The 288281-nt window shown below is 42.7% G+C and overlaps 2 protein-coding genes across 5 annotated transcripts; one reads left to right on the top strand and one right to left on the bottom strand.

Moving 5' to 3' along the window:
• The first annotated feature begins 60377 nt into the window (after nucleotides 1-60377).
• On the top strand, nucleotides 60378-168586 carry LOC121867324 (tensin-1-like). Its single transcript, XM_042367271.1, has 13 exons — nucleotides 60378-60462; nucleotides 98217-99276; nucleotides 126991-127141; nucleotides 135175-135425; nucleotides 135614-135737; nucleotides 137104-137226; nucleotides 139509-139694; nucleotides 140475-140617; nucleotides 150365-150433; nucleotides 160945-161165; nucleotides 163477-163695; nucleotides 166237-166678; nucleotides 166936-168586. Exons 1-13 carry the CDS (start codon nucleotides 60378-60380, stop codon nucleotides 167090-167092), a joined length of 3231 nt encoding a protein of 1076 aa, XP_042223205.1. The 3' UTR covers nucleotides 167093-168586.
• Nucleotides 168587-208104: 39518 nt separating this feature from the next.
• On the bottom strand, nucleotides 208105-257462 carry LOC121878529. 4 transcript variants are annotated; one of them, XM_042384839.1, is made up of 4 exons: nucleotides 257290-257462; nucleotides 226985-227132; nucleotides 214351-214401; nucleotides 208105-214203 (listed from the first exon to the last, which is right to left on the bottom strand). In XM_042384839.1, the coding sequence occupies exon 4, from the start codon at nucleotides 214045-214047 to the stop codon at nucleotides 209032-209034; it is 5016 nt and encodes a 1671-aa protein (XP_042240773.1). In that variant the 5' UTR covers nucleotides 214048-214203; nucleotides 214351-214401; nucleotides 226985-227132; nucleotides 257290-257462; the 3' UTR covers nucleotides 208105-209031. The 4 variants fall into 4 exon arrangements, with proteins under 4 accessions (XP_042240773.1, XP_042240919.1, XP_042240859.1 ...); XM_042384985.1 differs by lacking the exon at nucleotides 226985-227132; XM_042384925.1 differs by lacking the exon at nucleotides 214351-214401.
• Between the last annotated feature and the right edge of the window lie 30819 nt (nucleotides 257463-288281).

Below are 288281 nucleotides of genomic sequence, written 5' to 3' on the forward strand. Positions count from 1 at the left end.
GGGAGGTGTATGGAAGGAAGAGGGAGAGAGTGTATGAAGGAAAGAAGGGGAGTGTGTGTGTGTGTGTGGGGAGGAAGGGAAAGGAGTGTGTGAGGAAGAAAGGGGTGGCTTGTATGTGAGGTGGGGTATGAGGAGGTGAGGAAGTGGATGTGTATGTGGATGTGAGTATTTTACGTACAGAAACGTACGCACACACACTTCGATTTAGACACCTACCTACGGGAAAACACACACATACACATACACTCCACCACACTACCATCCTTCTCCTCCTCCTCCCACACTTCCACTACTACACAGGGGCCAGGTGTGTGGTGAGAGAGGACCAGGTAGTAACCAAATTAGCGGTACAGGTAGGCGGGCGACTCACAGGCCAAGGGTTGCCAAGACGAGTTTTTATGTGGAGGCCTGGCTGACGAACCCCTGTCTGTGTGGAGGCGGTGACAGACACAAAAAGACAGACAGACACACCACCACAACTAGAACCAGTGACAGGTATAACTAGCTGTGGTGAGAGAACTAATGGGAATGTCTAGAACCATTTGAAGAACTTTGCCTTACCAAACTGACAAACTCTTAAGGCCCGAATTCAAAACGGTGATTTGAGCCTGGGATTTGAGCTCGGATGCGAATCTAAATTCCTAGATCCGAGATTTCCTGCAGTGGACTACCCATATTCAGAACATCGACTTGAACCCCGGATCGAGTAATCTGTTGCATTTTTTCAATTACGAGCAAGGATTCAAACACTGAAATTCCAGCCAATCACGTTTCAGTTACACATTTACAACAGCCAATTACCATCGTGAGTAATGTTTACAAGATTATGGCGGCAACTATGACTCGACGAATTTTTTCGGAGGAGAAATCTCTCCTTGCACATCAGAAGTTACTTTTATTCCTATAATTACAATCAAATTATGATCAAATTATAATGATTTATGGTATTGTGTTACAACGTGGCTGTGTTGTTATATGATAACAAAGAAATTCATAGAGGAATAACTATTACATACAAATTGTAGATATAATCCTGGACAGGTGTCAATATTCATAACCAAAGCAAGATGAATTAGTGGAAGGCGTAACCTTGGTAGGTTAGGTTAGGTTAGGTTTCTTTCTGTTCTTTTCCCCCATTCCCCTGGTTAGTAATGTTAAGAATAGAATTTCCTTTATTAATACATTAAAATCGAAATGCACTGAGCATTGATTCAATTATATTGAAAATACATTAAAATAGTTTTCCGAAAGAAAAACACTCAAAATAATGAAGTGTCAGCTCCTTTACATTTATCAGCTTTATCTTCATGGACCCTAAACACGAAAGTGTTGTAACACATTACCATAACTCATTTAGTAACCACAATCTTTCTTACCCGGAAACTATTCGTTGCGAAGAATCTCAAAGCAAATCATCAGCTGATGAATGGGAGGTAGAGGTGAACCATAGCCAACAGGTCTGTCAAGTAGATGCTCCATATCACGGAAAATATCAAGCAAATCTCCCTTGCCGAACCTATATCGTTGTTTAAATTGCATGTCATCATAAAAATTATAGGATTCTGCATATCTACCATCAGTCTTCTCTCTACAAAATTTCCAATTTGATGATATCGCCAAAAACCGCGCTCTCTGTCAAGATTCCTGTTGACTTGCTTGAAGGATCGACCGCTAAACCTGCCTCCAATCTGGATTAACACGAGGATTAACAATTCCGATCTCAAACCCGGTTTGAATCTTTGTGTTGGCTCAAGCCAGCGTTCTGAATACTAACAATCTTCAATCTTCGCTCGATCCTTGGTTTAAACCTTCATGCGGTTTCAAATCACTGTTCTGAGTTCGGGCCTTAGGAACTCTATGGCAAGTACTGACACAAATCTGACACATACGAGTACACGTATTAACCCTGAACTCAACATGACAGAGTAGTCGTCAACCCGTTCACCTCTCCTATAACGAGCTGGGATGGTTGGAGTCTCTATGGCATTTGATATGGTTAAATGATTAGATATTGGTAAAAGATATTGGCTTATCCGCGTAACTTGATGGTCACACACACACACACACACACACACACACACACACACACACATGGTCTACTGTACCTAGAATGGATACACAATACTGAATGTAATAACATATTTGAAAATAGTAAATGGTGCTGAATTGGATGGTATTAGTAATGATGATTATAATATTAATGATAAAATAGTAGTCGTAGTAGTAGTAATGATAATAAGAGTAAAGGCAAATATCCCACCAGTATATTGGATAATGGTTAACCTCCACCGCTCTTATTAACTGTATATTGGGTGAAGGTTGTTGTGAGGCGCGTCAACCTCACCCTCACCCCCAACTTCTCTCCCTCAGGTAACAAAATACGGACTTAACACGTATCACAGTACAAGGGACAGGCTATAAGTAATTGATTGGAAGATATCTCTCTCTCTCTCTCTCTCTCTCTCTCTCTCTTGTTCGTTCTTCGTGGTGTTACTCGTTACTGTTGCATTTATGGAAGTTTTCTATCATTTGTCGTGGTATAGAAACACCAATAAGGAATATGTGCGGTTTAGCTGTGAGTGAATGACAGGTAATGGAGAGAGAGAGAGAGTGTGTGTGTGTGTGTGTGTGTGTGTGTGTGTGTGTGTGTGTGTGTGTTGTATACCGTGTCTATAATCATTATAAACCAATTTAAAGTCATTTAAATATATAGATGATAACCTAAGTAAATAGTAGATAATGTCTGAATTAAGTCGAATTTATCATGATGTCAGCAGGTAGGAATCATTGTACCAGCACTTATACTTGGGTGTGTGTGTGTACGTGGGGGTGTGTCAGATGAAGCAGGTGTCCATTCACTGCGTCATCCTCAGAATTTAATTAAACCACGGTGGGGTTTAAACAAAGTCGCCCACCACGTAGTGTGTGGGGTTTAAATTCATTAAGTTTCGTGCGGTGAATAGTACTCATACCTGAATAACTAAGGCTGGACTAAACTTTAACTACAGCAAAAATCAAAATTCCGTCCAAATATAGAATTAAATTGACACTGAGACTCAACCTTAACTAGATACAGTTTAACATTAATTAGAAGACAAAATTAACTTCGATAATCTATTCAAATACTCCTTACCCTGAACTCTCTCTATTTACAGGTGCTAATTAAACGTAATTATATAAAGTAAATACTCAATGTTATTACCTTCTTGTCTACTGTGTTTTGTGTTGTTGATGAGCAGTGAGGTAGTTAGGCGTCTCTCAACACCTCGGTGGGGAATTACCCTCACAGATGTTTGAGACTAAGGTGTGTTGGGGGTGATAATGACGTCATCGGTGTGTAGTGTAGCAGTGCCTCCTCCTCCTCCTCCTCCTCCTTCCTTCCTCCTCCTCCCCTCCTTCCTTCCTCCTCCTCCTTCTTCCTTCCTCCTCCTCCTCCTCCTCCTCGTCTCCTTCCGCCTTCCTTTCCTCTTGGCATGTGAGTATGTGTATCTGTTTTATATTTATGTATGTGTGTGTGTGTGTGTGTGTGTGTGTGTGTGTGTGTGTGTGTGTGTGTGTGTGTGTGTGTGTGTGTGTGTGTGTGCTTCTCCAACTCTCCTCTTCTCGTTTCCATTCTCCGTCTCCCCATCCTTCCATCTTCTCCTTACCCTACCTCCCTACCCCTCTCTCCCCCCTCTTATTTGCCCTCCCTCCCTCTTTCCCTCCCTTCCTCTCACCCCTCTCTCTTATCCTTCCTTCCTCCACCCTCTCTTCCTCCTCCTCTTCCTCCTCCCTCTTTCTCCTCCTTTTTCTCCTCCTCTTCCTCCTCCTCCTCTTCCTCCTCCTCTTCCCCCTTCTGCTCCTCTTCCTCTCCCTCTTTCTCCTTCCTCCTCCTCTTCCCTCTTCCTCTTCCCCCTTCTCCTCCTTTCCTCCTCCTCTTCCTCCTTCTCTTCCTCTTCCTCCTCCTCTTCTCCTCTTCCTCCTCCCTCCCTCTTCCTCTTCCTCTTCCTCTCCTCCTCCTACTCCTCTTCCTCCTCTCCCCCCCCTCTCCCTCCTCTCCTCCTCCCTCTCCTCCTCCTCCTCTACCTCCTCCTCCTCCTCCTCCTCCTCCTCCCCTCCCTCCTCCTCCTCCCTCCCTCTCCTCCTCCCTCCTCCCTCCTCCCCTCCTCCTCCTCCCCTTCCTCCTCCTCTTCTTCCTCCTCCCCCTCCTCCTCTTCCTCCCTCCTCCCCCCTCCTCCCCTCCCTCCTCTTCCTCCTCCCTCCTCCTCCCCTCCTCCCTCCCTCCTTCCCCCCCTCCTCCTCCTCCTCCTCCCCTCCTCCCCTCCTCCCTCCCTCCTCCCCCCTCCCCTCCTCCCTCCCTCCCCTCCCTCCCTCCTCCCTCTTCCCTCCCCTCTTCCTCCCTCCCTCCTCCTCCTCCTCCCCTCCCACCCTCCTCCCCTCCTCCTCCCCCCTCTCCCTCCTCCCCTCCTCCTCCCTCCCCTCCCCTCCTCCCCTCCTCCTCCTCCCCTCCTCCTCCTCCCTCCTCCCCCTCCTCCTCCTCCCTCCTCCTCCTCCCTTCCTCCTCCCTCTTCTTCCTCCTCCCCTCCTCCTCTTCCTCCTCCTCCTCCCCTCCTCCTCCTCCTCCTCTTCCCTCCTCCTCCTCCTCCTCCTCCTCCTCCTCCTCCTCCTCTCTTCTTCCCCTCTCCTCCTCCTCCTCTCCTCCTCCTCCTCCTCCTCCCCTCCTCCTCCTCCTCCTCTTCTCCCTCCTCCTCCCCTCCTCCTCTTCCTCCTCCTCCTCCTCCTCTCTCCTCCTCCTCCTCCCCTCCTCCTCCTCCTCCTCCCTCCTCCTCCTCCTCCTCCTCCTCCTCCTCCTCCTCCTCCTCCTCCTCCTCCTCCTCCTCCTCCTCCTCCCTCCTGGCCTCCACTACAGAACCTCCTATACCCCTAGACAGAGAGTTGTGGTCACTGACTGATGGATGTGTCACCTGCCGCACCTAACTTGTCCTCACATGACCCTGCTGATGATGACTTAACTGACACCCCTAGTCCTCTTCCTCCTCCTCCTCCTCCTCCTCGTAACCTTTGTCTCCACCACCTCATTACTATCTCCTCAATACCTTTTCCTCCTTCTCCTCATTACTCCTTCCTCCTTCTCCTCATTACTCCTTCCTCCTTCTACTCATTACTCCTTCCTTCTCCTCATTACTCCCTCCTCCTTTTCATCTTGTATCTACCCGTCTGTACTTGTCATTTTAAAGACCCACAACTTCATGCTGTGTAAACTTTATATTTTTACAAACTAACAGACATTCTCATTTCCTACAAGCATGTCAACTTTCTGTCCTTGTACAAACATGCAACGCTGCTTCCTAGTGTATTTTACAAATGTACAAACCTCCATTTTTTTCTAGACATGCAGCCCCGCTTTTTTACTAACCTCCAGTTTTTTTTACAAACATCACACCTACTTGATTATTTCACAAACATGAAGTTCTATTTTTTTACAAATTTGTGAACATGTTTTAATTTTTTTTACGAACAAGCAAGCCTGTTTCTTTTACTTACAAACATGCAAACTTTTTTCTTTTTTTCAAAGTTTAAGTAACGTGTAAATACACATTACAGTGACAGAGAGTAACAATAGAGTCACAGAGGCAACAAAAGGGGTGACGTTACGAGCCCTGAGTGACGTGTTATTAGTGTTGAATGTTTTAGCAGCTTCTGTTGGAAATTAATATTGAAGCTTCACCTTCTCTTCTCCCTACTCCCTTCTTTTTTCCCCTCTCCCTCTTTCTTCTTCTCCGTCTCACTCCTCCCTTCCTCTTTCCTTTCCCCTTTTCCTTTCCCTCTTCCATCCTTCTTATCATTCCCCTCTCCCATCTCCCCTCCTCCTTCCTCTCCATCCCCCCCTCTTTCTTTCACCTTACTTCGCCATCTTCCGCCCCTCCCACCACCATCCTCCTCCTGTTCCTCCTCATCTTCCATTTCCCCATCCCTCCCTCCTCTTTCCCTCTTCTCCCATCCCTTTTCCCCCCTCCTCCCTCCCCTTTCCTTCCCCCATCCTTTCTCCTTTATCCTCCTGGTCTCACCTCCTACCTTCCTTCCTTCCTCTCCTTCTTCCCAGCCTCATCGTCTTCTCTCCCTCTTCATTCATTACCCTCCTCAAAGTCTCCCCCTTCTCATCCTTCCCTTCTTACCATATCACCCATTTCTCCCATTTCTTGTCCTTACTTAGTCCTTTCTCCTCCTTCTTCCTTCTCACCTTTTTCGTTTCTTCCTTCTCCCTTCCTCCCCCATCTCCCCTTGGGTTGAAGCTGTTTAAACCCTATTTCAACTTTTTTTCAACAAGTTATTAAAATTCTCTTAGCTCTGAATATGACAGAAGCTGCACCATCAACCAGTTGAAGAAGGACCCACAAGATGCCACATGGGGTGAAATATTCTCTGGACAAAATCTCATTGGACAAAAGTTCTACCGGACAGAATTACACTTGGACAAAATTCTACTGAACTGTTTAATAAGGGACAAAATCCCACCCGCCAGATAAAACTCAGCCTCACAAAATCTCAATCGTAAGTTTATATTAAAGGCGATACAACTGAACCAAATGAAGGGTAGACATAGAGGGTGAGAGGGGAGGGGGGAGGGGTTGAGGTGAAGGAGGGGGAGGGGTGAAGGGAGGGGAGGGAGGGGCTGAGGTGAGGTTGAGGTGAGAGGGAGGGAGGGGTTGAGGTGAAGGGAGGAGGGAGGAGGGAAGAAGGAAGATGAAGGGTTGGAGGGAGGAGAAGAGGGGGAGGGAAGGAAGAAGGTGAGGGAAGGAATGAGCAAAGGAGGAAAGGTGAGAGGTGAGGTGAGGGGAGGGACGGAAGGAGAGGGGGAGGAAGGTGATGGAGAGGGAAAGAAAGAAGGAAGTAGTTTGAGAGAGGAGATAGAAGGAGTAGGAGGGAGAAGGGAGATGAGGAATGAGGAAGAGAGGGGGAGAGGAAGAAATGAGAGTCGGTGGAAAAGAAGGTGAAGATGATGAGAGAGAGAGGAAGGGAAAAGGGTTGGGAGAGAAGGGCATGGAAGAAGGAGGGAGGAAAGGTCAAATGGGAGGGAGAAAGAAAATAGGTAGGGGCAAGGCGCAAGGAAAAGAGGAAAAGAAGGAAAATAAGGAGGCACAGGCAAGGAGGAGAAAGAAGATGGAGATAGGGAAGGAGGTGAGAGGAGAAGAGGGAAGGAGGAAGAGGAGAAGAAGGAAGGAGGGAAGAGTAATGGAGGAGTAGGAAGAATATGGAGGGGAGAGCAAGGAGAGACATGAGGGAGGGAGAGGGGAAGGGAGAGGAGAAGAGAGAAGGAGAGAAGAGTAATGCAGTAGGAAGGAAGAAGAGGAGAAGAGGGAAGGAGGGGCAAAGGAGGAGAGCACAAGGCATCTGATGACCTAATAAGGAAGGGTGACCAATACCCACGTTACGTCACACAACATAATGGTACTGTACTCCACTCAGTCTCACGGCCACTGTTTACCTTTTAATTGTATATAGAGTCATAATTATGTGCGTGTTTTCTTTTTTTTTTTCGTTTTATCGTGTTTTTATGTTTGTTTGATTAGTTTGTTTTGAAAGTGATGTTTTGTTATCGTTTCCGGGTGGATTTTGAGAGAGAGAGAGAGAGAGAGAGAGAGAGAGAGAGAGAGAGAGAGAGAGAGAGAGAGAAAGAAAAACAAGAACCTAACCAAACACAAGACACAAATAATACGATAACATCCCTCGTGTTATCTCAGGGCAGCAGGTGTGTGTGTCGGGCTAGTGCCACCGAGACACACCTGGCCGGATCATCTGGCCAAGATGACACGTAACATTCCTCTAAACCTCTTCAATTTATATGCAAATACCTAGTGTGTACTGAACGCAGGACGATAGTTAAAACTTTGACTTGTGATTAATTTATTTTCGTCATGGTTGTTAAGTGAATGTATATGAGTTTAAGCTAATGTATATGATGGTGTAAGCTAATGTATATGATGGTGTCAGCTTATATTATTATTATTATTAGTATTATTTACTTTTTTATTTTTTTTATTAGTATTTTAAATATTTTATTTTATTACAATTGTTATTTATTATTATTATTATTATTATTATTATTATTATTATTATTATTATTATTATTATTATTATTATTATTATTATTATTATTATTATTATTATTATTATTATTATTACATATTTCTGCCTCCTCCCAGAATCTTGATGTATAAATAATATAAAGTGACCTGTGCCCGGGTGGACTAATGCCCGTAAAAAAAACAAGTCAATGAACAAGTTTAGATAATGGAATAAGTTAATGAATAAAGGGTTTTAAACAAATGTATATGGATATTGAGTAAATTTATATACATGAGGGGAATATACATGCTTAGAGATTTATACATGATGGAAAGATTTAGACGAGAGAGTACAGTAATTAATAAGTGGGGTGCGATAGAGGAGGGATAGTTAGCAGGTGTAAAGGAAGGAGAGTTAACAGGTGTATAGAAAGAGGGAGAGTTAGCAGGTGTAAATAAGGAGGGAGAGCAAAGGTGTAAAGGAGGAGAGTTAACAGGTGTATAGAAGGAGGGAGTTAGTTAGTGTAAAGGAGGAGAGTTAACAGGTGGCAGAAGGAGGGAGAGTTAGCAGGTGTAAAAGGAGGGAGAGTTAACAGGTGTATAGAAGGAGGAAGAGTTAGCAGGTGTATAGAAGGAGGGAGAGTTAACAGGTGTATAGAAGGAGGAAGAGTTAGCAGGTGTATAGAAGGAGGGAGAGTTAGCAGGTGCATAGAAGGAGGGAGAGTTAACAGGTGTATAGAAGGAGGAAGAGTTAGCAGGTGTATAGAAGGAGGGAGAGTTAACAGGTGTATAGAAGGAGGAAGAGTTAGCAGGTGTATAGAAGGAGGGAGAGTTAGCAGGTGTATAGGAAGGAGGGACAGCAGGTGTATAGAAGGAGGGAGAATTAGCAGGTGTATAGAAGGAGGGAGAGTTAGGCAGGTGTATAGAAGGAGGGAGAGCAGGTGTATAGAAGGAGGGAGAGTTAGCAGGTGTATAGAAGGAGGAAGAGTTAGGCAGGTGTATGGGAAGGAGGAGAGTTGTAGGTGTATAGAAGGAGGGAGAGTTACCAGGTGTATAGAAGGACGGACAGCAGGTGTATAGAAGGAGGGAGAGTTAGCAGGTGTATAGAAGGAGGGACAGCAGGTGTATAGAAGGAGGGAGAATTAGCAGGTGTATACAGAAGGAGGGAGAGTTAGCAGGTGTATAGAAGGAGGAGAGTTAGCAGATGTATAGAAGGAGGGAGAGTTAGCAGGTGTGGAGGAAGGAGGGAAGAGTTAGAAGAAAGGGAAGGAGGGGAGTTAGCAGGTGTGTATAGAAGGGGAGACTTAGCAGGTGTATAGGAGGGAGAGTTAGCAGGTGTATAGAAGGAGGGAGAGCAGGTGTATAGGAGGAGGAGAGTAAGCAGGTGTATAGAAGGGGAGGGAGAGTTAGCAGGTGTATAGAAGGAGGGAGAGTTAGCAGGTGTATAGAAGGAGGGAGAGTTAGCAGGTATAGAAGGAGTAAAGCAGGTATAAGGAGGAAGAGCAGGTATAGAAGGAGGGAGAGTTAGTAGGTGTATAGAAGAGGGAGACTTAGTAGGTGTATAGGAGGGAGAAGCTAGCAGGTGTATAGAAGGAGGGGAGTTAGCAGGTGTATATAGGGAGGAAGATAGTAGGTGTATAGAAGAAGGGAGAGTTAGCAGGTGTATAGAAGGAGGGAGAGTTAGTGTGTATAGAAGGAGGGAGTTAGCAGGTGTGCATAGAAGGAGGGAGAGAGTTATATGTATAGAAAGAGGGAGAGTTAGCAGGTGTATAGAAGGAGGGGAGAGTGAAGTATATATAGAAGGAGGGAGAGTTAGGCAGGTATATAGAAGGAGGGAGAGTTAGCAGGTGTATAGAAGGAGGGAGAGTTAGCAGGTGTATAGAAGGAGGAAGAGTTAGCAGGTATATAGAAGGAGGGAGAGTTAACAGGTGTATAGAGGGAGGGAGAGCTAACAGGTGTATAGAAGGAGGGAGAGTTAACAGGTGTATAGAAGGAGGGAGAGTTAACAGGTGTATAGAAGGAGGGAGAGTTAGCAGGTGTATAGAAGGAGGAAGAGTTAGCAGGTATATAGAAGGAGGGAGAGTTAACAGGTGTATAGAGGGAGGGAGAGCTAACAGGTGTATAGAAGGAGGGAGAGTTAACAGGTGTATAGAAGGAGGGAGAGTTAACAGGTGTATAGAAGGAGGGAGAGTTAGCAGGTGAAGAGAAAAAGAAAGAAATTTAACAGGTAAATATAAGGAGAGAGAGAGAGAGAGTTATAATCCGTGGTGTTCATGTTAGACCACTGCCCACTATCACACGAGGGCAATGTACTATTACACTCCTACACTACTACCTACACTATACCTTCCTACCACCACCACCTACACCACACCTACACTTCACCACACCTACGCTACACCTGCCTACCACTACTACCACCACCACTAGTCCAGCGTGCTTAACCAACATTACACAAGGATAACTTGTTTTACCCCACCACAATTAATATTACCTACTACAATTATCACCACCACCTCCACCACATAACCTGCCTATTGCTACCACCATCATCACCTACCTACCATCACCACACTACCGACAGCAACAACAACAATAATAATAACAAATGGACGAAGTGAGAAAGGCACTTGGCGTTGTTTAGGGCATCATAGTGTTATACATATAGGGCTCTTTATTATGCTTTCGTGCGTCCAATCTGATATTCATAGTTTATTGAGACGATGGGGCGACGTAATGGGTATTATTATGATCGTCGTGTTTATTGTAGCTGGCGAGGGAGGTAGTGAGGTCTTTGTCGCTATTATATGTAGGAAGGGGGAGAGAGAGAGAGCGAGAGAGACCATTAAGGCATAAAGGTAAAGGAACCATAGAGAGACAGAGGAGATGATGGTCTGGGTGAAAGAAGGGCGGAGGAGGTAAAAATAGGGAGTTATATTGTAAAGAATGAGGGTAAGGGAAGAATCATGGCGTGGGAGGGGGCGCGGCTGGAGGGACTTGAGGAAGGGGGAGAGGGAACATAGAGGGAGGGGATGGTTGTGGTGGAGGGGGGGATGACTTTGTTGTGGAGGGTGGAGTGACCAGCTTCACGATGACTATAAAAGATTATGTGGGGAGGGGAGCACTTGCTTCACCCCGCCCCGCCCCACCCCGCTTCTCACCCCCCCCGTCTCCCACACATCCTTCCACCCCACCTCCCCTCCCTCAGCCTTTAAGCTTGGTCTTATTAGTCGTGTCCAGTTTTGTTACAACATTCCGTCCTGCCCAAAAGAGTAACACTGTCTTAGAATTATTAGTGAGAGATCAGTTTATGTCTTTAGTCTTGTTTTCATGTTATTTTTTGACAGACCCTCGTTAATATGTATGTGTTGATAAATATGATGCTGATCTGGTGTTGGAACGTCAGCTATTGAGCTTGGAAATGACTTTTTACGCAGATTTGAAAGAACCAATATTAACTAAACTATCCTAATCTAACCTTATCAAAACTATCCTAACCTATCCAAAACAACCCTAACCTAACGAAACCTAGTGTATCCTAACTTAACCAAAGCTACGCTAGGATCGTTTTGGTGTGTCTGTGTAAAGTTTGTAAACTTAGTCGGCTTTTTTGGTGTTTTTCATAAAACAATCACCCTGTGTTTTTCCACTCTCCTCTTCACCAGATTTACATTCTATGCATTAGAAAAAAAAATGGGTGAAAATCCCGCCAAAAATGTAAACAGGAGAAAATGAATCTTTACCAAAATATTTTATAATTATCAATTTTCGACGTTCAAGAAGCTTTGCTGTATTATAATATTAAATCCCCACAATTTAGTATATTAGCTGCGTTGAATAACTCTATGAAAGCCTTATATGACTGACAAAAGCGCCCCCCCCCCCAAAAAAAAGAGTTCATCCAACGCCCCAGGCTCCATCACTCCACGGGCTCCTCCCTGCACCCCTGGACCTCTCGTGGCATTAACACGGCTAATGATCTTTTTGTGTGTGTGTGTGTGTGGTTGATTTCTTCTCATTATTTCTGATATCTGATTGGCCCAATGGACTATGTGGTCATGCTATGTCTCCTTACACCAAGGACTTAAATCTCTCTTGAAGACCATAGTTGTTTATTTAACTGTTGTTGTTGTATGTGTTATCTACATTGTCCGTGATGGGTTGGTTTGTCCACTATCTGATGGAATCCAGTTATATTTCCTCTTCCTCCTCCTCCTCCTGGTAGCCATGGAAAAGTCGTGATGTACACTATTGATAGATATAATAGTTTTTGTTCCCCGCCTGATAGTAAGTCCTCCTCCTCCTCCTCCTCCTCCTCCTAAAACTCCTGGTCTGGTAGCCTTGGAGGAGCCGTAGTGTACACTGTTGATATAATAGTTTTTGCCCCTTGCCTGGTAGTAAGCTCCTCGCCTCCTCCCTCAGCATCTGTTATGGTTAGTTCAGCACAGCCGTCTCGCTGCCCTGGACACCTCCTACCACATCACCTTCTTGATAAATGGGACACAGTTGGATACGTGATGCATTGGACGCTAGCTTGGATACATAAAAAAATGGACACTTACTGGAATACATGATACATTAGACACTGAGGGATACATGATAATGGAATACATGACACATTAGACACTCACTTATACACATGACAAGAGACACTGACACGGCCACTACTGAATAACTCTCTTCTTTCAGCAGTGCACCAACTCCTAGGCCCATTAATCAGACTCACGTTATCTTTATATTAAAACAAGAACACAGACAATTATACTGCATGATCCTCTGACCTGCAAAAATATCACCGAATATTTATTCATAATATTGGTGGGTAAATTAATACCAAAATATATGATAAACACTGGATGCAATAAGATTACAGTCACTTTCCTGATCTCACATCCCTATGCTAACGTACCCCGGAGGAAGACCCCTCAAAATGTAAACAATGAAATAAAGTATCGTACAGCTCTTACAAGACTTCGCTATATAAGTGCATCATTTTGCCAAATTCTAAAATACTATAGATATGCTAGGCCTCACCATTTCTTCTAATATGTCATGGAAGCCACACATCTTCAACATTGCTAAAGCTGCCTCCCGAAAGTTGTGAATGTTGTACAGATGCCGTAGCTACTTCACTCCTAGGCAGTTGTTTCAAGTATCTAAGGGATCCATTCGTCCTAACTAGAAGTACTGCTCTCACATCTGGGGTGGCTCTTCTTCTGTCCAACTGTTAGATAGGGTGGAATCAAAGGCATTTCATCTTATTAACTCTCCTCCTTTAGTCGACAGTCTCTCTTCCCTTTCTCTTCGTCGCAATGTTGCTTCACTCTCTCTCTTTTATAGGTACTTTAACGGGCAATGTTCAGTGGATCTGGCATCCTGTGTACCGCCGGCAAGGCCGTGGGCTCGTAACACACGTCTTGCCCGCGGTGCCCACCGTTTCTGTGTGGATGTCGGTCACACTAGAATAACCCGTTATAGTACATCCTTCTTTCCTCACACAGCCAAACTGTGGAATGCTCTGCCTTCTTCTGTGTTTCCATACTCACACAATCTGACTCTCTTCAAAAAGCTGGTTTTCCGGCATCATCGTGGTGTAAGATTATTATAATCTTTTCTCTTCTATTTATAATTTCTTTTTACACAATAGACACTCACTAGGATACATGACACAATAGACACTTACTAGGATACGTGACACAATAGACACTCACTAGGATACATGACACAATAGACACTCACTAGGATACATGACACAATAGACACTCACTAGGATACATGACACAATAGACACTCACTAGGATACGTGACACAATAGACACTCACTAGGATACGTGACACAATAGACACTCACTAGGATACATGACACAATAGACACTCACTAGGATACATGACACAATAGACACTCACTAGGATACATGACACAATAGACACTTACTAGGATACGTGACACAATAGACACTTACTAGGATACATGACACAATAGACACTCACTAGGATACATGACACAATAGACACTTACTAGGATACGTGACACAATAGACACTCACTAGGATACATGACACAATATACACTTACTAGGATACATGACACAATAGACACTTACTAGGATACATGACACAATAGACACTTACTAGGATACATGACACAATAGACACTTACTAGGATACGTGACACAATAGACACTCACTAGGATACATGACACAATAGACACTTACTAGGATACGTGACACAATAGACACTCACTAGGATACATGACACAATAGACACTCACTAGGATACATGACACAATAGACACTACTAGGATACATGACACAACAGACACTTACTAGGAGGCGTGACACAACAGACACTACCAGGATACATGACACAACAGACACTCACTAGGATATGTGACATAATAGACACTCACTAGATACGTGACACAATAGACATCACAGATACATGACACAATAGACACTTCACTAGGATACGTGACACAATAGACACTTCACTAGGATACGTGACACAATAGACACTACTAGGATACATGACACAATAGACACTTACTAGGACATGTGACACACAGACACTCACTAGGATATGTGACACAATAGACACCTACTAGGATACATACACAATAGACACTCACTAGGATACATGACACACAGACACTTACTAGGATACATGACACAATAGACACTTACTTGTGACATGTGACACAATAGACACTCACACTAGATACATGACACAATAGACACTCACTTCAGGATACATGACACAATAGACACTCACTAGGATACATGACACAATAGACACTCACTAGGATACGTGACACAATAGACTCTTACTAGGATACATGACACAATAGACACTTACTAGGATACATGACACAATAGACTCTTACTAGGATACATGACACAATAGACACTCACTAGGATACGTGACACAATAGACACTTACTAGGATACATGACACAATAGACACTCACTAGGATACATGACACAATAGACACTCACTAGGATACATAGTAACATTGCAACTCAAATTTTGATTCATTAGTTCACAGGTTTGTTTTGCTCAGATTTATCCTGGTGTTATTTGTAGTTAATTAAAGAAAAATCGGTCTAATCCAAATCGGCGTTATCAGTGTATTCTAATCCTTTAAAACAATTATGTAACCGTCGCCAGGTAACTCGGACAGGTGAGTTAGGCAAGATCTAATAATCAGAGGAGAGGATTTTGTTAACGAAGGGGAGTAGGGGAGGGGGTGTTATTACGACGGTGTTAATGTTACGTATGTCGGATAACTATTGTCGTGATGGATAAAGTTAGGTTAGTTTAGGTTACTTAAGTTAATATAAGCTAGGCTAGTTTAATTGGGTTAAGTAAGGTGGTTAGGTGAAATTGGGTTAGGTAAGGTGGTTAGATTATTTATGCTAGCTTGGGTGTGTTAGGTTAGGTTGGGTTAGGTTAGGTTAGCATATTTAGGCTAGCTAGGTTACGTTACGTTATGTTATTTAGTTAGGTTATGAAAAAGTTCGAAATGCCAATAACTAACAACGGATTTTTTTATCTAGTTACCAAATTCGCTTATGTTGTGGTGTAGTAACGCCATCCTGCCGTAATTTTAACACTGGGTCAGTTGTGTATACGTGTTAACCCTCTAGCGCGTGTACTAGTATAAACACGGTAAGCGGTGTTGACTACATCGTCCCCTGCAAGGCCAATTTGTTCCACTCGTCAACATGGGATTTTTTTCCAGGGGCGTCACGTACATATTACTTCATTGTTAAACTGATTTTATGAGTATCTTTCGTTTTTATGGACAGATTAATATGTTTTTTTTTTAAGAAAGAAAAAGTTTACAGTACTGTATTGTATATTGAGGAAAGAAGTAACAAGGCGCCAGACGATACTTGCTGCGTCCGTCCTTTTTCTCTACCACTGCCGCCTCGTTCACCTCGCTCAGACCAACTATTATATTCTTATTAAGTCATTAGTGCTGTGAGCGGCCACAGTTTTTGCAGTACTCAACTTTCTTCCCTTGCTATTAATGGTTACATAATGGGGGAGGCTCTTTTGACCCGCCTCCGCCATTTGTTTAGTTACGTATCATTATTTTTTATTTTTTTTTGGGGAGGGGGTGTGGCAAATTTGTATAATTATTTCGTACGTTGATGGTGTTTTTGTTCTCCAAGAAATTTTATTTTCATATTCGGAAGAATTTTTTCATTTGATATACAGTTATTTTTCCGTCTTACTCTCGAGGCTGTTAATTCTCCCTTAACACTATTATTTTTATTTTTTTAGCCTTACACCGTGCGGGGGAGGAGAGAGCTGTAGGGTCCGACCATTGTTTTGGCATCAGGGATAAACATTAGTTTTCCCTCTTGTTTCTTGTTTCTTTTTTTGCGCGCGCCAAAATCAGATGTTCAGAGTAGTTCTTAGAATCGCCGCTTTGTTTTTGTGGCGCTGTAGTAAGTCGACTTTGTTTACATTTCACTAAGGGGTCCCAAGGGTTAGTCAGTTGCATAATCCTTTCCGGTGCAGTGAGTACTGTACTTACAGTATTACAGTACCTACTGTTTGAAAGTTTTATTTGATCTTATGCAAATCTAAGGAGCTTTTAGAATTGGGCTAAAAGTGTTTTGTATTGTATTTTTTTTTAACTCTTGTTGGGTTATCATATACAAAGCTGTTCAGCTGAGTCCCAAAAAGTATACAGTAATTAAACCATCTATTCTAACTTATAATATTATGTAACGTTACACAGAGCCATACAACCAGCCGGTACACTTAAAACATCTTCCAGATTTTGCGTAAAGGCAGGAAAGAGAAGGAGGTGAAGAGAGAATATCAGGGGTGGGTTCAGAGGAATTGGTTGACGAAGAATAACAGAGAATAATAGGGAGAAGAGAGAGAGAGAGAGAGAGAGAGAGAGAGAGAGAGAGAGAGAGAAGGAATTTCATCAATGAACCATATGGTTGTTAGTTGTCCCCTTAAATGGGCATGAGGGACACTCCACCCCTCCACACAAACGCCCCTCCATACGTCCCTTTACCCTTACACACGCCCCTTCACCCCTCCACGCGCCCCTTCAGATTTTGGCATTGGTACCGTGTATCAAACTTTGTTAATATTTTGAAACTATTTTCCCATTGGTAATATTGAAGACCATCTCTACATTGGTAACACTCAAGACCATCTCTACATTGGTAACACTCAAGACCATCTCTACATTGGTAACACTCAAGATCATCTCTACATTGGTAACACTCAAGACCATCTTTACATTGGTAACACTCAAAACCATCTCTACATTGGTAACACTCAAGACCATCTTTACATTGGTAACACTCAAGACCATCTCTACATTGGTAACACTCAAGACCATCTCTACATTGGTAACACTCAAGACCATCTCTACATTGGTAACACTCAAGACCATCTCTACATTGGTAACACTCAAGACCATCTTTACATTGGTAACACTCAAGACCATCTTTACATTGGTAACACTCAAAACCATCTCTACATTGGTAACACTCAAGACCATCTTTACATTGGTAACACTCAAGACCATCTCTACATTGGTAACACTCAAGACCATCTCTACATTGGTAACACTCAAGACCATCTCTCACATTGGAACACTCAAGACCATCTCTACATTGGTAACACTCAAGACCACTACATTGGTAACACTCAAGACCATTCTACATTGGTAACACTCATGACCATCTCTTCATTGGTAACACCTAAGACCACTCAAGACCATCTCTACATTGGTAACACTCAAGACCATCTCTTCATTGCAACACTCATGACCATCTCTTCATTGGTAACACTCAAGACCATCTCTGCAACACTCAAGACCATCTCTACATTGGTACACTCAGACCATCTCTACATTGGTAACACTCAAGACCATCTCTACATTGGTAACACTCAAGACCATCTCTACATTGGTAACACTCAAGACCATCTCTACATTGGTAACACTCAAGACCATCTCTACATTGGTAACACGCAAGACCATCTTTACATTGGTAACACTCAAGACCATCTTTACATTGGTAACACTCAAGACCATCTTTACATTGGTAACACTCAAGACCATCTTTACATTGGTAACACTCAAGACCATCTCTACATTGGTAACACGCAAGACCATCTTTACATTGGTAACACTCAAGACCATCTTTACATTGGTAACACTCAAGACCATCTCTACATTGGTAACACTCAAGACCATCTCTACATTGGTAACACTCAAGACCATCTCTACATTGGTAACATTCAAGACCATCTTTACATTGGTAACACTCAAGACCATCTTTACATTGGTAACACGCAAGACCATCTCTACATTGGTGACACTCCAAGACCATCTTTACATTGGTAACACTCAAGACCATCTCTACATTGGTAACACCAAGACCATCTCTACATTGGTAACACACTCAAGACCATCTCTACATTGGTAACACGCAAGACCATCTTCATTGGTGCAACACTCAAGACCATCTATTGGTAACACTCCAAGACCATCTTACATTGGTAACACTCAAGACCATCTCTACATTGGTAACATTCAAGACCATCTTTACATTGGTAACACTCACAAGACCATCTCTACATTGGTGACACCCCAAGACCATCTCTACATTGGTAAAATATCTACATCTCATCTTTGCCATTGGTGACACTCAAGACCATCTCTACATTGGTAACATTCAAGACCATCTTGCATTGGTAACAACACTCAAGACCATCTCACATTGGTGACACTCAAAGACCATCTCTTACATTGGTAACACTCAAGACCATCTCACATTGGTAACACTAAGACCATCTTTACATTGGTAACACTCAAGACCATCTCTACATTGGTGACACTCAAGACCATCTCTACATTGGTAACACTCAAGACCATCTCTACATTGGTAACACTCAAGACCATCTCTACATTGGTAACACTCAAGACCATCTCTACATTGGTGACACTCAAGACCATCTTTACATTGGTAACACTCAAGACCATCTCTACATTGGTGACACTCAAGACCATCTCTTCATTGGTAACACTCAAGACCATCTCTACATTGGTGACACTCAAGACCATCTCTACATTGGTGACACTCAAGACCATCTCTACATTGGTGACACTCAAGACCATCTCTACATTGGTAACACTCAAGACCATCTCTACATTGGTAACACTCAAGACCATCTTTACATTGGTAACACTCAAGACCATCTCTACATTGGTAACACTCAAGACCATCTCTACATTGGTAACACTCAAAACCATCTCTACATTGGTGCCCAGCACACTGAACTAACTCAAGTGTTTCCTCGTGATAATGACATGAACCATTACCACCTCTGAGAGCCTTTAAGGTGCTGTCCGGGGCTCGAGAATGTGGGAGCAGACGACAAGAGAAAAACACACTAAGTTGAGGTGCTAGTGGGGGGGTGTGTTAGCGTTCACCCTCTTGTTCTTGTTGCAAGGTGAGGCTCTGATGTGTGTGGTCAGGTGGAGCCTAAACTTCTTCTTCATCTGGTGAGGGAAGGGGTATTTGACACACACACACACACACATTTTACTGTGACACATGCATTTGCACTCTCTCTCTCTCTCTCTCTCTCTCTCTCTCTCTCTCTCTCTCTCTCTCACCAATATACTCCTTAACTAACCAACCACTTACATGGTCCACTGCAAGACACCATAAATTACTCCCTCCCCTCCCCTCTTCTCCCCCTCTTCATTTTCTCTTTCTCTTCCTCCTCTTCCTCTCTTCCCACCTTCCTCCCTCCACCAGCTGTGACATCCACACTATATATATACACTCAGCTGGCCCACATCTGCATGGCCGGCTCGCACAACAACCATGCACCTGACCAACCGACCACCCGGCCACATACTGTACTCTGTCCATTGGCCGGCCAATGTGTTCACCGACCGGTCACACACTGTAATATTATCCGGCTTCTGCATTTCACTAACTCCCTCACACTGAGAAAACATTATTGATCAGTCAGTCAGTCAGGAAGAGCGAACATTAAGCTGACTAACGCAGACAAAGATCACGTGTAGGGTTAGGTACAGTTACAGGTAGGTTACAGTGTGTGCCTTCAGGTAGGTACAGTAAATATACTCTTGTAATCTATTGCTTAAACCTACCATCCTCTCTACCCTTCCTCCTTCTCTCTACCCTTCCTCCATCTCTCTACCCTTCCTCCTTCTCTCTACCCTTCCTCCATCTCTCTGCCCTTCCTCCATCTCTCTACCCTTCCTCCTTCTCTCTACCCTTCCTCATCTCTCACCCTTCCTCCATCTCTCTACCTTCCTCCATCTCTCTACCCTTCCTCCTTCTCTACCCTTCCTCCATCTCTCTACCCTTCCTCCATCTCTCTACCCTTCCTCCATCTCTCTACCTTCCTCCTTCTCTCTCCCTTCCTCCATCTCTCTACCCTTCCTCCATCTCTCTACCCTTCCTCCATCTCTCTACCCTTCCTCCATCTCTACCCTTCCTCCATCTCTCTACCCTTCCTCCATCTCTCTACCCTTCCTCCATCTCTACCTTTCCTTCCCTCCACCTTCCCTCACTTTACCTCTATCTCCTTCTCTCTCACCTTCCTCCCTATTTACCCCATTCATCCTCCCTATATCGTTCATCCCCTATCTTTATATCCACCTTCCCTCCACCCTTCGTCTCTCTTTCCTCCTTACCCATCTACCCTCCTTCCTCCTCCTCCCCATCCTCCCCTCATCCATTCATCCCTCCCCCTTCTCCATCCATCCATTCATCCTTCCCACCCTTTCCCTCCATCCCCCCCCTCTATACCCACCTTCCTTCCCCTACCAGACACTCCTGTAGTCATCGTGTATGTGGGTACCTATGTAGGGTGCACCATGGTATGTGGGTAGGCTAATGGGTATGTAGGGTAGGCACCGTGGGTATGTAGGGTGGGCACCGTGGGTATGTGGGTAGCTGGTATGGGGTGGCACCGTGTATGTGGGTGCACCATCTGTGTAGGGTAGGCACTGGGTATGTGGGTAGGCACCGTGGAGTATGTGGGGTAGGCACCGTGGGTATGTGGGGTAGGCACCGTGGGTATGTAGGGTAGGCACCGTTGGTATGTAGGGTAGGCGCCTGGTATGTGGGTAGGCACCGTGTTGGTAGCACGGGCACCTGGATGGGCACCGTGGTATGTGGGTAGGCACCGTGGTATGTGGGGTGGGCACCGTGTATGTAGGGAGGCACCTGGATGTGGGGTGCCGTGGGTATATAGGGTAGGCACCGTGGGTATGTAGGGTAGGCACCGTGGGTATATAGGGTAGGCACCGTGGGTATGTAGGGTAGGCGCCGTGGGTATGTAGGGTAGGCACCGTGGGTATGTAGGGTAGACACCGTGGGTATGTCTCCTCCCTAGAAGTTTTTTTTCAAAGGGACTCAACACCACCTTGACAAGATGGCCACTGTTTTTGTCTCTACGTATCTGTGAACCTTTTTGTTGTTGTTTTTCTTCGGGACGAGTCGTTAAGGAAACCTGCGATGAGTTTACATGCAGTGTGTGTGTGTTTGACTGAGGTGTACCATAGTGTCTGTGTTGTGTGTTTTTATGAGAGAGATAGAGTAGGTGTGTGTGTGTATGTGTGTGTGTGTGTGTGTGTGTGTAGACCAGTGTAGCACTATCAACATACCAAGAGAGTGTTGGTTCACCTCTTACCTTGGTACATCTTTATACCTTTAGTAAAACCCAAATATACTAACACATTCACCTGCCTGCGCTCTCTCTCTCTCTCTCTCTCTCTCTCTCTCTCTCTCTCTCTCTCTCTCTCTCTCTCTCTCTCTCTCTCTCTCTCACACACACACACACACACACACACACACACACTGATAAACACCTGGCTCACCACAAATGATTCATAATCTGTGGACTTATCATAGATACGATCTATTGGCCATGATAATTCCCCCCCTGGTGAGGATATCGTAATCCTCCTCGTGGGAGTCACCTCTATCTGGGTCACCACTGCTGGGGTCACCTATGCTGGGTCACCACTGCTGGGGTCACCACTATGCTGGGTCACCACTGCTGGGTCACCACTATGCTGGGTCACCACTGCTGGGGGTCGCCACTATGCTGGGTGCCACTGCTGGGTCACCACTCCCAACATCCAATATTAGTTGTGTGGGTGAAGCAGTAACTCGACTCATCCCTTGAGCTGCTACTTAAAGACTCTCAAGGAACACTCCTTTGCTCTTGTGGCCTCAAAGACACTCAGGCGATTTGAATATCTCCCTTAATCTGTGTTTATCTCCTTGTGTCTTGTTTATTCTCGTGTGTGAGGAGTGTCGGGGGGATACTGTGCGTGTTTATGTCGTCCAGGATCACGGGGTGCTGGGGAGTACAGTACCTGGTGGTGTAGTAATGGGAAGGTTCTGAGTCAGACACACACTACGGGAGGGTCTTAGGAGGTGGAAGTAATACTGTAAGTTAGATTGTAAATTATATATAACCCCAGACTTATAAACCTTTAACTGCACGTCAGATATTGCTGCTTAAATTTTGTTTTCTTTAAACTCAACTGTAATTAGACGGGTACTTTAGCCGGTAAATTAGCCCAGTGGCTAACTTATTTTAGCATCACTATCTACACACACACACACACACACACACACACACACACACACGTCCACGACGTGGAACTCACGTGGACTCCACGTGAGTTCTCCCAGCTTTAACATGTGTGTTGACGGAAGAACAGGTCTGCTCCTCCATTGTTAATTCAGCGGCCACAACTTCCTCATCCGAGATAAACATGGAGGATGCTGTGAGGTACATGAATGTCTCCCTATATAAATTACTGCCGCCAGGAACTGAATGTTGTGATCACACGCCTCGTCCTCCTCTTCCTGCCTCTAAGACAACACCCTCACAGGTATCCAATTTCATGTCGCGCCTCTGTCCTGGAGGCTGGGGGCTCGGGGGGGGGGGGGCGGTATTCCATCTACAGTATATAGTTACGGTAGAAAATTACTTCATGCTCATAAATATTTGAGGCGCTCCAGCGGGGTCTCGTAGAGGCAGGTAAGGGCGGGGAAGGTCACATCTGCTGGGCATGTGTCATAGTTTTTACTAAGAGTATTAGTAGGCGATCTGTACGGCTTGGCTGGCTTCCTGCCTGCCTTAGTTAATAGGTCAGAGTAGTTTGTGGAGTGTGTGTTTGTTTAATTTCAGTGCGTTTGTTTTTATATGGAAGCTTCGAGGCCAAAATAAAAAGATTATGATAATTTACGGTATATTTCTGAAATCTGGGTACATATACTGTGTGTGTGTGTGTGTGTGTAACTTATGTATTTGTGTCGGAAATGTGTGGGTGTGATGACGAACTACGTGTGTGGATGTTACTGTAAAGAGTGTTTTCCTTTGTTTAAAATGCAGATTAATGTTTGTATTTACCGTGCAGGATAGACTTAGGTAAGGTGTGTATGTGTAGACTTATGTAAGGTGCGTCTGTGTGAGAATATGAGCTGTATAGGAAGAGTCGTTCGTATGCTTGGTCGCGAGGACTGTACAACAATTTTAATATGTTGGCGTGTGAGTTGATATTGGCGTAAGTGATGACATGGGCGTATGTGATGACATGGGCGTGCATTTGTTGACGTGTGAACAAATAGATGTCAACTAGACTATACACAATATTCGTTGCTGTTACATTCATCACGACGAAACGCAAATTGACACTTACAAAAATAAAATTAAAACAAATTTACTGTTATAATATTTATCTTTTTAACAGTAGAATATAATACAGACTGTATTTATAAGAGTACTAAATAGTGTCATGTATTATAGCAGCTGGAACGTATTTTATATTATGATTTAAAGCATAAAGTTGAGGTTTTAGTAGTAAGCAGCTACCAAACAGGGAGGTACTACCGCCTGGGAAGATATTGGAAGCATAATGTGTTGTCTAATGGTAGACCGTGCTGTCATATGGCATCACGAAAATTGTGACCAAGTCCCAGGTTGCTGATCTGACTTTCTGCCTCATTTACACACAGTTGCAGGGTCTCAATTGTTTCTCTTACTATTGACAACACAACATACATATATTGTTTCTCACTTTTGATTTTTTTTTCATTTTTGAATTTCTTCATGGTTCTTTATTATTATTATTATTATTATTATTATTATTATTATTATTATTATTATTATTATTATTATTATTATTATTATTATTATTATTAATATTTTTATTATTATTATTATTATTATTATTATTATTATTATTATTATTATTATTATTATTATTATTATTATTATTACATTTTCGCCCCCTAGGCCCCGATGTGGGTCAGTGACCTGTGCCCGGGTGGGCTAATCCCAGTAAAAAAAAAAAAATTCCTTCAAGCCTCGTGGGACAAACTCGCGTTGCGTTACTCCTGCTACACACCAATAACATATCTGCCATCGCTCGAGGGTGCAGTGCAAAATCAAAATCTGGATGTGAGCGGATTACTATTGATACGTGAACTTGCATATTCAAATATCCGATACACAAACGTCAACATTCTCAAATCACCGAATGCACAGTGAGCGTATTTTGTTAGCATATTGCACGAACGCAAGCATCAACACATCCACCAATCTACATCGAGTATATTGTTGTTAGCACGACGCACGAACGCAAAGAAACATAATCCAAGGAACCAAAACACTGAGGAAACTTACTTTACGAGGGACCCGTGTTGTAATAAACTTGTAGGGGTGTCGAGATATTAATGTTGTCTAGCACTCAGGATGGAAGGAAACTCTAATGTGGTTTTCTTGTATAATATATAAGTTATATGATAGACAGTCTGGTGCTGGAGATGCCGTGTGGTGGGAGCTGCTCAGTAGAAGACGTTCGGTGAGTAGCGTGTTGAAGGAGGTAGATGTGCAGGAGCTTCGTTAGAGAAGATGTTGCCTGTTGCTGGCCTCCTGGTTGAATAAATGTTAACAGCGTGGAGCTTGCTGGAGGAGGTGTTGCTTGTTCAGGAAGATGGGCAGAATGAGAGTTGGTTGGTGAGGAAGCTCAGAGAAGGACAGCTGGTGGGTCGCCATGCTCGCTGGCTGGAGCGAGGACCGCCAGGCAGGCGAGGAGAAGCGAAGGCTGCCAGGCAACGGCGGAGGAGGAGGTGTTGCTTGTTCAAGAAGAATGGTCAGAATGAATCTCAATGGAGAGACAGAGCTTATATACCCAGCAGCAGCCGCTATGAGTCATGTTGGGAAAACCCGAGAAGTCGCCGGTCACTAGTTCCGTTGCTAAGATACGGTAACATCTGGTTGGTTGCTAGGGAGGATGGTAGCAGCTTGGTGACGCCGCTACACAGTTGTAGGCAGTTGTAGGGGAGACGTCCACTACAAACTCCTTAAAACTCGGAGCATTTTACATCATGCTTGACGGGGAAATGTATTCTTTCTTAAACATTAAATTCACTATAAGAGCAAAAAAAAAGCGTCTGAGTTGTGGGTTATAACGAAAACTGGTCTAACTATACCGTGTGTGTGTGTGTGTGTGTGTGTGTGTGTGTGTGTGTGTGTGTGTGACTCATTTCCTCATCCGCCCCGCTCCCCACGACTCCTGCACACACATTAGCTAATTATTATAAATAGTTTTTTATTTTAAATGATTTCTCTCTCTCTCTCTCTCTCTCTCTCTCTCTCTCTCTCTCTCTCTCTCCTCCTCCTCCTCTCTCTCTCTCTCTCTGCCATGTCACCACCACCGTCACTATCTCACTATCTGCCCCACTACCTCCTTCACCATCTGCCTCACACTTCACTAAAACCCTTACTAAAATTAACATGATACACAGTGCCTCTACCTGGTATCAAAGAGAGAGAGAGAGAGAGAGAGAGAGAGACGCAATTGCTGAGAGCTACACTATCAACCCTCCTTCTTCTTCTTCTTCTTCTTCAACATCACTCACCATCATTCACCATCACCATAACCCTCATCATCACTTTCACCATCACCCACACCATTCTCATCACCCTCACTCACCATCACCATTACCCTCACTACCACTTTCACCATCACCACCACCCTCATCACCATCACTCACCATCACCCTCACCATCACTTTCACCATCACCGTCACCACCATCCTGATCACCATCACTCACCTTCATCATCTTCATCACCATCCTCCATCACCATCCTTTCACCATCCACCCCCCCTGTCACATCACTCGCATCATCTTCATCACCATCACTCACCATCACTTTCACTATCACCGTCACCACCATCCTGATCACCATCACTCACCTTCACCACACCATCACTTTCACCATCACCCTCATCACCATCACTCACCATCACTTTCACCTTGACCCTCACCACCAACCATGACCCTCACCAGCACCCACATCACCATCACTCACCAGCACCCACATCACCATCCTCCTATCCACTTTCACCATGACCCTGTACCACCCTCATCACCATCCTCACCAAAATTGCTCTGCGACCACAACACCACCCTCATCACCATCACTCTTCATCACTCCACCATGATACACCACCCTCATCACATACTCACCCATCTCCACTTTCTGCATTACTCACCACCACCACCTCCACCTACCCCTCCATCCTGCCATTCCACCATCCACCATCACTTTCCTTATGACCCTCCACCACCATCCTCCACCACCCTCTCACCATCACTCCACCACCACCCCTCACTCTGCTCACTCACCCCCTCCTCCACCATCCACTCACCATGACCTGCAACACCACCATCATGACCATCACTCACCATCACCCTTATCACCATTAATCTCACCATCACTTTCACCATGACCCTCAGCATCATCCTCATCACTATCACTCACCATCACTCTCACCATCACTTTCACCATGACCCTCAGCATCATCCTCATCACTATCACTCCATCACTCTCACCATCACTTTCACCAGGACCCTTACCACCACCCTCATCACCATGACCCTCACCATCACCCTCATCACCATCACTCACCATCACCAGCTACAATAGTTGCCAGGGAGGGAAGCTGTTGGTTGAACTTTCCTGGGATAGAAAAACTTGACGTTCAATTATGCTAATGTTGACAAGTTGACACGAGTCGTCCCTCCCTCCCTGGTGGTTCATGACGCCCCTCCATCCTGTCTCTAGTGATTTGGGGGGGAGGAGGAGGAGAGGCATATAAAGGGAGTCAGACATACTAACAGACAGACAGACAGACCGTCCCGATGCCCTCCTAAATCCCATGTCTCCCTCGGCCGTCTCCTCGCGTGATAACATCTGCACCACCAGAACACCTCCAACCAGGATCACCGCTGGAGGACCTGTACCTTAGGGGGTCCCGTAGGGGCGCCAGGGCTGTTGGTCCCGTGGGGTGAGGGAGGTGGAGGGAGTGATGGTCCCGGGGGAGGGGGGCTGAGGGAGGTGGAGGGGGTGATGGGTACATCAGATGCTAGAAGTAGAGGGTATTAAATCCCAGGAGGTGGAGTGGGGGAGTGGAGTGGGTGATAGTCCCAGGAGGGTGAGGGAGGTGGAGAATGATGGTCCCGATAATGTGAAGTGAGGGGAGGTGGTCAGGGGTGGAGTGGGGGAGTGGAGTGGAGTGATAATGGTCCCAGGAGGTGAGGGGAGGTGAGGTGATGGTCCGTGGTGGGGAGGTGGAGGGTGATGGTCCCAGTGGGGGTGAGGGAGGTGGAGAGTGATGTCCCATGGGGTGAGGTGGAGGTGATAGTCAGGTGGGTGGGGAGGTGGAGTGGGTGTGATGGTCCCAGGGGTGTGGGGAGGTGGGTGGGTGATAGTCCCGTGGTGAGGGAGGTGGAGAGGGAGTGATGATGGTCCGTGGGGTGAGGGGGAGGTGGAGGGTGGTGGTCGTGGGGTGAGGGAGGGTGGAGGGTGATGGTCCCGTGGGGTGAGGGAGGTGGAGGGTGATGGTCCCGGGGTGGGTGGGGGAGGTGGGTGGTGCAGTGGTCCCAGGGGTGGGGAGGTGGGTGGGTGATGTGGTCCCGTGTAGAGATTGAGGGAGGTGGAGGGGCTGATGGTCCAAGCTGGGGTGAAAGTGGAGGCATGGTGTCCCGTGGGGTGAGGTGGAGGTGAGTGGTCCCGTGGGAACGAGGTCTGGAGAATTGATGGTCCCAGGGTGGGTTCGGGGGAGGTGGGTGGGTGTTGATGGTCCGTGGGCAGAGTGGGGGTGATGAACCCCAGGGTGGAGTGGGGAGGGTCGTTGGCCCCAGGGGGTAGGGGAGTGGAGAGGGGTGATGGTCCCGTGGGGTGTGAGGGGAGTGGGGTGGTGGTCCCGTGGGGTGGGGGTGGAGGGTGATGTGGTCCCGTGGGGAGATTGAGGGGGTGGAGGGGGTGATGGTCCCGTGGGGTGGGGAGGTGGAGGGAGTAGTGGTCCGTGGGGTGGTGGAGGTGATGGTCCCATCGGGGTGGGAGGTGGAGTGGGTGATGGTCCCGGGGGGTGAGGGAGGTGGAGGGGGTGATGGTCCCGTGGGGTGAGGGAGGTGGAGGGAGTGATGGTCCCGTGGGGTGAGGGAGGTGGAGGGGGTGATGGTCCCGTGGGGTGAGGGAGGTGGGAGGGGTTGATGATCTTATGAGGGTAAGGGAGGAATAAGGGCGAGGGTAGAAGGGAATGAGGTGGTGGTCCCATGGAGTAAAGGAAGGTGTGGTAGTCCCTGGGGGTGAGGGAGGGAGGCCCACAGGACAGCTTTATGACCGTCCACTACCTGTCCTCCTTACACCCATGGTCAGATACACAGGTATTCGGTCTCGCTCTCACCTGTCATTAAAGGATCGTCCAGATTGGTAGGCCTAGCACGTCAACCTGGTAGAATTTTAAGCTGATATCCATGTCTATAGTTCTTGTTTTTTTTCCTTCACTAAAGGTGTTTTTGTGTCGTGTGAGAGAGATACAATTTAATGCATTAGACACAAGCAGAAGTTTAGTGTTCCTTCTCACTCACAAAGTTTTCTTAAATGTTGTTTTAATGGAAGATAACTTTAATTAATTCAATACAATTACTTTTAATGGAAATATAGTGATGATGTACTTGAAGATATAATTCAATATGAAGAACGTATATGTATTAACATTTGGGTTAACTTGGAAAATTTATGTTATTGTTCTTATGATATACCAGCAAATCAGCTTGGACTTGATAGACAAATAAGTCGATAGATGGAAATTTTGATCTTGACTATGATAGAACACTGGCTAATACATCCTGAGTCGCTCGTCTGTACTAAATATACTGTACACTTATTACGATCATCTCTGTTTAATGTTGGAGAAAAGAAAAATTCGATAATTGAAACTTGCAGAGAGAGAAACATTGATCTTAATCTGATGTCTTAACACTCAGACTTGCAGAGAGAGAAACATTGATCTTAACCTGACGTCTTAACACTCAGACTTGCAGAGAGAGAAACATTGATCTTAACCTGACGTCTTAACACTCAGACTTGCAGAGAGAGAAACAGTGATCTTAACCTGACGTCTTAACACTCAGACTTGCAGAGAGAGAAACATTGATCTTAACCTGACGTCTTAACACTCAGACTTGCAGAGAGAGAAACATTGATCTTAACCTGACGTCTTAACACTCAGACTTGCAGAGAGAGAAACAGTGATCTTAACCTGACGTCTTAACACTCAGACTTGCAGAGAGAGAAACAGTGATCTTAACCTGACGTCTTAACACTCAGACTTGCAGAGAGAGAAACAGTGATCTTAACCTGACGTCTTAACACTCGGATACATAAAATCGAAATAAATAATTCACTCTAAGATAATATTAAATTGTGCATTGCTCGTCAACTGGAGTAATAATTGTAGTAGTTATCATACTTGGATGACGTTTAGGATAATGAGGACTACTGGGATGATAGTGGTAGTATTGATAGTTACAATTTATTACACGTGTTCGGGATCATATGAAGATTATCCCCCACCTTATTTCATTTTGCGTTTAACTAACCTAACCTAACCTAACCAAACGCTAACCTAACCAAACGCTAACCTAACTTAACGCCAACCTAACTTAACGCTAATCTAACTTAACGCCAACCTAATTTAACGCTAACCTAACTTAACATAAACTAGCATAAGATAGCATAACCCTCCCTCAGGTAACATTTAGGTGTCATTATCAGGTGAAATAAGATGGGGTGGCTAATCTTTACGTGACTCCTTGTTCGTTGTTAATTACAGGTGGAGATTAGGTGAGGAAGAAAGGTTAGGCGTTAGGTGGAGAGTAAGTGAGGGGAAGAACATTGGGGAGGAAAGAACACAGGAGGGTAGAAGGCTAAGTGGGAAGGAGAACAATGATGAATGGAGAGAACAGGTAAAGAAGAGAGAGCAGGTGGGGAGGGTATGTATCTCCCACCACCCTCCCACTACTCCTGCTCTGGTATCTAACATTGACCTGTTCTGACGGCTGTAAAACTGCTATAAACACTTGATTCTTATCACAGGTACAAAGTCTGGTTTAATCTATAGTCTCTCTCTCTCTCTCTCTCTCTCTCTCTCTCTCTCTCTCTCTCTCTCTCTCTCTCTCTCTCTCTCTCTCTCTTGTCTACACACAATCAACGTTTCACTCATCTTTCCATCTCTCTCGTTCTCATAAAATAGTCAGGTTTCAATAACAGTTTGGTTATGTCAGCCAGAGGAAAGGGTCTGTTTTACTGTGCGGATCACCTGAGGTTTAGGCACCCCAGCTTATTTCTCTTTAAGATTAACCACTGTAACCTAACCTAACCTAACCTAACTTAACTTAACAACAACCTGCCTATCCTACGCTACTAAACTAACTTAACCTAACCTTAATGCACCCTAACCTAACTAACCTAACCAAACTTCGCCATATAGTGTTAGGTGAGTAATCTTCAGGTAAAAACAACAAAAACCAACCAAAAACAACCCCACGAAATAAACTGGGTGCCTAATCTTCAGGTGAAAAACTGGTGCCTAATCTTCAGGTGAAATAAACTGGGCTGCCTAATCTTCAAGTGAAACAAACTGGGGTGCCTAATCTTCAGGTGAAATAAACTGGGGTGCTTAATCTTCAGGTGAAAAAACTGGGGTGCCTAATCTTCAAGTGAAACAAACTGGGATCTTAATCTTCAGGTGAAACAAACTGGAGTGCTTAATCTTCAGGTTAAAAAAAACCGGTGTGTGTTTTTTCAACAGTGTCACATCTCCATCAGCTTACGCGGGTCTAGCCTTTCAATACATGTTGCAGGAATAAGGTGGCGTCTGCCTCCTATACCACACTTGTTGGTCGTGTAAAAAAGAATGTGTTTTTTTTTTTTAAGAAATTTATTTAAGGAATTTTTATTTCTTTGTGTGATTGAGTTTAGTTCTATGTTTGTTTCTGTTTGTTTTGGTCGATATAGTGATAATCATGTACTGTATGTGTTGCTTGTATACTTGTCAACACTATTATCACCATCCACTACGACCATCATCACCGTCACACCAATATCATCATCATCACCAACACCACCAGCAAATACCACCACTACCACTAACACTAAACTACCTCACCACCACCACCACCATAGTTTTGGGTAAAGGTTCACTGATTTCGAATCTTGTGAACGGACCCCCAACCTGGCTGCCTGGAGCTTCGGTATGAATCTCAGATCGGGAGACAGAGTAGGGGGTCGTGTTCTCTCTCACACACACACCCACACACACACACACAAGTCCTATCACTACAAGATAAGTCGGTTCATAAATGTGTGTCAAGGCTTCTCAGAATATACGGTACAAATATATAATATACTGCCGGCATATCAACACGGATCACATAACTCCCTTTCCGTCCTTGTTTCCCCTGATAAGACAAGAGTTGAAGATAAGAGAAGATTAGTAACTCGTAATGCCATTCATTTTCAGAGATAAGGACCCGAGAATCTTGACAACTCTTACACAGTGTCATTTTTTTTTATCTTTCATGGCACTCAGTCTTACACACACACACACACACACACACACACACACGCACACACACACACACACACACACACACACACCATCTTTGAGGGAATTACTACACCACGTGAGGTTCCTCATAACACCATCTGGGAGGGAGTTACTACACTACGTGTTTGCTGTTCAACACCTACATTAATCTGTATGTTCACTGCATGTTCCTTTACCTTTCTCTAATGAAGGCTTTTGTTAAACCACCAATGTATGTAATAAGTCATTTATGTCCAATGTATATTTTCAGCCTTCGGGCTGCAGAACTTTTTTCAATAAACTGTTAATTATTATTATTATTATTATTTTTATTATTATTATTATTATTATTATTATTATTATTATTATTATTATTATTATTACACACACACACACACACACACACACACACACACACACCAGCAGTTTTATTTAAATTGTGTCTTTTGTCTTAGTAATTTCACAATGTTATGTTTTGCGTCAAGTGTGTGTGTGTGTGTTTGTGAGAGAGAGAGAGAGAGAGAGAGAGAGTAAGGTGGAGAGATAATGACAGACAAAACAGACGCAGATAGACATAGACATAAGTACGCAGACAGACGGGTAGATAATATAGATAAACATACAAACGAATAGACAGATATAGACATTCACTTTAAAGAGTATTTAACGTACAAATTTATTGACAAAGCTTGGAGTACAGTTTGCCTATTCTGAGTACTTCAGTCAGGTCTTGACACTGAGGGTGGTATCACTTCTCACTGCCACACAGGACAGAGGTTCATACACAAAGAAATACAACATATTCATTAACAGTGTACAGTATATAGGTCACAGTCATGTGGGTGAGTCTAGGGAATTGTATCAGGTAGACAGACAGCAAGCGAGACAAATAGTATATACATAGAGAAAAAAAAGCAGGCAGAATAACAGGTAAGGCAGATAGACAGATGAGTAAATAGACAGGTAGATAGTTGAATAGATAAACAGGCATGTAAAAATAGATAAATAGACAGTTAGACAGATGAATATACAAATGAATGAATAGACAGGTATAAAGATGAATTAGTATACAGACAAATAGATAGATGAATAATTAGACAGCTGGAATAAAAGGTAAACCGGAAAGAGACAGAAGCAAGTATTATTTACACATACAGGAGATGGGATGCTTCATCTAACAGACAGTGACAGACAGGACAGACGGGCGTGTCTAATTTGTGGTGTGTGTGTGTGTGTGTGTGTGGGTGTAATAATAATAATAATAATAATAATAATAATAATAATAATAATAATAATAATAATAATAATAATAATAATAATAATAATAATAATAATAATAATAATAATAATAATAATAATAATAATAATAATAATAATAATAATAATAATAATAATAATAATAATAATTAACGGTTTAATGAAAGAGCATGGCAGCCAGATGGCTGAAAATATACGGATACATAATTGGGGAATGGGTTTCGATTTACAAATAATATACAAGTAACATAAGTGATACAAATAAGATATATAATAACTAGATGGGGAAAAGCTCAAACTACAGTGCATTTCAACATAGTGACAGTGCAAAAAGTAGGATTTACTGGTAGTGAATACACTGGTTTATTACAAGTTATTGATAATTTTTACAATGGTTGGGACTGGACTGTTCTTATAGCGATCAGTTCGTGCTCGTATGGGCTGGATGCGGTTGTGGTGTCGAACAGCAATTCTCGGACTAGGGATCTCAGGTGGTAGTAGGAGCCGGTGTCGAGGATGGTGCAGAAGTTTCTTACCAAATTTGCAGATGAGGTCGTGGTGATGGTCAGTGAGAGTCGAAGGGGTCAGTGTGTTGAGCGCTTCTTGATATGTGGAGTAGGAAGGGGAGAGAATAATCTTGTCGTTTTCTTTCACCTTACTTGTGGGGGTCTCTAGATAGCGGCGTTGGTCGGGTGGGTGGGTAGGTGGTGCTGGGTGGATGAGACGTCCCTGGGTGGATGGGTGGCGTGGGTGGATGGGTGGCTTAGGTTGGGTGGACACACACACACACACACACACAGCATCAGACGTTGTGGTTAGACTCAAGTTCAATATTATGTTTCTTATCATCGTCTTGTAATGTCATTGTCATCAGAGTGTGGGACTGAATACGCGCTGTACTGTACACACACCGACAAGGTCCTGGAAACTGATCGCACAATAACACAAACTTGATTTAACACCATCCCAATTACCAAGGTTACAACAAAGTCTGGTCTCTCTCTCTCTCTCTCTCTCTCTCTCTCTCTCTCTCTCTCTCTCTCTCTCTCTTTTTGATGGTGCAATGAGGGAAAGAGGGAGGGGGAGGGGTGAGGGAGGGCGGATTCTGGAGTCGGAGGGGGGATGGGGGGATTCTTGAGTCCTTGCCAAGGCTGTGTGGCCGCCAGTGAACCCTCCCCCTCCCCCCTTCTCCTCCTCCCTAGACAGTTATCACTCTGCTCTGCTCCCCTGCCATTTAACCGTCCCACCTCCCTCTCCCCAATTACTGTACTCCTCCCCATCAATTTCTCCCCCTGCCCTAACTGTTTGCCTCCTCCCCAACCTTTTGTGACCCTCTCACTCCTCCCTAAATGGTTTTCAACCTCTCTCCTTCACCCTTCTCCTCCCCAAAACCTCTCTCCCTTTCCCTACCCTCCCTTCCTCCCTTCTCCTTCCTCCTCATCCCCCCCACACACACATATATATATATATATATATATATATATATATATATATATATATATATATATATATATATATATATATATATATATATATATATATATATATATATATATACTGATAACCACAAGGAAAGAAGAAAACACGAAGTTCCCAAGCGCTTTCGTGTAATTCACATCTTCAGGGGTGAGTACAGACTAAGAGAGAAATACAAACCAAGGTGTATATATACAGAGGAGGGTGAGACCAGGTCCACAATGGTCAGGTAGGTCTCACCTCCTCTGTATGCTCACTGCTGAACTATGTTTCACGCACCTACAGTGATTTACTTGCATATATATATAATCTTGATAAAATCACACGGGAAGATGGAAACAACGGACTTCAGTTGCCTCTGAAGATGTCAATAAAGACAGCTAAGTACATCCATTGTAATTTATCAAATATATATATATATATATATACTTCATTTTAGTCCATATAACACGCGGACTTTGAACATATAATCAACGACCTCACCAGCCAGGAATCGACCCTCGACCTACTGGGTGGGGCTGGAAGAGAGGCCCAGTCCCACAGTAGGTCGAGGGTCGGCTAACTGTGGAAATATATATATATATATATATATATATATATATATATATATATATATATATATATATATATATATATATATATATATATATATATATATATATATATATATATATATATATATATATATATATATACGTAGGCACATACATAAACTCACACATTCACGCACATATACTCGTGCACACATACATACATTAACACACACACACACACACACACACACACACACACACACACACACACACACAGAATACTATCAATAACACAGCAACTTGACTAGAAAACATGACTCTATCGAGAGCCAACAGTGCTGTAAAGTAATCTACTGTTAATGTTTGGTGGTGGTGGTGAAAAAACAGGTGTGATGATGATGATGATGATGATGATAATGACGACATACAAAAGCATGTGGGGTAATGGAAGCAGGAGGCAACTCTTACAGTAGCACCCGGAAGATTTGTTTTATCTCTTTTATCCAGGATGGGAAGCAGGGATTATTTCCTAGCCACTAGTACTTATTGTAACTCCCTGTCTTAACCTCTGGAGGTCCTATGCGAACCAGGTCCACCAGAGGTCTTTACAGTCATCAATTGTAAGAGGTGCCTTGGTGTGATGAGGCCTCGTACACCTCCATGTATAGCACGGGGACGAGGGTGGGCAGGGTTCACAACACTCTCATCACTGCAATTAGACGTAGGAGCCGCACGCTTGTGCTCTCTCCCATGTAGAGCGAATGACAGGACTAGCTCCAGGTGCCCGAGCTACGGCTTTTTTCTGTATTCTCTGAATGTGAGCTGAACCTGGTATGACCTGTGTATTGTTATTTGTATATCGTATGGTCTATTATTATTATTATTATTATTATTATTATTATTAGCCCATATGGAATTGATAACCCCCAGTCTTCCCTTACCAGCCACCTTTCCCATAACCTTTTCAATTCAGTACAACCCATGTTGTTGTTGTTGTTGTTGTTGTTGTTAGTGTGTGTGTGCGTGTGTACGAGTCATATACAGTTATATATATATATATATATATATATATATATATATATATATATATATATATATATATATATATATTTCATTAATAATAAAGCACACGGACTACATATATATATATATATATATATATATATATATATATATATATATATATATATATATATATATATATATATATATATATATATATCAATAGTGGCGGAGGTGACCTTAGCACCGCCAACAATAGGTTCACTCGTAATTAGCTTCACTATGATGAAGTGTTTTCCTCCCTCTTCATGTCTATCTATCTATCTATCTACGCTGAAAATCTTGTATATGTCACAGTAGTGATGCACATTGTTTCTCTCTCCAGGTATGTGTCGACGGAGGTGACCTCAATACCGTCTCCCTCCCTGGCTGAGTACTAATATCCCACCTCTTGTATTATACACTATTGTAGTCCACTGTATCATGATACATTGGAAGACATGTTGGACATTTACGGCTGTATCTTGTCTTATTATAAGGAATAACGTAAACCTTCTCAGAATTCTTTGAGAGTAATGTTGCTCGGACGTTTTCTAGCCTTGGCGGACGAAGATATGGTGCGTGATGTTATAAGTGCTTCCTGTGTGCTGACCAGTCGTGGCTCTTGTTCATACCTTTATTATTATTATTATTATTAGTAGTAGTAGTAGTAGTAGTAGCAGTTGTAGTAGCAGTAGTAGTAGTAGTAGTAGTAGTAGTAGTAGTAGTAGTGTTATCAACACTTTAATATCACTACTATCGTTCTTTCGTTAATATTGAAAATAAAATCACGTTTTGCATATTATTAAGACCCCTCCCACCTTATCGTGAGCGTCCATCATGTTCTTGGTGGAGTTGGAGGCCGAGCCCTAGTTTTCACCTTACTGGAGTGTGTTGTGTAACAGTTGGAGTGTGACTCACCCCCAGTCTGGACACCCCGCCCTTGTACACTCACTAGCACTGGGGCATGTATCCAGGGGTGTACCGGGAGTATACTAGGAGTGTGTATGTGTCCAGGGTGTACCGGGGGTATTTGAACCATGGGTGTACCATACCTTCTAACACTAGTCAACATCCCATGACCTCTCTCTCTCCCCCTCCCTCTCTTTCAGCCACCTCACTTATCCATGGCCAAATACGGCTGCTTGGAATCTAGCGTCTTGTAAATACAGCTAGATATTCTCTCTCTCTCTCTCTCTCTCTCTCTCTCTCTCTCTCTCTCTACATATATACACAAAACTTTGGTAAACATTTATGAACCTGGTATCTTAACAAGTATAGCCCAGAATTTATCATTCGTTTATTGATAGACAGAGATAGAGATAGAATGATGTTAATCTTGTAAAGTCATAGACAATACAGGTATATAATTTGCGTAAACAATGCAATTATACAGTGTACATGGACAGTGTAGGTATACAGTGTACAACTGTACACACTGCAAAAGGATAAAAAGCTGTCAAACTCTCTAAGGGTCATATTCTATGACAAAACTAACAAGAAAGCTAAACATTGATCTCTGGAAAAGTTTTAATGTAAATTAAATGACTCCTTTTCACCTGTAAATACTTTAAAGACGAGCAACATATATTATTACGAAATATCGAGAGTTACTTCACAACCAGGCATACCAACCGTTCTGAGATGACTCGAGCCATGGTGCTCATTCTGTCATCTATCGCACCCACCTGTTCCTGAACTTTTTGTGGCGACTGTGCATAGATAATGTAGATAAACAAACAATGTACAGAGTCAGTGATTGAATGTAATTACTTATATGTAAGTATATGAAGTACACCTTGTAATCTTCCTTTAAGGTGAAATGATTGAGAGGCCGCCATGCATAGGTTACTTTACCTTATTTTCTAGCTTAGGTCGTGTACACTCGCTCCAACAGTATCTTTACGATCTATGTTAGACAATATAGCACAACGGACGAAAGGATTTTGACAACCCTCCTTAAAGATATTTTTGAGCGAATTACTAAAGATTATATGACAATAAATGATTTGATGAACAGGCAGATAGACAGACACACACACACGCACACACAGACCAAGCCGATTGCATTAGTCCTTCCCTTAGGGGCTGCAGACAGACCAAGTTGACAAAGCCAGCTGTAACTCGACCTGGTGTCAGTGTTGTGAATATAAACAGACAGGGTGTGTTAACGAGGGTCGTAACTAACGCCATCTACCGCTCTGCCGCCTCTCACCGCCTCGCATTTGCTTACAAAGATTAAGTTGCCACATATAGGGCGCCCTGTTATTTGGGAGGGGCTTATTATCGTTGATTTTTTGTAAGTATCTATGTGTGTGTGTGTGTGTGTGTGTGTGTGTGTACTGAGCTGGATGCCAATTAAAGACCAGGCGATTGTTTAAGAATGTCTATTTGTATGTATGTGAGTGTACAGTACATGCTTCTGTTTATATTCAGTATTTGTGTATATATTTTTTTAAGTTGCATGGTTATATATATAATTGGTTTTTTTTACAAACATTGGATACAGTATACGTAAGGTTGATTTTGTTAGGTTAGGTTAGGCATAAGATAGGTTAGCTTGGGTTTGTTAAGGATAAGATAGGATGGGTGAGGCTAGGCAAGACTTAGCTTGGTATCCACACTTTTAACTGTCCTTTTACGCTATGTAATTAAATCAGCGATGTGGAATAGGTTATTACCCATTGACTTTATGTAAAGAGAGGGAGAGAATATCTCTCTCTCTCTCTCTCTCTCGTACTGATGAAGCGCGTCATTAATACTTGACAGGGCAGTTGTAATGTAATTAAACGAAATATTTTTCATCAGAATTTGGCGCTTGTGAGTTGAGAGGGAGAGAGAGGGAGAGAAATGTTGAACAGATAGATAGACAGATAGATAGAAAAGTAGAGAGAGAGAGACAGAGAGAGAGAGAGAGAGAGAGAGAGAGAGAGAGAGAGAGAGAGAGATAGATAGATAGATAGATGATAGATAGATAGAGAAAAGTAGAGAGAGAGAGAGAGAGAGAGAGAGAGAGAGTAATAAGAAAAGGGAATATAGAAACAGAAAGACTAAAAAGAGAAATTGGAGATAAAGGAAAAGAGAAAGAACGAGAAATGGACAGGAAAAATATTGATAGAAGGAGAGACAAACTTGTACAGAGGAAGAGAACGAGAGAAAAAAAAATGAGACGAATATGGGAGAAAGAATTAACAAGTGATTGAAATTAGTGGGAAAATTAAAGGAAAGAGAAAGATTGAGAGAGATAGAGATATTGAATAAGAACAGGAGAGAGATAAAGACAGAGACAGAGAGAGACACGTTAAAAAGAAAACGGAAAAAGAGCAAAGGGAGAATGAAGGTTGTCAGAAGGATTGAGAGACAGAGACAGAGACAGAGATAGACAGACAATAACACAAAGAGAGAGATAATGATGGTAACAGTAGAGATAGAGAGAGAGAGAGAGAGAGAGAGAGAGAGAGAGAGAGAGAGATATGGGCGCTTTTATGAACAATTCACATTAAAGTGTATAAATACTTCTTGGTAACTGTTCTATACATCTTGAGTGTTATTTTATCCATCCCTCCGTCCGTCCGTCCGTCCGTCCATCCATCCATCCGTCCATCCATCCACCCGTCCGTCCGTCCGTCCGTCCGTCCACCCGTCCATCCATCCATCCACCCATCCATCCATCCATCCATCCGTCCATCCATCCATCCATCCGTCTATCTATCTATCGTAGCCAACAACTGTTACACTCTTCTCAGCCTGACAAGAGCAATTTGCAAATGACGTCACCTCACAGACAGACAGACAGGTCAACAGACAACCTGAAAGCTATATCTCAAACTTTTCTCGTCTAGGAATAAAACATGTGTGAGTTTTCCCGAGTTAGCGAAAACTGATCCCTTTGACAGGTTAATTATGCGAGTGATTTACCTTTGTTGTTGTTGCTGTTGTTGCCCACGTGACTTTGTTTATGTATTATTGTTATTGTTGTTGTTTTGATCTTGTTAATGTTGTGTTGTTGTTAAGTATTACCCCTGACTATCTCGTGTGTGTGTGTGTGTGTGTGTGTGTGTGCGGTGTGGGGGGAGCACGTAGGCTGTGTACCAAGGTTGATGGTTGTTCCTCCTCCCTCTAGCCTTCCCTTTTACGTCTCCCTCTCCCTTCTTTCCTTTTAACTTCTGCCATCCTTCCCCCCACCCTACCTCTCCTACTTTCCTCCCTGCCTCTTGTATCCCTCCCCCTGCCCCCCGTTCTACTCCTCCCCCTGCCCCCCGTTCTACTCCCCCTGCCCCCCCCGTTCTACTCCCCCCTGCCCCCGTTCAACTACACCCTCCCCCCGTTCTACTCCCCCCGCCCCGTTCCTCCCCTGCCCCCCGTTCTACTCCCCTGTCCCCATTCTCTCCCCCTGCCCCCGTTCCCACTCCCCCCCTGCCCCCCGTTCTACTCCCCCTGCCCCCCGTTCTCTCCCCCCTGCCCCCCGTTCTACTCCCCTGCCCCCCGTTCTCCCCCTGCCCCCCCGTTCTCCCCCCTGCCCCCCGTTCTCTCCCCCCTGCCCCCCGTTCTACCCCCCCTCTTGGGTATGTGTCAGTGGACTGGTCGGATGCATGGTGATGTTTTTTATATTGCCGTTGGCTGCTGCTGTTTATTGTGCACCCAGCGCTCATCCTGTGTGCGGTAGTGCTTAAGTAGATGTCCAAAGGGTGTGTTTAACGGACTCCAGTACAGATTATTTGGGTATGTGTAAGAAATGTGTTAATTGTAGGGTGTGTAAGGGTGTGTAGAAGGGTAGGATGTGTGGGGGTGTGTGAAGTTAGGGTGTGTAGGGGTGTGTGAGAATGGTAGGGTGTGCAGGGGTGTGTGAGATGGTGGTGTAAGAGGTGTGTGAGAGTGGTAGGATGTGTAGAGGGTGTGTGAGAGTGGTGAGGGTGTGTAAGGTGTGTGAGAGTGGTAGGGTGTGTAGAGTGTGTGAGTGGTAGGATGTGTGGGGTGTGTGTGAGAGTGGTAGGGTGTGTAAGGGTGTGAGAGTGGTAGGGTGTGAGGGTGTGTGAGAGTGTAGGGTGTGTGGGGTGTGTGAAATGGGTGTAGTGTAAGAAGGGTAGGATGTGTAGGGGTGTGTGAGAATGGTAGGGTGTGTAGGGTGTGTGAGAATGGTAGGGTGTGTAAGGGTGTGTGAGAGTGGTAGGGTGTGTAGGGGTGTGTGTGAGAGTGGTAGGGTGTGTGGGGTGTGTGAGAGTGGTAGGGTGTGTAAGGGTGTGTGAGAGTGGTAGGGTGTGTAGGGTGTGTGAAAGTGGTAGGGTGTGTAAGGGTGTGTGAGTGGTAGGGTGTGTGGGGTGTGTGAGAGTGGTAGGGTGTGTAGGGTGTGTGAGAGTGGTAGGTGTGTAGGGTGTGTGAGAGTGTGGGGTGTGTGGGGTGTGTGTGAGAGTGGTAGGGTGTGTAGGGTGTGTGAGAGTGATAGGGTGTGTAGGGTGTGTGAGAATGGTAAGGTGTGTAAGGGTGTTTGAGAATGGTAGGGTGTGTCAGGGTGTGTGAGAATGGTAGGGTGTGTAAGGGTGTGTGAGAATGGTAGTTTAGTTTAACAAATTAAGTGACAAAGCTTGGAGTACAGTTTGCCTATTCTGAGTACTTCAGTCAGGTCTTGACACTGAGGGTGGTATCACTTCTCACTGCCACGCAGGACAGAGGTTCATACACAAAGAAATACAACATATTCATTAACAGTATATATATATATATATATATATATATATATATATATATATATATATATATATATATATATATATATATATATATATATATATATATATATATATATATATATATATATATATATATATATATAAGGGGGTAATACCGCGGGTCTGTTCATATTATAATTTATCATTGAACTTCACATTACTGTGTTAAGAATGATGGGGTTAGTGCTTTCGTTTTGTTTCCCGCATCATGGACGACAGTAGACTGCTAATGCAGCTACTTTACAGTCACCTAACGAAAAGTAAACGTAACGCCAGCGGGCAATTAAAAAGGTATAAGGATAGTCTTAAGACAAACCTGAAAAAGTGCCAAATCGACCCCCTCACCTGGGAGTCGATTACTCCACATAAAAACGCTTGGAGGAGCACCACACGAGAAGGTGTCAATACTTTCGAGTTATCCCGACTGCAAACCGAGACAGACAAGCGCCAACGCCGGAAAGACTCTGCCACCGCCCCCCGCAGTAGATGCAGCCCTCCACATGTGCAACGAATGTGGATGACACTGCGGGTCCTGTATCGGCCTCTTTAGTCACCTCATAACTCACCAACCTAGGTGACATCCTTCATAAGTCATATCATTGTATCATAGCTGGATGATCCTCATACTCGATTCCGAGTGACAGCAAAGTAGTAGTAGTAGTGGTAGTGTGTGTGTGTGTGTGTGTGTGTGGTTTGGTTTGGTTGAATATTCGCTGAGGGTGATCTTATTAATGCTTCAGACACTTGAGGTCAAAAGTCGAGATAGAACAAGTTTGTGAGTAATGCTGTTTAAATGATGGGGAATTAGCTAACATGAAGTCACTGTCAGATGTAATCAAAAGGTCATGTGTGTGTCTGTTGTTAATGGGTCTTTTGTGTTGTAAATTTAGGTCACATTGCGACAGGTTTGGTTTGGTTAAGTTAAGTTTGATTAGGTTAGGTCAGGTTACGTTATGTTATGTTGGGTTAGGTTACGTTAGGTTAGATTACATTAGATTGGGTTAAGGTAAGAGAGTTTTGGTATGGTTAGTGTCGTAAGATGTTTCTTTATATACTGTATCGTTTATTTACTGTTGTCGGTGAAGGAAAGGGGGTAGTTCAATGACCAGGGGAGGGGTGCAATGGTACAGGTGTGGTGGGCGGCAGCACATGTTTGTACCCCAGGTGGGTGGGCGGCGTTGTGGGCGGTGGCAGAGACTGGAAGGTGGTGTAGGCTGTGGTTGAGCTGAGGGAGTTTTGGTGGTATTGTGGAATAGTGTAGCGCTGTGGGGCAGTGGGTGGCACTGTGGGCTGTGAGTGGCACTGTGAACTGTGGATGGTGCCGTGAGCAGTGGGTGACGGCGTGGCTTTGAGTGCCACCGTGCCCCCAGAGTGCCGCCGCCCGTGAGTGCCGCCGGCTCTGGAGTGCCGCCGTGCCCTGTGAGTGCCGCCGTGGTCTGTGAGTGTCGCCGTGGTTCAGAGTGCCGTGGCCTGTGAGTGGCGCCGTGGTCTGTGAGCGCCGTGCCTTTAGGTGCGCCGCCGTGGCCTGTGAGTGTCGCCGTGGTCTGTGAGTGCCACCGTGGCCTGTGAGTGTCGCCGTGGCTCTGGAGTGTCGCCGTGGCCTGTGAGTGGCGCCGTGGTTCAGGAGTGCCGCCGGCCTGTGAGTGCCGCCGTGGCCTGTGAGTGTCGCCGTGGTCTGTGAGTGTCGCCGTGGTTGAGTCCGCGGTCCGTGAGTGTCGCCGGCCTGTGAGTGCCGTGGTCTGTGAGTGCCGCCGTGGCCTTTTAGCGGCCGCCGTGGCCTGTGAGTGTCGTCGTGGTCTGTGAGTGCCGCCGTGCCCAGTGTCGCCGTGCCCTGTGAGTGCCGCCGCGTGGTCTGTGAGTGCCGTCGGTCTGTGAGTGTCGTCGTGGTCTGTGAGTGTCGTCGTGGTCTGTGAGTGTTGCCCGTGGTTCAGAGTGCCGCCGTGGTCTGTGAGTGTCGTCGTGGTCTTCAGAGGTCGTCGTGGTCTGTGAGAGTGCCGTCGGCCTGTGAGTGTCGCCGTGGTCTGTGAGTGCCGCCGTTCCCCTGTGAGTGCCGTCGCCCCTGGAGTGGCGCCGTGGTCTGTGAGTGCCGCCGTGGTCTGTGAGTGCCGCCGTGCCCTGTGAGTGTCGTCGTGGTCTGTGAGTGCCGCCGTTCCCTGTGAGTGCCGCCGTGCCCTGTGAGTGTCGTCGTGGTCTGTGAGTGGCGGCGCTGGCTGTGGGTGTTGAACACCTTGTGACCATCTTACATCAGGGTTGTACATACTAAGAGGTACAAAGATAAACACTCGGGCATACACTTACACATGCATACATACATGCATACATACATACATACATACATACATGAATACCCATACATGTATACATACTGACAGAGAGAGAGAGAGAGAGCACAGGTAGCAGAGGAGGAGGTGGGTGGGGCAGGCTCTCTGAATTAGCTAATGGCTCCTGATATATTGCCCGGAAATCGGATTGTTATTAATGCTATTACCCTGAGAACCTGTCCTCCCCCCTGCTATGGCTGTTGGCCCGAGAACCCTTCTCCCCATCTTACTGTTTCGTGATTGGTTCCTGTGCCGAGGGTCTTCCTTTGAAATTGTCCTCCTGTTATGATTGGCTCCTATGCTGAGGGTCTTCCTTTAAGACACACTCTCCCTGGGCTGTGTTCCAGCTTCATGATTGGTTACTGTGTTGAGGCTCTTCCTATGACAAGCTCTTTGTCCCAATGTTATAGTTGGTTGCTTCTCCTGGGACTGTTGGGTTGAGCACCACCTTCCCCTGTCCCACTGTTGGGATTGGTTACGTGTACTGTGCTGTTAAACTGAGCACTCCACCTCCCCTTGTCCCACTGTTATGAGTGGTTGCTTGTGCTGATCTGTTGAATTGAGCATCCCACTTCCCTCTGTTCCACTGCGGTGATTGGTTGCTCGTGTTGAGGCTGTTAGATTTAACAACTCTCCTCCCTATGCCGGAATGTCATGATTAGCTCCTGATTGGGCATTACGCTAATTGATTCTAATCAGAAGCCCACCTTAACCTTCGTCTGTCAGTTCTGTCAGGATGAGTCAATAGAGTCAGTGTCAGGTGGCTAGCTCAGATGTTTAGATCGTGAGGAAGAGTTAGTAGCGGAACTTACTGTCATCCGCCACCCTCACCTGCCCTCCGACCTGGTTATTCTTTGATCTTTTAATTTTCTTTTATAGTTAAACTCATACAGCAACATCTTAAAAAGCCTCCACACTTTTTTTTTTGCTTTAAATGATCTTTAGTAATTATCATAAGTACCATTTATTATTATTATTATCACCGATTTATTGATTATTATTGTCAGCATTAAGACACTCGTCCATTATTCATATTATTAACAAACCATCATTAATTATTATGTTATTATTAATCCCGTTCTGGTGAAGCTGGATGACGACATTATAGGATTGTAGTCTGTTTTCATCCGTCCGTCCGTCCGTGTGTGTGTCCTCAGAGTCCCGTTACCACTCAGTACATGGAAGTCTCTGAGAAGTTTTTCTTCAATCTCGCCACAAGTTTATAGGTTACCTCGACAATAATACTTATCTGGTATTATATTAGATAAAAATTGGGTGACAAGAGGCCATTATGTTTTTGTTTGTATTTAATTTTATTACTCAAAAAACAAGAAATATTATATCATCACATTTGGTACAACTTTAGAAAACAATAAGACAATAACTCCACAGTGTGAGGAAGTTTGTTACGTCACGAATGGATGTTTTCTGTGAAGTCTTCCCTCGACCGCCGCCGTGCCGTGTCCTCTGGTGGTCGAGACCTTCATTGAGAGATAAAATGGTAGTGTGTATATTGTAGGGTGAGAAGTGGGCTTTAACACCTATTTGTCAAGCTCTTGAAGGTAATAAATGTTCCAGCTAAGTTCGGCGTCCATGGTTCATAACGGTTCAGGAGTAATTAGCGAATAAAATAACCAAAAAAAAATTATAAGTAGAGCTTATTAATATTATTATTATTATTATTATTATTAACTTGCCCAAAATAACCCGAGAACTATTTTGTGGATTTGCACCAAACTCGGTAAGTTTGATCAGCATGTGACAACGTCCACGCGATAAACTTTTGGTGCAAGTCACGCCAAAGTTGACCAAGTTTTGCCATGGTAATGGTTCGCGCAGTAATAAAAGGTTGGAGGTTTCCCGGCGTTAGAAAACACGATGACACAAGACAGTCGCCAGCGGTGACTACAATAAATTACAGCCACAGCTTCACTTGTTCGATATTCATCTTGCCATGGTAACGGTTCACAAGCAGGGTTATTATTATTTAAGTGCAGTTGTTTTTGTATGTTCTAACTGGTCATTTAGTGCTTGCTAAGGGTGTCATTCAGCATTGAGGATGGACTTTGTTATTGAGGCTTCCAGCTTTGATAATTTCTGTATTAATAAATTGTTAAAAAAATTCTTATCATTAATTATTTATTATTTTTACATCTAGAAGATGATTAAGTCAGCATTATGGACAGACTGTGTTACTGAGGCTTATTCCTAGGATGAATTTGTACACTTACATATTTTTTTCGAGTAGGTCAACCAGCAGTGACGATAATGTGTGTTATATTGGTTTCTATTTATGATTCTTCAGTGCATATTAACAGGTGTATGATGGTTCATGTACCTAATGGCTGCTGGATACACGTACATTACACTTGTATTTTCTTCTACGTGGGTGCAAGAGGGGGGTAAGAATGGGTTGCCAGCCGTCTCTCACACCCACACTCACTCCCTATAGCTCACTCCCCCCCCCCACTTAATGTTTTTCATCCCCTACCCTCCTCCTCACCTCCGCCCTCTTCCTCAATCTTCCTGCCCCTTTCTTATTTTCCCACCCGTTTCTCGTCCCCTCCTCACCCCTCCTCGCCCACTATCACACCTATAATTTTGCAAGCTCCGGTATACAACTCTCTCTCGCTGATACCAAAGAGACATAAAGGAATAAGATAATATGAATACGAAAGAAAAGTTTTTATGGATGATGGTGAGATGATAACAAGGGTTGGAGGAGGAGGAGGACCTTAGGCTAAGAGGTAACTCAGCGTTATTACTTATCAGAGGAGGACTTTGGGAAGGTCGTGAGATAAGCGAGTTTTATTAGTGATGGAATTTGTGAGTTTTAAGCTTTAAGTGTACATGATGCTGTGCGTAGTAGTAGACACACATGAACACATGTATGACCTCATACAAGCATATATATATATATATATATATATATATATATATATATATATATATATATATATATATATATATATATATATATATATATATATATATACATACTCACCTCTGAAAATATAGATACATGGCCTTGGGAACTTCGTGTTTCTTTTTATCATATATATTTATAGCATATATATATATATATATATATATATATATATATATATATATATATATATATATATATATATATATTTGTAACCGGTCGGAATTACTGGACTTTAATTTCTCATTAGACTTGGGGTTTATTAAAGATTATTAGATGGTAATTGCAGTGGAAGCGCCCCTTTGAGAGAAATCCCGAACCAGCACAAGAACACTTAAATTTACTAAACAAAATGAATTGTCCGTGACCCGTGGAAGGATAGCGTCTGTGACTGGGATGAATGAGACACACTGTAAAATTTAGACACTTATATTCCCTCCAACACTACAGACACAATCAAATAATGGTACACCAATATGCGCACCTCTTAACCTGAACTTAAAACACTACTCTGGGGAATAAAGGTTATACATGATATTGAAAATATTAGAAATTCAGACAATGCCTCATTAGACAACAATAAATTTAAAGTATTAAGAAATGTTGCTTGCACACATGAAACAGGCCTTAAGGGCTTTCAACAAAATAATATCAATCACTGAGAAGATTTTATAAAAAAATAGGAAATCAATAACTCTACAATGAATAGGCCTTAAGGGCACTCAACAAAATGATATCCAGCACTGAGAAAATGGTATAAAAAATAGAACTTATTAACTCCACCCTGAGTAGGCCTTCAGGGCACTCAGCAAAATTATATTACCCCAACAGATACACACCTCCTAACCTAACTTAAACACTACTCTGGGGAACAAGGGTTATACCTGAGATTGAAATTATAAGGAAATATTAAATGCACACAGCATACATTAGTAACTGAAAAAATAGTATTAAGTACACACAAAAATATTATCACTATTATTAAGAAGTTACTGAGTCCACCAATACCCGTGAACCATGCTTCCTAACCTAACACATAGATTCCACCTGCCCTCCGGAGTTTTTTTTAAGGCACAACCAACAGGCACCCGTAGTTTAAGGCCCAAACCAGCCTTTCTCAACCTTGGAAATGTACCTCTAAGTTCCACTGGACTCTTGGTCCCAGTGTGTGACCCTGTATCACTCAGCTGGCTTCACTTTACCCCCAGTACATCCATGAAACGGAAGGGAGTGAGCCACTCAGACCTTGTACAGTTGAGAGAAGCTTTAGCTTCCCGTTAGTAAAAGGTTTTCACTAAGCTGCTTGAAGATATGTGGTATTGTGAGCCGAGGTAGAGGAGAGTTGATGACCCCAAACGATCGTCACGTCGTTAGTTGGGCACCTAGACAGCTGGGTTCACTCCAACTCTCACCATACTCAACAGGTGGCTCAAACCCAGGTCAGTGGACGGTCATACAGCTCGCTTCACCACTCGTGTCTCATACCGCCAGTGGACGTTATCATACCGCGTGGGGTCTACAGAACCCTGAAAAACCCGGGCTGTTAGCTATTGTCTCACATCACCGTTTGTTCCTACCGCCCTATCAAGCTTTGTCTGAGATTGAATAAAACTTACTTGTTAATACTGATGTTAAATAAACGAAGGAACCAGGTCACGCGATCCGTCTCTCCTGGGTACAGCACAGAGGTGGTCCTTGACCTCTCTCACAGCTCCCCAGCCACCCTTGCTCACTGGTTCACGCTTTCCAGGAGTGACTTATTTACCAGACGATTAACAGCTTAATTAGGACGTACACAACATTTTCCGACTGGGAAACAATCTATAATTATTTTCCTATTAACTCCCTATTAACTCGGTAAATTACATTTAATATCTTATAGGCCTAGTTCCACAACCTCTCGCTACGTGCTGGGAGCGCGGTCTTCCCTCACACCTTGAACTCAGCATCGCCAATGGCGCGGCGTTTGAAATTACACTGAAATTTCTGAATATTATATATACTGTATACTGTACATATGTTGTTGTGAAAGCATGATTAACATAATTATAAGGTACACATTAGTGAAAGATTTTGAAGTGAATCTGTCTAGAGTATTGATTGGCACCTGTATTGACCCAGCAGGTGAGACTCTTGTACACATTCACTGCTGCCCACCTCAACCCTAAACAATGTTTCAAAAGATAATACAATTGACCAAATTAAATGCCGGCCTATAATATTTCTTTGTGTAGACTGGACCTACTACTGATGGGGTCAGTTGTTTACACGGTAAATGTTAACTTGTTAAATGATGATGTCATTTTACACGGTAGCCATTGAGTAATTAAGTGATGACATCATGTACTTACACGGTAGCTGTTAACTAATTAATAACATCAGTGATTTACGCATTAACCATTGACTAGTGAAGTGATGACGCCATTGGTGTATCCTACGGGCAATGGCGCCTTATAATAACGTCATCTGACACACACACACACACACACACACACACACACACATACATGCACATACACACACACACCTAATTATTACGTATCATATTTGTATCACTTAGGTTACTTGTATATCATTTGTATATCAAGAGACCCATTCCCCAATTATGTAATTATATATTTTCAGCCTTCCGGCTGCCATGCTCTTTCAATAAACCGTTAATTATTATTATTATTATTATTATTATTATTATTGTTATTATTATTATTATTATACATGCACACACACGCACACACACACACAAACAGACACACACAAACAAACACGCACACACACACACACACACACAAACAGAAACACACACACACACACACACACACTACATATACCGCCATTTGGAAAATGAAAGACGTCTGTGACTGTCACCTTCATTAACTTCACTTTGGCATTCGACCTAGTGGACCACAATGTATTCATCCACAAAGTTATCGACCTCGGGTCTTATACCATGGCGACCTGTGGGTGAGAGTATGGGCAAGTTTCTTTATGCCACCGGCTTCTGCAGCAGTGTTCCGGGGTAATGGTTAACCAGTGCGGTTGGTGAGTTGTCTGATCTTCTTGGACTATTCCTTGACACTGTTTATATTTATTTTGATTTTGAAACAGTTTATTTTGCCAGAAAAGCACAGATACAGAGTCGTTAATAATAACAATATTAACATGGCTGAGCCAGTTGAGAGCCTGAGCTGGGACATGCAGCTCGTTTACTTAGGGTGTGGTTGTTGTGTTGGCGACAGCTTCTACACCTTAAACAAATTCACACCCCGGCGTCCCTTGGGCCGGCCATCCTTGAACACGAGGGGCGACCAATCATACCATGGCCTACAGACTTCCTTAGTGACCGACGCCAAGCCGTACACCTCGTCGGGGCTGTCTCCACCTTTCAGTCATTCACCTGTGGCGTCCCCCAAGGCACCAAGTTGTGACCGCTCTGCTTCTTTATGCTTATCGATGATGGCTTAAGAGAAACCTCTGCTCGCTGGAAATATGACGACTCCAACCATCGGAATCAGTGTTAACAACTCGGCTCCCGACTACACCGCCCTCCAGGATATATTGAACAGTCTTCAACATTGGGCCACCAACAACCATGTCACCATCAACCATACCAAGACCATGGTTATGCACATCAGCCTCGCCTCCGATCTTATCCCACCTCCATCCATTATTTTGGGCCCCAACACACTCCAGGTTGTGGACTCCACTAAACTCCTCGGCGTCACTATACTTTAGATAACAAACTAAATTGGAAAACACACCTTCGTGCAATTGTTAAATCTTCTAGTTTTCGTCTCCACGCTCTCCTTTGTCCCAAGTCTCTCGGAGACAACCAATAATTCTTCTCCTCCATTTTCTTCTTTTTTTCATATCCTTTTCCTCCTGTTTTTCCTTCAAGTTTTCTTTTTCTAAATAATTTTCATTGGTTCTCAGCTCCCTAAAAACATGTTATTTAATACTTTTCTTTTTATTTCGGTCATTTTAGGGATTTATATTAGACAAAACATCCTAATTACGTATATTATGAGTCGCTGATTGGTCATATTTAGACCAATGAGGATAAGAGTTAGCACAGATGTACCGTGATATACAGTGTATATACTGGATATATCCCATACATATACAGTATTTCTAAAAAGGGATTTATGTGCACTTTTTGGCCATTTAATTTGCGTAAAAAATCACGGAAATATTGTTCATGTTTATGATATTTTTAATAGATAAATGTATGATATAGTGGATGTAGTTCTTTAGTAAATATTATTGTTATTTGTAATTATTGATGAAGCTGTGCTAAGTCATCGTGTTATTATATTATTATTATTATTATTATTATTATTATTATTATTATTATTATTATTATGATGTTCATATTTTAGACAGTATAAATAATTAACTATATTACTGTATATAAAAGCGTAATTATACCTATAGTCCCACACGCCTTCACCTCATCATAGTCAACTTCAACATGACCGCGAGCGTCGGAGTGTTGAGTGTGATGACGTGAGTGCAGAACACCTTCACAATGCAGAGGTCACAGAGGGTGTTTGTCATACCCTATTGGTTATTATTGCAGGACCCAGTAGGTTAGGTTAGGTTAGGTTAGGTTTGGTTTGGTTAGGCTAGCGTTGGGCTGGTTAGGTTCGGTTAGGTTAGCGTTGGGCTGGTTATGATAGCATTAGGGTGTTTAGGTTATGTTAGGTAAGGTTAGGTTAGCATTGAGCTAGTTAGGTTAGGTTAGCAGTGGGTGGTTAACCTCTAAAATAACAACTTTCTAACAATCTAATGCCTATAATTTATGTGTCATTTAGTATATTCACTCGCTTTGTTTCCCATTATTTTCTTCTCAATATAAACTAACTGCCAGAGGAACGATTTGCCTAACCTTAACCTGGCAGTGACAACACCTTGTAGTCTGTTGGCCCTGATACACACACATGTCTCACTGATACGTTTCAGTGTGTCTGCTGGTACTCACTCACTCTTCTACTTGCTTGAAATTCATCTGCCATTTCTTTTCTTATTACCGTTTTAAAGGTTGTTTTTGTTAGTCCAAAATCATATTCAGTGGCCTCTTTATCTAATGCAAGTTTAATATTAATGAAGGTGTGCAGTGTTATAGAAGACTAGCGCCGTCCTCCTCTCTCACCCTCCCCTGGGGGTATGAAGGAACAATACTGGTACCCGCAGCGTCCACTCAATGGCGTGTGCACACAAACACCTGACTCCATCCCGGAGAGCTTTGACATCCAGCGAAGCGTGTTCATGTGTTCCCACAAGCCCGTGCGCGTTCAAGAGGTTTGGCTGGCTGGGCGATGTTAACCTAAAGGCCTTTTGTTTTTTCCAGTAGGTATCGTTGGAGTGGGCGGCAGCATGAGAATGTTTGACGGGTGTTTTCAAAGGTACACATAGGTTGGTTAGGTTGTACGACGCGACCACCATATATGGCAGTGACGTACGAGCTGATGGTGACTGAATGTCTGGCGTACGATTAATTCTAGGGGGTATTTAATGAAGTACATTTAATTATTTCTCTGTCAATAGTATAATTATTTATTATGTTTTCATTGTTTCATATGTTAATTATTCAACAAAATTATATAAATTAAAAAAAAAAGCTAGGTTATGGGCAAGTAGCCGAATGTTTATTGTGGTAGTGTACGATAACTGCTGGGCTCAGGAGACGACGAAGAACAAGTCGGTGGCATGGCGAGACCCGGGCGTCGTGGTGCTCAGTGTTGTGAGAGACCGGCTTAGTGTGGTGTGGTAGACTGTGGTAAAGATCTGGACGTTTACCAGAGATCCACGACCTTTCAACCGAGTACAAATTAACGTGAGTCACAGTTTGACTATTGTTACTTATATTAACTTCTACTTGTGTTTATGAAATATTCAGTATTTTTCAAAATAATGTATACTGTACTGTATAGTTGATTTTGTAGATTAAGAAAGTAAATGACACGTAGGTCATTAACATATGTATGTAAGCAGGAAATGTAAACTAATATAGGTATACTGTATTGCCATTGTGCACTGAAATGTTTTTCCTGCAACGGAGTAAAAAACATTGCTAAACCGTATTTAAATAACAATGTAAATTATTGATTATTGAGGAACAAATAACGTAAAAAGAAAACTGACTTGGCCACTAGCAGTGAAGTAGACGCGCTTGGATATAACTGGTACCGCTTAGGGATGACAAAATATTACAAGTGTTTCATGGTACCGTACAGTAGAGGTGAGGTGCAGGAACAACTTGTTGCTGGTGGTGATAAGAGCGACCCGTGACGCTCCTGTTGTGTGTCAGACAAGAGTTATTGTGATGTGGATTTAGGTGATGGGATTCTGTATATTGGGAAATCGCTTCGAGGGATTTTCAATCGCTTTTGTACTGTGATGATGGTTTTGCCTAGGGAAGTTCTCTTGGGATTTTGACCGTATTGTACCAAACTGACTGGTAGGATTTTGTCCGTATTGTACCATACTGACTGATGGAATTTTGTGTGTATTGTACCAAACTGACTGCTACAGGTGTGAATACAGTTTGCACTAGTTCTGCATCTTACTGTACTGATGACGTAATGACTCGCCTGTATCTTACTGCTGACTTATATTTAGTGTAATAAGAGCGTCACTAAGGCGAAAGTTTGTGTGTGTGTGTGTGTGCGTGCGTGCGTGCGTTGGTGGTGGTGCGTAGCTGCTTATTTCAGGGTGTCAGCCAAGTTTGTTTACTGAAGGTGTTGAGTGGGTGTCAACCGAAAGATGGGTGTTACGTATTGTTTTGGTGAAGGTGCATAGTTGCGTATCTCAAGGAAGAGGTGTTGCGTACTATGTTGATGGTGCGTGGTTGCGTATCTGAAGGTGTGTGTTGGGGCGTATCTCATGGTGTGTGTGTGTATGTGTTTGAATTGAATTGAATTGAAACAGTTTATTTAGCCAGAAAAACACAGATTAGGCGGTTCAGTTCTGGTGCCCCTATTATAGAATGGATATAAATTCACTAGAGTCGGTGCAGCGAAGAATGACAAAAATGATTCCGGGACTTAGAAACCTTCCATATCAGGATAGGTTCAAGAAGCTTAACTTGCATTCCCTAGAAAGACGAAGAGTGCGGGGAGATATGATAGAAGTATTTAAGTGGGTGAAAGGAATCAATAAAGGGGATATAGATAAAGTTCTTATAATATCCGAGCAGGATAGGACTCGGAGCAACGGATTCAAGTTGGACAAGTTTAGGTTTAGGAGGGAGATAGGAAGAAACTGGTTCACAAATAGGGTGGTGGACGAGTGGAACAAGCTTAGCAACTTTGTAGTAAATGCGGGAACTCTGGAAAGTTTCAAAAGGAGGCTGGACAGATTCATGGATGATAGAGAGTGGTAGTAACTCTCGACAGGAGCTGCCATGCACACTTGCACAGGCCAACCGGCCTATTGCAGACTCCTTATTTTCTTATGTTCTTATGGCTGAGCCAGTTGAGAACCTGAGCTCCCTTTTAGGCACCTGATATATACTATACAGTACATTTATCTCAAGGAAGTATTAAGTAACATTTAATATCATCTGGAATAGTACAATAGCATGGTGGTAATAAGAACATCTCATAATGTTACCACGGTTATCACATCAATATTTATTTATTTATTTTTATTTTTTATGCATAAATTACAGTGGAATTGAAAAAAACAAAACAAGTAGAATGGGGGAGCAGTACAACATGGGTTGTACAGAAATAAGGTTGAACAAGAGGACAGAGCTGTCAGGATTATGACTAGTTGGCAAATATGTTTATTGCAATGGTAATAACTTATCTATTTACATGATAATTTCCGATAAAACGGCTTTGATGGTCCAATAAAAGCGGGTACTGTAAATATAATAGGTGTTACAAGAAATATTAATACTTAGACAATAGATATTTTTTAAGAGATGATTTAAAGGAAGGGAGCGTAGTCTTTGCTCGGATGGGTGGGGGTAAGTTGTTCCACACCTTCACACCATGATATTTTATGGAGGTCTGGGACTGAGAGGAGCGCATGGGGGGTGGTCTTAGTAGCTCTGGGTGCCTTGAGTTGTATCTCTGATTATTCCGGAACTGGAAATAATTATTGTCAAGCAAGTGATTGATAGATTTGTAAACAAAGAGGGCACAGCAGTAGGTATTAATATCTTCGAATTTTAAAATTTTCAATGTAGCAAATTTCTCGTTTGCGTGATCTGTTTTTTTTTTTTTTCAAGTAGTCATTGTCCGTACAACTCTCTTTTGTGCAGTAACCAGGGATTGTGTTTTTGAAGAGCCAGAGGCCCCCCCATATGTGTGACAGTGTATCAGGTGTTGGTAGACAAGATCATGATAGAATTCTTTTATTGCTGTGAGAGTGAGTGACTGTCCAGTGTGATACATGATACAGCACTGTTTATTGACTTTACTGTGAATGGCTTGTATGTGGTTTCTCCAGTTAAGTTTCTCATCAACAATAACTCCGAGGAATTTAGTATTTTGTTCGCATTTGAGGACTGTATTACCAAGGTACAGGGGGTCCAAGTCTGGGGGTAAGTTTTTCCTTCTGTGAAAGATCGTGTCGTGGGTTTTCTCAAGGTTTAAGGTCAGTGTGTGTGTGTGTTGGGGCTTATCTCATGGTGTGTGTATGTGTTGGGGCTTATCTCATGGTGCGTGTGTGTGTGTGTGTGTATCTCAGGGTGTGTGTGTGTGTGTGTGTCTGAAAAATGGCAAATTAAATTCAACACCAGCAAGTGCAGCGTACTTAATATAGGAAGAACAAATACTTATAATGTATACAGCCTCAACAACATCAACCTAGAGAAGTCGACTTGTGAAAGAGACCTAGGGGTACTTGTAAGCCCGGACCTACGGCCTAGAAAACAGTGCGTTAATGTTCGAAATAAGGCAAACAGAGTATTGGGTTTTATATCGAGAAGTGTAAGTAATAAGAGTGCAGAGGTCTTATTGCAACTATATCTTGCGCTAGTCAGGCCACACCTCGATTATGCTGTTCAGTTCTGGTGCCCCGATTATAGAATGGATATAAATTCACTAGAGTCGGTGCAGCGAAGAATGACAAAAATGATTCCGGGACTTAGAAACCTTCCATATCAGGATAGGCTAAAGAAACTTAGCTTGCATTCCCTAGAAAGACGAAGAGTGCGGGGAGATATGATAGAAGCATTTAAGTGGGTGAAAGGAATCAATAAAGGGGATATAGATAAAGTTCTTATAATATCCGAGCAGGATAGGACTCGGAGCAACGGATTCAAGTTGGATAAGTTTAGGTTTAGGAGGGAGATAGGAAGAAACTGGTTCACAAATAGGGTGGTGGACGAGTGGAACAAGCTTAGCAACTTTGTAGTAAGTGCGGGAACTCTGGAAAGTTTCAAAAGGAGGCTAGATAGATTCATGATGATAGAGAGTGGTAGTAACTCTCGACAGGAGCTGCCATGCACAGGCCAATCGGCCTATTGCAGACTCCTTATGTTCTTATGTGTGTGTGTGTGTGTTGGAGCGTATCTCAGGGTGTGTGTGTGTGTTGGGGCGTATCTCAGGGTGTGTTGGTGTGCGTATCTCAGAGTGTTGTTGAGTGTGTTGGTGGTGCGTAGGTGTGTATCTCAGATAAGAGGTGAGGGGGAAGGTAATAAAATGGTTAATTTAATTCGACGATTTATCAGGCTATGATAAGGTGTTAACTGGATTTAATTGAGAGATAAAATACTGTATAACGAACGGGATAATTAAGTAGACAATTTGAATGTTGAAGAAGTCACAAATGCCACCTAACCGTACCTTACCCTGTACTTAACCTTGCGTTAACACTAACCAAACCAATCTTATCTTTATTTAGGCTAATTAGAATGTGTGTAATATATATTAATGACATTTTCCTGTAACTTTTGGGGGGCCGATAATTTGGGCGTGATGATGGTACCTTAATTTTGAAATGAACGCGTGCTGATAGCCGAGTAAATATACCAGGATGTGATGATAACTTTAACACTGTCGCTATATTAGTCTAGGAGTCATTATATTGCAGTTTTTATTTTGTATAATTTTATTTTATTTCATTTACGCTTCAGGTCTTGGTGTAATTTCAATTCCATTTTGTATAATTATGAATAAGTCCGCCAAGTGTATTCATACATCACCATTTACGCGGAAGTTAGATGCAATCGTACATCTTTATTTCCGCAAGAATACACATTTAACAAGCCTTGAAGAACCGGCCGGGCGCGAGAGCTTATTTGTTCGACCTTGAGTGTTTGTTGAAGGCCGTAGTTTATGTTTCCTTCATAACCATTAAATGACTGGGAAGGCAGATTAAGATGTAGTTAAGACTCTTGTGTTGCCAGTCAGTAGGTGTTGTTGACTCATGTGTCGACAGTCAGTAGGTCTTGTTTGCGACTAATGTGTTGACAGTCAGTAGGTCTTGTTGACTCATGTGTTGACAGTCAGTAGGTCTTGTTGACGTGTACAGTCATGTGTTGACAGTAGGTCAGTGGGTCTTGTTGACTCATGTGTTGACAGTCAGTAGGTCTTGTTGACTCATGTGTTGACAGTCAGTAGGTCTTGTTGACTCATGTGTTGACAGTCAGTAGGTCTTGTTGACGACTCATGTGTTGACAGTCAGTAGGTCTTGTTGGCGACTAATGTGTTGACAGTCAGTAGGTCTTGTTGACTTATGTGTTGACAGTCAGTAGGTGTTGTTGACTCATGTGTTGACAGTCAGTAGGTCTTGTTGACGACTTTTACATACTTAGTGGTGTTACGACTCTGCGTTGCCATTAATAAACTGTCTCCACTAAGTCTTGTGGATGACTCTTATCTCATTATTACGACCCCCTGACTAGCTACAGCAGGTCTTGTTTACGTCTTCTACAACCAAGAGTTTGTTTGCCATCTGTAGTTGTTGAGAAAGACACGGGGTGGGTGATAAGAGTGGGGATGGTCTGTGTATCAGTGTGTGTGGTGAGGAGAAGGAGGAGCAAGTGGTACTAAGTGAGGATGGATATCTAAGTGAGAAGGTCTGGAAGGTGAGGAGATAAAAGTAGTAAGGAATACTTCGATTGAGCCAGGAGGTATTAATGAACAAAGAAAATGAGAGAAAGTGAGAACGCCCACCCTGCCTGCCTGCACACCCTCCCAACCCACCTACAGCTGAGAGAGATCTGCCATTTCAGGGGCACTTAGCTTCATACAGTGTCGGTGACACTCTTCTCTTTCTTCCTTGTCTTGCGTGTTACTCACTTCCTCCCGGAGACGATGACAAGGCTGGTGCACGTGCTTGTTGGAAGGTCATTCATGTTGACAAGTACAATAGGAGATGATCGTTGAGAGGAAGAAAGAGATGATGATAACCTTACGGAGAGAGAAAGGGAAACATTTATAGAACATGATTTATTGTAAATTAGGTTATGGCAGATAATAAGACAAAAAATGGGAAAATATACAGGAACGGAAAAAAGACAGGAACATTGATGAAAATTTGGGCAATAGCGTCAGAAAGAAATTGAGAAGAGATATTCAGATTGATACAGCGAATGATTGATGGACAAATAGATTGATTGAGAATAGCCTCCGAGAGAGAGAGAGATATATACAGTATATAGAGAAAATACTTTTAACTGATCCACTAATGCAACATAGCTAACGTTTGTAGAACCAGAAACGTTTCCCAACCAGTATAAACCTAAAAACACACAATCAACTAGTGCGGACTTTGTCAATAGACCGGGGGCTTCTTTTCATCCCTACCCCCTTCACTACTAGCTGTTTGTGACGTTACCGCTCAGCATTGTCAGTGTATATACAGTAGGTGATAGCTAATGTAGGCGTGTGGTGTATAAACTTAAAAAAAAACTCCGGTTACAAGGGTAGTAGTCCTATGTGGGCGCGATGTATATATATGACCTCGGGGATAAGCGTATAAGGGTAGACCTGCGTGGGCAAGGCGTATGATAAATGACCTTGAATGTAAGGGTAAACCTGTGTGTGTGTGTGACCTTGGATATGAGTTTAGAGCCTTGAGGGTATTGTGTATGTGATCCAGGTTGCAAGTATATATACCTGTGTGGGTATAGTGTATGGCCTTAAGTATAGCTTTATAAGGGGTAGAGCCTTGTGAGCGTGTGTATAACCTCTGATATGCGAGTATAAGGAGGTAGAGTCTTGTGAGTGATGTCTGTGTACATGTATCAGAACTAGGCTTTGTTATGGTCACGTGTTGTTTGTCTTAGGTGGGAAGGACCGGCAGCTCACGGGGAAATACTTGGGAGACTCTACCGGGCGAAGACGGGAATAAGAATTGGAAGAGGAAGAGAAGAAGTTAAAGAAAAAATAGGGAATAAAAGAGAGTGAAGAGTTGGAGAAGAAAATTGTGATTAAGAATTAGACATAAAAAATAATTAAAAAAGAGTTGGGGTGAAACAATTATTTAAGAGAACGAAAACGAATAAGAAATGTCGAAGGTGAGGAAGACTCAGAGGGAGAAGGAGTTGGAGGAGAAGAGCAAGAAGGTAATTTTAAGGGTGTGAGGGAGGAGCACCATTATCCCAATCATTGCCACAAGTGAGTGTAGGCAGCAGGACATTACCCTTGTGTAGGCTGAGCCGTGTCTTCAAGGGGGCAGGCCACCAGCACGTGCTGGTGTGGTGACAGGTGGTAGGGTGAGTGGGTTGCTGTAGTGGGTTGGTGTTAAGGGTTGCTGTAGTGGTTGGTAGTGGGTTTGTGTTAAGGGTTGCTGTAGTGGTTGGTGGTGGGTTGTGTTAAGGGTTGCTGTAGTGGTTGGTGGTGGGTTTGTGTTAAGGGTTGCTGTAGTGGTTGGTGGTGGGTTTGTGTTAAGGGTTGCTGTAGTGGTTGGTGGTGGGTTGTGTTAAGGGTTGCTGTAGTGGTTGGTGGTGGGTTTGTGTTAAGGGTTGCTGTAGTGGTTGTGGTGGGTTGCTGTAGTGGTTGTGGTGCTGATAGTTGAGACTGAGGATGAATGTGGTTTATGATAAATTTTAAAGGATAGCCAGCTATCCATAGTATGTAGATACCCGTGACATCAGCTGCAAGTATGATGTTGATATGTGACTTAAGGACGGACAGGAAGAACCACTCCCAGGAACACTTCTCGCCCACTCCTCCTGGAATACTAAAGACGAGTGAGTGAAAATTTTCCTTTCTTGGTGAAAATTATGTTGACGATATAAATCAGTGGTCGCTATGTCGTCGTGAGTGCTTTGGGATTTTAGTTAATTTGAGTTGGGAGAAAAATCTTTTATGTGCAAATCTTTGACTCTTCGGATCCTGGTAATCGAGTGTTGTCGGGTGTTTCATCACCTTTCATTATATATTTACATTCCCTTAATGGTCATCTTGTCCTTATATGTAGCGTTATCCTAAAGTAATGCCCAGATTTATTGTATAACCATTTCAAATCTAGTAATTTTTTCCTCCATGTCTCTTTGCTTGACTGGAAATTCCCAAGTCGTGTAAAATCGTGTCCAGGGTGTGAGTGACGTAACCCCAGCGTGTGGCTTCACCCGAGAAGAATCCCGAGTATTTCCCCCTTTCCTTTGGTTTGTTGTGAGCTGGAAAGAATGGCGATAAATGTAGTGCCGTTCATCACACACCACCACAGCCACTATACATGTACCACACCTACCACACCCCACTAAAATACTACCGAAACCACACAACTCCTGCACGCTAACCATAAGACTATAACAGACACACACGACTAAAGCTACCACCACTATCATCTCAACCACGACACTACCACCACGAGACTGCCTCCACCACTATCATCTCAACCACGCCACCACCACCACCATCCCCCTAACCACGAGACTGCCTCCACCACTATCATCTCAACCACGACACTACCACCACCAGCATCAACTCAACCACCAGTACCCTCAGCAGCATCACCTTAACCACACCCACACACAACCACTACCATGCGCGACCACCACCACGCCCACACGACTACTAAATTCACACACACACACACACACACTACCTCCATCCCAACCACGCCCACACAGCTCCACATGCCACCACCAAACTCAGGAACAACCCAAGGTACCGTTGCTACGCCCACGACCAACAAGGTGAGCCTGTTGTGAGAGTAGGGCACCCACACACGCCCACACGACACTGCAGGGCACTCACACCTCGACTCCACCCTTGAGGTAGAGGAGCTGGCCCAGGTTAGGTTGTTGGCCTTGCCTGACCTCCTCTACCACACCTGGTCCTCCTATCACACCTCTATCTTCTACCACATCTGTTCCTTCTACCACACCTGCATCGTCTGTCACACTTGGTCTTGTACTACACCTGGTCTCTATGACAAGTGTTCTTTCTGCCTCAACCGCCCCTCTACCACACCTACACACCTTGCCCTTTACCACACCTGTTCCTGCTACCTCACCTAACGCCTGTACCACCACAAAGGACCTTCTACCAAACGTCGCCTGTGTTTAAACTCTTTATTTAACCCCTTGACGAAACGCTAAGCGGGGCGAGGGCTGTAATCGTGATGGCCTTGGCACTAGTGAGGAGACCTTAAAGTCACACAGTGTTTGTCCTCGAGACGTATACGATCATATCCTAAAACCATTTGTAATTGGTGTTTCCTTACTTAATATTATGTCCCCAGTATCTCAGACAATCGAGGGAAGAACTGCGTAAGGGTACTTCAGTCCGTCCAGCCGCCCTTGCTTCCGTCTTTCCGTTCCTGTTTCTGTCCGTCCAACCGTTCTTGCTTCCGTCTTTCCGTCCTCAATTCTGTCCTTCCGTTCCAAATGTAGTAGCCTCATTTAAACACAGCCTTAGACTACCGTGGAATGATTTCACTGTTGATGTGAAGGTGTAGCTACTACGACAGGTTCCTGGTGTGAGTGTTGCTCTGCCTAGGTACTCTCGGAGCCACGACCCATAAATCTCGTTTGTTATTTTTCATTTAATTTATTTAGGTTTCATGATGTTATCGACTGTTTGTGTTTACTTAGATTTTTTTCTGTGGTAGGTTTTAACCCTTGAGTAATGTGGGTCATGTTTCTTGTGGTGGTGGTAATGTTTGTGATGGTGATGATGGTGGGGATTGTAGTTATGGTGATGGTAGTGGTAATGGTTATGATGGTGGGCGTGTACGCGGCACCATCCACGCCCACACACGCCCTCCCACGCTACACACATTCCTCGCCCTCTCAAAAACCTGCCCTAAGGGGGTTGCCAGCTACCTTTAATTTTTTGACGGTACTTCCATCCATCCTGGTCGACGTCACAGTGTTTGTCTCTTAAGCCTTCACCTGTCACTCACTCCTGCTGTGTGGGCCATGTCCTTCCCCCGAGGATGGAGGACCTACCCGTCAGGAGGAAGATCAGTCTCCACCTACTACCTCCTCCTCCTCCTCCTAAACTTCTTCAACTTCCGAACTATTAACCATCTTCCTCCCTCTCATCTTTCACCCATTTCTTTCTCTACTACTACTACTACTACTACTACTACTACTACTACTACTACTACTACTACTACTACTACTACTACTACTACTACTACTACTACTACTACCACCGGTGCTGGTAAGCGTGTGGGTACCGTGGACGGGGTAAGGTTGTGTTTAGGAGCTGATAGAAAGTGTGTGGATGCCGTGGGTAGGGATGTGGGTAGTATTAGTTGGGTGTGGGTGGTGTAGGAGCAGGGTTTGAGTGTCGTGGGCGGGGTATGGGTGGTGTAGGGGCAGGGTTTGAGTGTCGTGGGCGGGGTATGGGTGGTGTAGGGGCAGGGTTTGAGTGTCGTGGGCGGGGTATGGGTGGTGTAGGAGCATGGTTTGAGTATCGTGGGCGGGGTATGGATGGTGTAGGAGCAGGGTTTGAGTATCGTGGGCGGGGTATGGGTGGTGTAGGAGCAGGGTTTGAGTGTCGTGGGCGGGGTATGGGTGGTGTAGGAGCAGGGTTTGAGTGTCGTGGGCGGGGTATGGGTGGTGTAGGGGCAGGGTTTGAGTGTCGTGGGCGGGGTATGGGTGGTGTAGGGGCGGTGGCTTAACATGATGGTGGTGGTGGTGGCTGGAGGTGGAGCAGTGCCAGCCCTGGGCCACTAAGGTGAGGACCCCGCCTGCACGCCTCTTACCTCACGCTACCGCACGCCTCGCCCACATCTCCATGAGGGTGATCATCTCCCACGCCCACAAAGGGAGGTAGTTCTGTACCCTCTCCCACACACGCCCACCAGCTCATATCCTCGCTATCGTAGTGCACGCGGGGGGGAGGGGGAGAAGGGCGGTCATTACCCACGCCCACACACGCCAACCATCGCCAAGACGGCCAGTGATGCGACACGGAACAGGTGGGATGCTTGGTGGTGTAGTTCGCTAGTTAACAAGTAATGTAATTGACTCTTTCTCCGTGAGTGTTTATTTTTCCTGGTGTGACGTCACGGTCTGGTATTTCCCGTGTGTGCAGTGCAGCGAGAATTACTGTAAAACATTAGGAAAATACCCGAAAATATTGACTGAAATTGGATGAGAATAAATCGGAAAGTGTGCCGATAGTAAATGAAAAAGGAAGACATTTTATTAAAGGTCAGTGATCGGTAAACGTGTGTGTGTGTGTGTGGAAAGGTGAAGGAGAGATAGATGAAACAAGAACTGAGAGAGACTGACAAAGAGAACGTGGGGTCTAGTTATCGGGGTCGTCAGCACGTGTGTCTCTGTCTGTCTGTCTGTCTGTCTGTCTGTCTAGTGTGGCACTTCAGGCCTCCCCATTCCTCCCTTCACTCCTTCCTCTCCTTGTCTTCCGTTCCTCCTGGTTTCATTTTTCACTTCTCTACATCTCACACAGATCTTTCTCCTCTCTCTCTCTCTCTCTCTCTCTCTCTCTCTCTCTCTCTCTGTGGTCCCGGATGTTTCCCTCCCTCCCTCCCTCCCTCCTGCCAGGTCAACATCACCACCCTCGTGTAATTTCCCCCTCGTTTTCCGCTTCATCCTTCTCCTTTCTCCTCGTTTCTATTTCCCCTTTCTCCTCCTGTTCTCTCCCATTCCCCAACTCATGTGCCTCCGCCTTTTATTTCCCTTTCTCTTTACCTCTGTTTCTTCCTCATTTTTTCCTTCACCCATTCCCTCTCTCCTATCTCAGCCATTACATTCTCTTCTTCTCCCCCCCTCCCTCTACCTTTCTCTCCTCCCTCCCTCCGTCTCTCTCCCACTCCCCCCTTTCTCTCCTCCACCCTGGCTTGTGAGGCAACACGTGGGTGTACGTGGTGAACTGATGATGTTTATTCCCAGTGTGTTTATATATATGCATGAACCATTGGTGTAAATTAAATCCTATCTAACCTAATTCAACCTCACCTAACCTCACCTAACCTCACCTCACCTCACCTCACCTCACCTCACCTCACCCAGTCCACGCCAATAACGCCACAGGGACAGCCACTTCCGGTGTTGTGGGCTCAGTTGGGCACCATGGTCGACCTACACACACCCTCTCGCTTGACACTAATGGCTTACCCATGCTAGGTTTGGCGTGCATAGGTTACCTTAGGTTAGGTTCTAATAGATGACGTTAGTTTCATTTAATTTTTTCACTGGAAGTTATCAGTAAATTGGTGAAGCTTAGACGAAGTGTGATGATGGTGGTGGAGGAGGTGTGTGGTAGAGGGAAGGGTGGTAGAGTGCAGTGGTAAAGGAGGAGAGGAAGTGTGGTAGAGAAGGAGAGGAAGTGTGGTAGAGAAGGAGAGGAAGTGTGGTAGAGAAGGAGAGGAAGTGTGGTAGAGAAGATGAAGTGTGGTAGAGAAGGAGAAGTGTGGTAGAGAAGGAGAGGAAGTGTGGTAGAGAAGGAGAGGAAGTGTGGTAGATAAGGAGAGGAAGTGTGGTAGAGAAGGAGAGGAAGTGTGGTAGAGAAGGAGAGGAAGTGTGGTAGAGAAGGAGAGGAAGTGTGGTAGAGAAGGAGAGGAAGTGTGGTTGAAGGAAGGAAATGGGCGTTGCAGGAAAAGGTATAGGGGCAACGGAGCAAGCGCGTGTCCATTACCCATGTCTGGATATACGTAACTCACTCCATTCCTTTTCATACCACTGATGACGTTGATGTTACAAGGTGACTCCATTAAATTGACGACTCTTACCTGTACTTGTATTGGCTTAGGTCGCTTTTTTTTCCTATTAAATATATTCGAGTTAATTCATGAAAAATACAACACGGGTATAATTTAGGTACAGGTATTGTACAGGTGTTTATATATTAAGTACAATCACGTATATTGTTTTTTATTATTGTGGAAGTTTTATATCCATGACTCAGCCAGATGTGATGAGCCTACCTGTTTATGTATTGCCATTATTTTGAAGTACAGTATTTCGTTCCTGTAATTGTACCTGTACTTGTGTTTGTACCTTCTAATTATATATACCTGTCCTGTTTTGTATCTTTGCTGTTATATCTGAATTAATCAAATTAAATAGAACAGTAGGTACCTTAGAAGTGGTTCCTGCTCAGGCGATAATAGCGGGAAATTTCTGTCATTATTGCGTTATATAAATCATCATTAGTCTGTGATCAATATTAGCATCGTCGGGGAGAAGGGGGGGTGGGGTGCAGTAGACGATAATTGTGGGAATAGGCGGAAATGAGTGATAGCAGCGGACGTTGTTGTAGTTTAGCGGGGGAAGTCAAAGGCAGTGAGGAGGAGAGAGGAAGGAGAAGGAAGGGGATGAGAAAATAGTGGGGAAGAGGAAGAAAATGAGAAGAGGCTAGGAAAGGGGGGGGGGTGATGATAAGGTGAGAGGGAGGGGAAGTTAAGATGATGTAAGGTAAAAGAAGAACAGGAAGGAGAAGGGAGGACTATGGACAGAAAGAGATAGAGGGAGAAGAGGAGAGGGAGTGTCCCCATGGAGTATAGTAGGGGTGGTACATAGCGGTCAGTGGTCTCTCTCTCTCTCTCTCTCTCTCTCTCTCTCTCTCTCTCTCAATTATTCCACGTTTAAATTTCCGCGTGAAGTTTCTCAGATTTCCACGTTGTAATAACCCCCAAGATTCCCACCTATTCCTGTGCCAGATTTACACCGATTCCTACTAAATCAGATTTTCACCGAATCCTAATTCAGATTTTCACTACTTCTTATGTCATATTTGCACCGATTTCTACGTCATATTTTCACCGATTCTTGGGTTAGATTTCCACCCTAGCTGTTGCCGTAAGAACCCGTCTTGCTGGCTCCTTCACGGCTTGAGAGAATCGGGCCATGACCTAACATGTTATGTGTTGACGTAATGATTACCACCACCGTCTTGAGTTATTACAATTATTATTATTTAATTAATTAGGGTTAGGTTAGCTATGTTAGGTTAGTTGTGTTATATTTAGTTAATTTCGTTATTTTAGGTTAATTAGGAGATTAGGTTTGGTTAATTACGTTATATTAGGTAAGTTAGTTTTACAGGTTAATTAATTATCCATGTCGTTAATATTCCGATATCGTAACTTAACGTAATCAAACGTAACGTAACCTAACGTAACGTAACCTAACGTAACGTAACCTAACGTAACCTAACGTAACGTAACCTAACGTAACGTAACCTGGACCAGTAGAGGTTATTGCACAGTGTATGATCATACGAGAAAGTTTAATTATTGAAAATCGATAAATTGAAAAAAAAAATGGGAACGAGCAATAATTTACTATATATTGATAACAGTTAATTGGGTAATATTCGGAAGGTCGAAAACTTTTATTTAAATTATTTGTGGAAAAATTAATGTACACTTAGTAAATTATAACTATATAAGACTTTGTGTGTAAGCTTGTAAATTAAAAACATGATAATGAGTATAAATTTAATATACATTGATCAGTTAAATTTAGAATATCAGGAAAGTCGAAAATCTTTTTAAAAATGTTAACTCATCTTCTTTTATAAGTTAGTATATGGTAAATTATAGAACGCGATATATTATTAAAAATATATTAGTTGGGTGACTTAGTTTTTGTATATGATTTTAAAGAGAGGATTGTTTTATGGGTGAGAATGTGAGTAACAGTGCCACCCATGACTGGAGAGAAGGAGAAGGTAGAATGAGTGAGGAGAAAGGTGAGAGTAATGAAAGTGTGCGACCCGGAAATAAAGTGTTAGCGGGTCACGTTCTCTCTCTCTCTCCTCCTCCCCTCACGTTCTCTCTCTCTCCTCCTCATCCCCTTCCTCCATTTTCCTCTTCCCATCCTATCCCTCCCTCACTCTCTTCCTTTTCCTCATTCCCTCCCTCTCTTAATCCCCCATAATTATTATATCCATCACTTCCTCTCCTCCCTCCCTCCCTCCCTCTCTTCACACCTCACCACAGGGTAGGTAAAAGCCCTCTAGAGACTGCCAGTGTTTGACAATGGCTCTTAACGAACACCATTGAGAGCGGGTGTTGTACACAGCTGCTGGTGTGTGTCGCGGCCACCAGGGGGAAACACGGGGACACGGGTTCGAGGGTTCAGATTTGAAAGAGAGAGAGAGAGAGAGCTGCTGGTATGTGTCGCAGCCACCGGAAGGGAAACACTTCGACACGCGTTCGAAGGATTATATTTTTCATCTTAACTACAGAGAAAGAAAGTTTTAGTGTGTGTGTTAGAGAGAGAGAGAGAGAGAGAGAGAGAGAGAGAGAGAGAGAGAGAGAGAGAGAGTCAGAGAGTCAGAGTCAGGAGCCGCCAGGAAGCTACCGGGGTCAGGTCTCTTCCCGGGTCAAATTTCCAAGAGGGTCGGGCATACTGCTCCCCTCTAAGTCCTGGACACCCCTCCCCTCTCCTCCCCTCGCTTCCCCTCCTCCTTGGAACCTGGACCCCCCTCCCCACCCCCAGGCACGTGAATTAACTCCCCCTCCCCTCTTCTCCCTTCTGGTACTGGAACTCTTCCCCCTGACACCTGAATTCCTTTCTCAACATCCTCCCCCTTCCTCCCCTTCTCCTTTCATTCCCCTCCCACCCCCTCCTCCTCTCCCCTTCCTTCCCTCCCGTCACCTCCTCTCTGGCACCTGAAGTCTTCCCCTAGTTCCCCCTTCCTTCTTTTTTATCACCTCCACTTCCTTTCATTCCCCTTCCCTTTCTTCTCCCATTTAACCTTGTGTACCTATTGCGCCACGACCCCAGCTTGAGAAGGGGGGGGGGAGGGGCACGCTCATCTGTGTTGGCGGTTCTGCACCAGATGTTAGGTCAAAGGTCACGGAATTTTCATGTTGAGGTCAATTGGAAGTGGGATTTTATTATTATTATTATTATTATTATTATTATTATTATTATTATAATCATTATCATCAGTGTAAGCAGCAGTAGTAGTGTTACAGGCTTGTTAGAAAAACATAAACGTGTACAGACAAACAGACCGAGTAAGGGAGAAGAAAAAAGAAAAGAACAAGGAAGGAGGAAGAGAGAAGGTAATGTGTGATTGGACACAGGTAAGACTGAGTCATTACTTGTGATAAGTGTCTCAAGATAATGATCCCGGGGCAGTGATACACCTTGTAGCCTCCACCTGTGACGGTCCCTTGTGAGTGGAGGATGGCAAGGAGGAGAAGGGAAGGAGAGGAAGAGGGAAGAGAAAGGGGGGTAGAAGAGGAGGGGGGCAACAAGAAGGGAAGGAGAGGAAGAGAAAAAAGAAGGGGAACGGGGAAGACGAGAAGAATATATATATATATATATATATATATATATATATATATATATATATATATATATATATATATATATATATTAACGACTAATAATAATAGGTGATAATAAAATAGGAACAGTATTAACCCTTTACCGGGCAGGGGCTCGGCTCACACCATCTGAATAAAATCGTCTTGAGTTCGCTAGAATAAAATACTTATGGGATACTTTGCCCTCTACTGTAAGATATGGATGTACTTATAAATGTAATAAATAAATAAATAAAAAGTGATAATCGTGGTAAAATTATGATATGTTCTCAATACCACCATGCTATTGTACTATTCCAAATGATACTAAATGTTACATAATACTTCCTTGAGATAAATGTACAGTATATATCAGGTGCCTTCAGTAGAGCTCAGGATCTCAACTGGCTCAGCCATATCAATATTGTTATTATTATCTACTCTGTACCTGTGTTTTTCTGGCTAAATGAACTGTTTCAATATCTAAAGGGTTAATGACAATGGTTTTTACGATGAAAAAAAAATTTTCGTATCAGAAAGATAGTCACGACTCCAGAGTGATAGCCGGATGCACACACTTGAGGGTGACGCTTGAGGGATTGTTTATGTTTTATATACTATATATATATATATATATATATATATATATATATATATATATATATATATATATATATATATATATGTGTGTGTGTGTGTGTGTGTATGTATGTATCAGGGAAATAACTGTGTACTTAAGTGACTCTGTAACGGAAACAGCTGTGTGTGTGTACCAGAAATAGGTGCGTGTGGTTAAGTATACTAGGGAAACAGCTGTGTTTACCTGAGGACAGCTGAGTGTGGCAGTGAGGTGGAGGAGGTGTAATATAGTTTATGTCAAGTCTTATGTTGCATCGTCCTCCTCTTCCTCCCTCCTCATCATTCCCCTTCCTCTTCTACCCCCCTCTTCCTCCCCCTCCTCTTCCACCATCTACCCTTACCCTTTCATTCTTTTCATCTTCCTTATTCCCCTTCCCTTCCCCTACACCCACCTCCTCTTCACCCTCCCTCTTACTTGTCTTCCTTCCACTATACGTTCCCTCCTTCTCTCCCCCTCCTTCTCTCCCCCCCTCTCACCTCCTCATGCTGCCTCCACCTCATTAAGTCGAGGTCGTCCATGTATGTAGGATATTCCTCAAAAGGAAGACAGGTAGGAAGAGAGGGAAGTGGGGGTAAGTAAGGGCCTACCTAGGGTTTTGCCATAAAAGGGAGGGGAGGAGAACAAGGACAAGGGCGCGAGTCTTCCTCCTCCGCTCCCCCATCCATCCTCCTCTTGTAGCTACGTGACGTCATCATTGATTGCGGTAGGCGGGGGGTGACTATATATAAAACATCACGGGCTATTATATTAACGTGACAGATGGGGATCGTAACGTGATGAAATAAGATTGATTTTTTTTTTGTAGTGCGATTCTATTCTACAGTATTGTAGTCGTTTTATTTATTTACTATTGTTTAATCATTGAAGTGCGAGTTTTTAATTAACGCCTTGATTAATAATGATAATATTATTATTATTATTACTATTATTATTATTATTATTATTATTACTATTATTATTATTACTATTATTATTATTACTATTACTATTATTATTATTATTATTATTACTATTATTATTATTATTACTATTATTATTATTATTATTATTATTATTATTACTATTATTATTATTATTATTATTATTACTATTATTATTATTATTACTATTATTATTATTACTATTATTATTATTACTATTATTATTATTACTATTACTATTATTATTATTATTATTATTACCTGTACTATTATTATTATTATTACTATTATTATTATTATTATTATTATTATTATTATTATTATTATTATTATATCTATTTATTGCTATTTATGTTATCATTTGTTTTTCTTGAGCTGTTGTTCACGCGTTAGGTTCAAGGATCTCTTCATACAGTACCTGGTGGAGAGTGTGTTAGTTTACTGTCACTAACCCTCTAGTGTTAATGATGACGGTGTTATTAGTAATTTTATCGAGTCCTGTCACACCTCACAACCAGTCGTGCCACACCTGACATCTGGTCGTGGCACACCTGTCATCTGGTCGTGGCACACCTGACAGGAGCTGGGCGTCGTGGTCGTCATATACAGGAAAAGAAAGAGAAAACTGGACCTTTGACCCTCGTTCTCGGTGTGAGGTCACGAGTGGGTCACAGTGCCACCAGCAAGGTCACCACCACCATCACTCACTTTCATCTCATAGAATGCCTGCCACTGAGGTGTACTTATCAAAACACTTATGTGATTAAAACGTATAAACATACTTTAGAATATTTTACGCATGAAGCCATTGTTTCAGCACTGGCTTCGCAAGAGAAAATACCAGAGTTCCATTACCAGCCAGAGTGAGAGACTGAACTCACTCTTTATACACTCGGCCGTAAATGAGTACACAACCAGGTGCGGTGTGTTAGTAGTGAAACAAACCTTGGTGGACTAGCTATGGGGAGCCTCCCAGTCTAGTAGAGTTTCCCCTAACATGTAATGACTGACACCATCACGAGAAAACGTTCTACTTACAGGGATGACGTCAGCGTTTTTAGATACATTATATTATTTTAATTGGCATTCTATTAATTATCTGTTGTAGTTTATTTTATTATCTACCGAATTATTTAAAATTACCTGCAGAAATATTCGTTATCATTTATCCTCTCCTTGTCTCCCTCTTCCCTCCACCCCACCTCACTCGTCAGGCCAGAGAAAGGCGAGGACAGAGGAAGACCTGGCAACAGTACTTGCCTTAGACCTCCCTCAGGGCGTTGGTGGTGATGAAGATGATTGGAGTGATGGTGAGGGTGATAGAGGTGATGGTGATGGTAGTGATGATGGCAGTGATGGTGAGGATAATGATGATGAAAGTAAGGATGGTAATGGTGGTGATAGTGTGGATAGTGGTGATGGTGAGGAGGATGATGATGAAGATGAGAATGGTGTTGGTGGTTGTTGGTGAATTAGGTGAGGACGGTGGAGAGAGGTTAACACAGTCAGGGTCAGTGTCAGTGGTGTACTTCCTGGTGAAGTAGGAAGGTGGGCGGGCACTGTCCCCACCGAGGCCGCCCACTTTCACCACACTCACGCGGCCACAGCTGGTGACTAAAGTGTTCCAGCTGTTTTTAGGGTGTCAAAGCTGGTGTTGCTGAGAATACGGGTGCCAAACAGCTGGTGAGGGCAGTAGCACCACACACAGTCGGTGAGGGCAGTAGCACCACACATAGCTGGTGAGGGCAGTAGCACCACACACAGCCGGTGAGGGCAGTAGCACCATACACAGTTGGTGAGGGCAGTAGCACCACACACAGCTGGTGAGGGCAGTAGCACCACACACAGCCGGTGAGGGCAGTAGCACCACATACAGCTGGTGAGGGCAGTAGGACCACACACAGCTGGTGAGGGCAGTAGCACCACACACAGCTGGTGAGGGCAGTAGCACCACACACAGCTGGTGAGGGCAGTGGCACCACACGGTGAGGCATACACACACAGCGGTGAGGTGGGACCACACACACAGCTGGTGAGGGCAGTAGCACCACACACAGCTGGTGAGGGCAGTAGGACCACACACAGCTGGTGAGGGCAGTAGCACCACACACACAGCTGGTGAGGGCAGTAGACCACACACAGCGGTGAGGCAGGCACACAGCTGGTGGGGCGCACCACACACAGCTGGTGAGGGCAGTGGCACCACACACAGCTGGTGAGGGCAGTAGCACCACACACAGCTGGTGAGGCAGTGGGACCACACACAGCTGGTGAGGGCAGTAGCACCACACACAGCTGGTGAGACGTGGCACCACACACAGCTGGTGAGGGCAGTAGCACCACACACAGCTGGTGAGGGCAGTAGCACACACACAGCTGGTGAGGCAGACCCACAGCTGGTGAGGCAGTAGCACACACACAGCTGGTGAGGGAATGGCACCACACACAGCTGGGTGAGGGCAGTAGGACCACACAGCTGGTGAGGCAGTAGCACCACACACAGCTGGTGAGGGGCAGTGGGACACACACACAGCTGGTGAGGGCAGTAGGACACCACACAGCTGGTGAGGGCAGTGGGACCACACACACAGCCGGTGAGGGCAGTAGCACCATACACAGCTGGTGGGGCAGTAGCACCACACACAGCTGGTGAGGCAGTAGCACCACACACAGCTGGTGAGGCAGTAGTACACACACAGCTGGTGAGGGCAGCAGTGGGACCACACACACAGCTGGTGAGGGCTAGGACCACACACAGCTGGTGAGGTCAGTAGCACCACACACACAGCTGGTGAGGCAGTAGGACCACACACAGCTGGTGAGAGCAGTAGCACCACACACAGCTGGTGAGGGCAGTGGGACCACACACAGCTGGTGAGGCAGTAGCACCACACAGCTGGTGAGGGCAGTAGGACACACACGGCCAGTGAGGTGGGACCACACACAGCTGGTGAGGGCAGTAGCACCACACACAGCTGGTGAGGCAGTGGGACCACACACAGCTGGTGAGGGCAGGTACCACACACACACAGCTGGTGAGGCAGTGGCACCACACACAGCTGGTGAGGCAGTAGGACCACACACCGCTGGTGAGAGGCAGTAGCCACACACACAGCTGGTGAGGGCAGTAGGACCACACACAGCTGGTGAGGGCAGTAGCACCACACACAGCTGGTGAGGGCAGTAGGACCACACACAGCTGGTGAGGCAGTAGCACCACACACACAGCCGGTGAGGGCAGTAGCACCACACACAGCTGGTGAGGGCAGTAGCACACACACAGCTGGTGAGGGCAGCCACACACAGCTGGTGAGGGCAGTAGCACCACACACAGCTGGTGAGGGCAGTAGGACCACACACAGCTGGTGAGGGCAGTAGTACCACACACACATCTGGTGAGGGCAGTGGCACCACACACAGCTGGTGAGGCATGCCCACAGCTGGTGAGGCAGGACCACACACAGCTGGTGAGGGCAGTGCACCACACACACAGCTGGTGAGGGCAGTAGCACACACAGCTGGTGAGGCAGCATTACCCACACAGCTGGTGAGACACCACTGGTGAGGGCAGTAGCACCACACACAGGGGACACACAGCTGGTGAGGCAGTAGGACCACACACAGCTGGTGAGGGCATAGCACCACACTGGTGAGACGTGCACAGCTGGTGAGGGCAGTAGCACCACACACAGCTGGTGAGGGCAGTAGCACCACACACACAGCTGGTGAGGGCAATAGCACCACACACAGCTGGTGAGGGCAGTAGCACCACACACAGCTGGTGAGGGCAGTAGACACCACACACAGCTGGTGAGGCGTGGTACCACACACACACATCTGGTGAGGCAGTTAGGGACAGACCACACACAGCTGGTGAGGGCAGTAGCACCACACAGCTGAGGCGGGGGACAATAGGACCACACACAGCCAGTGAGGCAGTAGACCACACACAGCTGGTGAGGGAGTAGCACCACACACACAGCAGGTGAGAGTAGGACCACACACAGCTGGTGAGGCAGTAGCACCACACACAGCTGGTGAGGCAGTAGGACCACACACAGCTGGTGAGGGGCAGTGGCACCACCACACATCGGGGCAGTGAGCACCACACACACAGCTGGTGAGGGGCAGTAGGACCACACACAGCTGGTGAAGGCAGTGGCCAACACACACAGCTGGTGAGGGCAGTGGCACCACACAGCTGGTGAGGCAGTAGCACCACACACAGCTGGTGAGGCAAGTGGGACCACACACAGCCAGTGAGCAGTAGACCACACACACAGCTGGTGAGGTAGCACACACACACACAGCTGGTGAGGCAGTAGCACCACACACAGCTGGTGAGGGCAGTAGCACCACACACAGCTGGTGAGGGCAGTAGCACCACACACACAGCTGGTGAGGGCAGTGGGACCACACACAGCTGGTGAGGGCAGTGGCCACACACACATCTGGTGAGGCAGTAGCACCACCACACACAGCTGGTGAGGGCAGTAGCACCACACACAGCTGGTGAGGGCAGTAGCACCACACACAGCTGGTGAGGCAGTGCACCACACACAGCTGGTGAGGCAGTAGCACCACACACAGCTGGGGGCAGTAGCACCACACAGCTGGTGAGGGCAGTAGCACCACACAGCTGGTGAGGACTGGGACCACACACAGCTGGTGAGGGTAGCACCACACAGCTGGTGAGGGCAGTAGGACCACACACAGCTGGTGAGGCAGTAGGACACACACACAGCCGGTGAGGCAGTAGGACCACACACACAGCCGGTGAGGCAGTAGCACCCACACACAGCTGGTGGGGCAAGCCACACACAGCTGGTGAGGCAGCAGCACCAGCTGGTGAGGGCATAGTACCAACACACAGCTGGTGAGGGCAGTGGGACCACACACAGCTGGTGAGGGGCAGTGGGACCCACACACAGCTGGTGAGGGCAGTAGCACCACACACATCTGGTGAGGGCAGTAGGACCACACACAGCTGGTGAGGGCAGTAGCACCACAGCTGGTGAGGGCAGTGGGACCACACACAGCTGGTGAAGTAGCACACACAGCTGGTGAGGCAGTGGGACCACACACACAGCTGGTGAGGGCAGTGGACCACACACACAGCTGGTGAGGCAGTAGCACCACACACAGCTGGTGAGGGGCAGTAGGACACACACACAGCTGGTGAGGGCAGTAGCACACACACACAGCTGGTGAGGGCAGTAGCACCACACACAGCTGGTGGGGCAGTAGCACCACACACAGCTGGTGAGGGCAGTGGTACCACACACAGCTGGTGAGGCAGTAGTCCACACACACAGCTGGTGGGGCAGTGGTACCACACACAGCTGGTGAGGGCAGTGGGACCACACACAGCTGGTGAGGGCAGTAGTACCACACACATCTGGTGAGGGCAGTAGGACCACACACAGCTGGTGAGGGCAGTGGCACCACACACAGCTGGTGAGGGCAGTAGCACACACACAGCTGGTGAGGGCAGTAGGACCACACACAGCTGGTGAGGCAAAGCCACACACTGGTGAGGGCAGTACCACACACAGCTGGTGAGGGCAGTGCACCACACACAGCTGGTGAGGGCAGTAGGACCACACACAGCTGGTGAGGTGGTGCCACACACACATCTGGTGAGGCAGTAGCACCACACACAGCTGGTGAGCAGTAGCACCACACACAGCTGGTGAGGGCAGTAGCACCACACACAGCTGGTGAGGCAGTGGCACACACAGCTGGTGAGGGCAGTGGCACCACACACAGCTGGTGAGGCAATAGCACCACAGCTGGTGAGGCAGTAGCACCCACGGTGAGGCAGTAGCACCACACACAGCTGGTGAGGGCAATGCGCACCACACAGCTGGTGAGGCAGAGCGCCACACGAGTGAGGCAGTAGGACCCACACACAGCTGGTGAGCAGTAGCACCACACACAGCTGGTGGGGGCAGTGGCACCACACACAGCTGGTGAGGCAATAAGCACCACACAGCTGGTGAGGGCAGTAGGAACACACAGCTGGTGGGGCAGTAGGACCACACACAGCTGGTGAGGGCAGTAGCACCACACACACACAGCTGGTGAGGCAGTAGCACCACACACAGCTGGTGAGGGCAGTAGCACCACACACAGCTGGTGAGGCATGGGACCACACAGCTGGTGGGGCAGTAGCACCACACACAGCTGGTGAGGGCAGTAGCACCACACACACTGCGGTGAGGGCAGTAGCACACACAGCTGGTGAGGGCAGTGGGACCACACACAGCTGGTGAGGGCAGTAGCACCACACACAGCTGGTGAGGCAGTAGACACACACACACAGCTGGTGAGGCAGTAGCACCACACACAGCTGGTGAGGGCAGTAGCACCACACAGCTGGTGAGGCAATAGCACCACACAGCTGGTGAGGCAGTAGCACCACACACAGCTGGTGAGGGCAGTAGCACCACACACACAGCTGGTGAGGGCAGTAGGACCACACACACAGCTGGTGAGCAGTAGCCACACACAGCTGGTGAGGCAGTAGCACCACACACAGCTGGTGAGAGCAGTGGCACCACACAGCTGGTGAGGCAGTGGGACCACACACACACACACACAGCTGGTGAGGGCAGTGGGACACACACAGCTGGTGAGGCAGTAGCACCACACACAGCTGGTGAGGGCAGTAGGACCACACACAGCTGGTGAGGGCAGTAGGCCCACACACAGCTGGTGAGGCAGTAGCACCACCTGGCTGGTGAGGCAGTAGCACCACACACAGCTGGTGAGGGCGTAGCACCACACACAGCTGGTGAGGGCAGTAGCACCACCCAGCTGGTGAGGGCAGTGGCACCACACACACACAGCCGGTGAGGCAGTAGCACCACACACAGCTGGTGAGGGCAGTAGCACCACACAGCTGGTGGGGCAGTAGCACCACACACAGCTGGTGAGGGCAGTAGCCCACACAGCTGGTGAGGCAGTGGGACCACACACACAGCTGGTGAGGGCAGTGGTCCCCACAGCTGGTGAGGCAGTGGCACCACACACATGGTGAGGCAGGTAACCACACACAGCTGGTGAGGCGTCCACACAGCTGGTGAGGCAGTAGCACCCACACACAGCTGGTGGGGCAGTAGTACCACGCAGTAGCACCACACACAGCTGGTGAGGGCAGTGGGACCACACACAGCTGGTGAGGGCGTACTACCACACACAGCTGGTGAGGCAGTAGCACCACACACAGCTGGTGAGGGCAGTAGCACCACACACAGCTGGTGAGGGCAGTAGCACCACACAGCTGGTGAGGGCAGTAGTACCACACAACAGCTGTGAGGCAGACACCACACAGCTGGTGAGGCAGTAGTACCACACACAGCTGGTGAGGGCAGTAGCACCACACACAGCTGGTGAGGGGAAGTAGCACCACACAGCTGGTGAGGGCAGTAGCACCACACACAGCTGGTGAGGGCAGAGAACACACAGACAGAGGGCAGGCATAAGGCTGGTGAGGGCAGTAGCACACACACAGCTGGTAGAGGCAGGCCCACACACAGCTGGTGAGGGGCAGAAAGGCCACACACAGCTGGTGAGGCAGTAGCACACACAAGCTGGTGAGGGCAGTAGCACCACACAAGCTGGTGGAGGGCAGCAGCACCACACACAGCTGGTGAGGGCAGTGGCACCACCACAGCTGGTGAGGCAGTAGCACCACACAGCTGGGGAGGGAGAGGCAGCCACACACAGCTGGTGAGGGCAGATGCCACACACAGCCGAGAGGGCAGGTACCACACACACAGGAGGGGCAGTACCACACACAGCTGGTGAGGGGCAGTAGCACCACACACAGCTGGTGAGGCAGTAGCAACACACACAGCTGGTGAGGGCAGTAGCACCACACACAGCTGGGAGGGCAGGAACACCACACACAGCTGGTGAGGGCAGCACCACACACAGCTGGTGAGGCAGTAGCACCACACAGCTGGTGAGGGCAGGCACCCACACAGCTGGTGAGGGCATAGCACACACAGCTGGTGAGGGCAGTAGCACCACACAGCTGGTGAGGCAGGCACCACACACAGCTGGTGAGGGGCAGCAGCCACACACAGTGGTGAGGAGCAGTGCTACCACACAGCTGGTGAGGGCAGCACCACACACAGCTGGTGAGGGCAGTAGTACCAACACAGCTGGTGAGGGCAGCACACACACAGCTGGTGAGGGCAGGCACCACACAGCTGGTGAGGCAGCACCACACACAGCCGGGAGGGCAGCACCACAGCTGGTGAGGGAGGCACCACACACAGCTGGTGAGGGCAGCAGGCCAGGCACAGCTGGTGAGGGCAGTAGCACCACACCAGCTGGAGGGCAGTAGCACCACACACAGCTGGTGAGGGCAGTAGCACCCCACACAGCTGGTGAGGGCAGTAGCACCACACACAGCTGGTGAGGGGGGCAGTACCACACACAGCTGGTGAGGGGCAGCAGCAACCACAGCTGGTGAGGGCAGTAGCACCACAACAGCTGGTGAGGGCAGCACCACACAGCGAACACACACTGGTGAGGGCAGTAGCACCCCACACAGCTGGTGAGGCAGCACCACCACACAGCTGGTGAGGGCAGTAGCACACACACACAGCTGGTGAGGGCAGCAGCACCCCACACAGCTGGTGAGGGCAGTAACCCACACACAGAGGGCAGACCACACACAGCTGGTGAGGGCAGTAGCACCACCCCTGGCAGGGACACACACAGCTGGTGAGGGCAGTAGCACACACACAGCTGGTGAGGGCAACACGAACACACTGGTGAGGGAGGGACCACACACAGCGGAGGAGGGCAGTAGCACCACACACGACAACACACAGCTGGTGAGGGCAGTAGCACCACACACAGCTGGGGGAGGGGTAGCACCACACACAGCTGGTGAGGGCAGCACACACACAGCTGGTGAGGGCAGTAGGTCAGCCCACACACAGCTGGTGAGGCAGGCACCACACACAGCTGGTGAGGGCAGTAGCACCACACACAGCTGGTGAGGGCAGTAGCACCACACACAGTTGGTGAGGGCAGGCACCACACACAGCTGGTGAGGGCACTGCACCACACACAGCTGGTGAGGGCAGCACGAACACACAGCTGGTGAGGCGTGAGAACCACACACAGCTGGTGAGGCAGTACCACACACAGCAGGGAGAGGGCAGACCACACACAGCTGGGAGGCGACCCCAGCTGGTGAGGCAGGCATCACACACAGCTGGTGAGGCACTGCACACACACAGCTGGTGAGGCAGTATCACCCACAGCGGTGAGGCAACTGCACCACAACAGCTGGTGAGGCAGACACACACAGCTGGTGAGGGCAGGACACCCACACAGCTGGTGAGGCAGAAGACACACACAGCGAGAGGCAGTAGCACACACACAGCCGTGGGGGCAGACACTGACAGCAGCTGGAGGCACCACACACAGCTGGTGAGGGCAGTAGCACCACACACAGCTGGTGAGGGCAGTAGCACCACATACAGCTGGTGAGGGCAGTAGCACCACACACAGCTGGTGAGGGCAGTATCACCACACACAGCTGGTGAGGGCAGTAGCACCACACACAGCTGGTGAGGGCAGTAGCACCACACACAGCTGGTGAGGGCAGTAGGACCACACACAGCTGGTGAGGGCAGTAGCACCACACACAGCTGGTAGGGGTAACAGTTGGGTAATGACTTGGCACCAGCTGCTTCCCGGCATTTAACTCGCGCACCACCAGTCTGTCGAGGAGAAGCAGAGGTTTTTAAAATTAACTTTATATAAGAGAGACAAGTTGAGTATTGCGGGTGACGGAGAGAGATGCTTTGTTTACTAATGGACGATAGTCTGTTATTACATGTTGGTTTTATGTTGTTGTGGTAATATTATTATTAGCTTCTTCGTCTTCTTTTTCTTATTCTTAATCATTATTATTCTTAGACTTATTTTTTTATTGTTTTTATTCTTATTTTTAATTTATGCCTATTCTTATTTTTATCAGTATTTTAATCTTATTATTCATTAATCATTATTACGTATTATGATTAATGATTTTATTTGTGAATGTTTTAAATTATTATTATTATTATTATTATTATTATTATTATTATTATTATTATTATTATTATTATCATTATTATTATTATTATTATTATTATATCATAGGACCAGTAGTCATTCTTCTCACCACCGTTGCTAACAACTTATGGATACATTATTGCTTATTTTTCATTTATTATTGTTAAACAGTCTGGTTATTAGATCAGCCACATAGTGATCACAACATGTCTGGTGCCTCGTAACGGGAGATGGAACTGTTTAATTCATTATGTGTGCGTGTGTGTGTGTGTGTGTGTAAAATGTGATTGCATGATTGTGTGTATGTATATGTGTGTGTGTGTGTGTGTGATTAGTATCGTAATTTGTGTTATTATGCATTACATCATCTGGTTAGCATTTTACCGTGTTATCACTAGTTATTGCTCGTTATGCACGTTATTATTAATCACTTTTATCTTGTAATTATTTTATTTGTGGAGTATTTTGGCGACACGAACAAACACAGTAATGATTTTCTTTGTTTGTCGCAAAGATATAATTATATTTACTGACGCCGGATGTTGCTAGGTTTTACAACGGCTTGAGTTAACAAAAGCGAATATCCGGTTACTGTACCTTAGTAGTTTACATGATGGAAAAAAACAGATAATTATGACGATAGTAATAATTAATAAAAATAATAATGATAATAATAATGATAATGATTAAAGTAACTGTGATAATAATGTGTGTGTGTGTGTGTGTGTGTGTGTGTGTGTGTTTATGGTGTGTGATTCCATTTATTTCTGTGTCTCTTTATTTGAATGTTTCCGTAAATGAGTGTATTATCTCTTTCTACAAGTCACAAAGTGATGCAACAACAACAGAGACAGAGGAAATATACACTACTGGCCTGTGTATATACTCTTACTGAGAGAGAGAGAGAGAGAGAGAGAGAGAGAGAGAGAGAGAGAGAGAGAGATCGTCCACCAAGATGTGTACAAAGGCGGAGACGAAATTGGCTTCAGTATCGCAGGAGAGACAGTTCCTTTTTGGTTTCAGTTATGGAAATTATTTAACTCTACGGTCTTTGAGAGTCCGTCCCGGCATATTGTATTTTTAGTCTTAAGTTAACTTGCTCTCTTGGTAGATGCCAGGCGGAGGTTATTACTGCGCCGGGCGGGCAATTTGTCCTGCTTTTTTTTGGGGGTTTTGTGCTGGTGGTGGTGGTTGTGGTAATGTTTGTGGTGGTAGTAGTGGTGGTGGTTGTTGCGGAGATAGTAGTGGTTGTGGTGGTAGTAGTGGTGGTGGTTGTTGCGGAGATAGTAGTGGTGGTGGTGGTAGTAGTGGTTGTGGTTGCTGTGGAGATAGTAGTAGTGGTGGTTGTTGTTGGGGAGGTAGTAGTGGTTGTGGTGTTGTTTATGGCGTACGTAGAGGGTACATGGTGAGGATCATCAGAGGAACCCCCTGACGGTGACGTATCCATAGGTCGAGTAATACAACTGCCCAGGACCTCACAGGAAGGTGTTGTAAACAAGTGAGCATAAATAGACACACCTCGTTGGCAAGAGGCAGACGATGGCGGTATATATAAACCTGTATATATATCACAGCCAACGTCCTCATCAATCACACAATCTTCGGCGCATATCAGATGAGATTGTTGAGTTAATTTTGTACGAGGAAGTGTTGGAAATAATGAGACCGAGCTGTCAAGAGTGGAAGGGAACTGTGAAATGAGCTATCATAGGAGGGGGAGGATAGGAAGGCAGTAAATATATATATATATATATTGCGCAGTGAGTGAGGTGCTCGTGACGGAGGCCCAGTGGAGGAAGATCTGTCACTTGTTAACCCTTGGCTCTCACGCTCTCAACCAGATGTTATTGTAAACACGGCAGATAATACCGGTCGTGTAAGGTAGGAGAAGGGAGAGACACAGAAAGGGATGCGAAAGAAACAGAGAAGGGAAGAGGGAATAATATAAAGTTGAAGCATGCGAGGGAGAGAGCCACGGTACTACAGTATAATGGAACATAAGAAAGAATATATAATTTCCTCTCGTAAATCAGACGACAATTATTATTCATACCGTGAGCTGCACCTCGTCCCTGTGGGGGGTCAGGTCACGGTCTGGTGGGGGTAGTGATCACCAGAAAAGGATGTCAAGATTTTTGTCCCATCTTTACAACTAACCATCAATTATATCTTAATTATTATGATGATGGACGCGGCCATAAGTCCCAGGTCTCTTACAGTAGGTCTTGGTGATGGCTGGGGTGCTGGCTGCGAGTCTTTACATTTTTTTTTAATATTAATTTTGCCACTTACAGCGGCTAGTTTGTTGTGCACCCCATTGTCATCATGTAAGCGGTAGCGCAAAACGATTACAGATTAGAGTTCACAAAGGGTCTGTAGAACTAACCCCCGTGGTCAGGATGTTATGGCATTGAATGTTAGAGTATCTCAAATAAATTCTTTATTTAGTTCTGGACACAGAGGGTAACTTATTTGTAACGGCGTGAGTACAGGCGTGTCTCTACAGCGAAGCCTTGTATGTCTTTATCATATATATATCTGTGTGTGAGAAACTAATAAACGGGTCTATTGAAATTCGCAGTAATTAGGCTATTTTAATGAAACTCCGCCTCTATACAGTACAGTAGCCTAGCAGCCTAAGACAGAAGCGACTGTATCTGTTTGTGTTCTGTATGTGTGTACAGTATATGTGTATGTGTATTTGCGTACAACCAGAATACTTCTAAATTAATGAATTCATATAATGAAACTACACACACACACACACACACACACACACACACACTCACACCTCACACTTCTCTCTCTCTCAACTCCTGAGACAGTGATTAAATTTTTTTTTACAATCTGACCAATATCAAACTTACTGCACAGTCACACAGTGAGGCCAAAATCTGACAGACCAAGGCATTTGTACCCAGGAAAAGACAAATTAGAATGTAGATATTTGGAATAAATTTAACGTATACAAACAAAAATAATACCACTAGGGTTTAAATAGTTGTAGTCAATATAATTCTATCACACATCACACCTAACCACCGACTTTACCTGATGTAGTCAGTAATCGGACACCGGCACTGTAAGAACGACTGTGCTGGTCGTATACCCCTGACAAGCAAATAAATGTCACCTGAGGACTACAACTATTATTATTGGGCAGCAAATAGAGACATAACTCATGGGGTGTTATGCACTGGGCGTCATCCACTGTGTGTGTCAACTATTTGGCATGAGAGTGAGGGTGTTGAGTCTCGCGGGTATTTCTGTTGACAGTTATGCATACGTACACGGGGGATAAACAATAACGCCGTCCATCTTGCTGTTATTTCTGTTGTGGTTTTTGTTCCTGTTTTAATGTGTTACTGTCCTTGTTATTCCTCTTACTGTTAATGTTTTGATGTAGTTTCTTCTTCTCTTTGTTGCTTCTGTTCCTGGCTCTGTTTTTTGTTGCCGTTATTATATTTCCGTTGTCAGCAGACTTACGTATTTCCAGATAGATTTGTCGTCTTGTCCGCCGGTCCGTATTTCCATCTATCTGTCTATCTATTCATCCGTCCGTAAATTCTTGTACGCATACAGACACTTGGATGACCTTAACGTGAATATCTGTCATTACAGTAGATGTATTAAAGGTTAGAGATTATAACTGAAGGTCAAGGTCACAACTAAAGGTTAACTAAGACATAACACATACTGGCCGGCCCTCGAACCACCTAGGCGTGAATTTGTTTAAGAACTTTAAGGCATAGAAACTGTCACTAACACAATAACCACACCCTTTGTTAACGAGTTATAAGACCCAGTGTCAAGGAATAATTCGAGACGACCAGACATCTTGCCAACTGCACTGGCTAATATAATCCCGGAACACGATCCAGGTTCCCAATTACTGCTGGGTACACAAGGGAAAATGGCGTAAAGAAACTTGTCCATAGTTTCACCCTGCCTGGGGATCGAACCTGGACACACTCGCTTGCAAGACGAGCATGCTGACCAATACATCACAGATTCTCCCTCCTCCTCCTCCACTGCTCCTGTTGCCGCCGTCCCAACAGGACAGCCACTCGTGTGCATTATAAAGAGTAGATGAAGTGAGCACCCCTGGAGGAGGATCTTGTTATGTTAACCAATAAAATTGTATTTTTTTTGTGTGTTTGTGTGTAGGGTGGCGTAATGTTTCTAATGGCAGCATTATGTTAGTGTTAAGGTGCAAGCACTACTTGCTTCCTCTCGCTTTCAGCTACCGCTGCTGGCTAACCCTCGTGGTGAACAGGGAAGCAACTTGCATAGGGACAGCGAAGTAGGTGGGTGGTTGTATCACCGGTAGTGTAGTGATGGTGGTGTGTAGGGTGTAGGTGTGGGTATTGCAGTATTAAGTATAGTGGGTGTAGCATCGTAGGGCGTTATTGTAGCAGTACTTCGGTATTTTTAGGTGGAGATGCATTAATTTAAGTCTGTAGGAGGGTGTACCGATGTAGGTGAGTGTAGGATCCCCCGTGGGAGCAACCTGTTAGGTGGTTGACCGGATGACCTGGAGCTACACTGTGGTCAACCTCAACACCACAACCTAACCACCTGCTCTCTCTCTCTCTCTCTCTTTGTCATCTCCCCACCTCCTTCCCCTCCTCTCCCCGCCGCTCCTCACTCTCCTATCACCCTCTCTCCTCCCCCCCTTCCTATCGCCCCTCTTCCCCCCCTCCGTTCACCCTCCTATCACCCCCTCCTCCCCCCCTTCCTATCTCCCTCCCTCTCCCACCCTCTTATCGCCCCCCCACCCTTCCCTCGTCTCCATGTCATCTCCATACACCCCTATGGCTTCTCCACCTCTTCTTCCCCTGTCATCTTCGTCGACGCCTTTTTGTTTCCTACTAATTATCGCGTATGTCTTTGTTTTTTGGTGGGGGGGGGGTGGGAGGGTTGGGGTGAGGTAGTGTGGGTGGGAGTGGTAGGTGGGAATGCTACTACAACATCACACACTATCACCACCCACCATCACTAGTGCTACTACAACACCACCACCACCATCTCTCAGTGCTACCACCACCACCACCATCACTATCACCACCATCATTAGGTACATAAACACCACCACCACTATCACCATTATCATTAGTACCTCACATTACAACTACCATTATCAGCATCATTATCACTTCCATTATTACCATCATCATCACCACTACCATCGTCATCACCTTACCACAATTACTTAACCACCATCACCACACTACCACACCCACTATTAACCACACAGTGAGCAACGTTACTTCTACCACCACCATCACCACTACTGACCTCGACATTACCATTAGCTAATTATGGGAGAGGAAGCCAGCAGGTCAGGTCACGAAGCTGATGTTTCTACACACGAAAACAACTTTAAAGGGCAAAGGTCATAAAATCCAGTGTTGTATTAAGGTGGTATTATTACGTCACAGGTCACATGAAATTTCTCAAAGGTCAAGTGACAAATTGGTTTTTGATTGGTGAGAATAGATTGGTGGTTCAGAGGTCAGAATAGTGGATTGATTGATAATTGATGAGAGTAGATTGGTGTGCTTGTGTCAAAGATTAAATATTAGTCCGATTGAAGTTGATTCTCGGGTCAGATAATTGATGACCTTAAAAACGATTACCTAAACACCAAATTACCTGATGAATGATAAGGTCAAAGGTCAAAAGTTGGTCAGTTGATTATTGACTTATACAGAGTTAATTACTCGTCTCTTGAGCTTCTGAACCACGAGGTTCTCGGTGGCTGGGTAGTGTAGTGCTGGGTGTACCGGTGGCTGTAGTGTAGTGCTGGGTGTACCGGTGGCTGGGTAGTGTAGTGCTGGGTAGTTGGTAGCTGGGTGTACCGGTGGCTGGGTAGATACCGGTGGCTGGATAGTGTAGTGCTGGGTAATGGCTGGGATAGGGGTGTACCGGTGGCTGGGTAGTGAAGTGCTGTGTACCGTGGCTGGGTGGTGGGCTGGGTGACGGTGGCTGGGTAGTGTAATGCTGGGTGTACCGGTGGCTGGGTAGTGTAATGCTGGGTGTACCGGTGGCTGGGTAGTGTAATGCTGGGTGTACCGGTGGCTGGGTAGTGTAGTGCTGCTGGGCTGCCGGTGGCCTGGGTGGTGTGGTGCTGGGTGTACCGGTGGCTGGGTGGTGGTGCTGGGTGTACCATGTGGCTGGGTGAGTCTGGGTGTACCGGTGGTGGTGTGGTGCTGGGTGCCGGTGGCTGGGTGGTGTGGTCTTTGGGTGTACCGGTGGCTGGGGTGGTGTGTGGTGCTGGGTGTGCAGGTGGCTGGGGTAGTGTGGTGCTGGGTGTACCGGTGGCTGGGGTAGTGTAGTGCTGGGTGTATCTAGACCAGGATCAAATTGTACTGGGTGTTACTGAACAGGTAAACGGCCGAGGTTTACCGGGCCCGTGGTATACCGGGCCTGAGGTGTACCGGGACTGGGGTATACCGGGGCCCAGGGTGAATAGAACTGGTATCAAAAAGAGGAAAAAAGAAATCCTGTTATGCCAGGGGAGGTGGACGACCTTCACCACGTAGCCGGCAGTACTGGTGGTGGCCGGTGTGAGGGAGGGAGTGTGGAGGGAGGCAGTGAGGTAAGGAGGGAGGGTAAGCGTTGTGGAGGGAGCCAGGGAGAGGATGAATGGCATGAGTGGAGGGAAGAGGGGGAAGGAGGAAATAAAGAGGGAGGGAAGTATGTAGGTAAGGGAAATAAGAAAGCAAGCAATAATATGGAGATAAAGTGAGGAGAAAGAGGGGGGAGGGGCAGGGAAGGGAGGGAGAGGAAGAGCAACACGTCTCGCCCTCCCAACTCTACAAGAATACATACGAGTATAATACCGTCTTGTCAAATATCTCGATCAATGTGTAAACGCCCCAGTCACTCAACCTCACCTCACTGTCCACTTCCATCACCAATACCAATGTTTTGCTGTCGTTTCGCCTGTGAATACCTGTTATCGTTGTGTATACTGTAGACAGCAGGGGACCAGTCTGTTGAAAGACTTCGTTCTGGGTCCGAGTATCTGTTTTACCGATGTTGTAGATTTCTAAATGAAAATTTTCTTGTAAAATTCTCTTAAAAATTCGAGATAGAAGTTGAAGAAAATACTTTATAGCGAAAATTCCTTCAGACTCGAAATATAATAAAAACTATGATAGGAAATTTTTCTCTCAGATTTTGAATATTGAATGAAAAACCTATTGAATGTAAACTTTCCGTCTACACTCAAAACACTGAACGAATTGGAAAGAAATCTATCGAACATAATAAACTAAATGTCATCACACGAACGCGTTGAATGAAATGACTTTGTTTTGTAAAGTTTTCGCTCAATACTCGGAAAGTTGAATGAAAAATCATGTTCGTAACACTTTATTTTTCGCTCAGACTGGACTGATAAGGGTAGTCGTTTTCTGTGAATGAACACCGCCTGAGGGACCGACCGTGTGTGTGTGTGTGTGTGTGTGTGTGTGTGTGTGTGTGAGAGAGAACATACAGTACCAGAATCCAAAGTCTCGGAGATATATTTGTTAAATTATATGAATTAAAAGCCGGTTTACTTAAAATACAAATCAATGCTGGGCAGCCAGAGGAAGGAGGGAACACCAGATGGATGGGGTCAAAATTACGCTGAGACTCGACCGTAACGGGATACTTGCTTCTTTCTGATCCATAGTTACAATGGGGAATATTAACGTAACAATTTTCTTGAATCAATTTCAGACGGTGACTCAGAGGGCTATTAATGACTTTGACCTAACCTGACTTTACCTAAGTTTAGCTAACCTAACCTTAACTCATCTAATCTAACCTAACTTGACCTAACTTAATATAATCTAATCTAATTTATCTAATCTAATATGACCTAACCTAAGCCAACCTGACCTGACCTGGCCTCACCTTACCAAACCGACGAAAATCACGAGAATTGACTTGAGGCAAAAAAGTTGCGTTTATTTTTTGTTCGTAATTTTTTTTCTTGAATGTATCGGCTCCATTTATGGATCACCCGCACTTTAATATTTTTACCCACAATTTTTAGGACCCTGTCTCCTACACCCCATCCCGCGTGATTTATATTTCACCGTCTTTGTTGTCCCTCATTATTTGCCTCACCCATTATTTTATGTCTCGTCACGTTTTACTGCCTCACCCATTATTTTATGTCTCGTCACGTTTTACTGCCTCACCCATTATTTTATGTCTCGTCACGTTTTACTGTCTCACCCATTATTTTATGTCTCGTCACGTTTTACTGCCTCACCCATTATTTTATGTCTCGTCACGTTTTACTGTCTCACCCATTATTTTATGTCTCGTCACGTTTTACTACCTCACCCATTATTTTATGTCTCGTCACGTTTTACTGTCTCACCCATTATTATTTCCTTATGTCTCGTTGTATGTTTTACTGGGTTTCATCATATTTTTGGCGTCTTCGCCACGTTTTACTGCCCTCACCTATTATTTTTGCGTCTCGCCACGTTTTACTGTCTTCACCCATTATTTTATGTCTCACCCTCAATTTTTACCCCCACATCATAACATATTATCTCGCCTTGTTTGATATGCCACTGTCTGCCCGGCTCCTCACCCCAGCACCACCACACACGAGAGCCGGACGGAGGACACTTGTGGCTGGCGGCTGCCTTCTCTCTCTCTCTCATGGGGTTCTTGCCTGATAACCCGGTATTACTGACCGCACTTGCCCTCGCCCTAAGAGATCGACACTGCAGGCAGAGACACGAGCGAAATTTCGTCTGGGTGTGGGTTTTTTCTTGATATATACAGTAAGTGAGTCCTTGTGGGGATGAAAGGAAATGCCGGGCGGTGTTCGTTGCTCCTGCTGGTGATATGGAAGTTGTATTGGAGTCTTGAGTCTGTCCTTTCCTGGGGTTGCCTGATCTCTGTGCCAGGAACCTGACCTGACCTAATTTGACCTAACCTACCCTAACCTAACCTAACCCAGTCCAACCTAACCTGTCCTAACTTAACCTAACTTGTCATTACCTAACCGAATCTATCATAAGTTAACCAAACTTAACTTCCTTACCAAGAATTAACCTAACCTACTCCTAACCAAATGTAATCTATTCTTCGCCAAATCTAATATAATCTAACTTAACCATAACATAATTACCCTACCCTACCCTACCCTACCCTACCCTACCCTACCCTACCCTACCCAGCCTAACTAACGTAACAAACCCTACTCCCATCTTAAGATTTTACCTATCCTTCCCTACCCTAACTTGTTTTACCCTTATCAAACCTAACTTAGCGTATTCTATCATAACTTGATCTATCCTAATCTAACCCATCCCACCCTATTCCATCCCACCTCGTTTTACCCCACCACCCACCTAACCTAACTGGACAAGGTAAGGTTAAGTGTGGTGGGGTAGTGTTGTGTGGGGTGGTGTGGTGTGAAGGTGAGGTGGGGTAGAGATAGTGTGGTGGGAAGATGAGCTGGAGATATAGACAGGTCCCTCGAGCAGAATCCAGGTACACTCCAGGTGGTACCAGCCGACAAGATCCAGCTTTAGGAGGAGGAGGACGAGGTGCTGGGGTTAGGGGGAGGGATACAAGTTGACCCCTGAAGCCCAAGTCCAGGTACACTCCAGGCATATTTGTAAGACTGGTTTAAGTACAAAGACTCTTAGTTGATTTGTTAACTACATTACTGCACTAGGTGGTCTTGAAATGTTGAAGAGAGAGAGAGAGAGAGAGAGAGAGAGAGAGAGAGAGAGAGAGAGAGAGAGAGAGAGAGAGAGAGAGAGAGAGAACGGGAAGACAGTGAACAAGGGACGGAAATAGAGGGAGGAAAGTAAAAAAGAGAAGGAAATAGACAGATGGAGAGTGAGGGAAAGAGAAGGAGTAAGTAGATTCATTTCAGCTTCAAAAAATTAGTTACGCTATTATAGCAAGTTAAGCTGTTAAACAAGTTAGTAAATTGAGTAATTGCCCGAGATAGTTAGTTCTTGCTAGTGCAAACCACCAGCCAAGGTCGCCCGAAAGATGGGACGTGTAGGGGAGAAGGGGTGTGAGGGGGGAGGGGCGTGAAGAGGAAGGGGAATGAGGAGGAAGGGGGCGGAGGGGGGAGGGGAGGAAGAGAAGGGGTGAGGGGAGGGGAGGGAAGAGGAAGGGGGCATGAGGGAAGGGAAGGTGAGGGGGAGGGGAGGAAGAGGAAGGGGGCGGGGGAGGATTGAAGAGGAAGGGGGCATGAGGGAAGGGAAGGTGAGGGGGAGGGGAGAAGAGGAAGGGGGGGGTGAGGGGGGAGGGAGCAGAAGAGGAACGGGGCAAGGAGGGGGAGGGGAGTGAAGAGAAGGGGAAGGAGGGAAGGGAGGTGGAGGGGAGGGGGAGGAGGAAGAGGAAGGGGGCAAGGAGGGAAGGTGGAGGTGAGGAGGAAGGGGCGTGAGGGGGAGGAGTGGGGTGCTATAAGGGGCGGAGGGGAGTGAGGGGGATAACAGTTCGACACAAAATTGTCTCTATATCATAAACATACAGTTAAATGATGAAGGAATGAGGAAAAATGGATAATAAATGACGAATACATAAAAGATTAATGAAAATAATGAAAGAATGTGGATAATATTGAGTGTTTTAGGTGGAAAGGGGAACTTTGTTTGTCATCGCTGAGAATAGATGAGTGTTGTGTTGTGTTGTGTTGTGTTGTGATCCTTGTTGACACTTCCTGTACTTGAACAAAATTCCCAGCAGGCAGTTATCCCCAGCAGGCAGTTATCTCCAGCAGGCAGTTATCCCCAGCAGGCAGTTATCCCCAGCAGGCAGTTATCCCCAGCAGGTAGTTATCTCCAGCAGGCAGTTATCCCCAGCAGGTAGTTATCTCCAGCAGGCAGTTATCCCCAGCAGGCAGTTATCCCCAGCAGGCAGTTAGCCCCAGCAGACAGTTATCTCCAGCAGACAGTTATCCCCAGCAGACAGTTATCCCCAGCAGGCAGTTATCCCCAGCAGGCAGTTATCTCCAGCAGGCAGTTATCCCCAGCAGGCAGTTATCCCCAGCAGGCAGTTATCCCCAGCAGGTAGTTATCTCCAGCAGGCAGTTATCCCCAGCAGGTAGTTATCTCCAGCAGGCAGTTATCCCCAGCAGGCAGTTATCCCCAGCAGGCAGTTAGCCCCAGCAGACAGTTATCTCCAGCAGACAGTTATCCCCAGCAGACAGTTATCTTCACTGGACTAGATCCCTCTACCCAAACAATAAGCAAGACACAATAATCTCAGCAGCTGAAGTACCTCGAACTCTCCATACTCTGACAGGTTAGGTTAGGTTAGGTTAGGTGAGGTGAATGCAGATTAGGTGAGGTTAGGCTATATTTTGTTAATTGAGTATGTTAGGTTAGGTGAGGTTAGGTGAAGTTAATTTAGGTTAGGTTAGGTTAGGTGAGGTGAATGCAGATTAGGTGAGGTTAGGTGAAGTTAATTTAGGTTAGGTTAGGTTAGGTCTTATTGGGTGAAGTTAGGTTAGGGTAAGTTAGGTGAAGTTAATTTAGGTTAGGTTAGGTGTTATTAGGTGAGGTTAGGTGAAGTTAATTTAGGTTAGGTTTGGTTAGGTGTTATTAGGTGAAGTTATGTTCGAGGAAGTTAGGTTAAGTTATGTTAGAACAGGTTAAGATAGATGAGGTAAGGTGAGTGATGGTCCCTTAATCCAGGTAACTGCCGGATCACTACTCTTACTGTTAAACACATAACTTGAGACACACTATTGTTCTAACTTCTTCCCAACAAGTGAGATGAAGACCAAGTTGTTCTTTATGTAATTCTCATAACCAGACATCCGGTACGACCCTTCTTTTTTCAACAACTAATTACGTCTTTGTTCCTAGACCGTTTTGTTTAGGTGATGACGTCATTCGTATACGATGAAAGGTCACCCACAAGTTTGATAAAGGTGTAATACAGTGGAGTAGAATAAGATGCAGTCAGCGGGAGGTTAGGCAGTGATTCAGTGCAGCAAAATGAAGTATAATACAACAAGAAAGTTAGCTAGATATTAGACAGTGTACAGTGAGATACAATACAATACAGCAGAATACAATATAATACAACAGGATACAATACAATACATAAAACCAGTTGGGACTGTCTGTCTAGGTTGGCTTCTCTGATTTTTTGCAGTTGTTGTTATTATTATGTTAGGTTATTATTATTATTATTATTATTACAGTATTATTATCATCATATTATTAAAACCACTTGGTAATGACAGTTTTTCTTGACAGAAATTTCCTATTAAAGATTAATACAAAATACATTACTTTCCAAACACTATATATCCACTTAAGTTTGTCGTTACCACATGAGTTTTCGTAGCAAAATTTACACCAACAGTACAATGGCAAGGTCTTGACGCTGGTAGGTACATCGGCCTGACCCTAGACGTCTTGCACACCTTGTATGAATGAGACGCTGGGGGTACTGGGTGAGGGAGTGAGTCATGGAGGGGAGTGTTGTGAGGGAGTGAGTCATGGAAGGGGGTGTTGTGATGGAGGGAGAGTGAATAAGGGAGTAAGTGATGGAGGGAAGGTGGGTGAGGGAGGGAGTGTATGATGGAGAGTGAGGGAGGATGGAGGGAGGGTGGAGGAATGGGGTGAATGATGGAGGGTTGGTGAGTGAGGGAGTGGGGAGGATGGAGGGAGGGGAGGAGGGAGGTGATGGAGCAAGTGATAGAGAGAGGGGGGAGGAATGATGTGTTATAGAGAGGAAAAGGACAGTGAGATGATAAGGCTGGAAAATTGAGATGTGTGGGGGGGACGCAGGGCTGTGGGACTGGCATGCAGGACCATAACCCTGTCTGCTGATGTGAGCCCTGCCCACTCCTGCCTCCCAAGGTCCCTCCTCACTGTCCTGGCCCTGGGGAGGGAGGAGAAGGAGGAACAGTCTGGGAACGTGGGCAGGTTTGATGGAGGAATACAGCAAGAGGTTCTCCTGGGTCCTTTTGATATATATATATATATATATATATATATATATATATATATATATATATATATATATATATATATATATATATTTTATTTACCGAAAGTGGGATTCATGTTACACACACACAAAAAAAAACTATGACACAAGAATATGAGTTATTAAGGAGGTCACCTAGGTTTGTGAGTTTTGAGGTGACTAAAGAGGCCGATACGGGACCCATAGGGTCGTCCACTGAAGTTGAACATGTGGAGGGCTACATCTAGTGCAGGAGGGGCAGCAGCAGCAGCACTTTCCGGCTTTGACGCTTGTCTGCCTCGGTATGCAGTCGGGCTAAATCGAAAGTATTGACACTTTCTCGTGTGGTGCTCCTCCAAGCGTTATGGTGTGGAGTAATTGACTCCCAGGTGAGGGGTCGATTTGTCATTTTTCAGGTTTGTCTTAAGACTATCCTTTTACCTTTACAGTTGCCCTCTAGTTTACGTTTACTATTCGTTAGGTGACAGTAAAGTAGCTGCTTTGGCAGTCTACTGTCGTCCGTGCGGGTAACAGGGCCAGTCCAACATAGTTGTTCATGGATAATGGTAACCTCGTTACTCCTACACTTGGTGTCAGCGAGAATACTGGCATTTGTTCTCTTGTCTTCCCAGCGAACGCATAGGATGGAACATAGACTACGTTGGTGAAAGTTATCAAGTGCTTTGAGGTGCCTCCTGTATGTGACCCATGTCTCGGTGCCATATAGCAGGGTGGGGAGGACTACTGCTTCATATACATCCAACTTTGTAGATAATTTCATTTTCCTACAGCTGAAGACACGGCTTGAGATGAACATCTGATCAGATGTTAAATCTCTTCGTCGATGTCCGCAATGGTGGACAGGCGGGAGCCGAGATACTGAAAGTGGGTAACATTAGAGAGGGTAGTACCGCCTAGCTGGATGGATGATGGAGGTGTGATTGAACCAGGGGCAGGCTGAAAAAGAATCTGAGTCTTAAATACATTTACCTCAAGGCCGAAATGTGCATACTATTTGCTTAGGAGTTCAGGATTTCCTGTATGTCGCTTTCAGTGTGAGCGACAAGGGTGAGGTCGTCTGCATACTGAAGTTAAGTAACGGAGGCTGCCGACACCTTTGTTCCTGCCTAGAGTCGCCATATGTTGAAAATACCCTTAATCTGGTAGTGGATGTTCACCCCGCCAGCTAAATTGGCACTGGCACGAGTAAGGAAGGCAGCCAAGAAAATGGAAAAGAGAGTTGGTGTCAGTACACATCCTTGTTTTACCCCCTGTGGATGAGGAAGAACTCAGACTGGGTGCCATTGTGCAGGACACTGTGCCGTTCATGCCATCATGGAGTTGCCTCACATTGGTGATGAATTTTGATGGGCAGCCGAAACGGCTGACGCCCGTATTATTAAACAACATCTTCCCTTGAAGAGGGTCGTCGTGTTTCAACCCGAGTTTTAAACAAAATGAGTCCTGAGGGACACCGCAGTACTGTACTTAACGGGGTGGTGTGGCGGTAAAATTAACTAATTCCAATATTATAAATTAATGTTGTTTAATAATACGGGCATGAGTGTCCGCCAGAGGGCTTCCCTGTTGACCAAGTCGAATTGAATTGAATTGAAACAGTTTATTTAGCCAGAAAAACACAGATACAGAGTGGATAATAATAAAATATTAACATGGCTGAGCCAGTTGAGAACCTGAGCTCTTTTAGGCACTTGACATATACTATACATTTATCTCAAGGAAGTATTATGTAACATTTAGTATCATCTGGAATAGTACAATAGCATGGTGGTAATAAGAACATCTCATAATGTTACCACGGTTATCACTTCAATATTTATTAATTTTATTTATTTATTATTTTTTATTTAATTTTATTTTTTTTAGTTTATTTATTTATTTAATTTTTATGTATACATAAATTACAGTGGAATTGAAAAACATAAGTATAATGGGGGAGCAGTACAACATGGGTTGTACAGTAATAAGGTTGAACAAGAGGACAGAGCTGTCAGGATTATGTCTAGTTGGCAATTATGTTTATTGCAATGGTAATTACTTATCTATTTACATGATAATTTCCGATAAAACGGTTTTGATGGTACAATAAAAGCAGGTACTGTAAATATAGTAGGCTTTACAAGAAATATTAATACTTAGACAATAGATATTTTTTAAGAGATGATTTAAAGGAAAGGAGCATAGTCTTTGCTCGATGGGTGAGGGTAAGTTGTTCCACACCTCACCATGATATTTTATGGAGGTCTGGGACTGAGAGGAGCGCATGAGGGGTGGTCTTAGTAGCTCTGGGTGCCTTAAGTTGTATCTCTGATTATTCCGGAACTGGAAATAATTGTTGTCAAGCAAGTGATTGATAGATTTGTAAACAAAGAGAGCACAGCAGTAGGTGTTAATATTTTCGAATTTTAAACTTTTCAATGTAGCAAATTTCTCGTTTGTGTGATCTGTTTTTTCAAGTAGGTCATTGTCCGTACAACTCTCTTTTGTGCAGTAACCAGAGATTGTGTTTTTGAAGAGCCAGAGGCCCCCCATAGTGTGTGACAGTGTATCAGGTGTTGGTAAACAAGATCATGATAGATTTCTTTCATTGCTGTGAGAGTGAGTGACTGTCGAGTGTGATACATGATACAGCACTGTTTATTGACTTTACTGTGAATGGCTTGTATGTGGTTTCTCCAGTTAAGTTTCTCATCAACAATAACTCCGAGGAATTTAGTATTTTGTTCGCATTTGAGGACTGTATTACCAAGGTACAGGGGGTCCAAGTCTGGGGGTAAGTTTTTCCTGTGAAAGATTGTGTAGTGGGTTTTCTTAAGGTTTAAGGTCAGTTTATTACGTATTACCAGGTCCCGACTTTAGTTAATTCAGTGTTCATAGTTTTCATCAAGGAATGGAGGTCTGAGTTGCTGGCATAGAGATTACTGTCGTCTGCAAATAAGTTGTATTTTATGAGTGAGCTGGCGTGTACTATGTCGTTTATGTACAACAAAAACAGTACTGGACCGAGAATGGAGCCTTGGGGGACTCCATACAAGATTGTCGAGGAGTCAGATTGGTGGTTATTATAGCAGACATACTGCATCCTATTGGACAGATATGAGGTAAGCCAATTCTGGGACTGGCTCCTAACGCCGTAATGTTCAAACTTTGAAAGGGGGATGGTATGGTCGACAGTATCGAAGGCTTTAGAGAGGTCCAAGAATATACCGACCGTGAACTGACTGTCATCAAAGGAATTTAAGATGTCATAAGTAAAGGATAGCAGAGCACTCTCAGTCGGCCTTCTAGCTCTAAATCCAAACTGGGAGTCTGTAAAGATGTTATTGGCATTGCAGAAGGAATTTAGTCTATTACGTGCTAGCTTTTCCAGTATCTTACTCAAGGCTGGGAGGACTGATATGGAGCGGTAATTCTTGAAGAAACCTTTGTCCCCAGATTTTTTATATGCCGGGTGAACTTTAGCAATTTTCCGTTTATCAGGAAAGTCACCACTAGTGAAGGAGGAGCTACATATGTGTAGGAGAACAGGTAGTAATAAGTGGGCTACTTTCTTAATGATGCTCATTGGTATATTGTCTTCGCCTGCTGCTGCTGCAGCATCTTGGACATTTTTATGATGGCCAGTAATTCATCTGCTGTGACAGGCATTAGTTAGGTCGATGAAGGCCATGTACGGGTCACGACACTGGTCTCTTTACTTATTCTGTATCTGGCGGGCAACAAAGATCATGTCAGTGGTGCCACGTGATGGTCTAAAGCCACATTGAGATTCTGGGAGGAAGTTTTCCGCTTCAAGGAGGAGTCTGTTAAGGAGGACTCGGGCAATAAGCTTACCAGCTACGGACAGCAGCGAGATCCCGTGGTAGTTGCCACAGTCTGACCGGTCTTCCTTGTTCTTATAGATATTGACGATGGAGGCATCTTTAAGAGCTTGGGGGATTTCCTCCTTTTCCCATATATTTTACAGGAGAGAGTGGAGACGGCTGGGAAGCAGAGGTCCTTCTTCTTTATACACCTCGGCTGTGATTCCATCAGTGTGAAAAACACAACAATTCACAGGAAGCTTCCTGTGAATTGTTGTGTTTTTCACACTGAGGCTCGACTCAATTAATTTAATACCCCCTGTATGGTTTTTTTTTATTTTAATTTTGTACGTAGGTCTCCCGTCATTTTTATTCGGTTTAAAGTATAATGCTCTTTTAAAAACTTTTTCGGAAGGTATTGACCTGACCTGATGTTTTGTAGGTCACTTTTTGTATATAAGCCTTTCTCAGTCCCTGTAACTTCTGTTGCCTCTAAAGATGTCTTGAATAAAGACGAATGCTAAGGTGCTCCAGTGCTTCCCTTTTCCTGTGTGGTTTTATATATATATATATATATATATATATATATATATATATATATATATATATATATATATATATATATATATATATATATATATATATATATATATATATATATATATATATATATATCGGTATATAGTGTAATGATATGGGAAAGGGTGGTGATATCTGACTGCAGGTCGGTCAACTCAGGGAGTGGTATAAGTGTTGTTCATCATTGAGGCCACTAACTAGTACGGGTGTGAGTTACTAATGATCGTTGTTTGTGTTGCAGGTGTGACTGGTGTGGGTGGAGTGAGCCACACGCTGGGGCCGTTGGACGGGTCCCTCTACGCTACTGTGACCAAGAAGCGTCAGCCGCCGACTGCGTCGCCACACTCACCTGTGTCGCCGCATGCACCCTTGGGTCACACGCCCTCGCCGCACGGTCTTGTTAACGGCCGCTACGCCGCCTCTATAGACTCGGGTATTGCCTCCAGCAACTCGGCGGGCGCAGCGCCCGTCTCTCCACCGACTTCAGATACTTCCCAGACGTCAGGAGAATCCCGCGGCACGGCGGCGGCAGTGGCAACGGGGAGGGTGGGTGCCGGGGGGGCACCACCCCTTGTAGATGCTCGCCAGCTGGATGAGCTGCTCCAGGGTATGCTCCTCGACATCCAGAGCATCCCCGACCTCCGCCCCAGCCAGACCCCCGCCCCGGACATAGACTCCATCAGGTGTCCGGACTTTAGCATGGCACCCAAGACGGAGACGCGGCCCAGCTTGGCGTCACGGACTTCTGGGGATATGCACCAGTACGGCCCACAGCCGCCACACTCCCCCGTGAACGGTTACAGCGGCTCCACCACCCACGACTCCCTTCTAGACACTTCCCTCAGCACCACCGCTGATGACCTCCCCTACCACGCCCGCACCGACAGTAAACCTTTCAGCTATGGCGCTGTGACGTCATCTCCACTCCTGGGGAGACGCCGCACAGCTTCTGAAGGTGGAGATGGAGCTCCCGCGCCACCTTCACCCTCGATACATCGCCGTAACTCCCGCGAGACCTTGGGTCAGGCTCGTGCAGGCTTGGAGTCTCCGCGGCTGGTACGGCGTATGTCAGGCAGCGTTGGGGGCAGCCCGGCTGAAGGCACAACTGGCACCAGACGTTCTCCGTCACCGTCGCCGTCACCAGAACCCGGGAGTCGTGGTGGGACGTTACAGCGGCAACGGTCACAAACATTAACCACCCGCCTCATCTCCGGGGTGGACGGCACACTCACCCGTTCAGAGCACACCAGGTCTGCATCCAGGCTCGACGACTCCTTCGACTTCCCCATTGACCAACACAGGTGAGTCTCAGCTGATTTTTAATTAGACTCCAACTCCGACTGTCCCATATAGTTATCTGATCCTGACCTTGATTTGGGTGACAACAAAACGTAATGGCACGATCTGACCTTAAATGATTTTAACGGGTACCTGAAGGCTTGTTCAGGTGTAAACTTCCTGATGGGTCATAATTTACTTCCCGGGTGAGTTACTGTTGTGAATTGTGACCAGCCAGGTGAATTAAACTGATCTCCAGGAGAGAGTTAAACTGTCATATCATTTGAGGTTAGTCGTTAAGGTGTTACTAGCTACATGATACGAAGGACTCAGTTTAAACAACTCGACCTAAAGGTGATCTTTAAACTGGGAGCTTTTTCGATTACCTCCTCCCATCTTTCCCAAGTTAAACTATTATAACAGGTTTAATATGTGAAGCTGTTAGTGACTTAAATTACGAACTTGCTAACCTTTAATGTGTAAATATTCGTTTATCTTGCCCGAGAACCTTAGACAGTCACTATGGACCGGTCATGACAGTCTCTAGGATGACTTCATTAGACAGTCACTATGGACCGGTCATGACAGTCTCTAGGATGACTTCATTAGACAGTCACTATGGACCGGTCATGACAGTCTCTAGGATGACTTCATTAGACAGTCACTATGGACCGGTCATGACAGTCTCTAGGATGACTTCATTTCATTGGTCACACCATAATATACCTTGCCAGATTAAACTAACTTACTTACCTGGCCCAAACTATAACCTTCCTGACCTCCCCAAACTCTCCTAAAAGACCGGGTCAAACAGTAACCCACCTGATATTGGTCTCCCCAGATAGACCATGTGGAAAGGGTGTAGTTGATGTGTGATAAACTGCTCTTCTGGTAGATTGAAACGTAACCTTCCCCATGCACACTAAGCTGGCGTCACGGTGTTGGTTATCACTCGGCACGACAGTACACTTCTGGAGGTGTTACTACCGGTGTGTCTCCACTCTGGCGCGGCGCCTCGGGGTGTACAGCGAGAAGGGTGTTTATTTTGGCCTGGTCACGCAGCTACAATGAAGCTACAGTAATTGTAGGTATTTTACTGTATTTCCCGGTCATCAAACATGTTGTATTTAGGTCACTGTAACAAGCTGGCATTTAGAGAGTAAATTTAGAAAGGTAACAAAGTAGTTACTCGAAGACAAAAAAGACGATTGCCAGCGGGATCGGGCGAGGCCGGGTAGCAAGACTATAGGGAGGGAATCAACCCTCGCTACTCGTGCACTCATTTTACCGAGTCATTAGTAATTACCAGATCACTGCCATCTATAATCATCTCATGGGTTCAAGTCTTAGAGTACAAACGTACCAAGGCTACCATCTTTTTTTGTGTTAGAGCTGGTCGTGTGTGAGTCACGGCTGGTTTGCCTTATATGCAACACTAAGTTATTAACCATGCGTGAGTGTCAAGGTTGTTGGGCCGACATGCAAGAGGTTCTCGTGTGTCGGGTTGGTGAGATTATCGAGTGCTGTTCCTCTAGGCCTTTGTCGTGACCCATCAGTCTGAATTGGTGTTTCTTGAGGATCTGTTCCCTTTTTTCTTCGTAATTAAGAGACATGTTTGGCTTGGTATTCCTCAAAGAACCTGTCTGTTTCGCATGTTAAGGCACTTTGATCTCGCCTGTTTCTTCTGGTGATCCTCTGGGTACTTTTTGATGTCACCCTGTACTTTGTCTTGTGTTCCTTAAGTTACTTGTGTAGTCTAACCTTGTAACAATAAGGACCATTTCTCTGCGGTTTTTTATGGCATAATATGTGTAAAATGAGATGGAGCACTATTAACCTCAGTGAGAGGATGAAGGACAGGGATGATATTAAAGGCTGAGAAAAAGATATATCGATTAAACCTTCAGGTAGGTAATGTACAGAGTTTGGCTGTATTATTATTTATTGTTGTAGCCACAATAGGCGTTAGCACTAAATATATGTGGCTGCTTTTTGTTGTTTGCTACTTCTGTTTATTGTGTCTGCCGGCCCACCCTCCCTCCTTACTATCTCTCATTATTGTGTCTGCCGGCCCACCCTCCCTCCTTACTATCTCTCATTATTGTGTCTGCCGGCCCACCCTCCCTCCTTTGCTATCTCCCATTATTGTCTGCCGGCCCACCCTCCCTCTTGCAATATTGTGTCTGGCCCACCCTCCTCCTTGCTATCTCCCCATTATTGTGTCTGCCGGCCCACCCTCCTCCTTGCTATCTCCCCATTATTGTGTCTGCCGGTCTGCTGGCCCACCCTCCTCCCCTCATTGTGTCTCGCCGGCCCACCCTCTCCTCCTGTACTATCTCTCATTATTGTGTCTGCTGGCCCACCTCCCTCCTCCCCTTACATCTCTCATTATTGTGTCTGCCGGCCCACCCTCCCTCCCCTATCTCTCATTATTGTGTCTGTTGGCCCACCCCTCCCTCCTTCTCTCTCATTATTGTGTCTGCCGGCCCACCCTCCCTCTATCTTACTTCCCATCTCATTATTGTGTCCATGGCCCACCCTCCTCCTTTACTATCTCTCATTATTGTGTCTGCCGGGCCCACCCTCCCTCCTTACTATCTCTCATTATTGTGTCTGCCGGCCCACCCTCCCTCCTTACTATCTCTCATTATTGTGTCTGCCTGCCGGCCCACCCTCCCTCCTTACTATCTCTCTCATTATTGTGTCTGCTGGCCCATTGTGTCTGCTGGCCCACCTCCTCCTTTTTGCTATCTCTCTCACACTCTCACCTCTCCTACTATTGTGTCTGCTGGCCCACCCTCCTCCTTGCTATCTCTCATTTTCATTGTGTCTGCCGGCCCACCCTCCCTCCTTTTTACTACTTCCTCATTGTGTCTGCCGGCCCACCCTCCCCCTATCTCTCATTATTGTGTCTGCCGCCCACCCTCCTCCTACTATCTCTGTCTGCCGGCCCACACCTCCCTCCTTGCTATCTCTCATTATTGTGTCTGCCGGCCCACCCTCCCTCCTTACTATCTCTCATTATTGTGTCTGCCGGCTCATTATTGCTATCTCACATAACAGGCTCCACCACCCTCCTCCTTCTTGCTATCTCTCATTATTGTGTCTGCCGGCCCACCCTCCCTCACACCTTGGCCCACCCTCCTCCTTGGTTATCTCTCATTATTGTGTCTGCCGGCCCACCTCCTCCTTGCTATCTCTCATTATTGTGTCTGCTGGCCCACCTCCTCCTTGCCATCTCCACACTGTGTCTGCCGGCCCACCCTCCCTCCTTTTTGCATCTCTCATTATTGTGTCTGCCGGCCCACCCCCTCCTTACTATCTCTCACATTGTGTCTGCCGGCCCACCTCCTCCCCCCACCCTGCCGGCCCACCTCCCTCCTTACTATCTCTCATTATTGTGTCTGCTGGCCCACCCTCCCTCCTTACTATCTCCTCATTATTGTGTCTGCCGGCCCACCCTCACACAGGTCTGCTCGGCCCACCCTCCCTTGCTATCTCTCACATTATTGTGTCTGCCGGCCCACCTCCTCCTCCTTGCTATCTCTCATTGTGTCTGCCGGCCCACCCTCCCCCTCTTACTACTATCTCTCATTATTGTGTCTGCTGGCCCACCTGGCCCCCCTTATTCTCACACAGGGCGTCTGCTGGCCCACCCTCCTCCTCTCTTACATATCTCTCATTGTGTCTCGGCCCACCTCTCCTTACTATCTCTCATTATTGTGGCCCACCCTCCCCCTCCTACTATCTCTCACCTCCCTCCTTTATTGTGTGTCTGCCGGTGCTATCTCTCATTATTGTGTCTGGCCCACCTCCTCCTCCTTACTACTCTCTCATTATTGTGTCTGCCGGCCCACCCTCCCTCCCCTTGCTATCTCTCATTATTGTGTCTACGGCCCACCTCCCTCCTTTTTGCCATCTCTCATTATTGCCCTGCTGGCCCACCCTCCCTGCCGGCCCACCCTTCCTCACTATCTCTCATTATTGTGTCTGCTGGCCCACCCTCCCTCCTTACACCCCCTCCCTCCTACTATTGTCTGCCGGCCCACCCTCCCTCCTTACTATCTCTCATTATTGTCTGCCGGCCCACCCTCCCTCCCTTATCTCTCTATTGTGTCTGCTCATTCCACCCTCCCTCCTTGCTATCTCTCTCAAGTCTGCCTGGCCCACCCTCCCTCCTTGCTATCTCTCATTATTGTGTCTGCCGGCCCACCCTCCCTCCTTTGCTATCTCTCATTATTGTGTCTGCTCGGCCCATCTCTCCTCCTTACTATCTCTCATTGTGTCTGCCGGCCCACCCTCCCTCCTTACTATCTCTCATTATTGTGTCTGCTGGCCCACCCTCCCTCCTTGCTATCTCTCATTATTGTGTCTGCCGGCCCACCTCCCTCCTTACTATCTCTCATTATTGTGTCTGCTGGCCCATCCTCCTCCTTACTATCTCTCATTATTGTGTCTGCCGGCCCACCCTCCCTCCTTGCTATCTCTCATTATTGTGTCTGCCGGCCCACCCTCCCTCCTTGCTATCTCTCATTATTGTGTCTGCCGGCCCACCCTCCCTCCTTACTATCTCTCATTATTGCGCTGCCTAACGCTTTTCTAAATCGACTTGCAATGTGAAAGTTGTAACACGTTTGTGTAGCTTGGATACAGTTCCTCATTACAGTAATTGTGTGGCGGAGGTCGCCACTGCCGGGGAGGGGACAGCTGACTGGTTGACCTCGTGTCTTGTGGCACTTTATGGATGCCTGTAAAATTGCTGGTTCAGTGTGTCAGTGGTGGTGGCTGGTGACCTGCCTCAAGGTTGGGGTGTGACCTGCATAAGCTTGTTGTTTTAGCCCACTTAAGTCGAGGATTCACTGAGTTTTAGACATATTTTCAACCTTCTGAAACTTCCGGGTGGATTGTGTTGAAACTACACAATTGTTCCTTGGGTGACTCTCTTTCCGATGTGTGTCATTTACACAACATATCCAAAACTACCAGTCAGAGGCAACTGATGTGTGGCGGCAGTGTTCCCTGAGTCACCGTCTTTTACAGGGCAACCATTCGAGGCTCATGGTCCTCTTGCTGATTTATATTGTATTGCATTTGTTAATTATTCGCATCTAGTAAGTATTGGAGAAAGTGGCGTTTCGACCCCACAATAAAAATACATTTTTTTTTCAAATTTCTGATTTGGGTTAGATTACCAAAGCTGCTAAGGAACATACTGGTTCAGTTTCTGGGGTAAACCAATTAAAATGTTTATATTGAGCCCCGCTAAATGTTTTTTAAATGACTTAATTGTGTTACATTTGTTAAATATTGTTTCACATGCAAAATCGAACATTAATATTGTCAGTCATTAAATATTGAAGTGTTTACACAACATGTTGAGGAAAGACGACTGAAGTGATTGAGAGGCTCTTGTTTAGGTTTGCCAAGTATGAAGGAATTAAACTTTTGCTGTATCTTATATTCTTAAGTAATCTCCATGTAAGATATTGTTGTCACAAATGTCATCTTTTCTACACGAGAGGGCGAGTTAAGGTCCCCCCTCCACCACCCTGCGCCCTCCAGTACCAATACTAAACTCTGTCGTTACCTGATAGTTCCATGTGTATATTCTTGCCAGTACAGTATAGTGTCACATAGATAATAATATTGATTGTGAATATAACATGACTCTGCTTTCTGCCAGTGGTTGTAACTTCTCTCACAGATTTGAATATATATATATATATATATATATATATATATATATATATATATATATATATATATATATATATATATATATATATATATATATATTCACAAAGCAATGGAAACGTCCAGTACAGTACAGTGTTCATGGTATTAGCTAGTGATCATCATAAACGTGTATGGAATTGTAAATGCAAGGAAGTGAACAGCTGTACAGGAGTGCTGATGGTGACGGTAGGAGCCCTGGATGACATACTGTACAGTAGTAGACCATCATAGAGTCATGTAGTATGTGACAGTGACCCTTAATAACAATTAACAACAGAATTATACCCTGAATCATGTACACTCTCCCCCCTTAATATCGGCCCCCTTTTCTCATCGATACAGTGTGTCACAGTGGACGAATATTTCCGATCACTAATTGTGATTCTTTGCATTATGTTGGTAGGCCTGCCTTCCTAGTCTCTGAGGTTGCCAGTTATTATTTCTGGAATTTATTGTAAGTAGGGTGAATCAACGTGCTCCATCTTCAGTAGAATAATATAATGATATTAATGTAGCGAAAATATATCAACGGCAGTCAAATGGTGGGTGTTCCGCTGTAAATCCACGACCAACACTAGTACCCGAGACTCATCGGAAAACACAACTTGCACCGACAGAGATCGTCTCGTAGTGTATATCAGACAATATTCCGTTGCCAGCACGAATCATGAGATGATACATTATATTTATAATTGTAATCTCATCAATTGCGATATAAATAATGTCGAAATGCAGCAAATCATAATGTCATTGTAATTGGATCTGGCATCATAATACACCTGCAATCACTATATTTACAAATGAATAATATTGGATCATAGTGTTTCATATTTCGTTCGAAGCGATTCCATTGTAACCTCGGTTCATGAAAACATAGTAACGTCATATTTCTATTTGGTAACCCATCCCCTGAGGCTGAAATAGTACTGTACCTAAGGTGCATAAATCAGCGGGTTTACTCATGATGTTATTGGTTTTGCATATGGTATCACAATTCATCCTTTTTCATTACATTATGTAGAGAATAGGTGGTACACTGAAGATATCATGGTGATTATCAGGTGCAAGAAGAAAGAACGAAAGGTGCAACTCACAATCAGAAATACCAACTGAACCGAGACTGCTGTGCTCGTGTTATTGTGTTTAATTCCAAATACATCAGGCCCAGGGGGGGCCGATGCTTTGTTGGGAGAGTGTGCACTGATATCTTATGAATTAACTATAAGCTTCTGTTCTCTGAATTTGAAGAAGCTTACTATGATAGTATTGTGCTTGAAGATGACGGTGACGGTAACTTACCATGGTAGTGTCGTGCTTGAAGGTGACGGTAACTTACCATGGTAGTGTCGTGCTTGAAGGTGACGGTAACTTACCATGGTAGTGTTGTGCTTGAAGGCGACGGTGACGGTGACTTACCATGGTAGTATTGTGCTTGAAGGCGACGGTGACTTACCATGGTAGTGTCGTGCTTAAAGGTGACGGTGGGTCCATAATCTTGACTGTCTGTACATTTTTTACTAAGCCTTCGGTGCGTGTTATTGTTATAATGCTCTTACTGAGCTTCAACAACTAAGGTCTTTCAGTACTTAACAAGGTTAGTAATTCCACTATTCCAACAACATTTAGAAAAATTATGATATAAAACTCTGAAGTCGGTGCGTGGGAGGCAGCGGTGTCCTGCTTATCATCTTATAAATATTTCGCTCTACAAAAACATTAATATTATTATAGTATACGAAACCTAGAACCTTGTGTATATCATCAGGGGGTTGGTGATTCCCCCCCAGGAAGACTTCTGCATGTTCACTGTTGATGCTCTCTGGATAACCTTTTAGCAAGCTGAGTGTGCGACTTTATAGGCAGGGAGTGACCTGCTGCCAGGCTGAGGGTTGCGATCTCTATCCAGATTTGCCCCACGCAGGCGCGGGACTAGTTTATTAGCACCACCTTCCATCTTATGCATGACGGAGCGCCAAAGTATTGCAGGCGCCCGACATGGAAGCAATGCAGAGGGCATGCTTGTCTGTTGAGACTTATATCTGCAGGCTGGAGCAAGAGTGGCGTGACCTACCTCGGGGTAGGTCGGTGCCTCATTATTATTGGCGGGGTCAGTCAGGACGCCTTCGCCCACCCCTCAGGGTGGTGGTGACGCCTCACCGCCTCCACCCTGCCTTCATATCTACCTCCACCCTTTACCCATCTCCACCACCACCCTACCTACAACGGCACGCCACCCTGTCTTCACTCCACCCTACTTATCTCCCTCTCTCTGCTTTGTTGCCAAGAGCAGTTCCTGGTATCTTTTACACGCCAGTTCCAAGTAGAAAGATCTTCCTCTACCCCATGAGCTGACATCTCCGTCCACACTCGGGTTAAGGAGTACATCTGCGGAAGTAACCATAGAATACTTTTGGCGTCTACCATCATACAGGTGTTCCTGGCCTGGCATGTCGGGTAAATAAATGTTCGGCCTGAGATATGCTTTTTTGTTGGCTGAGGGCGAGGAGCAGCCTATATAATCTTCTGCTAATATATATACATTCTTTTCATCCGTTCTATTCCACGTCTCAAGCCATATAAATCTCACACTTGTTTCATCATCTTGCAACCAGATAATGAATGTAGAAAAACTTGATTTGAAAGGCTTACGACTCCATCCACAGTTCCCTTTGTCTAGTCATCCCGTTTGTGACCGCCCTCGAGCTGCCCGGGCTAGATTTATTATTATTTTTTTTTTTTAGAGTGCCCAGGAGGGGGCTAGTTTATTGGGCACCCCCTAACATCCTGTGCAAGGTGAAGCGCAGAAGCGTTTACAGTGCCCATCTGGGAAGCATGCGGAGTTCATGCTTGCCATTATGACTCATGCATTAAGGGCGTAAAAGCCTGAAGGGTCATGGGTTTTGTCAGCAAGTTACATAAAGTGACAGAATAATGAGTGTGTGGGGGGAAATTTCCCGGTACAATTTATCTGTTTATGACAAAGTGTGGCAGGTCCCTAATAATGTCAAGTGCCAGGCCATAGCCATAGGCATTGACAATATTGAGGGACATACCTTTTAGTGTGAGTGTGATGGCGTTTACGTCGGTAGTGTCGGCTTCAAGGGGGATCCGGGCTAGAGGCGAAGCGTTAGTGCATCTGTCATCGTCTCGTTGTCGCTAAGTTATCACCGTCGCTCACCACCTCGTCAGCGTGTGTAAAGTGACTCTTGGAGGGGTTACTTGAGGCGGGATCGGGCAGGATTGAGCGGGTATCTTTGTGTAATCATAACCTCGACCCGGCCACCACACCACCGTCAGTCTGCAGCCGCCACCACCTGTTGACTCCTGGCGGGGTGCAAGGGTGATGGAAGCCGCTGGAGTGGTGTTGGTGATGGTAGTGATGGTGGTCGCTGTAGTGGTAATGGTTGTGATGGTGGTCGCTATAGTGGTGATGGTTGTGATGGTGGTCGCTGTAGTGGTGATGGTAGTGATGGGGGTCGCTGTAGTGGTGATGGTTGTGATGGTGGTCGCTGTAGTGGTGATGGTTGTGATGGTGGTCGCTGTAGTGGTGATGTGGCTGTGATGGTGGTCGCTGTAGTGGTGATGGTAGTGATGGGGTCGTTGTATTGGTGATGGTTGTGATGGGAAGGATGCTGTAGTGGTGATGGTTGGGATGGAGGTCGCTGTAGTCCTCCACACGCGCATCATCTGTGGACGACCCTGCCAATCCCGTATCGGCCTCTCGAGTCACCTCAGAGTTCACCAACGAAGGGGACATCCTTAATAATTCATATCAGTGTATCATAGCTAGATGATCGTTATACTCGATTCCGAGGTTGAATCTTTTCATCGATGCCCGCGGTGGTGGACAGGTGGGAGCCGAGATACTGAAAGTGGGTAACATTACACAGGGTAGTACCGTCAAACTGGGTGGATGGTGGAGATGTGGCTGAACCAGGGGCAGGCTGAAAGAGAATCTGAGTCTTACATACATTCACCTCAAGGCCAAAGCGTGCATATGCATCTGCGTAAGTGTTCAGGATCTCCTGTAGGTCGGGTTCAATGTGAGCGACGAGTATGAGGTCGTCTACATACAGAAGTTCAGTGATGGAAGATGCCGAAACATTTGTTCCTACCTGGAGTCGTCTTATGTTGGAAAGATCCTTCATCCGATACTGGATGTCCACCCCACGGGCTAAATTGGCACTCGCAGGAATAAAGAAGGCAGTCAAGAAAATGGAAGAGAGAGTTGGTGCCAGACACATCCTTGTTTTACCCCCGTTTGGATGGGGGAACAACTCAAATTGGGTGCCATTGTGCAGGACACTGCCGTTCAGGCCACCCGGGAGTTGCCTCACAATGGCGATGAATTTTGGTGGGCAGCCAAAACGCCTCAGTGTCCGCCAGAGGGCTTTCATGTTGACCGAGTCGAAGGCCTTGGTAAGGTCGATGAAGGTCATGTACAGGTCACAACGCTGTTCTCTGCATTTTTTTCTGTATCTGACGGGCAGCAAAGATCATGTCAGTGGTGACACGTTATGGTCTAAAGCCACATTGAGATTCTGGGAGGAAGTTTTCCGCCTCAAGAAGAAGTCTGTTTAGGAGGACTCGGGCGATAATCTAGCCAGCTACGGACATCAGGGAGATCCCACGGTAGTTGCCACAGTCTGACCGGTCTCCTCTGTTCTTATAAATATTGACGATGGAAACGTCTTTAAGAGCTTGGGGGATTTCCTTCTTTCCCCATATATTCTCCAGGAAAAAGTGGAGACGGCTGGTAAGCAGAGGTCCTCTTGCTTTCTACACCTCGGCTGGGATTACGTCAGGCCCTGAGGCTTTGTTATTTTTCATCTGTTTGTTGGCAGTAGCTACCTCATCCAGGGATGGAGGATAGCTGAGGTGGGTCAACTCTGGGTGTTAAGGGACCCACTGGGTAGTCAGTACATCCTCATTGGTGTTTTGGTTGGGCAGCGAATGGTAGTGCTCTTTCCAGCACTGGAGGATGCCTTCTTTGTCTTTAATTAGGGAGTTAACATCGGATGAACGGGGGGGGGGGACTGTGCCATGAGTGATTGGCCTATATAATGTTTTGGTGGAATTTTAAAATTTGCACATCTTGTGTTGATCTGCAAGTATGTCCATTTCACATGCTTTATTTTTCAACCATTCATTCTTTAGATTGTGCTTTTTTCTTGTGGAAGGTATCAGTTTGATCTGAGACTGGGAGTTGTTCTGCCAGCTAGTTAAAGCAGCACGTTTATCATCGACGAGTACATTGATTCCGGATCATTTTCATCAAACCAGACCTGGTGTGTTCTTTCGATCTGGCTGAGGGTCTCTCTGCAGGTTTTTGTCATGACAGTGTCGGGAATACCCAATTCGGCACTGGGATTTGGGTTGTTTGTTGTCGGGATGTTTATCAGCCCATGTTCATGCTGATCTCTGAAAGCATATGCTACTGCTGGGTCGTCCAGACGATTAGTGTTAAAACCTCTTCTGGAGGTTTGTTGCCTTCGCTGTTATGGGGCAACGTGAAGTGAGAGTTTGGCTCTATCGAGCTGTTGATCGGTGTCACATTGTTGAGCCACGAATGGCTCAGGTGATGAGGCGATCTCTTTCTCTGACAGTGATGCAGTGCCACGAACCCTTGAACTTGCCGGCCTGCCTAAACAAGGTATTGGTAATAGTGAGGTTGTGTTCAGCACACTTGCTGAGGAAAAGTAGACCGTTGAGATTACGCTTGCTAACTCCGTTTCTCCCTATGGTTTCCTGCCATATGTCAGCACTTGTTCCAACTCTGTCGAGGTCGGCGTAAAAGGTCTCCTTGATGTCATCCTCTGCATCCACTGTGTGGGCGTATGCACTGATGAAGAAGGCATGACGTGAGTGATTCAGTGAGACTCGGAGCAACATGAGGCACTCGTTGATCCTAAAAGGTATTACAGTTAGCTTGCATAGGATGGATTGGTGGATGCCAAAGCCAACTCCATAAATGTGGTTTCTCCCCGCTGAAACTCACTAATGGCTGCCATGTCGATGTTATACCTAGTCAGCTCTTTTTTCACAAGGGCTGTTCTTCTTTCAGGACGCTCATTTGTGCCAGTGTCCAGAAGGGTCTTGACATTCCCTGCAGCGACCATAAGAAACTGTATAGTTTGTTTTTGCTTTGATCTGTGAATATGATTGTGTTTTCGACCGCATAAGGATGACCTTACTGGGTGTGGTTGCCCAGTCAAGTTGGTTCTTTAGGCAGGCTATGTTTAGGGCACCATTTCTAGCCCCTTCCCCTTGTTGGGTGAGCAGAGTGGCTCTTCGAAAGGGCTGCTCAGTCGCACATACATGATTGGATTACACTGCTGCCTAGATCCCAGTGCATAAACGACCATCTTATCTATGCCACTTATGTGGTCGGAGTAGTATTTTACAGAATCCAGCATCGAAACACGAGGTTCCATATATATTTAATTAGTCCATACAGCACACGGACTTCCCCAATTGGAGGTTCACGGCGCCATAAGCACGATGAACAGGCTTTGTGTGAAATATAATAAAGTCTAGTATTGCTTTTAGTGTCCTTGTAGCGCGGTTGGTGCCTCCCTGGTCCTTATGAATCCTGGCTGGGTAGGGTTGTTGATTATATGTTGAAGTCCGCGTGCTGTGGGCTAATAAGAATATATGGAACCTCGTGTTTCGATGCTGGTTTCTGTAAATGCTACTCCGACCACAGGTTAAGCACACGGGCGTCTATATATATATATATATATATATATATATATATATATACTATATATATATATATATATATATATATATATATATATATATATATATATATATATATATATATATATATATATATTTTATATAGTACTGCATAAATATAAGTTAAGGATAATTGCATTTTAACAATTTCACCGATCTCTGAGTCTGCTTGGACTTGCCACACTACTTTCCACTATAGTCACTCTTTGGTACAGTGTTGCACAGGTGAAGAATTCTGTGATCTTCAGCAGTGCTGTCCATGATAAGTAGGGCAACACCGTGCTACTTTATAAGTGGTAAAGGGGCGCTACACTCACACCTATCAACTCTTTGACTCATATCCCATTATGAGTCATCTAGTGTTGTTGTTGTTTTTTTTATTACCAGCTTGGATTAGCAGATATGTATGATACTAATATAACGAACGGAGACTCAGTTCGTTAATGTTATAGTCAGTAAGAAGTGTTGAGAGGATGACATAGGTGGTGTTGATGGCTGGTGAGCGTGGCGAGGAGTGTGATGATGTCCGCGTCACTGGAGAGAAAGTAGAATGATGAAAGGAGGCTTGGAAATGTAAGATGGATGTATGGTGCGAAGTAGGCGGATGGGGGATGATGATGTGGGAGTGGTTGGCCAGGGATGAGAGGGGCGAGGCACTAGGAAGTCATGATGAAAACATTGTGAAATAAACGGGGTTGATGACAGAGTGGGAATGAAGATGCCTGTAGTGTGTGTGTGTGTGTGTGTGTGTGTGTGTGTGTGTGTGTGTGTGTGTGTGTGTGTGTGTGTGTGTGTGGTAACGACTGTACATGTAGGTACTTGACGGAGAAGAAGGTGTAGGCGTGCTGTGGTGATGCAGGAGGGAGATGAGAACCGAGAGCAGCAGCGTCTTGACAGCCTCAATAGCCTGAGTAATATTAAGCAAGTGGCGCGTACTGGGGCCAGGTGGTGATAATAACCCGTCCCGCTGGAGGAGGGGGGGGGATGTGCCGGCAGCTATTTACTTGCCCTAGCATCACTCACTTTACCCCTCAACACCCTTGGGCTTGGAGAACTTGCCTGATAAGTTTGCATAATAAAATGATGAACCTGTTTAGAACGACTTAAGCTTTTAATACACAAAGCATACTTAAAGAATTCTTGTACTTAACGACTTAAGCTTTTAATACACAAACCATACTTAAAGAGCTCTTGTACTTAAAGGTCGCTTACTTAAAGCTCATGTATACTTCAAATAGCTGGTGTAATACTGAAAGTCCTCACGTACTTAATAAAAAACAAAATATTACCACAGCTCATAAAGTAACAGGGACACGATCGAAGCCCTTCAAGTATGGGATATTAATATTTTATTTTTTACCTTAGCGTCATATTTATCGTGAATTCCAAAGGATATTACCATAACAGTCCTCATCATTATTATACAACACTCACCTGTATGGCTCGTCTGGTTACTGGAATAGACATGAGTTAGTTAAGGCGTTAAAAGTTACTTAAAAAGAGAACTATTTTATGTTATTGTTTATGCTTCAGGAAATACAGTAGAGTTATTTAGTTACTATATTTTATACCTTTATGCCATAGTCAGCGATGATATGTTGAGAAGCAAAGTAGAAGTCTCTCTCTCTCAGTGTCAGTAGCAGTGCCAGACAGGGGTACCAAAGATAGGTCGAGCCACTATAAGGGATGAATCACCTGGACTCGCGTCTCTGCCAAGCGCCTATCTTGAACCTCCTCCTCTTGTTGTTATTCTTGGACGTGTCGCTTGAGTAGCAGTTCGTTAATCACCTTTATCTGAGTTGAGGTTTAGATAGAAGGCGCGCGTGTGTATTTGGCCCTTGAGTGATGGGAAGGTAAATTCTAAAACAACATAAATTAGGAAATCAGAGATGTCGCTTGAGTTCTGAGGACTAATTAAAAAACAACACTGTAGCTGTACTTTATCCGTAATTTTAGTTATTATTCGAAATTCTACTTACGGAAGTTACTGTAACTAACTAGTTTATGCCTGAAACTTGTATTTGTCGTAATATTTCTGAAGATGTGATGCGGAAGTTACTGCACCTGTACTTTACGACTGTACCGGTACTAATAGTATTGTACTGATAACCACAGTTTTCTAAATGACAATCCCTGTGTTGGGAGCTATTCTCGGCCACAATTATCCAAAGTTCTTACGCTGCTCAGTTTTTTCACTGTCAGTTCGAGATGTGAGACGTTTTCAAATATTTTGTTTATCTTTCGTGGATGCGTGGAGGCGACCCCCGCTGACGGTAGTGGCGGGACTCCCTGACGCCTTCCCTAAAAATAGTACCCCCTGCCTCGTCCACTAACAGTCAATATGTCCACGTTTTCCGACCCCTTCCCCATCACCGACACCCCTCCCGCATCACCGACCCCCCCTTCGGCCCTCCCCCTCCCCATCTCGCCCTTCCCCTCACACACGTGTCAGGACCAAGGAGACGATACTGATTGCAAAACACTCCACTTGCACTTCACCTCCTCCCCCCTAATCCTCAGCCCTCAGCATCCTCCCCACCTCTCATTATCTTAAGTCACTTTTATTTCATCACGACGTCATGAGGGGACTTGATCATTACGTCATGAGGGGACTTGATCATTACGTCATGAGGGGACTTGATCATTACGTCATGAGGGGACTTGATCATTACGTCATGAGGGGACTTGATCATTACGTCATGAGGGGACTTGATCATTACGTCATGAGGGGACTTGATCATTACGTCATGATCATTACGTCGTGAGGGACATGACGTCATGGACTTGACGTCATGAGGGGACTTGATCATTACGTCATGGGGGGACTTGATCATTACGTCATGAGGGGACTTGATCATTACGTCATGAGGGGACTTGATCATTGCGTCATGAGGGGACTTAAACGTGACGTCATGTATAATGTGAATTTCCCACTGTACATTTGTTCTAATGTTGAGTTACAGTGTATATAAAGAACATGTTTGGTGTGATTCTGTCACTACATCTTGAAGTTTGGACGACGAATGTTGTTTGTTGTCAACATCCTTTCCAAAACCAAACAGACTTCACTTGTTTACAATAATGTTTATATATTACTAACAGTGATTTTATAGTCAACATATCTGTAAATAAGAGAACAGTATGATAGTTAGAGGATGCATTATAGGGATCACTCGAACGTTACCTAGGAAGTTAAGTTAACGTTAGGGTGATTAATCTTCAGGTGATCCTATTATAGTGAGTTAAGCCCTTATTAAATCAGCTATTTGAGATATAATAACACAAAAATAAATCAGAAAATAAGTGAACATTGAAAGCTGAACGAATACAGTATTGTAAAAACGCAACTTATTCACTTGGCATTAGAACATCCTGGTGTAGTCCATGAGATGAAGCAGGTGTGAAGGCAAGTAAACAAACGCTGGGGGAGCAGACGAGTGAGAACAAGTAGCCTTAAGTCATGGTATATTTACATTATTACTCAAAAGTCTTCGCGCCAACACCTTGTGACGTCACAACTTACGTCACTTCCCGCGCGCGTCACCACCTTGGATCACCAACTGGACCAAACTTACCCACAGGGACCACTCTTACTCATCTCTCCCAGCTGATTCTAACCCCCCACCCCCCAATCTTCTCATCCACATTGAATAACTTTATTTCACTGGATAATTAAGCACCCTAACACTATCGTCGATGGGGGTAGGTTATTGCAAATTAAGTTAGGTTAGCATTAGGGTGTTTGATCATCAGGTGAAGTAAGTTGAGGTGCCTAACCTGCATGAGATCCATATTAACTTTTGTGAACTAATTTCATTTCCTGTCGCCCGTACATCACATTGGCATCTTCCTTTTGATATGCCTCAAGATTCGTACACACACACACACACACACACACACACACACACACACACACACACACACACACACACACACACATATATATATATATATATATATATATATATCTTGATAAAATCCGTTGTTTCCATTTTCCCGTGTGATTTTATCAAGATTTATCTTATCCACGTTTTCATTGTGGATTTACATGATATATATATATATATATATTATTATTTTCGGGATGCCCATCTTGGCATCATATTATTTATTGTTTCTTTAGTTAGGTGCGCTTTCACATCTTTATTAAGGAAAGAAAATGCGAATCTTTGAAAATCGATATTAATATTGTGTTGGGTCGAGGGTCACGCCTCCTCTGTCATAACTATGGCGCCAAACTGGTCTACGGGAGTATTCTAAAGGGAGGTGTAGACTCTATAATTAACCTCATCCTGTTGAGGCATAAATGTGACCTCTAGGATTTCGTGAATACTATGTGTACATTTAAGGGAAACATGACATCAGCGGCCGGTATGGCACGGCAGACAGGATGAGGTTGCGAGGTTGGGAGGGGAGGGGGTATATAAAGCACGTCACGGGGCACGGTGTCCAGTAGCACTATTGTAGTGGTGGTGGTGTGTCGTAGTCTCTGCCGTCCCACACTCGTCTATCTCGAGTCTTCGATATCATGACTACGGTTGCTTGGTAAGACTGAACTTCCTTTTGTATGTTCTCCTTTATTATATTCTAAGGCTGGGTAGGTATTCAAGTTGTTAAAGATAAGAAATGATATTGTTATGGTAAGATAGGTTAGGCCTACGGAACCTATGTGGGGCGCCCGAGTGTCATGACGAGGCATAGCATACGCCAAAAGAGGCCGTGCATGGGTTCCCTGCCAAGTTTCACCTCATCTGTCTTTTCTTTCTTTATCCTTCCATCTTTCCTCACCTGTTATTAAGTTAATCTGCAAGTAACACGGATCACCTGAATATTCCCGGGCAAGCGGAAGTTGTTTGGACACTCTTCCTAGCCCCCTTGGTCCCTGATCACCTAGCAGTAAAGTAGGTACCTGGTGTAAATCGAAAGGTTGCGAATTCGTATTCAGGGAAAGTTGTTGGAGCTTCTAAACTTGAACTGACACAATCCAGAGGAGTGGTGACCCGAGGATCACACACCCAACACAGACAAAACCAAATACGTGCGCTATGCGCTAACCAAATAAACGCAGTCGTGTAAAGCCACGGCACTATCTCTCCCACTACAATTCCCTTCCTAACCTCCTGCTCCTTCCTCTGTCATCTTCCCCGCTCTGACTTTCGCTACCAACGACTTTTGGAGCTTCTAAACTTGAACTGACACCTGAATATTAGCACACCCAATTTATTTCACACTAAGATTAAATACCGTAACGCTAACCTAAGTAGTTTTTAAGTGTTTAAGTATCGGGTGAAATAAGCTGCTCCGGGTTATTTTTCATGTCATGCAATAACACTGATTGTTGTTGCATAAGTTTAACAAGGAGTAACTAGAGGAACTTTTTAAGGTTTTGGAATGGAATATGTGGTATCGATAAGAATTGTTAAATCCAGATTACGTGGGAGTGAATGGAGGGTAGGTACAGGTAGGAAGGCAAGACAAAGTAAAATAGAATCGGCAAATTTTTACTTTCGGACCGAGGGGCTCCACCCCCCTGGACCCCCCGGCATATATAATTCGTTTGCGAGGGAAACGTCATAGAAGAATAGTGTCTTAGAATTATCTAAACTACCCAGCTTAATCTCTTGAACGGTAACCATCATGCCACTAAAATAACCTAACCTAGCCTGATTTAGTGTTAGGATGATTAATCTTAAGGTGAATTAAGCTGGAGTATCTGATCTCCAGGTGATCCGTAAAGCGTTTATTAGCAAAGGTGACGTTCACTTGCATCCCTCACACACTAATAATACTATCAGTCAGGTAAGGAAAGACATTATAACGAAACCACATAATATAATTTTGCTGTCAGGTGAGCCACACACGTCTTCTACTGTTGATGTGTGTGTGTGTGTGTGTGTGTGTGTGTGTGTGTGTGTGTCTGACAAACTAAATACTGTATATAAAGTTAATCGAGAAACAATATCAACGAGTCGTTCATGTGTACTTTACTTTGTCTATTTGGAAATATGGATTAATAGTTGTTCTTACTTCACTTCAACAGTGACGGTCTTTAAGCGCGTATCAATGTTGGTAATACTCTAGTCAAACAACGCTAAAAAAATATGAGAGAGAACTCTTGGTGATAATAAACAGATATACCGTATCGAGTGAGTAATATATAGACAGAGATGTGTATTAATTATAGATACAAACATGAATTTGATTTTGGGTTAAGATAACACCGCTGGAGTTGGGGATCCGTCCTCAAGTGTGGTGATTGTGATAACGAAAAGTGGTAATTCGTATGATATTGTGATATTATTACTTCAAATAAAGAATTCAGAAACCGTTAACAGTACAGGACAGTGATAATAATAATAATAGATTATTATTTTTATTAATATTATTATTATAAAGGAACTCTTGTGCAGTGTATCTGTTGATGTAATATTCCGTGAATCAGCTTACTAGGTCCGTCACCGTCTCAGAGTGTTTAGTCACAAGTGTTTGCACAAGTATACTGTATACAGTAATGTACAGTACAGTACCGTACATTGGGTGTTTTAAGTATAAAAATAATGTATCGGGCGGATCCAGGAATCTCAAAATGGGGGGTCCAAGAAGTTGTGGGTGGGGTGACATGGCGAGCAAAGCGAGCCCACCCAGCTGGGAGGATGGGTGTAAGCCCCTCAGAATGTTTTTTTTTTTAATCTGACCAATGCCATGGGCATTTTGAGGCCATTTTGAACCCATGTGCACTTGATATTAAGATATATTCTGAGGACAATAGTAATTACCTTTTACTATGCAAAACCGTGTAAGTATAATCCTGCATTAAAGAATAAGAATTGGAATTTTTTTATGAAAAGGGGGAGCTGGACTCCCAAGACCTCCTTGGGTCCGCCCCTGTAGGTAGAGTAGTAATTGCTTTGTGACTAAATTTTTAACATCACCCAGATATATGTAAACGTTGAAAGGTCATAAACGCAGTTAATGAACCGTATTGTTCTAAGTAAGGACGTCGTCAAAATAAAATGTAAATGGACAACCTATCCTCCCTCAGTTCCTGTTTATATTATTGTAAATCTTGTCGTGCAACGCCCTTGCTGTTATTCTTCTTCATAAAGTGTTTCAACTATTTCTGACTCATAATTATTCTGTTAATATCACTCTAAAGAACCGTTATGCAGAAGTGTGTGTTCGGTCCCGTAAATCTCCCCTTGCAAGTTGCAACTTTCAAAGACCAGAAATCAAAGTTCCCGTTTTCTTTAATGAGTACAGTATGCGTCAGCCTGCCGTGGATAACGAGGGAGAGGACTGCCCTAAATGGTGACGACTCTGAGTCACCTGCCCGTAAAGGACGAAGGTGGGGGGGTGATAGTGGCGTCCGGACGCTTGGGGCACCTTTGGAGAGGGCAGAAGAAAAGGATAGGATGCTGTGGTGTATAGTAACTGTGAGACTTGTAATAAAAGTAGGTAGGCAGTAGTGTGTAGGTATACAGCAAGGTGGAGTGAGGGAGAGAACAAAGGCAAGATGAGAGTTAAACAGGATAGTAGCGGGAGAGAAAAGAGGTGATGACCAAGGGAATGAATGAGTCATGGTGCCTTCCCCTCCATCTACCTGGTGACTGGTGGCTGTTTGTTTGTTTATGTTCATCGAGAAGAGTTAGGTGGATGTTATCATAAAACAGTGCCACTATTTATGAGTTTCGGGGATACCATGTTGTATTTGGTATTACTACTTTTATTATTGAAATGCAATACACCTCGCTGGAAGAGTCAGATTACTAACCATCCCATCCGAAGAACGATGTAGGCATAGTGTAATCACAGTGGAAGAAAATAGACAGGCATTAAAGAACAAAGGAATGATAATTTGATTATCGTGTTGAAAATAACCATGCTGGTTTGTTATCTTGTCAACCTAATTAGTGGTAGTAATAAGATTCCCACCTCACTATTTTAGGTGCCTAGTCGAGAATCTTCTTACACGATTTCGTCAACAAATTGTTATTACTATATCAACGATGTTTCACTGTACAAAACTGATAGACGTTAGTTATTAACGATAACGAAATAACTTTAACCGTTCAGTGTAAAATACTCAGGTTTGTGCTCATGTAAGCTGCAATCCTTTGTCTGCATCAAAGTTTTATTGTTCATTAATTTTTAGAGCCTAAGATAACCATTGGTGCCATCGCTATGTGTAGCTGACAAGTCTTGTGCGTTGTGTACTTACACTGGTCGAGGAGAAGGGGACACTGTGCAAACTGTGTAACATAAAGTCTTGCAATCTGAGCTGTACATCATCATATTTGTTATTAGTAATCTAACTCCTGAGCTGTAGGAACGCCGGGTAGCGACTAGGACCACTATGAAAACTCAGGTTAACATTTTGTTCAGTCAGCGACTCGGCGAATCCTCTTGAGTTGCGGACTGATCTTCCCACAAACATTATCAGTAATGGGCACAATCCACCTCCCTGACGACAAGCCATTAGCCAGACTGGCGAGCGAGCCCTCGATTTAGTGACAAGGTGCGATTTCCCGAGCAAGGTTTCCAAATGCCATCGTGACAAGAGGCTTTAGTCTAGACTCTAGAGTTCTAGACTATTACAGGGATGGAGGACGCTAGGTGTGTTGGGGTGGTTAATCCCTAGTTGAAGCCCGGCTTCTCCCTCCACTTTGGTTGTCACTCTGATATTTACGTTGTTTAAATGAGACATAAGCTAGATTCATTACTTTTGGGAAAGGGATAAAAGTGTCTTGAACCATACACTTCAATGGAATGTTTCCCAATATATTACTTATACAGATATGAATTAGCTCTCTGCAGTTTATGTGAGGCAAATTGAACTCGTGATTTATTTTTGGTTTTGCTGAGTAATCTAAGACGCCTTACATCATACACTTGAGTAAATCATCATGATAAATTCACTGCAAAGAACAGATACCCTGCTGCTTAACTCGGGTGGACCAGATGGTAAGTGGCCGATCATGTTGCTTCATTAGGATGTTATGGAGGTTGCACGAGGCTTTGTCTGGGCTGGGTCTTAATTGTCGACATGTTGTGGCCGCATCACCACCCTAAAGAGTTTGAAACCATTTAGGCCATCGCCTATTTCGTATATTGAGTTAGCCAATAAGATGTATTTTTATTTACCCGCTTACGGGAACTAAACTTAAGAATCTTCGCGAATCCGGATTAGGTGTGTGTGTGTGTGGCCAGGAGTCGGGGCACACGACCCCGGTCCACCATCAAAAAGAAAGCTGGGGCTGGTGTCGCATTGCTTAGCTGTGTTTACCGTCGTGGTAACCATCTTTGTTAGGATAGGTTGTTTCCTAGGGACGCACCCACACACTGCCTGCTTGTCTCCCAGACTACAGAGTATAATTTGCATCCCAGGAGAAATTTGCAGGTCCACCCTGATATTTGAAATTATTGAGGTGTTTGGGGTCCCATGTACAAGTAGTGGTTCTATCGATATATATATATATATATATATATATATATATATATATATATATATATATATATATATATATATATATATATATATATATACATATACATACATACCGATAAAGCCACACAGGAAAAGGGAAACACTGGAGCATCTTAGCATTCGTCTTTATTCAAGACATCTTCAAAGGCAACTGGATTTATAGGGACTGAGAGAGGCTTATATACGAAGGGTGACCTATATAACATCAGGTCAGGTCATTAACATGGGATCCACTAATCCACACACCACCAACAGCATTGATATAATTGATAAACTCAAGAAACACAATGAACCATGAGAGTTGATAAGTTTTGATGTCAATTCACTTTTCACGAGAGTACCAGTGAATGACCTATTTTCATTCCTTAAAGATAAATTGCATCTGTTAGATTTGACTATTGAACATGACATATTTCTCAAATTGCTAGAGTTATGCCTTACTCACAATGTTTCTAGGGCAAATGGGAAGTTTTACAAGCAAATATTTGGCCGGAACATGGGTAATTGTCTTTCTGCTCCTTTGGCCTGTATTTACATGGAGGTTTTTTTAAGCTTGATTACTACGCAACATAGGTGACTATTCCTCCATGGTATAGATATGTAGATGATGTTCTTTGTCTATGGCCTAGAAACAGGGACCCACTGGAATTTTTGTACGAACTTAATGATCTTATCCCTAGTATTACCTTCAAAATTGAAAGAGATACAAATGGATCCCTTCCATTTCTTGATATGCTTATCATGAGAAATGGTCACAACTATAAATTTGAGGTGTACAGAAAGCCTACACAGATAGCCAGTTTTATAGTGTCGGTGACGAAATGGATTGGGGACGAAATGGGGCGTATCCTTGACAAGATGATCAAAGGGGCGGAGCCAAGCGGTCCGACAAATTACCCAAATGTATCCAAATGTAGCCGCAATGAAGTCAAATAATGGTCCTACATGAATAAATTGGACTGCCAACCACTTCTCGACTAGTGTTTGGTGTCACAAAGTCACAAAAAATTGGAAAACTTAATTTAAACTGAGTTAATAGATCGCGTGCTTGTACCGAGGGAGCGAGTAATTACCCAAATGAACCCAAATGTAGTCGCAATGAAGTCAAATGATGGTCCTACAAGCATAAATTGGGCTGTGCATCACTTCTCGATTATTATTTGGTGTCACAAAGTCAAAAAAAAGTGGAAAACTTAATTTAATCTGAGTTAATAGATCGCGTGCAGGTACCGAGGGAGCGAGTAATTACCCAAATGTAGCCGCAATGAAGTCAAATGATGGTCCTACATGAATAAATCGGACTGCCAATCACTTCTCGACTAGTATTTGGTGTTCTTGTTTCATATATAAAATATCTGAGGTGTAATTCAGAGTACAGTGTTGATCGCCATGCATGGTACTGTGGAAAGAGAGGGATACTGACGAGACACCACTTCCTCATTCATGTCACATCACTATCCTCTTGTATCTCTTACTTAAGGTAAGTTTCTACACACTCGGAGTTAGGTTAGGTTAGGTTAGGTTTTTTAAGGTTTTTGCAGTTTTTTTTACCTTCCATTTTTTCAATATCTCAACCTCAGCTCATTTCTGACGTCAGTGAAGATTATATTTGTATTTAACACAATTTTCAAAAGTCAATTAGGTGTTTGCAACTACAGGTACTCACCGACTTACAACGGGGTTAGGGACCGACATCCAAGTCGTAAGTCGAAATGGTCGTAAGTCGGAAATGCTTAAATAACACATAGAAAATCTAAAATTTGGGTCTCTTTTTTCTTTTCAGCACCACAAAACACTCACCTTTAAGCTTGCCAGCCATTTTAAAGTGAATTACAGATGAAAATTTTGTCTATGTACTGACTTTGGGACTCAAAAATACATAATTTGACCACATTTTGGTACGATTGAGGCGGTCGTAAGTGCGGGTGGACATAAATCGAGTCGGTCCTATGTCGGGGACTACCTGTACTAAATATATACCTCGCTCTTTTTTTCTCTGTGGTAAGTTTTCCATAGGTTGTGCTATGAATTGTTGGTCTAGTAGTGACTGGAAAGAGGAAATTCTTTGTCTTTCACGGTTCTGTGCCAGAGAATACCATATTGCCAGCGTAATATATTGAGAAGGTCGAGGAGCCGCCTCCTGCACCCAGCAGCCTCACATCATGGTCGATCTGCCGCTAAAAACTGCTGTTTAACGTTTAATGTCCTCCGGTAAGATATCAGGGAAAAGAAAAAAAACGAGAGAAGAGACAGGAAAACTTCAGATGTACAAGAACAACATCAGAAACAGATGAACAGAAACAGTGAAATGGAGAAAGACTGATGCTGCTACAGAAAGAGATATAAAGAATGCTTACTAAATTGACAGCAAGTACCCCAGTCAGGCAGGTCTCTGAGGGAGTGTGGTTGGCTTACAGGCTATTGCAAAGGCTCCTTTACAAACCATATTTGAGGTTCGAAATTTAATTACAGGTGACATGAGTCATTATGAGTAACACTGCAGCTTCTCCCTTACTGCTAATGTTCATGTTAGGCTTCGTGTGTGTTATCATTGACCTTATTTTACCTCCTTAAAGTGATTGTAAGGTGTGGAGTGTAGGAAATGGGAGAGTGGAGTTACGTACATTAGCATTTTGAATACGCCAAGTCAATGATGCTAATTGTAGCTAGCGTGAATGACAGTGGTTACATGTTAATTGTAGAATTGAACACCCTGCTCACTTTCACCATTGAGAGTTTGTGAGCCATTATTAGGTGCCCCAAGCAGCTGTTCCTTATGCCCAATTCTAGTGCATTTTTATGTGTCCCCGACCATGTATTCCCCATACCAGCGTGGTCATTGGCTAAATGAGTGTGGGCAGCAAATGGTTCTGGTTTGTCGTCTCGTAGTAAAACTTCACCATACTGACAATCATGACAAAAGGTAAATTATTTTTCGTTCTACTACCCAGTATTTCTTGTCCATGCCCAACGGTCTTGCTGATAGTGTTGATGGTGAAGGAGTGTATTGATGATGCTCGAGTTAGGAGTAATAGTGACCATAATTTAGAGCACAAAGATAGATCTCAGAAAACCTGCCACACTGAATGCCTTGCTCACATACTGTAGAAAAATGAGTACAGTATGTATTTATGTAAAAAAAATATATTACGTTTCTTCTCGAAAAATTGGATCAGAATAAACGAGGCCAAGTAAAAAAGTTGTCAACGAGGATATTTATCGAACCGTATATGACACTGCCTACTGTATCCAAGGACAAAAAACAGCTCATATCCTTGACTGTATCCTTCTATGTACAGTACTATGTCTTGACCTCCAGGCTCCACCAACCTAGCCTGGGAATTTACCCCATGTACACTGTAATTATTATTGTTACGACCCTCCTTTCTGCCACTTACCCAACTTCCACCGCTGGTTACCAGAGACCAGGGTGTATGTACAGAAGCAGTAGATATATCACAAGTGTCGTCGAATTACCACTCGCTGTCATGCCAGTCTCCGGTAATTTCCCTACAATTGGTATCAGTGTACAGACAAAACAACAGGCAGGTAGATTTCCACCAGGTCACAGAAACACTCATGTGAACTGTAGTCTTCTTTAATAATCATCAAATCTTCACAAAACTGTTCACAGGGTATGTCTTTACCACTGGACTTCTCACTTCATTTATATACAGGCAGCACACTACCAGTATACAATTCCTTAGTCTAATTTCTAGGCAGCTCGCGCTTTTTATATACATCTCATCAGACGCCTAGAGCTTTTTAATATCCAGATGCTGGAGGTCTGAATGAGACACGCCTGGAGAGTCTAGAATGATCTAGGTTTACATTATGTAAGTAAATCATAACAAAAATGAAGTAGTACATTCTAGAAAATTCTTATATAAGTACCTGTAATACCTTTATATCAATAAAAGAAAATCTCCCCAAATTTGCCAAAAATAACAGCGGCTTGTAATAGAAAATAATCAAAACACCGAGATCACAAAAATTGTAATTATAAATTATTCCTTTGCAAAACATTATGGTGAAAGTACAAATGATACCCTGTACTAAAATCATTTTTTTTACAATTCAGTAAGTTGCATGCTTTTGTTCTTAAAACTTGTAAACTGTCAACTGTGAGTGTGTTTGTATGTCTGTCTTACTACATTGATGAAAGAGTTTATGATTTAAAGGTTGATAATATTGGCAGGAGAGGAAGACTAAGAAGGGTAAATTTTTACTTGTTGCCACTAAACGAAATCGAAGTTGAAACTATGTTTTTCCCATGGTTTTTGGTTGTTATGAACGAAATTGACCTTCATTTCTGGTGCAAAACACTTAAAAAACCATCAGAAGAAGATAGTTTTGAATCTAACCTAACCAAACCTCTCTCACTTATACATAATTTGAGCCAAAAATGCCATTAACTAAAAGTGTCTTAAAATTGTAAAAATACTGATTGCAACTGTAAATTTCCCAAGATTTGTTCAGTGGCAACAAATGAAATAATACCCTAAAAAGTTGAAAAGATGAAGTGAAGGATGCACTAAAAGTGAGGTAGGTGGACATGAAGTGTGTATGCAGTATGCATGAATGAGCAGGGAACATGATGTTAAAGTATGTACCATAATTTTTGCGGGAGGGACATGCTGCTGGTGGGTCCTACTCTCTTCTGTAGATTGTTAGGGTTAAACGAGATTCAAGACCTTTTTGTGGAAAAGGAATACCGTAGGAGAATACTCCTTGTACTACGGTGTTAATAAGTGAATGCTGAATGGTATTGAATGAAGGGAAGATGCATGTGTGTGTGTGCATTTATTCTTGTTTCTGGCCACCCTTCTTTAAATAGGAAAAGGCTCAGTTGGTGTGACATACTGTATGTATATATGTACAGTAATACCCCGATTTACGCGGTCAATTGAACCCGCGAAGGCCCGCGTAAAACGGGAAACGCGTAAATGGAACAACAGAACATATGGGATTAATTGAAATAGAGACTGGGCCGACCCCCAAACTCCACTTTTTCAGACACAATACCTACGTTGTAGTAAAAATAACATCTTAATTTTATGATGGTATGCACACACAATTAATATTTAAGATAAATATCAATAATATTAGGTTTTTTAACACTTACATTAGTAGAAAAGATGGCTGGGCACACGGGGATGGGGGGTTGGTTCCGAGGCAGAGGGCAGATTATTGGCCCTCACCTGTATCACTTGTATCAATTGTATCACTATCCACCACAGAGGCTTGCAGGGCCTCTTTGTCAAACCCCTCAAAGTCCATATAAGTCCATATCCTCACTATTACTGACTTTGGCCGGCTGTGGTGGGTGGCGGGTGAAGAACTTGGTAATGTTTTGATGACTGGGTGACCTAGTGCGCACCCTGCCTGTGCCGCTTCCCGCGTATATGAGTAGATGCACCGTGTAAAGTGGGAATTCCGGTTCTGGCGGGGTACTGCGTAAATGTGGAAACGAGTAAACGGGAACCGCATAAATCGGGGTATTACTGTATACAGTAGTGCATATATATTATGTTGTACAGAGTTCACATTATAATCATATCATCTGAAAATTAACTCCAGCTTATTGTGCTTTAAGATTGACCACCCTAATATTAACCAAACCTAACGTTAGGGTATTTAATCATCAGATAAAATAAGCTAAGGGCTAAATTTGAGGTGATCCATAATTCTGTATTATCTCTTGAATTATTGTGGGATTTATTATTTGAAAATAAATTGTGTACAGTTTTACAATCATTTTACATTTCACTTTCAGTCGCAGCTTCAGCAGTACTGGCAGCAATAACCTGTCATGGCTTCAGATGCAACAGCGCAAACTTGCAGAAAGGCGAGAAGCCAAATTCCGAGCAGAAAGAGGTCCCCAGGAGGCTCGAATGCTCTCAGAACTCCGCACTCGTATGAGCCAGGTAATTAAGAACCTAGTTAATTGACAACACTTATTTTATTTTTATGTCAGTACAGTATTTTACTAGCAATCCAGATTTAAGGCTTTGTTCTCTCCAATGCTTGTTTCATTGAAACTCACTTTTGAGTGTAATAAATACTGTACAGCAGGCATGGACAGCCTTTTCTCAGTCATGGGCTGTATTACGATTTAGGTATATTTCTGTGGGTCAGCTCATCAAAATTTATATCCTACCTAACCCAAAAGTAATGTTAATATAGTATTAATAATAGTAATAATAATAATAATAGTAATAACTAGCAGTTTATTGAAAAAGTTCTGCAGCCCGAAGGCTGAAAATATACATTGGACATAAATGACTTATTACATACATTGACATTGATGGTTTAACAAAAGCCTTCATTAAAGAAAGGTAAAGGAACATACAGTGAACATACAGATTAATGTAGGTGTTGAACAGTAAACACGTAGTGTATTAACTCCCTCCCAGATTATGTTATGAGGGGCATCACGTGGTGTAGTAACTCCATAGATGGTGTTTTGAGGGGCATCACGCGGTGTACGAATTACCTCACAGATGGTGTTATGAGGGGCCTGACGTGGTGTAGTACGTAATTAGCACGGGCAAAACCAGGAATATCAATAGGGTCCTAGAAGTTGTGGGTGAGAGAACATGACGAGCACAATGAGCCCACTTGGACTTACCCAACCTTAGTTAATTCCCAAGTGACCCACTGCCACATAGCAGCTAATCCATCAAGCAAACCGCATTGAACTTGGTCCGTAAACTCACACAAGTTAAAGTGTTCATATTTTTGATTATTTGTACTTATTTTACTACAGTATTACTTTTTTGTAGTTCCTTACTATTAGGTGATGAAACAGTAATGAATTGTGTGTGAAGATTATTATTTTAATAAATATTGCTTTACTCACCATATGCTGGCTGTATCTACTTGAACCGTGGGCCACATTAAATAGAATTCCTCAATCACACCACTGACCGCACAGAGACATGGTTTGGGCCTCATGCGGCTCATGGGTCATGGGTTGCCCATGTCTGCTGTACAGTACAGTACTTGTAGTATACTGCACCTCTTTATGTTAACATCAGTGTCTCTTAGATAGCACCTGTCTATCAGTATTATTTATTAAAAAAAAGAGGTCACTACTTTGAACCAGGTTTCTCAAGAAAACAAAATTGCATATAACGTTAATTAAAGTATAAGTTCAAGATAACCTAAAATGTTGTCAGACCCTCAGTTCTTAGGCAAGGGAATACACTAAAAAGTTGACCTGATATTCACCCAAAAATCAAATGAGTGACACAATCATGGGAGGAGGGAGTTAAGGCCAACAACCATATTTTTGTGTACAGAGCTTTCTTGACTGTAAACCATTAAACAGCTAAACTAACAAAAACTTTTAATTCTCAGTGAAAAAATATCAAGTTTCAATTCTCTAAAAGTCAATAAAGAAACAAATTCACTTGAGCTACATTTTAGAGCAACATGTTATTTATGCTACATCCAGAAATAATTTTTTTTTCTGCACTGAACTTTAGTTTCATTCTCAAGAGATATACTTTACTTAAACCTTTTAAGAGAAAAAAGAGGTACATAATTTACTGCACATTTTCAAAAATGATATACAGTTGGCTCCACTCCTGACTTTACCACTTAGGGTGAAACTGATTCATCACTAGTGAGCGGGAGGGATTGGTGTCTTTTTGTGGGGTGAGACAGAGCACTAGGTGGTGAGGAGGGAAAGTGTATATCAGTTTGGAGAGTTTACAGTGTAGAATAACGCTTTGACAGTAGGGGTTTCATCAACTGTGTGTAATCGTCTAGCTCCCCGTTTCCCAACCCTGGGGTCACGACCCCAAATGGGGTCGCCAAGTGCTTTTCTTGGGGTCGCGAAGCAGTTCTGTCACTTCATGGAAAATTCCCACAGATCTGTAGGAGAAATAGGCCTATGTGGGAGGTGTTGAATGAAAGTAACCTTAACCAGTGGGGTCGCTAGAAAAAAAGGTTGGGAACCACTGGTTTTGCTCAAGCCAAGTGAAAATACTATAGTTACAATAGGATGACAGGGGGATGAATTCATGTTCTAAGTAAGGTGTTCCTTTAGCAAATGGGGCATTTATTAGCAAATGGATTGTGGATGTTTGAATCTATACGAGATGGAACTTCCCCACCTGAATAAAATCATCTGCCGGTAGCCAGAATAAACTAGATAAGAAGACGTCATACTGAAGGGATCATAATTATCAGTAAAATCAATCAGGAAGTGGGCACCACATATTTATTGAAATACAAACTTTTGGTGAAAAAAAAAATAGTTCAGTTGGCTGCTGTCCGATATAGAATCATCAAACCACATAGTTTAATTGTCCCAAACAGTTAGTTTAATTGGGTAACAAATATTGACAGTATCATTATCATTTTTATCAAATGAGCAATTTATGATGCAAAGCGATATACAGTAGCTGTTGCTTAAAGGTCGTAAAAATATAATGAAAGTTTCAATGTGTGCACGAGAGGGAACCGTCGACTCCACCTGCCCACCACCCAACTCCTACTCTGTGTTGCTGATAGTGGAATTGCTGTAGACAATTTACAGGGTAGAATAATGTTGTGTCGTCTCATTATGATGGGGCAGTTATGATGAGAATACAAGAATACAAATACAAGTGATATTCACGATATACAGTGGTCCCTCGGTTAACGAACACAATTCGTTCCAGAAGGTCGTTCGTTAACCGAATATTTCATTAACCGAAACCATTGTTTCAATGGGATTTTGGGGAATTGGTTCCAGCTCACCGAAAATTACATACAAAGTAAAAATAAATGCAGTAAAAGTACACGTACTTTGAGGTGTGTCTTTAGAAGGTTCCTGGTTGATGATGATGAGAATTAGAAGTGGGGGTGGAGGAGAAGGGAGAAGAGAAGGCAGTGGGGTGGAAGAGAAATCACCCCCATGCTTCATGCCGCCATTTCACCCATAAAATTTTAAGTTCACTTGGTGTAATTCAAGATTATTTTTTTTAAATCAACACTGCACTGCACTATATATTGTCAATATGTAAAATAAATTTCAGAATGACCAATAATTGTACTATAAAAACGTAAAAATAGTTTATGTTCAAGAGAGTCTCAAGCAAGATGCTTCTCCACTGAGCAGAGACACAAACTGACACCATTCTGGGTGAGTCAAGTGGCTGTTTGGTGCGCTAAAAACTAGTTCCCCGTACTTCAATTATGTTAAATAATTGTTAAAATGACTAAAAATTTTAATATAAGACTTGGAAAATTATTGAATAGTACAACCTTCTTGATATTTACTCAAATTGTAACGAACTTAAGCCCTAGAACCGATTACTGTATTGGCGGACTAATACTACAGCTGGTGAGCAGGCGAAAACATGGGAAAAATTCGTAAGGAATTCGTTAACCGAATTTTTTTCGTTAACCTAATTGAATATTCTTATGGAAGGTAATTCGTTAACCGAAATTTCGTTAACCGAGGCGTTCGTTAACCGAGGGATCACTGTACATACAGATAACTCACGTTTTGCGCTCATTTGATTTAAGCGTTTTTGGAATAACGCGATTGATCAATTAATACCAAAAGCTAATTTATGTGCACCTATTTTTTAAATAACACGGTCAAGACAGTTTAAATTTGCTGCGCGTATTCGCCTGGCAGTGGAGTCGCGTGTGATGCCTGGTGAAGTGTTTGTAGGTTATTACTATAAAGTTGCAGTCATATCAACATCAACAATTTTAATATTATTAATAATAATAATAATTATTATAATAATGTAATAATAAATATTATTACTGTACTACTAATGGTGAAGATAATGATGATAATGAAGGACAGGTGCTCCTCTACTTACGAACGAGTTACGTTCCTGAGGCTTGTTTGTAAGTCCAACTTTACTCTTGTAGATACCAAACATATTGTAAAATAAATAAAAGATTATGGATATTTAGTACAGCTATACCCTTTAATACAGCTTTAAAACCTGGCTCACTCTTCTCCTCTTAGGTAATTGTTGTTCTATCTGGAATTTTCTTCAAAATAATCCAGTCTCATCCACATTAAACACCTGTTTTGGCAGGTAACCTCCCTCAGTGATGATGTTTATATCTCTGAAAGTTTGTAAGTTGAATGTTCTTAAGTAGAACATAAGAACATAAGAATGGAGGAAACTGCAGCGGGCCTATTGGCCCATACTGTGCAGTCCCGTTTACACCCAACCCCTATTGCTCATATAAGCATCCAACCTATGTTTGAAGCTATTCAGCATATTCGAGTTAATGATGATATTTGGTAACTTGTTCCATTCATCCACTACTCTGTTTCCAAACCAGTGTTAACCTATTTCACGCCTAAATCTAAATTTATCTAATTTAAAACCATTGTTACGAGTTCGCTCCTGGTTGGATAGTTTGAGTACCTTTGTAATGTCCCCTTTGTTTAGCCCTGCCTTCCACTTATACACCTCTATCAGGTCGCCCCTCGCTCTACGTCTCTCGAGGGAGTGCAAATTAAGATCCTTTAGCCTGTCTCTATACTAAAGGTTCCTAATGCCTGGGATTAGTCTTGTCATTCTCCTCTGAATTCTTTCCAAGGATTCTATATCCATTCTGTAATACGGTGACCAGAACTGAACTGCGTAGTCCAGGTGTGGTCTCACAAGAGCAAGATACAGTTTTAGGATGACCTCGCTAGTCTTGTAAGTAACACTCCTTTGTATGAGCCCAAGTACTTTATTAGCCTTGTTATGAGCAAAAACACATTGTTTACTTGGTTTAAGGTTCCTACTTATCATTACTCCTAAATCTCTCTCGCAGTCGGATTTCTCTATGGCATCGTTGTTCATCTGGTATCTGGTTTCCCTGTTTACATCACCTATACTGAGTACTTTACATTTGTCGACGTTGAATTTCATCTGCCATTTTTCAGACCATTCAAAAATTTTTTTTAGATCTTCCTGTAGTTTTGCCGAGTCCTCGTCAGGTTTAATAACACGTCCTATTTTAGTGTCATCAGCAAATTTACTTATGTTGCTGTCTATGCCGATATCTATGTCGTTTATGTATATAATAAATAATAATGGTCCAAGTACTGAGCCTTGGGGAACTTCACTTGTGACGTTGCTCCAATGGGACTTAGTGCCGTTAATGCTCACTCGCTGTTTCCTGTCCTGTAACCACGCCCTAATCCATTTAAGGATGTCACCTTTGATGCCATGTGCTTCTACCTTTCTAATTAGTCTTTCGTGGGGGACTCTGTCGAAGGCTTTGCTAAAGTCGAGATATACCACATCATAATTGTGCCCCTCGTCCACTGATTCGAAAACTGATGAAAAGAATGTTAATAGATTAGTTAGGCAAGAACGTCTGCTTGTGAAACCATGCTAGAGGAGCACCTGTATTCTGTACAACAACTGTGACGACGTCCAGCAAGCTTCCCGCGTATCGCTTTCTCAGTTCACACCGTCACTACTTTTTCTCTGTGCTCTCATTTGCATTGTGTTTATCACATACCTTTTTAGTGTTAAACGCTGTTTTTCCCATTGAGCATGTGTGGAAAATGTCCCTCTGCCTCCTCTGGGGCGCCTAAAGCTAAAAGGACACGAAAAACAATCGCAATGGACGTGAAATTAAATGTGATCACCCGCCTTCAGAGAGGAGAGCGTGTGTCGGAGGTTGGCCGCGTGCTTGCTTTAAGTGAGAGAACTGTTCATACCCTGTGCGGTATATGATGGTTCCCCTAACCTGTGCCATTTACATGTATTCTCATGGGAAAATTATGTTTAATTTACGTGTTTTTTCATTAAGCAGTTGTTTACAAGAATGTAAGCCCCGCGTAAAACGAGAGTGATGGATCCACTTGAGCACAGTGGGCTGTGAAATCCCCAGCCATTGAGCGATGGCCTGGTTACTAAGGTTACAAAGCCCTCTTCGTGGAGAGTGATGGGTGGTGGAGGTCGAGAGTGACCATGTAATTTTTGGGGCCACCATATCACCTTGGGTTAGCAGTGTGATTGGCTCACACTGACGGAGTTGCCTCTTGCTCTACAGCAAACCAGATAATAGAAAATCAAACAAATATGATTTTACTTTATAAGTTCGTGACCGTTGCTTGAAATACTGGGTATCACTTATATTTGTATTCTCATCATAAATATCCCATCAAAATGAGAGGACATGACATTATTCAACTGTAAATTGTCTGTAGTGATTTGACTGTCCAAGTAGGAATTGGGTGGTGGAGGCAGGGAGGGTGCGGGACTGAGTGGGTAGTCAAGGGTTCCTCCTGCACCTTCGTCCAGGGTTGCCGTTGCGTCCAGTGCATAATATAGAACTTTATTATTTAACATCTTTAAGCAACAGCTTTGCATCACAAATTGTAGATTTTATGATAATAATAATAGTAATATTGTCATTTTTTTATTCATTGAATTTATAACTGTTTGGGACAATTAAACTATGTGGTTTGTTGAGTTTATACCGGACTGCTGCCAACTGAACTATTTTTTTTTCACATCAAGTTTGTATTACAATAAAATGTGTTGACCACTTCCTTATTGTTTTGATTGCTAATTAATCCCTTCACTACGACGTCTTCATATCTATTTTATTCTAGCTACCGCCAGATGATTTTATTCAGCTGGGGAAGTTCCATCTCGTAGTCAAGGGGTTAAACAAAGCTTCACTGCTTCTACAAGATATAGATTCAAACATATCCACAATCCATTCTCTCATAAATGTCAGCTTTTGCAAAGGAACACTTTACTTAGAACATGAATTCATCCCCCTTTCATTTTATTGTAAATTTAGTATTTTCATCTGGTTAGCGTTAGACAATTACACACACTTGAGAAAACCCCGTCGGTATTGTCAAAGTTTTGTTCTGCAACGTAATCTCTCCCAACTGATATACTGTACTGTACACTTTATGTCCTCATCCCCTGTACCCCTTCCCCACAGAAAGACACCTACCCTGACACACCCCACCCTTCTCCCTCCTGCTCACTCGCTCACTAGCGAATGCTTCGAATTCACACTTCAGAATTTAAGGATCATACCTCAGGGAGAGAGAGGATTGGCAGTGCTAAGTGGTAAACTCAGGGGTGGAGCTAAATGTACAGTACTGTACTGAACTTATGCTACATCCTTAAGAGATGCACACAAGTTACATCCTCAGAAGATGATGTACAGCACCTGAGCCTATCCACTTATAAAAAGATACTTTATACTGCACTCGGTAGATGGATTTACTGAGGGCAGTTTGCCCTCTCCTTTGATGTAGAAAAATTTTACATCAATTTTTTTTTTTTATTAAAATTTTTAAATGATACATAATTGTCATTGCCAGATACACAGACACATTAATTTAAATGAATTTAAGTATTGGTCATTTTCAGCTCAGCCTTTTCCTCCAGTCCTTGAGGCTCTAGAGCTACCCTTGGTACTTCATCTTAAAGAAAATGAACTTAATGTAAATCTTCCAAGACAAGATGAACAAAATTTGTAAACAATACTGTTCCAGAAACACCTAATACTGTACCCTGCATAGTACAGTACAGTACTTACACTATCACTCTGCAATACATTGAACGTACAGTACTAGTGATGTTATTTTATAGGAATATAACTTTGTGTACAAATATTAATTTTTTAATTGAAAAAAAGCTGACATTAACAATACTGCACCTTCTTTGCTTTCTGAATGCCATCATTTTGGCAAAAAAGTCAACATTTGGGGATTCTTCCATAGGTAGAGCAGAAGTCTGTGTACTGTATGAACCAGTAGGGATTCAAATTTTCATTGACACATGAATCACATGGAATCATTATACTGTACTGTACTGTTTAAGAAATATTTTACCAAATCGTTTAATGTATTATTTGTTGGTACTGAAGGAATTTGTTAATTTCCTGTAATTTCTCTGAAAATGTAGAAAAAATATAAGCTGATTGCTACAGTTGATTTTATGATGTCACTTATGAACAGCAACAGCGCACAACTGTCACCAGTTCCAAGGAATTTGAAGATGGCTACGTTAGTGACTCTACACTCTTGTCGGAGACATCTCGGGAATCTTCCCCAGTGAAGACATTGCCACCTTTAACGATTAATACTGGAGTTGCCCCCACCACCCCCCAGAAGCCCCCCATTGGTCACTCCACTCCAGCCAGGGGCAATTCAGCTCCTTCATCACCTATTCTGCCTAGCAGGTCAGCCTTACGGGAACGCTCTATCAGGTAAGGCTGCTGAATTATACAGTTCACTCATATAAAATCATCTCTTCTTCTGGTTTTTGTATAATTGTTATGCTTTCTCAGATTAGACTAATTTTAATACTATTAATGTCTTATAGAATAACGTATAGTCAATATTTCTCATTTTTTTTATCATTTTAACTTTTTTTTAAACTATTTTTCTTCCCCAGAAATAATCCACCTCTAAGTAACCAGCGAAGTCTTCCCAGAAAGTATTCCGACACCTCAGACAGAGAGAGACCTTTTGTAGCTGTTAAGAGAGCACATGAAAATGCTAAGCCAAGTGAATCAGTGGTATGTACCTTTTGATATGTATGAAGAACACTTGAATTGGAAAACTATGTTAAGTACAGTACAGTATATAAAATCATTGAAATAAGTACTAGTATAGTGTATAATGATAATATTTATTCGGTAAAATTATCATACAATCTTACTGTTAATCTTACTGTTGGTTTGGCATGTACAGTATATACGTAGAGTAAGCAGGTACTGCACTGTATACAGTTCAGCATGTGAATAGACAATGCAGGTTTACAGTGTACAGTCATGAACAAAAAACTGTTTAGCCCTTAGGCTTCGGGTCACATCCAGTGATGTGTGTCTGTAGAGCTTCAGGTCATGTCACATAACATTTAGATCTTTCGTGGGCCTATTTGAATAAAAAGGGCTGGGCTGACTAGATTATGTTGCTAAGTAGGTATTTATCTTTCACTCATTCACACATGAGAACCTCCCAATCTCTTGTCAGTAGCTTCTCAGCTTTTGTGATGTAAGAATCTCACTCTTGGTCTGGACTCACTTCACCATGTGTTTCTACCCCTCAACCCCCCAAGCACAAGTCTAGTATTGTGATCAATTACTGGAGCAGTAATAATGATTGTCAATAGTGTATATTGTAATAACATAGTAAAACAAGTGTCCTGTACCTCATACTGCCAACAAATTAGTGTTGTTTACCTTGTCACTACTGTGTCACATACACACGCCACTTCACGAATATTCTCGACTCTTCCTAGCCTTGATGTTGCCAACCTGTGGTAAGGACATTTATTTATTTCCTGTTTATATCATGCGTGGCTAGTTTGTAAGGCTATAATTGCTTTTAATTTATTTTTAAAATGTTCCCAAATATACCTATGGGTAGACAAACAATTTGGGGACTTACTCCAGCAGTTCGGAGTCTCAGGAGTGTAAACAAGCTATTGTTCATGGCTGTATATAGACTATGGAGGTGTACAGTTTCCAATGTACCTCAGCAGTGCAGGTATACAACAATAGTAAACAGTAAGGCAATTTGGCCAAGGATAACCGACAAAGCCATCAGATGATTATTTCCAGTAGGGTCATAGATATAAATAAGGGGATATTATATTAATGAGATATTTACTTATGGAGGAATACATTAAAAAGTCAGTCTCAAGTTGGAAGGGCTGTCATGGTAAATGAGAGGTTTTTATTTATATTACATGAGGATTGAAGAAATTTTGTGTAACTACAGTATTTGGGAACAAATTTAGAATACTGTACAGTACATTACCTGATCTTGTCCTGCAAAAGTGTGACCTTGCTGCAGTTATCCTTCAACTTGAAAGCCATACAAATATTTATGTAAATATAATTCATGATTATGGGATTAATGTTTTCTTTTATTTTTTAGGATTCCTCAGCAGCCTTCAGTCAACTCCAGACATCTCCACATGGCCACATCAACTACTCATCCTATTCATCAACATCTACTCCTGTGGATGGTCTTCTAACAACAGTTGTCTCATCAAATCAGGTTTGTATTTATTGTTGAATGATTGGCTTTAGTTTTTTTTTGCAAAAGCATGGATTGTGTGAGTATTGACTGACTTTGGGGGTGCATGAAACAAATGAAAACTGGTACAGGTACAGTAGTTGAAAAACTTTTGCATGCTGATGATGCATATTGGATGACACGAATCTAATGTTCAGCAGGAGGGTCTGTTTTTTATACACGTTATCATTGTCAATATTCAGCTTAAATACATAGCTTCTGCCGTGTGAGATTGCAGAAACTTCAAGAAAAGGAAAGATGATAATATTGTAGTCATGAAATGAATTTGAATACAGAACCCATAATGAAAACTGGATGGAATACTGCATATAGTACTGTACCAGTGGTACTGTACCAGTATAATGTTTGTGAAGATTTTACCAATCTATGTACAGGGTATTCAAGATTCTTCACAATTGGCCTCTTGCTTCAGTATTTGGCTTAGGTTAGACCTTTTTTTCATTAGATTAGTAAAACAAAATAGAATTAAGCATCCTGTTCATACACATGGGCAGAGGGCGCTCACTAATCCACACAGGCCTCTAATGACTCAATTTAGCATCAGAGCTTCAAATTTTGTCCTACAAACTCATCATGGTCATATGAAATTTAGTTCATTTGATGTTATTCTATAACTGTTAACAGTATTCATAGTCATTATTATGTTTTAGGATCCACGTTAGTTTAAATAAAGCACAAGCAGTGTTTCCAATGTGACACTTTTTAAGAATAATAATGCAATGCTTTATCAGTGGAAAATTTAGTAGAACCTGACTCTTTCATAATTGTGTCAGCTTATGTGTGGAAGAAAAAAGCCAAAGTTACTGTATTTGTTTTTAGGTCAAGCTGGAAGTTGATTGTTTCCTCTATTTGATTTATACAAACTTCTTTAATGTAAATACTGTACAGTCATGATAAGAGGCTCTTACTGATATGAAAAGTGAGTCTTCATATAATTGTGTAGGTCAGTTTAACTCTTTTAGTAATTGATATCTTTAAATGGGAAAGAAGATATACAACTTGTTTTTTTAATTGACATAAGAAACCAGTTTCATATGGACCCATTTTGTGATTCTTTTTCCCTTGAACCACCCAGTGTTTGAACTTTCTTCCAGTTATCTGACAAAATATAAATAATGTTTTTTGTATTGTTTTATGAAAATCCGTTGTTTCACACAAAGATATAATTTGGAATAATATTTCATGTCATTATTAGGTCTTTATTACTTTTGAATATAAAGTCTACAATTACAGTCAGTTTAAGATCATATATTACAAGTAGGACACTTAACATTAATAACCAAATGCAGTAGTTTTCTCTCTTTTTTCCCAATATATGATTCAGTATACTAATAAAATAAGTATATGGCAATAGTGTATGTATGTATCTCAAGAATATTGATCTGAGTTTTCTATTTTCTCCAGTTTCAACAACTCTTTAGTTGTGTACAGTGATCTATTATAAATAAGATAGTTTTATCACTAACATTGCATTAATCGGTTAGTTATCAGGGAATTCAGCAAATGAGCAATCATATTTTACATTATTCTTAGGAAAATAAAATTTCCTTTGGTTCACTTCTTGTAGAATACATTAGTTTAAAATATTAGTCATAGATTATCAGATTTTAGACTAAAAATAAGTTGCACTGCATGATGGTTTTGGATTTACCTCGAGTTCTTTGATGCTTTGCAACAACTGAGACTTGGACAAAATTGAGAATGAGCACTGAAATATTGTGAGTACTGTACAGTAATGTGATATGTGACACTTTTTATTTATTTTCCCTGATGTAGACATATTCATGTTATACTTGGCACAATTAACATGTCCTCTATCTTGTATAAGCCACATCATATACCAATGCAGTTGATGGCCTGCAGACTCTCAGTCTTTCAAGCTCATTAACACATTGATACAAGACCCTTACATGAACTTATGTCAGTTCACTTGGAAGATTTATTTATTAGTTACTGACGTAAAATACTATTGACAGCTTTCAAAACCATAGCAGGAAGGTTACTAATAATGTACTCTATACAGCACTTGTTAAACCAGCATCATCGAGTTAGTGAATTAATCAATATTCAAATTATACTTTACTGTACTTATAACTTCTGGTTTTTGAGCTTAACAAGAGACTTCTTTTGTTTCACTAATGGAAAAGTTAATTAAATATTGAATGTTGTTGGAATATTAACCTTCCTGCTAGTGCAGTAATTGCATGCTGACCTTGGAACCATGAGTTACGTGGTGTTTACAGGAGGGACTGGACTCACTAGATGCCCTGAGTGCCACCCTAGCCAGTCTGGGCTCCCCCACTCATCCCCCCACCACCTCTACTACCTCACCGCCCAACCCCATAAGCAGCACCACCACCACCATCACGACCACTGCTGTCACCACCTCTGCCGAGTCACATCCAATTCTGACGGCTCAAACATCCCAGGTTAGCTACCACTTGGTAGTTAGTCCTGTTGGTATACAAGTTAGACAAGCTGAAACTTGTTCAGATACTTCCCTCATCACAGGCATTCCACTTACTATTGTATATTTGAAGCAGATTAATGAATCAGTAAATCAGGCATGTTATAAAATATTGTACAGTAATTACATACTCCTATATTAGTCACCCAGTATTTATTTGTTGCTTACCATTAATAATATATTGCTGTGGGTAATTTTATAGAATTTTTTAGAAATTTTAATCCTTCATATCTTATACTAATAGGAAATTAAAATAGCTGTAGTATGACATGTATATACAGTACTACAGTTAGGTACAGTATTTAGACCTTTTGACATAAAAATAACAGGATAATGTACTTACACAATCATGTGACAATCTCAAGTAACTGACTTACCTCTATTTTTTTAACATTGTGGGTTTAGTTATTTAAATTAAGCATTTATGAAGCATGGGAATATTCACAACTAAATTTAGAAATTAGGAGGTGTGTATTTAGGTTGCATGGAAACTTGAGAGCATGGTACTGTACTGCATTTTTTAGTTCAGTCTAACAATCATTAAATTATTTCTTAGTACATTAGTATTTTTGTTTCAATTTATTATACAAGAAAATTACAATTGTAATCTCATCATGTAGGACTAGCTAATCTTAACCTCAGTTTAACTATAATAAAATGCACAGTAGTGTTATTAAATCATGAGAATTTTTAATTGTCACTAATTTAAGGATTTTCATGATTATACATATTTTTTTATCAGAGCCGAGAAGACAGTGCTTGGCAGAGTGATACAGAGAGCAGCTTTGGTGGGACCCGACCAATCACCCCTGGTTTCCCTCCTGCAACTCCCACAACTCCTTACCTGAACCAGGGACTTCCACCAAAGAGTCCAACCATGCAGCGGTAAGTCCGTATTCTGTTTGTTTGCATTTTCAATATCTTCACTAATTTCCCAGCCAATTGCATGATCTTGCAAGGATTTGCATTATTGTTGATAACTTGTCAGATTCTTGAATTAAAAGTATTCTTTGCTCTAAAATAGTGAACAATTTTGCTTGTTTTTAAGACCTTTTTTTGCTAGCATTTAAAACACTCACTCTGTGCCTGGACTAGCCAGTGTCTCAAATCTACAATTAAAGTGCCCAGATCTATTCTTATTTTCAAGATATTTATTATTCCCAAATAAAGAAACTTATATATTAATATAGTGGCACAATTGAATTTCTGATATGCACAATAAACTGTTAAAGGGAAGTTGATATATTGTTGCCAACAGGCTGCATGCTCAATTGTCACTTGTCTTTGTTATTAAACACAACATATTCTAGTTGTTATCTTTACTTCCCAGTTATTGTTACAGTGAGAGAAAATCCCTTAGTTTGTGTTGATTCTTATGTGTTATTAAAATGTCGATGTGAAAAGATGAAGTTTAGGACTTGTTACATTTGTTACATCAATGTGAGAAAGCACTACAAAATTTAGGTTTGACTTGGCCGAGAGCTTGTGATCTCTTCACATTGAACTATTGCACATGCATATGGTAGTTAAATACAGTAATGTAGATCGAATACAGTAGCATCGGGTTATTTCGCAACTTTTTTTTTCCTCTTTCATGGCCAGCTAAATTACAACCATTTTTCTATACTGTATATTAAAAAAAGCTTGATTCAGATTATGTTTCTTGATAATTTAAATGGTGTTTATTATCTATACTGTACTCTGTGTAGTGAATAGTGACTGTGTGGATGCCATCCTGAACACACGCACGGCCACGAGCTACAACTCAATAGTAGTTCCATTGTTTACATGTGGGATGGATTTACAGTAATATCTCTCAATAACAGAACTGTTGGTATCAATAATTTTTTTTTGTCACATAGCATATCTCCTGTTACTAGGGTTGGTTTGTACTGTATTGAAAATATAAATTTGAATAAAGTTTTAATAACATGTATATTATACCATGTCAAAAAATGAACCACAACGTTCTGGTTACCAGTAGTGTACAGTATGTTGTTTCATTTATTTCATTATCATTTTACTCTGGGTGGATCATTATTGTTTGAATGTTATTTCATAAATTACTGTTTTGAATACCCACCAGATTTTAAGATATTTAAATATACATAATTATATAGTTTATGGTGCATAAGTGCTAGCTGTGTGTTTTAATCAACATGCAGTTGGTACAGGTGCCTAGTGTAGGTACAGTACCGTACACCACAGTAATATTTCCTGTAAGTTTATTGTAGTAAAAAGCTCTTAATATATTTAAAAAATTACCATTTTCAATACAAACCCACCAGACAGTAAGGTACTGTTATGCAGTATAAATCTATAAAATATTTATCGGCTGAGATGCTCAGCTGCGCTGTCTAGCAAGCTCCAACATGCACCAACTAGGACTCCAGCTGCCAGTGTGAACTGTATTGAAAATAGTAATTTATGAAATGTATTACAGTAATATTTTTTTTTTATAAAATGTGCTTAGAGGAAATATTGTGTTTAAAAGTTTAACACTTATGGCTTTGTTCTGTAAACATTGTCAGCCACTCTAAGTCTAGCTTGGGCAAGTGAGGCAGCCAATCACAACCTCCCTTTACGTAGCTGACCAATAGGTATGGTGCATGGGTGGAACTCGTGATGAGAGGGTAAACTACCCAGATAGCATGTATACAGTAATCCCGTGTTTTTCGCGGGAATTACGTTCCTGAAACCCCCGCTAAAAGCCAAAACCGTGAATACTCTTTTAGGAATCACTGTACCTGTGGCCACCAAACAGCTCAGGTAGATCATGCACTTAACCATGCCATGCTCTCTATTCACAGCCCAGTGGTCACACTGATCACTGATGCACTGTACCGGCATTTACTAACATCATTATTTGAAACTAATCATATTGTAGTACAGGTATAATAATAGAAAAATGTAAACACAGTTATATACAAAGAATGTTTATTTACAAGTAAATAAAAAAAAAATATTTCGCTGAGGTCGGCAACACCCGCATTGCCAGCCTCTCTCTGCTGTCCCGCCATCTGCCCGCCCTCACGCAGTCACGCCAGCCAGCCAGTCCTCTTTCACCCACATTCCTCCACTTGAAGACTTGTATTCTGACAAAAGACACAAATGAATTGTCAGTCTTCAACACATCTCGAGCCATAGCTCATACCAATAAAACTGTTTTTTCCATTAAGGTCATCACTATTCTTGATCTCTTGGTCACTTAAGAGTCTTTGCTAATAATATTTGCCTTTGATGAGGCTGGCCTACGTCCCAGAGCCATGTGGAATGCACGTGGAAGGACAAACAGAAGAGGTAATCACAGTAGCGTTCACAGTACGGTAGGCACGTGTGGACTGAGGCTTCTCGGAGCAGCGGGTGTCTGAGGCGGGAAAGGGTGGCTTCTGTTTGCCGCACCTCACAGGGGAATATCGAAAATGGCGCAAAATTTAAATTTATGTTTTTAAAGGATATTTTATATATATATAATTTTTGAGTAAAACAAACGTGAATGGTCAAAACCGCAATTAAAAAAAATAAAAAAAACACGGGATTACTGTTCCTGTACAGAGTGTCCCTGACTTATGAATGCCCACCAATACAAACTGGGTTAAACTTGAAATTTACAGTATTTTATTTACCTGATGACTTAATTTTTACTTTCAGTTACTGTGTTTTGTCATTCTATTTTTTCATTTTTCTTAAATGAAGTGATTTTAGATGTATATAAGAACTTAGGCTTTGATATAGTGGGATTTTAAACATTGTCCTGTAAATATGGTATGCATGTAGCATGTGTTCTGACATGTACAAATCCGACTTAAGAACGTCCTCAGGAACAGAACCTGTTCATAACCCAGGGACCCCCTGTACTCATGTAGCAAGCCTTGTGGTGAGAGAAACAGAGTACAGTATGCATGCCCTTAAAATTTTGGGGGGTTAGGTTCTCAAAATGGCCGCGAATAGCCAAATCTGGGAAAAACATTTACTTACCAGAAGGGGTACATTTTTACTCGTGTACATTGAAATGTATATTCCATAAATATATTTGCCCTTCGGACAATTATTTATTTTACCTGTATCGTATATACAGTATGTGTGTGTGTGTGTGTAGACACAAACACAAAACACATACAAATAAATAATAATGGGAAAATCCTCTCACAAATGATCAGAAAGAAGACAACAAAATGTATTTAAAATGTTAGAGTCTACTCTCAAGTCACCTCCGTGCTTTGTTATAACTTTGATAACAAAGCACGGAGTTGACTTGAGGGAAGATTCACATTTTAATACTTTTTGGTGAGAGGATTTTTCCCATTATTATTTAATTGTATGTTTTTTGTGTGCGTGTGTGTTTACACACACACACACACACACACACACACACACACACATATATGCAATTCAAGTAAAATAATTTATTGTCTCTAGAACGTATGGATCCCTGTCCCAGCCGCAAAAATGCCAGCAATTTTAAAACTAACCTTAGACATTCTTGGGTACATCCAGGGTGTAATCCTCGAATAATCGAGGTCCGCAAATTAAAAATCTGCGAATTTTAAGGGCATTCTGTACTCTCGATTTAACGTAATCCGATATAACGAACTTGATTTAGCGGAAGGAATTTTTTCTATTATTTTTTACCTTAAACTAGGAGGTTCGGTGTTTATTTTAAAACAATTTTCTATTACAGGCTGTATTTCCAAACTTTTTTCCAATTGATAGCCGCACTCTTTTGACTTTCTCCCCAACACCACTTCTTTTCTGAGACTTCTGAGACACTTTCGGAATGTTGTCTAAGCACAGTACAGTGGTCCCTCGGTTAACGAACGCCTCGGTTAACGAAATTTCGGTTAACGAACTGCCTCCCATAAGATTCTTAAATTCGGTTAACGAACAAAAATTCAGTTAACGAATTTCTTACGAACCGACCTCAACATGTTTTCGCTTGCATTTGGCAGTCCACCAGCTGTAGTATTAGTCCACCAATACAGTAATCGGTTCTAGGGCTTAAATTCCTTACTATTTTAGTAAATATCAAGAAGTTTATACTATTCAATAATTTTAAAAGTATAATATTCAATTTTTTAGTCATTTTAACAATTATTGAACATAATTGAAGGTAAAGTGACTAGTTTAATGCGCGGCATCCAGCCTCTTAACACAGCAAACAGGCATTAGTCTCTCTCTGTTTTCACTGGAGGTAACATCTTGCTTGAGACTCTCTTCAACTAAACGCTTTTTTTCTGTGTTTCCAAGCAAATTATTGGTCAATTTGAAATTTATTTTACATATTGACAATATATAGCACAGTGCAGTGTTATTTTAAAGAAAATATTCTTTATTTACAACAAGTTTAACTTTGAAAAACACGTGTTGACATTGTTTGAATCCAGCATGGGGCCTAAGAGATCAAGAAAAGCTATTTCAATCCAAACCCAGCAGGAAATCATAAAAAAAAACATGAACAAGGCATTAAATCAAATGTGCTTAGCAAAGAATATGGCATGTCGGCATCAACTGTGTCAACAATTCTTGCACAGAAAGACAAATTTAAAGAAGTGAAAGTGAGAGACAAATCTACAAGAGTGTTTAAAAGTAGATCCCTAATCGCAGAAACTGAGAGGTTACTTATCATCTGGATTAGGGAAAAACAGAAGAAAGGCGATTCAGTTTCTACTGAATTCATTTGTGAAAGAGCCAGGGAGATTTACGAATATTTAAAGGCAGGTCAACCTGGTTCTTCAGGCACAGAATTTGAAGATTTTTGGGCCAGCAAAGGCTGGTTCGAAAAATTTAAGAAAAGAAGTGACATTTTCAGTGTTGTTAGGCATGGTGAAGCTGCTAGTGCTGATAAAGAAGGGGCAGCAAAGTTTTTAGTTGCATTTAAAAAACTGATGGATAAAGAAAATTATCTTCCACAGCAAGTGTTCAATGTGGACGAAACTGGGCTGTTCTGGAAAAAGATGCCCAAAAGAACATTCATCACCAAAGATGAAGCCTCTTTACCTGGGCATAAACCCATGAAAGACCATCTCACTCTATTGCTTGGTGCCAATGCTTCAGGGGATTTCCGACTGAAGCCTATGCTTGTCTACCACTCTGAAAACCCCAGGGTGTTCAAGCAACAGAAAGTGGTAAGAACAAAGCTTGGAGTTTATTGGAAGTCCAACCGAAAGACATGGGTGACAAGACAGCTCTTTAATGAATGGGCTGTTGATGTGTTTTGCCCTTCTGTCAAGAGCTACCTAACCACCAATAAACTCCCTTTAAAGGTTCTTCTCCTCATGGATAATGCTCCTGGTCATGACCCTGACCTTTCCAGCAATTTGGAGTATCAATTTGACTTTGTGAAAGTGTTGTTTTTGCCTCCAAACACTACATCAATCATACAGCCAATGGACCAGAATGTGATCAGCAACTTCAAGAAGTTGTACATGAAGAATATGTTTAGGAGGTGTCATCAGGCAACTTCCAATGATCCTGAACTAACACTGAAACAGTTCTGGAAGACACAATTCAACGTCCTGGAGGCTGTAAAATTGATTGTGTCATCATGGCAAGAAGTCTCCACTAGATCCCTCAATTCTTCACGGAAAGCACTGTGGCCATCAGTAGTCCATGATTTTGAGGGATTTGAGGAAGAAACAGAGTTGGACAAGGAGATTGTGTTCATTGGTCAGTCATTGGGCCTTGAAGTGGAGGAGGAGGATGTGGAAGAGCTTGTGATGTCTCATGAGGAGGAACTTACTCCTGATGACTTGAAGCAACTGGATGAGATGTTACAGGTAGAGGCTGACAGTGGTGAGGAGGAAATTGAAAGTGATGACCATATGTCAGCTAAACAGTTGAAAGATGTGATTTACTACAGGGAGAAGTTCAGGGAACTGGCTTCAAAGCACCCAGAAGTGGAAAAAACTGAACTAACTTTGTGTCATGTTGAGGACTCAGTGGTCTCCTTTAAACATAAGTTAATGGTGAGGAGGACAGATGCCCCACAGACCACAATTGACACTTTCTTCAGTAAAAGGCAGAGGGAACAAGATGCTATCCCTCAGCCTTCCACTTCAAGAAGGAGAGAGGATGTTCATGGAGAATCTGTCAGTCCAGAGGTTCCTTATATTTTCATGGAAGGTGACTCAACTTCCAAGAAGCAGTAAAATGCTTCTCCTCCACCTCCACTTCCTTCTCTTCTCCCTTCTCCTCCTCCACCTCCCACTTCAAATGCACATCATCATCATCATCCAGGAGCCTTCTACATACACACCTCAAAGTAAGTGAACTTTTCTCCCATTTTTGTTGAATTTAGGCAATTTTCGGTGAGATGGAACCAATTACCCAAAAACCCATTGAAACAATGGTTTCGGTTAACGAATTTTTCGGTTAACGAACAACCTGCTGGAACGGATTGTGTTCGTTAACCGAGGGACCACTGTAGTTAGTTGACCGAGAGGTAGCAGTGAACAACACACACTGTGGCGGCAGGACATGGAATGAGCGGATGTAAACAAACCCTACGTAACAAGTGGCGCATTTGGCGCAAAATTTAACGGAATCACACTATTAAGTGAACTAGTTCGCTAAATCGAATGAAAATAACGGAAATTCAATTTAGAGGAAATTTTGATTTAACGGAAAGGGGTGGCTCAAATTAGTCAGTTAAATCGGGAAAATACTGTACGTACTGTAGAGGAATACCCTGATTATCACAAAAGATGCATTCCTAAAAGTCATTGTGAATATCAGGGCAATTTTAGCCATAACAATTAGTGTAAATAAAGGGGATGCATTCCCAACTGGCAACCTTCACCACATTTTTTTTCTCGATATATACCGCATTGCCCTTTGGCAATCATTTCATTACACACTAGACAGGTAGACTGGAGCGGCTGAGATCCCCAACACTTTGCACTGAGTCCCGAGCACATAAGAAATGTTTATTCCCTTTGTTTTTTATCTTATCATAATCATTTCTTTTATTATTTATTTGCTCATTCTGTGTGAAAGATTGTGTGTGCATGTAATAAAGTAAAAAAAAAATGAATAAAATTATATATACAGTCTCTCCTCGACTTACAACGGGTTCCGTCCCGACGACCAGGTTGTAAGTCAAAAAGGGGAAAATGATGCATAGAAATTCTAAAATGGGTGTCTTTTTCTTCTCAGCACCACGAGAACTCTCACTTTTATGCTTGCCAGCCATTTTAAAGTGAATTACAAACGAAAATTTAAACATTACTGTACACAGCGCAATCACTAACATCAGGACTCGAAAATATGTAATGTGAAAATTTTTTTTATACGACCATGGCCATCGTATGTCCAGGTTGTTGTAAGTCGAATATGTCGTAAGTCGATGAGAGACTGTATGTACCCAAAAGGTGGAAAGCTAGGGGTATATAGCTACAGGGACAGTCCTTGGCGATATGCCAAGTCCACCCATATGTTCATTTCACACACATACATACCCATGTTCTTCATATTTCTCATTTTATAGCAATGCATTTTTTTTTATACGGGTACATAATACTATAAAAACAATACAAAAGAACACTGTGTGAGTGTGTGTATGTGTATGACATTTTTATATGAGTATATGAGGGTAAACATTTAGATTAGCATTTATTGTTGCCATACGAAGAATTCTAAAACACTAAGTGTGTCTTTTCACGACGCAGTTTGGAAGTACTGTACAGGTACAGGCATGGAGTGAGCATCTCCAGTGGGTGTATTTACTCACATGCTCCTTGTTAACGGTCCCATTGAACTTCATTTATTTCTAAACCGTACGAAAAAGACACATGCTTATGTGAAGCAGGCCTTACAGCAGAATAGGAGAGTTGCATCCAACCCTTGGGGTTTGAAATATTGCTGTAGGGTACGTTAATTTTTCTTTACGAATAAGCAGGGTATGCTTTGCAAATACCGAATAGGGTTGTTAACCCTCTCAGCCTCGCACGATGCCATAGTGGCATCAAACATAAAAGGCGAAAAAACTTACGCTCAGCCTCGAGACGCCAAAATGGCATCCAAAGGGCTTTATTTTAAAAATTCTAAAAAATTATTCAGTGAAACTGACTGAACTTTGGACGCCATTTGACAGATGTCGTTTTCTTTGTGTGAACCTATCAACTTTCCCGAGACGGTCTTGGTCACCGTGTGAGTGGCTTATGGTGTCACTCTGGCCATTAGAGTGAGAGGAGGGTGAGCTGCTCGGCCTTTAAATTATTCCATAATTTTTTGTTATATTATTTTACATTATACTGTACCACAATATTCTACATGCTTTGTTCTTTATTTTGGTATACTGTATAGTACATCTCAATGAACACCGTAATACAAATAAAATGTGAATGGAAATTGAGATGTTACTAAACATTGTCCTACTTTTTCAACTTATACTAAAAAAAAGTCGCTTAAATTTCAAGAATTTTTAATTTTTTATGGTTTCATACAATTTTTCAGATAATTTTACACCATAAAAGACCCCATTACAATTAATAAAACAATTCCAAGGCAGTAAAATGAGCCCTAAAAAATTTATTAATTTTTTCAACGATTTTTCGGCAAAAACCTCCGAGGCTGAGCGTAAATTTTCATGCACGTGTGTGTCTCAGGCTCCGAGGTTGAGAGGGTTAAACTATAAATTGCGGATAAGCGGGGTTGCAAATAGCATGGTTTTCCTGTACTGGAAAATGGAAGATATTTCCAGAAATATCGTGGAACACATTTTCAAGTCCGGTTATTTATGGGATTCAGAAATTTGTTATTAAGAAATATTACTGTACATAGTCTCATCCATGGGAAGGAATAAGTTAATATTAAGAAAAAACTTACTTCTCATTATTTGGGGCATTTCATGAGGTAAGAATGGATTTATCTTCTAAAGAAAATTTTTCTCAAGTTTCTGGTTAATGTGTATAGCCATCATCCAGTTTGACACCAGCTCAGTCAAAAGCAACATGGATGTGCTATTTTCTTCTTCTTTTTTGTGCAGTTTTTCATTTTGTACAGTTCTCTTTATTTTTTTCCATGGTGTACCAATCCACTACATTTCTTGGTTGTATCTAGTAAATAATGAAATCTTTAAAGCTTTGTCTGATGAATTCATTGGGCCTCTGGTTCCTAACTTCTTCTTTTGTATTGGATTACATGTATTTATATATTGCAAACGTGCTCGGTCCCTATCTTGCGAAATAACCTGTGGCTACTGTTGTATTTTTATTCTCTCTATATATTGCCCTAACAAAAATATCTCTAATCTTGATTATATTTTCTCCCTCTTTCTTTCACACTCCTGATTCTGCTAACCAACTTGTCGACCCCCAATTGGTGCCACTGACAATCTGTGCTGCTGCTAACAAATTGGGACTTTGCAAAATCTGCATGCTGCCTCCCCTGCAATACTACAATGATATTGCACACCTAATATGTAATATTCAAATCAATATCTTTTGACTAACCCTACACTGAAAATGTTGCCCCATGTTTATCCACTCTGACTGTGATCCATGGGTATCCTTGTGTTGATTATCTTTGTGAACAAATTTTTTAATGAAATTGTGGATGGTGACCTGAACATTCTTTGTTTGTCAATCAATGTTGGTGGTAAATGTGCATAAATGTTGACTGGATGCCAAGCAGAAGAGCTCACCTTGGCCTGTCTTCTCTCTCATCTCGACCTACCGTCAAAAAGTCTGCGTCGCTTCCCAGGTTAGCTTTCAGTACCACAGATTATATCCTCATACATTTTATCCTAAATGAAGTTCATCATTAAAAAAAAATTTTGTTAGTAGAAAGTTATATTAAACTTGAGATTAAATAGACGGTACAATGTAGTAATTTTTATTAGTTGTGATGTAATATCATCGGCTTGTATTTGAAATTATTAAATTCCAGTTGAAGTGGTTAAAATCTACTTAATGTAAATTTTATGTTAAAGATTCGGGAAAGGTCAACCACGGAACTCTATATTGATTTGCAAACTGAATAGGGAGATAGAGTAAAAAAAAAGAATACCTTACTCTATAGCATTTTTGTCGTAAACATATATTTTTCATGGTTTTATTTCTTTATTTTTTTTAGATCATATTAAGTTGGTAGGGCTTTTAAGTAGAGGGAAATTGTTGGGTAAAAACACAAAACACTGAAGAATCCAAACCTACTAAAACCTAACCTTATTATTTCAAAAAACTTAAAGAGTAATATTTGAAGATATGTGTCTGGGCTAAGGAGTCAAGTTCGGAAACTTTTCCATTGAAGAAAATTTCTTCAGTTTATCAAGAATATCCAAAAAATGGTGAAGGAAAATTTTTTTGCAAAATAAAAAAAAATCATCAAGAACCTAACCTAATATTGTAACTCTCCAATATCGGTATACATATCTAACCTAACCTTAATCAGAGAAACCAGAAGGACTGGACCTAACGTCCTATTAAGGGAGGGGGGGGAGGGGGCCAGCCCCTGGAGCCCTCTGTGTGTACTAAACCTAACCTAATCCAACAAGATAAAAGAAAAAAACATAAACAAAGGAAACAAAAGAACCAAACCTGAAAACAAAAAGTAAGAAAAACTTGAATAATTTAAATTTCTGAAAAAAGATGCTATACATGAATGTTGTATTATTTATTTATGCTCAATCTGCCTATATACAAATTAATATAGAGTTCCTTGGTTGACCATTTTTTAATTTTAACCAATTTTATTTACAATGGTTGAAACCAGCTTAATGTATTACTGGCAACAAGTTGCAGTGAATAATTACCAATTTCACCTCACTATTTCTATTCACATCCCCTAAGGTTATTAGACCTTTTCAAATGAGTGAGTATTAGTTGAGTATTAAGCAAGTACTATACAGTAGTCTGTTTGTCCAAATTTAAGTCTCAGTATGTACTGTACTCTGCACTAGGAATTTATAATGCACTATTGAAGTTATCAATTGGCACACGAGTACAGTGACATAAAATACTTGTACATTAATACAGTATCAGGAATTTGAAAATAACAAAGATTGCTATGTACTACAGTGAAACTCTTGCAAAACTGGACTGCTTTTGATTATTCATATATATATATACTGTATAGTGATACTTCAAAAAATTAAAACATTTATTGAGGCTATATGCATTATTCACATTTGTTTAAATATATACAGTTCAATATTCATTATGAAGTAGCATTGCATGAGTCTTGGATGTATTCTAATACAGCCATTAGTTGCAAAAGGCGTGTAATTTATAAGGCAAGTGGTACAGTCTTAGGTAGAACTGTACTATACTGTACAGCTAAATCAGCTGCTGTAGGAGCATCATGTACTGAAAGTTGGTCAGATTGCATCTAGAACTGCTTACTAAGCTTTTCTTTATATGCATTAGATTTTATGTTTTAACTTTACTTGAGGGTTTTGTGGCTGTTGAAGCTTTTCATGAGAAAGACTAATATATCCCATTGTTAATAGTACATATACTGTATTTGCCAACTCAAGTTATACAAACTCATACTCTTATGTATTCCTACATGGAGTGCTTTCCCATTCTTGTAGCTTTATTACTGCCACAATCCTTCTCATGTTTTACACATCTACCTGTGTTACTTGTGGTGGACCTTATATGATTCAGTGCCATCTAAATAATACAAGAAAAGAGTAACTGCTTTTAAATGTAATAAATTAGCTTGGTTATAGCATATCTTTGGCTTTTATTGAAGTACAGTACATGGCAATTACAGTTTCACCCTCTCACTGGCTGATGACACAGGTTGTGTCACTAAGCGCTCCCAGATCTCCTCCTACTGGCTCATATTGGGCACTGCCACAAACCTTCGCATCAGACAGCCAACAAATGTTCATAAAAAAATCATAGTTGTTGATCCTGTAGCCTTATTTAGCCAAAGAGTCCAAACCCAGTTTTCATCACCAGCCACCATAATTTGCAAGGTAGAGTGTCAGCTTTGCCTCACTGTCAATAATGTGAAAGGGTTAAAAGCCAATTTCAGAACTTTCAGATATTGGGTGACAACATTATTTTAAGGTGCTATTTCATTAAACTCACTCTCTTTCATTGTACTTGTGGCTAAGCTTGGTTAGTACTGTACATTAAAGGGTTATTTTCTGTGATATGCACAGATCCAGTCTCTCACAGTAAGGCCAACTAAAGTAAACCCATCTTGCCTTTGGAATTGCTTCTCTAAAAATTTTGAGGGATTCATGTAAAAGATAAAAGCTCTTTAATATTATTAAGAGTATAACTAGAAAGACGAGTTACAATACAGTATATATTACATCCCTCGTTTGATTACTGACTTTACTACTTTAGGTAAAATGGTTAGCCAGTGAAAATGCATTACAAGAATATCTCAAAGTGCACAAGGTTCTGTATTTTATCTATTCTCTTCAAGAAAAGAAGAAAATGGTAAGAAAGAATGGTTCAAGAAAGCATCAGGAAGGGGCTGAAACACAAAAGGAACACTCCATACAAATTTTATGTCCTAACTTGCTTATAAAGTGTATGCAGTAAATCCTAATCTTCAAATTGATTAAATTATGCAGTATCAATAAACTGTGCATACCATGTCAGGCAATCAGGCTCATATATAACTTACACATGGATCAGGCAACTCATATACAATCAGGGTTCCCATGGCCCTTGACTTGTGTGATTGGGAATAAATTCCTGAAATTAATAAAAGAAATTGTCAATCATTCCCGAGACAACCCAGGAAGTTTCAGTTGCTACTCCGATTGAAAGCTCAGAGACTTCACCAAACTCACTAATATACAGTTGCCCGCAAAAGGACATGCCCTCTGCAATCCACACTTGTCATCATTTACAAAACATAAAATACAATCTAGTCAGTCCCATCAATTCTTGTCATGTGAGCACACAGTTCTGACCTCCCAACTGCTCCTTTTATTTGAACAGCAAAGTTCTTCCTATGATATATTTTAGACATTTCTCATCTCTTGATTGTTTCCCATGGTGGCTTATGTGTTTGTCCCATATTATACAGGTATAATAGTTGTACTGTATATGTTGAATTGCAAGACTGTTTACATTTATTTAACAACCCATTTGGTACATGGCAAAAGGGTTGGCATTCAGGCCAGCACTAGCTGGTTTTATGCCTTAATGTCATGGCTCAGTGCTCAGCTCATTGTTTTCACCAAGTGCAGGATCAGTCTAAAGGATACCAAGAGGTTATTCCAGTTCCTTTGGAGAATGTATTCTTGAATGAAATTAAAGAAAAGTTCCATTTTAGATGTTCACACTCACTATCATTAGGGTCAACAGGTATTATTCCATTTCCACAGATTACATTGTACCCTCGTTAATTAAACCAAAAAGGGCTCTGGGTCACTCAAATCATCGAAAAATCCAAACAACCGAATTTGAATTTTGTTTACATTACTGTATTTGATAATTTCCGAATTTTTGTGTTTGATTATTTGTTCATTTTCTGTTCAGTTTTTACACCTGGCCATGCCTTGACTGCTACAAAATAACCAATTCATAATTACTATGCAAACATAATTATTTTTTAAATGTACATACAGTAATAATAAAGTAAATAATACAGTACGTATACAGTAATAAATAAATGTAACACTGCGAGGTGAATCGATGAAGCATTAGGTGAGGTGATATGACAAGGCACTTACACAACACACACATTAACAGCACTACTAAAACCATTGTCTTATGACATTTTAATTTATAATTTCTATCATAAATTTAATTGATACATGATGGCTCGATTTGGCTACTTTCATACTTAGACAACTGATCACTGAATAAAATAGGGCATATGGAGAGGCATTATACACTACTATAATATTCATTAAGTTCTGTTAAATACGCTTCAATATTATTTACTAAATGCTCAAGACAGACCCTGTGGTAAGCACCAACCCTCTTGAGCAGTGACAACAACAGTGCTTGGAGATGGTGAGTGCTGGCAACACTTTAGTGAGAGTGGGACCGATCAGCTGGTACTGCTCTGTAACAGTAGACTCAGAATATACTATGGCACAATAGCTCATCTAGGATTGAGTGAGGGATTTGGGGGGGAAATTAATTATTTTTTGATAATGTTTTAATCCAGCACCAAATGAACCTAAATTATATGGGAATTATGGGTGAAATTGCATGCAGTTATAAAGGCATCGCAGGCTTCCGAGCGAGAGGTGGGGAGTTGTTCTCGCCTCCCTTCTCCTCCACCACCAGCCACCACCTTTCCACTTGTATGCACCCAAATGTAGTTTTATACAGTATCTTAATATAATTAATTTTCTATTCCTATAATCTAGTCATCTTGATCTATTTTATAATATTTTCTTAAAATAATAATCAACTTTTCGGAACTGCTTGGTTATTTCAGATTTTTTCCAAATTCAAATTGTTTAATTAAAAAAAAACCAACTTATGAATTAGTCCAAAATACAAATTATAATGATCCGAATTAATGAGGGTACAGTGTACAGTATTTTGTTTTAGATTATTACTTGATTTTAAGGCATTTTTGAATCCCTCAGGAGACCTGACAGATAGCTATAGGCAAACTAGATTGTTCACTTTGGGCATTTAGGTTGTTTATGACCTGTGGACTGTTAACTCTAAAGTGCGGTGGTCAAGTGAATACAGTGCTCACCTCCTGTTTCGGGGTCAGTGGTTCGATTGCCGGAATGCTGGGTGCTCCCTGTTCACCCAGCTGTAAATGGGTACCTAAGTTTACAGCTTTGGGAAGTTGAATGTGGTCGATTGCCGTACCGGCCATGTTGTGTCCACACTGTACCTAACAGGCAGTCATGTCATTAGGATCCACTTTAATTTTTTCACCCTTCACCCAAACAGCAGTGATAGAGGAAGTACTGTACAGTACAGTACTGTACTGGATAAAGTTACATGAATAAGAGTACTGTTATTCTGAGAACTTACTGAAGTAAACTTATATGTTGCTGCAAGTAATTTTTTTTTTTTTTTTTTTTAACAGGGATATGCCCACCCGGGCACAGATCACTGACCCACATCGGGGCTTGGGGGGCGCAAATGTAATAATAATAATAATAATAATAATATTAATGATAATTCATAGTAAATAAAATTTATAATAAAAAATAATAATAATGATAATAATAACGCCAGTAATAATAAAAATAATAATAATAATAATTATCATAATAAAGAACCATAAAGAAATAAAACGTAAAAAAAAAGATAAAAAGTAAGAAATATACTTAAGGATGTTACGTTGTCAATAGTAAGAGAGACAATTGAGACCCCTGCAATTGTGTGTAAATGAGGCAGAAAGTTAGATCAGCAACCTGGGACTTGGTCACAATTTTTGTGATGCCATATGGAAGCAGGGTCTACCATTAGACAATACATTATGCTTCCAATATCTTCCCAGGTGATAGTACCTCCCTGTTTGCTAGCTGCCTACTACCTACCACACATATATAAAGTATTGAAGTCCCCTAAGTAAATTACCATTGCAATTTTTTTTTTAAAGAATTAAGACACATAGTAATGTAGTGCCAATGCTATACTTAACAAACTAAATAATTCTGATAAACCAGTTTGCTGCCCATAGTACTGTTTGTAGCTAAAAAGATCTTATTAATAATATTAACAAACTTGGTATGCATCACATGATTCACAGCATATTTGCTTAAACAAAATCAAACACCAGCAATTAGATATTGGGTACATGTATTAAACAATGAGGAATATAAACCCATCATTTTATATGTGTACAAGAGCTAATTTGTTTTAAAGCTTTTGTTACATATTGTAACCCCTATGGGGCTGTAGATCAGTCTGACACAACTGAACATGTCCAATGATGTGGACGAGTTTTCCAGATGTTCCTCAAGTTCCCTGTTCCTTGGAGTCTTTTTTGTATTCAGGCATGAAAAGTAATGAGGTAACAGAAAGTCCTAAAAGAATTATTACCGAAGTAAAATTAACAATACTCTCCAATGATTTAATGAAATGTTACACAATAAGAATAAAGTACTGAGAAGAAAAGTTACCTTCTAGTAACTCATTTATTAAAATAAAAAAAATTGTTTGAGCTCAGTAGCAAGGTACCTTTACTTCATTACTGTCCACCACTGTCCAGCAGTGTTCATTTTTTGCTGTGTATCTTAAATAATAAATCGTGGGGAAAGGGGGGGGGGGGCTTATGTCCTGTTGTTTTAATTGCTTCTGTTGCATCACAATTGTCCATTTTTTAAACATTCGGGCTACTTAGTATTATCCCGAAAGTGCCCTCCGAGCCGTAATTAATTTTTTAAAACCAAATATATGTGATTTGGTTTGGGTTACTATTTAGTAATCTGAGTTGCTATTAGAACATTTTGGGATAAGTCTTTGTGTGTGGGTAGACTCCCAAAGACTTATCCTGAAAGTTCCAACTAGTTATACTATATGAATAGATAAAGTTTCTGAAATACAATAGGGGTATATGTAAATGTCCTAATAACCAGTTCCTACAGAAATGTATACAGTATAACCCCGCTTTACGCGGTCAATTGAACCCACGGAGTCCCGCGTGAAACGGGAAACGCGTAAATGGAACAACAGAACATATGGGATTCATTGAAATAGAGACTGGGCCGACCCCCAAACTCCACTTTTTCAGACACAATACCTACGTTGTAGTAAAAATAACTTCTTAATTTTATGATGGTATGCACACACAATTAATATTTAAGATAAATATCAATAATATTAGGTTTTTTAACACTTACATTAGTAAAAAAGATGGCTGGGCACACGGGGATGGGGGGTTGGTTCCGAGGCAGAGGGCAGATTATTGGCCCTCACCTGTATCACTTGTATCAATTGTATCACTATCCACCACAGAGGCTTGCAGGGCCTCTTTGTCAAACCCCTCAAAGTCCATATAAGTCCATATCCTCACTATCACTGTCACTGACTTGGGCCGGCTGTGGCGGGTGAAGAACTCGGTAATGTTTTGATGACTGGGCAACCTTGTGCGCACCCTGCCGGCACCGCTTCCCGCGTATGTGAGTAGATGCACCGCGTAAAGTGGGAATTCCGGTTTTGGTGGGGTACCGCGTAAATGTGGAAACGCGTTAACGAGAACCGCGTAAAGCGGGGTATTAGTGTATATATTTAAGACCCCGACATGCACCCCTGTGAAGTTTACCTTCAACTCTGAAGGTTTTTCGTCTCCCCATCTCGCTTCTCACAAATTATTTAACATAGAATTCCTGCAAACATCCTCTCGTAGCCTCAAGTACAATAAAGAAAAACTTTTTTTTGTGATAGATAGATGTATGTCATTTCATACTGATAGTTACCTTGGAAAAAAAAATTCTATGCTATATGTCACTGTTTGGGTTGTTGGTTTGGTGATGCTTATAGTAGGTACTACCAGTGTTTGTTAGGTTAGATTAGGTTATGTTACGTAAAATATTTTTTAGAGGAAATATTCAAACCTAACCTATAATCAGGGTTGGAAAAAAGTGTCATAATTGATTCATGATAAGACACTACAGTAAGTCCTCATATAACGTCATCCTGCTTAACGTTGTTTCGGTACTACATCACTAAACTTTAGAGACCAAAAATTCGTTAAACGTCCCGGTTATCCGATACTATGCCGTTTTGCGTCGTCTCGGACTACTTTCTGTGAGCTGGAACCAATTACCCAATATCCCATTGAAACAATGGTTTCGGTTAACGAAATTTTCAGTTAACAAACGACCCTCTGGAACGAATTGAGTACGTTAACCGAGGGACCACTGTACTATGATTTTATATTCTCCATTAAGAGGAAAAAGCAGTACAGTACAGTTTGTATTTTTTATCATGTCTTTTAGTGTTCTCTTTTGTCTCTCAGTCAAGCAAGTTACCTTCTCTCTTGAAAAAGAAGCTTTGCAACCACCACTCGTGCTTCAGCATTCACATTTGGCACCACAGATCAAGCTAATTTGTTTACACTTATCTTGCCCAGGCCTACCAACCCTCCTGAGTTGCGGTATTATGGTTACTAAGTGGTAACCCGAATGTACAAGCTGCTAATGGAGTTTGACGAATCCATTTGTCAGGTTACTAAAACTAAACCCGATATTCAGAATTGCTCTTCGGACTTGCTGCCCGGAATGTTTAGAAAAATGGCCAAATGAGTTGTTTGTGGGATTTTTCTTGCAGTATGTTATACAACTTATGGATCCATTCCAGAGGAGTCATTAGGGTATAAATTGATAATTTGCAAGGCTCTTGGTTTTGTGTTTGCACCCAAAATTATTAATCACCATAGCCATTGTCCTAATGACAGTGACTATTGTCTGCTAAACTGTTTTGACTCGAGTTAATGTACAGTAGGAAGTGTGACTAATTGATCTATTGCATTTTTACATAGTGGGCCTGATTTTAATGTGGTTGTTATTTTTAGGAAGTGCATGGTAATCTGCTATGGTGGTTGTAAATTTATTTAAACTGATGCTCAAAATGTCATGGCCAGCCAGGGGAGAACATTCCTGTTTTTCTAATGTTTTCTAGAGTAGGCTAGAGGAGTCAGACTAGGTTCAGGGCTTGTTTCCTCTGAGGATGGAAACCTTCCAGCCTCTTTTCTGTGGCATGTGACTAAGACAATACCAGGACATCCTGAACCATTGTTTCAATGCATGGTCTTCAAGTTCTAATCCTAAATTTAGTTTGCCATTCTGGCAGACATTTATAGACATGATGTGGTAAACTGCCTGAAAGATTCGACCATGGTAGAGAGTCCAGTCTGTGAACTAATAGCACATAGCATTACCAATAAGTGGTTGCTTCTGACTTGATTTTGTTCCCAGTTATCAAGTGTCTTTTTGCTTTTATCCCATCACCTTCTAGACAATGCTGTCAAGACAGTTGACAGGTTTTTTCCAAGGCCAACCTCTTATGGTTTATGATGGATCTGGTAGAGACTCATAAGCAGAGGTCTTGCCTCCCTTAGGGATGCTGAGGTGAACTGGAGATGAAGTGGTTGATGGGTCTGTCTTTTGCAACCACTGACGAATTGGGATAATAAGTGCATGCATGTTAGCACAGTGACAGTTAAAATAATCCACAATCATGTATTTATCATTGTCTAACAGGAGACTCCTTAACCCATCACTTGCTCTCATACCTCCAACTGTGTCATAAATATATGCTTACTAATCTCTGACCTGCCATGTCTTTCAAATGCTCATACAGTACCATCTGATTGTACTGCCATCCATTTAACTCAAAGGACTTTTAAAGTTCTACACAATCTTTATCCATCACTATTCCTTCCCCATCAGTCCATTCTGAACTTCCACAATATTTTGCAGACTTTCCATCTTTACTGAATTTTGCCATGATAAATCAGTGCTGTGCTCTGGAACACTAAAGTTCCACGTCTAGGCTGAATTAAGTTCATTTGTGCCTGTGATTGCACAAGTGAAAGTGCAAGTGTACTTGTGTGTGGATAGTGGGTTTGGGAGATAGATTAAACCAGGAGCTGGTGACAGTACAGAACTGTAATGAAGTGCACTTTCTAACATCCAGAGAAAAAAAACAGCTGTTTATAATCATTTTTTAATTGTTGGTTCTGTCCACATCCATATTTGAGCTACAATAATTACTCCTTTATTCAGTCTTGTTGTGCACTATATGTAAACTCATTTCATTTATTTATCTTGAATATATTTTCTTTCTAAAATAACATTCTTCGGGGAGGTAATCCAGCATTTATTACATACTTACACCTGGATGAACTTCATTTATTGCTTATAGATTACTGTATGTGCAATATTTTCTATTTGATCTAAACTGATTGAAAATAGATATACACTGTATCTAATTATGAAAATTTATTAAAAATAAAAGCATAATTCTAAATTGCAAATATAAGGTCCAGTTTGGGGAGTTTTACTCTCAAATACAGTACTGTAAAGGTTCATGTATCTTATTAACAAAGAAATACTATTGTGGTAAATATTTATATGCCTTAATGATGCATACTTGCTTACTGCTTATGTATTTCATACATTTAGCACGTATCATAGAGGTTTTCCATTATAAGTGCTAATTTTATGAAGGCATTTCCTATTATGAAGATGAATAACAATTGAATAAAGTTCTGCATTACACTGTATGAATAAGCCAAATGTCATGACAGCAACAAAGATTTTTTTTTAATTCATAATATAATATTAAATCCCTCCTGGTTTATCTAAACAGCAAAGAAATGGGAGTGAGAAGCCCATCACCTGCCACCTCCCAGACAGTGCGACAAGAAGTAAATGGCCATTCCAGTCCTGCTCCTTCCCTCTATCATGGCCAATCACGCCGTTCTTCCCTCACGTCCCTCAGTGAGTCAACCGAGGTCATCTCTTCGCACCCGAAGTTTGTGAAGGACATCTCAAAGTATTGGTATAAGCCAGCCATAACAAGAGATGAAGGTAAGCTTGTTTCTTTATATTTTTGGTAGTGGGTTGATGTGCTTGGTATTCAGTTTTATAAAATTAACTTTTCTGCATTGGGCTAAACAAATGTACTTAGCACATAAAGAACAGCTATTAAGCACCTTCTGTTATTACTGTAGTATCAATTTTAAAACAGTTTTTTAATTAATATTAGGCCTGATACATGTATGTCTTTCTTCTTTTTCTCTAACAGATAACAATACATGCCAGTAATATTTTGAAATAAGGTGTGCCTGTATTTTACTCTGCTAACCCTACGTTCCCTTTCCATTTTTATTATTGGAATGTAATATGAGGGGTATTACATGCTTCTGGCTATGACTTTGTTGGGGTGAACAGAAGGTTCAGTCATGGTGGTGAAAGAAATGACATTTTTTATTTTTAACTGTTTTTGTGATAAAGTTCAGAATGTGACGTTTAGCTTTATACCTAGATATGTAAATGCCTAGCATTAACTCGCCAGGCCAACATACAGACAATTAAAACATCTAATAATCACTTAAATATGTAATATTAGGAGGACACGTCGCTACCTGGCATTTAATTGCAATTCGCAAAACCCCCTCCCGCACCCTCCATCACACGCCTTGCTACCGTCATCTTCTTGCCTGGCGAATCAGCTGTAAACTCGCACAAGGAAGGCTCTGCTAATTTGTGTTGTAATAGCTGAAATATTAAGTGCCACGAGGATTTTATTTTTGGTATTTATACATCTTAGCACGGTGAGGAAATCGTGTGACCGATTTTCAAGCTCAACCTATCAGGATAAAATGGCTAATGGATGAGACAAGGGTTCCTCATATATTGTGCCCAGTTAAGAATCTTCAAGAATGGTTAATCAGATTCTCTAATCGAGGCCCCTATGTATTCTCATCACAGAATAGGAAGAAATTGTCTCCTAGTCAAATGACAAAATATTTATCTCAGTTAGTGACTCAAGCAGACCCTGGCAAGAAATTTTTGGCACATGACACCAGGAAATATGCAGGGTCTGTGGCCTTTCTGCGGCATATGAGCCTCAGTCAGAACGAAGAAGTGGTTTTGGAAATCTATCGTTGAAAGATGCTTCACATGTGGTGGTACTGGGGTCCTTTCAAAACAGCTATCTTCTTGAAACCCAGGAATATCTTCCCCAACTTCATTGATGTTCACAATAAACACATTCCCGATCCAGCTATGGTTCTCGAGGTTGATGTTGTCTGGAAAATACCTGTCCATTTCTTCCTTGGTGCACGAGTATTGAATGTGAACAGACTCGAACATTACTATGTTAAGTGTTATATGGATGCTTTATTATCCACAACTACTGTATTCTACTTTAGTTAGTATTTCAATAATTCTTCATATTGTGCCAGTGATGTGATCCAGTTATAAAAGTGTTATTATTTCATAATTTTGCCTTTTTCTATTGTTGTATTTCATAATATTATTATTACTGTATTATTATTATTATTTTTATTTTTTTTGGAGACTGTTCCATGACCCTCAGGAACACCCTCACAACCCTCATTTGGGTCACAACCTAGGGTTTGGGAACCACTGCCCTATATGTAATTGTCGGTTATGTGAATCTGCAGTTATTGGGACATCAGTTTTGGGGGTATACCTGTATTTCAAACCCCATTTTCTTTAGTTCAAAATAATTATTGGCAATCAATTTTAATGGATTTTTAGCCTTAGCAACAATAGTTTTCCCCCAAATTTGTCTGTTATCCCAAGGGTTTACTGTACTGTTCTCTTGTTTAGAATGTGGAACTGTACCCATGTACAGCACTCGCATATTAATTTTTAGACCTAATACAGTTTTAAAAGTTTTACTTCATCTATAAACTTGATGGTGATCAGAGATTAGACTTACTTAGAAAGTTAATTATAATTTATGCATCCTATTATATTACTGTACTTAATATTTTGATAAATCTGGAAAAAAAAATTTTGGCATGAATATAATTTTTGACAAAACACTAACGGATGTAGACAAAGTTAGAATTTTTCTTGTTTTGTTGGATATTGCCTTCTTACGTGGCTAAAAACATTTTTATTAGTTTCTTTAAATTTGTCTTCAATTGAAAAAGGTTGGATTTGCCACTTCTCAGAAATGACCTGCAAATGGAGAAAGAAATTATATTCTCAAACTTATGAATGGTGTTTGAGATTTATATACGTACATACACAGAATAATTTAATAATGTTAAAATAATTGTTGCAATTCAGCACAATGTAATAATTTGTATGTTTCCCAGTCTTCACCATTAAAGTTCGAAATATAACCTTACTTTTATTTCAGCCATCACTATGCTCAAGGACAAGGCACCAGGCACGTTTGTTGTTCGAGATTCCAACTCGTTCCCTGGAGCTTTTGGCCTGGCTTTAAAAGTTTCTACCCCGCCACCCAATGTCACAACCAAGTCAAGTGACCCAGCCAGTGAACTAGTGCGCCACTTCCTTATTGAACCAACCTCAAGAGGAGTCAGACTCAAAGGCTGTGCAAATGAGCCTGTATTTGGTATGTAATTAAAATTTAATGTCTTGCTTTACCTCACTTTTCAATGGACTTTTTAATAAAATTATATTATCACACACTTAAGCAATATGAAAGGAAACTAAAAATATATGTTGAGTAAAGAGCATGAAAAGAAACAATTTGTACAGAATAGTTCTAGTGTTTGTGAGAAGTAATGAGGGAGATTGGTTGACTGGTATATAAAAAGGGAAACTTCAAAGACTACTGTGCTCTGAATTTACTATAGCTTTCTGTTCTTTTATTTTCATTACCAATATGTTTACAGTATTAAGATATAATGTTTTACTCTTATTCCCCTCACTTAACTTTTAACAGCAGTCAATATCATATGAAGTTTCCTTGTAAAATGGCAATCGATAGCATTTAATGCTTCAATTTTTCCCATTTTATATTTCCTTGTGTGTGGAGAGTAATTTACAGAATAACCTACTATGTAAGAGTTAAACAGAGGATTATACATTTTGAAAACCAAATTTTTCATTTGTTGAATAACAATTATTGGTCAAAATATTTTTTGAAAATGCTGACTTTAGCAAGTATTAAATAGATTTTTAATTTTGAGCTTAGAACTCTCGAACATCCAAATAAATTGTCAACTATTGAATATTGCTAAAATCCTGAGTTCAACAGTATTCCATAAAACATACACCTACCTACCTTTTTTAAAATGCAATAATACCCCGATTTACGCGGTCAGTTGAACCCGCGGAGGTCCGTGTAAAACGAGAAACGCGTAAATGGAATAACAAAACATATGGGATTACCAGGTAATTGAAATAGATACTGGGCCGACTCCCAAACTCCACTTTTTCCGACACAATACCTATGTTGTAGTAAAAGTAACATCTTAATTTTATGATGGTATGCACACACAATTAATATTTAAGAGAAATACAGTTGCCTGGTTAATGTCCATTCAAATAATGGACTCAACTCCCCCCCCACTTCCCACGCTCGCTGGCTCCTCCCTCTCTGAGAAATGTTTGGGTGAAAACACTAGATTTTAAGGTATAGTAATAAATAATACCTCAGACTAAAGTTAGGATAATATAATTGACATTGCTGGATTCCTTGCAAGACCAGGAATATTTTGAATGTACACGTCATATATTTTGCACAAAAGATAACATATTTGCTGTGTAAACAAAATTCTTATATTAGATCTAAAATTTGTATGTCTAATGCAAAATCCATGATGTTTATATTCAAAATGATCATCATATTGTAAAAATTCCAGCAATGTAAATTATATTCTGGCCGGGTAATTTGTATGAATTTTATGAGCTAAATAAAAAAATTATACTTCACCCGTGTATACGAGTAGATGCACCGCGAAAAGTGGGAATTCCGGTTTTGGCAGGGTAGCGCGTAAATGGAGAAACTCGTAAACGAGAACAGCGTAAAGCGGGGTATTACTGTAAAAGCATTTATAAAGTCATCTCATTATTTGAGCGATTGTTTAACTTTTCATTTGGTACTACAGTAGTAGAGTACAGGTATCCCCCAATTTACGATAGGGTTGTGTATCGAAATACTGTATTGTAAATTGCAAGCCTTTTAACATGGGTTTTAATGGGATGCATTCCTGGCCTGTCCAACACAGACATGTAACACAGAAAACACAATCCTGCACTAATTATATAAATACAACAAAATTAATCACTTCCCACATTAATAATAACAAGCCCACCCTTTAACAATGTCTCCTGAATTATGGTCTTCCTCAAAACCTTGGCTTTCCCAGAGGAGAGAGACTCAGCAGGCTGCTTGCTAGCCATTTTCAAAGTTACGGAGTTACTCTACACTGATCACTTCACAGTCACCAAACCAGAGTAAAATTTTATTGATAATGTTTTCCTCTCACCAATAATGGCAAAGTATCACAGCGATCACAAGGTTACGCAATGATTAATAATGATAACGTTTGTTTCACGAGTGAGGGCAGTTGCAATCACGTTGAAGCAAAGCGCGTCATGATCGCAACTGCCTAATGTAACTCACGATACGGTGTTAAATTCTAATTGACGGAAACGTGGGATTATCGTAAAACGGATGGTTGTAAACATGGGGATACCTTTACATTGTTATCTACTTGATAGCTGTACAGTGTTATAGACTTGACAGGTATTTCTTTCCACAAGATAAATATAAAAAGTCATTAATCATGCCATATGTGACAGTCCTCATGTTTAGGTTACCAAATTACAGTTTTGTTTAATCTCTTATAGTACCAGCAGAATCTAACTCTTTACATGTTTTAACCAATTTCATGAAGATTTCTATTAAATGGTTTAACAAGAAACCATCTGGATATGTGATGTACTAATTACAATGGTTAAAGCTCAGTCATTTCACTATTTTTAAAAGAAAGGGAAAACTTATTTACAATAGCTACACATTGTGATTTAATTTTTATGATTTCACTTAACTCATAAAATTTTGGAACCCAAATTAATAATGCCTATGGTAATACTTTTTAGGGTAACTAATTTAATGTACTGTATGTAATTCTTTTCTTTTCAGGTTCCTTGTCAGCACTAGTGTACCAGCACTCCATTACAGCCTTGGCTCTCCCATGTCGATTGATGCTGCCTGAGAAGGACCCAGCAGGAGTTCCAGACACTGTAGATAGTGGTGCTAGCACAAGTAGTGGTAGCAGTTCCACTACACAGCTTTTACAGCAGGGGGCAGCATGTAATGTCATGTATTTACACACAGCAGATACCGAAAGCCTCACTGGTCCCCAAGCTGTCAAACGTGCAGTCAGTCTCATGCTGGCTTCAAAAATAACTCCAACAGTTGTGCACTTCAAGGTGTCTGCACAGGGTATTACACTGACAGACAATGAGAGAAAACTGTTCTTCCGTCGACACTACCCTGTAAATACCATCTCTCATTGTGGTTTAGATCCTGATGATAGGCGCTGGACACACAAGAATGAAGATGGAACTCCACTTGGATCTCTGTAAGTATCCATTGTTTTATATTTGATACACTATTTATTTTAATGATTCATTTAGCCTTTATATGTGAATTTACATGAATTGGAAATACAGTATTTGATAGTTTTTTCTCCTGTGAATAGTTCTTGCTCTTGTTCTTGCATGTTCAGATTTAAAGTATTGTACACTTACACATGAAAAGGGTAATGAATATCTATTCCAGTGTAAAAATATATACAATAAATATACAGTACTACATACAGTATATATATTTTTTCAGCCGAGTTTTTGGATTTGTGGCCAAAAAGGGAGCAAGTAGAACAGAAAATCAGTGTCACATCTTAGCTGAACTGGAACCAGAGCAACCTGCTACTGCAATCTGCAACTTTGTTACAAAAGTTATGATGACTAGTGTGAGCCGACCCAACCTTGTATAGTTTCATTGAAACCATTGGGCAACTTAAGCAACTTGTATGGTCTGATTGAATTATCTCAATTAGTGCTAAATAGTACATGAATTTGTTGGAGGCTTGATTTGGACACAACTAATGAGTTTTAAGAATAGGTTGTATATACACTAATGGTATCTCAATCTTTTATAATGGTGGTGAAAAAAAATAATATATATATAGAAAGATTAGGCTAGGGAGCATTTCAATCAACTTTTCACCAGTGATATCCTTCAAACCTGATTGGGAATATGTTATTTTAGCTTTCCATATTAAAACATAGAAGTTTTAGTTAGAAGATAAAATCAGGGAAGACTAAATGAAATAGAACTGCCAGTAGGTAATGAGACTAAGATTACAAAATCAGCATATGTGATATACATTATGCAAAAAATTCATGACTTTTTCAACTGTGAGGAGCCTCTGTTAGGAAGTAGACTGGTAATCAAAGTACCTAAGTAAATTTATGTAAGGACTGATTTTGCACAATAGTGACAAAGTTTCTGCTCAAAATTATTTAGAGCATATGAAGAACTGTAAAAATAATCTTTTGAATGCAGTGTTGTGTAATTTTGCACTTTTAAATATCATGTGACTCATTTAATGTAATTCATGTGTTTAACAATCAAATAAAACTTGTCTCATTGTTTTGCTTTACATGTGTGTTGCATAGGTTACATAACCTACCATATGATTATACTTTATTAATTACTATAGGCAGATTTTAATATATGAGCTACTTTCTTGTTTCATTAATGTTTAAAATATATTTCTTCTTTGTAGAGTATGCAATAATGACTGTTAAATCTTGCTTTTATTATAAACTTTGAATCAATATGCAATTCATGCTCCAAAAATTAAATATTATTCATTAACACATTTGCAAATATATGTATTATTTGTATTTAATGTAAATCTGCATTTATAGTGTGCATAAATCTAAGGTGACTTAACCCAGTGAAATTCGACAGTGTAAATTTTGTATTTAGTGACTAATCTAGTTCATCCTTTGTATTGGCAGTCTCAAGTATCTGCGTGAAAACACATGACCATGTGTCAGTCAATGTTCCAGGCATATTTGAATGTTTTGTACATAATGTCCATATGTTTAAGTGATAGTAATACAGAACTTTTATCAGTTTTGAATATTGTAAATCATTCTTCCATACTGTAGCTTCCACCTACTGGATAAAAGACGTTTGAGCAGCACAGTACACAGCAACAGCAGATTTGTAAATCTCGCAAAATGTTCACAGTCAAAAGGTGTTTGTACACCAATTTTTGGTGGTACAATTACACATTTTAAATAATAATTACAAGTGCTAAGTACACATTTATATTTGCCAGATGAGGTAGAGCAGGTAAGAGGCCTGGCTAAACTAATAAGGAAGCAGTTAGTTCCTTTATAACACTTATAAGGTGCTTCTTAACTCATGTAAATGACCTCTTCATGCTTCTTCCAGAAATAAAGAACAATTTCAATGGTTTCTTTATTCCATCACTAATTTCCAAGGAAGTGTTTATTTTGCCTGTGTATCTTTGCCAACAGTAATATCTCCATTAGAAGGAACCCTCCAACAGCCGGACTTGTAATATGCTCGGAATTTTTCAGGAAAATTCTTTTAATTCTGGGTTTGGGAACAAATTCTGGGGCTAAAGATCAGGAGCATTTTCTGAAAAAAAATCTGGATAATCTCTCCAAATATTTATTTCTGAGTCTGGGAGCAAATTCTGATTATGAAATACTGTATTGCACTATTACCCCCAAAAGAAATGAGAAAGTGGCGAGATAATCTCTTCAAAGCTTTCTGCTCTGGGTGTTATGAAAGAATGCATAATGCTTAGGTGCTGGTGAGTGCTCTAAACATTTTATTATGCTTATTTATATTGTGTAATTATTTTACAGTACAGGTACTGTATATTATACACTGTACATTATTGGAAAATTTCCAAATTTTTGTGTTCAGTTGTTGCACCTGGCCATACTTTGGCTGCCACATAAAATAATTTATTTATAATTACTGATGCATATAGGGACCGGGAAAAGTCGTTGGTTAGTGAATCAACAGTTGTCAAACCAATTAATCCCTTAAGAAAATAATAAATTCAGGGGGTTGGGGGACTGGTCACCCTCCAAAAACTCCATCTACCCTTGATATATCTCTGTTGTGCAAACTGTCAAGCAAGAAAATAAAGCAAGTATAATAAACCTTAAATAAGCAATGTAAAGCATAAATTGAGACTGTTACATGTATATTTACCTGTGTTGAGAATGATAGAGATGGTATAGGGTAGCAAGTTCAAGTCTCTACCAATCTTTGCTGATCCATCACCACTCTTATTATGCCTTATCACATCACGTGAAGTTGCCCAGCACAAGAGGAACTATCACTGGAGCATTTAGGCATGATTGAGTAACACACTAAGTCATAAATAATGATAAAACACATAGTAAGTGTAAACAAGAAGATCAAAGATGGCAGGAATGAGTCAGGGCAGTGCGCAAAGCCCTCTGGTGGCAAGAATATGCGACACTCCGCCAAATTCAAAACAGCTCTGCCGCTCCTCTCCGATCATCGGATCTCCGGGGTACAGGTTGACAATCCCTTATCCGAAATCCTTGGGGCCAGAGGCACTTCGGATTTTGCAATTTTTCGGTTTTCAGAATTTTTTTTTTTTATTATGCCCACCCGGGCGTAGATCACTGACCCACATCAGGGCCTGGGGAATATTATTATTATTATTATTATTATTATTATTATTATTATTATTATTATTATTATTATTATAATAATAATAATACTGTAATAATAATTCATAGGTCTAGGTCGCATTTCTCACTTATGATCTTTTTTTCATTGTATTTCTTTATTATTATTATTATTATTATTTTATTACAGTATTATTGTTATTATTATTATTATTATTAATTTTATTATTACAGGTACTATTATTATATTATATTTTATTATTATTGTTATCATTATTATTTTATTTTGGTGTACAGTATTTTAATTAAAAATCTTATTTACTATGAATAATTATAATTATAATTATTATTACTATTACTATTACTATTACAATTACAATTACAATTACATTTCCGCCCACCAGGCCCCGATGTGAGTCAGTGATTTATGCCCGGGTGGGCTAATCCCTGTTTAAAAAAATAAATAAATAAAAAAATTGCCCCACAAAAAACTTTCGGTTTTTAGAGCTTTTCGGTTTTCGGAATTTCGGATAAAGGGTTGTCAACCTGTATCGCCAAAACTTGCGAGGCATTTCTCCTATATGTAATTGGCGGTTGATGGGACATCGGTTTTTGTGGTACACCTGTAAAAGTATAGTAAATAATATAGTACTTGTAATGAATAAATGTAACTGCGAGGGGTGGGGTGATGAGGCAGATGGTGAGGTGATGTGACAAGACACTTAGACAGCATACACATTAACAGCATTACTAAACCATTGATTGTCTTATTACTTATTAATTTATAAACTATTTAAAAATTAAATGATACCTGATGGCTTTATTTGGCTACTTTTGCACGTAGACAACTGATCAGTGAATAAACCGGGGCATATGGAGATGCATTATATACTACTACAATAATATTTATTAGTTCTAAAAAGTACAATACAATATTATTTACTAAGTTCTCAAGACAAGTCCTGTGGTAAGCATACCACCAACCCTTTTTAGCAGTGACAACAACGGTGCTTGAAAGATGGTGAGTGCTGCCAACATTACTAGGGAGCAATGTCAGCTGGTACTGCTCTGAAACAAGACTGAGAATGTACTACAGCACAATAACTCGCCTGGGAATGAGTGTGGTATTTGGGGGAGAAAATCAATTATTATTTTATAATGTTTTATTAACCTGGCACCAAATGAACCTAAATAATGTGGTAATTATGGTGAACTGCGTGGCGTCATTAAAAGGGACCGCTGCCTGCTGAGACCCTCCCTCCCTCCTTCACCACATCCTCTCCACTGCTAGGCACTCAAACATAGTTTTATGCAGTATCTTAATATAATTCATATCCTATTCCTATAATTCATTCATCAGTAATTTATGAGGAAACCGTTACCACCAGGAGTTGTGTGATTTCATTAATTTTTACACATGTTCTTTTCATTATATAAATTATATATCATTTTTTTCTAATGTTTAATACTTGTACTGTATCCCTTCAACATTACAGTACATAACATTTTAAAATATGGAGTGAGAATGGAGAAATGAGTGGTGGTGTGAAGGAGGGGACCCTTGGAGGGAAAAACTGACCATGCGGACACCCCCACCCTTGCAAAGGGTCGTCTCTCTCCCAGTACTTGTCACCGACTACTGACTCTCATTTTTCATTTATGATGCAACATTGTTTATTTGCTATTTATTAATCAGTAAAGATACATTACTGAAATAATCTGTGCTTATTAATACCTGTACCCTTCATATACTGTACAGTACAGGTACAAGTTATTTTTGTAATTTATCAGTACAGTGGTCTTCGGTTAATGAGCACAATTCGTTCTAGAAGGTGCTTCTTAACCGAAAAATTTGTTAACCGAAACCATTGTTTCAATGGGTTTTTGGGTAATTGGTTCGAGCTCACCGAAAATTGCCTAAAGTCAACCAAAAAGGTAGTAAAGTACACTTACTTTGAGGTTTTGAGGTGTGTATGTAGAAGGCTCCTGGATGATGATGATGATGATGATGATGATGGGAATTAGAATGGAGGTGGAGGAGAAGAGAAGGCATTGGGGTGGAAGAGAAGTCACCCCATGGCACCATTTCACCCTATAAAAATTTAGTTCACTTGGTGTAATTCAAGATTATTTTCTTTAAATCAACACTGCACGGCATTATATATTGTCAATATGTAAAATAAATTTCAAAATGACCAATAATTTGACTGGAAACGCAGAAAAATAGCGTTTATGTTGAAGAGAGTCTGAAGCAAGATGTTACCTCCACTGAAAAGACACAGAGACTGACGCCTGTATGGTGTGTTGACAGGCTGTTTGGCGCGCTAAAAACTAGTTTCCCTGTACAGTAGTACCCCGATTTATGCGGTCAATTGAACCCACAGGGTACCGCGGAAAGTGAAATCAGCGTAAAGTGAACAACAGAACATATGGGATGAATTCCAATAGAGACTGGCCCTATCCCCAAACTCCACTTTTTGACGACACACAACTATGTTGTTGTAAAAATTTTATCTTAACTTTATGATGGTATGCACACACAAGTAATATAGAAGAGGTTAGGTTAGGAAAAATAAAGGTTAAGTTAGGAAAAATAAAGGTTAGGTTAGGAAAACTAAAAGTTAGGTTGAACACTTACGTTAGTAGAAGAGATGAGTCGGCGTACGGGGATGGAGGCTGGTTCCGAAGCAGAGGGCAGCTTACTGGCCCTCAGGTGAATCACCATCACTCTCCGTTATAGTTGTCAGGGCCTCCCTGACAAATCCCTCAAAGTCACCTTCACCTTCACTGTCACTATCACTGGCTCTCGCTGGCTGTGGTGGGTTGCGGGCGAAGAACTCGGTAATGCTTTTTTGACGGCTAGTGTTGATGTTGTCTTGGTACACCTTGATGTACGGCTCCATAGCCTGCACCAGCCGGGTATGGAAGACTTCATAGCGGTCATCGTCGTGGTCGTTGGAAAGGAAGAGCTGTAATTTTTCTGCACACTCGATGGCACCCTTAATATTACTATGCGTTAATTTGTGTTCTTCTGGGATTGACGCACCACCTTCTTCTTCACTGACGTTATCATCTTCCAACAACTCGTTGGCAGTCATTTCAGGATCTCTGATCACCTCCAGGATGTCTTCGTTGGTGGTCTCGGAGAAGCCTTCAGCTGTAATACTGTGCGCAGCTTCTCTTGCAAGGTCCAATGCCAGTCACAGACTGAACCTCACCAGTCACAGGTTGACTCCGCCTCTCACCTGGTATGCCATGCAACACATGCCTCCATGCGTGACGAATCGTAGCTATAGACAGCTGATCCCATGCCTCCACCAAGAAGTCTACAGCTTGTTTGATGTTAAATTTCTTCCAAAACTGTTTGACGAGAACTTCTTGAGTCACCACCTCTTGTTCCTTGTCCTCGTCGCTTTTACTCTCGCTGTACTCTCGCTGTCGGTGTCACCCAGCTTACGCAACTCATCCTTGGTGTTGGTACAGTCGTTCAGGAGCTTGAATTTCTTTGCCGAGTATGCAGCTTTAACATTGCAGATCAACTCCTGGTCCATGGGCTGGATTAATGACGTAGTATTGGGAGGAAGGAAGACCACTTTTACGTTGGGGTGACGATCCATAAGTAGGGGCGAGTGTCCTGGTGCGTTGTCAAGGAGCAACAGAATGTTGAATGGCACATTTTTTTGCTCGCAGAATTTCTTCACGTCGGGAATGAAACAGTCATCAAACCAGGAGAGTGACGGAGCAGAGAACATCCACGCCTTGCGTGCGGTCAGCCAGTGGACATTAATCTTGCTCATGTCCACGTTCTTGTAGGCGTGCGGCTTGCGGGCTGTGCGAATCACCGATAACTTTGGCTTACAGGTACCGGAGGCATTGGTGGTAAAGAGGACGGTGATGCGCTCCTTCTGCAACTTCCGACCCCGAACCTTGCTGGCAGACTGGACAACAAAGGTCTTGGTAGGCAGCTTTTTCCAAAATAGGCCGGATTCGTCCATGTTGAATACCTGGTCGTCAGTGTACTGCCCTTCCTCCATAACCTCACGTAAGAACGGAGGAAAATCTCTTGCCGTCACACTGTCAGCACTCGCTTCTTCACCACCAATGTTGATGTTGGTGATATTGTTCCTCTTCTTAAACCTATGCAGCCAACCAGAGGAAGCATTGAAGGGTTTGGGCTCTGCAATTCCCATTTTACATGACACTGCTGCGTACAGTTCACGTGCGTACTCTTGAACGGCTCGCGTGTCCACTGCCATGTTGCGTCGCGCCTGACGAATCAAGTAACTCACCAGCAAATTTTCCACCTTTAGCAGCACCGTGTTCTGGCAATACTTGATCATTGAAGCACCTGCAGACTTTGTGATTCTCATGTGCTCTTTGATCTTGGCTGCATCCTTCTTAATAGTACGAATCGTAGATTCGTTGACTCCATGCTTGCGTGCGAGATCAGCTTGACGTGTTCCTTTCTCCAAATCTTGAATTATCTGGTATTTCACCTCGTAGCTTAGGGAACGTCGTATCTTCTTTGGCTTAGGGCGGCTGGGTCCAGGTAAGGAAAGGTTTCTCTCTGGTGGCGGTGGTGGTCCGGCGGAAGCCATTTCACAGAACAATGGATGCACGTATACACGGTGTGGCCTGGAGGGATGAAACTGCCGCGGCTAGGTCAAGCGTTGTCTTTCCTCCCTCCCCCGGGTGGACACGTCATATTACTTTAAACCAATTACAGCTAGCAGCGGAGGGAGGTAGGGATGCATGGCCAATCACAGTCCGATACGTCATATGATGTCAGTGATAACGCAACAGAGACATGCACTGCGCAACCTTACCGCGCGGCTTGGCCAGGCGGAGGCGTAGGAGGGAGGAGGCGGGAGCAGGCGGGTGGGGCGAATCTAAAAATAGCGTCGAGCCGGACACTCTGCGCGTATATGGGTAGATGAGCCGCGGAAAGTGAAAGTTCGGTTCTGGCGAGGCACCGCGTAAATGAGAAAACACGGAAAGTGAAACCGCGTAAAGCGGGGTAATACTGTACTTAAAATATGTTAAATAATTGTTAAAATGACTAAAAAATTTAATATAAGACTTTTAAAAGTATTGAATAGTACAAACTTCTTGATATTTACTAAAATAGTAAGGAATTTAAGCCCTAGAACTGATTACTGTATTGGCGGTTTAATACTACAGCTGGTGGGCAGCCAAATGCAGGCGAAAACATGGGAAAAATTTGTAAGGAATTCGTTAATCGAGGGAATACTCGTTAACTGAAGTTAAGAATCTTAGGGAAGGTAATTCGTTAACCGAGGCGCTCTTTAACCGAGGGATCACTGCACTACTGTACTGTCATAGATAAAAAAGTAAAGTGTGGAACTCTGCAATGGCCACTCCTACCCAGATGTCTGAGGAAAAGATTACCTAATTTGGCCTATCATATAATTTTTATGTCAAATTACTAATTATATACAGTATCAGATTATTTCTAGAGTATATTTAATATTTTATATTATCATTGGTAAAGCATACACCATAAGAGGCTTATTATACAAGAATATATAATAATGAATACAGGTAAATGAAAGCACTGGTGAGCGAGGCAAGGCCTCCCTCCCCCCCTCCCTCCCTCCCACCCACCCACCCATCTATGCATTGCGTCTCATGCAAATTCACCCAAGGACTATAAAATCTGGATGTTAGGGGTGTGTGGGTGATGTTGGAGTGTGTGTGATGTTGGGGTGTGTGGGTGATGCTGGAGGGTGTGTGTGTGTGTGTGATGTTGGGGTGTGTTCCTGATATATGTGAAAGGTACAGGTATTAATAACCACAGATTATTAAAGTAATGTACTAATTAATGAATAACAAATAAACACAGTTATATCGTCAATGACAGTCATTTGATGAATAGCAACGACGATTGTAGTATGCTAAATCGACTGAATGAAACAATCACCACATTTCTAATGTCATCTGGAAAAAGTGCGGTCCTCTGTCAAAACTCTGAGCCCTTGTAGAAAAAAACATTGCAGTTCACTAAACCAATACTGTACTGTATATTTATCAAGAACCACTCAAAAACATTTACTACACACTCCTTTCTAAACGAAAGCATGGAGGTTAGTACAGAAATACTCACAATATACACCTGTATCCCCAGTCACATGCACTGGGAATTGGGACATCTACACTGAGCCCAACTTACATTTGTGATTCAGGAGAATAAAATTGGTAACACAGCTACCAAGCCATGGACTGTCAACTCATTAGGGTATATAATGACATTGATTACATTGATGGGGAAATAAGCCTCTACAATTCCCTTTGGGATGCGTATCAGAGAAGGAGCACCTGAATAGGTGAACAATATACATTAAGAGGGAGTACTTGATCTTAACCCTTCAGAGAGCAGTGCCGCAATTTGGTACAGTACAGTATTTCATTCTATCTGATGCTAGACAATTGAATTCAGGATTAATAAAAAGTACTATATAGTACCCGTAACTCAATAAAAATCTAATTACCTTCACTGTCACACCTTCAGAGGTTCCAGTGTGTCCTAAGTAGGGGCATAGATCCTGGGTGATGGAGAGGATGCATTCCCCTCTACAATCGAGTTGGAATTCTCAATAAAACCAGGGGAGTGCTCTGAGATTCTGAGTTTTCACTGGCTGGCTGACTCCACCATTGTGAAGGGACATCCAACGAGAATCCAGGGATTTAAAATATACTAACATACTTATTCCTTTTCTACTGGGTGGGGTCTACTAGGGTTCTGAGTTCAAACTATGGCTGTGTGGGTCTTGTCGCATAGGTCGTGCTGCTGGTAGTCTGTTACTACAATCCTATAACAATCAGACATGCTGTGTTAAGCCGCAACACTTATTTCTACTCCTAATACTCACTTCCATCTATTTTTTATCTTTCCACTGAATCTTTTTCACCGATGTCACTTGGGATTTATGTATGTATGTGTAGCAAGAACAAAGCAGGGAACTCCCATAGCAGGGATATGACACACACTTGTAGTTTCCTCTCCTTTATTTACTCTAGAAATCACCCAAGGAAGGAAAGGCTGGGACCAGCATGACTTTTACTTTTTTACCTTTATCCTCTTCGCCACTGATCGGCTCGATAGCCGCTTGGGCGATCGGTCACGTCTCTGTCACGCACTGTTGGCAAATACTGGGCATGCACCGGCTCCTGAATGTACCTGAACCCGCTCCAGTGTTGGTCAAGTCTTGTCTTGAAAGAGCTCACACTCGGTGCCGTCACAACACTCTCTGGTAGATTGTTCCAAGAGTTTACAACCCTCACTCCGAAAAAGTTTGCCCTCAGAGTTTTCTTGACTTGCGGCTTCTTCAATCTTGAGCTGTGACCCCTTGTGGGGCGAGCGTCCGCCAGCTCCAAGTAAGGACACTCGACTGAGTTGTGCACCCTGAGATGCTTATACACCTCAACTAGGTCACCCCTAGCCCATCTGTTATATAAGTTAGGCAAGTTCAGGCGCTCCAATCTCTCAGGGTAGCTGAGGTGCCGAAGTGTAGGCACCAGTCTGGTGGCCCTCCTTTGAACATTTTCAACCAACTGACACTCCCTAGCATATCTCGGGGACCAGACGGGGTGACAGTACTCCAGATGGGGAAGCACTTCACTCTTGAAGATCGTTACGAGGGACGGACCGTCTAGATATCTGAACGACCTTCTTATAAGACCCAATAATTTATTTGCCTGGTTCACCTTCTTCTCGCAATGGCCCGAGAACTTCAGCTCATTGTCAACATACAAACCTAGGTCCTTCTCACATTCAGTCTCAACTAGTGCAGTTTCTTTATCCCGTTGGGACATATGATACGCCTCCTTACCGTTGGTACGCCCCAGGTGCATCCTCTTACACTTCGTGACATTGAATCTCAGCAGCCACAGGGAGGTGGCTGTTGGTGTCGACTCACTCCAGGGTGAATGTCTGTTACTGGGCCCACCCGACGCGCCTTCGTAATGTAAACAACGCCGTAGCGTCTCTTCATCCCGGGCTGGGATGCATTCGCTCTGGCGCAAATTCCTTTTCGAATCCACAAAATATATTTATGTTTTCCTCCTCGGGGCTTACAAAAATACATATCCATATCAATAATATTCTAAATCACAAAATAGTTGTCTCTGGAGTTCCTCATACCACATCTGCTCCCACTTAAACCTATTATAGTCCCCATGATACTAGGTACAGTATATAAGAAAATAAATGACCTAACATTCTGAGGCTTTGAACAGTTGGTAGAAGGAACTTTACAAATTGTACTGCCATATAGGGACTAACAATGTGAAACTTAAATCTATAGCACCAAAATACTTTAGATTGTCGATTGAGGTAATCTAATAATATTTGAGTGTTTTCCCGCCGTAGCTCTCTTACTTCTACGGACTGCAAGTCCACTTTGAGACTCTTCCTCACTACTACTGCTAATACTATCTGCGACGGGGTCCAGGTCCTCATTATAATTTTGTGTGTTTACCTCGTGCCTAGAGTTTTCACCACTGTCAGGACGTGGTGTACTGCGCACATCATTGTTATCCCTAAAAATCCCATCTAATTCATATTACGCTACATAACATTCAAATGCACAGCGCTTGTAGAACCCCAGAAAACGGGAAACATTGAGAAAGGACAACTCACCTACTCAAGGTTCCTAGACCATGGGTGGTATTGTACCCAGGTATAATTATATCATATCAAGTGTATGTATTCATAGCATTAAGGATCACTCAGGGTAGGCATAAGATGAATGTTAAAGTCCAGTTGAGCCGGACTAGGGTACTGTAAGACTAAGTGTGGAGCAGGGTTTGAAGGTCCTACTATTTACGTCTGTGAGCGTGTAGCGAACCTAACTCCAACAGATATCATATGAAAATACATGAGAACAATGATCTGGAAAAAGGATAAATGTATCAGGACTATGTGAGGTGTTGACAGTGATCTAGAAACTATACTGGAAAGGAAATATCGTGTATGCGTCGGTATGAATTTAATACACCTCGTAGCCTCACGTGACATATACCCACGACAGGTACAGTGATCAGAGAACCTTATGTCTGTGTTCAAATAGTGCACTGTGTGAGAGGAGGATCCCTCATTACAGTTTTTAAGTGAAGTTGATACACCCCCGCCATGATCATTCGGCTTTTGTTTCAAGGCGCGTCATGTACCCGCCTCAGATGCCCGTTGATATTAAAATCCCAGGCATTTAACCAAGCACTAGCAAACCAAGACCTGACCTTAGTGTGTAATTTAGGATTAATATATGTGTTTATAAGAAATGAGTGACAATATACCGTAAAGTGTTCAGGTGAGAACCATAAGAAACAAAAGTGTAAATTGAGGATTGGAAACGGTAGGCCTATGTGACGAGAAGCGGCGGGAAGCCGGCCTTAGTCTTTCCCGTTCTGCCGTCACCACAGGTCAGTGCCCTAGCGGGCTATATCCCGCCCTACAATTAAGGTTGATAAATAACAGTTACTACAGTTTAAAGCTTTGCCGGATATATAAGTGTGATAGGGATGTGTTAAGGGATGGGATAACCGCCCGTCAGGCATTATTGCTTAGTCTTTCCCGTTCTGCCGTCACCACAGGTGCCACGTGGTTGGGGTATCTTGCCGCCCGGCCGCCATTGTCTCCTGGAGCGCCACACCAGGTGGGGAATTACTCCCCACTATACCAGTCCACTATGAACCGGTGGATTCCCAGCGCACCACTCCACATGAATAGTCACAACTAAGGAGACCGTGAGAAACTGCGGTGGTCACTTGGAGCGACCTATAATACCAGGCGTAGAAATAGTGCTGGTATGTCTTTACCCACCGAGGGCGGTGTGCGAACGAGGGGCCCGTTGTGTATACCTAAAAGTCACAAGGAGTCACATACTTGCAGGTATGGAGTGTAACAGGTGTGTTGCGATGGTGCGACTATATATGATAACCGACGGTGCTACAAGCCACACCAGTGGACCAGTCTGATGTGTTAAGGGATATTGTAAGAAGGAACGACCGAGATACGGCGTTCACCGATTGTTGTGCAATAAGTGGGTGGATGACCCGCCAGTAATGTAGGAGTCTGGGGCCCAGTTGGGTAACCAAAATTCCGTTGTTCTTCTGAGGAAGGCCAATTCATGCATGTTTTTTTTACCAGTGTGTTTTATAAGAAATAAATCAATGAAGACATGTTATGGTTTCACCCTTCTTTACCCTTATCGATCTGATCAATGGAAAACCTAACCCAATGCCTAGTCCGCTCTGCCCGCTACCTAACGAGCTACATGCTGTCCAGAGGGGGTCTGGTGGCAGCGACCCTTAGACATTAAGATTAGAGTTAAGTTATCCCCTTAGATTTAGTGACCCCAGTCTGGCAGTATAAAAGGGTGGCTATAGCGGTGGGATGGTTTTTAATCATTGATCAAATCCGAGGGAATTGAAGCTGTGATTTAAGTTGCAGAAAAAGAACAATAATAGAGAAGGGTGGTGTAGGTGTTGGAAAAAAAAACCCGCCCCCTTACACAGGTGGCACGGAGGCGATGTAATTTACATGATATCAGATCAGGAGGAATAAATGTGATACTGTGGGTAATTTTTGTGTCTAAATGTGAGCTGTAATAACCATTTCTCCGTGCATCTACCTAACCATGTCACTGTGGCTAATGAATATTTCAGAGTGCTAATAATCTTGTAATGGAAATTTTTTCCAGTGTACAGTCTAGTGTAATTCTGTGCAAAAATTTTTTTGAGGTTACGGAGATGTTGAAAACAGTTCACGGCAAATACTTTACTTGGAGTTAGGTTAGAACATGGGCCCCGAGAAAATTAGAAATCTGCTTTAAAGTAAAGTGCACAGTAAAATGGATTGAAAAGTGTCTGAAAATGTCTGAAAACAGAGGTTAGCTACCTAATTTTTTTTGCAGTCTTTTGTGAAATCTCAGAAAAGTGTTGGTTGTATGCCAAGGTAAATTTTTTTGGGTGCCTTTCTGCACTGGTACCATAGCAATTGTTGTGATCACCTGAGTTAATACTTTGTTATTTACAGACAATGAGGGACAGTGATCATGTGCCGTGTTACGAGTGTTGTGGACAGTGTCGATTTCTGAGTGTACCCGAAGGCCATAATTATATTAAGGTTATGTAACAGTATTATTTGTAATTGACATAATATGGGTGTAGTTGTTTTAATTTTAATTGGAAGTGTTTTAGTTATAAGTTGAGGTCAGAATTGGGCAAGTGAAGTTATTTGTATAACCTGTGTTATGTTAGGTACCTGAGTGTTTTGAATTTTTTGTATTGTTTCTATTAGTATGATTTTTAGTGCATAGAGCATTAGTTTCTAGCAGTGTAGACTTACAGGCAATGTCATTAGGTGTGTTTTATGTTTATTTGAGATATAATACATGTATAATTTCAGCAATTGCTTTGATGAGTTGATGACTCTAGGATGGTATGGACATCTATATAAGAACGCAATCTTTGAAAATTGATTGGTGAAAGTACATGTAAGGACCCCCCATTTGTGAGTACGACAGAGTACATTGTGAAGTGATAAGTGTTGAAATCATTGCCATTGAAAAGACAGTGAACATTTGTTGAGTACTGAGGGGACAGTCTCGTAAAGTATTACCATATTACCACTGATTCTTTTTTGTGTGCGTGACTCAGTAATGGAAAGGTCTATGTTTTTTTTAAGTTGATTTGTTTAATTATAATCTTTTGGTAGGGGGGCGGAGACAGTTGCTCGGATGGTTTGTCGGGATGCTTTTTGAAGATCAACTATGAGTAGTGGTCTCTATATTGTCAGAATGTTTTTTTTGGGTTGTTGACTTCGTCAGTCGTACTGAAGTCACCCCAACATTATAAATCCCAGTTCTGAGGAACTGAAGTCCGGAGGTCCAGTTGCTGCCTATGTTGTTGAAAGAAAAAATCTCAGTTTATGTGTGTCGGAAGTTTTGTTTGGGTTGTTGACTCGCTCCGGGTGAGGGAGTCACCCCGACCTTCAAATGCCAGTTCGGTTGAACTGTGAGATAGAAAATACGGGTTTTGTGTTATGAGCCCCAAGGTGTATGTCTAGAACCATGGTTTTGGTGTTGAAAAGGTGAATTATTATTGAAAGGAAGTAGTAATCTGAGGAAGTGTCTGATGTAACTAATTCCCCATTCATAGACAAGAATTTAAATTCCTTAGGATATGTAATTTCATGCAGAGAACTTTTGTTGTAGATGTAATGTCAAAGAGTCACTGTTTATGTGCTGGTGCCAAAAGTAGGTTGAGGTATTACGCTGATGAACTGTTAAGGGAATGTTCCCTATACTATATTGTACTGAGATAAGAATTGATAAGTTGTGGTATGTATAGGTAACGGAGACTCGAGTATGAAAAGTTTGTCTCCTTATAATTTTCTCTTTACTGATATATTGTATACCGAACTAGCAGGATTGTAAACGGTTGTCTGATGTATATGGTAGCGGAGAAGCTCGTAGGAAACGTTTAAGTCTCCTTATGTTTTGTGTGTTGGATTAAGGTACTCTAATCATGAACGGTTAGGATGTTGTAAAATGTATGTACACTACAGCGTTAGTGCTTTGCATATTATTTCGCATAATATGAATCTTTGGGAGGGGAAGGCTATGTACTGCGCACATCATTGTCATCCCTAAAAATCCCATCTAATTCATATTACGCTACATAACATTCAAATGCACAGCGCTTGTAGAACCCCAGAAAACGGGAAACATTGAGAAAGGACAACTCACCTACTCAAGGTTCCTAGACCAGGTGTGGTATTGTACCCAGGTATAATTATATCATATCAAGTGTATGTATTCATAGCATTAAGGATCACTCAGGGTAGGCATAAGATGAATGTTAAAGTCCAGTTGAGCCGGACTAGGGTACTGTAAGACTAAGTGTGGAGCAGGGTTTGAAGGTCCTACTATTTACGTCTGTGAGCGTGTAGCGAACCTAACTCCAACAGATATCATATGAAAATACATGAGAACAATGATCTGGAAAAAGGATAAATGTATCAGGACTATGTGAGGTGTTGACAGTGATCTAGAAACTATACTGGAAAGGAAATATCGTGTATGCGTCGGTATGAATTTAATACACCTCGTAGCCTCACGTGACATATACCCACGACAGGTACAGTGATCAGAGAACCTTATGTCTGTGTTCAAATAGTGCACTGTGTGAGAGGAGGATCCCTCATTACAGTTTTTAAGTGAAGTTGATACACCCCCGCCATGATCATTCGGCTTTTGTTTCAAGGCGCGTCATGTACCCGCCTCAGATGCCCGTTGATATTAAAATCCCAGGCATTTAACCAAGCACTAGCAAACCAAGACCTGACCTTAGTGTGTAATTTAGGATTAATATATGTGTTTATAAGAAATGAGTGACAATATACCGTAAAGTGTTCAGGTGAGAACCATAAGAAACAAAAGTGTAAATTGAGGATTGGAAACTGTAGGCCTATGTGACGAGAAGCGGCGGGAAGCCGGCCTTAGTCTTTCCCGTTCTGCCGTCACCACAGGTCAGTGCCCTAGCGGGCTATATCCCGCCCTACAATTAAGGTTGATAAATAACAGTTACTACAGTTTAAAGCTTTGCCGGATATATAAGTGTGATAGGGATGTGTTAAGGGATGGGATAACCGCCCGTCAGGCATTATTGCTTAGTCTTTCCCGTTCTGCCGTCACCACAGGTGCCACGTGGTTGGGGTATCTTGCCGCCCGGCCGCCATTGTCTCCTGGAGCGCCACACCAGGTGGGGAATTACTCCCCACTATACCAGTCCACTATGAACCGGTGGATTCCCAGCGCACCACTCCACATGAATAGTCACAACTAAGGAGACCGTGAGAAACTGCGGTCGTCACTTGGAGCGACCTATAATACCAGGCGTAGAAATAGTGCTGGTATGTCTCTGAGTGAAGCCCCCGTCTTTACCCACCGAGGGCGGTGTGCGAACGAGGGGCCCGTTGTGTATACCTAAAAGTCACAAGGAGTCACATACTTGCAGGTATGGAGTGTAACAGGTGTGTTGCGATGGTGCGACTATATATGATAACCGACGGTGCTACAAGCCACACCAGTGGACCAGTCTGATGTGTTAAGGGATATTGTAAGAAGGAACGACCGAGATACGGCGTTCACCGATTGTTGTGCAATAAGTGGGTGGATGACCCGCCAGTAATGTAGGAGTCTGGGGCCCAGTTGGGTAACCAAAATTCCGTTGTTCTTCTGAGGAAGGCCAATTCATGTATGTTTTTTTTACCTGTGTGTTTTATAAGAAATAAATCAATGAAGACATGTTATGGTTTCACCCTTCTTTACCCTTATCGATCTGATCAATGGAAAACCTAACCCAATGCCTAGTCCGCTCTGCCCGCTACCTAACGAGCTACATGCTGTCCAGAGGGGGTCTGGTGGCAGCGACCCTTAGACATTAAGATTAGAGTTAAGTTATCCCCTTAGATTTAGTGACCCCAGTCTGGCAGTATAGCACTAGAAAACTTCAAAGTATATGTTGGCAGCACTGCTTATCCCGTTCAAGTGTTCACTGATCATAACTCACTTACTTTTGTTGACAGGATGAAACATACCAACCAAAGACTTTTGAGGTGGGCTCTATCACTTCAGCCCTATAACTTGAAACATTTCCCATATCCGCGGAAAAGAGAACGTGTTGGCTCATGCACTTTCTCGAGTCTGATTATCTAGAAACTATGTCTGTATGTAAATTATTTCTTTGTTTTATTGTCATTGAGTACCTTGTGTTTCTATTATGAATTATTTTGCTTCATATTGATTTAAACTGATTGTGTTAGTTATTACTTTCACTTTGTAGCTGTATATCCATTTTCGCTTCCAGTTAGTTGTAAGCTCACTTTTTGGGGGGGGGAGGTGTCATGTACCTGTAACTGTTAGAAGCACGCATGTCGTGAGGTATCTTTTTACGCCTCCACTCTACACAAGCTATTAATAACTTGTTATTTTTACCGACCCAGTACAGACGTGCCTTGTTTAGTCACCTACAATACCCTAGTGGTATCTGGTAATTAGTGGCACGTTAACTTAGGCCTAGGAAGGGATCCTGGTGCTAAGGAATCTCCTATTTGGTAGGAAATAACCAGTTGCTTGTGATTGCTGTGCAATTGCATACATTGTAATGTCTGTGTTTAATATAGTTAATGTTAAGTAGTATTCATTTGATTTAACTCCTTAACGGTATATTTTCACCCTTCCGGCATCACTCTTATTTTAATATACAATCACTTATTCCCTTAAATTCCATGGTTGCTAGACAGTACTCCTTTAAGAGCATAGATTGAATTATTTAATTATCTTCCCATTTGTGACTCAATTACTCCAACTTATTCTTATTTATTCAAGTACATTCAGTTGAGTCGGTTTTTGTGGGGATAATTATTGCCGTGTTCCCTGTTTGTTCCTTTATTTGATGATAATTTGGGGTAGGTTTCACTCCCCAGGTATAAAGGATATTGGGATCACGACAATGCTGCAGCTTATGAGAATGGGGGGTTACTACGAAGAGCAGAGACGTTACCAAGAACAAATTCTAGCTATGGGTGGCCTTTGGCTCTTCAAAAACACAATCTCTGGTTACTGCACAAAAGAGAATTGTACGGACAATGACTACTTGAAAAAACAAATCACACAAACGAAAAATTTGCTGTATTGAAAATTTTAAAATTCGAAGATATTAACACCTACTGCTGTGCCCTCTTTGTTTACAAATCTATCAATCACTTGCTTGACAATAATTATTTCCATTTCCGGAATAATCAGAGATACAACTTAAGGCACCGAGAGCTACTAAGACCACCGCCCATGCGTTCCTCTCAGTCCCAGGCCTCCATAAAATATCACGGTTTGACGGTGTGGAACAACTTGCCCCCACCCACCCGAGTAAAGACACGCTCCCTTCCTTTAAATCAATTCTTAAAAAATATAATTGTCTAAGTAGTAATAGTTCTTGTCAAACCTACTATATTTACAGTACCCGCTTTTATTGGACCATCAAAACTGTTTTATCAGAAATTATCATGTAAATAAATAAGTAATTACCATTGCAATAAACATAAATGTCAACTAGACATAATCCTGACAGCTCTGTCCTCTTGTTCAACCTTATTACTGTACAACCCATGTTGTACTGCTCCCCCATTATGCTTATGTTTTTCAATTCCACTGTAATTTATGTATATATAAATAAAAAATAAAAATAAACTAAAACAAAAAAATAATCATAATAAATAAATAAAATTAATAAATATTGAGGTGCTAACCGTGGTAACATTATGAGATGTTCTTATTACCACCATGCTATTGTACTATTCCAGATGATACTAAATGTTACATAGCACTTCCTCGAGATAAATGTATAGTATATATCAGCTGCCTAAAAGAGAGCTCAGGTTCTCAACTGGCTCGGCCATGTTAATATTGTTATTATTATCCACTCTGTATCTGTGTTTTTCTGGCTAAATACACTGTTTCAATTCAATTCAATTCAATTCAATTCAATTCAATATAAATAAGACAGTTGCACAAACTGTGAGGGAAGTAATATGTGGTGACTTTTCTTTTACACTTTTATCTCATAACATCACTTACTGATTATTCACCCATACTTCACTGCCATAAAATCTTTATTAAGAATATCTTATGGTTCTGCCACTGGGATGTGCAAAATAGCACAACACTGTGCACTTTCTTGGATGCTGATGGTGATTTGGCCTACTAGTGACATGAAGGAGACTGTAGAAAAGGTAACTTGATACTTTCACTCTTGTACCGACGCCGCTGGACCTGACACATTGGCGGAGGTTGTAAGCAGAGTTCAGAAGGTGAGAGCTGCACCAGCTAAGAGAAATGTGCTCTACAAAACCTGAAATGGGAAATATAATAAACATTATATATAAAACCTGACTCACACAATGAATCATCTATCTTTCCTTTGTCTTAATCACTTAGATCTCTACTCACAAACTGTCTATTGAGTCGTGTAATATTTGATTTACCTTCTGTTTTCTGTAAGGAAGAATAATTAATTAGATTTATACTGAGGATGTTAGCTAGACACTGGAGTGGAAATTCCTCAGTGAGTGAGGGCAGAATATTTTATCCAGCTGTAATATAAACAAAACCATTCTCAGTTTGCTCCTTTACTGTTAAATTCATGGTTCAATGACAGTACTTTTTTATTCAAAGTGTGGAACACATAAAGGTAGGAATAATTGTAAAATTATTACTTTTTTCTTTTATCCTCTTCACTACTGAACGGCTCGTTAGCCGCTTGGGCTATCGGTCACGTCTCTGTTACTTTTCCTTTTCTTTTATCCTTTTCACCAAATGATCGGCTCGTTAGCCGCTTGGGCGATCGGTCACGTCTCTGTTACGCACTGTTGGCAAGTACTGGGCATGCACCGGCTCCTGAATGTACCTGAACCTGCTCCATTGTTGGTCAAGTCTTGTCTTGAAAGAGCTCACACTCGGTGCCGTCACAACACTTTCTGGCATATTATTCCAAGAGTTCACAACTCTCACTCCGAAAAAGTTTGCCCTCACAGTTTTCCGGCGAGCGTCCGCCAGCTCCAAGTAAGAACACTCAACTGAGTAGTGCCCCTTGAGATGCTTATACTCCTTAATTAGGTCACCCCTTGCCCGTCTGTAGTATAAGCTAGGTAAGTTCAGGCGCTCCAATCTCTCAGGGTAGCTGAGGTGCCGAAGTGCAGGCACCAGTCTGGTGGCCCTCCTTTGAACATTTTCAACCAACTGACAGTTCCTAGCATATCTCGGGGACCAGACGGGGTGACAGTACTCCAGATGGGGAAGCACTTCACTTTTGAAGATCGTTAAGAGGGACGGACCGTCTAGATATCTGAACGACCTTCTTATAAGACCCAATAATTTTTTTGCCTGATTTATCTTCTTCTCGCAATGGCCAGAGAACTTCAGCTCATTGTCAACATACACACCTAGGTCCTTCTCACATTCAGTCTCCAATAGTGCAGTTTCTTCATCCCGTTGGGACATATGATACACCTCCTTACCGTTGGTACGTCCCAGGTGCATCCTCTTACACTTCGTGACATTGAATCTCAGCAGCCATTTCTTCGACCATTCTTGGAGCGCAAAGAGGTCCTTCTGCAGCTCTTCACAGTCCGCTTGGTTCTTGATTTCCCGAAATAACTTGGCATCATTGGCAAACATTTGTATGGAGGAGTGTGCAGCGTCAGGCATATCATTTATGAAACAAACAAACAACAGTGGGCAAAATACACTGCCCAGTGGTATCCCGCTTGTGACAGGTACGGATGATGATTTCGTGACATTAATCACCACACACTGCTTGTGGTCATGTAGAAAGTTTTCTATCCACGCTAGGACATTTCCCCGAATTCCGTACCCTTCCAGTTTGATTTTCAGCCTTTCGTGGGGTATACTGTCGAAAGCCTTGGCAAAATCTAGGCAAATATTGTCGATATTACCACCCCGTTCCAGAATACAGTATGGGTCCAAATATCCAATACCTTGAGCAATTGTGTTAAACAGAAGCGCCCTGGCATAAAACCGTGTTGGTAATCCTTTACAAGGCTGTTTCGTAGTAGATGTTCCATCGCGGCATCTCTGATATAATACTCTCATGCACTTTACATATTATGCTGGTCAGGCTCGCTGCTCTATAGTTGTTCGTGGAGTGACGATAGCCCTTCTTGAAGATAGGACTCACATAAGCCACTTTCCATTCACTGCGGACTTTTTGTTCATCCAGGCATTTACAAAACAGGATCTTCAGGGGTTCGGCAAGCTCGTTGCACAACTCTCTTAGCACTCTAGGAAGCACCATGTCAGGGCCGGGACTCTTATGTACCTTTAGCTTTGACAGTTTATTTCTAATACCCTCTTCTGTGAACACAATGTGGGTCAGTGCTGTGTTGAACCGTCTGTCCTCAAACGCAGGAAGGTTAATCGCATTTTCTCTTGTGTGTGACATTGAATTCTGATCTAAAAATGTTTACATTGATTTGTTCTTCTGTTGTGAAAAAAATTTATATCACCTAATAGATTTATTTTACAGGGTGTGTTCTTGCAAAATAAGTTATAACTTACTTAACAGAAGCTATTAAAAGCCGGAAACTGAGTTGATTGTTTTATAGATCTGTCATTATTCATCAAAATCATCATCGATTCTCATTTTATCAATTATCAAACTGACCAAAGAAAGAGAGTGCAACAAAGTCCCTTAAAGGTGGTTTGGGACAATTTTTATGACTAGTGGCCACAACGGAGTGAGACCGTACACCGAAGCATAGTGGTGGCCACAGTAGTGAAAGACTTTACACTCAAGCATAGTGGCCACAACAGAGTGAGACTGTACACCCAAGCATAGTGGTGGCCACAGTAGTGAAAGACTCTACACTCAAGCATAGTGGCCACAACGGAGTGAGCCAGTACACCCAAACATAGTGGAGGCCACAGCAGTGTCACTGGACAGCCTAGCATAGTGGTGGCCACAGAAGTGAGACTGTACACCCAAGCATAGTGGTGGACAGAATACTGAAAGACTCTACACTCAAGCATTGTGGCCACAACAGAGTGACACTGCACACCAAAACATAGTCGTGGCGACAGCAGTGAAACTGTACAGCATAGTGGTGGCCACAGGGGAGTGAGACTCTTCACCCTTCCATAGTGGTGGCTACAACCGAGTGAGACTGTACACGCTAGCATAGTGGTGGCCACAACAGAGTGTAACAGTATACCCTAGCATAGTTGTGGCCATAGGTAGTAGTTAGTAGACAGCTATCAAACAGGGAGATACTACTGCCTGGGAAGATATTGGAAGCACAATGTGTTGTCTAATGGTAGACCCTGCTGCCATATGGCATCACAAAAATTATGACTAAGTCCCAGGTTGCTGATCTGACTTTCTGCCTCATTTACACACAATTGCAGGATCTCAATTGTTTCTATTACTTTGACAACACAACATACATATATCGTTTCTCACTCTTGATTTTTATTAAATCTTTTGTATTTATTATTATTATTATTGTTATTATTATTATTATTATTATTATTATTATTATTATTATTATTATTATTATTATTGTTATTATCATCATCATCATTATTATTATTATTATTATTATTATTATTGTTATTATCATCATCATCATCATTATTATTATTATTAATATTATTATTATTATTATTATTATTATTATTATTATTATTGTTACAATTTTGCCCCACAGTCCCTGATGTGGGTCGGTGACCTGTGCCCGGGTGGGCTAATCCTCGTAAAAAAAAAAAAAAAAAGTGGCACTGGGCACTGTATACCCTAGCATAGCTGTGGCCACAGCGGTGACACTGTACACCCTGGCATAATGGTGACCACAACACAGTAAGAGTGTACACCCTAGCATAGTTGCGACCAAAGCAGAGTGAGACTGTGTAGTGGACTCCATCCCCTACAAGGGACGACTGAGCCCCTGCGCGCCTACAGCCAATCAGCGTACAGCCAGCGGTGCCGGTAGACCTACTGTCCAGTGCGGATGCACACGTAGCAACGCTAGGACCAGAGTGCCGGTGGCCTCCTCCTCTGTGATTGGCCCTCTCGCTACGCTCACCCCAAATCCTGATCCTCGTAAATTGTATAAATACAGCCATGGCTGGACAGGGAGACCACTTCACACATCGCTCCTGAACTAAGAAGACCTCTCAACAAGACCTCCTGCTGGACCCGGAACTGTGAAGACCACCCTCTCTCTTGCGCCATTGTTGGCCATCTTCCCGGACTGGACCATCCACAACTGACATCGTCGACAAAAACTCACGAGCGTTCTCGGTTTATCGAGCCTTAGCTTGCCCTCCCCACTGGTGGTGTGAGTGACCCACACTCCAGCTGGAGAGCAGTTATAGCGCGATATTCCCGGCGTGGTTTGAGCTCTTTTCCTTCTACTACTATTTTTCCTTTTTCGCTCTGGCCTAGCGACCTGCACCCTCAAAAGTGTATTCGTCCTGCGGTCCCCTCTGTAACTGTTCACCTCCCTCCCAGGAGATTGTGAACACGAAAGGGGGTTGGAGCAAAACCCATCCCAGCCGAGTCTTTCCAGGAAAACCGTGATCGTGCGGGTCCACCTGGAAAGAGGGTAGCAATCCTTATCCTTCCCAAATAGGCACACTTAGCTCACGTCTATAAGTGAGCAGTCACATACACTAGGAAGTAGGCTTCCCCAACGGGGCTCCGGGAGAGAAGCTCAGGAACCACTCTACGACCACCAGCCAGTGGGGAGTGCTGAAATTCCTCTGCTACTTACTCAACCGGAATAGGTAGGATTTAATAATTAAAAAAATAAAAAAAAAAAAAACGGTTATGGAGCGCGTACGCCCTCCTAACCGCGACCCCCGCCTGAACCGCCAACCTGACGACCCGAACTACGACAGGCTCCGCACAGAGAAAGCGGACCAGTTACGCGCCTTCAATGAAGCCCTGAAAAGCAGGAACACTGCCACCACCTCCAACAACTCCACCACCACTACTACCGCCACTGAGGACGACAACTGGACGAAGGTAGAAAATAAAAAACGCCGACGTGCTTTTTCGGGAAACGAATGCCGTCAAGCAGCCCAAAAGGCACCCATCACCACCACCAGCTCACCTCCAACGACACTGCCAAAATTCCGGATCACGAAAACGGACACAAAAACCTCATATGCCGCCATCACAGAGATAGAAAAGCAAAATCCACTGGCCAAGTTCTCAGTGCGGCCCAACCTAAAGGGGGAGATGATTATTCACCCCAAAGACAAGGACTCCGCCACCACCCTCGACACTTACCTGCAAAACACCACCACCATTGCATCAACCAAGCTAGACCCCGCCCAGAAACTGATGAAGTCGGTAGTCCTCCGGTACCCAAAGGAACTACCTCTCGAACCCCTGGAGAACCACCCGAAGATCTTAAAAGCCGAGAGATGCTCTCCCCTGTCCGACAAGACAGCCACCACAAAACAAGTCCTCATAACGCACTACGGCTCACCCCCCAGCACCATAGACCTCAAAACCTGGGGGATCTACGAAGTGAGGCCCTTCGTCCCAGAGCCCCTGCGGTGCTTCAGATGCCAGAAATACGGGCACCATCAGACAAGGTGCACGTACAAGGAAATCTGCGCAGTCTGCGCACAGAAGCACGGCACACACTCCTGCCTCACCAAGCTGAAAAATGGAGAAAAATTTGACCCCAAGTGTGCCAACTGCGGGGGCAAACACCACGCCTGGAACCCTGGATGCTCCGAGAGGACAAGGAGGGTCCAGGCAAACCGGCCAGCTGCAAGACCGGCCGCCACCGCCTGCACACCAGCCCCACCAAGTACCTTCGTGTGGGGAACCTAAAGGCCAAGACAACAAAGCCAACCTCCACAGCCGGTCAACACCCAAAGTGCAGCCCAGTTTCCTGGCCTCACTACGGCCACACCTCAGCCACCCAAGCAGCAGACAACCACGAAAAAGACAAAAGAAGCACACACCAAAGCACCAGAAGGAATGATACACGTATCAGACCTAGCCAAGGTACTGACAACCTTCGCGGAGGGCCTAGCCGGACTACTGGGCCACAAGATCCAACCCACACAGCTCCAAATACTCATGGGGAGCGTCCTCGGGCAAGTCGCCACAGCTCCAGCCACCTCAGTGGAGGAAGCCACGCCGGTCCGCACACGAGTGACAGCCGAGGTACACTCTACACCGAAGAAGGCCACCAGAGAACCCAAGATACCGACAGCTCCCAGAAAGAAATTGGTCGTTTCAACTCCCCTGAACCGAACCACGGCCCAGAAGGCAAAAACCATAGAACATGAAGATATGAACCTGATCCAGTTGGAATCGAACTTGGACATCTCCATCGAGGACCACCAGAAGTCCCCGATGAAACAGTGGTGGAAAACATCAGCACCCTGAACATCCTAACATGGAATGCTCAGGGCATCAAAAACAAGAAACACCTCCTACAAGAAGCAGCAGCCAAGGACAAGCTTGACATCATACTGCTACAAGAAACACTTCTACAAGAACACCACTGTTTCAAATTCAGTGGTTACAAGACATACAGGAGGCATTTCACGCAGGCGTCAACAAGAGGATGTATGATCCTGGTCAAGTCAAGCATACCCTCCTCCGAGGTCACGCAGCAATTTCCATGTGGGGAAAACATCGAGACACAGGCCGTCAAAGTAACCCTCCAAGAACGGGAATTAACTGTTCACAACATCTACAAGAACCCAAGGGGCTCACTGGAGGTGACTCAATTATTTGCTTCGGCCGCTGACCACGCCACACTCATAGGAGGGGATTTCAACGCACATCATCCCTTCCTAAGCTCGGCAAGCCCCACAAATGAAGACGGCCTACACCTATACACCACCTTTCAAGATACACCCGAGATCTGCCTCCTGAACACCGGAGAGCCCACCCACACTAGGGGAGGAAGGCTAGATCTAACCTTCGTCTCCAGTGCACTACAGCCTTCGGCCTCCTGGCAGCTACACCCCACGCTGACCAGCGACCACTTCGCCACCCTAACAACGCTGAAGGTGAACAAACTCCCCACTCCACCCCCCCCGAGATGGAGATACAATACCCAAAAGGCAGACTGGGGACTCTTTAAGAAACACCTGGCTAAGTGGCGCAAAAAATCACAGCCGGCCGGCGCAGCACCCGTGGACGAGACAACCCTCCACCAACAATTGGTCGAGGCGTTTCACCAAGCGGCAGAAGTGGCTATCCCAAAAACAAAACCCACATCAAGACAGTACAATGATTACTGGTACTACTGTCCCAGGGTGAAAGAACTCAACCACAGAGTGAACATGGCCCGAAGAAACTACAGGAGACATCCCACGGAAACAAACAGACATCTCCTGCAAGTCATAATTAAGGATACCATGGAAGAGAAGGAAGAAATAAAAAACGTAAGCTGGCTCAAGTGGTGCTCCGAACTGAACGAGCACACCTCCCTTGGCAAGATGTGGGCCCAGATCCGAAGGGCATCTGGGAAGGCAACACCACCACCACCAACCCATCCCAACCCAGAAGAGGAAGCCGAGAGACTTGCAAAACTGTTCTCTGACCGAGCAGCAACGAAAAACCTCCCGAGACAGGCGGAGGAGACACAACGACGTCTGCGACAGGTCAGACTGCAGATGATCGAAGAGGCCTGCAACAGTGAAGATGACACTGACAGACCTTTCAACCAGCAAGAACTCCAGAAGTCGCTAAAACGAAGCAAGGACACAGCACCAGGGGCCGACAGGATAACCTACTTCATGCTTTCTCATGCCGGTACAGCCGGACACGAGGCTCTGCTACAAGCCATCAATGCTTCGTGGACAGCACAAAGACTCCCACCAGAATGGAAGAAGACAGATATACAGCCCATTCCGAAGCCCAGAGAACCAGACAAACCGAGGCCCATCTCCCTTCTCAGCTGCATAGCGAAGACGGGAGAAAGAATGGCTCTCAACCGACTCAAGTGGAAAGTAGGCAGCCCACACCCTCACATCTTTGCTTACACCGAGAACACCGGCACAGGCAACAACATCGCCGAGATACTCAGCACAGTGGACTACAAACCAGCTCTGGTGGTCTTCCTCGACCTGGAGAAGGCCTTCGAACTAGCAAATCCACTGGCCATTACAACGACGCTCGCTGAAAAAGGCGTCAAAGGAAGGTTGCTGGGGTGGATCCAGAACTACCTCACACAGAGAGAAGCACGAGTACGCTTTCAGGGAGCAACCTCAAGCTACAGGGTCCATGAAAACGGAACCCCACAAGGAGGCATCCTCAGTCCAATGCTGTTCAATGTCCTGATGGAAAATCTTGTCAAACTTCCTTTCAGACAAACAGCCAAGCTCCTATGCTATGCAGACGACTTACAGCTTATAGTAAGAGGATCAAACAGACTAGCCAACACGCAACACGCACTCCAACTTATAGAAGAGGAGTGCAACAGACTTGGACTCAAGATAAATCTAGCCAAGTCGAAAGCGATGGCCATCTGCACAGACACACCAGACAAGATGCTCTCCATACAAAACACGCCGGTACTCTGGACCAACACCCACCAGTGTCTTGGAATCTGGTTTGACCAGAAACTCACTTTCAAGCTGCAACTCGAGTATCTCAGGCACAGGACAAAGAGCAGACACAATATAATGAGGTCGCTCACCAGCACAACCGCAGGAGCAAACCTCCATGTGCTCAAAGCCTACTACACGGCCGCCATCAGATCGCTGGTAGATTACAGTGCTCCAGCACTCATTGGACTGAGAGAAGACCAGATAGCTAAGCTAGAAGTCATCCAAAATAATGCTCTCAGAACCATGCTCGGAGCACCCATGTGGACCAGAATTTGCAATTTGCAAATGGAAACCGAACTACCACCCCTGGCAGTACGAGTCAAGCAGGTGACAGCCGGTCTCCTCGCCAAAATCTGTAGATCAGATAAGCCCACAGCTGCCAAAATTCGAATCAGTGCCTCCCTCCACCTCGACCACAGAGTGCGAGGGGCCACCTGGTCGCACGAGGCAAGCAAGGTCATCCGACACCTGCAAGCAGAAACACTCGTCAAGAACAACCAAGACACACGAGACAATGGTTACGTAGTTCCTCCACCATGGAGCCCTCCACCAGCCACATTCAAAATTACCGACCTAGGCGATAGTAAAGCCAACCTCCAGAAGGAGGACCTCAAAAAAAAAAACTCTGGAAGCCATAGCCACCGAGACACCAGCTGATGCAGCATCATACTTCACAGACGGCTCGGTGGATCCAAAACATCATACATCCGGAGCGGCCTTCTACACCCAAGGTCAGACCCTCCGATGGAGACTTTCTAATGACTGCTCCACCCTACAAACAGAGCTGGTAGCAATCTCAAAGGCTCTACAACACGCTGCGACACAACACAACAAGTCCATCATAATTCACACGGACTCGAAATCGGCCATGCAGGCGCTGCAACACAGTCAACCAAGAGACAACATCCACATCATAACCTCGATCCTCGCACAGCTACAGGAATTCCAAAGACAAAACCGCCCAGTCGTCTTACACTGGATTCCCAGTCATGTAGGGATCGGAGGAAACGACGTGGCAGACGAAGCAGCCAAGGCAGCTACACGTTCTAGTAGCGTACACATTCAAGTTCCAGCAAGCGTGCAACAGATCAAGAATCACCTCAGAAAGACTAGCAAGCTCCACATCAAAAAGAGCTTCCTTCACGCATTCAACGCTGGTTCCCAATCAGCCAAATGGTACCTGGCGGCTACAAAAGGGGAACCACCTTTCGCTGACAAGAAAACACCAAGACAAACCCAAGTCAGCCTTCATCGACTACGACTAGGGTACAAGTGCTCCTGGCAGATGATCGGAAATGACGTCATGGAATGCACCTACTGTCAGGAGCCAGCAGCCAACCCACTTGAACACTATCTCCTCGACTGCGAAGTCACACAAAGCCTCCGAAACAGAACTCAAATCTCCCAAGAAGCACACACAACACCAGCGGCCACTCTAACCCGAAAGGCCCAAACAGACCACATTCACGACCTTCTCCGGGTCATCACACGATACCCACCACCCAGATAGCTTAGAAAGTATCCTCTCCCAGCAAGTGCGGACCCCAGTTCGGGGGGCGCGCCACTCAGAAACTGACCACGTCCAAGAGTGGGGGTTGGTGGTAAGCGTCCACTGATCGGGGGTCCGCTCACACTTGCAACCTGCAGTATGCTTCCAAATCTCCAGGTGAGACCACCTCCAATCTCAATCCGGTCTGGCTGTTCCTGGAGCTCCAGCCGGAACCACCAAACGGGCCGCCTATAGGCAAAGGCCCGTGTCGGACTACGGTCCGACAATCTCAACAACAACAACAACAGGGACACTATTCTAATCTGACCTACAGGACCAGCAAGAACTCTCTCCAGCACCTCACCACCCAGCTTCCTCAGAGAGCTCCTCGTCCTACAGGAACTCTGAGCAAGCTACACCTCACCTAGTAACTCCTTAGCACTACTCTGTACAACAATATATATACAGAAAGCGCATCGTGAGTTTCTATTCTACCTCATTCCTGAGTGTGAGATATCTACATGTACGTACGTTGTGTGGCCATACAAAGAGATAATAGACAACTAAAGAGAATTGACTACTGGCCACAATACAGTACGCTACAACTGTACACCCTAGCATAGTGGTGGCCACAGCAGTGGGACTGTACACCCTAGCATAGTGGTGGCCACAGCAGTGGGACTGTACACCCTAGCATAGTGGTGGCCACCGCGGTGAGACTGAACACCCGAGTAAAATGGTGATCACAGCAGTGAAACTACACCCTAACATAGTGGTTTCCACAGAAGTGAAACTAAACCGTAGGATAATGGCGGCAACAGCAGAGTGAGAGTGTACACCCTAGCATAGTGGTGGCCACAGGAGAGTGAGACTGTACAGTGTACAACCCTAGATTGCAGGTGCCCACAGCAGAGTGAAACTGTATACCCGAGCACAGTGGTGGCCACAGGAGAGTGAGACTGTACAACCCTAGATTGGAGGTGCCCACAGCAGAGTGAAACTGTATACCCGAGCATAGTGGTGGCCACAGCAGAGTCAGAATGTACACCCAAGCATACCCTGTAGTTGTGGCCAAAGCGGTGAGACTGTACACCCAAGGATAATGGTGACCACAGCAGAGTGAGACTGTACACCCAAATATTAGTGGTGGTCACATCAGTGAAACTACACCCTACCATAGTGGTGGCCAAAGCAGTGAGACTGTACACCCTAGCATAATAGTGGCCACAACATAGTAAGAATGTACATCCTAGCAAAGTCTTAACCACAGCAGATTGAGACTGTACACCCTAGCATAGTGATGGCCACAGCAGTGAAACTACACCCTAGGAAATAATGGCCAATGACGAGTGGGACTATACACCCTAGCATAGTGGTGGCCACAGCAGTGAGACTGTACACCCTAGCATAGTGGTGGCCACAGCAGTGAAACTACACACTAGCTTAGTGGTAGTGTGGGGTATGGGATGTTTGGGTTCACTCAGGATGAGATGGAGAAAGGAAACTCACAATGTGCTCTCTGTATACATGTTGTATTGGATGTACAATGCAGCTTGGTGCTGGGAAGTGGCACGTGGTTACAAGCGTGGTGTAGAGAGAGCTGGTTGGTGAGGGTGCTCAGAGGAGGACCAGCTTGTGGGTCGCCATGCTCGCCAGCAGGAGCGAGGGCCGCCAGGCAGCGGCGGAGGAGGTGGTGTTGCTTGCTGCTTGGTGTAGGTAGAGAGTGGTCACCACGAGGTCAGGTCTTAAATAGCGGAGGTAGGCGTGGCTTAGTAGTTGACCACTGTCATGTAAGGCGGCGCTGGTTGACCCAGACCACGAGGTATACACTGGAGAATTCGTGGGGTCGGCTACTCAGCGACAAACAGCGTTTGTAGGGGAGAAATCCACTACAGTAGCTACAGCAGTGAGACTGTAAATCCCAGCATAGTGGTGGCCACAGAAGTGAGACTGTACACCCTAGCATAATAGTGGCCACAACACAGTAAGAATGTACATCCTAGCATTGTCTTAACCACAGCAGATTGAGACTGTACACCCTAGCATAGTGATGGCCACAGCAGTGATATTGTGGGGTATGGGTTGTCTGGGTTCACACTCAGGATGGGATGGAGAAAGGAAACTCACAATGTGCTCTCTGTATACATGTTGTATTGGATGTACAATGCAGCTTGGTGCTGGGAAGTGGCTGCGTGGTTACAAGCGTGGTGTAGAGAGAGCTGGTTGGTGAGGATACTCAGAGGAGGACAGCTTGTGGGTCGCCATGCTCGCCGGCGGGAGCGAGGGCCACCATGCAGCGGCGGAGTAGGTGGTGTTGCTTGCTGCGGCTGTAGCTAGAAGAAGAGAGAGGTAGGTTACCACGAGGTCAGGTCTTAAATAGCGGAAGTAGGCGTGGCTTAGTAGTTGACCTCCGCCATGTAAGGCGGCGCTGGTTAACCTAGACCACGAGGCATACACTGGAGAATTCGTGGGGTCGGCTACTCAGCGACAAACAGCGTTTGTAGGGGAGAAATCCACTACAATATTACACCCTAGGAAATAGTGGCCAAAGACGAGTGAGCTATACACCCTAGCATAGTGGTGGCTTCAGCAATGAGACAGAAATATATATATATATATATATATATATATATATATATATATATATATATATATATATATATATATATATATATATATATATATATATATATATATATATATATATATATTTTTTTTTTTTTTTTTTACGAAAATCACGTTTTGTTTTGAACATCAGTTGATAAGCTAAGGAGGTACTCAGCCAATTCAGTAATTTCTTCTATGTTTACATTCGTTTCCACTGTGGAGTAAATATAAAAAAAATTGTGTTCTTTAATATTTGTGCATTTTTATACAGTATTAAAATTATTGGTCATTCGAAAATTTAGCCATCCAAGCTCTGTCTACATGAAGTTTTTCAACTATTATTTTTGGCTCGATATATGTAACTTTATTTATTTATTGAAACTCATTTACATGCACACACTGTCCTAAGGGCAAAGCAGAACTGTTCATGTACCAAATCAGAATAATGTACAAAATGATTACTAAAATTTTTATCAAGTGCAAACTATGGCATTTTTACATTCAAATTAATTACTATATTATAAGAATTCCAGCAAGGCAAATTAAATTCTCCCCGGTCACTTCTATTAAATTTTATAAGCAAAAAACAAAAACTCAATCTAAAGGACATAAATTAACAATTAAATACTTCACACCTTTAAGTTTTTATCTTATATAATATATCAGACTAAAGTTAGGAGAATATAATTTGCATTGCTGGAATCCGTGCAAGACAGCGAATAATTTGAATATAAACGTCATATATTTTGCACGAAAGATAAAATTTTTGCTCTCTGTAATAAAATTTTTAAATTATATTTAAAATTTGTATGTCTAATGCAAATTATAGCTTGTTTATATTCAAATTAAACACCATCTTATAAGAATTCCAGCATATGTAAATTATATTCTGCCCGGTCATTTACTGTATATACAATTTTATGAGCAAAAAACAAAAACTCAACTAAATACTACATAAATAAATAAATTAAATACTTCACCAGACCTTCCCCCTAACTGTCAAAGTGCAACTCACCTCCCACTCCCCCCGTCTTCCCAAGCTCAATGGCTCCTTCCCTACCCCCCACCATCCCAAGAAAGGTTTGGGGGTTTTCAGAAGGCTTTAAGTTTATATTTTATATAATATATCAGACTAAAGTTAGGAGAATATAATTTGCATTGCTGGAATCCTTGCAAGACTGCGAATAATTTGACTATAAACGTCATATATTTTGAACAAGAGATGAAATTAATCACCTGTGTCACATTACAGTAGTGATTTAAGAGTTCTAGTATATATATATATATATATATATATATATATATATATATATATATATATATATATATATATATATATATACACGGTAAAACCTGGATTAACCGACCACATATGGAGGGAAGGGGCCGACGGATAATCGAAAAGGTAGGATAATAGTACATAAAGTTTACAGACATAAAACATACATTTTCAAAGTCCCTTTCCCTAACCTACCTCATATAAGTCCCTCTATTTTCATTTTTGTTCATTTGCCATTCATATTTCAATAGAATTTGCTTTAAAACATTAACCACTTTAGTAAATAAATATGAACCAGCACAGAAGCCGTGAATAAAAAATGGAAAAGTCAAAGAACATAGTGCATTATGCAGAAGACCCGACAGCAGCACCCTCATCCACTACCTCCTAAGATGTTGTAGTGGACGTCTCCCCTACAACTGCGTATCCGCATTCCAATGCGACAGTATCCTAGCAACCAAACGAGCGGCCCAGGGGGGGGCGTCACCAGATGCCACAGTATCCTAGCAACCAGCCACCTACTACGTCTTCCCTAGCAACGGAGTCGAGAAACCGGCGAGTTCCCACGGGTTTACTTCCGGCTGCTGTGTATATAAACTCTGTCTCTCCATTAAGATTCATTCTGGTCTCGGTTCCTGAACACGCAACACCTCCTCCAAGCAAGCTCCTCGCTGTCCAGCTCTCATTCAACCTGGAGGCCAGCAACAGGCAACATCTCCTCTAACGAAGCTCCTGCACATCTACCTCCTTCAGCACGCTACTCACCGAACGTGTCTACTGAGCAGCTCCTCACCACACGGCATCTCCAGCACCAGACTGTCTTTCATATAATTTATATTATATAAGAAAACCACCACCTAGAGTTTCCATCAATCCCATCCTGAGTGCTAGACAATATAATATCACGTAACCCTACAATGTCCCCACACACAAAGCTTCCATGACGCCTGCGGGACCACCACTCCACGACCCCCTGACAGAGACACGATGATCCTCCCCATACTGGCCAGATATTTTGTAAATAATATTGATTATGTGTTAAAGGAATAACCTTCCTTCCTTAGGCTTTAGTAAGCCCCTTTATAATATTTATACTGTATATACTTGTCACACTTGCCAGATGCTTCTGGTGTCATTGTACAGGGATACCTAGTGACAGCACTAGGATCCCGCTTCCTCTATCAAGGAATAAACAATTGAAATTGAAAGAACATATTGTAGTGGATCCCTCCCCTAAAAACGCTTGTCGCTGAGTAGCCTACCCCGCGAATTCCCCAGTGTATGCCTCGTGGTCTAGGTCAACCAGCGCCGCCTTGCATGACGGACGTCAACTATTAAGCCACGCCTACCTCCACTATATAAGACCTGACCTCGTGGTGACCTAGCTCTCTTTCTACCTACACCAACCAGCAAGAAACACCTCCTCCTCCTACTGCCTGGCGGCCCTCGCTCCCGCCGGCGAGCATGGCGACCCACAAGCTGGTCCTCCTCTGAGCATCCTCACCAACCAGCGCTCTCTACATCACGCTTGTAACCACGCTGCCACTTCCCAGCACCAAGCTGAACTGCACATTCCAATACAATATGTATAGAGAGAGCACATTGTGAGTTTCCCTTCTCCATCCCATCCTGAGTGTGAACCCAAACCTAATGTACCCAACAAATGGTTACCCCCGAAGATTCGCACTCACACAGGATGGAGGAGAAACAGATCACTCTCCCAGTCTTCAAGCAACATGGAAGACTGGCTTACCCACGCAGAGGCAGCTCTCATCGGCTCTACAGCTACTGTCTCTATACAGCAGGTTCGACACCCTAGAGCAGCTCTGCTACTCTAAGCAGACAGCCGCTCCTCTTCCTGCCCCAAGCACCACATCCTACCGACCCCAACACACCCGTCCTGCCTCAGACGCCGCCCCTGGCCCAGCAGTACCCCCTGCCGCTTCTGCTGATGCAGCCCCTGCTCCCGACGCGGCCCATGCGCCTGAGTGCGGACCCACACACCCCTCTTTTCTCCCTCAGGTACTCCCTGCTACTGTCCTGCACCCTGGTGCTGTCGTGGACCCTGCTGCTGTCATGCACCCTGCTGCTGTCACGGACTCTCCTCCGCTCCTGCTGATGCAGTCCCTGCTACTGACCCAGGCCCACACACCCCAGCAGGCGCATCTGACGACTCTGTACCTGCTGTGAGGGAAGCACAATAATCATCGCCTCCACACACCCTTTTTCTCCCTCTCTACTCCAACAGATATTGTGTATCTAGACAGTTGTCTCCTCTAGCGGCCGGCTCATCCACGCCCTCGTCCTTATGGCTCACATGTGGAATGCACCGCCCGTTCTGCCTCACATGTGCCATGCAACCCTGCAGACAACAAGTCTCCTACACTGCCTGGAGGGAAGTGGGAGTACTGTAGTGGATACTTCCCCTACAAACGCTGTTTGTTGCTGAGTAGCCGACCCCGCGAATTCCCCAGTGGTCTAGGTCAACCAGCGCCGCCTTACATGGCGGAGGTCAACTATTAAGCCACGCCTACCTTTGCTATATAAGACCTGACCTCGTGGTGACCTGGCCCTTCGTCTAGCTACAGCCGCAGCAAGCAACACCTCCTCCTCCTCCTCCTGCCTGGCGGCCCTCGCTCCCGCCGGCGAGCATGGCGACCCATAAGCTGGTCTTCCTCTGAGCATCCTCACGCTTGTAACCACGCTGCCACTTCCCAGCACCAAGCTGCACTGTACATCTAATACAATATGTATACAGAGAGAACATTGTGAGTTTCCTTTCTCCATCCCATCCTAAGTCCGAACAAACATCACGTACCCCACAAATGGAGACCCCCGGAGATTCGCACTCACACAGGATGAAGGAGAAACTGATCACTCTCCCAGTCTTCAAGCAACATGGAAGACTGGCTTATCCATGCAGACCCCAACACACCCGTCCTGCCTCAGACGCCGCCCCCGGCCCAGCAGTACCCCCTACCGCTCCTACTGACGCGGCCCCAGGTCCTGACGCAGACCCACACACCCCTCTTTTCTCCCTCAGGTACCCCTTGCTACTGTCCTGCACCCTGCTGCTGTTCGTGGACCCAGCTGCTGTCACGGACTCTCCTCCACTCCTGCTGACGCAGCCCCTGCACCTGACCCAGGCCCACACACCCGAGCAGGCAAATCTGAGGACTCTGTACCTGCAGCGAGGGAAGTACAACATTCATCGCCCCCACACACCCTCTTTCTCCCTCTCTTCTCCCACAGATCTCGTGTGTATAATCAGAGTTGCCCCCCCCCCCAGCGGCCGGCTAATCCACGCCCTCGCCGCTATGTCTCAAATGTGGCATGCACTGCCTGTTCTGCCTAACATGTGCCATGCAACCCTGCAGACAACAAGTCTCCTACACAGCCTGGAGGGAAGGGGGAGCATTGTAGTGGATTCCTCCCCTACAAACGCTTGTCGCTGAGTAGCCGACCCCGCGAATTCCCCAGTGTATGCCTCGTGGTCTAGGTCAACCAGCACCGCCTTACATGGCGGAGGTCAACTATTAAGCCATGCCTACCTCGGCTATATAAGACCTGACCTCGTGGTGACCTAGCTCTCTTTCTACCTACACCAACCAGCAAGCAACACCTCCTCCTCCTCCTACTGCCTGGTGGCCCTCGCTCCCGCCGGCAAGCATGGCAACCCACAAGCTGGTCCTCCTCTGAGCATCCTCACCAACCAGCTCTCTCTACATCACGCTTGTAACCATGCTGCCTTCCCAGCACCAAGCTGCACTGTACATCCAATACAATATGTATACAGAGAGCACATTGAGTTTCCCTTCTCCATCCCATCCTGAGTGTGAACCCAAACATAACGTACCCCACAATATGTCATCACAAAAATTGTGACCAAGTCCCAGGTTGCTCATCTGACTTTCTGCCTCAATTACACACAATTGCAGGGTCTCAATTGTTTCTCTTACTATTGACAACACAACATACATACAGGTACATTGTTTCTCACTCTTGATTTTTTTCATTTTTTCATTTCTTTATGGTTCTTTATTATTATTATTATTATTAGCATTATTAATAGTATTACATTATCGCCCCCAGGCTCCTATGGGTCAGTGACCTGTGCCCGTGTGTATCCTCGTAAAAAAAAAAAAAAAAAAATTAGGCTCGATTACGAAGTATCGAAATGTTAATCATGTTTATATATATATATATATATATATATATATATATATATATATATATATATATATATATATATATACATATATATATATATATATATATATATATATATATATATATATATATATATATATATATATATATATATATATATATATATATATATATATATATATATATATATATATATATATATAGACTCTAATTCTTTCGGGGTTAGGGACCCAACCAGGTCGAAGTCCGATATGGTCAAGTCCCACATAGATAAAATTTTTTTTTTTTTTTTTTTTAAAATAAATAAATAATTCCACAATGAAATACAGTACAGTAAAAGTAATGAATAATGAGGAATGGATACAGTACAGGAAAAGTAATAAATAATAAGGAATGGTTACAGTGTGACTGAGCACTACCTTTAATGTAGTCAGCTGAATGCACATGTAAATTCCATAATTTTCAATTATACATGGAGACTACATAACTGGGAAACGTTTCGGGTATAGAAAATGCATCATTTGGAAGAATTTTTTTTTTTTTTTTTTTTTTTTTTTTTAATAAAAAATCTGTGGCTGTCGTAGAAGTCCCCATTGGTCATAAGTTGAAGAAATGTAAGTCGGGGGTCTGTGTGTGTGTGTGTATATATATATATATATATATATATATATATATATATATATATATATATATATATATATATATATATATATATATATATATATATATATATATATATATATATATATAGTCAACCCTCACTTTACGCGGTCCCACATTCCACGTTAACGCGGTGCCTTGCCAGAACCTAACGTGCTCACATTACGCGGTGCGTGAACCCCATTACGCGGAGAGTGTCCGGCGCGACGCTATTTTTAGATTCGCCCCACCCGCCTGCCTGCCTGTGCTCCTCGCCTCTCCCTCCTCCTCCCTCCGCTTGGGCAAGCCGCGCGGTAAGGTTGCGCAGTGTGTGTCTTTGTTGCGTTATCACTGACGTCATATGACGTATCGGACTGTGATTGGCCATGCATCCCTACCCCCTCTGCTGCTAGCTGTAATTGGCTTAAAGTATTATGACGTGTCCACCCGGAGGGAGGGAGGGAGGGAGGAAAGATGATCCTTGACCTAGCCGCGCCAGTTTCATCCCTCCACGCCAGACCGTGTAAACGTGCATCCATTGTTCTCTAAAATGGCTTCCGCCGGACCACCACCCCCAGAGAGAAACCTTTCCTTACCTGGACCCAGCGGCACTAAGCCAAAGAAGACACGACGTTCCTTAAGCTACGAGGTGAAGTATACCATCATCCAAGAGTTGGAGAAAGGAACAAGGCAGGTTGATTTGGTGCGCCAGCATGGTGTGAATGAATCTATGATTCGAACAATAAAGAAGGATGCAGCCAAGATAAAGGAGCACATGAAGATCACAAAGTCTACAGGTGCTTCTATGATCAAGTATTTTCACAACCAGGTGCTTCTCAAGACAGAAAAATTACTTGTGAGGTACTTGGTGCGTCAGGCGCGACGGAACATGGCGGTCGACACGCGCTCTGTTAAGGACTACGCACGTGAACTGTACATTGCAGTGGCATGAAAGATGGGAACTACAGAGCCCAAACCCTTTAATGCTTCCTCTGGGTGGTTACAGAGGTTTAAGATCCGGAACAAGATCACCAATATAAACATTGGTGGTGAAGAAGCGAGTGCTGACCGTGCTGCGGTTAGGGAATTTCCTCCGTTTTTACGTGAGATTATGGAGGAAGGACAGTACACCGACGACCAGGTGTTTAACATGGACGAATCTGGTCTTTTCTGGAAAAAGCTACCTTCCAAGTCCTTCGTTGTAAAGAATGCCAGCAAGATTCGGGGCCGGAAGATGCAGAAGGAACGCATCACCGTCCTGTTTACCACCAATGCCTCCGGTACCAGTAAGCTCAAGTTGTCGGTGATCCACACAGCACGCAAGCCGCACGCCTACAAAACCATGGACATGACCAAGCTAAATGTCCACTGGCTGACCGCACGTAAGGCGTGGATGTTCTCTACACTGTCCCTCTCCTGGTTTGATGACTGTTTTGTTCCCGATGTAAAGAAATTCTGTGAGCAACAGAATGTGCCATTCAAGATTTTGTTGCTGCTGGACAACGCACCAGGACACTCGCCCCTACTGTTAGATCGTCACCCCAACGTAAAAGTGGTCTTCCTTCCTCCCAACACTACATCTATATTACAGCCCATGGACCAAGAGTTAATCTGTAATGTAAAAGCTGCATTCTCTACGAAAAAATTCAAACTCCTGAACGACTACACCAACACCAGGGAAGAGTTGCGCAACCTGAGTGACACCACCACCGATAGCAAGAGCGAAGAAGATGAGGATCAACAGTTGGCACAGCAAAAAATACTGTTCAAACAATTCTGGAGAGAATTTAACATCAAGAAAGCTGTGGACTTTTTGGTGGAGTCATTGGATCAGCTGTCTATTGCTACAATTCGTCACGCATGGAGACGTGTTGCATGGAATACCAGGTGAGAGGAGGAGTCAATCTGTGACTGGTGAGGTTCAGACTGTTGCAGTAGCAGTGGACCTTGCCAGAGAAGCTGCGCAGACTGTTACAGTTCCAGGCTTCTCCGAGACCACCAACGATGACATCCTGGAGGTGATAATGGAACCTGATGTGACTACCGAGGAGATGGTAGATGATGATGATGACGAGGTCAGTGAAGAGGCAGGTGGTGTGTCATCCCAAGAAGAACAACAGTTATCCCATAGTAATGTTAGGGGTGCCATCGAGTGTATCGAGAAAGCCAAGCTCCTCCTTTCCGACGACCCTGACGCAAACAGGTATGAAATCTTCACTACCCAGCTGTTGCAGACTATGGAGCCCTACATCAAGGTGTATCACGACAACATCAACACCAGCGTCAGCAAAGCATGACAGATTTCTTCGCCCGCAACCCACCACAGCCAGTGGTGATAGTGAGTGAAGATGACTTTGAGGGATTTGTCAGGGAAGCCCTGACAACTGTAAGTGACAGTGATGGTGATTCACCTAGTAATGGTGATTCACCTGAGGGCCAGTAATCTGCCTTCTGCCTCGGAACCAGCCTCCATCACCGTACGCCGACCCATCTCTTCTACTAACGTAAGTGTTCCACATAACTTTTAGTTTTCCTAACCTAACCTCTTCTATATTACTTGTTTTTTCATACCATCATAAAGTTAAGATAAAATTTTTACTACAACATAGTTATGTGTCGTCAAAAAGTGGAGTTTGGGGGGTCGGGCCAGTTTCTATTGGAATTAATCCCATATGTTCTGTTGTTCACTTAGCGCGGTTTTCACTTAACACGGTACCCTGTGGGTTTTATTGACCGCGTTAAGCAGGGTACTACTGTATATATAATCTGAATGAAAGAGTGTGTACATGTAAAAGAGTTAAAATCAAATTATGTGTCTACCCAAAATTACTTGTAATGACAGCTAGGGGATTGCAACTTACTACTGTACACTTACATTGCATATATCATGTAGGGTAAATAAAAATAAATCCTTATTCATTTATTTTTTGTCTTTATTTTGTAATTTTTTTTTTACTATTTATAAATCATTTGAGTTTAGACATTATTCAATCATTATAGGAGCAGGATATAAAACGTCATGGTCTCAGGAACATAACCTATTTTCCCCCATAAGTTATTAGTATCGATATACTATCGACCGCTTAACAACGGCTTTTTTAGATGGATGACCTTGGACCCAGGGAACTAGAAATTCCCCAACACCAGTTTGGTCTCGGTCCCAGATTCGAGGGTCTGTTCCAATAATATCAAATACAGTACTGTACTTCATTTGAATACATAATTAACTTGGTGTTTGCATTACATGCAAAATTTTTACCATGATAAATTTCTTGTTGACTTAATATAGAACCAAAATCAAACTTCAAAATTTGACTTTTGTTTTTGTAGGACCCTATGACATGACTTAAGATTTTTAGAAGCTACCTACATTAAAATAACATTTCATTTGTATCTAAATAAAAATCTATCCTGCTTTAAATTATAAAAAAGTACTGTACTGCCTTGCATCAAATCAATAATTGGTGTAATATAAAATCAAATTTCATATGTACGCTTATTCTCCCCATGTAATCTTCTTGTATGAACTTTTAGCCAAAAAGACTAAGTAAATGCTTTATCACAAACATCACACTGGTATGGTTTTCACCTGTATGTCTTCTGTAGTGGGTAATTAAATGGGCCCTTTGTCTGAAAGCCAAACAACAATGGTTACACTTAAAAGATCATTCTGTCAAATAACTTAAATAAGTCTAGGTGTACCTTGAAGGAATCAGCTCCTGTAATATGTCACATTCTTTACAGTACTATACCAAATTACTTAAAACACCGATTCTCACCAAGAATTGATCTCGTTTCCTGTTCTTATAACCTCATATTTTCTGAATAACTTTGTGCAGATGCTATTTAATTTTCAATATCTGAATTTGCCTCTTCCTTCACTGAAACAAGTTGTTCAGGCTGAGACATGAGATTTATATCAATTTTTGTTGTTCCTCTAAAATTCCTAGGTTTTGTCTTAGTGGCACAAGATGTTGCCAAATCATTTTCCACTGACCTTTTCTCAATTTGATCCTTTTTTCTATCAACCCTTTTAGCCAGTTTATTGGTAGATTGTTGCACGAATTCAATATTTCTAGAAACATTAAGTTTAGAAGAGTCTTGAGTACCCTTACACCACATCATAACATGATGCTTAAGCTTGGAAGATCGCGTAAAAACTTTCTCACAAGCTTCACAACTATACAGTGTATTACTACTTCCAACATGAGGTTCATCTTTAACTTTCCTCTGTGGATTCCCATTTACCTGCTGACATACTAATATGCTTGGAATTCCTTTTTCTTGTTTTATACTTATTTTTTCAAGTGTTTTTTTAGATATACTACTTTTCTGTAAAGTAACTGACTCACTACTAACTTTGCCTGCATCATCTTGCAGAATTTTTCCACTAACACACTCAACTTTCTTTCTTTTCCTTTGCATTCTATTCACTTTCATATTGTCTATTTTTTTTTCATTAAGCTTTACAGCATTTTCCTCTACCTTTACCTTATTTTCTCTACAGGGATCATTTTCTTTATTTGTATGATTTAAGAGCACTGAATCAATATTATCCTCAACATCACTAGCACCATCTAATTGTTCTTCTTTCATATCATCGTGCCCTACAAAATTATATTCCTTATATCTTTCATCTGCTCTGTCATGCTTTATTCTCTGGTGAAATCGTAAAGCAGATGCTCTTCTGAAGGTTGCTCCACAATCCTCACAAACCTGTGGCATATCTCCATGCTGTAGTAAGTGCTTCTTGTACTCAGCAAAACTCTGGAATTTTACATAACAATCTTTGCAAGTAAATGTTTGAACAATGTGTGCAGGACTAGACTGTTTTGTTTTTACTGTCTTGCTCCCTTTCCAGTCTTCTTTTTTGTGTGTTTTAATTTTCCGCTTTCTCCTAAATTCACACTCCATCTCACTCTCTTCATCATAAGATATGTCTGGCTCACTCTTGTCTGTACTTTTATCACTATCTTCTCCAGCAGTACAAATTTTCTGATGCCTAACTAATTGGAGACGCAATCTAAAACTTGCTCCACACGTACAATGACATCTCTTAACAGCATCAGTGTTTACCTTATTTTTGCTTCCATTACATTTCCTCATGTGAGTGGTACATCTAAAAGACTGAGTGAATGAGGCACCACATTTTTTACAAACATAAGGTTTTTCCCCAGTATGACGAAGTTCATGAGAATGCAAGTGAGGTTTCTGTTTAAAAGCTTCCTTACAAAAGCTACACTTATATGGGCGCTCGCCAGTGTGACATCGAAGGTGTGATTTTAGGTAAGTTGCAGGATATATTTTTCTGCATATTTTACATGTTTTCATCTTAACCAGAGGACGTGGATTTTTGGAAACATCCCCATCTTGCAATGGCTGCTTACACCTACTTAACCGATTCCCACAAGCTAAAGAGGGCAAGTCCTTTATTCCACCCTGTAAAATTTCAGTGTTCCTTAATACCTGTACTGAAGCATTATCTCTATGTTTATTTCTAATATGGCGATTCACAGCAGATCGCTGAGAAAAACATATGCCACATTCTCCGCAATTATAGGGCTTTAGACCAGTGTGCCTATTCATATGATCCTTTAGATGTGTTATTTGCCTAAATGCACGAGAACAAACATTGCATTTGTATGGTTTTTCTCCTGTATGCATTCTCATATGACTATAAAGATTAGATGACTGCAAAAAAGCCCTATCACAAACTTTGCAGACCCAAATTTTTCTTCCTAAACAGGCATTGTCAATACAGGTAATCTGAATCTTCATTTTACTGAATTCACCCTTTATGGACTCTACTGAATCTATTGACTGAAATTCAGATTCTGATATCTTGATGGGGTTATTATTCCTTTGAGAATCATCATCACCAGTGGATTGCAATTCATTTTCAATCTTTACATTTTTGTCAAAACTTTCCTCTATTTCCACTTTATATTCCTCAGGGTTTGGAACCTCCAGTGTTTCACTCTTAATGTGTGTGTCATCTACTTCTGCTACTTGCATCACCTCACTCTTCACACAACCATCTGTGTCTGTGACATGTATAATTTCTTGCATCACATGATAACTGTTAACCTCAGTAACATCTATAATTTCTTCTTTCATTTTAACATCTTCTTCATTTTGAATATTCTTTATGGATGGGTTTATAACAACAAAATCTTTTTCTTCTCCTATTTTGACATTAATACATACATCTGACATGCCACTCTCTCTTACGCTCTCATCATGTTGAGTAATCCTGTGCTCCTGGAGAGAAGAAAGGTCTGAGATGCCAGTGCCACATATTTCACATATACATTTGTGATCAGAGTGTTTGAGCCTGTGCTTTACCATACTGCTTTTGCTTTTGTAATGAATGCCGCAAATTTTACACTCGTATAGCTGTACTGATAAGTGAGTTCTCATATGGTCTATTTTAAAACATTCATTAATAAAAGTCTTCTTACAGATTTTACAGTAAAAATTTCTTACCTTATGTTTTACCACTGGCTTAACTTTCTTCTTTACTTCAATCTTCCCTTTTGCATGCTTGGTTTTAATGTGGGAATTTAATCTTGAGGACTGTGTAAAGGCAGCATTGCAAATTTGGCATACATATGGCCTCTCACCAGTGTGAATCCTTATATGAGAGCGAAGATGTGCAATCTGCTTGAATCCTCTTTGACAAATGTCACAGGAATAAGGCCTTTCTCCTGAATGTGTTCTCATGTGAGAAATATAATTAGAAGAAGTTTTACATGCCTTTCCACACTGTGGACAATCATACACCATCCGACTCTTCAATCTCTTTTCTTCTAAATTTTTGTCTTTTACCTTAATCTTTACAGATTTGGGTCTCTCAGAATCACATTTCTTTCTCTTCTGTTTTTTAGTATTCATATCATCTGTAGAGAATTCATTTCCCTTAAATTTCCTTTTTCTCTTTGGTTTAATTATAGCTCCCCCCTCGAACATATTGGAGTTATAACTCTTTACATCCTGGGGTTGGCTTAATACAGGCCCCTCACTCCGTTCTTCTATTACATATGTAACTTCTTTGAGATGCTCTAGTTCATCATTCCACAAAAGAACACTTGTTCCATCAGAATGAATCTCCTCTCGTACAACACGTGAATACTTATGGTTATCATTGACCAGTTCCTCTGATACCTCTACTGATGTCATGTGTGAACCTTCATAATCATGATCATCATGAAGCTCCCCCTGTAATTCTATGGTATAATCATCAGCTTCTGCATTCTGCACTGCACATACTTCTACTGGATATTGGCAAGCATCATTTTCAGGGAGTTCTTGAACAACACTCTGATAAGCTTCATTGTGACTGTCACAAATTTGAGGGGAAAATATTTTTGTAGAATCACATTCTACAATTGTCTCACTTTCTGGTAAATCTACAGTTATGTTAGATGGTGGTTGTGGTGCTGTCATTACACTGCCATTGGTCTGTGCTGAATCTGAGGAAAATATGATTTCTTTATTTTTTAGGGATGGTGGTAATATTATATAAAATCCTTTGCCATCTTCACCATGAGTCTCCAAGACAGTTCCAGATTCTAAAGCTGCTCGCACATGGTTAGGAGGCACCACACTACCAAGATTTTGTGTGTTGGTCTCAGATAGGTTGGAGGCTAAATTTTCCTTCAATTTTATTTGTAAGTTGCTAACTAGTGATGAAGCATATGAAATACTGGCAGTCTTTTCTGTATTTGATATACCTGTACTTGACATATTTTTGGAAAGTGCGCGTTTTTCAGATTTAACGCCAAAACCGCCTGATAGTTCTATAACCTTGGCAATGTCCTGTGCACTGCAGGAGGCATTTAGTAAATCTGTTTTATTCACACTTGATATATTTCCTGAAGCTTGAAAGTTCTGTTTTTCTTGGTTTGCTTTATCCCTAGATACTTCAGGTAGTAGAGGTTTTAAAACTTCATTTGCTGTTTTATTAAATACATAAATGTAATCACGTTCCTTAGAATGAACCTTACAATGCAAAGTTAAACCAGCTAAGCGTGAGAACTCTTGTCCACACTCTTCACATGTAAATGGACCTATATTAATGTGAACCCCTTTATGCTTTTGTAGGGTGACCTTTTCTCGAAAACTCACTCCACATTCATCACATTTGTATAACCTCTCTCCAGTATGTATCATTGTGTGAAACTTTAAGCGAGTTGAATTTGAAAAAGTTTGACCACATTTTTCACACTGGTAAGGCTTTTCCCCAGTATGGGTTCTCATGTGCATTTTCAGATGCATCTTTTCATAAGTGGAATGATTGCAAATACTACAAGAATATGGCTTAAATCCAGAATGCTTCTTTCTGTGTAAATTCAAAGAGGACTTTTGGACAAATCTAGACCCACATTCCTCACATTCAAAGGGACGTTCCCCTGTATGTGTTCGAGTGTGATCAGATAAGTGATGCATCTGTCTAAATGCCTTTTGACATATGATACACTTGTATGGTCTTTCCCCAGAATGTGTCATCATGTGTTTTTTGAGGTTAGCAGATGACCGTGAAACCTGATTACATTTTTCACAAGGGTAGGTTTTCTCATATTTTTTCTTCCTCTTTTTGGTCTTGGTTCCATCAACTGCTGTAACATGGGTGAAATCACCAGTAAGTTTCACATCATTTTCCTCATATTCTGCACTGGGATCATCAATGGCCTCTTCTTTCAGTATCATGTCTCTGTATAAGGGCTCTGATGATAACCTAATATCAAGTAAAGCTTTTGACTCAATTCCAGCAGAAGCTTTTTCAGATAATTCTTGCATTTTTTCTTCACAACTATTCTCATGAATGAGTAGCTTAGTTTGAACTGTTCCTTCCATTTTCATAATACTTTATTTATCCATTTTTCTAAGTATTTCTAGGACACACTAATACTCCTATTTCTCTCCACTCCTTGTGTAAGACTAAACTCAATGATTACTAAAGCAGCGTAAAAGTTCATTGTCATAGTGGTCTTCCATCTTCTGATACCACAGGAACATCTGAAATATTTATTTAATTAGGTTAGGTTCTTAGGTTCCAAGCAATAGCATGAATTGACAAAACTGCAAATAGCAACTTATACTACCTTAGTGCACTAGTGTATACTTATACCGCGATGATAAACTTACGTCACCAGTCCTACTTACCTCTGTACAGTACAATCTCGATAAATCGTACTAATTGGGACAGACCCCAGTCTGAAAAATGCAAAAGTCTGAATAAAGTGATTATATGGGGGGTGGAGATAACATTGCTTATCTGAACTGTTTTAAGAAACTCAGTTGTTGTTATGTTATTACTGCAGTTCAACAACTAAGGTCTTAAAGTGTATAACAAGATTATTAAAAGACAATTTATCAACAATTAAAAAATATGAAACCAAAATTAAGTCTGGTTGTCAACAAATGTTTTCACCGAGATGAACGTTACGTACAGTATTGTAAAGTGTTTTATGTACCGTAAGTGACAACAGAATTTGTCTTGTGAATAAAGAGAAAACTGTATACTGTACAGTACTATAAAGATAAAAATAAGAACAATAAGTGTAGGAGTATATTGTATGTGGAAGACAAGTGTATATCTGAGAGAAGCAAGAGGAAGGGAGGCAACGGAGTTCTGCAAAGCCTAATCGCCTAGAGGCAGCGCCAAGTCTAGACAAGGGGGGGGTCGACACCGGCAACTTGTACTTCCGTTCCATATAAGCTCCCATTCTTGCCGTATAGGACAGATTCAACCTGGAGCCCAGCAACACTCAACACCTCCTCTAACGAAGCTCCCTTCAGCACACTACTCACCCAACAGGTCCTCTGAGCAGGCTTCTCACCACACGGCATCTCCCAAGCACTGCACTGTACTTACAATATACAGTGACCCCTCGTTTAACGAACACCTCGGTTAACGTAATTTCGATTAACGAACTGCCTTCCATAAGGATCTTCAATTCGGTTAACGAAAAAAAATTCGCTTAACGAACTTCTTACGAACCGACCTCAACATGTTTTCGCTTGCACTGACCGGGCAACCAGCTTTAGTATCAGTCCGCCAATACATTAATCGGTTCTAGGGCTTAAATTCCTTACTATTTTTGTAAATATCAAGAAGTTTATACTATTCAATAATTTTAAAAGTTTAATATTCAATTTTTTAGTCATTTTAACAATTATTGAACGAAATTGAAGGTAAAGTGACTAGTTTAATGCGCGGCATCCAGCCTCTTAACACAGCAAACAGGCGTCAGTCTCTCTCTGTTTTCACTGGAGGTAACATCTTGCTTGAGACTCTCTTCAACTAAACGCTTTTTTTCTGTGTTTCCAAGCAAATTATTGGTCATTTTGAAATATATTTTATATATTGACAATATATAATGCAGTGCAGCATTGATTTAAAGAAAATAATCTTGAATTAAACCAGAGAGCTAAAATTTTATGGGTGAAATGGCACCATGGGGTGACTTCTCTTCCACCCCAATGCCTTCTCTTCTTCCTTCTCCTCCACCCCCATTCTAAATCCCATCATCATCATCATCATCCAGGAGCCTTCTACATACACACCTCAAAGTAAGTGAACTTTTCTACCATTTTTGTTGAATTTAGGAAATTTTCGGTGAGCTGGAACCAATTACCCAAAAACCCATTGAAACAATGGTTTCGGTTAACGAACGTTTCGGTTAACGAACGACCTTCTGGAACGGATTGAGTTCGTTAACCGAGGGGCCACTGTATAAAGAAAACGCAATTGTGAGTTTCTCTCCTACCTCGTCCTGAGTGTGGGATATCTACTGGCCACACATTCAATACGCAACAATTGGTGACCCTGGAGTGACCGAGACCATGGATGCGGTCAAAAACAGCGCAGCGGTGGACGTGAGGCACGAACGGTCTAGGCTGCCCACAGGGTACGTCGCACCACAATTTGATGTTCGTGCCGGGAACAGGGAGTTCTTGGAGTGTGAGGCCTGAGGGGGATGTCTTGTACGCTGCCAGGTCTTCGTCGTTCTCTTGAGCCGCGGCGAGCTGCCCGTAATCAATGGGTGGAGATGAGGGAAGAATGCTGGATATACAACGAGAGAGGGTGTCGGCGATCTCGTTGTGGCTGCCTTCAATGTGTTGGACGTCGCTGGTGAACTCCGAGATGTAAGCCAAGTGGCGCAGGACACGAGGTGTAGACTGAACTCCCGACGCAGGACAGTGTCGGGAAGCCTGTCCCAGCACCAGACTGTTTTGTATATAATATATTTTATATAAGAAAACCACCATTAAGAGTTTCCTTTCTCCAACCCATCCTGAGTGCGAGACAACATCACGTAACCCTACAAATGGTCACTCCGGGGTCACCATTTGTAGGGTTACGTCAATTTTCTGATGTGAAAGCTGCGTGGTAGAGGAGTTGCTGTGCAGGAGCTTCGTTAGAGGAGGTGTTGCGTGTTGCTGGGCTCCAGGTTGAATCCGTCCTACACGGCGAGAAGGGGAGCTTATATACACGTCCAGCGGACGTGGAACGGAAGTACAAGTTGCCGGTGTCGACCCCCCCCCCCTTGTCTGGACGTCTAGACTTGGCGCGTGTCTAGCCGGCGATGCTTGTGAGAGAAACTTGGCGCGTATCTAGAACGGCTAGGCTGCTGTAGGGCAGAGTATCCGCTACAATCCCTATAACACGGTTTTGTGTAATTTCACCATAATTCTCATATCATTTAGGTTCATTTGGTGCCAGGTTGATAAAATATGATGCTAAAAGAATCAACTTTCTTGAAAAAAGAATTCCACACTCAACACCATGAATCGTTTATTCCCAAAAGGCAAACTTGCATTGCTGGAATCCTTGCAAGATAGTGATTAATTTTGAGTATAAACATCACATAGTTTGCACTTGACATAAAATTTATAGTCATTAACTTAGTACATTTGAGTACAGGTTGTGGTAATTTATGCATTTTTTAGCTTATAAAATGTCACCGACTTAACTCAGCAGAATAAAATTGTATTGCTGGAATCCTTGCAAGACAGCGATTAATTTGAGTACAGTATTAAACATCTCATACTTTGCACAAGATAAAAATTTTAGTCCTTTAGCCTAGTACATTTGAGTACAAAGTGAGTGCAGTAACGTTGCTAAAAATTATGGCTTATTCACAGGGAAAAGTCTGTATAACTATCCCCAGTGGTCAGGATATTATGGTGTCAAATGTTAGAGTATTTCAAATAAATTCTTTTATTTAGTTCTGTATATAGAGACTGGTAGAAACTGACTGCACACCCCTAAAAAGGTTGTTTGCCTCTGTCATTCTTACTGGGCAAAATATTATTTATTTATTATTTATTAATTAGTAGAGATATGTTACTTTACTAATTTGAGCTTATTAATACCAGTACCCTTCATATACAGAAAAATACTTATTTTTACCACATTATTCGGCTTGTCATTTAAGGATATTACTGTATGGGTATTGGAAACATCTCGTAGAGAATTTATCTCCAGCCATCCTTATCACTGCTTTCTCACTCCATATTTTAAAATGTTATGTAATGTAATGTTGAAGGGATACAACTTTGCTCATTTATACTTCTCACAATCTCACTAAAAAAATACTTTAGCTTTGTCTTTATTTAAGAAATTTTCAGGTCCTGAGACCCACTAATCCCCCAACCAAGAAAGGGTGACCTAACATTCCAATAGGATGTCTAATATGAGACCACTAATCTCCCACCCTACTCCACCTGACAATGCATCAGGTCAAGTCTCCCCTCAAAATTCTTTAGCTTTTGTCTTTTTCAAGACATCTTCAGGTCATGAGACCCATTAATCCCCACCCCCCCCCCCAAGAAAGAGTGACCTGACATTCCATCCCTGTAAATTCAGTTGCATCTAAAGATGTCTTAAATAAAGACGAAAGCTAAGGTGCTTCAGTCTACACTAAGTTGACCGAAAGAGCTCAATTTAGTGGAAATTTTGATTTAACGAACAGGGGTGACTCGAATTAGTTCATTGAATCGAGAAAATACTGTTCGTATATTATTTTAAGAAAACTATGGCTACAGGAGGAAACTTCACACAAAAATTATTTCTTAAATACAGTACCGCCATAAAATATGGTATTAACAACCAGACTCATGTCGATTTTCCACAAACAGTCTAGAAGTTTAGGTTATGTCCAAACCCCCATAGATTCGCTTTTTTCGGACTTTCGCATTTTCCGGACTGGGGTCTGCCTCAATTAGTATGATTTATCAAGGTTGTACTGTACTTAAAAATTTATTATGATGGATTTGTTTCATAAATGGGAAAAAGACTGTGATTGTAAACTGAAAATATATTAAGGTGGACATGATGATAAACTGTTTCTCTTTCCGTGCTAATACTGTATAATACTAACATTACTTTTGGGCTAGGTAGGATATAAATTTTGGCGGGCTGGCCCACAGAAAAATACGTAAATCGTAATGTGGCCCATGACTGAGGAAAGGTTGCCTATGCCTGGTTAACTGATTTAAATGGAAATAATTAGTTAGGTTCCAGAGATAAAAAAATAAACATAAACTGTTCCAAAACTACATTAATAAATACTAAATATTATACATAATACTGTACATCAGAAATACAATAATACATAGATATTGTTAAAAAAAAAAATAATTCTACATTAAATAGAAAACTCCTTCTCTTCTCATAGTCATCCCGTTGGTTATACCAATACACCATCGAGACAGACAGGTGCAGGACTAGCTGTGACAGCACTATGTCAATAAACAACCAGGAATTTAAAACACTAGGGATTGGGTAGGAACTCTCCTTTTAGATCAGTAGTTCTCAACCTGGGGGCCATGGCCCCCCAAGGGAGCCACGGCGAGCTGTTATAAATTGTACGTTTCCAAATAATGTTGGGAATCTGAATTAAACAAAACTTGTATTACCTATTTTGACTTGGCAGAAGAGAATTTTCATTTTTTTTTGTCATTTTGTTTAATCGTAACGACAATACAATTTTAATATTTACATACTCTGGTGCTAATTTTTTTTATTTTTTAAGGATTATTTAAGATTTCACAGGTCCAGTCCCTGTCTGTGTGACAGGCGCTGGACCGAGCTGCTGAACTGAGTTGTTCAGTACGTGTCCGTGTGTCATCCCTTTGCAAGTGGTGATAGGGCCGAATGAACTCAGTCTGGCCTGGGATACCATCACGAAAACAGTGGAGTGTATTGTCTCTGAACCATATACAGTAGGGTGTGTCATAGGAGGGAAGATCAGCTAAAACTAATGGCCCATCACTTTTTTGGTAGATTTTAGTGTATATAAACAGAAAATAATTTCAGTTTCAATATTTTGCAACCTTTTGCTAGGTAAATTTTAGCGTGAAATTTATCGAAAATCTAACGTACAGCTGCATTAGTGCATTACAATTAAATAGTGAACATTGCTTTCTGACTTCATTCTTTAACAACCCAACTAACAATATTTTTTCTGTTTCAGATTCTGATGCATTTATAAGTTGATAATATTTGCGATGGCTGCTTGTGTCAGGACGAGGAACCAAAAATCCAGCCATCTCAGTCACTATCTTGGGTCTGGGAGAGAGCTCCTGAAGTCGGAGTTGCCTACATTGAGAGATGCTTTGAGATACGGTGTTTTAATCAGGCAAATCAGTGAAAAGAACCAAAGAACTTACACAAACAAAGACATTGCCAGTGATATGACCAAAGCTGTCTTGGCACAGTACACTCTGGCTAACGCTCAGTTCAAGCCTCCAGTCATAACAAGTCAGAAGAAGATTAGTGAGAGACTGCTAGCCAGTTGGGGAAAAGGCAAGAGATATCTCTCTTGGGAGAGGAAAACTTGCAGTTAAGGACAGCTTTGCCAAGCAACAGCTGCCTGGGTTGACGGTGGTTTGATAACACCTGATGATGTTCACCTGGTGATAGATCATAACAAAGTAAGGAGAGCTCAGGAGAAACTTGTCAGTAACCTAGAAGAGGAGTTTGATAAGGGGATAAGAGAAAATGGAATCAATTGTTTGTTCTTTGATGGGAGAAGGGATGACACTAAAGTGTTCATGAAAGTTGGAGATTCTGACAAGTTGTTCCCTGCCATGGTGAAGGAGGAACACTACTCCTGCTGCAGTGAACCAGGAGGGAAGTATTTGTGGCATTTCACTCCAGAGAAAGATGACATCAGGAAACCAGCTGAGATAGTGGCAGATAACATTGTGAACTGGCTCAGAGAGAGGAACGTAGACCAGACCCTGCAGGCCATTGGAGGGGACAGCACCAACACGAACACAGGGTGGCAAGGGGGAGTCATACAGTGGATAGAGCGGAAGATTGGGAGGAAGCTGGTCTGGATTGTTTGTGACCTCCACACCAACGAGTTGCCACTCAGACATCTGATCCAGGAGCTGGATGGCAAGACTCTTTCAAACAACAGATGGTCTGCTCCTCTTGGCAAGATGCTGGACTCTGCCACTGAGTTAGAAATAAATCCGAGCTTTGAAAAAATCACAGTTGGCCCTCCACTCGTTGAGCTTGCACATACTGTCATTGACGACCTGATTACTGACCAGTACTATGGTTACATGATTTGCAGTGCCATCAAAACTGGGGTCATGCCTGATAGACTTGCTTACCTGCAGATAGGTCAGTCTCACATTCTAGGTGGCTCCACAACGGCTCTCAGGTTCTGCAGAATTTGGGTCGCTCATCATAAACTGAAAGGGAACCAGCTTCACAACCTGAGACTTATTGTCCAATTCATCGTGAGTGTCTACTTGCCAAATTGGTTCAACACCAAGGTCAAGTCATCGTTCTCCGAAGGTCCGAGGCATGTTCTCTTCTAGCTTGAGCTCCTGAGGAGTCAGCCAAGGAAGGTTGTTCAGATTGTGGAGCAGACTGTGAGGAGATATTCCTGGTATGCTCATCCCGAGGCAGTTCTGCAGACAATGCTCTGCAATAAGGATGAGGAGGAGAGAAGAGTGGCAGTCAAAAAGATCTTGGATATGAGACTTATGAGAGGATCTGGGCATGACGAACCAGTTGGTGACGATTCCTTCAGGGTCAGGAAGACTCCTGAAGTCAATCTAGGTGCCAAGACCCTCACTGATCTCATAGATCTGGATAACATCCAGGCTGGCAGTGAGCCCCTTCTTACCTGCAGCCTCACCAATGTTCAAGTCATAGCTTTCCTGGACAACCCCATGCATGTCCCTGCCTGGCCCTCGCACACCCAGAGTATAGAGCGTTGTGTACAGCAAGTGAGCGAGGCCAGCAGTCACGTGTACAGCCAGGAGAAGAGGGAAGGCTACATCCGAGCTCAGGTGGTCAGCAGGGAGGTGATGAGTAGAAACAGAAGCAAGAAAGACATGTTCTCTATGGTGTGCAGCAATACCGGGTCGTAGTAGTAAACCGGTTTTTGTATTTGATGATTTGTTTTCTAAAGGAATATTAAATTTAACAATGTGTCAGCATCATTCGCTTTCACTATTCTGGATCATTTTCATCCTAATAAATTAACCTGATACATTTACTTTACTTTAAATAAGCTATTTAGTGGTGTTGGTAAAAGGGTGGGAATACTGAATTTTCATAAGATTTCAAGTTAAAATTTACCTAGCAAAAAATGAAAAACTTTTCAAATCTGAAGATATCACATGATTCTGCACATAGAACTACATCATTAATACCATGGGCCGATTTTTCAAACTCAAAAAAAAAATTCCCCGTATGACACACCTAATATACAGTCATGCACCGTTAACGCCCCCCAAAAAAACACGTGATGCCTGCTGGACCACCACCACGACCCCCTCACGGAGACACGATGATCCTCCCCATACTGGTCAGATATTATGTGTTAAAGGAATATGCTTCCTTACTTAGGCTTTTCTAAGCATTTGCCTACAGGTGAAATGTTAACCTACATCTATTGAGGATAAAATCTTTCACCTACAAATTGACAATAACACATTTGCTGTAATCAGACATATCTAGTTGCCTCAACAATTGCAACCCCAGTTGCAATTGGGGTTGCAATTTCAAATTCTGTGGCATTACTAAAAATAGTAAAGTTTCTGGTGCACTCTAAGATTAAGAGAGAAAACGGAGGACTCAGGCATCCTGATGTGAGAGAAAACGGACTCATATGACGGGGGACCAAATAAAAAAAGCATAGCTACATGTTTTGTGGACTACAGTATTAAGCGTACCCTTTTCATCACTTTGTAATAAACCTAGCCATGCCTATGTGTGTTTATGATATTTACCATAACATTATATATATATTTAGTGGGTCTAAATGGTCCCAAAATGGGAAACTTGGGGTTGGGTCTTGGGTGCCTGGAATCAATTAGAATAAATCCCATAGGTTCTGTACTTTCGTTATCGGCGGGGTCCCAATTAGGCGCGATAACCAAGGGATGACTGTATATACTTGTGACACTGGCCAGTTGCTTCTGGTGTTATGGTACAGGGGTACCAAGTGACAGCACTAGGATCCCGCTTCCTCTATCAAGGAATAAACAATTAAAATTTAAATTGAAAAAAAAACATTCAAATAAATTACTATCTTACAAGAATCCCTCCAATGTAAGTTATATTCACCCAGGTCGTTTGGGTGGAAAATTATGAGAAGAGCTTAGTCACTCTTAAGTAATGATAAATAAACACACAGGCAGGCCTTCAGCGCCAACTGTCAAATCTTATCTCAAATAAATAAACAAACAAATTCCAGACATTCTGTCACCTCACCTCCTGCCCCCCTCCCCCCTACCCCTCGTGTTCAAGATAAAAGATTGGTGATTTCTTTGTTTATTTTATATAATATGTCAGACTAAAGTTACGATAATATAAATTGCATTGCTGAAATTTTTGCAAGACAGAGATTAATTTGAATATAAATGTCATATATTTTGCTCAAGATATAAAAAATGTAGTACATTAGTGTACAATACTGTAGTACATTTTATAAAAAGTTTTTCAACTGTATTTTTGGGTAGATTTACATAAATTTCTTCATTTATTTTCACCCATTTACATTCACACACCATACTAACATAAACGTAAAATAAATTAGTGCAAAGCTGGACTGCACATGTACTAATTTGATTACGGTACTAAAATTGTTATGTCTAGTGCGAATTACAACATGTTTATATTCAAATAAATCAGTATCTTACAAGGATCCCAGCTATGTTAATTATATTCTCCCAGGTCATTTCACTGGCATTTTAAAATGAGAGAAGCTTAGTAGGACTGTTAAATAAACACACAGAGACCTTCCCCTCAAACTTATCACCTCAACCCCTCGCTGGGTGGCGTGGCTGGTTCCATCAGTCCCTCCCTCCCTCCCAGCCAGGCTTTTAGGCTTACAGTTTTTATCTTATATAATATCTCAGACTAAAGTTAGGAGATTATAATTTGCATTGCTGGAATCCTTGCAAGACAGCCAATAATTTGAATATAAATGTCATATATTTTATTCAAGAGATAAAAATTGTTGTACATTAGTGTACAGTACTGTAGTACATTTTATAAAAGTTTTTCAACTGTATTTTTGGGTACATTTACATAGATTTCTTAGTGCAAAGCTGGAGTGCACATGTACTAATTTGATTACGGTACTAAAATTGTTTTGTCTAGTGCAAATTATAGCACGTTTATATTCAAATTAATCAGTATGTTACAAGAATCCCAGCTATGTTAATTATATTCACCCAGGTCATTTCACTGGCTTTTTATAAGAGAGAAGCATAGTCACCTAAGAACTGATAAATAAAAACGTGTTAGACCTGGGCCTGTGCCAACTGTCAAACGTACTACCTCCCCTCCCCCCACGCCCCCTCTCTCTCCCCATCTGCTGGCGTTGCTGGAATCCTTGTAAAACAGTGAATAATTTTAATATAAACGTCATGTATTTTGCACAAGAGATAAAAATTAATCACCTGTATCACATTACAGTAGTGATTTAAGAGTAAAAGTGTATATGTACGTATATAGTATTCCACATTCACGTTAGTATAAATAAAAAGTTTATGTGATGATCGTGCAACGTCCATTTCGGTTAACGTCAAGTTTCCAAGAACGTATCTAGGACGTTAACCGGTGCATGACTGTATTGTGTTTGAGCTTGACTCAAGCATAATATACTCCGTAATTGGTGTTACTTATTTTGTTTCATAATTCATGTGGTCGCTGCTTTACGTGGGTGAAATATTTGTACGCTTCCTTTATTAATTATTCCCTTATTTATTGGTGCCATTGTTCATACTCATTCTTTACTTATATAATCCTACCATTTTAGTGCTAAATTGGTATGACTCACAATTCTTCTCATTCTTCCAAGTTGGGCAGTGCTTGTCAAAGGAGGCGTGTTCTTGCTTACAGTAAGTACACTTCAGCTAGCTAGCTTGAGTGTGCATGTTTACCTGTGTGCATGTTTGTGTATGACTGTATGTGTGCTTTATGTGTGAGTGCATGGGCGTGTTATGTATGTGAATGTGTGTGTGTGTGTGTGTTTGCCATTCTAACTCTTGTCCTATTTATCTTTCCTCCTTTATCATTCTTTAGTCTTTATCACTTGTCTGTTTGTCTGTTCTGGGAGAAAAATGAAGGAGGCCACGAGGATGTTGAAAGTTCCTCAAGGTGGGAATGGAGTGAAAAAGGTTGAGAACCTCTGCTTTAGATGCTCAGGGTCTGGCCTGTTACTCACGAAATCTGAACTGTCCATATCAAATTTATGGTTCTGGGATTGTCCCAGTTGCAATTGGGGTTGCAATTTCAAATTCTGTGTCACTACTAAGAAATAACAAAGTCCCTGGTGCACTCTAAGATTAAGAGAAAACGGACGACTCAGGCGTCCTGAAGTGAGAGAAAACTGACTCCTATGACGGGGCACTCAAATAAAGAGACAAGGCTACATGTTTTGTGGACTAGCCACTGTACAGTATCCTTTTCATCACTTTGTAATAAACCTCGTTATGCGTATGTGTTTCTGATAATTATCATAACATTATATATTTATATATTTAGCGGTTGTACAAACACAAGGCCTCACACATGCCATTCAGACTAACAGACTTGACAAGTTTTACCAACCATAAAGACAGATGAAGCTTTAAACATCACTCACAATGGATCTTGAATATTCCAACTGTAATCAGACATACCTAAGTTGCCTCAACAATTGCAACCCCAGTTGCAATATCAAATTCTGTGTCACTACTAAGATATAACAGTCTCTGGTGCACTCTAAGATTAAGAGAAAACGGACGACTCAGGAGTGCTGAAGTGAGAGAAAACGGACTTCTATGACGGGGCACTCATATAAACATACACATAGCTGTATAATGCAATATTAACCCCTAAATCGGTTAATTCGGACAATCGGCTAAAACGGACACCCTTCCCCCCCTATTAGTCCGTTTTAACGAGGGTCGACTGTACTGTAATATTTTTATCATCATTATTATTATTATTATTATATTTTTGCCCCAAAGCCCTGATGTGGGTCATTGACCTGTGCCCTGGTGGGCTAATCCCATAAAATAAGTGAGAGTAGAACACAATCTTTTTTTACGCTTAATAAAAATAATTATACAGTACTACATCACTTTCTACCTTTGTAATTTCATATGACTACAATACAGTATGAACCTTATTCCACTATAAAGAGTAAATAATCAGGAAAACGTAGTTATACAAGAAAAGTTGTAAAAAAATTAATATCTTAATAGGAAGAAGCATCAGGAGGCACCACACTATCGCCACGTGGTGCAATCTCCTTGGACTTTCACAACACTATTATGAATACAGTAATACCCCGCTTTACGCTGGGTTTTTTACGCGTTACCCCGCCAGAACCGGAATGTTCACTTTACGCGGTGCATCTACTCATATACGCTGGAAGCGGCGGGGGCAGGGTGCGCACAAGGTTGCCCAGTCATCAAAACATTACCGAGTTCTTCACCCGCCACCCACCACAGCCGGCCCAGGTCATTGATAGTGAGGATATGGACTTATATGGACTTTGAGGGGTTTAACAAAGAGGCCCTGCAAGCCTCTGTGGTGGATAGTGATACAATTGATACAAGTGATACAGGTGAGGGCCAATAATCTGCCCTCTGCCTCGGAACCAACCCCCCATCCCCGTGTACCCAGCCATCTTTTCTACTAATGTAAGTGCTAAAAAACCTAATATTATTGATATTTCTCTTAATTATTAATTGTGTGTGCATCCCATCATAAAATTAAGAAGTTATTTTTACTACAACGTAGGTATTGTGTCTGAAAAAGTGGAGTTTGGGGGTCGGCCCAGCCTCAATTTCAATTAATCCCAAATGTTCTGTTGTTCACTTTACGCGTTTCCCACTTTACGCGGGCCTCCTTGGGTTCAATTGACCGCGTAAAGCGCGTTATTACTGTAAATGAAATCACTGTGATGCATGAGAAATCAGCACAAACCACAAGAAAATGTGTGGGTAATATGGGTAAACACTATATTCTGGGTCTTTTAAGCATAAAAGGAAGACTGGTATGGTGACCTTAGAGTGCAGTCTACATAGTTGCCAGATCACACTGACGTTGCCAAATGTGCATCTTGCATGTCCAGAATTCATAAGTAAACCTAAAATTTTGTTATTTCAATGTTTTACTTCATATGCAAATTTGCATTTGAAAACCCTAAAGCAATAATTTAGATCATACACAAGTTTGCTTATGAAAATCCCAAGACTGTTAATACCAATTGTACACCATAATTAATGTACGACATTGCACCATAGAATATAAATGCTTTCTTACCTCATGAAACTGACGAAAATGCACCAACAATAAGTTTTGAGTAATATAAATTACATGATTTCTTTCAGCTTCAATTAACAGGCGCCAATCAACATCCATCATATTGTCTTCCTTGTGAGTGCACGTAGGTACGGCAGTCATAGCAAACCTAAAAAAAAATTCTCATATATTTCTTTAGGTTTGGTTAGTAGGTTAAGTTATGTTATGCTTTGTTATATTTTGTTAGGTTAGCAGTATCTGGTTCTTCATAAATGTCAGCAGTTACCAAGAGGGATCCTCAATAATTTATCATTTATAAAATGAACCAAACTACACTACCTAATCAAACCTAACCTATCAGACTTAACCTAACCTAATACAGGTGCTTCTCTACTTACAAACGAGTTACGTTCCTGAAGCTTGTTTGTAAGTCCAACTTTACTCTTGTAGATACCAAATATATTGTAAAAAAATAAAAAGATTATGGATATTTAGTACAGCCTTAAAACCTGGCTGGCTCATCCAATTAAACACCTGTTCTGGCAGGTAACCCCCCTCAGTGATGATGTTTGTATCTCTGAAAGTTTGTAAGTTGAACGTTCTTAAGTAGAGGAGCACCTGTAAATATATTTTCCTATTCTCAAAAAAAGGACCATTGCCAAGATATATGACACATATAGCAGACATGGCCGTTTGATTTTGGAGTCTACAAGTCCACAGACTAAAGATGTAAATTACATAAAATTGAATTAAGCAAAATTTCAAGAGGTAAGAATGGGTTTATGTTCTAGTTCTTGCACGCAATTGGCTTCAACTATTATTGTACCACATATTTCTAATTTAGTAGTTCTTTCCCATGAATCTGACATCTACAGCATTACCAAAAATTGGTGGTTTATTTGTACAGTCGCACTCAAAAGTAATCATCCACCCCTCTTACTCTATGTCCAACCCGCCAAGACAATAGATAAGAGAGCTAGTACACACCCTTGTTTAACCCCCGTTTGGATGAGGGCAGAACTCAAACTGGGTGCCATTGTGCAAGACACTGCCATTCATGCCATCATGGAGTTGCCTCACAATAGCGATGAATTTTGGTGGGCAGCCAAAACAGCTGAGGGTCCATAAGAGGGCTTCCCTGTTGACTGAGTCGAAGGACTTGGTTTGGTCAACGAAAGCCATGTGCAGGTCACGATGCTGTTCTCTGCACTTTTCCTGTATCTGGCGGGCAGCAAAGATCATGTCAGTGGTGCCACGCGATGGTCTAAGGCCACATTGAGAATCTGAGACCTCAAGAAGAAGTCTGTTTAGGAGGACTAGGGCAATAATCTTGCCAGATACGGACAGCAGCAAGATCCCGCGGTAGTTGTCACAGACTGACCGGTCTCCCTTGTTCTTATAAATATTGACAATGGAGGCATCTTTAAGAGCTGGGTGGATTTCCTCCTTTTCCCATATATTCTCCAGGAGAGAGTCGAGACGGCTGGTAAGCAGAGGTCCTCCTGCTTTATACACCTCGGCTGGGATTCCATCAGGTCCTGAGGCCTTGTTATCTTTCATCTGTTTGATGGTAGTAGCTACCTCATCCATGGATGGAGGATAGCTGAGGTGGGTTAGCTCTGGATGCTGAGGCACCTGCTGGGTAGTCAGGACATCCACATCGGTGTTTTGGTTGAACAGTGAATGGTAGTGCTCTATCCAGCGCTGAAGGAGGCCTTCATCGTCTTTAATTATGGAGTTACCATCAGATGAGCTGTGCCACGAGTGATTGGCCCATAAAATGTTTTAGTGGAATTGAAAAATTCGCCCATCTTGTGCTGATCTGCTAACTTTTGTGTTTCACAAGCTTTATTTTTAAACCAGTCATTCTTTAGATAGCGAAGTTTCTGCTGGGCAGCCGCTTTTTTTCTTGCGGAAGGTGCCAGCTTTGGTCCGAGACCAAGGGTTGTTCTGCTGGTCAGTTAAAGCAGCATGTTTATCATCGATGAGTACATTGATTGCCAGGTCATTTTCATCAAACCAGTCCTGGTGTATTCTTTCGATATGGCCGAGGGTCTCTCTGCAGGTTTTTGTCATGACAGTGTCAAGAATATCCCATTCGGCATTGTTTGATGTTGGGTTGTTTATCATCCCATGTTCGAGCTGCTCTCTGAAAGCATGTACCACCACTGGATCCTCCAGACGCTTAGTGTTAAAACAACTTCTGGAAGCTTGCTGCCTTTGCCGAGCTGATGATCAATGTCGCAGTGGTCTGAACCACGCATGGCATGGGTGATGAGGACTTCATGGCGATCTCTTTCTCTGACAATGATGTAGTCAATGAGATGCCAGTGTCTGGATCGTGGGTGTTGCCATGAACCCTTGAACTTGTCAGCCTGCCTAAACAAGGTATTGGTGATAGTGAGGTTGTGTGCAGCACACTTGCTGAGAAGGAGTAGGCTATTGGGATTACACTTGCTTAGTCCATTTCTCCCTATGGTTCCCTGCCAATATCAGCATCTCTGCCAACTCTGGCATTGAAGCCACCAAGGAGCACAACCTTATCTTCTCTGGGGATAGAGGTTAGCACTCTGTCGAGGTCGGCGTACAAGGCCTCCTTGATGTCATCCTCTGCCTCGAGTGTTGGGGCGTATGCACTGATGAAAAAGGCATGCCGTGAGTGATTCAGTGGGACTTGGAGCGTCATGAGGCGCTCATTGATCCCAATAGGCATTTCAGTTAACCTGTGTAGGATGCATTAGCAGATGGCAAAGCCAACTCTATAAATGCAGTTTCTCTCCGCAGCAAGCTTACCCTTCCAGAAGAAGGTATAGCCAGACCCCCGTCCTGTGAGTTGACCCTCATCTGGTAGCCGGGACTAATGGCTGCTATGTTGATGTTATACCAAGCCAGATCTTTTGCCACAAGGGATGTTCTTCTTTCAGGAAACTCATTTGTGCCAGTATCCAGAAGGGTCCTGACATTCCATGCAGCAACAATAACAGGTTGTACAGTATGTTTTTGTTTGGAACTGTGATTTTGATTGTGCTTTCGGCCACATAAAGTTGACCTTACTGGGTGCGATTACCCCCCCCCCCCACACACACACACACGCACACACGGGAATTAAGACAACACGCACCCAGTGAGGGTCTTGTTGTGTGACTGCATGGAGGTGAGATAAACATCAGCTGTTGAGGAGCACTTGGCAACATGGTGCATATTACCACTCCTTTCCATTCCATCTCTCTAATCACCCACACCTTTCTGCTTTCTTACTCCATATTTTAAAATACTATGTAACGTACAGTCAACCCTCGCTTTACGCGGTCCCACATTCCGCATTTCCACGTTTACGCGGTACCCTGCCGAAACCAGGATGCTCACATTCCGCGGTGCGTGTACCCCTTTACGCGGAGAGTGTCTGGCTCGACGCTATTTTTAGATTCGGCCCTCCCGCCTGCTCCCGCCTCAGCCTGGGCAAGCCGCGCGGTAAGGTTACGCAGTGCATGTCTCTGTTGCGTTATCAGTGACGTCATATGACGTATCGGACTGTGATTGGCCATGCATCCCTACCTCCCTCCGCTGCTAGCTGTAATTGGTTTAAAGTAATATGACGTGTCCACCCGGGGGAGGGAGGGAGGGAGGGAGGGAGGAAAGACGACGCTTGACCTAGCCGCGGCAGTTTCATCCCTCCAGGCCACACCGTGTAATCGTGCATCCATTGTTCTGTAAAATGGCTTCCACCGGACCACCGCCCCGAGAGAGAAACCTTTCCTTGCCTGGACCCAGCCGCCCTAAGCCAAAGAAGACACGACGTTCCTTAAGCTACGAGGTGAAGTACAAGATCATCCAAGAGTTGGAGAAAGGAACAAGACAGGTTGATTTGGCGCGCCAGCATGGTGTGAACGAATCTACGATCCGGACGATAAAGAAGGATGCAGCCAAGATAAAGGAGCACATGAACATCACAAAGTCTACAGGTGCTTCTATGATTAAGTATTTCCACAACCAGGTGCTTCTCAAGACGGAAAAATTACTTGTGAGCTACTTGGTGCGTCAGGCGCGACGGAACATAGCGGTGGACACGCGCTCTGTTAAGGAGTACGCACGTGAACTGTATGCTGCAGTGTCACGAATGATGGGAATTACAGAGCCCAAACCCTTAAATGCTTCCTCTGGGTGGTTACAGAGGTTTAAGATGAGGATCAAGATCACCAATATCAACATTGGTGGTGAAGAAGCTAGTGCTGACCGTGTTGCGGCTAGGGAATTTCCTCCGTTTTTACGTGAGATTATGGAGGAAGGACAGTACACCGACGACCAGGTGTTTAACATGGACGAATCTGGTCTTTTTTGGAAAAAGCTACCTTCCAAGACCTTCGTTGTGAAGAATGCCAGCAAGATTCGGGGCCGTAAGTTGCAGAAGGAGTGCATCACCGTCCTGTTTACCACCAATGCCTCCGGTACCTGTAAACTCAAGTTATCGGTGATCCACACAGCACGCAAGCCGCACGCCTACAAGAGCATGGACATGACCAAGCTAAATGTCCACTGGCTGACCGCACGTAAGGCATGGATGTTCTCTACACTGTCCCTCTCCTGGTTTGATGACTGTTTCGTTCCCGATGTAAAGAAATTCTGTGAGCAACAGAATGTGCCATTCAAGATTTTGTTGCTGCTGGACAACGCACCAGGACACTCGCCCCTACTGTTAGATCGTCACCCCCAACGTAAAAGTGGTCTTCCTTCCTCCCAACACTACATCTATATTACAGCCCATGGACCAAGAGTTAATCTGTAATGTAAAAGCTGCATTCTCTACTAAAAAATTCAAGCTCCTGAACGACTACACCAACACCAGGGAGCAAGAGCGAAGACGACGAGGATCAACAGTTGGCAGAGCAACAAGTACTTTTCAAACAATTCTGGAGAATATTCAACATCAAGAAAGCTGTGGACTTCTTGGTGGAGGCATGGGACCAGCTGTCTGTAGCAACTGTTCGTCACGCACGGAGACATGTGTTGCAAGGCATTCCGGCCGTTAGGCAGAGTCAATCTGTGACTGGTGAGGTTCAGACTGTTGCAGTAGCAGTGGACCTTGCCAGAGAAGCTGCGCAGTGTGTTACAGCTGCAGGCTTCTCCGAGACCACCAACGACGACATCCTGGAGGTGATAAGGGATCCTGATGTGACTACCGACGAGATGGTAGATGATGATGACGTCAGTGAAGAGGCAGGTGGTGTGTCATCCCAAGAAGAACACCGCTTATCCCATAGTAATGTTAGGGGTGCCATCGAGTGTATCGAGAAAGTCAAGCTCCTCCTTTCCGACGACCCTGACGCAAACAGGTATGAAATCTTCACTAACCAGCTGTTGCAGACTATGGAGCCCTACTTCAAGGTTTATCACGACAACATAAACACCAGCCGTCAGCAAAGCATAACAGAGTTCTTCGCCCGCAACCCACCACAGCCAGCCCAAGCCAGTGATAGTGACAGAGGTAGAGACAGTGACGATGACTTTGAGGGATTTGTCAGGGAGGCCCTGACAAGTGTGGATGACAGTGATGGTGACTCACCTGAGGGCCAGTAGCCTGCCCTCTGCCTCGGAACCAGCCTCCATCCCCGTATGCCGACCCATCTCTTCTACTAACGTAAGTGTTAAACCTAACTTTAAGTTTTCCTAACCTAACCTTTATTTTTCCTAACTTAACCTTTATTTTTCCTAACCTAACCTCTTCTATATTAATTGTGTGTGCATACCATCATAAAGTTAAGATAAAATTTTTACTACAACATAGTTGTGTGTCGTTAAAAAGAGGAGTTTGGGGGTCGGCCCGGTCTCTATTTCAATTAATCCCATATGTTATGTTGTTCACTTTACGCGTTTCTCACTTTCCGCGGTACCCTGTGGGTTGTATTAACCGCGTGAAGTGAGGGTTAACTGTAGTTTGCATTTTTCACTAAATGTATTGTTTTGGGGGTTAAAGAGGGGAAAAGCCTCTCAAAAGATATGAAAAGGTCACACTTGAGAAAGCATCTCATTATTACTGCTTTATTTTAATGGAAATTAATGATTCAAGATACGATGATTCACCTTACACTTGTATGAGCCTCTGTCACATTAATATTATATAAATATGGGCTAAGGACATATATTCATTATATACATTCTATCACCCAGACTATTGAGCATACAGCTACATAAACATTTGTTCATTCACACCTTCTCGGGTGTTCAGCCCATAAATCTACAGACTCAACCCTCCGTGTGTGAGTAGGCTTGTTTAGATAAATGTCTGTGTTGAAGTGTGGTTACTCTACAACCACCAGGCACCAGACTCAAGAGAGGACAGCCAGTTTCGACAGTTCACAGCTAGACACGAGACTCTAAAGTCGTGTCGTGAGAGCCAGCTCTCCAGGCTGTACCTCTCTCTAATTATATCACCTAATTACAAGCTAATAGCTAATGCTCATTAGTCTGTCAATACCAAATAATTGTACAGACATGACTACCCAATATAACTAGAAAATCACCACGTGTGTTTACATTAAACCAAGGAACAACGAGTGAAGAGAACAGTACCTATGTGTCTTGTGTAACTTACAAGCTAAGATAATTACAAGTACAACCCAGGACAGCTGTGACGATTTCAACTATCAACCAATCTACGACTGTATCAAAGGTGACACGCCGTGAGATTACCTGATATCTCACTCAGCTGCATCAAAGGTACCACAGTTAAAACACATTGCAATATTGTAGGACACATTACTGTCGTTATTCGAGGCTTTACTGTACTAACTTTGTATTGGTACTCACCGATGGGCGGGGGTGGTAGAGCGAGTGTGTGGCGGGTAGTGAAGCGGAGGAGGTGGATGGCGGGAGGGGAGGAATGTGGTGGGAGTGAAGGAGGAGGGTGGGAGTGGAGGAGGGCGGGAGAGGAGGGGGGTGGCGAGTCACTGAGACTCTGCGGCTGCCAAGAGTGCGTAGCGCGGAGAGACAAGAGGGGGTGATGCGTCGTAAAAGGTAGTCCGTGACGACGCAAAACGATGTTGTACCGAGTCATTGAGACGTTAAATTGATTTTTGGTATCTAAAGATTAGCAATGTAGCACCAAAATGTTAAGCGGGCCGACGTTATACGAGGACTTGCTGTACCGCTGTCCCCACCCCCCCTTCGTCAGCACCCACTACAGTATATGTTACGCTGTGTGAAAATTTCAGCCACTCCTCAATTAGAATCAAAAAGTGATGTCACCACAGTCACACCCCCAATTAGAGGGACAATTCACAGTGAGTCTTAGTCAGACTCAGTCACTATGGAGGCAACAATCATCCACAAACTCAAATGAATGAACTTGATAGCTACTTGGCATGCCCAAGGGATGGAATGGAGCTACTGAGGTCTTTCTCAACATTATGTGACGTATCTCTCAAGCTTAACACCCCACAACCTGCATCTGTCCATTTGTTATCATCAGTTTAGTCATGTTGGGCTTATTATTTAATTACAGGTACTCCCCGACTTACGACAGGGTTAGGGACCGACATCCAGGTCGTAAGTCGAAATGGTCGTAAATCGGAAATGCTTAAATAACACATAGAAAATCGAAAATGGGTGTCTCTTTTTCTTCTCAGCACCACAAAACTCTCACTTTTAAGCTTGCCAGCCATTTTAAAATGAATTACAGATGAAAATTTTGTCTGTGTACTGACTTTGAGACTCAAAAATACATAATTTGACCAAATTTTGGTACGACTGAGGCAGGTCGCAAGTGCGGGTGGTCGTAAGTCGAGTAGGTCGTAAGTACCTGTAATTTATACACCCCCAGTGGGTGACAAACCTAGTCAATAGACCATGCAGTCAGACACTAATAACTTGGTACATACTCGTGTCAGGCAGGACACGCTATGACTTGTGATATGGAGACAATATTGATATGAATTAAGGACAATGGGGGTTAGCACCACCAAGGCATTGGTAGTGTACAAGAATTAAATCTAAATTATTACAAATAAGTTTCCAGGAAGAGAAGTGTGGTCATCCCCCACCTCAGATACTTGCCAGATGGGTCTGTATCTGAACCTAATGTGAGCAGAAACAACATTATGTCTGTGGACCAAAAGTCCTCATCGATGATACTTGTGTGGATAAGGAAGAAAGTGATCTTAGTGTTGGATGAATATATCTACAGCCCATTCACTATCCTTGTGAGTGGCTGAGCATATTCTCTTCCGGTAGGTCATGCTGGGCTTATATTTAGCCCGAAGAGATCCTGACTCGACAGCCATAATTTTGAGAATCAGTTCTTTGTTAATTTCAATAGGAAGATATGTAAATAAGCATGTGTAATGCTGTGTCTTTTATTTTTAACTTTAGCTAACTAGTTTTTATAATTTACTCTGGCTTTATTTTCATATTTGAGATAATAATTTTGTTGTTACTTTTTACTTTCAATAATTGAGTACTTTTTTACTTCTACTCGAGTACATAGAACTTTGGATACTTTTACTTCTACTTGAGAAACATTTTACCAAACAATACTTTTACTCAAGTAACAAAGTTCGGTACTTTATACAACTCTGAGAATACCCGAGTTACAAAATACAGTAAAACCTTAAACAACACGGGGATTAGGTTAATGAAAACCCCATGAAGACCTAAAACCACGAGGTTCACCTACAGAAAGCCAAAAGTGCCAAAAAACGAAGAAAAACTCACTCCATAACACAATTACTTCCCACACATGCTCTTTAATTTTCTTTTAGTTTTATTTTATATTTTCCATATTTCTAAGCCACATTAGATTATTGTTATGAATTTTCACAACTCTTATAGTTTCACTACAAGTAACAATATACGAAACGGATGGGCTGGTGAGTCGACCATGTAATTTGTAGCCAAGGCCTTTGCTATAAATGCCTCCATAGATACACATTCACTATCACACACACCCATGTTCTTCATTTTCTTGGTTTATATTATATTTTCTTTATTTCTAAGCCACATTAGAGTACAGTACAGTGATCCCTCGGTTAACGAACGCCTCGGTGAACGAAATTTCGGTTAACGAATTACCTTCCATAAGAATCTTCAACTCGGTTGACGAACAAAAATTTGGTTAACGAAATCCTTACGAAATTGTGTCAACATGTTTTCACCCGCTCACCAGCTGAAGTATTAGTTCGCCAATACAGGTTGTACCTCTCTAGTCCGGCATTCTGTGGTCCGGAAACTCCCGTGGTCCGGAACGATTTTAGTTTGTCCAATAGGTAGATAGGCAGATCTTTTTTTTTTTTTTGCCAATACAGGTTGTACCTCTCTAGTCCGGCATTCTGTGGTCCGGAACGATTTTAGTTTGTCCAATAGGTAGATAGGCAGTTTTTTTTTTTTTATCTGAATTATTATTATTATTACAGGAGTATTAAATTTTTGCCCCTCAGGCCCCAATGTGGGTCAGTGACCTATGCCCGGGTGGGCTAATCCCCTTAAAAAAAAAACAGCCGCGGGAAATTAAGGTTTGTTTACATCCGGCAGTTTGGCTGCTCTCTCTCTCTCTCTCTCTCTGCTTGTCTATACAGAGTACAACATTTAACCCTTCAATATTATGAGCAGTAAATAAGCGTTGCTTTCATATTCTTATGTAGAGTAATGATGATATGTTTTCACATGTGCGCACTTACATACACGCAGTCTCAATTTTTTTTTTTACCATTAATGGTTAGCTACTTATATTGTTCCATTTATTAGCATTAAATAACATTACAGGTACTTCAAACAACCATATTAATTCTTTTACATTAATTTTACTACAGCTAAAATCAGGGTCTTATTTTCTTCAGTTTTATATGTAGAACCAATCAGTCACTGGTTTTGTAAGCTTTAACATAAACAATGCCGGCAGCCGTCTCGTCTCCTCTAATATTCCACATATTATTAATAAATTGTATTGTTAATTTTGCACACACACACACATTAATTCAATAAAAACAAATTCAGAAACATTAATTAAAATATATATGAACAGTAAATAAGTGTTGCTTTCATATTCTTATGTAAAGTAATGACGATATGTTTTCACGTGTGCGCATGCGCACTTACATACGCGATCTCTCTTTTTTCTTTACCATTATCGTTAGCTACTTCTATTGTTCCATTTATTAACATTAAATAACATTACTTAAAAAAACCATATTAATTTTACTACAGCTACAACCAAGGTCTTATTTTCTTCAGTTTTATATGTAGAACCAGTCAGTCACTGGTTTTGTAATCAACGAAAACAATGCTGTGTCATTTCCTCGTGTGTTTTAATATTCTACGTATCATTAATGAATTGTATTGCTCATTTTGCACACATAAACATTAATTCAATAAAAAAGACATTCAGTAATAAACAATAATGAATCTTTTGTACACAAGAGAAATGACGCTGTTTACACGATTATGCACGTCGTCTGCACGTTGGCGGGCCGTTCAAACCCGTCGAAATTCAAGTTTCCGCCGTCAAAATTTTTATTTATTTATTTTTTTGTGTGTTCCAATTAAATACGTTAAGAATTAAAAACTCGCGAAATTTGAGAAGTTACTATATGACATTTAACCCTTCAAAGAGACCATGATGCAGAGAAAGTGTTGCTAGTGCTTCCAAGCATAAGCACAAGTCACTATCTATCCAGGAAAAGGGTGAATTTCCATGCCGGACTAGAGAGGTACAACCTGTACAGTAATTGGTTCTAGGGCTTAAATTCGTTACCATTTGAGTAAATATCAAGAAGGTTGTACTATTCAATAATTTTCCAAGTTCTATATAAAAATTTTTTAGTCATTTTAACAATTATTTAACATAACTGAAGTAAAGCCGGCCCTTAACATACGCGGGCTTAACATACGCGGATTGCCGCCGGAGGAATATACATTCAAATCGCGCGCGACACCACACACTGCCCGCCACACCACACACACACACACATCGCCCGCCACGCCACCCTGAGTTCCTGCGCTCCCTCAGTCAGTCAGTCAGTCAGTCTCGCTGTAACCATGCTTGTGTTGACATCAGCACTATAGTTGCTACCCACATTTACCATGGCCCCCAAGAGAGCATCAAAGACACCAACTGGAGCCACCCCTAAGCACCAGAAGAAAGTGATGACTCTGCAGGAGAAGGTGGAGTTGCTGAATAAGTTATGGTGACGATGTGCAGGCGGAAAGATAGAGCGGGGACGAGTGGTGACGCTCTGGAGGATGGAGCAGGGACGAGTGGAGATGCCAGCCAGTACATTAATAATTGTTTTTATAGCTCTTTTTGCATTTTAATATTAAATAAAGTGTTTGTAAACATGTACATAGTGTTTTTCTTTACTTACCGTATATACTCGTCTATACCCCTCCCTCGTTTATAGTCGACCCTGATTTTTTGACCAAAAAATCGTTAATTTATGATATTCCTTGTTTATAGATCGACCCAAGTTTTTGAGGGTATTGGAACAACAAAACCTTCAGTAAAAACACTCTACGTCCTATAAACTGAGGCTCGCCATGCATGTAACACTGAGTGCCAAAGGTAAATTGTTTACCATTTATTATTACGACACTTTACATTGAAACGCTGGTAGTTTCAACAAAAATATTTTATATTTCCATTCAAGTATTTATTCAAGTCAATTAGGAGGGAATATTATTGTAATACAACAGTTTTTTAACTGAAAACCATTTGAAAAGCGATTACAGTAACATCTTTTGAACGAAAGAAAGCGAAAGTCATTGCTTTCGTCATGATTTTATCCCACTTTCCACTGTAATACATACTGTACGTCATTTCAGCAAAAATATTTCATTCCATGAATGTATTATATTTCATTCCATGAATGTATTATATCAAGCACAGTATGGATAGAATATCACTAATATAACAGTATTTTAACCGAAAACTATTAAAAAAAACGATTAACATATCTTGAACAATGGAAGGTTAGGTAAAGTCTTTTGTTTTCATGTAGTTTATCCTAATTTACATTGAAATACATTACGTTTCAGCAAAACTACTATTTATTCCTGAGAATATGGAAATGCAATATTTTTGCTGAAATGACGTACGTATTACAGTGGAAAGTGGGATAAAATCGTGACGAAAGCAATGACTCGCTTTCTTTCGTTCAAAAGATGTTACTGTAATCGCTTTTCAAATGGTTTTCAGTTAAAAAACTGTTGTATTACAATAATATTCTATCCTAATTCACTTGTGATGCAACAGTTTTTCAACCGAAAACGATTCGAAAAACACGTGTACCGTCTAGCTGATATGGCAGAAACCTGGTCGCCCTGGTCGCAATCAGACCAGAAATTGTGGTGAAATCTTTTAAGAAATGTGGGATTTCGAATGCTCTTGATGGAACAGAAGACGACTTGTTGTGGGATTATGAGGCTAATGAGAGCGTGAATGAGGATGAAGATATTGATGATCCTATGGCTGATGATGGTGTTGATCCATATGACTGGAATTTAAATAGTATTCGCAGTATTTATTCAAGTGAATTATGATAGAATATTATTGTAATACAACAGTTTTTAACTGAAAACCATTTGAAAAGCGATTACGGTAAAATCTTTTGAACAACGAAAGAAAGCGAGTCATTGTTTTCGTCATGATTTTATCCCACTTTCCACTGTAATACTAACGTCATTTCAGCAAAAATATTACACTTCCATATTTATTTCTGAGAATATATTCATTCAGTCACAGTTAAGGTAAAATATACTTGTGATGTAATATTTTAATGAAAATACCCGGTATTTAGAAATACGGTATCATAGTTTTCTTTTCTTTCAAATTTAATTAACAAAGATTGATGTTTCAAATGTAATGAACAAGAATTTATGTATCTATAAATAAACTTTAAAAAATGAATACCTTATGTTTTACATCGTCCTGTGCTACCATACCATGGTAGCACAGGTAGTTACTGGTAAATATTTTTCAACCTAACGAAACTATTACCCGTTCAGAGGTCGACCCCTAATTCTTTGCCAAAAAATCTGGTCTTAAAAACTTGAACTACATACAGGTATATACGGTAAATAAGGACATGGGGGGCCAGGGGTGTTTTTTTTTGGGGGGGGGCAGCAAAAATACGCGGATTCTTAACATTCGTGGGTATCTCTGTTGCCTAACCCCCGCGTATGTAAGGGCCGACTGTACAGGGAACTAGTTTTTAGCGCGCCAAACAGTCACTCAACACATCAAGCTTGGCGTCAGTTTGTGTCTCTGTTCAGTGGAGGGAACATCTTGTTTGAGACTCTCTTGAACATAAACTATTTTTCCATTTTTACAGTCAAATTATTGGTCATTTTGAAATTTATTTTACATACCGTATATCTCGGCCTATAAGACGGAATTTGAACATTAAAAAATCAGCCCAAAATTAGTGGTCGTCTTAAGCACCAGGTATAAAATTCTTACCTCTTAAATATTGTGGTTTAGCGTGTCAAGAGTGGTGATGGAGAACATCGTAAACCACTCACAAGGTCCTACCACTAATTATTTTATACTGAAACTTACGTTTGGGAAGCTGGATTAAAAATAAGATTACCGGTATATTAAAATAATAAAAATGTATTATAAACCTGTCTAACATACCGTAAAAGAACAATACCTGTATGACTTCACAGCAAACATCATTCTCCCCCCATTTGCCAGTGACGAGACGAAAGGGAAAGGACCGGACTGTACCGCTGTGGCTAATTTTAGCCTTGTGTCTGAGGTACAGTATTACTGATCATAATACTTATCTCCTATAAATAATTCATTTAAAGTAATTTTTTACAAAGAATATTCAGTAAATGACCACGTTAATTTTGAAACTACAATTTTGAAACTCCAACAGTGGTAAATTTAGGAGAAGATGATGAACAAGTCAGGTCATCGGATTTGAATTTGGTTTTAGACATGCACCATAAATGTCAGGTCAACTTCACCTACAAGGCATAATGGTAGCATCCTTTTGAAAAACAAGTTTATAAATTAAAGAAAAAATACTTTGTGTTAATATATTACAGTATATTATAAATAAATAAATAAACAAATAAATCGGTAAATCTATTTCAAGTAAATGAAAAATTTTACTCACACCATTAGTTCCAGTTAAATAACAGACGCTAAGTGAGTCACTAGTGTTTACACTACTGTACATAAAATTTGATGCAATACTTGAAGTGAATTGGCCTTATTTTAAATAACCAACCATAAATAAATGCAAAAATGAAAAGATCAAACAATGAGAATGTGTGTTACCTCCACAGTAAGATAAGCATGAGAGAGAGAGGGTGAGAAGGGGTGGGAAGGCAGTGCTGACAACATGTTTTGGTCGCAAGTCATAAACAGATGGCCGCTGAAGGATGGTAATATTGCTTATACTATCAATTCTAGCAGGAGAAACAACACGCTGGTCGAATCCAAGACCCCAAGACCCTAAAACGTAAATACAAACTCTAAATAACTTTAATAAGTATATTTATGTACTGTAATATGATCATATTATACAACTTGTCTCCTGATGTATCAACAGATGTAACATGTGAGTTATACTTAAGATGTTAACAGGCTATGTACTGTATTATTCATACTATGTGTCCTGAGATAACAGCATTTGTTATACAGTCAACCCTCACTTTACGCGGTTAATTCAACCCACAGGGTACCGTGGAAAGTGAGAAACGCGTAAAGTAAACAACATAACATATGGGATTAATTGAAATAGAGAACAGGCCGACCCCCAAACTCCACTTTTTGACGACACACAACTATGTTGTAGTAAAAATATTATCTTAACTTTATGATGGTATGCACACACAATTAATAATTAAGAGAAATATCAATAATATTAGGTTTTTAACACTTACATTAGTAGAAAAGATGGCTGGGCACACGGGGATGGGAGGTTGGTTCCGAGGCAGAGGGCAGATTATTGGCCCTCACCTGTATCACTTGTATCACTATCCACCACGGAGGCTTGCAGGGCCTCTTTGTCAAACCCCTCAAAGTCCATATCCTCACTATAATTATCACTATCACTGACTTGGGCCGGCTGTGGTGGGTGGCGGGTGAAGAACTCAGTAATGTTTTGATGACTGGGCGACCTTGTGTGCACCATGCTCGCGTCGCTTACACAACATGGCGGATGGCGGGAGAGATGGAGGGAGGTTTGGATCCAAAAATGGCGCGGCTCGCCAGCCGCTCTCCGCGTAAAGGGGTACACGCACCGCGGAATGTGAGCATTCCTGTTTCGGCAGGGTACCGCGTAAACGTGGAAACGCGGAATGTGGGACCGCGTAAAGCGAGGGTTGACTGTATGTGAATTGTTCTTTAACAGGTTTTGACCGAATTATATGGTACGAGTCAATGTTGAGGGTTTATTTCTCCAGCAACAAACCAATAGTTAACAGTCAAAACGTATACGGGAGGACTGTCGAAGGACCAACGCCGGAGTTCAGCGTGGGAGAGCATAGGCTCGTCGATCACCCACCCACCCACAGTGGGTGGATCACGTGCGTCGTCAGCAGGGAGACAGTGATAGCGAGTGCTGTGTGTTTGAGTGAAGTGTCTTAAATACCTGGAGTGTCATAAAGCTTCGGTCTGCGCGTACGGGGCTGTGAGCGTTCCTTACGAACAGGGAGGCTGCGCACCCAGTGAGCTAAGGTTTCAGAACACCCGGACAGTGTCGTAATGCTTGGTCTGGGCGGACGGGTTGTTAGCGTTCTCTCGGACACGCACGCAAGTGATTATAACTAACAGTTGATCTTCCTATACCAGTGACACCATAGTATATCAAATATCAACTATATCACAAAATTAACTTCAGAAAATAATCACAAAGGTTTGCTTAACAGATACATAATTCTGATAAGATTCATTAACTTTTACTTTGTCTTTATCTTAAGTGAACGTATATAAGTCTTAGTATATTTCACGGTAATTATATAAGACATTGGTGTTACATTTAGATTTAAGTCAAACAATGATGATAAGGAACCATGAAAACATACATAAATGAAAAAGATTTGTGGGTTAAGTGTGTGTACAACATTCAAGTTATATGTACATATATGTATATGCTGATAACCACAAGGAAAGAAGAAAACACCCCTGAAGATGTGAATTACACGAAAAGCGTTTGGGAACTTCGTGTTTTCTTCTTTCCTTGTGGTTATCAGCATATACCTAGATCACGCGCATCTACAGTGATTTACTTGCAAATATATGTATATGTGTATATATGTGTATGTGCGTGTGTAATTAAGAAATAACAACTAAGGTTGTGACAAGCTATAACGTTGTACAAGTAAGGGCGCCGCAGTAGTGTTTGTAACATCAGTCTGTGTTAGTATGACATCCTAGCTCGTGTGTGACATCACTCGTGCGCATGGCACGCATCTGTGTGACATCAACTCGAGTCTATGTGACATCAACTCCAATTGTGTGACATCAAATCGGGTCACCACTGTGGTCGTGATTGTATGACATTGCTTATATTACTTCAGTTGTATTACAGGTTGAGAATACGAAATAGAATACATTCAATGGAATGTATCTATTTCAGTATACAAGCAAGGACGTTGTTCGTGTGTGGCATCACTGTGGGCGCGTTAGTGTGACAACGTCGCTCGGGTATGACATCAGTGTGGTTGTGTTTGTGTGACATCACTCGTGTGTAGTGCACGTCACGCGTTTGAGGGAAGTCGCTTGTGTGTCACCACTGTGGTCGGGATTGTATGACATCGCTTACATGACTTCAGATTGTATGACATCATTTGTATAACCTCAGTTATATGACATCTTTATAAACAAGCAGACGCGTCAGTTGAAGAGCGTTCCCGCTTAACCGAACGTCTCTATAGCTGTCCACCGAAAGAGCGAAATCGAGTTCACTGTGTCACCAGTCATGGAAGGAAACAAAGCAGAGGAGACCAGCCTAACCAGCATAGAAAACCTGGAGGCCCTGAACGACGGAAATGCTAACCGGTCACTCACACAGCCACGGTAATCGGGGGAGTGACAGCTGACGCTCACCCAATTGACGGCAATGATGCAGAATATGAAAGATCATATGGAGCAACTTCAGACTTTAGGCGATACGGAGGACTTTGGTGAGATGCTGTCATTACCATGAGGAAAACCCTTTCTGGAAACGAGTGAAGGGATGACAGCCACAACGAGGTATGCGCGAGACACACGTTGTCAACCGCCGGAATCAGGAGTGTCTAGCTCAGGGGTGTCAAACTCATTTGCCAAGGCGGGCCAGATTTAATATGAGTACACAGTGTGTGGGCCAAGTAACATAATTATGAGCATTTCGCAATTACCTCGTAGGTGAGTAGTACGACAAAATAAGAAAGGTGGATTTAGTCTGCGCTCGTGCGAAACCCTTAAAAACAAACAAATCAAGTGTTTACTTACCTCGATCCATCTTATTGTTTGCTACTGCTGCTTCCTGATAATTGGAACCTCTTGGTATGAACCAGTGCATCAAAGTTTGGCACTAACGACTGAGCTGTAGCAACCTTCAGTATTGAAGTAAGGGGCGCATCAGCAAGTTGAGACCGAAGCCGAGACTTGTTTCAGTTCATCACAGAAAAGAGTTGTTCACAGACATATGTACTTCCAAACATTGACATAATCTTTGAGGCAAAACATTTAATCCTGGGATAATTTGGTCCAAAATATTGATAAAATGTGCCAACATCAACACTCAAAAACTTGTTCCTCAACACAGAATCTCACTGGAGCTCATTGGTGATGTTGATTGAGTATATTATTCTAGGAAACAGTGGACTATTTTATTAAGCTGAGGGATACACTCACTATTTAGTTTTAGCTCCTCAAGGTAAGGCTGGACCAGCAAATGGGCCGAGGGCCGCATGCAAGAGTGTGTCAGGCCGCATGTTTGACACCCCTGGTCTAGCTGCTACACCTCGACACCCACCCAAGGAAGGTTCCCAACACTCAACGCTTCAGGGACGGGAACATCCCATTGGAGGGAGAGGGAACGTGTTTCCACCTGTCATACCCACTTTCCAAAAGCAATGACACTCAGGAGCCCATAGCCACTGAACACCGGCCGATGCAGCATCATACTTCACAGACGGCTCGGTGGACCAAAATACCATAGATCCGGAGTGGCCTTCTACGCCCATGGTCAGACCCTCAGCTGGAAACTTCTAATGAATGCTCCAAGCAGTAGCAATCCCAAAGACCCAAACAAACCACGCACCACCTTCTCCGGGTCATCACACGATACCCATCACCCAGATAGTTTAGGAAGTATCCCCCCAGCAAGTGCGGACCCCAGCTCAGGGGGCGCGCCACTCCGAAACTGACCAAGTCCAAGAGTGGGAGTTGGTGGTAAGCGTTCACTGATCGGGGGTCGGCTTACACTTGCAAACCTGCAGTATCCTTTCATACCTGCAGGTAGGATAACCTCCATCCCAATCCCAAATCCGGCCTGGCTGCTCCAAGAGCTCCACCCGGAACCACCAAACGGGCCGCCTGCAGGAAAAGGCCCGTGTCGGACTACAGTCCGACAATCTCAACAACAACAAAGGATCGCGGGAAGGTGTTATCACTACCAGAGACACGACCTTCCTGAAACTGAAACTGACAAAGAAACGCTATATACTTCAAGAGGACTCCTGACGCTCACCTTAACCACGGAGCCGGAAATATTTCACCAGGAGGAGCGCAGAAGTACTTCCAAGCATCAAAAAGTACTTCCGAGCATCAAACTCGCTCGCTGAAACCACTAACGTTGATGAAGGACCATAAGTGACGACTATGTGAATAACGTGCATCAATACAAAGGGAAGCAAGGGAAGCCTCCTGTGATCGAGTGGATGTTGGAATTCACTATGGATATGGTTGACAAGGACCGGAGGAACCAACCTGAATATATGCAGACTCATCCTCATGCCAATCCTTGTCGAAGAAGAAACTTGTGGGTCTGGTGACATCAAGAATGAAGACAACCAGAGAAACAGACGATGAACGCTGCTCGTTATGCTACAGAGATCACCTTCAGATGTGTCGGACATTCCTCAGCATGTCCACAGGGAAGCAAATTTCCCTCGTAAGGGAAGAATGTCGCTACTTCGCCAGCCTGGGTCGTAATCACCGGATAACGGAGTGCAGCCAGAAGATGGTGTGTGGTATAGATGGCTGCTCTGGAGAACAATCGAGGTTTCTACACTTCACGGGGGTTTCTGACGAGCAGTACCAAGGCTGCAAGCAGAGGGAATGCCAGTTTTCCCTCTCCATTGGCACAATCATGAAAGAAAGAAGTACCGTGTAAATGCCGAAGAGATCAGTGTAAAAGTGGTTAGCGTAGGAGAAAGAAAGAGCCGATCCATCACTATCCCCAAGGTCATTGTTGTTTCACCAGGAAGAACCAGAACTCTCAGACAATAAGAAGCTTGCCGAACAGCGATTGGCGGGTCCGAAAATGCCTCCTAAAGAACCCAAGGCTCCCTCAGAGGTATCAAGAAGAGATGAGACGTTTAGTCTCTAGTCGACGAGGGACATGCTGAGCGAGTCCCACATCAAGAACTCAGTGTTACACCCGGGAAGACCTGGTATCTCTCACACCACCCCGCGTTGATTCCCAACAAGCCAGAAAAGGTGAAAATAGTTTTGATTGTACAGCCAAATGTGAGTTGATGTCATTGAACAGCCAGGTGATGCAAATTTGATGGGAGTCCTCATCAGATTCAGACAAGGAAAGGTTGCACTCCCGGCTGATATCGAGGTAATGTTCCATTAAGTGCGAGTAGTACCGAACATCGAGACGCCTTACGATTCTTATAGTCGACGGACGACCAGCCGCCAGGGGCCCCACCACTTCCTAAACGACAATACATCTCTTTGAAGGTATGTGTAGCCCTTCATGCGCCGGAAATGCGCTACAACGAACATTCCAAGATTGCAGGGAAAGTCTCCATGACGACATCAAGAAAGCGAATTGTACCTTCTACATTGACGATCTGCTTCTCTCAGTAAATTCGCCGGGGAAGGCAATGATAATTACCCATTGACTGAGACAGCTGAAAAGGAAGGGCGGATTCGGATTTACGAAGGGGGTCTGTAATCACAGGGAAGTCCTCAAAGCAATTCCACAGACAGAGAAAGCCGTGGGAATAAAGGAAGTCATTTGAAAGACGACAGGCTCCCCACTAAACGAGCGCTGGGAATCTTGTGGGACCTGAAAAAGGACGAACTAAAGGTCCGGGTCCAGATACCCTAAGAAACCAGAGATGAAACGAAACTTTCTGAGTATGGTCAGCCCCATATATGACCCACTGGGGCTCATCGCTCCGAGCGTCACAAGAGCCAAAATTATATATATACCCCAAGATGAGTGTAGACGCGGTATTGGGTTGAATAACGAATTTCCTTCATGTGTAGCAAGGCCAAGCTAGACCCTCTGAAACAGCAGACTATACCTCGACTCGAGCTCTGCGTGACAGTACTGGCTGCCAAGGCAGGCAAACAACTACGACGAGAACTTGAATTACAAATATACAGAAGTGTTCCGGACAGACAGTACGGCAGTCCTTCAATACATGCGCAACACCGAAAGACGCTTCCATTCCTTCGTGACTAATCGAGTGGCAACGATACACGAGGACTCCAAGGTAGAACAATGGCGCCACATGACGTCAGCACTGAACCCGGCCGAAGACGCTAGTTGTGGATTACATAAAGCAGAGCTCAATGAGGAGGGCAGGTGGATTCGAGGACCTGCTTTCCTCTTGTTGGAAGAAGACAGCTGGCCAAAGAGTCCATTGAGGATTCCAGACCTCAGAGACGGAGACCCAGAGGTGAAGAAGGAAACCACGGTGCTGACGACGAACGTTGACCAGGAGGAGGGTACCCTCGATTAGCTATGGGCCAGGTACTCATCGTGGCATCGACTTCTGAAGAGCGTAGCGTGGATTAGAAGGTTTATAGAATGGCAGCTTGGGAAGTGAAAGAACAAACATCGCAGAGAAAATCAGCTCCAGGTCAACAAATTGGAAGAGGCGAAATTAGCCGTCTTAAGATTGATGCAAAGGAAAGGATTCCCTCGAGAACTAGGAATGTTACAACAGGGACAACCCATGAGAGATAGCGACGTAAGGCGGCTGGAACCTCATCTAGACACGGACGGTCTGATCAGAGTAGGTGGCCGACTGAAACACGCCACTCTCCACCCAGACCAAGAGAATCCCATACTATTGCCAAGGGACAACAGGATCACGGGGCTCATCGTGAGAGAGGTATACCCAACTAGAGCTGGACACTCAGGACGAGAACACACTCTTGCCATAATACGTGAGACGTACTGGATACCTAAATACCGCAAATTGCCTACCCATCAACGCCAAGCCGACCTGCCAGAAGATCGAGTGCGCCCAGGCCAGCCGTTTACCTACACTGGCATTGATTGCTTTAGCCCTTTTTTGGGGGGTTAAACAAGGATGAGCCCAGGCGAAGAGATGGGGATGCTTGTTCACCTGCATGACCACCAGAGCCATACACCTAGAAGTCCTCACCTCACTAGACACCGACTCATTCCCCAAATGCCCTGACAAGATGCACCTGCCGCAGGGGACCTCCCAAGCATGTTCGGTATGACAGGGGAACCAACATGATTGGAGCTAGCCGAGAGTTACGAGAGGCGGTGAACGGCTGGAACAACAGTGACAAGGTCGGGAATGCCCTTCTACAGAAACAAATAGAATGGCAGTTCAACCCCTGACAGCCTCTCACATGGGAGGAGTGTGGGAGCAACAAATCCGCACTGTAAGGAAGGTCCTCCAGGGAGTGGTGGGCACCCAGACACTAGACAATGAACGCCTCAGCACTGTGTTCTGCGCCGTAGAAGAGATTATCAACGGAAGGCTCATCACCCCAGTGTCTGACTACCCAAAAGATCTAGAAACACTAACGCCGCTTCACATACTACAAATGAACCCGGAGACACTGTCCACCGGAGGCGATCAGTCCATGACAGAAGGGTACCAACGAAGATGGAAGTATAACCAATTCATTGCAGACCAATTTTGGAAAGGTGGGTAAAAGAATATCTCCTAACATTACGTCAGCGACAAAGGTTCTTCAAAACTCGCCCTGATCTCCACGCTGGGGATATCGTGATCATCTCTGGACAACCCCTTCCCAGGAGTCAGTGGATGCTAGGGAGAGTACTGGAGGCTCTACCGAGCAAAGATGGCCTGGTGCGAAGTGTTAAAGTGAAGTCAAAGGACTCAGTGTTAATACGCCCAGTGACGAGACTCTGCCTGTTGGAAGGGGTCGGAGAGTGAATCTAATAACATGCCGTGATTTCGTGCGAAGCCCGACAGGGGGAGTGTTACCGCCACAGTAAGATAAACATGAGAGAGGGTGAGAAGGGGAGGCAGTGCTGACAACATGTTTGTTGGTCGTGTCTAATATAAAACAGATGGCCCTCGCCTAGGACTGCGATTGGGTGGCGATTGCTCACAGTAGTCTATCAATTCTTGCAGAAGAAACAACACGCTGGTCGAACCCAAGACCCTAAAACGTAAATACAAACTCTAAATAACTTTAATACGCTGGTCGAACCCAAGACCCCAAGACCCTAAAACGTAAATACAAACTCTAAATAACTTTAATAAGTATATTTATGTACTGTAATTTGATCATATTATACAACTTGTCTCCTAATATATCAACAGATGTAACATGTGAGTTATACTTAAGATGTTAACAGGCTATGTACTGTATATTGATTGTATTAGTCATACTATGTGTCCTGAGAAAACAGCATTTGTTATAAGTGAATTGTTCTTTAACAGGTTTTGACCGAATTATATGGTACGCGTCAACGTTGAGGGTTTATTTCTCCATTAACAAACTAATAACGCTCCTATGAGCGTTAACATACTGTATGTATGTTGTGTTGTCAAAGGAAGAGAAACAATTGAAACTGCAATTGTGTGTAAATGAGGCAGAAATATAGATCAGCAACCTAAGACTTGGTCATAATTTTCGTGAAGCCATATGGAAGTAGGGTCTACCATTAGACAATACTGTACACTATGATTCCAATATCTTCCCAGGCAGTATTATCTCCCTGTTTGGTAGCTGCCTACTACCTATAAAATTTTTAGTAATATTACTTTGATACAACATGGTAAATTAGACAAACAATGAAAATAAACAAACAAAAGTTATTTACCAAGACCTTCCCTCTGACAGAGGGTAAGAGATGGAGGGGAGATAAGAAGGCTATTTATAGCCCGTCTTTGTGTCAGAAGTGGCCAGTAATGCACTATAAATAAATCATTTAAAATTAAATTTTTACATAGAATATTCAGTACATGACTGCAATTATAAAATAGCCTCATGGCTAAGAAGTTAGGTAAGGTTATGTAGGTTTCTTTTATAAGGTTGTGAGGTCTTCCAACAATGCTTCTGCTGCTTCTTTTCCTTATCAACTAAGGACAGGTTTGTTTAGTGTTTTCTTTTGTATTTTACCCCATATTTTCCTTCTACTTCATAGCCCTGCCCACTTTAAACAAGTGATACTGTTGGTAATTTTATTGATTAAAATGCTCAAAAAATTTTAATTTCCAATTTTAACGCTATAGAAGAAAAGTGTCTTAGGATAGGCAAAATTATCATTTCAGTCATGTATAGAATCTTAGGAATCTAACTATTGGAATCAGTAGTTTAGACAATTATAAGTCACCTTTCTTCTCCAGCATTTCCAATGGAAATATATATTTTTCGAGTATTTTAACCAATAAACTTACCACAAATATTATTAATTTGTTCCAAGTGGGCAGGGCTTTGAAGTAGGGAACATTAAGTCAGGTTTTCAAAGGATTGTTTGGTGTTATTTTTTGTATTTTACTCCACATTTTCCCTCTACTTCAGAGCCCTGCACACTAGAAACAACTAATATTGTTGTTTATCTAATAGGTTAAAATACAAAAAAATATACATTTCTGACAAAAATATCATGGAAGAAGTGTTTTAAAATTGTCTAATCTATATAATAGGTATATTAAAAAAACTAAAAACTTGTGGGGCAATTAAAGGCAATCTTACCCAAAGCCCTGCCCACTTTAAACAAGTAATATTCTGGTAATTTTATCGATTAAAATACTTAAAAAATATAAATTTCCAACATAAAGTCTATAAAAGAAAAGTGTCTTAGAATTGTCTAACAACTGATACCAAAACTTAAAATCCTAAAATGCGCTGAATGACCGAAAGGATAATTTCACCGTACCCTTTTCTTAAATATTACTGGTAAAATTGCAGTGTTGGCCAATATGCCCGAGTAGTTTAGAAATTAGTTTATCATGTGTATTTTGGTGTGATTTAATCGAATTTGACCTTTATTTCCGGGGAAAAGTACCCGTTTTGGAGTCTTCACCACCACCCCCCCCCCCTCCCAAAAAAAAATAATATGGAAAAACTTTAAAATTCATTTCTAACATTATTATTATTTGCCCCCTGGTTGAAATGGGGTTAAAAAGGATATTTTTCATAAACCACCCATCACCTTTTTTTCACATGAAAAATATATTTTTTCACTAGTTTAGTTTTCTTGCTGTTTTAAATGATTCTGACTTTTATCTATGGGGCAAATAATTTTTTTTTGTTATTTCCACTCCCCTTTCACCCCAACAATGTAGGAGGCCTTGTTGGGAATGCAGGGTTTGGGGGGGGAGGGGGGGGGAGGGTGAAAGCGAGTGATTTTCACCAAAAATAAATGTCATGTACACTGTATTAGCCCCTTAGTTTTTATATAAATGTGGGGTAAAAAATCTTATATAACTCCATCACCCAAGGCAAATTTCCATGAGCAATGAGATGTTATGCAGTGATCATGTGATCCATTCATTGAACACGTGATCAGTCTAAGCTTTCTTCAGAGCTGCTCCTCCCTCAGTAGTTATTTAACTCTCACGGGAGAAGGATTTCGAACTAAGCTTCACAGATAAGCTCCATACCTTCCTCTCAGAGTCCCTACTCAAGATCACTCCGAGTCTCACATCAATCGGACGTATTTAGCAAAGCTATTTAAGATAGCCTCCATCCTCATTTAACACTCATAGCTACAGTGATTAAGTTATGATGATAATCCTTTTTGAAGGTGTACATAGAAACCTTTTAAAATAAATACAGAAAAAGAGCATATTCGATTTCGTTACTGAAGAACCAATAAACTTTGATCTATATTTTAGTTCATCTAGAACAGGGGTCACCAAACTTTTTTCACAGTGGGCCGGATAACTGAAAGAATGACGAGCGCGGGCCGCATAATCATTCTGTTCAATACTTGCAAGCCAGAACGAAAGCTCTGGTAACGTCAGAGCGTAGGCGGAGCTACCACGAGCCGGGGAAGGACTTGGGATCCGGCCCGCGGGCCGTAGTTTGGTGACCCCTGATCTAGAATATAAGGTAACATGCTTCACAAGTGATTGTTACAAGTGGTGACAACCCAGGAAGGTTGTTACATACATGAAAGCTTCACAAGTACAGTAGTTGCTATACAAAGTAACAGTCACCCAACAGATACACACTTGGTAAAGGTAGAGATATTATGTTCTTCCCTTTACTGTGTTATACAGTGACCCCTCGTTTAACGAACACCTCGGTTAACGTAATTTCGATTAACGAACTGCCTTCCATAAGGATCTTCAATTCGGTTAACGAAAAAAAATTCGGTTAACGAAGTTCTTACGAACCGACCTCAACATGTTTTCGCTTGCACTGACCGGGCAACCAGCTTTAGTATCAGTCCGCCAATACATTAATTGGTTCTAGGGCTTAAATTCCTTACTATTTTAGTAAATATCAAGAAGTTTATACTATTCAATAATTTTAAAAGTTTAATATTCAATTTTATAGTCATTTTAACAATTATTGAACATAATTGAAGGTAAAGTGACTAGTTTAATGCGTGGCATCCAGCCTCTTAACACAGCAAACAGGAGTTAGTCTCTCTCTGTTTTCACTGGAGGTAACATCTTGCTTGAGACTCTTCAACTAAACGCTTTTTTTGTGTGTTTCCAAGCCAATTATTGGTCATTTTGAAATATATTTTACATATTGACAATATATAATGCAGTGCAGTGTTGATTTAAAGAAAATAATCTTGAATTACACCAAGAGAGCTAAAATTTTATGGGTGAAATGGCGCCATGGGGTGACTTCTCTTCCACCCCAATGCCTTCTCTTCTTCCTTCTCCTCCACCCCCATTCTAAATCCCATCATCATCATCCAGGAGCCTTCTACTTACACACCTCAAAGTAAGTGAACTTTTCTACCATTTTTGTTGAATTTAGGAAATTTTCGGTGAGCTGGAACCAATTACCCAAAAACCCATTGAAACAATGGTTTCAGTTAACAAACTTTTCGATTAACGAACGACCTTCTGGAACGGATTGAGTTCGTTAACGGAGGGGTCACTGTACTGTTACTGTAAAAAGAAGTTACTAGTTACACCGGAGTTGAGTAACAGTTGGGATAATCTGTTCTCCTCTTACTCCTTATACAGTAAACCCCCGCTTTAAGCGGTTTCACTTTACGCGTTTCCACGTTTACGCGGTACCCTGCCGAAACCGGAATGCTCACTTTCCGCGGTGTGTGTACCCTTTTACGCGGAGAGCGGCGCAAGCAGGGTGCGCACAAGGTCGCCCAGTCATCAAAACATTACCGAGTTCTTCACCCGCCACCCACCACAGCCGGCCCAAGTCAGTGATAGTGATAATGATATTGAGGATATGGACTTATATGGACTTTGAGGGGTTTGACAAAGAGGCCCTGCAAGCCTCTGTGGTGGATAGTGATACAATTGATACAAGTGATACAGGTGAGGGCCAATAATCTGCCCTCTGCCTCGGAACCAACCCCCCATCCCCGTGTGCCCAGCCATCTTTTCTACTAATGTAAGTGTTAAAAAACCTAATATTATTGATATTTCTCTTAATTATTAATTGTGTGTGCATACCATCATAAAATTAAGAAGTTATTTTTACTACAACGTAGGTATTGTGTCTGAAAAAGTGGAGTTTGGGGGTCGGCCCAGTCTCTATTTCAATTAATCCAATATGTTATGTTGTTCACTTTACGCGTTTCTCACTTTACGCGGGCCGCCGTGGGTTCAATTGACCGCGTAAAGTGAGGGTTCATTGTATATTAAGAAATTAAACAGCTTCAGCAGAATCATCTAAAACACCAAGAAGCCTAGCAAAAAGATATATTTTTCACGGGAAAAAAAGGTTAAAACTAAACTAGGTCTACGTGCTAAACTAACCTTACTTGACCTAACCTAACAGGCCACGTCCAAACCTGACCTGACCTTATCTAACAGGTCGCATCGTTTATAATTTCCCTCCACCCACGCATCAAGACGTGCTAACACACAAACAAACAAATGAGACCGACGCTGCATGTCACCATAAGATCATATTAGGATTTAGAAAAATTTGTGATTATTACAACAACAAAATCGCAAATATCACATTTATTTTTGGAATGCCTTGCTAAATTCAAGGCTTATTTTTTGTTATCCACCCATCACCTTTTTTAAATAAAAAATAAATTTTTTCACCAGCTTTCTTGCTGTTTTAGATGATTCTGACATTTATCTTTGGTGCGAATCACTCTTCTTTTTTTTAGTTCGGTTATGTTACGTTGGTTCCTTTGGTATGAGAATAGGTTATTTTTGGTGTATTACTCAAATCTGACAATCATTTTTTGTGCAAATTAAAACAAAATTGCGGTAAAGGTGTAGATAACGGCTATCATCAGAAGGTGTTTGTTGATTTTCTTAATTTTGCTGTACTTATTGTTTTGATGATTTTAAGTATATTAAATAAAATATATATTTTTTATTATGATTTTAAGTTTTTAATTTTCATTTTTGTATTTACTCTATCCCACTTCACAATTCTCCTCCCAGCGCCATTTTTGTTGTTTACCTCGCTGAATCCCTCTTCAAGAGACGTTTCCTATAAACGATGGTGAACGCTTCCATGAATTCCTCCTCGCCATTGCTGATTTACATTAACCTCAATATTAAGGTAAGTTATTTAACACATAAATTAACACGATAATGCATAGAACCCAATACAACCTGACCTAACATACCCAACCTATGGGTATGTTAGGTCAGGTTCCATTAGGTTCTATACATTGTCGTTTCCATTTTTGTGTTTAATATCATGATATCAGTGTGTAGAAAAAATTTAAACCAATTCAGACAATTCCTTCTGGTGGTAGCCGTTATCTACACCTTTACATTTTTGGCAAAAAATTAACATTTTCATTTTACAGAAACTGCTAATTTGCAAAAAATGGAGGTCACATTTGAGCAAAACACCCCCAAAATAACCTATTCTCATACCATAGGAACCAACCAACCAACCTAGCCTAACAAAACGTAACTAAAAAAAAATATTATTTGTCCCAAAGATAAATGTCAGAATCATCTAAAACAGCAAGAAAACTAGCGAAAAAATTTATTTTTCATGTGAAAAAAGGTGATGGGTGGTTAACGAAAAATAACCAATTCAAGTATATTCGGTAAAGGTGTAGTTTAGGGCTAACACTAGAAGGAGTTTGTAGAAATCGCTGAAATTCTTTCTACACACTAATAGCATGCTAATAAACACAGAAATGTAAATGACAATGCATAGAACCTAATAGAACCTGACCTAACATACCCATAGATTGGGTATATTAGGTCAGTTTATATTAGGTTCTATGCATTACCTGTTCGTGTTAATTTATGTGTTAAACAACTTACCGCAATATTGAGGTTAATGTAAATCAGCAATGGTGAGGAGGAATTCGTGGAAGCGTTCACCATCGTTTATAGGAAACGTCTCTTGAAGAGGGATTCAGCGAGGTAAACAACAAAAATGGCACCGGGAGGAGAATTGTGAAGCGGGATAGAGTAAATAAAAAATAAACAAAAAAATGCTTAAAATTATGCTAGAAAGTAGTAGTTTCTTTTAATATACTTAAAATCATCAAAATAATAAGTACAGGTGTATGGCAAAAATACATAAAATCAACAAACTCCTTCTGGTGTTCGCCCTAAACTATACCATTACCGTATATTCTTTTGTTTCTTGAAGAGATCTATTAAGAGAAAAAAATCGTAAAAAAGTGATAGGTGGTTAACGAAAAATGACCGTTAGAAATACTCCAAATAAGGAGATTTAAAGGTTGGGATGTTTAAAACAATCGGCCGTGTATTGGTCGAAACTGCAATAATACAAACCTAACTTACTTTAAACTAACCAAACCTAACCTAACCCCCAAATCGTTACGGATACACCCCATTTCGTCACCATCCCGGTTTGTCACCAAAACCCCATTTTGTCACCAATATCAAGTCCGTTTCGTCACCACTAACAGTAGACGGCATTAGTGACAAATTATAAGTTATTATTGTACACAAATAGAAATTACACATGTATACAGACGACTCGAGAAGTATTGTGTTATTATTATACATGAATATTAATTATTTAATACGGAAAACGATTAAAACATTGGTAAATAAACAAAATACAAAACAAATCAAGGTGATTTGGCACCAGAGCATAAACCACCAAGCAGCAAAGAACAATCTCACTCTACCTTCTTCACAGAGAAGGCTCAATGGTTGATTTGCAATTACAATTAGTTGCTGAGCACAAGTTAAAATACTGCACAAGAAAAGCAAGTCGTGACAAACAAGTCCATCTCTGGAAGCTGTGGGGTGACTATGAAGGAAATAGTTTCACCACTTCTAATTTCCTAAAAAAAATTTCAAAAAAAATGTCAGTGTCTTCTTCTCTCAAGCTTACATGAGTATTAACAATGTTTTTATTTTTATTTATGTTTTTAATCTTTCACATATTGTTTAAGTGAGATGGTTGCAGGAGTATTAACAATGTTTAAATTTTATATTTTCGTGTTTAATAAGTTGTCTTCATGGTTATTTTCGTGTATATATTGATGGGAATGAATGCAGTGACGATACGGGTAAAGCAGTGGTGACGAAACGGGTTGGTGACGAAATGGGCAGACCCCATCAGTACAATACCTGAATTAGAAGTCGCAGGTCAAAGTTATTATTCTTTGCCCCCCTGGCTGAAGTGGGGTTAGAAATACTCCAAATAAGATCTAAAGGTTGAGGATGGTTAAAACAGTCGGCCGAGTATTGGCCGAAACTGCAATAATGACTTTATCCTCTTCTGATAATGTAAACAAAAAATACTGCACCAACAATTAAGAAATGGAAACTTGGAATGCACTTACATTTAATTTTATAATCAATCTTACATAGTACACAACTTTCTTAATGCGATGTCTCGTTCCAATCACCAGACTCGGCTGATCATCTGTGGTGTTATATTTTAATCCAGTTGATCTTGGTACATACGTCACACCTTCGCCATGTTCACTGTTTTCCTCCATCCAGTGTTACCAGATATTGACGACAATAAGCGCTAAACTTGCGATAAAATTATGCTAAAAATAGCAGAACCATGCAAGCGTTTTTGCAACATGGTTAGTATTGTACTTTTTTTACCGGCTACCTAGTTCATGTTACTTTTGGGGGGGGAAACAAAACAAACGTGCTACATTATGACTGACACCGTTTTGTTTTGTATTTCAAATACGTCATGAATATAAAAAGGGAATTCAACGGAAATTACACTTTGGTAGCGTGGCGTACTGTATGTGGCCAGTAGTCAATTCTCTTAGTATGGGCACACAAAAGTACGTACATGTAGGTATCTCACACTCAGGAATGAGGTAGGATAGAAACTCACAATGCGCTTTCTGTATCAGGGTTGCCAGATTGGCCTTTTCGATTTGGCCATATTCAAAATTTGGCCATTTTTTTTAAGTACGTACTAAACGCGTATTGAACGAGTTTACAACACGTAGACTGAACGGAGTGCCGGCCCGCCGGGCAGCCGGTGTCCGGCGGGCACTCAGAAAAACTCTTTGCAATAGAATTTACAATAATGATGGTACAGACAAAGGCATTGAAAAAATTGATTTTGGAGCCAAATTTCAGCAAGAGGTTAATAGTCATCTAAAGGAGTTCAAGGAGAGACAACAAGTTAAAGAAGAAGAAAACAAAGTCCTTGATGTTAAAAGAAGATGCTGTATATTTATTGTTGAGGCCATCGATCAAGTGGGTTCCAGATTGTGCAATGCAGCTGAAGCATTCAAAAATCTTTCATTACTTAATCCTTCGAAGGTATTAAACCAAACAGCTAAAGGTGATTTTTCAGATTTACCTATGTTACATTTAGCTAAAAATAATTCAGATGAAATAGAACAATATCGGAAAATTACTGTAACAGATTGGAGACTAGAAAATGTGTTTGAAAACAATGAAATTTCAGATGACACTGTGGGGTTCAAGGTGTTTTGGTTCACACTCAGGATGGGTTGGAGAAAGGAAACTCTCAATGTTGTATTGGATGTACAATGCAGCTTGGTGCTGGGAAGGCAGCATGGTTACAAGCGTGATGTAGAGAGAGCTGGTTGGTGAGGATTCTCAGAGGACAGCTTGTGGGTCGCCATGCTCGCCGGCGGGAGAGAGGACCGCCAGGCAGGCGGAGGAGGAGCGAGGGCCGCCAGGCAGCGGCGGAGGAGGAGGTGTTGCTGGCTGCGGCTGTAGGTAGAAAGAGACAGGTCACCACGAGGTCAGGTCTTAAATAGCGGGGGTAGGCGTGGCTTAGTAGTTGAGCCCCGCTCCGTGATGTATGGCGGCGCTGGTTGACCTAGACCACGAGGCATACACTGGGGAATTGGTGGGGTCGGCCACTCGGCGACAAACAGCGTTTGTAGGGGAGAAATCCACTACAATACTACCCCTTCCCTCCAGGCGGTGTAGGAGACTTGTTGTCTGCAGGGTTGCTTAGCACATGTGAGGCAGAACGGCGATGGCGTGGATGAGCCGGTCGCTGGATACAACTGTCTATATACACACTATCTGTGGGAGAAGAGAGGGAGAAAAAGGGTGTGTGGAGGCGATGAATGTTGTGCTTCCCTCACGGCAGGTACAGAGTCGTCAGATGCGCCTGCTGAGGTGTGTGGGCCTGGGTCAGGAGCAGAGGCTGCGTCAGCAGAAGCGGATGAGGGCTCGTGACAGCAACTGGGTCCACGACAGCAGCAGGGTGCAGGACATTAGCAGGGAGTACCTGAGGGAGAAAAGAGGGGTGTGTGGGTCCACACTCAGGAACAGAGGCCGCGTCAGGGGCGGCAGGGGTTACTGCTGGGCCGGAGTCGGCGTCTGAGGCAGGACGGGTGTGTTGGGGTCGGTAGGACGTGGTGCTTGGGGCAGGAAGAGGAGATGGTGTCTGCTTAGAGAAACAGTGCTGCTCTAGGGTGTCTAACCTGCGGTATAGAGATAGTAGTTGTAGAGCCGATGAGAGCTGCTTCTGGGTGGATAAGCTAGTCTTCCATGTTGCTTGAAGACTGGGAGCGTGATCTGTTTCTCCTCCATCCTGTGTGAGTGCGAATCTCCGGGGGTCACCATTTGTGGGGTATGAGATGTTTGTGTTCACACTCAGGATGGAATGGAGAAAGGAAACTCACAATTTGCTCTCTATATACATGTTGTATTGGATGTACAATGCAGCTTGGTGCTGGGAAGTGGCAGCGTGGTTACAAGCGTGATGTAGAGAGAGCTGGTTGGTGAGGATGCTCACAGGAGGACAGTTTGTGGGTCGCCATGCTCGCCGGCGGGAGCGAGGACCGCCAGGCAGGCGGAGGAGGAGGTGTGGTGTTGCTGGCTGGTTGGTGTAGGTAGAAAAAGAGGTCACCACGAGGTCAGGTCTTAAATAGCGGGGGGGGCACTAGCGTAGCTAGGGGGGGGGGGGCACTTTGGGGGCGGCACTTTTGGGTCTGCTCATCACCCATATCTGCAGCTACTGGAGACGTTAATCCTTCCCTTTGTATCGGCGGCAAGTTAATCCTTGTCGTGTCTGACCTAACACCTGACCCACATCATCACGGCCACGTCATGAGCTACGTACACCCTTGCTATGCCCCCCCCCCACACACACAACCTGTAACCTGTTGAGGATTAAGGAAACAACTTCAAACAAGTACGCCAGTGAGCTCATGTGGTGTGGGTCAGGTGTTAGGTCAGACACGACGAGGATTAACTTGCCGCCGATACAAAGGGAAGGATTAACGTCTCCAGTAGCTGCAAAACCATGCAGTCTCGGGTCATATCAGTTCATGTACAGCCGACCAATCCACCAGTTACAAGCAATTCACTTCAGTTCTCCACAAGTCTCCATCGTGACAAGACGAGGGGAGGCTAGACGACTTTTAAGTTCTCTTGTGTTTTCGATCCAGTTATTTACTTCGTTGGAAGACATAATACTATAAGGTAAGAAATATTAAAGTATTGGTTAAAAAATATTGATGTGACTTTTGCTGCGGTACTGAGATTAAATATTAAGATTTTGTTTCACAGCATTGCGATTTTATACTAAGACACTATCCTCACTGGGGTACAGACAAAAGCCCCCCCGACAAAAGCCACCCAGACAAAAGCCCCCCAGACGAAAGCCACCCAGACAAAAGCCCCCTACTTTGATCGGGGTGGCTTTTGTCTGACAACAGTAAGGCAACTATTTATATATATATATATATATATATATATATATATATATATATATATATATATATATATATATATATATATATATATATATATAAAAGAGTGAGTCACTGTGCAATATGTATTTTTTGTAGGGTCACGGGGGGGGGGGCGGCAAACTCAAGGGCCGCCCCGGGCGGCACACACTCTAGCTACGCCACTGGGTAGGCGTGGCTTAGTAGTTGACCCCCGCTCCGTGATGTATGGAGGCGCTGGTTGACCTAGACCACGAGGCATGTGTAGGAGTTCGTGGTATTATGTTGTCTAGCACTCAGGATGGATGGAAACTCTAGGTGGTGGTTTTCTTGTATAATATAAGTTATATGATAGACAGTCTGGTGCTGGAGGTGCCGTGTGGTGAGGGGCTGCTCAGTAGAGACGTTCGGTGAGTAGCGTGTTGTAGGAGGTAGATGTGCAGGAGCTTCGTTAGAGAAGATGTTGCCTGTTGCTGGCCTCCTGGTTGAATGAATGCTGACAGCATGGAGCTTGCTGGAGGAGGTGTTGCTTGTTCAGGAAGATGGGCAGAATGAATCTCAATGGAGAGACAGAGCTTATATACCCAGCAGCAGCCGCGAGTCCTCTATGAATCATGTTGGGAAAACCCAGAAAGTCGCCGGTGTCTAGTTTCGTTGCTAGGTTACCGTACCATCTGGTGTCAGCTCTCGCTTGGTTGCTAGGATACGGCGGCGCGTCGGAATGCGATACGCAGTTGTAGGGGAGACGTCCACTACACATGCACTGGGGAATTGGTGGGGTCGGCTACTCGGCGACAAACAGCGTTTGTAGGGGAGAAATCCACTACAACACAACCAAATTTTGGCTTGGTGTCTATCATCATGATAAACTTCAAGGAATTGGCAGCTTATGCACTTAATTGCCTAGTCACACCAGCAAGCAATGCTATTGTTGAACGAACATTATCTCTGGTAACTGCAATCAAAACAAAACCAAGAAACAGAATGCAAATCAATCTTCTAGATGCAATTATCAGAATCCGAGCGCATCTCTTCGAGAATTCAATCTGTTGTAAGGATATGCGTATAACGGATCGAATGATAACGAACTTCAAGTCTGATATTCTCTATTCGTCTGGTGGTAGAATTGGTGTTGCATCAACTTCACACTCACAACAGACTGCACGAATCGCACAAGAAGAAGTTGACATAACGATGTTCCTGTAACAAGATTGAGGTGAGTTATTTTACCTTATGGAGAGACGATCGCCCTTCATGAAGATAGGAGACACATAAGCCACTTTCCATTCACTGGGGACCATTTGTTCATCCAGGCATTTACAAAACAGGATCCTCAGGGGCTTCGCAAGCTCGTTGCACAACTCTCTTAGCACTCTAAGATGCATCATGTCAGGGCCGAGACTCTTATGGACCTTTAGCCTGGACAGTTTATTTCTTATACCCTCTTCTGTGAACACAATGTGGGTCAGTGTTGTGTCGAACCGTCTGTCCTCAAATGCAGGAAGGTTAATTGCATGCTCTCTTGTAAACACCGAGGAAAAGAAGCTGTTCAATGCCTCAGCTTTAACCTGGTCAGAATCTGCGTAACTACCATTCTCAAGCCTCAGGTCTGATACTCCTACTCGCGTTTTCAATTTCGACTTTGCATAGCGGTAAAACGCCTTTGGGTTTGACTTGACCTCGCTTGTAACCAGCCTCTGAAACTCCTTTTCAGCTCTTCTACACTCTATCTTTGCTTGATTTCTATCTCTTGCATACATCCTCCTGTCTTGCTCATCGTTTGACCCAACCCACGTCTTGAATTTCTGGGTTTTCTTCTTAATTCTGTCGACCGCTGCATGGTTCATGTGTAGGGATCCCCTCGTATTCCTAGAAGCACTGGGTTTGGTCTTGGGTATATATTTATCGATCAAATGGGTCACTTTACTAGTTATGATATTCAGCGTAGTGTCTGCATTCTTGTACCTTAATGAGTCAGGCCAGTTGATACCTCTCATCTCTTCCCTCATCCCATTGCAATTTCCCTTGTAATATTTGCACCTTGGCCAGGCCTTATCCTGAACTAGGTTACAGTTAAATCTGAATGACAACACTATATGGTGACTGCTGCCAACTGGGGCAAGGTGTTCCAGTTTGGCCACCATGTCATGATCGTAATGACGGCTAACCTGTTAAACTTAATGATTCATATTACGCTAAACGTCCACAAAACCTTCTGAGTCCCCCAGTGGAAACGTCCTCCATTTTCTCTGTTTCATTGATGACGTTATCGAGATGTCGTCATTACTTTGACCGAGTTGTAAACTCTTTCTGCTACCGAGACCCTGTAAAACCTTTTTCACCTATGAATAATCAGAGACCACTGATATTCATAGTGTAAATGTTGTAAGGAGATTGACTATGGAATTAGTTAATTCCTGATAGGAACTTTACACCAGCGTCTCGTGTGTTGGCAGGCTGCGTGTTGGAACTTGCTTACTGGGATTACCTGTAGTGGATTTCTCCCCTACAAACGCTGCTTGTCGCTGAGTAGCCAACCCGCAAATTCCCCAGTGTATGCCTCGTGGTCTGGGTCAACCAGCGCCGCTGTACATCACGGAGGTCAACTACTAAGCCGCGCCTACCCCCGCTATTTAAGACCTGACCTCGTGGTGCCCTCCCTCTTCTTCTAGCTACAGCACAGCAAGCTACACCACCTCCTCTGCCGCTGCCTGGCGGCCCTCGCTCCCGCCGGCGAGCATGGCGACCCACAAGCTGTCCTCCTCTGAGCATCCTCACCAAACAGCTCTCTCTACATCACGCTTGTAACCACGCTGCCACTTCCCAGCACCAAGCTGCATTGTACATCCATTACAATATGTATACAGTGAGCACATTGTGAGTTTCCTTTCTCCATCCCATCCTGAGTGTGAACCAAACAACCCATACCCCACATACCATCCACGTCCTTTTGTGATCAATTTAATTCTTGCCTTTGATAGCTCAGTCAGAGCATTGTTTGTGAAGAGAATATTAGCAAATGAAACTGAGTTTGTAGTCTCAGTTTCAAACGTCAGAGTGTACAGTAACGTAATTCAGTGAAATAGTTAAGGAGGTGGAATCCGTGACCTAGCGTGGAGTGAGAGAGCGGGGGCATTTCAAAGGTCAGTAAGTGCCTCGTTCCTCACCCACACAGGTAGGTCATTCCACTCCGTGTTGTAATTCGCCATTTTTAAGTGATTTGACCTAATTAATTGTTTGATTGTGCAAGTTTTACAGTAATGTAGTTGATGTGCTTTGAGTGAAGTATTGTTTACGTCCTTAACGTCCCTTTGAAACGTGATGTCGTTATCACCAGTCAGTAAGTGCCTCGTTCCTCACCCACACAGGTCCCTATCGCAGCCTAGGCCGAGTCTGTAGCGTGGATGTTGCATCCACTAGTCTGGAGAGATGTCTGAGGTCCAGTAGGATCGGCTATCTCCGTGAATCCCGACAGTCAGAAGCTCCACTACCACTTATGGGCCCCATAGCTGGCCAGTCTGACCCTAACGCTCGGCCCACGAGGTGACCCCGGATCACCAAGCCACAAACAACTACCAGCCCCCATCATTGGTGGATGAGTGCCTAGCTCAGTAGGATTTGATTTTGCCTCTTACAGCAGCTACTTTATTGTGCACCCCACACTCATCCTGTGAGCGGTAGAAAGGATTACAGAGTAGAGTTTACAACAGGTCATAATAATTAACCCCCGTTGTCAGGATATTATGGCACTGAATGTTACACAGTATTTCAATTACATTATTTGTTTAGTTCTATACATAACTTTTTACTTTTATCCTCTTCGCCACTGATCGGCTTGTTAGCCGCTTGGGCGATCGGTAACTTATTCACAAATGCGTGAGTATAGGCGTGTGAGGCAGTATGTCTGGCCTCACACTTTGTTATTCACATTTACGTGAGAAGTATTCAAGCATATTGCGTATATGATTCTGTACATGAGAACTTGTGAGATTGTACCATCGTACGATATGTTTTCCCATGTTGAGATGGGGGCTTGTCTTTGGCAGCGCCCGGTTGCCAGTCACCAGCTGACGCTGTTAGAATAAAGTCTACAAAGAACGTGGTCTATGACTCCAACCTCTCACATGGCGCACTGAGTAGGATATGTCGGGGCCCGACACGCCATTACAGCCCTGACAAGAACGCTGACATGGCCCTTACACATCCACGATTCTCGACGCCCTCAAGGGGACGCCAGGGCTTCTCTACACCGGTGGGGAACACCACACGCGCCCAGCAGCAGGCCATGAGTGCATTGATGGCTCAGATGGCATCTCTAGTTGCTGGCGGTGGTCATGCTTCTATGCTGGTCATGAAGCCCTCAGCAGCTGTCGCACCAGAGAAGTGTGAGGCAGAAATGCCAGCAGCTGCGTTTAGGACATGGAGGCCGTCCATGGAGTCATGGGTGCTGTTGAACGGGTGGTCACAACTGGTGGCCACACTCCACATTCGCCTGAACTGCGTCCCTGCACTCCAAAGGGTGATTGACTCGAGATACCCCAGCGGTCAGTGGGAGCAGCTCTCGCCCAAAGAAGCCCTGGATGCCATCAGTGGAATGGTTCTTCAATCTTCAAACCAAGCTATGAAATGGAACGAGTTTTTCAACAGCAAACAAGGTGAAGAGAAGCCCATGAAAAGGTATTTTCAACGATGCTTCGCAGAGGTAGTGGAGTGTGAATTTAAATGTCCCACCTGTGATAACGACCTCTCTGAGTACATGCTATTACGTAAAGTTATGGTGGGCCTGAGTAACCCAGTGTTGAAAAGGGAAATTTTCCAGTGGTACTCTAGTTATAATAGCGTTGAAGTGCTTAGAAACAAATGCATGTTATTTGAGGCAGCAGTGAGAGATGCTGGTGTATTGTGTCATACGTCTGGCCAGGCAGTGGTAGGAACAGCCACGGAGGCAGTGGCGGTTGGTGATGACGTCACTGGTGAGTCCGAGGTAGCTGCCGCCCGACCTGGACACCCCAATCGTGCGCACTGTGGTAACTGCGGCATGTCACATGCCTCTGGTAAAAGTAACTGCCCTGCAAGTGGGGCTACATGTCGCAATTGCTGTAAGGTTGGTCACTTCAAAAGGTGATGTAGGAGTAAGTCAGCCCTAAGTGCTCCTGTGGATGTGTCAGGCGCTGTTACACTGGCAACAGCCCAGCTATCCCGCCACCCCAGGTTACAAGTGTTCGTGTCCCAGGCCGGGGGCAATTCCCCCGCCACCCCTGTGCTGGCTGTAGCTGACACGGGTGCTATGGTGTGTGTGGCAGGCGCATCCCTGCTCCGGGACAACTTCGGGCCCATAATGGCCTAAGGGACGTGGCAAACAAACAGCTCAAGTGTCTGGGGTCCGCCCCCTGCCGCCTCGGTGTGGACGAGGGGTCCACCGTCCAGGAGGTCTACTTCGTGCAGACAGCCAAGGCCCTCTATCTGTCATTGGAGGCCTGCAAGTGCCTCAACTTGGTGCCTGTCGACTTCCCGCTCCATAGACGTGCTGTGGCTGCCGTGAGCGATGGAGGGGAGCGGCACACTGCCGACGATCTACCTCCGAACCCTTTACCTGAGAGCAGCCGTTTCCCGCCGAGGCCAGTTGAGATACCCTTGCCTCCTTTGGAGGAGAATGTGGCCAGGCTGGAGGCATGGCTACTCACGCACTTTTCGTCTACCGCATTCAACACCAGCAGGTCCCCACTGCCAGTCATGACTGGTCCCCCTCACCGTATCCACCTGACGCCCGGCACGACCCCCTACGCCTGTCACACACCCGCTCCCGTTCCGAAACACTGGGAAGCGGAGGTGAAGGCCCAGTTGGAGGAGGACGTCAGGAGAGGCGTCATCCAGCCAGTGCCTGCTGGTGAGGCTACGGAGTGGTGCGCCAGGATGGTCGTGGTGGCCAAGAAAAACGGTCAGCCCAGGCACACTGTGGACTTCCAACGCCTCAATGCAAGCTGTCTGAGGGAGACGCACCACACACCTGCACCATTCGACATGGTGTCTGGGGTGCCAGTGCACTCGTTCAAAACCGTTGCCGTCGCCTTTTGGGGATTTCATCAAGTGGAGTTGGAGGAGGAGAGTAGACGTCTGACCACATTCATCACGCCGTGGGGCCGTTTTCGATACTGCAGGACGCCCATGGAACATTGCTCAGCGTCAGATGCTTACACCAAGAGGTTTTACGACGCTATTCAGGATGTGCCTCGCAAGTACAAGTGCGTGGATGACACTCTCCTCTATGACTCCAGTGTGAAGGGGGCGTTCTGGCACACTTATGATTTTCTGGAGACCTGTGCTCACACAGGTATCACGCTGAAACCAGAAAAGTTCTTGTTCTGCAGGAGAGAAGCTGAGTTTGTGGGTTTCCTCCTGGGGTGGGACCTGTACCAGCCCACTGCCCAACGTCTGTCAGCCATCAAGGACTTCCCCATGCCGGATCAGCCATCAATCACTGACATCAGGTCCTGGCATGGCTTGGTTAACCAGTTGGCTCCCTTCCTTGCCACTGCACCTGTGATGGAGCCCTTCCGTGAGCTCCTCAAGAAGCCAGTGGGCAAGCAGGTGTATTGGGACGACCAGCTGCAGCTCAAGTTTCGCCAGGCCCAGGACACCATCTGTCAGTTGGCCAGAGACGGTTTGGTGTACTACGACAAATCCAGGCCTACGGCAGCTGTCACTGATTGGAGCAGGGAGGGCATCGCCTTCATCGTCCTGCAACAATACTGTGCCTGTGCCTCTCCAGAGACGCCCTTCTGCTGCAGAGGAGGGTGGTGGTTGGCTCTGTGTGGTAGCCGACATCTGAGCACGGCCGAGGCCGGTTATGCTGCAGTAGAAGGGGAGGCCCTGGCTGTGGTGTGGTGCCTGCGCAAGGCCAGGCTGTTCCTCCTTGGCTGCCCGAACCTCATTCTGGTGACGGACCACCGCCCCTTAGTTGGCTTGCTAGGGGACAGAGCCCTCACGGATGTGGCGAATCCGCGCCTGTTCAGGCTCAAGGAGAAGACCCTGCAGTACCGATTCACGGTCAAATACTTGCCAGGGAAGCGGAACTGTGCAGCTGACGCCCTATCCCGCTTCCCCTCCCTCAGGGCGGCGCCTGATGCGGAGGACATGGACCAAGAGGAGGACCTGTGCGCTGCAGTGTGTGCAGTCACAATCGCAGCACTGGATCAGGATGGGTGCATCACTATGGACGAAGACACAGTGTGCAAAGCGGCTGCGGACGACCCAGTGTACCAGATTCTAGTGTCGAGGGTGCTGGCGGGCGACTGGCACCCCCACAAGTCACAGGAGGTGGCCTGTCTGCGCCCGTACTTCTTGGTGAGGGACAGGTTGGCTGTGGTCAGGGGTTTGGTCACCTACACCTTTGACCAGGGCTGCGTGCGCCTTGTCATCCCCGACTCCCTCCGCCACCGGGTCGCCGTTAACCTGCATGTGGGGCACCAGGGCCTCGACTCAATGCTCAGGCGGGCCCGGCAGTCTGTCTATTGGCCTGGCATGGAGGGTGACCTGCAGTATCATCGGTCCCGGTGTGCTGCTTGCGAGACCCACGCCCCTTCCCAGCCTCCGGAGTCGTTAGTTCTGACCCCAGCGCCAGACTATCCCTTTCAACAAGTGGTGGCCGATTTGTTCCACCTGCAGGGCCGCACGTACCTAGCATATGCTGACCGACTGACAGGTTGGCTGGAGATCGCCCACTTCCCCAACTAGGCCACCTCTGGAAAAATCATCGCCAGTCTGCGGGCCTACTTCACGAGGTGGGGGGTACCTGTGCAGATCTCCACGGATGAAAGTACCAACCTTGAGATGACAGATTTCCTCAAGTCATGGGGGGTCGAGGTGCGCCTCTCGTCGGCCCACTTCCCCCAGTCCAATGGCAGGGCAGAGGCTGGGGTCAAGGCTGCCAAGAGGCTCCTCAGGGATAACACTGGGCCCGGGGGTAGCCTGGATTGCGATAGGACATCTCAGGCCCTCCTCCAGTACCTGAACACGCCCCTGCGGGGGGTGAACAAGTCGCCCGCCCAACTTGCCACCGGCCGCCAGCTCCGTGACGGCGTTCCCGTGGCCAGACAGCACTATAAGGTGGACCAGCACTGGTGGCGGGCACTTCGTATGAGGGAGGTGCGCTTGGCCGAAACCCAGGATGGGGTCCTGTCGCGGAGGGAGGTATCCCGCCAGCTTGCTCCCCTAGTCGTGGGCACGCAGGTGCGTGTGCAGGACGCAGCTACCAAGCTCTGGGACAGGACAGGCATAGTGGTGGAAGCCCGCCCTCATAGGCAGTATGCCGTTAGGTTGAGTGGCAGTGGCAGGGTGTCCATCCGCAACAGACGCCACCTGCGAAACGGCTCCACACCTGTGCCTACTACTCCGGTGGTGCACCAAGCTGTGCCTCCTGGCCCCACTTCTGCTGTGCCCTACGTACCCGCGCCCTTCATCGCACCCACGGCCCCTCCCCAGTCGAGCGCGGCCAGGCCCAGGAGAGGCCGTAGACCTCCGGGCTAGTTGACGGACTACGTGGTGTAGTGTATGTGATGTAAAATCAGTTTAGAGGGTTTTTTTTTCCTTTGTTTGACTGGTTTTTCCTGCATTATTGTTGTTTTTATGAATGCATTGTTTTCCTTTTGTTATTTCAAATGTGCATTGTCATTTCCTTTTAACTTGGGGGGGGAGATGTGAGATTGTACTATCGTACGATATGTTTTCCCATGTTGAGATGGGGGCTTGTCTTTGGCAGCGCCCGGTTGCCAGTCACCAGCTGACGCTGTTAGAATAAAGTCTACAAAGAACGTGGTCTATGACTCCAACCTCTCACAGAACTGATATAGTTACTAAGTGCAAAAAAGAAGATACAATCTTAATATGTCGGCTATCTTGCCATTAGAGATGAAGTGTTGTGCCATTTCACACACAGTGTGCTTGGACCTGTCCCTAAAAGGTTCTATCTTCACACAGTCGAGGACGTAGTGTTCAAGTGTGTGGCCATATGTCTGGCCACACACTTTACATTTAGTTTTGTTTACATCTGCTTGAGGAACATACTGCCAAAGGTACTTATATCCTAACCTTAATCTAGCGGTTACATCATCTTGTAATCTAATGATCTTGTTACTTGTTCCATATACATGTTTCACTTGATACATCTCATCATGGTAAACTATGGATCGACTAGTGCCCGTTTGCACTTGTCTACTTGCGTCAAACTCATCAATAAGTTCTTTCCTAACTCCAGTTTTAAGGGTTCTTTTTGACAGACCCAAATTGTATTCAACGGTGTCTTTGTTAGACGGGAGTTTGGCGAGGGTATCAACTCTGTCATGTTTTATGAGGCCTATGTGAGGGGATCCACAACAGTTTGACCTTGACACCCCGGTCAACAAGGCATGCATATTTGTGTCTGGCTTCAGAGACAAGAGCGTGACAACCTGAGTCGAGGGTGCCAAGGGCAAGTAGTGAGGATAGAGAGTCAGTGATGACGAGACTGTCAGTAACAGTGGTTTCAATGAATTTAATAGCTGTGAGTATGACAACTAATTCAGTTTGTAGAGTGGATGCCCAATTGTTAATTCTAACTCCATTCTCAATTATATTACCGTCAGGTTGAGTCACAACAATAGCACTTCCAGCAGGGCTATTTGTGTGGGTGTGTTATTCCACCGGAATCTTCAGAGTTAGTTGGAAGGTGCCACTGTAACAGGCCGAGTTCTCTCTTTTTATAATTTACCATCCAGATATTCTTTTCTGTTAGTCTTCTTGTTTATTCATATACAGATAGACCCCGACTTACGACGGGGTTAGGGACCCAAATCCAGGTCGTAAGTCCGACATGGTCGTAAGTCCGACATAGAAAAAAAAAATCTACAATGAAATACAGTACAGTAAAAGTAATGAATAATGAGGAATGGATACAGTACAGTGAAAGTAATAAATAATAATGGAATGGATACAGTGTGACTGAGCACTTACCTTTAATGTAGTCAGCTGAATGCACATGGGGCCCCCATAATTTTCTAATTATACATGGAGACTACATTAACTGGAAACGTTTCGGTATAGTAAATGCGTGTCATTTGAAAAAAAAGATTTTTTTTTTTTTTTTTAATAAAAAATCTGCGGCGGTCGTAAGTCGTAGCAGTCGTAAGTCGGGGTCTGTCTGTACTTATATGTTCGTTGTAGCATTCTTTCCAATGAGTATCCTGTTTTATATAGTTATCCTTCTTCAATTCTTTACATATATACTTATTCTTATGTATTCTTGCTTATATTCTTATATGTTCTTTATCTCTATATACCTTATATTCTTATATAAGTACTCTTATGCTTCTCTGCTTATATTTTCCAAGTCAATGTTCTTTCTTTTCATTTCCTTTCATATATTATGATCTCTTCCATATATTTTGTTCTAGTTATATTCTAAACCATGGATTAACCTGGGAAACCATGTCTTTCTTATTACCACACTTATTATACTTACAACGGTAGACCTGCCACCACCCAGGATTTTATTAGAATATAACATATCTTAGTTAACTGTTAGGTAGCGAGCTTCTGGGCACGTGGGTTAGTTATTTTCTGAGAACCAATGTGGGAAAGGATAGAGTGGTGATACTCGTAGATTACTAATTCAATATTTATTAACCCAGTGGTTGGATAAGATGCATCTTAGATTCACTCAGACAAAACAGAACTGCAATTTATTTATTAAGTCATCAAACACTTCAAGAACTTATTACCTCATTAATTACCTCCAAATACTTATTACTTCAATCGACAATTGTGGTATTATTACTCTGCCAAATGATATTCAGTAATGGGTATACACCAGATATCACTGGACCCGCAGGTCTTACTTAGTAGCAAATTAACTCTTCACTTCTTGGTTATATCATTATACTCTCAGATTATCATTTCATGGTACTACCAATGAATAGGCCTACATAGCACACTGAACAACTCCACAATTATCGCAACATACAATACCTCCTGTTAATTCGCAAGGAACAACAGGGCACTTTTAACTCTCATTCAGTGGTTCAATACTTAACCTGGGATACTATATTTCTGCTAGTTATCCCCCAAACATGATACAATAATACTTAGGTCCATGCAACTGTGAGGAGTGCCCCAGGGTAACGCTGGTCTCTACAACAAATGAAGATCGCTGTTAGGGGTCGGTTGTAGACCGACACACGCCCAGGGAGTTGGCGCCTAATTTGCAGGAAACGGACTTCCCAGTTTAATCCTGTCGAATTAACGGCATCGTCCAACCCGGTTACCGCCCCACGTTAGCCGATGAGTATTCAGCTCAACACACTGGAGAGACGTTGAGGAATAGTCACAAATGCCTAAATGTCTAACTTCAACTATACAAAACATACGTCTGGCAACGGTTCAGACGATATTTAAATCAATACGTTACTCGACTTAATTGGCACAGAATTCACTAAGTTAACACATGAACACTGATATTCACCAAAATTGACTAAGTTAAACTGAATTAATAGGCGGCGGGGAACACACGTTAACATACCTGGAGAGACGTTGAGGAAGAGTCACGAATGCGTGATTCTCCCTCGTGTAGAGGTATATACGTGCACCCGCAGGGCAGATTGGGCCCCCATATTCATACCAGAAAGGTCGATCGTACCAACAACATAACTTCTCTACCATTTTGGATCACTGTATACTTAGTTATGAACTCCGGTGTTCCTGATCAGGGTAATTTCCTGTCTATTCCTATAATCTAATCAGAGGTTGAGCTTACCAGGAAAAGGTGGAATATACACGTTGATAACATTAATTCTGCGAGCTCAGGCCTGAGGCAAACAAGGAGCTATTCACGGGGAGATGTTAGACCTTGGAGATTATACCGGTTGACAGAATAGTTCAGGAGATTAATGACTTTCTTAAATAGACAACTGACACTAACTAAACTATAAACATCAGATTCTCAAAGTACATGGTATGTATGTATATTACATGTATGTGTTCATTTGTATACACTATTTATTCATTTGAAGTAGCAGCGCAAAATGTATTTACTATGTCCCACACATGCTTAATTAATGTGCCTGGCGACATATGGGCCGCTAATGCATCACTTGCCACATGTCGCCCAGAGACTAGAAGGACCCCCAGAGTAAGGAGTGCTACCTCCTTGTGTACATATCGCTTATCCAGCAAAGAACCACCAAACCAGGTGTTTGTGTTCGTTCCTGTAGAGAACTCGATACTCCAAAACACGACATGGCGGCAATTTTAACGGATGAACATACATGGTGCGCAGCTCAGGAACGCTTAGGATTCCTTGCATTTCGCGCTAACTGCTTAGTGTGGCCGCCTCCAAGAATTTATAGCAACCGGACAGCAATGTTAATAGTGACGTGAAGTGTTTAGTGCACAACCGTGCAACTTTGTTCTAAAGCGAGATTCAAGGTAAAAGGATGTTCTGGGCAATGGCTATAGACTTGAGTACACCTCGCCAAGCCTGGAGGGTAACTGACGCGAAGTCGCCTCTCCACCCCGCAGCTGCATCGCCCCTGACCGCCTGAGACGCACACACACATCGCATTTTCGTTAACACTGACTGCTGCCATTCTTTATATGGCATTTATATATACCCCGCTTTATCCGTACTTAATTAATTGTCTCAGATCTGTTGAGGCTAATGCACGGTTGACTGGTCAACACCTGGATTTGGAGGAATGCGCCACGGTGACAAGTTATTATGTCTCGCCTTATGTAGTCAGGAGCCAATGCCTGATGAGTCAGTCGGATGACAGCTCGGCAGAGATGATTTAACTTAAAAGTGGACAGGGACTACCGCGAGTTCCCAATTACATCACAGCCCTCACCCTCGATATTCAGCTTGTCTCCAGAGATAATCGCTTAATGAAGTTCATGAGGAATGAAAGGTGCGACGAACCAACAAGACTTAGGAGAATGAAGGTGCTAGTGCTAAGAGTAGCAGAGATATGACCACCCAAACGAGGACGAACATTAGCACTGCTTCAGCTTTGTTTATTCATCAATGATCCATTGAAGTCTCTGGTTCTTTCGACAACGTCTTCAGGATTGACTGGTTCAGATACCATCAACGCCACGGCCCTCCAGTCCTGTTCAGCAAGGTTGCTCGAACACTACCATCTTGAAGCCTGATGAATTTTGCAGACCTGAATGGCGGCAACGGTGGACTGATTATGCTATACCTGTGATCCTCTGTTTGTCAGCAGCCTAAACAACTTATTCACGTATGCTCATTCCGGAAACTCAGCGTGTTCTTGAACATACGCTGCAGGTACTTAATCTTCGTCGTTGTCTGTGGAGGAGTGTACCAACATTCTACAACGGCGCATCAAAGGGCAGCGGAATGAAGCACTACGCGCAGGAGGGAATTGTTGAAGAGCGCAAGTATAGATGGAGTGTGGCGGATTTCTGGATGCCTTGGCGCAATGAACACCAAGAGAGCCCTGAAGAGGTAGATATATGCCTAGGTAACCACCACAGCAGTGCGAGAGACCCCAGCTGGAAAAGTGGTGTGTGATCCCTGACAAGGCATGAGACAAGGAGCTGTCCAATGTCACCTCCCTGAATTTTCCTCTTAAGGATGTTTCGGACTATATGTCGTTTCCTAAGGGAGGCTGCCAGGTGGTGCCACCCCACATCATCCAGCTCCCTACAGCTGTACGCTGTGTCCCGGTACAAGGACAAGAAATTCCACTCCAACGCCTACGCCCGGTTCATTCCTTGAATACTGTGGTAGCAGCATCGAACACAGGGTGTGTCCAGCTGCTTAGCCTACCTGCAAATAGCTGTGACTGCGCTACCGGTCACTCACAGAGTGGTGCCCAGCTACATCGGCCCAGTGCAATGCGGTTGTTTGGCCAGTACCACGACAAGCAAGGCCTCACCAACAAACCTAAGGGGACAGCGGCCGGGCGTGAAGCTTCAGCTTCTTCCACCAGTGAGGGCCGCCCACAGTCTTCCAATCAGAAGCATGACCAATTCTGGACAACGTTTCTGGCACAAGCTCTCGCGTCCCAGACCCCAAGGTTCCCCCAGCATCAGTGTCATCTCTGGACCAGCCGGTGGTGTGCCTATCCCACTTCAGATGTCTCCCGACACCGGGTGCTGGGTATAGTCATCGATCCCCAGCATTTGTAGTTGTGGGCTCTTCCAAGTGGATCTAGACTGCCCCCTCAAGGATCTCCCGCCAATGTTCACAGATGGCCCCAGCCCTAGGTTCACTCCAAGCATGTCACTCTTAAAATAGGCCTGCCTGCCTCCTGATTGATGTGCACAACGGCAGCCAATTTTCAAGTGTTCCACAGACATTGTCAAGAGCGGCCACGGTATTCCCTTCTGTGGGCTTCTTTCCTAAACCTATTTTGAGGTAAAACACGCCAATAGGGTGAAGCATGGAGCTGGGAGAGTAACCTAATCTCTGCTGCCCTACTCCCCTGCTCTGCCAGTGACACCCTCTCTTCGATGTCGGAAGGCCCTGAAGGAATTAGACGTTTGGTTGCATTGTCTGTTTCCGGAATCAAGCCTCAAGAAGGATGGCAGGGTCCCCGAGATCCACTTGAGGACGAAGCCCCGCTGATGCACACTTCGAATGGTCCTGGCTCTTCATGAGGCGGTTAAAACGAGCTGACCCATGGTCGCCTGAAGAAATTATTGCACCAGTTAGCGATGACCAAGCCCCTGCGTCACCCTATAGTTGTCGCAAAACCCGTGCGGGTGCCTGGATCACCAATTGACCTCCTAAAGCTCAACAGCCAGGTTCCCGTCCTCATGACTCCTTCTCTGACGCCTTTGCAGCCATGCACGCAGGTGAACCCGGTACGCTTTCACGACGATGGACTCTGTGATAATGGCAAGATAGAGCTTTAAAGACGACCTCACTTCATAACTTTCATCACCTCAAGATGGACGTTACAGTTATTGCCTTTGGCTACCTGGGATTCGCTGGCCATGCCAGACGCTTGTTCGAGGTGATATGGTTTCAAGGTCTGGCAACTGCGCGGAAAGGGCTCACTTACACATCGTGCATAAGCACGATGAGGATTTATACGTGACCACCTCTGTCGTATCTGGATGGTACCAGCCACGGCATCACCCCTAAATGCTTATACAAGTTTGTTCTGCCACCTCTTCAGTGGACTTTTGTGGGTACACCTCCTCAGGAAATGGTATCGTGAGTCGACCCCAGCAACCCACCATCACGGATTTTCTCTCAACCTCACCGAATGGAGGCCCTTCATCAGTCTCACGTCAACCAGTTAGTAGAGTTTTCGCCGATATCTCCGCAGCTGCCCAACCACTTCCTTTGCTCTGATGATTCTTAAGAGACATTCCAGATCTCTACCACCTAAAGGCTTCCAAGTAAATATTGGTGTCCTGTCTGGTCCCAATTGTCTCCCCACGTTTTGATCCTCCTTGCCGATGGTTCTGCAGATGATGTTCACGCTTATTTACGGGATACTACCTCTACGCAGTGACTGTAGGAGGGCAGTTCGCTCGGCCCAGTGTGGCTCAGCGGTCTCCTCTCTGACACTGCAGACGCCACGCCATTGAGTTGGGAGCTGTTGGCTGCGGCCAGCCAGCGGTCCGCGTGAGGCTTTTTTTACCTCATAGGCCTGCAACACTTTCTGGCACCTAGTACTCACCCACGCCCCGCTTGTTCATCCTCAACCACTACACGCTGGACGCTGCTGAGAACCCCGCCTCCCAGCGCCTGAAAGAGAAGCTCGGCGCACACTTTCACAGCAGGCGGCGGTGGCGGCGCCTCAGCATCCCTGATGCCTTATCCCACTCCCTCCTGTCAGCCGCCTACCCAGAAGACCATGCTCGGGACGACCTCATTTTTCGGGCTGTGATCAGTAATACCTACAATTACTGGCCCAATTCTTCAATGACCAACAACAGATATCATTAAGGCAAAATTATATCTTCTAACAGCGTGTTCGGAGATGACCCTTCCTACATCCGACTCGTCGAGTGTGTGAGGAATGGATTCCCTAGCAACCGCTACGACCTTCACAACACCCTGCTCCCGTATTGGAAACTCCACGATGAACTCTACTGCGACAGAGACCTTGTTCTGTATGGAGCACGTGTAGTTGTCCCTGCTGCATCACGTCCTCACGTCTTGGCTCGCCTTCACGACAGTCACCGTGGAGCTGAGGCCACCAAACGACGTGCACGACAGACTGTGTTCTGGCCCGGCATCGACTCCGACACCTCCAATGTTGTCCGTGCGTGTGAGCCCTGCCAAGTATTACAACCCAGCCAGCAACAGGAACCCTTCATGAGTGACGACAACCCCACCCGCCCCTTTGAGTCTGTGTCGGCCGACTTTTTCTCTGTGTCAGGAAAGTCCTTCCTTGTTATCGTCGACCGTCTCTCTGGTTGGCCGGTTGTCATCAAGTGCGGTAATGACACGACGTCTGCCGCCATCATCAGCAAGTTCCGCCACTACTTCCGTGACATGGGCGTTCCTGTGCGCCTGCGCACCGACGGAGGGCCCCAGTTCACAAGCCGGGACTTTGCCGTGTTCCTTGACCGATGGGGAGGTATTTTGAACTTATCTAGATTTTATATTATTGCAGAACTGGTTGCAGAACTGAACCCTAGTTTTCACATTTCTTCTGTTACTTGAGATAAGAAATTCATATAACGAATGATTTTCTAGGAACCTAATCCACCCATTAAATGAGGGATACCTGTATCCACTCAGATGCCACAACCCTCATAAACTAAATGTTTGATTAAGAAAGTATTAAAAATAAGTGGAAATTCTTTTTTCTTTTATTAAATTCATCTGGCTATACAAAATGGTCATCAGATAAAATATAATAAAATCATTCTAAATCCTATACAGGTATCTAAGTTCTTCTCATATACATTACTGTACAGTGCAATAAATAACAAAAACATAATTTCATAAGGCAAGAAAATAAATGTTTTCCTCTAAGTTTTTACAATCAAAGTTTTTTACACAAAAATAATGAAATTAATAAACTGTGTGGCACAAAATAAGGAAACCCTAACAACTAACAGTCATATACATTTACCTTTACAGATATCCCTATTAGTCGGAATAATTGGTGCAGAGTTCTTCCAAGGATGAGAGATTTCTGGGTACGTAATGAGATGACTCCCTCAAACCTAGAAGAATCCTACATCCCCGTAATTTTTCCCGCTAATGGGAAAAGTTTTCAAGAATGTAAGCATTATTTCATCCTCAGAATATTGTCCCAGACTCGAAAAAAAATTGGGAGAGTTTCCGAAATTTTCCAGAATTACACATTACGTAAAGGTATTTCAGCCTTGTAATATCCCCCCAGACCCTGGAAAAAAAAAAAAAAAGTTTCTCAGAAATTTCCAGAAAATGCACCGATTTTCAACCTCAGAATTTGCTCCCAGATCTGGAGAAAAAAAAAGAGAGACTTTTTAGAATCTTCTCAGGAAATAGCCTGATTTTTAACCTCAGAAATTCGTTCACAGACCTGGAACTGAGATAATTTTCCGGGGAAAATTCTGGGTCAATTTCAATTCCAGGTATTGGAGAGTTCGGGCTATCAGGGATATTACTGTATCAACCAAAAATACACTTTGCTGGGCTGCCATGACACTAGCAATAATAAACAAAATTATTAGTGATGATTACAAACTAACAATAATATACTATGTGTACAATATGTTTCACATGGCGACTAGAACAAAATCTTGAATTTCCTCTTATTGATGCAAGCTACCGGTAAATGTCTTTATAGTTCATACTATAAATTTGCCAGTCACAAAAATTTGAATATAAACTACAACCTATTGCTCTAAAATAATTATCACAGATATTTCTGACAATCAGAGGTATATTATGTCATAAGGAAAAACTTTCAAGCTATAACATGTAAAACCCAACTGTCACTGGGGTCATATATAACTCTGCCCAAATTTATGTCCAGCTGGAGCCATAACCCTGGAAAAAAAAAATGGAGAATGCTGATTGTAAAACACAAACTGGATTTTTTAAGTAAAAAGCTGCATAGTAAATTTTATCTTCTTTACAATTTTTTTTTCAAATTGCTGATCAGACAGAATTCAATTTGGATGGATGGACTGAGGTACTGTAATGTTAGAAGCCTGACATACAGGTATTCTAGGTTGGGGACATAAAGAAAAAATTCAAGGGCCAACCTATGAATTACTGTTTAATAATATTATAATAGGGTCTCAGGCACAGGACAGGCACAAGGTAAACAATGACAAATGGTCAATGTGATACCTTAATTGTTGCAAATGAGTAGATCAAAGATATGCATATATTATGTATCCTTGAAGGTAAATAAATCAAAGGAATTTTTTTAATTATATATCTATATACTGTGTACTAAAGAATTTCTACCTAACTCCAGGTAGGGCACGATAATTAAAAACTATCAACTAATAAATTGCAATAGTCACTCTGAAACCAGAAGATCCTCTCACATGGTGTGGGTGATACAGCTTCCCACTACAGTGACTGAATTCAAATTGAATCTAAACTAGGTAATCCTAAATTAAAGTTTGTAACATGAAATACACTAACACTGAGGACTGCATGGTTTGTTCAGAACACCCAAAATCATGCTTAAATTCCAAGATGAAGCATTTACCTACAGAAATGTGGAGTGACACTGGTAACGTCTGTTTGATATGGGGGTATGGCCAGGAATGAATGAGGTTGAGCCTAGATAACCACTGGTAGCTGACACAAAGAACAGACAATGAACACTTGTTTCTGTGACATCATTACTTTCCCAATCTCCTTCCCTATCCGAGTGATATACAACCTGGGCTTCCATTTATCCCATGTTAGGGCTACTCATGCTCTTAGGAAGATATCAGTGAGGGGGGTCTCATTTTATGCAGGTCTTGTGTGCATGGTTATTGCTTTAGCGCTTGGTTGAAATGTGACCACAGTTATACTGTAGCTTCTGCGGAAAGCCATGGGTAACGCAGGAGGTGGTATAGCATTAATATAGAGATATTTTGCTTATTTAGTCCCAAATTTAGTGAATTTAATTATTGGACATTATTTTTACAATGTACAGGTTGGACCTAGCTAATCTGGGAAACTTGGGACCAGACTGGTTCCGAATTAGCGAAAATTCAGAACCATCAAAGCCGAGGTTAAAAAAAGGCAAAATGATGCATAAAATGTACTATTACTGGTACCAATACAACTTACATCAGCATAAATCTAGCCCAGGCTTACTGAACCTCTTTATAACAAAGTGTTAGTGCTATGGCACACATTTACTGTACACTAGACCCTCGCTTTATGCCATTCACTAAATGGGAATTAGCATATACTGTACTGTATATATAGAACTAAACAAAGAACTTATTTAAAATACTCTGTAACATTCAGTGCCATAATATCCCTGTGAAAAAAACATAATTTTGAGCAACATATTACTGTACTCAAATGTAATTAGCTAAAGGACTAAAATTTGTATCTCTTGTGCAAACTATGAGATGATTAAACTCAAATTAATCGCTATCTTGCAAGGATTCCAGCAACGCAAGTTACAGTATATTATGCTAAGTCAAGTCTGTGACATTTTTTAAGAGAAGAACTTTAAGCCTAAGATCACCTTCATCCCATTAATCCCAATCACCTGTAGTGGATTCCTCCCCTACAAGCACCGAACCTACTCGAATTCCCCAGCCTATGCCTCCAGCGCCGCCCACGGAGCGGGGGTCAACTATCAAACCACGCCTACCCCCGCCTTATAAGGCCTGACACCACTGTGACCACCCTCTCTTTCTACACAGTGCCACCAGCCAGCAACACCTCCTCCTCCGAGTCAGCCTGGCGGCTGCTGTTCCCGCCAGCGACCTTGGCGTCCCTCAAGCCGCGTGTCCCTCCTCTGGGCACCCTCACCACCTAGATCTCTCTACTCAACGCTTATTACCATGCTACCTACCCAGCAACAAGCTGCATTGTACATCCAATACAATATGTATACAGTGAGCACATTGTGAGTTTCCTTTCTCCATCCCATCCTGAGTGTGAACCAATTTCACATAACCCTACACACCCACCAACATCTGCCTCCCTTGTTGGCTGGGAGGAGGGGGCAGGGGGAGGTGGGGTGTTGACAGCTAGGAGCTGGGGCGGTGCGTAGTTATTAGTTGAAGGGTAAAGAGGGACGTGGGATAAAAGATAAGGAGTTTAAGTTTTCTGCTTATAAAACATCACCGAACTTGACTTAGCATAATATAACTTGCATTGCTGGAATTCTTGCAAGGCAATTTTTTGATATAAACATCCCATAGTTTGCACTAAACATAAAAAAATTAGTAATTAACTTAGCACAGTACATTGGAGTACAGGTTGTGATAATTGTAATGATTTTTCCACAACTTTTATAGCATTACTGTTGACTTTTAGTAGTTATGGAACATATCCTAATATTCCCCATAAGATTAATTATTTTACTATATGCATCCTGAACCATCAAAGCTGCTATACTATTGGGTCCTGGATTAGCGGGTTCCAACCTGTATCACTCTCAGTATTGTAATGAATAAATAAAAACAAACTAGTGTACACAGTAACAGCCAGTACCATTCACCACCTACCTCCAGCACATTTACGTATGGTGTCATCTCTTGTACCTATTAGTTCTCATTAGGCCTATATCAAATCTGAAGAGATCACTGTACAGTATCCCCATTAACCCTTTGTAGGGCAGCACCACACTTAGGTATTTTAATTCTAGCTAATGCCAGAAAATTTTATTCAGCTGAGAGAAACCCCTCCCTTTTAATGAACTGCACTACAGTACAGTATATTACTTTCGACTTTATTCAAGACGTCTTCAGGCAGAGGTGTAAAGTAATAAAATAAATTTACTTGAATACTTTACCCAAGTAACATTTTTAGGTATCTACTTTTTAAAAAAGTAAAAAAAAAAATTGTAGTACCTTTACTTTTACTTAAGTATAGCTTTCTAATTCTTCTACTCCAATACAATTGAAAAAACAAAAATCGTTACTCGTTACATGACCCCAAAAAACAGACAGTTTTAATGTCTGTGGCAAACTAATAATGTATTTTTTAATTAATTAAATATTAACCATAATAAAAGAGTTGTGTGGGTGGAGCCATGAAGGGCACGGTGTGGGGAGACACCTTGCGGTCACATACCTAGAGGTCTTGTGAGGTGAAGTCAGGTCAGGTCAGGAGGCAGTGGCCATGACAGTGGACTTTCCCTTTGATCTTCTTATGTCCATTAACACCATGACCATCCACCTCGCCTAGCTTACCCTCTTATCCCCCCCCCTTCCCCATCGAATCCCCTCTCTTCTCCCCCACCTGTACCCAAAATGAATTTCAGAGGCTGTGATTCTAAAATGCTTTACATAATTCCATCTTAGATATAAAACAGGTATCTATACATATGTACGAGACCGAGCGTATTGTATTTAAAAATTTTGCTTAAATAAATAAGTACCACTGCGGCCCCCCTCCCCCTCGCCAGCACCTGCCAGATGTTAAGCAGTGCGAAAAATTCAGCCACTCCTCAATTAGAATCGAAGAGTGACATCACCACAGTCACACCCCCAATTAGAGGGACAGTTCACGGTGAGTCTTAGTCAGACTCAGTCACTATGGAGGCAACAATCATCCACAAACTCCTCAACTGAACGAGCTTGATAGCTACTTGGCATGCCCAGGGGATGGAATGGAGCTACTGAGGTCTTTCTGAACATTATGTGACTTATCTCTGAAGCTTAACACCCCACTACCTGCATATGCTGCTTGTGAGTGTCTGCTTAGTCATGTTGGGCTTTTAATATTTAATATATTTATTACACCCCAAGGGGTGACAAGCCTAGTCACAAGACCATGCAGTCAGACACTAATACATTTGTACTTGTGTCTCACAGGACAAGCTATGAATTGTGATATGGAGACAATATTGATATGATTTAAGGGCAATGGGAGTTAGCACCACCAAAGCGTGGGTAGTGTACAAGAATTCAATCTAAATTATTACGAATAAGCAGGTGGTGACAAAGTGTTTAGTGACTTGCCCTGTGGTTAGAGGTCCCTAACAATGGGACAATCAAGGCAAGTGTTGAAGGGTGTTAGTGTTGGGACAGTTACAGAGTTTACAGGAAGAGAAGTGACAGTCATCCCTCACCTCAGATACATGCCAGATAGGTCTGTATCCTAACCTAATGTGAGCAGAGAAAACATTATGTCTGTGGACCATAAGTCCACATCAACGATACTTGTGTGGATAAGGAAAAAGTGAGCAGAGTGTTGGAGATATATATTTTCAGCCCGATCACCATTCCTGTGATGGATTGTAGGGAGAAGAGCGGCTAACATATTCTCTTTAAGTAGGTCATGCTGGGCTTATATTTAGGCCTAAAAGATCCTGATTGGACAGCCAAAATTTTGAGAATCAGTGATTGATTAATCTTAATAGAAAGATTTGTAAATAAACATGTGTAACTCTGCGCATCTTTTATTTTCATCTTTAGTTAACTGTTTCTTTATAATTTATTTTGATTTTAATATTTAAGACAAATAATAGTTTTGTTGTTACTTTCAGTACTTGTGTACTTTAAGAATGAGTTACTTTTTACTTCTACTTGAGTACATGAACATTTGCATACTTTTACTTCTACTGGAGTAACATTTTGCCAATGTAACAATACTTTCAATTAAGTAACAATGTCCAGTCATGAGACCCACTAATTCCCCACCGTCAATGGGTGACCTGACAATGCATCAGGTCAGTAATATGACATCACTAATCCTTCACCCTATCACTACTGCAAATGAGAGTAGAGTTTATATACAATGGATGACCTGATATTGCAAGGAGGTCAGGTCAGGTCAGTAGCATGAAAGAATAAGGAGAAATTTACTTTTTTCCTACAGACAATGTTTTTTTCTTATCTCTATTTTCTATTCATTCCTCTATTTCTTTCTCTCTATTGTGTTCTGGATTTATTTTACCTTATCTCTTCTTCATGTTCTTATTTACTCAAACAATTATGTAGGGTATAGGAGGAGGAAGATGGAAGAGAGAGTGGTAGAAGCAGTGTGTGGTGGGGTGAGGGAGGGAGGGAGTACAGTGAGGTAAGGAGTTTGTTGTGGTCAGTTCCCCCCCAGGGGTCATTTGTCCTCACTCCTTTGTAACTGAGTGTATACACCTCAGGCCGTATCCAGTACCGGATTAAGGGGTTGGGGGGCCCTGGGCGACACCTAACAATGGGGGGGGCCCCCTGCTGAGAACTGAAAATAACTACAGTATAGGTAATATCCAAGGTCAATAGAAACAATAAAATCTAGTTTCTACATTTGGAAATGCTGATTGTAAGCCATCGTTTTCCTTCATAATTCCGTAATAAAACGACTCGGTGGGTTCATCCGCGGCTTTTGCATACAACTTTACCAGAGACGAGAATTTAATAATTTCATTGGAGATGCTTTCATCAATATCTTTTCCATAAGTTTGCAAAAGATTTTCTGAAGCAGAATGAATGGCATTGGCTGACATGGTTTCCAGATTGTTTCAAAAGCCGAAGCGATCCTTCACCAACGTGTATGCAGAAATCCTTTCGTTTAGGGATACCACTAGGTGATCAATGACTGTGAGGAAGCATTTTGTTCGGAAATTGTCTCTTGGACTGAGATCCACCGCACTTGAACGTCCATAATCCAGTGGAGTGAGCCGTACGTTTGATCACCTCTGACAACCTGAATGGACAAACTCAGTGCTTCCTGCCAGATCTTTTGCTTTTTCCTCATAGGCATCAAAACTGTCTCGCTTTCTTTCAACGAAACATTTCAAGGAAACCAGCGAATTTACTGCTGATTGAAGAATTAGTTTTGGATCTTGAAGAAGTTTGTGTGGTATAGTGTTCACTTATTTATACAGCCTTTTTATTATTTTATTATAATCTCTGTGTTAAATAAGTTAAATCAGTTCACCAAACATGAGTTTTAGTAAGAAATATTTGTGGCGGCCTGGTGGAGTTACGGTAAGTGATGCACAGCGAGTGTTAGGCAATCAGTTCCACTTGTTTATCGCTCTGTGGTAAAGGTTTTTAAAACATTTTTTTTTACAATGATGTGGGTGGACCTTAGATGTGAGGGGCCCTGGGTGTGCGCCAGGTACGCCCTCCCCATAATCCGGACCTGCCAGCATCATAAAGAATTTTTTTCTTTTTAATATGTTTATTTAATCAAACTTTTAGATAAACTATTTAGGGTTTGGAAAAAAATAAAGAAAAAAGAAGGTATTTCCAACTAAGAACTGAATTTATTGACTCCTGTATAAACAAGATATGACACCATGTGTGAATTTGCTGGAGGTGGGGTGGGGGGGGGAGGGGACTGGCTGTTACCTCGTTCACCAATGTGTTTTTATTTATTCATTATTATATTCATGAATGGCCAGCCTCTTATGGTGTGGTATGTTTCATCATAAATAATATAACATACAGTATTAAATAATTGAACAAAATACGATACATAATTTGTAATTTGACTTTAAAATAAAGAGACAAGCTGAATCAAAGGGTAATCTCTTCTCTCCTTCCGCAAGCGAGTGGGGTGGGTGGTAGGACTGGCCGTTGTCACGTTGCCATTTTTGTTTAAATTTATTTATTACAGTACAGGTACTAATACATTATAAAACTAAGTGTATCAATCATAATAAGTATACATTGTGATGGAAGTTATCGAATCGGCAGTGGAATCCACTTCACTGGTCAACATGTTGTAGGAGATGGAAGACAAGGAGAGTGAGTTTGAGGTGGTGGAAGGAAGTCTTGGTGGTATGGTGGAACCAGAGAAGTGTGGGAAGAGGGGGGGGAGCCGGGGGTGGGTTATTTTGATTGACAGATAGTGTCTGGGTGAAGTATATTTTTTTTTATTTACTGAAGATATTTGTTTTAGCTCATAAAATTCATACAAATTACCCGGTCAGAATATAATTTACATTGCTGGAATTCTTACAATATGATGATCATTTTGAATATAAACATCATGGATTTTGCATTAGACATACAAATTTTAGATCTAATGCAAGAATTTTGTTTACACAGAGCAAATATGTTATCTTTTGTGCAAAATATATGATGTGTATATTCAAAATATTCCTGGTCTTGCAAGGAATCCAGCAATGTCAATTATATTATCCTAACTTTAGTCTGAGGTATTATTTATTACTATACCTTAAAATCTAGTGTTTTCACCCAAACATTTCTCAGAGAGGGAGGAGCCAGCGAGCGTGAGAAGTGGGGGGGGGGGGGGAGTTGATTCCATTATTTGAATGGACATTAACCTGGCGACTGTATTTCTCTTAAATATTAATTGTGTGTGCATACCATCATAAAATTAAGATGTTACTTTTACTACAACATAGGTATTGTGTCGGTATTCTGTTATTCCATTTACGCGTTTCTCGTTTTACGCGGACCTCCGCGGGTTCAATTGACCGAGTAAATTGGGGTATTACTGTAGTTGATTTTGATGGCTTTGAATTCAACTAGTAGCCTTCATCCCCTGCCTCAGACCTCCATCGTCTCCCAGACCTTCCCACACCTTCACTATTCAGTGGAGACCGTGGAGTATTGCAAAATTAACTTCCTGGGCTTTCTTAAAATATTGAGTTAATAATTTTGATGCAATATATAATATGTGACATTATGTGTAATTTTTTTTTTTATGGGGATTAGGACTCCTGGGCACAGGTCACTGACCCAAATTGGGGCCTGGGGGGAGAAAATGTAATAGTAATAATAATAATAATAATAATAATAATAATAATACAGTGGTACCCCACTTAACGCGGTCAATTGAACCCAGAGGGTCCCGCGTTAAGTGAAAACCGCGTTAAGTGAATAACAGAACATATGGGATTAATTCCAATAGAACCCAGCCCGACCCCCAAACTCCACTTTTTGACGACAAATAACTATGTTGTAGTAAAAATAACATCTTAATTTTATGATGGTACATGCACACAATTAATACTTAAGAGAAATACAGTCGCCAAGTTAATGTCCATTCAAATAATGGACTCAACTCCCTCCCCCTCTCACACTACAGTACACAGCCAGCTAACAGATGGTCGGTCGGTCCCTCCCTCCCCCCCCCACCCCCCACCAACCGTCCCAAGGAGATGTGTGGGATAACCTCAAACTAAAGTTAGGAAAATATAATTGACATTGCTGGATTCCTTGTAAGACCAGGAATATTTTGAATATAAATGTCATATATTTTTCACAAAAGATAACATACTTACTCAGATTAAACATTTTCTCTAAAAATTGTATGTTTAATGCAAAAAATATGTTGTTTATATTCAAAATGATCACCAAATTATAAGAATTCCAGCAATGTAAATTATATTCTGGCCGGATAATTTGTATGAATTTTATGAGCTAAAACAAATATCTACAGTTAATAAAAAAAAAATATATTCTTCAACACTATCTGTCAATCAAAGTACCCCACCTTGCCTTCCCCCCCTCTTCCAACCGCGCGGTCAGTCCCAACCCTCCCCCCACCCCCCACCAATCCTCCATTCAAGAGTTTTTAACATTTAGTATTAAATAATACCTCAGATTAAAGTTAGGATAATATAATTGACATTGCTGGATTCCTTGTAAAACCAGGATATTTTGAATATAAATGTCATATATTTTGGACAAAAGATAACATACTTACTCAGATTAAACATTTTATCTAAAAATTGTATGTTTAATGCAAAAAATATGTTGTTTATATTCAAAATGATCACCAAATTATAAGAATTCCAGCAATGTAAATTATATTCTGACCGGGTATTTTTATGAAAAAAACTAAGAGGGTTAATAAAAAAAAAAAAAGTGGGGGGGGGGGGGGAGTCGGTTCGGTTGGTCCCTCCCTCCCCCCCCCCCACCGTATTCCCTTAATGGGATTGTGTAAATTAAATAAATAATAAATAAATGTACTTTACTACAAATAATACATTGCGGATTTTTATTTGTTTACCGTTTTGAATTTTAATATAATATCCGTCATTAATTGAACATAATACTTACTTACTTATTCTTAAATATCTTTGAATTGCAAAAAAAAAAATATGTTTATATTCAAATATCACGTTCAAAGAAATTCCAAATTACTATATAGTGGGCTGGTGGGTATTAAATTATTTTCTGGGCTTTCAGGCAGGCAGGCAGGGTAATGGGGGGTGCGATAATAAAAACTCTCGTAATTTTTTCACCGCGCGCTGTGGAAAAATGGCAATCAGTGACCCAAATTGGGGGCTTCCAGCAATGTAAAAAATAAAAAAAAAATAATAATAATAATAATAATAATAATAATAATTCATAGTAAACCAAATTTATAATTAAAAATACAAAATTGAAAATAAAAGAATAAAATACTAATGATAATAATAATAATAATAATAATAATAATAATAATAATAATAATAGTAATAATAATAACACTGTAATAATAATAATAATAATAACTATAAAGAATGAAAAAGAAATACAAAAATGAAAAAAAAAAAAGATCAAGAGTAAGAAACAATATTTGTATGTTGTGT

This window comes from Homarus americanus, unplaced genomic scaffold (genome assembly GCF_018991925.1).
Source record: "Homarus americanus isolate GMGI-L3 unplaced genomic scaffold, GMGI_Hamer_2.0 scaffold51859, whole genome shotgun sequence".
NCBI lineage: Eukaryota > Metazoa > Arthropoda > Malacostraca > Decapoda > Nephropidae > Homarus > Homarus americanus.

Bases quoted from the DNA above. Each gene is read 5' to 3' on its own strand.
- LOC121867324 (XM_042367271.1), top strand. From the start codon at position 60,378: ATGTTGATATGTGACTTAAGGACGGACAGGAAGAACCACTCCCAGGAA. The intron at 99,277-126,990 runs GTGAGTCTCAGC...TTTCACTTTCAG, and splicing joins TTCCCCATTGACCAACACAG to TCGCAGCTTCAGCAGTACTG. The intron at 135,426-135,613 runs GTAAGGCTGCTG...TTTCTTCCCCAG, and splicing joins TTACGGGAACGCTCTATCAG to AAATAATCCACCTCTAAGTA.
- LOC121878529 (XM_042384985.1), bottom strand. From the start codon at position 214,047: ATGAAAATGGAAGGAACAGTTCAAACTAAGCTACTCATTCATGAGAAT.